The 288,358-nt window shown below is 36.0% G+C and overlaps 1 protein-coding gene across 2 annotated transcripts; it reads left to right on the top strand.

The window, feature by feature from the left end:
* Positions 1–112,943: 112,943 nt before the first annotated feature.
* On the top strand, positions 112,944–272,722 carry LOC150099803 (uncharacterized). Of its 2 annotated transcripts, XM_090403390.1 has the most exons (14): positions 112,944–113,062; positions 113,202–113,260; positions 146,526–146,628; positions 181,673–181,751; positions 183,347–183,507; positions 187,118–187,193; positions 190,849–190,954; positions 202,458–202,582; positions 204,032–204,179; positions 213,129–213,203; positions 222,563–222,726; positions 227,122–227,761; positions 248,929–248,991; positions 271,808–272,722. In XM_090403390.1, exons 4-14 carry the CDS (start codon positions 181,689–181,691, stop codon positions 272,122–272,124), a joined length of 1,938 nt encoding a protein of 645 aa, XP_090259516.1. In that variant the 5' UTR covers positions 112,944–113,062; positions 113,202–113,260; positions 146,526–146,628; positions 181,673–181,688; the 3' UTR covers positions 272,125–272,722. The 2 variants fall into 2 exon arrangements, with proteins under 2 accessions (XP_090259516.1, XP_090259517.1); XM_090403391.1 differs by lacking the exon at positions 248,929–248,991.
* Positions 272,723–288,358: the final 15,636 nt, after the last annotated feature.

Below are 288,358 nucleotides of genomic sequence, written 5' to 3'. Positions count from 1 at the left end.
ATATTAGAGATGATTGGAGAAGATAGGAATCTGTTGAAAATCATTAAGAAAAGATAAACCACCTATCTTGGTCACATACTAAGGCATGAATCCCTATAAAAAACACTTCTAGAAGGAATCATACAAGGAAAAAGAAGAAGAGGAAGACAAAGAACAGATTGGATTGGAAATATTAAGGACTAGACCTTTCTGATTATTCATGAAGAATGCAAAAGAGAAGCACAAAACCGTACATGGTGGAAGCTCATGGTAGTTAACCTCCTGGAAGATGACATCTGACAAGAAAATAGCACCTAAAATATATAAGCAAACATTTGACTTCGAAAAAGTGAACAAAATAATAAATATACTGCTGGAATACTGACTTTCTTCTTCTTCTTCGTCTTCGTATTATTATTATATAAACATAAAAAAACTCCTATATCACAGTATCTGCGAATCCCTCAGATACGGTATAACAGTCTATGCAAACACGTCAAACAGTCTGTCTGTCTGTGTTCATTGGGCATCTACAGATGCCGTATGGTCACTCCGATGCTCAATGATGTTCCACACTAGGCCTCGCCATGTAGTCCTGTTGTTTGCCCTTCTGGCAACCTCAACTCTCTGAAGATCAGTCACTCCACATCCACATCCACATCACTCCACATCCACGCCATCCATCCATCTCATTGATGGTCTATCCATGCCTCTTTATCCAGGAACTTTACCTTCTATTACTGTTCTGAGAAGTCCTCCTTCCATCCTTTCTATGTGTCCAAAATATATTAATTTTCTTCTGTCAATATCCTTAAGGAGCCTTAAAGTTCTACTAATCTTTTCTAACACCCATTCATTTGTATGCCTTTCAGTGTATGATATTCTCAACAGCCTTCTGTAACACCACATCTCAAAAGCAGATATCCGTTTCTTATCTGACTTCTTTAGATTCCAAGTCTCATATCCATAAGTCGCTGTTGGAAAAACAGCTGCATCCAAAATCTTCAACTTTGTTCCCGTGGAGATAGATCCATCCTTCCAGATCTTAGACAAACCTGACTGTTGTTTTAGCCATTCCTAACCTTTTTCTGACATCTTCTGAACAGCAATTCTTCACATTAATAATGGATCCCAGGTACTCAAACTTGCTGACTTCCTCAATTCTTTCTCCATTAAGATACATTTGTTTCTCAAGAGCTTCTCTGTTTGTTTTTCCTTTGAGAACCATGATCTTTGTCTTGCTAGAATTGAGTTGAAGTCCTCTGTTATTACTGATCTTGTTAACTTTGTCAAGAATTAGTCCTAGTTCGTCCATGTCATTACAAAGAAGTACTGTATCATCAGCGTACCTCAGATTACTGATCAATCTACCTCCTATCGTAATTCCTGTCTTGAGCTCATCCAATGCTTCACGCATGATGTCCTCTGCATATATACTAAACAAGTGAGGAGAAAGTAAACATCCTTGCCTAACTCCTTTTCCAACTTGAAGCCAGTCAGTCAATCCAACATCTGTTCTTACTGTGGCTTCTTGCTCCTTATACAAGTTGGCTATCAACCTGATAGTGTGTTGAGGAAAACCCATTTTTTTCATTACTTCCCACAGTTTCACATGCTCAACACAGAGTCAAATGCTTTAGAGTAGTCTAAGAAACACATTACCAGAGGGAGTCTGAATTCTTTATATTTTTCTATGATCCAACAGTCACCTAACAAAACAGTCAAACAGTCACCTAACAAAATTAGAAATATTACATAGGAAAATTGTGTCAATCAGTGATATTGACACCTTATACTCAACAACCAATATCCGACCAGCACATAGCCACACACAGAATACCGATCATTAAAAACCTGAAACACTACATAACATTAATAAGGAATTACTTGAATATCACCTATCGAAACAACAGAGACACATATTGAATAATACGACCTACACAACTTTCTACATCCCCTACACCCTTCAACAACTCATACAGTTCCAGATACCCACGCAACTCAACAACCTACCAAGAAATTTAAAACACATAGATAACTACAGAACATTAAAACACGAACTCTGGAAAATATACTAACAAAGTTAATATATCATTAACACTAATATACACATCACAAATCACCAGCATCTAATGCCTAGATCCCATACATAAACAGTAAAAACAACATAAATAGTGAAAGCTAATCCCACTCTCTTCACAAAAGCTAACCCAAGCTTCGAAGTGGGTGGGATTAATTCGCCTCACTCATCATAATCCTCATAATCAAAGACTGCAGATTATGTAACAAAACATCAGTAAAGTGTATAACAATAATGAAGATACTGATATTTAAAAAAATGTGTATATGTAAATAGGCTGTATAATAATAAGTTATGATATTGATATTGAAAAAAAAATTATGTACATTTATATTTAAAATAAAAATCACTGTACTCTACATTTTGTACGGAACAGAAAATGTAATACTATGCTTTATTGTATATATGAAAATACTCTTTTTAACGATAAATAAAATGTTATTACAGTTTAAAAAAATATTCTGTGCACACTACACTGTTATTCTTCTGTGCACACTACAAACTAAGTAGATTAATATCATTGCAGTACAAAATGATAAAACTATCTACAATTTTTTTCCAAATCAACCTGGAACATGTAAAGACTCCAAAACTATCAGATCTTATATTTCTAATTTATAAGGCATTTTTTACTGTATTAATCCACCTATATCTATGTCTTCCTCTGGATATTTTTCCTGCCAGCCTGACAGAGAACACTTGTTTTCCTCTCCCATTCTGTTTAAGTGACCATACCACCTGAGATTAGCTCTGCTAACACATTCCTGGATGCTAACAATGAAAGATTCTTTCCTAATATCCTCGTTTTTAATATGATATTGCCATTGATGCCATCTGTTCACGCCTCTAATCTTTCTCAGGACTCTCATATCTGCCACCTCTAGTCTTTGGTCAATTGTTGTATTTCTAACCCAGCTCTCAGATCCATAATTTAAAATTGGTTTGAACACTGTCTTATATACAGCTAATTTAATGTTTTGAATACTTTCTCTCTTATTCCATACAAATTAATTTAGTTGACTTCCTATCATTCCAGCTTTGTTGATTCTGTTGTCTATTTCCATATTTTAATTTACCATCTTCATTAAAAATCGTGACTAAGTACCCAAAATGTTTTACTTGTTCTATAAGTACTTTCAAGATGCAGTTCATATTTTCAATGCTTCTTCCTATTTTCATTGTCTTTGTCTTGTTATTTCTGACCTTCACACTATATCTATTACAACAGCTATTCAATTTATTCAGGGAATCTTGTAGTGGATTTATTTAGGAGTGTAGCATCATCCATAAAAAGCAAAGAGAAGGTTAACATCTCCAATTTTCATATCAGGTTTAATACCACTTTCCTTCATAATGTGATCCATGTAGATAATGAATAACAGGGGGGGGGATAATGTACATCCTTGACTGACACCATATTGAACATTAAACCATATTCCTGTGCTTCCTTCAATTCTAATTGCTGACCAATTCCACGGTATGAACACTCGAATTCACACTTCATTACCTTATCCTTATAATTCCTTCAATTCTAATTGCTGACTTTCAACTCAAATAAAGACAAAGTATTGCTTGGTATAATGCCCCATTGACACCATACAACTGTAGCATTTTGAATAGCTTCTCTCTTGGCACCTTGCCATATGCTTTTTCCAGATCTATAAAACTTAAATACAGATCTTCGTTATATTCCCATGATTTCTCAACTGTTTGTCGTAAAGTGAGAATCTTATCCTGAGAGTCTCTATTTGGCTGGAATCCAGCTTGTTCTTCACCAAGCTTCCCTTCCACAATCCTTCTCAACGGTTTTTCAAGTATACTTGCATAAATCTTACCAGGAACACTCAGTAGAGAAATACCTCTCTAATTCTCACATTCAGTTTTATTTCCCTTTTTATATATGGGTATAATGAGAGCTCTATTCCAATCATCTGGAATTCGTTCCTCTGTCCAGGCCTCCTGAACAATGCAGTGCAGCCACTGTAAGACTTTTATACCTCCATACTTGAGCATTTCTAGTCGAATATCATCTAGTCCAGCTGCCTTTCCACATTTCAGACTTTTGATGGCTTTTTCTACTTCAAGTATGGATATACAGGGTGTTCGGGATAAATTTGACAGTTTCGTAAGGAAAAAGAAAATCTTCTTCGTATCTATTAAATTTAATGAATTGACAAAAAACCATTACAGGCAGAGTTAATTACAATACTATCAACAAGATTTACTCAAAATAACCACCATTAGCATCGATCACAGCTTCAATTCTGCTTCGGAACCTCGAACAAGCTGATGCTACAGTCTCCCTGGGAAGGGCCGCAAAAACTGTTTTAATTTTATCCATTAACTGGGCTTTTGTATTACTGGAAGTGCGATTGGTGTCTTTTTCAACTGCGCCCCATACAAAATAATCCATGGGGTTAAGGTCTGGGGAGTTTGGAGGCCAAACATTTGGACTGGTGAAGTCGTAGAAATTTTCAGACAACCATTTTTGACTTTTCCCAGAGGTGTGGCAAGGGGCCGAATCCTGCTGCCATACATACGGCCTACCATTGGCTACCCTTGTTATCCAGGGCTTGACTACAGTTAGCAACTCCACGAACAAAGCCCGAATTCCAATGCCAGGGTTCTTCAACACCTGTTCCTGCAGATTTGCGAGGAATTCTGCTGTACGAACGCAATCAGATCGTCTGCTAGGGATCTTTCTTCTTGCTACATCCTCGTAGTCACCATTGCAAGTCTCTAGTTCATGCCTGATTGTTTTTACTGTATTCAGGGAGCATTGGGCAGCAGTCGTAATATCCCTATTTTGATGGCGGGCACGAATCATCATGATACAAGTTATTCTCTTCCATGATTCAGGTGGGTTCCAGCTATCCATCCTTTCTGACATCTTGTATATGAATGAAGAAGGGTCCAAACTTTTAAATGAAGAGAAGTGTGTGTTAATACATGTAACTTACGGAAAAATATAATTAATTATAAATATGTCAAATTTATCCCGAACACTCTGTATATTCCTGCCTTGTATGCCTGTTGAGTGTTTTTTACCATATGCTATCACTGCTTGTTTCATTTAGCAATTTTTCGAAGTAATTACTCCATACTTCAAGGATATCTTTTTCTCCCGTTCTCATGTCACCTTTTTCATCTCTAACTCCTTTTACAGCACTCTTTCCTCCATTTCTAAGCTTCGCCAGAATAGTTTACCACCTTCTTGATATTTATTTTCTATGTTCTTGCCAAAGTCCTCCCATGACTTGTGTTTAGCTAGTTTTACACAGTGTTTAGCTTTCTTACATTTGTCTCTGTATTCTCTCAGAACACAAGCTGACTTATTTACGATGAACTTTTGATATGCTTTCTTCTTTTCCTTAACTGTCTCTTTAACTTCCTGTATCCATCATGGAGTTCTGGATTTTCTATCCTTGCACACAACTTCACCACATGCCTCTCTGGCTGAATCAATCAATGTTTTCTTCAGGGATTGCCACTGCATCTCCAAGGTTTGGTTCCTATTCTCAAACTCTTTCATTTTTTCTTGAATAATATTTGTGCATTTTAGTCTACACTTCACATTTCAGAGATGCTCAACTTTTATTCGCTTTAAAGCTTCCTTACATGTTCTTCTTTTCAGTATGAAATTCGATTTTATCCTACTCAAAACTAAATGGTGATAACTTCCAATTTCAAGTTATCTGTACACTCTAATGTCCTGTACCAGTGAGAAAACAGCACTATCAACAATAATATAGTCAATAATAGTTTTCTTATACCTTGCCTCTTCTCTCCACGTGTGTTTGTGCACATTTTTATGTTGGAATACTGTGTTAGTAATAACAGTCCATGTCCTGAGTATAAATCCAACAGGTATTTGCCATTATTAATAGCTTTGCTCTTTCCTCCAAACTTTCCCAAAATATTTTTGTATGTCTGACAATCATTTCATACTCTGCTATTTAGATCTCTAACAAGGACCAACTTTTTATTTTTCATTGTCATTTGCTTTCTCTAAATCTCAAAAAATTCCTCCACTTCTACATTAGTAGAACCTTCTGTTGAACCATAGGCACAAACAGGTCTCGTTGTCCGGTTCCCCATTCTGAAATTTGCCCACATCACTCTACTTGATATTGCCTGCCATTAAAGAATATTACCCTCGTATTTAGTGTCGAATAATATGGCTACTCCTTCTTTTCCTTGATTATCATTGCCTGAATATGACATTTTGTATTAATTGCTCAGAAGGATCTCACCAGTTTTTGTCTTTTTTGTTTCAAACACCCCTATTATGTCGATCTGGTACTTATCCAATTCCTCAGCTGGCTCCATTTCTTTGCCATTCAGGTTTCGTACTTTTACAATATCGATCCTGAAATATATACCTTATAACAGACCTCAGAAAACTAATTATATCACATATAATCACTACGGAACCGCTTGAAACTTCTACATCGCAGATATGTTATATAAACTACCTTTTGAATACAATACAGGAACCTTACAAACTACAACAGCTGCAGAGAGCCTTAAGGAAGTATTTCTTCCTGTGTGTGTGTGTGTGTGTGTGTGTGTGTGTGTGTGTGTGTGTGTGTGTGTGTGTGTGTGTGTGTGTGTGTGTGTGTGTGTGTGTGTGTGTGTGTGTGTGTGTGTGTGTGTGTGTGTGTGTGTGTGTGTGTGTGTGTGTGTGAGAGAGAGAGAGAGAGAGAGAGAGAGAGAGAGAATTTCTCATACTAGGGCAGTAGTGAATATCATACCTATCAAGTTGGAAGTAGGCTATCAAACATAGCCTACTTCCAACACAACAATCAAACTAATAAACAATAAATAACCGGTGTCATCCTCAGGTAAGCTTCATAAAAAACTTCGAGGATGCAAGCTGTGGCATTACATCTCAACACAAAGAAAAAAAAAATCCATATATTACATTAAATGCTGTAGTTGCAGCGCTTAAATATATTAAAGCAAAAATTGCAAATATATATATATATAATTTATTGTTATTGTATACCAATACTCGTAAATACTGTAAAAATGTAATCTTATTCAACGGCAACTATAAATTACCAACTGCAATAACCATTATTAATATATTATACAGAAAAAAGGAAAATTTGTATGAATTTCATTGTTAAAAAAAACAGAACAATATGTCTTGAAACCCATAATATACGAATATAATCATAATTTTAATAATAAAATTTATTATTACATTTTTGAATTATTGATTTTTTTTTTTTTTTTTTTGTAGAAATCTAATGTGGAAAATGAACCATAATCTGCAGCACTTACTGCTGTACTTTGTAATATCACATGTTGGAATGTCATTTAACACGACTATTGTATATATGTAAATATTTTTGAGATCAATAAAAAAAATTATATAACATTCTGTACTAAACCGAAAATATAATAAGTGAATAGTCTAAATGTAAATAGTCTGTATGACAACACTTTGTCAAATTAAAAAAAAGGAAAAAAATATAATATAATGCTGGCCAGGTTGGCTGAGTTTGAATTCCGTAGTGGGCATGAATGTTTGTGATTGTCTGTGAAGATACTAGTGGTAGTGGTTGGCGGTAGATGGCGTTGGTGTAGTTGCGGTTCGTTGTAGTTGGTGGATTGAGCGGTGCAAACAGGGAGTTGTAGAGTAGGTACCCTCCGTGGATGAGTCTTTGGACTACCTGGATGTGTCACGTAATAATAATAGTAATAATAATAAAATGCAGCATGGAATCATATTATCTACCTTGTGTAACTGAAATATATTTGCGAACGATTACTATGATCGTCATTATTCTGTTATATGAATTCCACATTACGCAAATAATAAAGATATTAAGAGTGAAAAGCGTTGCATAAATATTATAAAATATATGTCATTTCTCTGAGAGGTAATAAAAAGTGAAAGTAAAGTGATACAGAAAAAATTTATTATTATTATTAATAATAGCAAGGATAATAATAAATATAAATTATAAATAATATATAACAAATAACAAATATAATATATAATATATAAATATATAAATACATATATCTAAATTGTATATATATATATATATATATATAATAAATATAATAAATAATAAAAATCATAAATAAATAATAAAAAAAAATATGAATAAATAAATAATAGCAAGGAAATAGGATAATAGCAAGCAAACTATATCGATTAAAAGACATTCCTCTGACACACATAAAAATACTATTCTATAAAGCATTATGTGAAAATATTTTAAGATACGCAATAACATCATACGCATTCTGCACAGACTGCACACATTTATATTTATTTTTACCATTCTTTTACAAATCAAGTTTATTTTAAACTTGAGCTTGAGTGCACAGTAAGTCGGAACGTATAGAAATAGTATTTGTTTAGAAATACCATTTCTATGCATAGAAATGTTACAGACAAGCTAGCCAAATTAATGAACAAACACAACATAAATGTAGTCTTCCTTCCTATGGAAAAAATTTCAAGATTCCTACATCCACCAAAATCACCTCATCATCCTCTTAAAAAACCAGGAGTCTACAAAATCCATTGCTCTTGCAGGATTTGCTACGTAGGACAGACAGGAAGATCTGGAGAAATACACATGGCTGAACACTAAAAAGACGTACAATAAAAAAAGAGAACAAAAAACGGGTCTTGCTTTCCATACCACTTCCACTGGACACGATGTACTCTGGCAAAAAATGACGATGTCATACATAGAAGACAACAGTTATATAAGAAAATTTAAAGAAGCTGATAATATGCTAAAAAACCTAACCCAATGCAATAAAAATCAAGGTTTACTGTGCACTCCTGGTTTTTTAAGAGGATGATGAGGTGATTTTGGTGGATGTAGGAATCTTGAAATTTTTTCCATAGGAAGGAAGACTACATTTATGTTGTGTTTGTTCATTAATTCTCCATCAAGTGTGGTCAGCTCTAATCAAAAATCTACCTCAATCTGAGCTCGGACTGTATGAACGAGAACAAGAACACGTGACATCGTCCAGTATTGTTCAACGTCAATAACGTTATATACCTGCATTCTGTTATTTGAGTTTTATGAATAGCAAGACGGTTATGATTTGTATTTATTAATTCTCTTGTTTAAACTTTAAGTTATACTATTTACCCCCTGAAGATGTAAATCCTACGATTTACGAAACTTGTCGGGAACTATTATTTCAGTGTTTTATATAACTGAATAAAAAATAAAATAAAATAAATAATAAAAATGTGGTGTAATCACCGAAATATATTTTTTGGTATTTGTTTGTTTTCAATATGCAAAAAGTGGGTGAAATATTATTATCATTATTACTAGTAGTAGTTACCCCGCCCTCAGAAAAACAGGGGATACTAAGCAACACTATAGTAAATGAATTTCATCAACTTTTATCATCAAACTCTAAAATTAAAAAAAAAAAACATAACTTTTATAAAACTTTTTTAAATAACGAAACCTGTGGTGCGTTCATAATTAGAAAAAAACACACGTATAAACCACAGCGAAAATTATTTAATTGTAAATATTTCATCCTAAGTATCTTAGGACATCATCAGTACAGTATTTAAACAAAAATTAGGAATAACATACAGTTAGGGCGCATGATTACAATAGAATCTCATGAAAACGAAAATAAATGAAAATCTCGTTTTCATGAGATTCTATTGTAATCATGCGCCCTAACTGTATGTTATTCCTAATTTTTGTTTAAATACTGTACTGATGATGTCCTAAGATACTTAGGATGAAATATTTACAATTAAATAATTTTTACTGTGGTTTATACGTGTGTTTTTTCTAACATAACTTTTAATTTCAATTCTACTTTGAATATATAGTGGACATATACAGTGCTTCCTATTACAATGTATGGATTACACGTTCAGCCAACGCACAGATAAAAAGGATAATCGGTTTTTAATTTATTGAAATGTATATCAAGTTTTTATCTATCATTTGATTTAATCAGTACTAAAATGAAATTAAAGGAATTTTATTCTTTTAGCGCGTAATAATGTTTTTCAAAGTTTATTTTCAAGCATAAAATGCATATATTTGCAATTTGTTTTTCTCTAGAACTTATAATTCTCTACATTTTGACACCTAATGAAGGTAATATACATCTAATCTTAAAATACTAATTTTCCCTTCATTCCTTGAAGAACAAATTATTTGAATACACATGCTAAGTTATCTTATTAGATCTACATTCGCTCATCCAACTTCAAACTACTGATAATTACTAATGAATTATTAAATTATGATTACTGCAAATTATGCACTGCAAAATTATAAAAAAGTACTCGATTTCTTCGAAAGCTCAGTTCAAACCCAGGCGTTCAACTCTTTCTTATGAACGAATTCCGATAGTACGTGATCTATCACTAAACCAACAATATATTATCTTCCTGTTTAAGATGCCACATCTCTTGGCGTGTCATGATCCTTTATGGTAACGAATACAGTATATGCAGCAGCAGCTACATGAGAGACAACACTTTAGTTGTTTTTTTTTAATGAATTTCGATTATTTTACAATGATGAATAAGCCTCGAAGTTCATTTAAAAATCCACTCGAAGAATGAGTCATTCGTTTAATATATTATTATATAGGGAAAAGAAATCAAAAAATTAACACCAAATGATTAAAACTTGTACGTTAATCTAAATTAAACTATTAACTATTAATTATCCTATTATAGTGCATATTATTATTTAATCTCTATTGTTTTGAAACAAGGACAAATGCATACTAAATAGATAAAAATGATCAATAACTTAAATTATTTTAAAGTAATAAATATGAAACTCAGAAATATACAAAACTAATTCTAGCGACCTTTGTAAAGAAATTTAGCAACGATCATCTTGAGACACAAAAACAAGTTGGGTCATGACAAACCTTTCGAGAACTTCATATCATACAATAAAATAGTAATTTGTCTATATATAAATAAATAGTCCGATATTCAATTCACAATAAAGATATTAAGAGATTTTCTACAATATAATTAAAATGATTAAGAAGAGCAGTGCAATATCTAATGTAGTATTCTTTGCCACAAAATTTTATTTTGCTACAAGGTCCCTAGTCCTGCGGGATAAATGAAGAAATATTTTTATTAATCTTACTTATTACTAGGATTTATTCCGCTTTCCTAATAATAGAGGTTTTATTCATTTCTCTTTTGTTGATAAAGTGATTATTCTCATTATACTGAACGTTTAACAGGAGAATATTTCGTTACTTGGAGCTATTAACATATGCAATATACCACCAGTATATTAATAGTGAAAGCTGATGTGAAGCACAGCTGCACGTGGACCTTTCTAAGTTTCATAACGTAAACACATACGATCAACCTACTTCTGAAGGTTTATCGATCGTTCATCGCGTTTTCTAGAAAACAGAGAGTTCGGCATTATCGTCAAGAAAAAAAGCGACCTTTATAGTGCTTGCATCGAATTCGACGGTGACGTGACGGTCAACACAAATGGTTATGTGCCGGTCTTCATCTATAGAAGGGATGGTAGTATTGATTGTCCTCCCACTCGATGCAAGATTTCCTAACATTCTGCTCTTCTGTTTACACTTCATCTCCTTCAGCATGATAATCCTTTATTACTATTTAAATTAATGGACTTCAGTTAAGAGCTTGGTCTAGAAGCACTGTGTTTACATGACCTGTTCAGGATGTATTATATTTATAAGCTGCTATCTAACGATAATCACATTAGCTTATTTGCAGCTTCAATATCCTTGATACACTGTTAATTATTAACTCCATGTAAAGAACAATAAACAAAGAACACCTTCATGCAAAGACACATAAGGAAAATCATTGAAACCCGAAACCAGTACTGAAAACATTTCACTTTAAATAGAGTTCTAGGATTATTTACATTCAGCGGTTCATACCTTATCGAGTATTTTTTCATTCTCAGAAAGCGCATTTATCCATTTGTGACTAAGTTAACGTTATAATGATGCGCTTTTGCTTAGATTTGGAGAAATCAGATAAACTTTTGTTTATATTTGGGGTACCATTTCGTTTGATATTTAGAAAATATCAAACCAAACATTGTATGCTCATTTTTGTTTCCTTTCCGGTGTTCATGTTACGCGATATAACATTTAAAAATCGAAAAAGAATCTCAGTGTCCAGCCACATGTTTCACGTGAAGTTTTTGATTTTATGGCGCAAAGACATCTAAGGTAATACTGCGCCAGGACACAGGTTATAGCAGTACATATCTTTGTTTATTGTTCTTTACTGCATAAATGGTTAGTAGGATAATTACAAACACCCATGCCCTTGGCGGGATTCGAACCCGAAGCCTTTGGGTGGAGAACGGATACGCTAAGCACGCTGCCAACCCAGCCGGCTTCACATGAAGTAGCTGAAATTATGGAAACATATGGAGAGCAAGCGTTTTCTCAATACCCCTTTCCTCCCCCAGGTACAACCAGATAAGTTTCCTTGGTTGATTAAACCGTTCCGTAGCAAAAGCTTCACAACCAATAACAAGGCTTCTGCATAACTGAAGCTTCACATCAACACATCATCAAACATGTTAACAACAACAACAAAACAAAAGTTTTCGGACAGGAATACAAAACCTACGTAAACGTAAAGCGGAAAGAATATTATGCTGAATGCTCGTGATAAAGATGAACGAATGTTATAACGAATGCCTGTAATTTGGTTTAGAAACGTAAAACTTTTAAAATGTAAAACTTTTGATACGACTTTCGTAAAACGAATAAAGAGTGCATTTTCTACAGGAGAGAAAAAAAAAATATTAAATCTGTTTCAATTAAGAAGCGAAGTGAGAAATAATTATTTCTTCAGAATCGTCCGATCAAAACTGTTTATTAAAAACTAAAACATGGCCGAGAAACAACGAGTAGTTTTGCGAGTAATGACATAAAATTCACCTCGAAGATATTTGATGGTACTTTTAAATATAAGGTATAGAATGGAAATTTGGGTAATTCGTAGATTTTTATGATGTTGTTGCACGAGATGACTTTTATCTCCACCAAGGAAACTGATAATAATAATAAGAAAAAGAATAAAAAGTATGCAGGATGCGTTCATTGGATATCATTTAAAATCTCTTTTCCATGGGTAGCTTACTTTTACATTCAGGCTATTATACTGCAAGTAGAAATGAAAAATGATCGAAGACAAATATAAAAAACAGTACTTCGAAAGAACATTCTTGTACAGTGACATCATTAATTATCAAAATAGGTGAACCTAGAAGAATGTTTGGCTGATGGACTCTAGATATATATAATACTGTTTTGCCTAAATTTGACATTAAAGTAATACAGTTGCCAGGACGACGTGATGTTTTCTCTAAGGCTGGAGAGCTCTCGTCTCGTCGGAGACCTTCATAATAGCTTTTCAGTTGAAGGTGAATTAGCTTAATAAGAGACTCAAGTATATTAAGCGATCCCGCACATACCTAATTCAGCCTGTTATTCATATTAAAAGGCTGGGTTGGGTTGGGTTGGGTTGGGTTGTTTGAGTGTATTATTTCTCTTTACTGCAGGTACTGTTCTTCTTCTTCTGCACACGTACAAGTGATTTCTTCCTTGTACGTGTTCAACTCGAAAAACATATACATATATTATCACGTATAAATATCTTTAGCATTTCATTCCACTGACGTGGTTTATTAGTTTAACATATTTCTTATTATTAATAAGATACCTCGAAACCTACGACTCATTACACAGGGTCTAATCTATCTCATAAAATGCCCAACCATAGTTCTCTTTCAAGTCACTTATTGTCAATGTATTCACGACTTCCTCGTGCAACATATTCCACTTGCTCACCAATGAGCATATGATGAGCGAGTGGAATATACTGTGGAATACTTCCTCAATAGCAGGAAAAAATAAAAAATAAATAAAAATAAATAAAAATAAATAAATATATATATATATATATATAAACGTACCCAAATACCCAAACCGATTTTAGATGGTAAATAGACAGACATCGGGGCTTCCCAACAGTGTATCGCAATCGGCAAAGATGGATATCTGTGGCGATCTTTAGCGACTTTAATGTGGACGTATTAACAGCGGAAGACAGATTGGTCATTCTGTTCCCCGTGGTAAGAATCCTAGGGTTCTCGAGGGCAACCGTATCAAGGATCTACCGCGAATATACCATCAATGGACTTACCAGCGCCCAGCGAGCAAGTGGTGGTCGACCACACGCCACTGATAATCGGGATCGACGTAGACTTCCCATACTCGTACAGACCAACCGCAGGTAAACGATGGCACAAATCACATCCAATTTCAATGTCGGAGGTCCAAGCAGCGTCAGCAAGGGAACTGTACGGCGTTCCCTAGATACCCTTGGCTACGAGAGCCGATGTACTAATCGTATACAGTTGACAGCTTGTCATCGGCCATTGCGCCTCGCCTGGTGACAGGACCATCAAAACCGGAACTCTGCAGAGTGGACCAGAATTCTGTGGTCCGATGAATCCCGTTGTCAGTTGTATCGAGCTGACGGAGGGTGCGGGTGTGCCGTCGACAGCGTTAAGCCATGGCCACCCCGTCGTTGAGGTCGAATCTGTTCAAGGAATGGTGGTGGTGGTTCTGTGATGGTATGAGAAGCCTTTTCATGTGACACAATAGCTCCCTTAGTGTGTCTGGAGAGGTCCTTAAACGCTGCATGCTACCAGTATGTGCTGGCTGATCACCTACACACTTTCATGGTCTTCGCGCAAACTACGCAGCCAATGATCTCTTTAAGCAAAACAATGCGCCGCCCCACCGGGCCCCAATTACCCAGTCATGGCTCGAGGAACACTCAGCTGATTTTGAGACCATCCATTGTCCCCAAGTACCCAGGATTTAAATCCGATCGAATCGCTCTAGGATGCCGGAGAGCAACACATCAGATTGATGTATCCAGGACAAGGTCTAAGGCGCAGTTGTGGACAATGCTGCAAGAGACATGGCTAGAATTACCGACAGCAATGCCTCGGAGAGTACAAGCTGTTATTCGCGCTAGAGGAAGACCGACACGATAGGTATCTCTAATGTTTTGTCCATTAAGTGTATATTATGCAAAAACTGTGTTATAAATTTCGTACAAACCACCCAACCGGCCAAGACGTATATATACGTTCAGGTTACCATGGATGCGAAGTGCATATTAAAATTGTGATACCATTGATATTACATTGAAATATATGATGGATACGAAGTGTAGTGGAGTGGTGTATTTTATCCATATTGACGGCGACGTGGTTAAATTGCAGTACATTTTTGGCAAAAGTTGCAAATTTCCACTTTTAGCACATTTATCAATTTATTGTTAAAACGTAGTTAAGGAATTAATGTACAGTGCTTACAGAAAACTATGCGGAGAGGCATTTCAGTATGGAATACGCCACCTCGAACTCGTATGCAGCTCTTATAACGTTCTACCATTCTTAACACCAAGTGATTCAGGAATTCTTGAGGCAAACTGGCCCACTCCTCCTTCAGAGTAAGGATAAGTCCTTGTTTGTTTACTGGATGGGAATTTCGAGCAGTAAGGCGTCTCCCTATTGCATCCCAAACGTATTCTTGATATCTGGGGAGTGTGCTGTCCACTCGATTAATATCCTCTGTCTCCAAAAGCATCTCCACTATTCGTGTACGATGTGATGTGGTATTCTCAATAATAAAAATTAATTCTTCGCCTACAGCACCACGGAACAATCAAACATAACATTGAAGAACCCCGTTGCAATATCGTTCACCACTTAGAGTCCCTTTTTCGAGCACTCCCAGTTCGGTGCGTCCATTAAGCTCCAGTACATTCTCGCAATGGTATGCAGTACCACTTTCACGCCAGATCAAGTATCGTCTAGAATCGGTGGAAAGACTAAAACGACTCTCATCTATAAAGAGTGCATTAGCCCACTGGTGTCTTGTCCAATTTTTATGGATACAACACCACTGAAAATGTGCTCTACGATCAACTGTGGATAAAGGGATTCAGACCACAGGCCTTCGGGCATAGACCAGACGTCTTGGCACAGTTTGTCGAGATATCTGTACCTGTGCTTGAATGGAGCCGACTTGCAAGCTGACCTGCCGTGGTGCGTTGATTACGTTTTGCTATTATAACCAAACATCTGTCTTCATGATCTGTGTTAGAGCGAGGGCGACCTCTTAACAAATGTCTGGAACATATTTCATTGGTTTGAAACGCTATATGAGATTCCAGTATCCATTCATTTAGAATCTGTTGCTCTTTTACAGGAACAGACACAAAGAACACAAGAATGAGATTGAACCCTCTGGCAATATCAGTAATTCTGCGGCCTTCTTCAAGCTTTCCACTAATTCTTCCTAGTGTAAAATCATGAAGATAATATCTTTGAGACATTACAAGACATCCAAGTTTGCAACTTTATTCCTTCATTCCTTTAAACACAATTCGCTTAGCGCAGCCTTTTGCTTTTTATCCTGTTAAGTAGTATTATTAATTTTATCCTGTCAAGCAGTATTAAGTACTTTTGTATATATATAGCTTTTGAACTTCCCTGTACACGGTTAAACAAATATTTGCTCAAAGTGGTCCAGAATGGGTAGGTTCAAAGCAATATAAAGAAAAATAATAACTTGATAACAATACAGTAATGACAAGAATATTTAATGATAAGAATAATATCATTTACCATATAACCCGTTTGCACGTAATTCGAAAATCTGAATGTGTATCCGCTTTCTACTTGAAACGTCAGTTATACAAATAGTTACAAGCTGATTAGTCTGAATTTGCAATTGTAATCTTCAGAAATAGTGTTGGTCCTTAGGTTTTGTATATATATATATATATATATTTTGAACTTTCCTGTACACGGATAAACAAATATTTGCTCAAAGTGGTTCAAAATGGGTAGGTTCAAAGCAATATAAAGAAAAATAATAACTTCATAACAATACAATAATGACAAGAATATTTAATGATAAGAATAATATCATTTATTGTCAAATATAATGAACAATAATTTATCCATTTATTGTTCATTATTTGCAATGTATTCCTTGAACTTCAACTCTCTTCATTACCACACTCGGATCTCTAGCCCCCTCAACTCCTGAAGTGTAGTCTATAATATACAGATTGAATCTCCTCAATCCTCAACAGACACCACTTTGCAATGTTAAACTAGCCTCGTTTTTTTTCCTCTACCAACACTACTAATCTATTCAAGTTATCCTTAATAGATATCTGTCATTTCTCAGAATTTTTCCTGATGCCTGCTTGGCCAAGTGGTTACCTGACGACCAGCTCTACAAACCAAAGAATAAATAAAATTATGAAAAAAAAAATAATAATTTAAAAAGTACCCTTAGCCTACCTTCGGTACCAGTGCATAAGAAAGTGTTTAGAACCTTTTGTGGGTAACATTCACATAAAAAAATTAACAGTGATAAGATACTTAGGATGAAATATTTACTTATCAAAACCTATTGCTGTGGTTATTTTATAGTTCATTTATAGTTCATTTATATGAACTATAGATTAGTATACGGGACAGTGACCCAAGAACATTTCTGGGATATCCATTCACTTAGACTCTGTTGCTCTTTTAGAGGAAGAGAGAAGATGTTTGTAAGATAGTAATCCTGCCACCTATCCAACAGATAGATACTCTGTTATCCATACCACAAACTTACTACCAGCAATGAATCACTCTGATTTACGAAATTACCAATGACAGTATGGCATTCTGTCAAAGACCTTTACAAAGTACTTGAATATATCTTTATACTCCAGACTGTCACTTTTATGTAAAATATAAGACAATTACTAAGAAAAGTTATCCCTATGACAAAGCCATATTGTCTGTGTAGCGTTTCATATCACAGTTTACTCACTCACCCCTGAATTTCGACAGTAGCTAACATTTCTAAGTATTTAACCACTTCACGAATACTAACTACGTTATAATTTGCTTCCTCCGTCTCATTACGATTTTAGCTACGTTTTGCACTGGGACTATCTTGCCCTCTTTCCGCTCATTTGGTACTGTGCCAGAGTTAACACTCAAAGTAAACAACTAGGTCAAATGTATTGCCACGTCGTTCAGACATCCATTAATAAACGCCTTGATATCCATCCAGTCAATTTCCTGTGTTTAAAATAAGCTTTGCAATTTTCCTTCAACGTTTCAGCTCAGCTGGCTCCATTCTCTTATATGTTCTCTTCTTTCTCTCAGCGACTTAAAATTAGATTCATAATTCGTATAATGGCAGCGCAGTTCACTCTCCCTCTCTCTTCACATGCCAAACTTTGTGATGCCTGAACAATGAAAATTTCAATTACTTAACCATATCTCTTTTCCATTTTCCAGAGGGGTCAGCAAAATACGGCCTTGGCATTTCTAACAAGACCAACCGTCTATTAAATCTGACTTCAAACTTTACCTTGATAGTGCCCAGTCCTTCAGACAAGTTTGGATTTCACTACGCGAAGTGACTGAATTATACCTTTAGCCTTTTATGACGCAAACACACCACATTCAGAGTCTCATCATAATCTAAAACGGCTCTGTTTCCGCTCAAAGGAGTACTTCCGTGCAGCTACTAACCTATTTTAAAATCTTAAATCTGACCATCCTTAGAATATTGTTCTCACATTTAGTATAGTGCGCCAAAAAACTCTCTAAAACCTGTTGATGCTAGTCAGAAGATAATACTCCATAAGAGAATAATAAGGTTCGATCCAACCATTTTTCCATAGATTCTATTTCTGCAATATGAATTTTTCTATACGATTATTTTATGCGTATTGTTCTGTTGAAATGGCTTCAATTATTCCTCCACTTTTTTCTAAGGCTGTAAAAGCACGGCTGGTTGCAGATCAATAATGAACCATGTAATCGCCATTCTCCTTTATTCTTTCTATCTCTCTCTAGGATAGCCCTTGTCACATTATGTTTCCTAAAGGGTAAAATGGTGAAGAAAGTGAGAACTTTTTGATGTTTGCATTCAAAGCTTCTCACTTTCTTCACCATTTGATCACATAAACCGACGGCAAATAATTTTTGCAACCCTGTGTTCATAGAGTTAACATAAAAAAGATTATCAGGTATTAAACAGTATCCACCTAAATGATATGCAAAGTTGTCATTTTCAATAATTCAGTCACTTCTACGACAGATACTTTCTTTCCATCTGAATTCAGCAGAGTTCTTCCATAATCATTCTTTTTCTAACTGCGACCTAAGGAAATAACTTTCTAGAATTTATTTTATCCCATTCAATTAATTTTCTCCTAGTTTACTTTCCTTACTTGTGAATTTTCTTTCATCTCCTAATTTTGCACAATTTATTTTCATGTCATCCCTCCTTAATTATGTCATTCATTCGTTAAAGTTTTTGCTATACTTTATAAGTATAGCAATCTAGCATCTCTTTTTTAAATGTGCTATGACTGTGCTCACATTATTCGCACCTTTCCCTTCCATTTCTACCTTCAGTGATATAGCTTCAAGATATCTTCAAGTTTTCCATAATTTACCGCTTTGAATTTACACGTCTATCCTTTGGTATGATAAACATAACATTTGCCTGACGGCTTTTTCCGTATCACGACTTCATGGTCGTTCTCTTGAGTTGAAGACAGGATGGCAAGCTTATTTATAGTCACATCCTCTAATAATATCAATATAAGAAACACGCTGATCTCCAATATACTTCTATTATATGAATTATTACTATCCATACTTTTCTTCCATACATTTCTACCTCCATTTTCCATCCCTATAGTTAGTCTACAAAATTCTGGTTCTTTCTTTTCTTTTGGCTGATATATCCTATATTTCCTTTCCTATAATGACCCCTCCATGCGGGGCACCTGTTCGTGGTCGAGGGGACCTCCCAGTGATGGTACTGGCCCTTTTCATTCTTCCTCCTTTTCTTTGCTTTTCTTCCCGTATTCTTTGCTCTATTTCTCCTGAGTCTTTTTCACTATCCTTTTTCCAGACCACCATCACTGGGATCCAACGCCCTGCCGCCGTGTTTGCCGTGTGGTGCGACCCGTGGACATCCGTTAAGGGGGATCCTGGTAGTCTTGCACTACTTTGGCCCCTGCTTCGGCAAGACGGGTGGTCCTGGATGGCCCAGCCAGGATCAATCGGCTAGTGGGCTTGCCTGCAAGGGTCAACGGTGTTCCAGTAAGTCTCTCACCCCATGGTCCGGGGTTGGGATCCTAGACCTGCTGCAGTGCCGGTATAGCGTCCAGGGTAGCCCTGGCGTTCCACTCCTGAGCGCAGTCTTTGCTTGCCGGGTAGTGGGCGTCCATGTGTGCCTCCGTGGTGGGTGGGGAACTCTGCGCCGAATTAAAAATTCCTTAAATATGAATTCTTCATCCTCAAATGTTTCAGGGATTCTAACAAAGTCCCAACCAAGAACTAATAATATAGACAGCATATGGAAACAGAAGTAAGAAACAAAAGCTATCGGATACTAACATAAATGTACCAACCTTTTTAATCATTCATGCAACAGGTGAAAAACCAACTGGGAAAAATGTCACCATTCTTTATCCAAAAAGGTTTAGAAGGACTGGCAGGACCTCCCAAAACTGTGAAGAAATTGCGTTCTGGTGATATCCTAGTGGAAACAATTGCAAACAACATTCCGAGAAACTACTGAGAGCAACGACAATCGGTGGAATACAAATTGCAGTAACACCTCACAGAATACTCAATTCCAGTAGAGGAGTGATATCAGAATGGGATCTCCTTGATGTTCCTGATGAGGAGATATGTTCAGAGCCTAAATATCAAGGAGTGATAAGTGTGTTGCGCATCCTGATACGCAGGGATGGTCGCCTGGTCTCAACTAAAAGCATCATCCTTACTTTTGATACACCTAGGTCTCCGGCATCTGTAAAAGCAGCTATCTCAGCTGTCCTGTTAGAATGTACATCCCTAACCCGCTGAAATGCTTTAAATGTCAAAGATATGGACATGCCCAAACTGCCTGTCGTGGTTCTACTAGCTGTGCCCGATGTGCTAGTAAAGTACATGATAATACATCTTGCTGTGAAAAAGAAGCTAATTGTGTCAACTGTCAGGGAGATCATCTAGTATACTCTCGTGCATGTCAGAAATGGAAAGATGAAAAAGAGATACAAAAAATTAAAACAGAACAAAACATAACATAGCAGGATGCAAGAAGAAAGCTGGCCACCATTACACCTGTTCTACGATCATCTTATGCTGAAAAAGTAACAATTAAAAAAGTGCCAACAGCAACTCATACATGTTTATTCCACCATTTGATAATTTCACTATATCTGAACTTTACGATCGTAAGTGCTTCTCTGTTGAGCGCATTAATCACAAGACCTACGGCCTTACTCCAGAGACAACTTCAAAAATGGTCCCATTCATTGAAAACTCATCTGTCAAAAAAATTATGGTGGAGACTTCACTCAAAGATAAACCACCAGACTCTCGCACAGAAAAAATGGATACCTCGATACCCACTGAAAGCAAACTAAGCATACCAACTGACCCTAATATATTTGATGTTTTGAACACTCTACCAGAGGAAGAGATGGACACTGGCCGTCCATACTTCCCTAAAACAGTGGATAAATATAAATCTGACAAAGGTAAGCCGTCAACCTCTCGAAAACCAGACAATAAAATCAAGACAATAGGAAAATGTTTACAATGGAACTGTCGTGGGTTCCGCCAGAATATTGACGATATCAAGATGTTGTTGCAGAAACACAAACCTTTCTGTTTCTGTCTACAGGAAACTTACTTAAGACCCAATGAGGACCGTATCTTTAGGAATTTCACTGTTGTAAGTAAGGATAGAACTGGAGATGGTCCCTCATGGAGAAGTAGCTATCCTAGTGGCCAGTCATATTCCTTTCCATCAGGTCCAACTTAATACTTCTCTGGAAGCAGTAGCGATTCGCTTCTCTGTGGGATTTCTTATTACAGTATGTTCAATTTATTTACCACCAAATTCTGAGTTAAATGAAATTGATCTTGATAACCTTATCTCGCAACTGCCTGAACCATACTTTTGATGGGTGACTTTAACGCTCACAATACTCTATGGGGTAGTGTCAACACTAATAGACGAGGTCGAATCATTGAAAAAATTCTTGATAATAATAACCTTTCCCTTATAAATAATAAACTCAATACTTTCTTCCATATGCCTACCCGTTCATATTCTGCAATTGATCTTACAATCCGTTCCCCTTCCATTCTTCCACTGTTCATGTGGGACGTTGAAGAGAACATATACGGAACTGTTCTTTGTACAATGTCTTCACAGGAACCATGATCACCCACACGGATACCTATATGGAAAATGGACCAGGCTGACTGGAACACTTTCTCTCATCTTTGGAAAATTTAATGGTGATGTCATCAGTCAAACACCTATCAATGAAGCTGTAAAATATATAACAGAATGCATTGTCCATGCAGCAACAACCTCCATCCCAAAAAGATCACCTCGATTTCCAGTCTATCCAAAGCCTTGGTGGAACCCAGAATGTCAGGCAGCCAAAAAAGATCAACACAGAGCATGGAGCATATTTCGTAGATACCCCCATCACATCAAATTTAATAACTTTCAAGCGAGCTCGAACCAAAGCACGTTATGTAAGACGTCAGAAACAATCATGGATCCAATTTACTACATCAATTAATCAAATGACTAGTCAAAAAATTGTATGGGATAAAATCCGGAAAATGAAAGGCAGATATACACTGTTTGTCCACCCTAGACTATAATGGAAGTGTTCTTGCTGATCCCAAAGCTATTGCAGATACTTTGGGAGAAACTTTTGCTAAAATCTCAGCAACAGCTTCATATTCTCCGGAATTTTTAATACTCACTGAAAGAGCAGCAAGAGAAACAAAGGCTTAATTTTTCTGCCAACATTCTTCAGCCATATAATCAGCCATTTGTCAAGGAGGAACTAAAAAGAGCTCTCCTACAATCTCACCCTAGTGCAGTAGGATCTGATGACATCCATTATGAAATGATAAAACATCTACCATCATATTCTATGGATCTTCTTCTCTTATTATACAATAGAATACTTGCAGAGGAAGAGTTTCCAAATTCTTGGCATAAGTCAATTGTCATTGCTATCCCAAAACCAGGAAAAGATCCAACATAAGCAAATAATTATCGACCCATTTCTCTGACCAGCTGTCTTTGTAAGATACTAGAGAAAATGGTTAATGCCAGACTTCTCTGATATTTAGAAACCAACAGTCTTCTCTCCAATACACAATGTGGTTTCCCTAGATATCGGTCAACTTTACACCGGAATCAAAGGAAATCAGGCTGCAGATGCTAAATCAGCTCATACTTTCTCCACATACTGTTTGACAGTTCCATATACATACTACAGACAACTTATAAGATCTAAACTAATTGCTCAATGGGAGTTAACATGGCAAGAAGTATCAACAAACAAATTATATAACATTAAACCTGAAATTAAACACTGGCATTCTAGTCAACGTACAAAAAGAAGGGAGGAGGTTGTCCTTGCTAGGCTCCGCATAGGTCACAGTCACCTTACGCATTCTCATTTACTGAGAGCTGATGACCCTCCGATATGTGAAAAATGCAACACACATCTCACTATTCATCATATTCTGGTAGATTGTCAAAATTTTACACGAGAGAGGAATGAAATTTTCACCTATCTAACCAAGCCATATACACTCAGGGGAATGCAAGCAGACTCAGGCAAATTGCATGATGTTTTTAATTTTTTAGAAAGAATTAATTTCTACAAACATATTTGACCATAAATTTGTTTATATATAAATATCTTTTTTTGCTTAACTTAACTTTTATACATACATATTATTCATTAGGTTAAATCTGACAAATTATGTATTACCATAGGCCTTGATCTTGTATATTTTTATCACCCTGCTGTAATTTTGTTAATATGTAAATACCATAATGCTAAACTTAAATTTTATGCATCACTGCTGTATAATAATTCCTTTCTAACTCTTTAAGTATTAGTATAATAATGTTTGTTGTAATCTTACTAGATGAGACACTGCTTTCCTTGACTTGTTTTGTATATACATATGTTAACCTATAGTTATCTATTTATGTATTGCTGAAATCTTTGCAGTAATTTTGTTTATATGTAGACTACATCACTAACATACATTTTGTGTATGCATATTATTTACTACTTTATTTTTCGAATAATCATGTAGTGCTGTAGGACATCTTACCTATTTGTGTACTTTCTAGTAATTCTGTTTATATGTATTGTTAAATTTAATTTTTATCCATACATATTGTATAATAATCCCTTTTTGCCTATTTTTGTACTGCTATAAAGGCATCTATTATAATTTTACATATATGTAGATACTGCAATCGTTGGCTTAGTGTTTCATATATTATGTATTAACTTATATTGTTAACATTTTTTGCACTACTGTAACAACCTCTGACCTTGTGTGTTGCTGTGCCCTCTGCAGCAGTTCTGTTTACCTAGATATGCTGCTTTGTGAAACTAGATTATTGTAGAGACAAATTGTTTACAATTTTCTGTAAATTCTAATGTTGTAGCCTTTAGTATGGCACAGTATGACCTTTGTAGTTTTTGTGCCAAATAAACTATAAACCAACCAACCAACCAACCTATAATGATTACTTCGAGTAACTACCAAGTTGATTTTCCGATGTATTTAAAACCTTCAGTAAGATCTGAGATATATGTAAGTAGACACACTTTCAAAATTAAAAATACATATAATAATTTACGTGGTTAAAATATTTAACTCATGTACAGTATTTGTTTTTCGCTTAGTACCAAAGAAATCTCAGCAACTGAATAATGGAACACATACAACAACAAAATTTGAAAAATAAAAGTACTGAGACAACATTAATGAATAAAATTCCTCTAAAGTGAATTTAATCCTACAATGAACTGCATTTATTTTAAAGGTGATATATATATTAAGGAACATTCCTTTCAGCATTCATGATGTACAGCATTCGGTGTAACGTTACGGGTTCATCTGCTATGTAAGTATGATTATCAAAAAAAATAAATAAATAAATAAAAATAAATAAATAAAATAAAGTGACTTCTGAATGCAAACCGAGATTACATGAGTTCGCAACTACTTAATAATGATAAGTCCTACCAAACACATCTGTATATTCTCAAGCGGTTCTGAAATGTCACACTGACTATTTCTTTTAATGAAAAAACATCTTTGATCTCTGGTAATTAAAAAAAAATAATGTATAAAGAACCCTTCTTTAACTAGGTTTGCTCTTTATCTTCCGAGATAATTAAGGTGCAATCAGAATTTGTGCTGTTTGAAGCACTATTCGAATCTGTAATCCGAGATTTTCATGTTCCAGATATATGGAAAAGACATTACAAAGAAAAAAGATAAGGTGTTCTAACTGTCACTTCGGAAATTTATGTGTTTGCACTTTCTAATGGCTGTTATGTACTGCTTGACGACGAACTTTTGGAGAAAAAGATAACTCAGTCTAAAATTCAGCTAATTTGCAAGGTAAGAAGAGATGTGACTACTGGAAGAGAGATTAGAATGATGTGGTAACATTATTTTAGAGATATGTTAAATAAAGATGAAAGTCCCTGCGAAATAAACTTAAATGAATACTATGATGAAAGAGATAATACGGAAATAACTCTGGTAGAAGTCGAAGAAACATTAAGAAAAACGAAGAATGGAAAATCCCCTGGGATAGATGATTGCCCGTTGAACTAATCAGAGCTTGTTAGTGGAGAGAATTAGTTGTGTGACTAATCTGGAGAAAGAAGGTGATATCTGATGATTAGACAACGGAAATATTGTACAGGTATTGTACAGGTATTGTACAAATATTGTACAGGTGCTTAACGCGGTTTTACTTAACGCGGGATTTGATTAATGCGGCGAAATTAATTGCGGCAATCCCTTGATATACGCGGCAAGAGTTTTGATTAACGCGCCTTTAACCCCGGAGCTGGCAGCTGATCTGACAGATACATGCAAAATGGTTAATATAAATATTTTTACACAATTCAGTGTATAGCTTGGAGGTCATGAGTAGCTGTGCATTCATATGTTACGAGTGATATTCCGCATTGTTTTTTGCTGTCAGTTTGGTTTAACACATGTTTTGTAAAGGTTTGTGATATTTGACAATAAATTGTATATGAGAGATACCGCGACCTCCGATGTCAGTATAGTATGGTTTAGTTGTTGTTGTTTTTTATTCTTTGTTCAATAATTTCTAGATTGTAACTGAAAATAAATAAACCATCATGTAGTGAAATAGAGAGCAAAAGGCTTATTTATCATACATATCCTCTAGGAGATGTGCTTTACATTATGGAAAATACTAAGGAAAGTGATCTGGAGCTTACTCCACCTTTACTACGAGTTGCCCATAAGGTTGCTTATGCTTGCATCCGCCGAAACTTTTAGTTTCTATATTCGGCTATGAAATAATGTTGAATTCAATATCCACTTAATTTGAACCATCATGTATTATATTTGCAGTCTTTTTCTTTATGTTTTATTGCATTTTAGCACATACTAGTAATGAATGTATCTCTCAGATACACCGCGACCTACGCTGCAATTTTTACCACCGCGAGCTCCGCAGGGTTACATTTACCACGCAAAAACGTGCAAGCCTCTTGACGTGAGCATGATGACGTCATTCCTCCTATGCAACCTCCCACGAATTATTAATACAGTAATCGATCATGGACGAATTGTAATTTTTACCATTGATTATTAGGTTTGATTAACGCGATTTTGATATACGTGGTAACATCGAGGGATTAATTAACCGCGTTAATTGAGGGATACCTGTACTAGTATACAAAGGAGGTTCAAGAAAGGAGTGCAGTAACTATACACGAATAAGCTATTCCTGGACTATGGTCATAAAATTTTAGATATTTAGAAAAATTTTCGCACAAAATTTGTCGAAGCAATTCAATTTGTTTCAATCAGATGATTTGCGGAAGTAAAAAAGAAAACGTTTAGAAATTATACACAAGAATAACTCCACTCTAGATGAATGCAATTTAATAAAATTTGATATTTGGGATGTACTCTAGAATAAGTTCCGTCCATGAGGTTTTCACTCGATCACTTTATTAGCAATGCTTGTCAAAAAGATCGAACTGCCTCACCTGGTTAGCCAAGTGGATAGCGTTTCCGTTCTGTAATAAACGTTATGTGGGCTCAAAACTTACAGTGTCAGGAATGTCTGTGAAAAGTGATAGATAGACGATTTTTGACGCCTGGTATGAAACCATGATCCTCCTTCTTGGATGTCTGAAATGGCTACTAAAATGTTATATTTCATCTCTGGAGAAAGAGAACCAGATTATGTAACTTTTAGCCCACCCACAAAACTAAATGTAGAATCTCTCGTGGGTGGAATTCACATAAATAAATAAAAAAAATTTAAATCAGATAAATAAAATAACTTCACAGGACTTGGCACTGGAAGTCTCACTATCCTAGAGTGAGCAAGCACACCAAAGCAGAGAGATAAAGAGATTGATGGGACAGGAGATAGAGAAACACTCCCTGAATAAAACTACATAGGTTATTGGAAACTCTCTATTGGGTTCATCCGATGAGTGTGAATTGGTTTTCTGCGTTATAAGTAATTTGCAAACAGGAGAGCAACGGGGGGAAGTTAAAAGTAAAAAAAGTATTGAACGTATAAAATTTTTAACGTGTAAAAACGTTATAAATTCCTTTCAAGAGGATTTTAATAATAATAATAATAATAATAATATTATTATTATTATTATTATTATTATTATTATTATTATTATTATTAATAAAACTATCATACCATTCAGAATGAAAAAAGAGAAAAGAAGTTCCAAGATTATCATGCCCTTAACTCATCCACGGTATTAACATGAAAATGTACTGCAGCTTTATAAATTTTAGATGAGATTCATCCTGTTATTTGAATCGATTTGTAAAACTGCATGGTACGGTCCGGGCCTATGCAAGAAATGGAATAATAATCATTTAATTTATGTAAGCACGTACGATGCGAATGCAGACATTTACACAAGCTAAATTGTAAATTAAACTCCCCCACCTAAAAAAAAAATCCATTGACAAGAAATGACATTTTCAGTAGTAACAAATGCGAAGTGTTGAGATGAATGAACAATGAAGGAGTTCACCAATTTCAGCTGATTCTATTGAAGTCAATCAGTTCTTTTAATAGCTTGTTGGTTAATTTGCAAGATGAGAACCAGTCAGCAAGTGAAACTGAAAAGCCACATCTATTCCTCGTCAATTTATCTAAAGCATCTGGCAACTGCTAAATTTTATAAGTATTAAATTAACTACTTAACTGAATAGATTACTTTGAACCATTGGCTGAACAGATTAGCTCGAATCACTGGTTGAGAGGATTAATTTAAAGCGCTGGCTGAATAGATTAGTTTAAATCTTCAGTTTTTCTTTCTTTCACTGATCGCTTGAAAGCAGTAAGTTACCGCATTCAGAAATTAATGAAATACTGCAAAATTTCAAACCTGGTCTGTTTTATTTATTTATTTATTTAATCGAAACTTTCTGAAACCATCAATTTGTAAACTGTGCAGTTCTTTCATAAAATAAGAACGTTACATTCTCAATATGAATTTATTATTAGGCTGTTGGTTATTGATTACCGTTGGCCAAGATGCAGACCAGCATGTTTTACATTTGTTGATATGGTTCCGGGAGGCAGTCGACAAAGAGAATGGACATTCTTTACACTTCAACAATTTCATCAATAAGTGTTCTGTTTACTTTTCAAACCTTTTGCGAAGGTAGTGAACCTCATGTCTCGTCACAGTCTACTTATAACAGGTGTCTTGTTGGCGCCTTGCCAACCACCCAGAAGGAGCAATGTCACGTTTATGGAGAAACCATGTACTGTTTGTAATCCTTTTTCTGCAGGGCGTGCGATTCACAATACTCCCAACAAAAATAAACTTGCGATAGATAAATGGCTTCTTTCATATCATATATATACGTGTATATATTACAATACAGTACTCTTACGACTTCGTGGGTAATATTCTTTGCAAGATAAGGAAACTTGGGTGAAAAGAAAAAAAAAAAAACCAAACCTTAGTGAAAAGATGGCAACCAAATCATGAACTTTAATCTTTTTATTTGTTGCCATTTCCTGCCTGGAGATATAAAAGCACAGAATGAGGATATACACTACCCTTCCAAAATATACAGTTTAGTTAGCAATACTACTATTGTGCGGATCTTGACAGATGACTCACGAGTGGTGACATACAGAAGTCATATTTTCAGCTTAGTTGCCTCTGGTGGTGGTCTGGCTTTGCTTTTATATGTGAGACCGCCGTAAATCTCAAGATTGTGGCTTCGTTTTTAGCTAAGGCTCGTCTGAGATATTCGAACTTGCAGACTGTAGCTTTAATAAAGAATATAACAAAACTTTTTTGATACATTGTTTAAAGACATATTGACATAAGCCATACGTTGCATTTCAGATGCAAATAAAATTACTTTATCAAATTTTATAAAAAGTTGAACATGTTCAACCACACACCCACACGAGAGAGAGAGAGAGAGAGAGAGAGAGAGAGAGAGAGAGAGAGAGAGAGAGAGAGAGAGAGAGAGTTATAAAAAGGTATAACATAATAATGGAATGGGCAAGTAATTACGGTGAAAGAAGGGATAGGTTGATGATGATGAGTTTCTTGAAAAACTAGAGAGATTGTAATCACTTTGAGAAATGACTTGCAGAAAGAAGGCATACCATTTCTCCCAATGAATACAATCTGAATACGCAAAGAACAGAGGGGAAAAGAGAGAGAGAGAGAGAGAGAGAGAGAGAGAGAGAGAGAGAGATGGAATGAATAAAGAAGAAGGAAAGTTGGCGCGAAGAGTTTTAGCTGAACTGTGTATGGCTGTCGACCAAAAGCAGCAGCTCGTGTTCTTATATGATCAAAGGAAAATGAGGAAACGTCGATAGCCAGTTTGATGGAGCAACGCCCATGATAATACCGATAGTTAGTTAGCTTTCGTATGATGATACAACGGCCGTGAGTCCCTTTTACGGGAAGGTACAGCACCATCTCAATCCCCCCTAATTTAACCAGGCTCGGGACCAACACAGCTGACGAATCAGGCCTATGGCTGGGTCTCAAGCATTTCTGACTGTAATTGTGTTCAAGGGGCCAGTTTGGCTATGTCTGAGAAAGATCCTTAAGCTCCTCACGTCAGCGACGGGAATCGAACCCAGGACACTCCTTTCCCAGGCATGTGGTTGCGCAGCGCATAGCCACTCGGCTAACCGCGCGGACGATAATACCGATAAAAAGATATAATACAAGAGCAGTGAGATTGGGTCAAACCAACTGGAGGTAATTTGTGGAGTAGGGAGAGGGGATATCATCTATTAAGCAGACTACCCTTCTCTGGACAGCATCAAACATTCTTAGAGAAATTTTAGTGCACCACCAATGAGAGATCAGTGGCCTAAGGTCGGTGATTTGAAATTTATAACGTGTAATGAGTTGTGCAGGAGTAAAGGAGTGTAAGGAGGGACCAAGATTTGGTGGTCTGGATGACATAAGTTTATGCTGAAATAGGCCAGATGTGAAATATGACTTCATTAGAGAAAACTGATCTTGACTGGAGATCAATGTATTATCAAAATTATGGCGATATGGTTGTTTAGGGGTTAAGGCCAAAAGCAAGTAGGGCTATGAGGCCAGTGTGTGTCGATTTGCTTCTTTTGTTGGATAAAACGCCGAGTTTCGGAAGGAAAAAAAACTGCTATCTCAGTATGAGACAGCTACCTATCTTTCATTCAAAAACCCTTATAAAGGTACTTCGATTCCTAAACGAGATCAGCGGCGTTACCGAAGGATCTGCGGAGATTCAAAGAGGGCCAGTGAAATAAGATATTTCCAGAAATCAGGATTAATCAAGATTACTTTTTATCTTTTATTTCTCTTCACCTCTTAAACTGAAATAGATACAAAGTCGCTATTCACTGTGATTAAAATAAAAAATCCTCCCTCAAAAAGAAAAAAAAATTAAACGTCGAAAAACTTTATAAAAATAACTTCTACATTCACTTCACCAACATTTGTGGAATAAACCATACTTAAGCGATATTACCTACAGACATCCAAACCCCATCTCCTGTTATTGACCAAATCCCAAATCACTGCCACAACAATCGCAGCCGAACTTCAGAATCCGAAAATGTGTGATTACTGTTCGTTCCTTTCATCACTTGCTTTTATGCAGTCCGATGTTCCTTGCACGGGATACCTAATCTTGAATCTGTTCTCTTTTAATGTATGTATACCTTAAGGTTTCGTTGAATGATTATCAGTAATTTACTGTCTCTGCCGCTCCTCAAATTCTTTAAAATTAAAGGACCTCTCTGAATTTTTATCTTTGAGCCATGAAGTCCTGCAATCCAATTACCATAACAGTGAAGTCCAACTGTTACCGTTTTCCAATTCTACGGACCAAGCTGGAAGAGATACCGAGTTGCTTTCTATAAACAGGGATCTAAAACAAGTTGTTCGTTTACCAACCAGAATACTAACAATCACCCCCCCCCCCCTCATCAAACACTGCTTACATCACACACACACCTCTGGACATATTCAATGGGGAGGTTGGGAGGAACTTGTGCTGTTACAATGACAATTACAAGGCATATGATATACACTGTTGTCCAAAACCTAAGTACGAACACTATATCTGAAGATTACAACCGCAAATTCATACGAATCAGCTCGTGGCAATTTGTATTACTAACGACTTCGAGTAGAAAGAGTGTACACCTTAAAATTTTCGAATAGCGTAGTAACACTCAATAGAATATAAAGCAAAAGGCTTCGGTGAGTGAATTATGTTGGAAGAATGCTCATTTCGTGAAGGAATAGAGTTGCAAACTTGGATGTTTTGTAATGTCTCAAAGACATCATCAAGATGATTTCACTCGGAGAAGAATTGTTGGAAAACTTCAAGGCCGCAAAATTAGTGATATTGTCGAAGAGGTTGGAATCTCACATAGCGTTGTATTCAGACTCAAGACAACAATTCAGACTAATGCAAGGTGTTCCAAAAGTTTGCTAAGGGGTCGCTCTCGCTCTGCCATGGAACATAAAGACAGATTTTTGGTTATGACAGCAAAACTTTAATCGACGCACCACAGCAGATCAGCTTTCAAATCGGCTCCATTCAAGCCCAGTTATGAGGATATGTCGACAGACTGTAGAAAGAAGTCTGCGACAAGTAGGCCTATAGGCCTATACACCCGAAACCTGTAATCTCCGTCCTCCGTGCTCTACAATGAGCTTTGACAAGAGCTCATTGTAGAGCACGTTTTCAGGATAAATACGGATTTTTATGGATACACGATGTATACATAAAAATTGGAAAGACACCAATGGGCTGATGTACTCTTTACAGATGAGAGTCGTTTTAGTCTTTCTTCCGATTCTAGAAGACACTTGATCTCGCGTGAAAGTGGTACTGCTTACCATCGTGAAAATGTTCTTAAGAGGGATAGATACAAGTGCTGGTTTATGGTGTGGGGAGGCATTATGATAAAGGGACGCACCGAGCTACAAATGCTGGGGAAAAAAAGGACTATGACTAGTGAACAATGAAACGAAGATCTTCAACGTCATATTCGATTGCTCCATGGTGCTGTAGGCTAAGAATTCTTGTTTATGGATCACAGTGCCATACCATCGTACACAGACGAATCGAAGACGTTTGGGATGCAACAGGGAGACGCACTGCTGCTCGAAATTCTGCTCCCCGAAAACAAGGCCTTATCCTTGCTCTGAAGGATGAGTGGGCCAGTTTGACTCAAGAATTGAATTACTTGGTGCTAAGCATGGTACAACGTTTTGAGAGTTGCATCGCTTTTCGGGGCGGACATATTCCATACTGAAATCTCTCTCCGCATAGTATCCTCTAAGCACTGTACATTGATTCCTTAACTACGTCCTTAGGAAATTTGTAACTTTGCCAGAAGCGTATTGCAATTTAATTCTTACGAAATGTATATGACATTTTTGTGTAATTATAATTTATTATTATGCTGGCAATAAATTTATATCCCCATTTGGTTGTAGTCGTAAAATGTTTTTCATAGACAGGTAAAAATATAGTTCGTCCTTAGCTTTCGGACACCAGTGTAGTTCTTTGCACTCCCCTTACTTTGAAAATATTCAGCTTATCAGTCAAGACCAGATCTCACGTCTCGGACTGACACTTAGCCATAACCGTTGCTAGAATAATCACATCATTTCTATTTCTATAGCATCATCGGCTGAAAAAATAATACAAAAAATAAAAAATAAAAATTTCACATTCTTTTCTAAAGATGTTTCTGCCCAGCTACCAACTCTGTAAAAGTTGTGCATGTTCCTAACCTTGGGATACTGTCATATTTTATTAGTGCACTTAAAATTCTAAATAATTTTGTTGATGTTCAAAAGGTGAATATTCTAAAAACTACTCTGAAAATGAAATCTGTCAATGAATTCTTCACCTTTGGAACAAGAAATATTCATATTCGGTAATAGTCTGGAAATTATGGTGAATATTCTAAATCTTGAAAATGCTGGAAGTAATATTTTGTCCAAATAAGACAAACGAGTTGTTTGCGGAAGCGTTATCGTGACGTACCAAACACTTCTTTGGTCAAATATACTGTCTTGTCTAATCTAACAAGCGTATGCCCGAAACATAAGGGGGGTGGGGGGGGGTGGAAGACCTCGAATTTTTGTTTTGTTTTTGAAAGGGTCTATGATTCCTTTGAAGATGTTATTGCACAATACCAATCATGTATTTACATTCTCAGAGTCGGTCTCATGCCGTTGTCACACAGGCGGTAAGTTTCCGCATTTTATCTCTTTTACATATATTTCCACAGGTGTTGTCCAACAGAACTGGAATCAATCATATCCCTTCCCCGCTCATTCTGGTAAATCTATAGTAACACAAGAACAGCTGCTCAACATCCATTTAGAGTTGATATGGTGAATGACTGAACCTGCTATTCCCATTCGTCTTTATTTCATCTACCTCGGATCCATAGAACACCTATCCCGATTAAGTATTCTCTAAGATTATAATTTCAGCTCTCCAATAAAGATTTACAATAGACCGCTTTTCTCTTCCCCTCTGTCCCTATACACAGCACTCATCTACTATAAGCTCTGCGGCCTCTCTCTCTCTCTCTCTCTCACTTTCTCCACCCACCACCTTTTAAGCTATTCCAGCAGTTGGTCTAGCGTTTTACTTATCTTATTTATTTCCTTGCTACCTTTTCTGGGTGCTTAAAAAATTCTCAAAAAATAACTATTAGATAATAGGCAAGTCTACGTAGTCCACTTCCATATATCTGGAACTGGAAGAGTCAAGGGAGCATTTGCTAGAGACTGCATGATTAAATGATCAGCGTTAGTCACAATTAAAGGGGTATTCTCCAGCCAGTATTACTCATTCACAGGAGTATTCTCCAGCCATTTTTCATTCCATGAAATGCTCAGAAGCAATAAAGTAAAGAATTACTGTATAACAAGTGAGCTAATTTGATGAAGTACTCTACTTTAAAGTGCATATTACTTTAAAGTAGAGTAATTCATCAAATTACTTTACTATACTTTAAAGTGCATATTACACACTACTTGGAAAGAAGTCAACGGACACCATAGTGTGAGGAAGAAACAGGCATGGAGCCCGACTAAATAAGATGTAAGACCTCCTTTCGCTGTGATGAATGCAGCAGTCCAACACGGCATACTTTCCACAAGCGTACGATAGCGAACAATGGGCATTTCGGAATGTAGACATATAATTAGTTTCTGGACTGTTGTGCGGACGGACGGCCCTTGACTTCACCCAACACTCCAGTTCATCCCACAGATGTTGGATAGGGTTGAGATCTGTGGAGGTCAATCAAATGTGGTGACGTTCATGTCCACAAACTACGCATTTATAACAGCGGCCTTATGACACGATGCATTGTTTTGCTAAATGAATGGTCAGTTTTGTAGAAACACCACAAATTAGGAAGTTGGATTGTCCAGAATGTTCAGATATCTCTTCAAGTTCAATGCTCGTGGTACCACAAACAAAGGTGCGTGGCCAAACCAGGAAAATCACAATGCCACCTCCAAATATCATAGTTAGGGTTACTTATTCTAATAAGAGTCGTTCCGTCACATCCACTCCTGTACATTTTGCATGGTACAAAGTGTAAGGTGATATTTGTCACTCCATAACACAGCTTTTCGAGCTGTCCCGTCGAACTGTACACGCTCTTTGCACAACTGAGACGACGCTTAGACCGCTTCTCTTCCCCTCTGTCCACATAACCACAGCACTCAGCTGCATGTTGGTTGGGGTTAAATAAAAATAAAACATGTTGTCAATCTCGGTTCTGAATGTTCTATGCATATTCGCATTCCAGTCGATATCCGGAACTCTGCATTCAACGTGTCGTCCGAGGAATGGCGGGTTTTTTTAGATATTATCCTTCGTAGCACCCTACAGTTACGTTCAGTGGTTCGTCCACTGCGGATATTATTTGCAGTTGACTCCCTACGTTTCCATCTCAGTATGGTATCACTGATTATTGACCTGGAATGGCCTAATTTGTCGAACAGATAGACCTGCAACATGACATTCTATCACAACGCTTTTTTCAAACTCCGTCAGTTCCATAGAACAGCCAACCCGAATAAGTATTCCCTACGATGATAGTTTCAGCTCTCCATTCCCTGGAGAGCTGAAACACAGTCACACTGACTTCTGAGCATGATATTCCTCCAATTTCTACAGGCTACAAACACGTGACTCGTAACATGGCACGATGTACCTTGCCCATGGGGGCTGTCTGTAGACTTGTTTCAAGCAGTGTACACACTATGTTGCAAGAATTATACAGACAGCTCAGCGTTCCACAAATTGCAATATACCACTGATCAGCCTTTTACTGAGGTCACAGATGCTACTATCTAGAGTAGCCTGGGATGTTGATAAACGAATACGGGTGTAATGACCCATTCCTAATCCATCAGTATAATACAGTGAGCTAGACGTATTGGTTACGCTTTCAACCAAATTTGAAAGTGTAACCAAATTATCTCCTCTCTAAATACTGTACTGGGATCAGATAGCAAATCTGTGCTGGTTATTCTAATCATTATTTTCTCATACCACACTGTCCTATCGTGCTTATATCCATCCGAAAATTTTGCGTAGAACCGCATAATCTGAGGAATAGAATTGTTTACAATATCAAAATTGTTTTTGATATTCATTTTCCATTACATGTCAACAAACTACTATTCTAAACCAAGAGAGATGGATCTTCATACACGAACAAAACTGCTATTAACAGATGGAGCGAAACACTAGCAAATAAAATTCCCCTGGAAAGCTATTATACTTAAATGTGATTTGCAGATCTGATTTAAGTGATTCATCACCCCTTTCGAAAATGGGTACTGTCCTATTACAGCAATCTCTGCATCCACGTTAATGTGTGCCCGAGAAACAAGCTTATTCAGTAGATGATGTCCTGCCAAAGACCTATACATGTGGCTTTGGATACCCTAATTCATAGTTGAGAGAATAATTGAGAACAAACGAAAAAAATACACAATTCTTTTTCTACGTTTTCTTATCTCTATCAAATTTTACGGTCTTCTTGATTTGTTTGTTCCTCAAACATATTTCTCTCCTTACTTCTGTATTTTTATGATGTCCGCAACAGCTGATCTGTGCGTTGCAATCACAAGAAGTGATGAAATGATTGTTGAAAGGTTATGAAAATAATTTGCTGGAATTCGTTAACTCTGAACTACAATCCATTGCCAATACTCTACAGAGCTACAACACTGAAAATGGGACGTGGTTTAGAGTTAAACTCGCCGTATACCTTACTTTCATAACTTCCTGTGCTCCAGGCATTTCCATTTGGTTGGAAAGATCGAAATCATGTCTAGAACGCAAAGTGATTTTATATCAACTACTTCTCAAATGAAGGTGATCTGGCCGATATTATACTGCAATTTTCGCAGTAATCGTAAAATGTTCAATTAATCTAAATATTCGACTTTTAAGTAAAATTCACAGCAAAGACACTAAATACAATTATTAATAATTCGATTTGCTCTGTTGGAAAAAAAAACATGAAAAATTACAATAAACTTATACTCTACCGCAGCTATATCTGGAAAGAGAAGTTTAAGTTTTTTTTTTTTTTTTTCACAAACAGCGCTAAACGCTAAAATGCCAAATACTGATTTCTCTTGTTTGAATATTAATATTAGCAATAAAACAATCGCAATAAAAATCGATTTCCTTACTTCATTCTGATTTGCGTGTTCTTTAGTGTTTCTGCATGCACCGTTACCAATTCAGTGAAATAAAGTAGATTCTAAGATTTTGAGTTTTAAAGATAAAGTAGACGAGCATCTCACGGTTAGTAAGACCTAATATAATCCCATCAAGGAGATAAAGAATAGTATACCATCATTTTCAAATTAGGCTGTTTAAACAGGCTTTTGTTTTCATTAAAACAACAATGGAAATAAACAATTTCACAAACACATCACAACCCTGAATCATTCTTGAAAAACTACTCTGAAAATGAAATCTATCAATGAATTCTTCACCTTTGGAACAAGAAATATTCATATTCGGTAATAGCCTGGAAATTATGGTGAATATTCTAAATCTTGAAAATGCTGGAAGTAATATTTTGTCCAAATAAGACAAACGAGCTGTTTGCGGAAGCGTTATTGTGACGTACAATACACTTCTTTGATCAAATATACTGTCTTGTCTAATCTAACAAGCGTATGCCCGAAACATAAGGGGGGGGGAAGACCTCGAATTTTTGATTTGTTTTTGAAAGGGTCTATGATTCCTTTGAAGATGTTATTGCACAATACCAATCATGTATTTACACAGGAACGAAAGTTACGACACCTTATACAAAAGAAATGATTTTACTACAGTTATTGTTGGATCTACTTACTTCATATGGACTGTAGTTAGGTTTCCGGTAATTACACACAACACAACCGAATCGACAATGAAATGATGAAAAATCAATATGCATTTATTTCATGATATACTTTTATTATATTGTAGCTTCATATTAGTCACGTTTATAGAAAACTTCTTCGGATAATAAGAAAGCGTTCTAATTAATGTACAGTAGTCTGATTTAAAATATACTCTCTGAGCAGCATTAAAATTCGCTTAATACAAAAGAAAACTCTAAATCTCCTTAGAAATTTAATTCGTGTTACTGTTGTACAAATGCGCTAATCACAAAACAAAATGATGGCACATGAAAGGAATAATAATTTGGTGAGACTGTGGATTACTACGTGGATAGATTAAGGGTTAAATAAAATAATCTGTGTTCTATCTCCAGACTACAGAAACCGTGCTCTGGAGATAGAACACAGCCTTTTTTTTTTTTTCAAATATCACAATATCAAAGCTTTGATATTGTGGCCTCACCAGACAATTAATTGTCCTACCACTTAAATACATTCGTTCATTAATAGACGTTCGTTCCATGCTAGGAACCAGGATATAGAAATATGTAATTAAATTAATGCAAGTTTTGCTGAGATAACAAGACTAAACTGAATCGAAAATTTTATCAACCCTAGAAGTTTCATAAATACATGGAATATCTTATTAATATTCGCATGCTGGTAATTCATCAAGTAATTGTTAAACTGGTGAAGTCAGCATGTGTTTTAAAAATCTCTTTGTTCCATCCACCCTTGTTTATTCCAGTAAACATAGTGAGTCCTGAGATGCAAGTGATATAAAAAAGGTCTTTTGCAACAGCATTTGTGTACAGTAAGGCATGATACCTTTTACTCTGACTGAAACTAGATCCATTTTAGAAATCTGAACTTATATGGAAATATACAAGTATATTTTAATTATTGTTATTCATGATATAATTATGTAATGTTTTGCCTAACGTTTCCATTAAAACATTGTCTCATTTAAGTTTATTCTAATCTTTCGAAATCTAAAGGCGATTAAGTTCAGTGAACAAATACTAGATATAAATGGAATTCGAGCGCCTCGTAGGTCACTCAACTGAATGTGAATTATCCGTTCTCATATGGAAGTTGTAGAGTTTTCTTCCCAGAAAATCGAGTTTTTCATCCAGCAAAAAAGCAAAATGGGCAGAAGAACATACGCAGTTTACATACAGTAGTGAACAAATTAATCCGACAAGCCGAATTTTCGTCATGCTTTTGGTTTCAGTTCACAATAATTGTGGTTTTGGTTTCGGTTTACTATTTTCGGTTTGGGTTTCAGTTCACTATTTTGGTTGAGTGCTGAGTGTTTTAACTGTCTCTATGATGTTTATTAATAGTGTTATGCATTTTAATAGTGTAAATAAGTTGACATTCTTAGTGTTTTATTCATTTTGTGTAGCTATAAAATGGTAAGCGTTCAAAAATATGCACTCTTTCTCAGTACACATCCATGACTCAAAGACAAATTGCCAATGAGTGTAGTGAAGGTTTGGGTGCTGTCAATGCGATTTTAAAGAAGTTTAGAGAGGCAGGTACCTTTTCTCCTGACAGAAAAGTAAAATGTGGACAAAAATGGAAAACTGCACTTACTCAAGATCGTTTACTAGTTAGGAAAACAAAATGAATCCAAGATTATCTTCTGTAGACTTAAATAGAGACTTGGCAGCTAGTGGGATTATCGTTTTTGACTTGGAAGCAGGGAGTCCACAGACCAAAAAAGAAACAAGTGTGGAATAATACTATGCAGGAAACGAGGCTCCAGTGGGAAACAGTGTACAAAAATTATACTGTTGAGAAGTGAAAGAAGGTCATATTCTCAGACATTTCATTGTCCAAGGAGAGCAATAACCCTATGTTCGCAAATCAGCGGCTGAGAAGACTTCTCCCGCCCATCTTCAACAAACTCTTAAACACCCAGTTAATGATGTTCTGGAGTTGTTTTACATATGACTCTCCAGGATCACTTTTTCCTGACAGTATGATGAAAAGTGGCTAATATATAAAATTACTGGAGAAAATGGTCCCACAGATCTAGAAAGAGAACGAATTCATCTTTTAACAAGATCTCGCTCAATACCACGCTTCAAAAAAGTGAATGAGTTCCTCAAAGATCACAACATCCAATTGCTTCAGTGACCAAGTAACTCTTCTAACATTAACCCAACAGAAAATTTGTGAGCCATAGTGTAAAAGAGATTTGTTAAATTAAATTGTGATATAAACGACAACTTAATACAATCCATTATAAAAGTATAGTTTCGAGATGCAGTAATAAGAAAAATGTATTCTATATCGGTAGAGTCTATACCTAAGCGAATTAATGAACTTAGTAAGAACAGAGAAGCACATATAAATTAATAAGTAAAGTTGGAGTTTGATTTTTGTACTTATTTTCTTGTGAAATTAATTTTTTTCTTTAAAATGTGAGTGGTCGGATTAATTTGTTCTACTGTATATACAGATAAAGCAGAAACGATTCACGACCTATCGTGAATCCTTTCACGATAGGTCGTGAAATCTTTATTAGGTTTCAAAGAGGACAAGGTACAATGACAAGCTGTGACAGACCATTGCGCCTAACATGAAAAACGAAGAGTTTATTACGTTAGGCTCACTGAAATCCGCTATGTCTATAGGACTTCTAGTTGTTCTAGATATTCTAGTTGCTCCAAATATAAACAACTGAATACTGTTTAATTTCGAACAAAAACGCTGTTTTAAATTCATTGTCATAATAATAATTTATTCATGTATGAATAGGGAAATATATACAGAAATATTCATATACCAAAATTTATTACTTTTGTAAAATTTATTAATTTTACAAAAGTAATAAAGCCTATTGGTGTGAAATGGTGATAAGTTGTTCTGTTGTCAAATGCTAAATGTCAGATGGTTGATGAGACTCCATGAGATTTTAAATTACAAATTTGAGAAATTTTAAATTTCCTACTTTCTTTCTTATTTGTATTTCTGAGATGCGCTCGAAACAATAAAAAAATATAATTAGCTTCCTTATGTCTGTCTCTCTGTCTGTACGCTTAAAGAAAAAAAATTTCGATAAAAATAATATTTAAGGTATAATATTCAGACCAACTATCAAGCATTTTAATTTATCCACAAATCCATGTACACTAAAATGCAGTTAGCTGTATCAGAGACACAGAGGTAGTCAGCGTTACTAGTGAACAGAAATTTCATTGACGAAGTGAATCAAAAGGTACACATGGAGTTACTTAAGGAAGCCAATGATTTTAGCTACGCACTAAGGATATCCATCGCACTCAAGGAAAACAGACTTTTCTTCTCAATATCATTTTTTACTTTTTTGTTTATTAAGTGATAGTCGTTAAGTGACAACTTAATAACTTGAATGTGCCTGAATGCCACAGTCGACGTATAACATTAGCTTCACGTAACAATCTACGTATAGTATTAACAATATTAATATTAATATTATTAATTATTATTAATATTTATTTTTATTGTTAATAGCTTAATAATAATTAATAACTTAATAGAAACTCAGAGATATTCTCCGAGTTTCTTGTCTTCGAATGGATTTTGTAATCTCGAAGATGTTGCGACACTCGCCATTTAGATGGAAAGACCTAGGTTCAAATACTACCTACGAGTGATCAAATTTTAGAATGGTTTTTCGAACTGTATATGAGTTAACTTGTTTCATATGGAGATGGGAGAAAGTGAGGTTGTCCATCCCCTCAAAGCAGGAAAACCCCGATAACACATGTTATTAACAGACATAATACAAAGCCTCACAGCTTTAGTTATTTCGGTCATAATTCTAAATAAACAAGCTCAATCTATTGATTTTAATTTTAATTTCTCAAGATAAAAAATCACTTAAATAAGCCACTTAACTTGCCAATAGCTGTGAAATAACATACACGATCCAGATAGATCAATTTCCTCCTAAATCAAAATCAAATTATTTAGATTATAGAATGCATCATTTATTTGCGGCAAGAAAGGACAGCCATCATCGTGATGTCGTCGACACATTTCTTAATGCTGACTAGTAATAACAGTATACTGTGCTTTAAGTTGTATGACCAGGCATCACATCTGTCTAATGACTAAATGTCAAGCCTTTCCAAAATAAATCTATGGCGAAGAGTAAAGTTATCAAGATATTTCCTTATTTACTGGAGAGTTATAATTACAATTCACGTTAGGAATCATCATGCTAAGAGTAAATCGATCTCCCCTTTCTAATTAAATCAGAATATGTGTGGTGCACCAATAATACATCTTTGGAAAATTCTTCAAAATAAGTTCCTTTTTAATTTTCTAATTAATTGCAAACTGCATTTTAAATGCCATGAAGGATTTAACTAAACATAATTAAAGACTTTTATTTATTGAGAATTCGTCAATTAATGTCACAGTATTTTTATAAAAAAGATATGTTGGAAAATATCTCGAAGATCGCGCATTGGTGTAAGAATTTCAGTAAAAATACTTATAAAAATCAATTAACCATTAATCTAATCTCTATATTCTTCAAGAATATTCAGATTTAAGTGAAATTTAATGTAATCCTTTCTAATACAGAATTCTGTTATCTGCTTTATTTTCAACGATTTACAGCGGAAATCGATTAAGAGGGACATTAAATAAGATACCAAAGCCGAATTCAGTTCAGCGAAGAGAAGTGGATCCGAACAAAGTAGGTATGATGTATTCTACGCTTCCTGTGAATAATTCTGAATTATAGCTCAAACACAACCGATATCTAATTCAAATGAAATTCATGACGTCTGTAATATGTCATTTATTCATTTGTTCTTTTATATGTTGTTGTTGTTGTTCAGATAAAGAACAAAAAACTTCCAATATATGAAATATGCTCAGAGATATTAGTTTATGAATTTGTTTTATTATTATTGTTGTTGTTATATAAACACCTCCTGGGGTCAAGACTCATCGACAGAAGTAATAGTAAGAAGCAATCTAACATAATTCATTTCTTATTATACCTCATCTTACCATCTAATCCAGCAGATCATTCCACTCATCAGTCCTCTTTCTATCCAAAAATTATCATGCACCATCCATTACAAAATTTCCAAGAATGAGCTCTTATCCCTATTCCTTTCCCTCACCTAAATCTTGGAAAAATATCCTGGGTATCAATCTGGTAAGTTCCTCTTAAAAATGTATGTGTCAATCACCCATGAAAGAAAGTTATATTGCATAGGGCACCGAAATAAATTTTCTATGTTCTGCTGATCATATTCATATTTCCTTGCTTAAATTATATAAGAAAAGTATAAACAATCATAATGACGCGAATATATACAGCTAATGTAAACTAGGATTTGTTCTGAGACTTATATACATACAAGGAATAAACACTGTTGACTGAGTTCAAAAACAGTATACAGAATGAGCAGAACTAACCTTCAAAAAACAGCAAATGTTTGTAAGAGCATATTTTTACCCCTAAAATACATCTCATTGCAGAGAAATGGCATTCTTGTCATTCTCTGCAATGCTTCGGAAAGCAGTTATTTAATTAAAAAAATTTTCTTACTCAGTTAGATGACCTCATTTCGTTACGGTTCTGATAGAAGCGTCCATCATGCAGCTTTCCACCTCTGGAGCCAACATTTGTCAACTTCTAGAGTGCCCTCAGTCTGAAAGTGATGGCATTATAGATTTAGTACATGAAGTGGTAATTTAAGCAGTGGTCAGTGAACTCACAAGATAAATAAATATCAATTTGGACGATAAACAGCTTCAACCTGTTTCTAGGAAACCTTCCTATATCGACGAACTGTATCTAATATGGGAAATTTCGCTTTTAGCTGGGCTTTTTACAGTGATGGTATAATAAACATAATCCTGCTCTGCTTCCTCTTATAATTTATCAGAGCATGCTCGTATAACACGAATTCTTGTTTTAACAAACCAAAACAAATAAAATATCCCTAAATAAAATCAATTTTTCTGCCATTAATAATTAATGAAAAGCATAAATTTAGCATACAATATTGATTAAATTAAACATACACATGCAAGACAAGAGTATTACTCTCCCCTCAAGTTTTAATTTCGTAAGGATCTAAAACAGTATTTGTTATTATGTTCAATCACTCTATATGACATAGGATGCATGTATTAATATATTTATACGTTATGCTTTTCAGGTTTCCGGAATATCAGTTTAGCTCATCCACGGTATTAATGTACTACAGCGTTTGCAACCTTTTGTGGATGGGATTTACATTAAAATTCGAACCTGTGCTAGTCTCATAGTAAAGTCTACGTCTATAAGTATACAGTAGAAAGATCGCTGTAGTTTTGATTCCAATCACCGACTTCTAGAAAAACATTTTTAGACGATTCCAGAGTTACTCGACCTGTCGACAAGCAATTAGCATTTCTTAAGGAAGAGACTTGAGTTTTTTCTGAATCAGAAAAAATAAACGCACGCACGCACGCACGCACGCGCGCGCACACACACACACACACATACACACACACACACACACACACACACACACACACACACACACCTGATTTGTTAGGATTAAAACCCTTATCTAACACACCGTGAGAACAAATTCGTCGTCAGAAAACCTTGGCAACGGTTAGAGGTGGATGGAAATTTACTACCTACGATTTCTGATTTCCTGTCTTTTGGGAAATAAAATGGCGTTAGAGGATTTTTTTATTACTTACGTTGTGTGAATTTGCTATCGTCTACTCGAAGATCAGTTTTATACGAGTATTTTTACTGCAAAAATCGTTGAAACTAGTGTATATACTTATTACCAAACTGCACTTTTTTCGGATTGACTGACTTCGCCTGATGGAATTTATTCTGGTTGCTATTATTACATCTCATTCAGACATGCTCAGCTCTTATGAATGCGATGTGAACTTTTGTAAGATCGACGTATTTTGGCAGTTTGAATATTCTAATCATTAAATATAATGTTGCTTGTAACATGACAACATTTGTTAGTTGTACGAATTATTATTACTTACCTGTCACATAACAGGTAAGAATGATCTTAGTATAACAAATTCTAATGGTAAACATGGTGAAAGATTTTGATGAGATATTTCCTTTTTAAAAAAAAAAAAAAAATCAAGGAAAAATATTTTTAAATCATACACGCCTAATAAGGACACCCACGAGTTTTAATCATTAACAAAGAATTCCTACAACTCATATAATGTATGGTTTTTTACTTTATATGTCTTTAATCTAAAACTGCAATCTTATAAAAATAACCACATAACACAGAAGAAAAATATGACCATAATGGACAAAACTCACGCTTATATGTTGTACTGCTAGGAAACAAAACTGTTGTTAACTAGTTAACATCGCTACAAACGCATACAAAAAAAAAAAAAAAAGAAATTAAAAGAAACTTCGTACCATGCAAATAATTTGATAAATTACACCAATATTTTACGACATTACAGAAACTTCGAGTTAGTACAGTATAATGAAAATGTATTATATTATGTGTTATGTGTAACATCCAAAAATGCAGCCAAAGATCAAAATATTATCTTTTTATAACAGGTTATAGGCGGAAGTCTGGCATGTATCGCAACATTTAGGCAAAGTTAATTTTCCTTGTCCTTCCTTCTAATGAGACTTAGAAAAATTTAAAGGCAAGAATTTCTTGAGTTGTGCCAGCGACATTGGCCTACACAGACAAGTCATTTTTTATCTCATAAGAGTTCAGCAAAGTTTATATTGAGATTATGAACTGGACAGTGTCTTAAAGCTTCTTTGTTATCCTCAGACAAATTCATAATATTTGTGTTTGTTGTGTGACGAACCTCATTGTCTTGCTAGTATAGTATATCCTCTCACGTATGGATCCAGGAAATCCAGCGTTATCCAGAACGTGCATAACTCTCCATTCACAATAGTGTCGAAATCAGTAAAACAATTCTACACCCTCTGTCCAAAAAGAAACCGAACCTTTCGAAAATAGAAGAAACTAGTGGCGCCACCTGTTGTATCTTTTTGTTGTCGAAAGCGGCAACCTTCATTAGTGTTGTGTCAACTGATTATGACATTAGAAGCCGAGTTAGAGTGCCAAGAGTGCCAGTGCATTTTGACGAACGGTCGGAAAATGAGTTTCAAACAGAGAGCTGCGATTGACTTTTGTGTTAACTTGGTAAACGTTTTACCGAAATGCATCAAATGCTTGAAAAAGCATACGGTGATGAATGCTTATCCCGTACTCAAGTTTACAAGTGGTTTAAGAGATTTCAAAGTGGTCGTGAGACGCTTGAGGACGACGAAAAGCAGGGCCGTCCAAAACTGGACTGAGCGAAGTTAACATCCAAAAAAGTGTGTGATTTCATCAAAGAAAACCCGAAATCGTCCGTGAGATTGATTGAAGATGAACTGGTGATTCCAGAATCAACTGTGCACAATATTTTGACGGAGAGATTGGGTCTTCGTAAATTGAATTCGCGATTTGTTCCCCACAAGTTGACCGACGACCAAAAAATGTATCGAATTGAACACTGCAAGGACTTCATTAAAACCGCTCGTAAGGACTCAAACTTCCTTGAAACAATCGTTACTGGTGACGAAACGTGGTGGTATTTTGAGTATGAGCCCGAAACAAAGCGCCAGAGTGCTGAATGGAGACCACCAGAATAAGGGCATCCGAAAAAAAGTCGCTTGGAGAAGTCAAAAGTAAAGACAATGCTGATTTGTTTCTACGATTCCAAGGGCATTATCCACAAAGAATTCGTTCCGCCTGGTCAAACGAACAATGGTGAGTTTTATTTCAAAGTTTTGAAGCGATTGATAGCGAGAATTCGTCGCGTACGGCATGAATATCGTGACGACCGACCATTCGTCAAAACACACTGTAACTCTTGGCACTATAATTCGGATTCTGATGAAACAAATGTCATAAACAGTTGACACAACACTAATGAAGGTTGCCGCTTTCGACAAATCCCATTCCACATACTCAATATAGACCTTTGGTGCTCCAATTCAACCCAGTTATTATGCTTAACACAGTTCCTTACAGATTTAATTTAAAAGCTAATTGGAAGGGTTTCATGGAAGACTTTGACCGCTCCTTAGGGTCAGTCCCTCCAAACCCTCAATAGTATCCCCAATTCATAAAAATAGAGGAGACTATCTACCAAACACATCCCTCCCGAGGATGCCACACAAACTACATTCCAGGCTTTTTCAATTATATATAAATCCAGTATGCTACTTACAACTTTACAACACCAACCCCTCTTCAGAGAAAACTATTCAAGTAGGAGAAACATTATGCTCCGAGAAGGCAGAGGAAAGCGATTCCCCATGGAAAAAAGAAATAGAAGCCCCTTACATGACTCATAGCAGAAAAGCCTGGAACTTTATCAACAGAATTCGGAAGGATCTCACAGTCGTAAATGAGCGTCCACAGGTAACAGCTAATCAAATTGTCATCAACTGCTGCTGAACAGAAAATTCCCTAAAAAGCACGCAAAAAATAGAACCCAAAGTGAGGAACAAAATATGATTAAATAAGATTTCACGATCGCTGAACTCAACGCTGTAATGAACCTATTAAAATCTAGAAAATCTGCAGGCCATGATAATATCTGTAATGAGCAAGTTAAACATTTTGGATCCAGGACTACAGAGTGGTTATTAAACATATATGACACTTGCCTCAGAACCCTAAGAATATCAACTATCTGGACGCAAAGCGTTGGCCTTTCTGGAACCAGGAAAAACTCCAACCAAAGCAAAAAATACAGACCTATATTAGTACTCAGAAACCTCTTTAAACTCTATGAACGATTCATTTTGAATAGGCTATAACCGTTAATCGAGCCCCATCTTATTGCTGAGCAGGCTGGTTTTAAACCAGGCAAGTACATCACAAATTCTCAACCTCACTCAATATATAGAAAATGGTTATGAGCAAAAACTAGCCATGGAACAATCTTTGTAGACCTAACTGCAGCATACGATACCATGAAACATCTCACACTCAGAAATAAAATATATGGAATAACTAGAGACTATCGCATTGTGCTTCTGATCCAATCACTCTTGGAATCCACTCACTCAGACGCTTTGTTTTGGACCGGGGGGGGGTAGGAAGAGTAGCTGGCATCCCCAAAAAATAGCCTCTCCCAGGGAAGTGTTTTATTAGCATTACAAACCAGAAATTTGACCTATGCTGAAGACTTGCCATAGCCACTCAATCAAATAATTTCAAGTCAATTGAAATTACTCTATCAGTTGCCTTAAATAGTCTAACCACATATTATAGCAATAATAAATTAAAACCAAACCCCTTGAAACTGGCCTTTTTCACCTTAACAATAAGGAAGCCGACAAGAAGCTACAAATTTCTTGAGAAGGCTCTTATGTAAAGCATTCCTGGAACCCAGTTTACCTTGGTGTGACTCTTGATCGCACCATATAAAACACACATATAGAAAAAAACAAAGAAAGAAATTAATGCAAGAAACGATATACTAAGAAAGCTTACTTCCTCCAAATGGGATGCATATCCTATCATACTGAGATCTTCTGCCTTGTCCCTTTGCTATTCATCTGCTGAATATGCCTGACCTGTATGGGCCAGATCCTGTCATGCTGAAACACTTGACTCAGCATTGAATAAAAGCTGCTGCTTAATTACAGGATGCCTGAAACCAAGACTGTTAAGAGACCTGTATACTTTGGCTGGTATTGCACCCACTATTTGGCCAGACTACAGTGCCCCAAAGAATAAGATCAGGTCATACTTTCTAGCAACTGTGGAACCACCTAAAACTCCTCCAGAGACAAGACCTCAACAATGGTTTGCACTATACCCTTAGAGTAATACTGGTATTCTAACAGCCGAACATCTTCCACGTGGTGTCCACTGGGACGAATACCTGGAAAAGCCTCAACAGACTACGAACGATAGGACGTTGCAAACAAAACCTCATCACTGGACGAGATAACTGTGAGTGTGGGGAAACCCAGTCCATGGAACACCTTTCTTGTCCCCTTCTTCACTCGCCTTGCACAAAAGAGGACCTTACATCCTGCACAGAAAGAGCATTTGATTGCGCAAGATACTGGAGGAACATCTGACCATATTTATTGTATATAACTTATATATAGTTTCTTTTTCCTTCATATTTTACCTATCATTCGTTATATAATTTATCTATTAAATTTTAACTGTTCTCATTTGTAATGTATCCTAATTTGTTGTAAATAATGTTGTACCAATTACTTACTACTGTACCACTTTTGTTTGGATACGAAATAAATCATGTTCGAAAGTACTAAGCTCCTATATATTGATATGATTGGTTGGTTGGTAGGTTGGTTGATTGGTTGCTTAGAGTTTATTGGCGCAAAAACAGCGAAGATTATACCGCATCAAACCAAAAGGTACAGCAGTACTCAAGGTAATAATAAACAGTAATAAAGAGATAAATTAGTAAATATTATGGTATGTACAAAAATCAATTTTTAAAAAATTAAGTTAATCAAACCAGCATCTACATATAAATACGATACATAATCAAATGTGTTTGTATAAATTAATTCTTTTTTAAAAATAAAAACTTCATGCACTTTGTCAAAGTCGAATAAGCCCTACCTAAGGGTATATGGCGCAGACAAATTCGTAAAAAACTCATTCGTATCTCGAGTGAAGTGGAAATACCGGTAATAAAGACACAATTCGAAAATTGTGCTAGAGAAAGTCTGTAAGGGTAGTCATCATTTAGCCGAAATGCCTTCTTCTCCCAGCATTAGTTGGGTATACATAATATCATAGAGAGGTAGAATTCAATAATATCGGAATTTAAATCATGAATGCTGAACAGATTTATAAAATTCTTTGTTATGAGATTTCTCCCTAATTCTTCCTCGGTTTTTTCCGCCTCTTCTGGATACAACCAATTAGGATTTGCTACTCATAGAATCGCTAAGCCAATTTGCACGAAGGACAAAAAAATTGAAATGTGAGATACAGGGTGTTCGGGATAAATTTGACATATTTATAATTAATTATATTTTTCCGTAAGTTACATGTATTAACACACACTTCTCTTCATTTAAAAGTTTGGACCCTTCTTCATTCATATACAAGATGTCAGAAAGGATGGATAGCTGGAACCCACCTGAATCATGGAAGAGAATAACTTGTATCATGATGATTCGTGCCCGCCATCAAAATAAGGATATTACGACTGCTGCCCAATGCTCCCTGAATACAGTAAAAACAATCAGGCATGAACTAGAGACTTGCAATGGTGACTACGAGGATGTAGCAAGAAGAAAGATCCCTAGCAGACGATCTGATTGCGTTCGTACAGCAGAATTCCTCGCAAATCTGCAGGAACAGGTGTTGAAGAACCCTGGCATTGGAATTCGGGCTTTGTTCGTGGAGTTGCTAACTGTAGTCAAGCCCTGGATAACAAGGGTAGCCAATGGTAGGCCGCATGTATGGCAGCAGGATTCGGCCCCTTGCCACACCTCTGGGAAAAGTCAAAAATGGTTGTCTGAAAATTTCTACGACTTCACCAGTCCAAATGTTTGGCCTCCAAACTCCCCAGACCTTAACCCCATGGATTATTTTGTATGGGGCGCAGTTGAAAAAGACACCAATCGCACTTCCAGTAATACAAAAGCCCAGTTAATGGATAAAATTAAAACAGTTTTTGCGGCCCTTCCCAGGGAGACTGTAGCATCAGCTTGTTCGAGGTTCCGAAGCAGAATTGAAGCTGTGATCGATGCTAATGGTGGTTATTTTGAGTAAATCTTGTTGATAGTATTGTAATTAACTCTGCCTGTAATGTTTTTTTGTCAATTCATTAAATTTAATAGATACAAAGAAGATTTTCTTTTTCCTTACGAAACTGTCAAATTTATCCCGAACACCCTGTACATATTGAAAATCATACGACTCTCTCTCTCTCTCTCTCTCTCTCTCTCTCTCTCTCTCTCTCTCTCTCTCTCTCTCTATATATATATATATATATATATATATATATATATATATATATATATATATATATATATATATATATATATATATATATATATATATATATTGGAGAATTTATCGTAATGTACGGTGACACCTCTTAAATAGATTATGACAATTACAGGGTTTACACGGTCAGGCAACAGTTGCGTGCATGTTCGTGGTTATATTATTCGTATAGAAAAGCACTCAACTTCATTACCCATCTTTCAACTCGAAGAAAGGATAATGGCATTTGAGTCATCATCTTCAATATCTCAATATACGTTCATTGTAGAACAGAATAAAATGAAAAGTATTTTAAATACCTTATAAACTTAAGGAATATATATCATTTCGAAATAGGATTTCAGAACCACCATGCTTCACGTGGAATGAACAGTGAAATTGATTCTTGGACTAATCGACTTATTCACTCCACTAATTGACTGCTTTTTCCTCTTAAGAAAAACCAAATCACCGTTTTTCAGAATATCGGTGCGAATTCAGATGTAGTGTGGAAAACTCAGACTGCACATCAGATTCAACAGAAATGTCATAAAGAAAGCATCTGATCACATGACCTTTATTATCTAAACAAATGCTTTGACTGTTAATGGGAAAACTCTTGGAAAAAATCTATAAAATATTAGTTGTTCACTAAATTTAATTTCTGTTTAGAGATTTCCATATGATCACACGAAGCAAGGCATTCTTACCATTCATGCTTGTTAATTGTCTTTGAAACAGTTGTTCCTCATCTTCTTCTTCTTTGAATGTGTTATCTTCTATCGGAGGTCAGCGACCAACTTGGCAAATTTTGAGCGATCCTCAGCCACTCTGAAATGTCCCTCAGAGCTCATGCCAGTTTATGTCTGCCAGACAAGATTTTCTTCCTTTTCCTTGTCTCTTCTTCCATGTATCTTCCCTTTTATAATCAATTGAAGTATCTCATATTTTTCATTACGAAGTAGGTGACCAAGATATGCAGCTTTCCTTTTTTTATGGTATCTAAAAGTTCACGTGATTTACCCATTTATTCCAGTACTTCTTGATTGGACGCGTTTTTGCTGTCCATGGGATTTTTAACATTCGTCTGTATAACCACATCTCAAAGGCTTCAATTTTTATTATTGAAGTTGTCTTCAAGGTCCAAGTTTCTGCGTCGTACAGCAGAGCAGACCATACATAGCATTTAATCATGCGAACTCTAAGCTCTAAATTTAAACTGTGGTTACACAGTGTTGATTTCATCAGGAGAAAAGTTTTTCTTGCTATTTCAATTCTAACTTTTATTACCGTTTCTGGATTGCATTCTTCATTTAACCAGCATCAGAGATATTTAAATTTTGTAAAATCAGAATCAGCTAACGCCTTTTTGTTCCGGTATAGGGAGTAGGCGAGGCCGGTTTTAAGCCCTGTCTAACTTTTGGAGACTGAGTGGGCATTTCAATCTCCACTGGTAACCAATCAGAGATAGCTGGCCCAAGGCTATCACTAATTAATCGGCACACAGTGAAGAAGGCGGCTAGTAAGTGCCGCCATCTGGTGGTCCCTAACCCTAACACAATATATTTAATGCCTGAAAATAGTGTGAGTTCGACGGCCGATTTTCTTGAGTTTACGGGACGAAAAACCCGAGTTTCCAGGAGGAAAAACCCGCTAACCCGTGCAGGAGATCGACTAACTCTGGAACAGGTCGAGAAAAGGCTTAGAAAATGTTCTTCTAGTCGGCGACTAGATTCGAACGCCTTTCGTCGTGCGGTCAAGCGCTGTAGAGTGCAAACGTCACTTCTACTGAGCTACCCAGGCTTCACTTCGTCACTCTTTCTATTTGTTTCCTGTTTAAAGAAAGTGCTGAAATAAGAATTGGTTTCTTGCTTATGACTATGAATTTAGTTTTGGTAATATTCATTCTTAATCATGGCCAGCCATCTCGAGGGTGCAGTGGGTGCAATGCACCCGGGCCCCACGATCAAGTGGGCACAGTCGGTACACATTTGCGGAAATGTATTATATTTCGAATGTGTATTTTATTGTTTTCCTGTGCCAAAATCATTTGCAGGTAAGAGGTTTTACAATACGTTTATTTCGAATCCTTTAATTTTTATCTTTGAAAAATATTTTAGGGCTAAAAAAGGTTTCTTCCACTCGGGTCCCTTTATAGAGAAGGCCGGCCCTGTTCTTAATTCCATTTTTTCACTCTCTTCGTTCACTAGTTTCAGAAATTTTTGAAGATCCTGAATATTGTCAGCCAGGAGAGCAGTGTCATCAACATATCGGATGATACTGATGATTTCATTTACATTAATGGATTTCATTTACATTAATACTGATGGGATCATTTACATTAATCCCATCCTCTCTTCCTTTTAAGAGTTTTTGAAATATGGTTTCTGAGTATATGTTAAAAAGAAGAGGCGACAGCACGCATCACTGCCTTACTCCTCGTTTGATGTTAATGGAATCTGTAATAATGTCATCAACTTGAACAGATGCCTTTTGGTTCCGATATATGTTTTCAATGATCCCGATGTCTTTAACATCTAATCCAATTCTTTTTAATAATTCGATCATTTTAGTATGTTGAACTTTGTTAAATGCTTTCTCGAAGTTGATGAAGCAAATGAATACTTCGTTGTTTTGGTCACTACATTTTTGGAATAAGATTTGAAAACAGTAAAGAGCCTCTCTCGTTCCCAGACCGTTTCTAAAGCCGAAATGAGCATCCCTGATGGTGTCTTCACATTTTCTGTATATTATGTTTTGAATTATTTTCAGAAACATTTTGAGAACATGACTCATTAGACTGATCATTCTATAGTCATTACAAGTTTTCAGATTTGCTTTTTTTAGATAGCATGATGAAGGTCGACTGTAACTAGTCTTCAGGGATTATGTCTGTATCGTAAATCTTATTAAATAGCTTTATTAATATAGTAATGCTGTCGCCTTCTAATAACTTGACTATTTCTTCTCGTATTCTATCAGGACCTAAGGCTTTACCATTTTTAGCCGAGTTCGGCGCACATTCTACCTCTGATCTTAGAATGCATGGACCTTCCATCTGTTCATAAGTATTTTCTGGGTTTTGTCTGTTATCAGTAAAAAGTTCTACATATTTCACCCCATTCTTGTATTTTGTCATCCTTTTCGGATATTATTTCTCCTTTTTTGTTTCGAAGGATACATAGTTGTTTTTTCTTAAATATTTATATATGTAGATTAAATGTGTAGATTAAAACTGTCATGCTTTCCCTATAAAATTTCTATTTCTTTACATTTTTTATTCATCCAGATTTCTTTTGTTTTTTTGATCTTGACTTTAATCATTTTCTGAACCGCTTTATATTTTGTTGGACTATGATTTTTATATGATCTGCGTTTATCCATGCGAGAAAGAATTTCTCTAATGGATGACAGCTTAAACCATGTGTTTTTGATTATTAGTTCATCTTCTTGGCAGAATTGAATAAGACGGTCTCCTCTCTCATTTCTTGTTCCCAGCCCATGTTCGCCAACTATGTCTCCCCTTCTACCTTTCCCAATTTTAGCAATGAAATCATCCATGACGATGTTAATATCAGTTACAGTAGACCTTCATCATGCTACCTAAAAAAGCAAATCTGAAAACTTGTAATGACTATAGAATGATCAGTCTAATGAGTCATGTTCTCAAAATGTTTCGGAAAATAATTAAAAAAATAATATACAGAAAATGTGAAGACACCATCAGGGATGCTCAGTTCGGCTTTAGAAACGGTCTGGAAACGAGAGAGGCTCTTTACTGTTTCCAAATCTTATTCCAAAAATGTAGTGACCAAAACAACGAAGTTTTTTTGCATTTTTCATTAATTCTTTTAATTGATCATAAAATTCATCTATCTCAGTATCATTCTTGTCATCAGTAGGGGCATAGACCTGTATAAGATTAATATCTAGTGATTGACCTTTCAATTTCAATACCATCATCCTACCTGAGTAAGGGATGAAGCTCAACAGTAACTTATTGGCATCTTTGTTTAATATTGTTCCAATTCCATTTTGATGGCTGTTTTCACTACTTCCAGAGTGGTACATTGTAATGTCATTAACTTGAATTACCGAATGGAGAGGAACCATTTTTAATCTCAGTAGACCTGATTCAAAAGAAAGACAACCAAAAAATACCGATCGTGGAATTCTAAGCATATTATAATGATGGTAATGCCATTTTCACTGATTCCAAAACAAAATTTCAAATCAAAGACCTATGAACGAAATGGCCTAAGTGCAAACAAAACAGACATAAATGTTGCAGATAATTCAGCGCAACTTTCTGTCATTCAGGCGGAGTAATCCTGGAAGATGTCAACCGTTTCTCCTATTTTCCTGGTTATCTCTCAGCAAATGCTGACATTTCATGATGCAATTCGATGTTTGAAATGCGTGAGCAGAACATTTCGACGTTTGAGAACATGAGAATTTTATGGAGCAGGACATCCACACTGTAACCAAACATTTAGTTTGAAGGCGTGTTGTCATTCCACCTTTGCTGCATGGTTTCGGATCGCAGAAACACACCGCAGAGACATGACTTTGGTAATATATTAACAACCAGTGTTACTGTCTTTGAAGAATCACTGCGATTACTGAAAAGAAAAGCGCACTGCTAATGTTTTGATTGATTCTAGCTCTAATAGCATTGCAGCAATGATTATCCAACAGTAACTTTGCTGGATTAGTTATATCATGAACAGTGGCATATTTATCCTAATGTACTGTGTCCCTTCTTAGATAGATTATAAAAATTACAGGGTTTACACGATTTACAGTTGAGTGCATGTTCGTGGTCATATTATCCCTTTTGAAAAGCACTCCAGCTCATTACCCCTCTTTTAACTTCAGGAGTAGAGAGGATAAGGGCATTTGTGCCATCGTAGTCAATAACTCAATCCGCATGTCAACAGATACCAACCTCCAAAATCAGATCTTCTCAGAACTGAATGAGAGCTAACGAATAGGAGGAGAATAAAGGAAGTGCTTCAACGATACTATCAAGGAAATTTGAATATATGTAACATCGACATTTACATCTGGAAAGTACTGACTCTAAATTGGTGATCTTATCTTCTCCATTCCTGAAGTTGAAAGAGGGGTAATGAACTGAAGTGCTTTTCTGAAGGAATAACATGACCACGAACATGTACGCAACTGTTGCCTGACCGTGTAAACCCTGTAAGTGTCATAATCTAAGAGGCATAAAAGAATTTGTCATTTATCCTAATGACAAAAATACATTTGGATAAATCCGCCACTGTTCATAATATAACTAATCCAGAAAAGTTAGCGTTGGACAATCACGGAGAAATGCATTATCTAGTGAATCCCAATATTTTGTAACTGTGAATCGTATTACAGAGACTGAGAAGAGAACATCTTGCACGGGAGAATGGCTATTCCATTGTTAGCACAATCTAGAAACACGTTGCCATTGTGGAACATTCATGCGGATAACGCATTAATCTAATCAGCCACAAGTCTGGAACCATCAGTTGATGCTCAGTATTTTTGGAAGATATACTCGTTCGTTCGTAAGTGCCAATTATGATAATGATGATGGTAAACCAAATGGTTTTTCTGTATGAATCTCCATCCAGAACAGGTTTCAGAATCTGTAGCACATCCGTGCACTGTATGAGCTGGGGTTATGGAAGATTATTGAGTCAAAAGATGCATTGTCGAGTTACATACAACGGTAAAGGGCATTACGACATATATCAGGTTGATTTACTATACAAAGAATGCCTCACTATAAAAAATCTAATAGCCAATAAGCCCAATCATGCGATGTCTAATTCATTTCAGGGAAAGACTGAAAAAAGGCAGTCTAAAAGGCTTTAATACGAAAACTAAAAGTATAATAGATCGTACAGGGAAAGGTTCGAAGATGGAAGATATGCTAATCTCGCTATTTATTTAATAAATCTTCCCCTAGACGATTTATTTAACACGAAGCTACTCAATGTTAAGAAGTTCCACAAGTAAAACATATGCACCACAGAATGTGATGCGATTTACTAAAAATAATCATTACATCCTAACTAAGTCGGTTTGGTTGTTAGGATTAGGCAGAATCAGATAACGCCATTGCAGAATTCAATCCATGATCATAACGTGAGTGTGTGGATCCGGATCGAGAATGCAATGGAAAAAGAAGGAAAAAAATCTGCGACATAAAGGAAGCGTAAATCTGCTTCCTTTATGTGCTTTCTTCCTAAAGGAACATAAATCTGCGACACAAAGGAAGCGCTTCAACGATAATATCAAGGAAATTTGAATATATGTAACATACCATAACATCACCAATTCGAGCTCCAAGCATCATTGAACAAGGATTTGCTTACAGTCTTCTAACAAGAGAAACCAAATTTCTGAATTTTAAGGAGGGAGTCCGTTTATATTAATGCCTTTCGATGGAGTGAAATTAGCATATTAATCCTGATGAAAGCATTCTCTTTCAGGTAAATTCCTATGTCGCTTAGTAAATCAGTAAGGATGAGGCACACGCTGAATACTCATTATGACCTAATAGAACTTTTGCAATTATCCATGGGCAGGTTCTGTTAGACCGGCTTCAGTTGGAAATAACGTATTTCGTATATCTTAAATATCCGAAATAAGTTATTTCAGGCATCGGTAGGTCATCACCAGTAAGGCTAGGAAAGCCAAGTCAAAACTAATTTCACTAGTATGGCGAGTCCTTTGGGTATTATATACAGTCGCTCGGGCATGCATGTTTCATACATTAGTGTTCCACATGCAGTGATAATTCACTGAAAACAAAAGCATCTGTCAGTTAATAAGTGAATTTGTTGAAGTCAGTGAGAATTTAGTTGCCATTCTCCACTGCACTACACATAGACTCATGAGCCAAAACATTGACTGCCTAGTAGGAGCGTTTGGGCCTCCTTTGGACGAAATAACCGCTGCACCCGTATTGGTATTGACTCAACTAGACCACAGAAGGTGTCCTGAGGTATTCTGGACCACCTAGCAGAATAATGTCCCGAAGGCCAGCGACCGAGGGAAGCAGTGGCGTCGACTGGAGGATGCTGTGATCCACCTATCCTACAAATGTTCGATGGGATTCAAATCAGGAGAATTGAGCATGCTCTTTGAAATACGAGCCTTGTGACAAGGGGCGTTGCTTACCGAAAGTCCAGATCCATCGGGCCACAACATTGTCTCATTGTAGGACACTTCCCAGGTAAGAATTAGCGGTCAAGGTGTGTTCAATGGAGATGACAGGACTTAGTGATGTCGATGAGAACAATCCTCATACCAGGATGCCGTCACCAGCAGCCTGTCTTCATCTTATCATGCAGGCCGGTTGGCCATAAACAGGCTTGATGATTATAATGTTTTGGCTCATGTGTATATATTAGTATTAGATATGATGACCGTATACCAAAACTAATAAACATATCTATTTTGTTGGTCTAATAGTCAAGTTTAATTTTTATTATGTAAATGAGAATCCTCAATGTAGTGCATCATCTGTGTTAGGAAAACGTTTTAGGAAGTATACAATTTTTATCATCTTTAACACCACCATCTTGTTTATCGAAAAGATGAAGTGACATAAAAATAATAACAAAACATCTTTGACTTCCAAAACAGGGCACCTAGTTTATTTAACTAGTCGTAAGCCAACCCAGTACTAATGTCCAAATATTCAGATGATTTGTGTTTCACCGTTCTTAATTTCGAACCATTCAGTTCGAAGGTGGAAAAGAGAACATCAGGATATACACGTGCCCATTAAAAGAACTCATCGAGTTCATGGAAATATGTTAAACCTGAGACAGCAGTGTGTCCCGACCAGAAAAACTGCTCAACGAAGATTTAAAGAGAGATGGGGGGATTTTTAAAGAAATTAAATGGATGATAAGTTGATAAATTGATTAAGGATGGTGCAGGTTTGTTAACGAATTACTGAATTACACTACTGACATTTAGAAGAGGAGGAAAATGAGAAATTTAGAAATTTATCAATATTTTCGATATTTTTGTAGTTACTGATTACAGAGACTTTTTAAATAATAGTATTATCTATCAGACTGTAGCTGATGGAATCCGAAACAACTTCTTATTCTTCCTCCTCTCATGAATCTAGGCCACATTGCCTGTTTCAGTGTCGGATCAGCGTTTCATCAGTATTCCTCTGTTTCTTTGTCCCTTTGGCTCATCATCTTCCTGAATAATTCTGAATGAAGAATATTCAGGAAGATGATCAACTTCTAGATGTTCTTTCCATTTAGTTCTACGTATTTATTTTATTGGTGAATCTAGGCCACATTGCCTGTTTCAGTGTCGGATCAGCGTTTCATCAGTATTCCTCTGTTTCTTTGTCCCTTTGGCTCATCATCTTCTTGAATAATTCTGAATGAATAATATTCAGGAAGATGATCAATTTCTAGATGTTCTTTCCATTTAGTTCTACATATTTATTTTTATTGGTGTTTGGTTCAGTTCTTCAATATCTCTTCATTTCACTTTTTATCTAATCCTGTATAACTTGGTGTTCTCATATATTTCATTTCTGCTACAGTGATTCTTTTTTTTATCTCCTTCTCTTACTGCCCATGCTTCATTTCCATATAATAATGCTGGTTTTAATAAAATATTATGCATCCGTAGTCTGCGTTTTGGTAATTATTGATGGTCTTAACGTTTTGCTTATTATTATCCCATTCACTTTAGAGAATTGTTCAAGTATTTTGTTGTCAATAACTATTTTAGTTCGATAAACATTTTTCCTTTGAATACTATGGTTTTAGTTTTTCTTGAGAAATTGACTTATTTTTTGATTATTATAATCTATTTATACACAGCTTTGTGTTGATTTTCCTCGCTTACTTCAAATACCACTTAGTTATTTACAAAAGAATAAGGTTTCTAAAATAAAATTATTTTTTATTTGATTCATGTATATTCTAAATAATATTGAACATTAACTCTTCTAAGTCGTTCTGTTACTTCCAATGTTTTGGTTCTGTTCTTGTCCCTTTTTATCGTTGAGAGTTTGTAGACGTATTTTAGCGGTAATCATGGTTGATAATGGGCACTATTTCTGAAAATTTCGCATCGACTTTAGTGTTGACACGGTTTCAAATACTGGTTAAAGAATTTACAACTTCTACAGAAAAAATTATATATTTCAATTCTCTAATTGAAGGATAATCGTCATTAAAGTGCTCTACACAACGAAGATTGTATAGAGCGTCAAGTTTTTTATAATTCACATAAAAAATAAATAAAATTAGTCTGTTGAACAAAATTATTATATGCATTACTTTCCTTGTTTTTGAGTTATGGCCGAAGCAAAAAGGCTATATGGTCAGTGCATTTGTCTGGATCAATTAACTGCGTATGTTCTTTGACCGAGTTGCGTAGTTTTGCGGAAAGAAAAATCAGTTTCATTTCTGGAATGTAAAACTTTGTCATCTCAGTATTAAACCCGCTAACTCACCTTCATATGAAAAGTCCTTAAAATGGTTCTTTGCGTCCTAAACGTATTCGAACCTTGGTCTCTCCAAGAAGGCATCGCTGATATCGACTGACGATTACATGCAGACAAGCATTTCTAAAATATTATAGAGAATTGTTTGCTAAATTTATACTTTATACTAGTAACAGCCAACGGAGGTCGAGGATTACCCAGATAGGATCTACAAGTGCATTTCGCAATGACAACACAATGATTAGACTTTTTAATTTTTTAAAAAGTATTTAAATATTTCAGCGAAGAGAGAAAACAATATAAAATTAATAAATTCCGAGAAAGTATCAAGAAAAATGTATAATGAAAATACTGACATATTAATTTTGAAAATTAATACTATTATTTTCTTCAACCACCACCACCAAAAATCAGGTAAACTGCTTAAACTAGATTTAAGCTGTTGATATTTTATAAGGGAAGTTGCTCGTCACAGTAGAAGAATAGCCCATCGAACAAATTAGCATTCTTTAGTTAACAAACAGTGCGCCACCAGCTTTAAACTTTCTATATTAGGTGCATGCAGTCATTTTTGACAAATTCTAACGGAAACATATTTTTCCGAAAAAACGCATGCGCAGGTGTAATTTTTTTAAACATTCAGCAAAGCCAGTGAACATTACACATAATGGTTGCTCAATGTCTGAAACAATGACGTTTAAATATATACATATGTATTTCGAGTTTTAATCGACCGTGTTTATTTAACACCACTAGTGGTCTGATATATCAGTAATGACTCCACTATGAGAAATGCAGTCATTACTGTTGTTTATGACATTAATACTTTATTCGCAGAAAACGTTTTGCACATTTTATTCTACTTTGAGTTTAGGAGATACTGTTCATTAGTGATAAGATCAGTCTAAATTCATCATTAAAGAATGGACTGTCCTTTACTTTCGAAATATATATATATATACACTTCCCCTTTTCCTGTCACTCGTACTGTATGATGGATCCTATTTTCCACTACTGAAACTCGCCGAATGCAGTTTACATTGCATAATCAAATAAAACTGGCGCAATTCTTTAAAACTAGATTTCTAATAATCTAAGGAATTAAAACTAAATATCACTAACTTTTAATAAATAATGGCATTCAAAGTAAAATCTCTCTCTCTCACGCACGCACACACACATACATTCGCACTTGTAAACTCCACCAAGTTAAAATCAGTCTCTTCTTCTCTATGAAAATGAAATTCAGTCCATCAGACCAAAAAAAAAAAATAAAAATTTTGCAATAAATGCGCTTCAATCGTGTAATAGGACCAGTAAGTGTTTTCATAATCAAATGAAGAGTGAATGTAATACAGTTTATATAATACAAACAGGAAATTCTTTATATTAAATGAAAACAATATAATTTTTTATTTTCATCCTTCCCTGTTCCCGACCAATAAACAAATATAACTTAACACTCCAGCAAAAATGCTGCATTGTGAGCTATTTTTATCCCAGCACATCCGAAGTAAGAAATAAGGGATGCCGTAGGCATAACTAAAAGTGTCGCAGCAGTTTTGGAAGGACTGGATGCTAGTGCGGAATGTTCTAGAAACCCAGCTCACGACTGCGCACTTGGTACGGCAGCGACAGACTTTGCCGCTGTTGTTTATGACATTAATACTTTATTCGCAGAAAAAGTTTTGCACATCATATTTCCTACTTTTATTCTACTAATGCAATTAATATTAAAGAAAAAAAAAATTAAACCCCTAGGTTCCAAACATGAGAAAGAGAGAGCAGGGGTAGAATCATAATGCAGTACTACTAACTGGACTCCTCCCTCTCAGCCACACTAAATAATTATACGTTGGAAGCTTACGAAGGATATTTTGCTTGTCTGGATATATCTGCTTTAGTTACTGTGGTATCGCATATCTACTAAAGGAAAAAGAACACGTTTTCTTGCTAGTTAGTTATCTATTAATATTAACCTCGCCCAGAGTTTTTCCATCTAAAATAGAATGGCACAAAACAAATCATACTAGCTTTAATAAAAACCTTTAAACTTTACAAATTGATCCAACACAAGAGTAACGAACGCGGATAATCCCATTAGTTGTAACCTCATATCCTTCTACTGCTCTATATACCTACATAGATATCAATAAGCCAGTCCATAAAAATACAGTCCTTAACTCGCAGCATACGTATAAAACCACCTGTCTCTTCTGTTTCGCGTCTCTTTTGCGTTTAAAAACAACGCACATTCTTGAACTTACTCCTACTGTCGCTCTATTTTTCTTTCTTTCTTTTAACCCTCGCCTTTGCGAACACTAACAAAGCTGTTTACGTCGCCAAATTTGAACATTTGCCAACTCACCTGCTGGCGGTGCTAAACGTGCAGTAGCGAAGCCTCTCGACGTATGTAGGCGATGAAAAACTGAAAGAACGCCAGAGTTAGAGTATGGCTGCCATCATGGCCGCGCTCTTCGCTGTTGGAGGTCGTTACTTGGGAGCAGAGCTGTGGGGTCGTAGCGCCGGCTGCTGGATCTGACATTACTACGTTATTCGGAAGCCTCTCCTTCGTTGCCAGTGGAGATGGGGGGTGGGAAGAAGATGTTGCCATGGCAACGGGAAAACACCAAGAGCTTGTGGAGAGACTCAAATGCTAACGATACCAGATGTAGTTCGAAATTCTTAGAGGCTAACGCCGGAAGATCTGATGGAGAAGTGGCAACGATTGACCTAAACTCATAATTGACGAGGCTGGATAGAAAGGAGACAATCAACCTTGTCAAGTTAATACTCTGTTCCTGACAGAAAAGGAAAAAAATTCCCTTCTCAAAATTTCTTGATCTCTTTCGGCAGTTTGCCAGAGTTAGTAGCATTACTTGAATTGCTTCACGGTGGACTTGATCTGAAAGCGTCATCTGTGGATGTTCTAAATGTATTATTTATATGCTCCTTTTCTCTCAATGAACGAAAGGGATGAAATGCTACTAATTCAAATCAAGCAGCAAACAACATCTGCTGATCGATTCACGAATGTTATAATATTTGTTACACAATATACATTCAAAAGTTCGTCAAATGGAATCCAGGAGGTCAATGACTTAAGTTTTTAGTTTAGTTTTCCAGGAACACACACACACACACATATATACACGTAGAAATTTTTTTAACTTGGGTATATTATGTATTCAAGATACCAAGTAATTTTATATAAACTTCGTTTTTAATCCTATTTCCCAAGTAAGTCAAGTTTGCGCCTGCACGTAGTGCAAGTCTGGGGCAACTCGTGATAGTGCAGTCTGAGGCAACTCGTGGTAAAGGTGGATTAAGCTCTGATCACTTTCCTTAGTATTTTTCCCTTAATGTAAAGCACATTCCCTTGCGGAAATATATGATGCTATTCATTAAAGGAAATGGTCACTACCCATACCGGTTTCGACATTTATTGAGGACTCGACAGTGGGAGCGAGACCTGGAAATGCTAAGGTATACCATTTAATAAGGTCAAACCACCTTGTTGCAATTTCTTTAGGTAAAATTCATAAGCTCTGTATTACTTACCTTAGCATTTCCAGGTCTGGCACCCACTGACGAGACCTTAATAAAGGTCGAAACTGGTATGGGTAGTGACCATTGCCTTTAATGCATAGCATCATACATCCCTGCGAGCGGATGGGCTTTACATTAAGGGAAAAATACTAAGGAAAGTGATCAGTACTTAATCCACCTTTACAACGAGTTGCTCAGACTTGCACTATGTGCAGGCGTAAAGTTGACTTACTTGTCTGTTTGCTTACTTGGGAAATAGGATTAAAAACCAAGTTTATATAAAATTACTTGGTATCTTGAATATATTAGAAAGTATTTTACCTTGGGTACAATAAATGTTAAAGATACCAAGCTATTTTAAACCTGGTTTTACTCCAATTTCCCAAGTAAGCAAACAGACAAACAAGTCAAGTTTGCGCCTGCACGTATTGCGAGTCTAGCTGACCCTCAAAGTAGTGCAAGTCAAGGCAACTCATGGAAAAAGTAGAATAAGCTCTGATCACTATTCTTAATATTTACCCTTAATGCACAGCCCCCATCTCCTTGAGGAGATTAAAATAGCTTGGTATCTTTAACATTTATTATACCCAAGGTAAAATACTTTCTACATTTATATCTCATCCTGAGATTTTTATTTAATAAGGTTAAAACACCTTATGGTAACTTGTTCTGGTAAAATACCTATAAGCTCTGTATTACAAAAATCTTGGTATTTCTGGCCTGGCTCCCACTGATGAGACCTTGATAGGGATTGGAACTGGTGGGGGCTGGCTTTGAGAGGCTCTGCTTGGGGATAGGTTTTTGCCTATCTCTGAGTAGGACCACCGCTGAGATTATGGCTCTGGCTGGTGGTGGGGTGAACCTCCCACTGGGTAGAGCCAACGCTGAGAAGTTCTTCTCGGTGACGGAGTGAGCCTGTCACTGAGTGGAACAACGCTGAGTTGGACGGTCTTTCGGCCACTATAGAATGGTCTAGGGATCGTCCTAATTTTTAGAGAGGTCTTTACTTAAATACACCTCAAAAAATGTTGAAACCGGTGAGATGCTAATATGAGTTCGCTCTCTTAAGGTTTTTGCCTTAAGGGAACAATTTGAGTCTCTGGGAAAAGTGTTTTCCGGCACGGCCCGGTGAGGAGCTTCGTCGGTGAATGCTTTTCTTCGGAATATGAGCGGTTCTGCTTGGTGATGGTGGATGGAAGGCCATCACTGAGTGAAGCCAAAGCTGAGATGGACGGTCTTTCACCCACAATTGAGTGGCCTAGGGATCGTCCGAATTTTTCAAGACGGCTTTACTTATGAATAAGTAAAGTAAATTAAGTAAAGTAAAATAAGTAAATTCATAAGGTCGGAACTGGTGGGGGCTGGCCTTGAGAGGCTCTGCTTGGGGATAGGTTTTTGCCTGTCTCTGAGTAGGGCCACCGCTGAGATTATGGCTCTGGCTGGTGGTGGGGTGAGCAAGCCACTGGGTAGAGCCAACGCTAAGAAGTTCTTCTCGGTGACGGAGTGAGCCTGTCACTGAGTGGAACAACGCTGAGTTGGACGGTCTTTCGGCCACTATAGAATGGTCTAGGGATCGTCCTAATTTTTAGAGAGGTCTTTACTTACATACACCTTAATAAAGGTCGAAACCGGTGGGGGCTATTATGAGTTCGCTCTTTTAAGGTTTTTGCCTTAAGGGAGCAATTTGAGTCTCCGGGGAAAGTGTTTTCCGGTGAGAGGCTTTGTCAGTGAATGCTTTTCTTCGGAATATGAGCGATTCTGCTCGGTGGTGGTGGTGGTGGGTGGAAGGCCATCACTGAGTGGAGCCAATGCTGAGATGGACGGTCTTTCGCCCACAGCTGAGTGGCATAGGGATAGTCCGAATTTTTAGAGACGGCTTTACTTATTCATAAGGTCAAAACCGGTGTGGGGGGGGCTATTATGAGTTCGCTCTCTTGAGGTTTTTGCCTTAAGGGAGCAATTTGAGTCTCTGGGGAGAGTGTTTTCCGGCACGGCCCGGTGAGGGGCTTTGTCGGTGAATGCTTTTCTTCGGAATATGAGCGGTTCTGCTCGGTGGTGGTGTGTGGGTGGAAGGCCATCACTGAGTGTAGCCAACGCTGAGATGGACGGTCTTTCGCCCACTATTGAGTGGTCTAGGGATCGTCCGAATTTTTAGAGCCGGCTTTACTTACACATAAAATCGAAACCGGTGGGGGACTATTATGAGTTCGCTCTCTTAAGGTTTTTGCCTTAATGGAGCAATTTGAGTCTCCGGGGAAAGTTTTTACGGCACGGCTCAGTGAGGGTCTTTGTCGGTGAATGCTTTTCTTCGGAATATGAGCGGTTCTTCTCGGCGGTGGTGGTGGGTGGAAGGCCATCACTGAGTGGAGCCAACGCTGAGATGGACGGTCTTTCGCCCACTATTGAGTGGTCTAGGGATCGTCCGAATTTTTAGAGCCGGCTTTACTTACACATAAAATCGAAACCGGTGGGGGACTATTATGAGTTCGCTCTCTTAAGGTTTTTGCCTTAATGGAGCAATTTGAGTCTCCGGGGAAAGTTTTTACGGCACGGCTCAGTGAGGGTCTTTGTCGGTGAATGCTTTTCTTCGGAATATGAGCGGTTCTGCTCGGCGGTGGTGGTGGGTGGAAGGCCATCACTGAGTGGAGCCAACGCTGAGATGGACGGTCTTTTGCCCACAATTGAGTGGCCTAGGGATCGTCCGAATTTTTAGAGACGACTTTACTTATTCATAAGGTCGAAACCGGTCTGGGTAGTGGCCCTCTTGCCTTTAATACATAGCATCATACATCTCCTCAAGGAGATGGGCTGTGCATTAAGGGCAAATATTAAGAATAGTGATCAGAACTTATTCTACCTTTACCATGAGTTGCCTTGACTTGCACTACTTTGAGGGTCAGCTAGACTCGCAATACGTGCAGGCCCAAACTTGATTTTGTTTGTCTGTTTGCTTACTTGGGAAATTGAAGTAAAACCAGGTTTAAAATAGCTTAGTATCTTTAACACACACACACACACACACACACACACATATATATATATATATATATATATATATATAGAGAGAGAGAGAGAGAGAGAGAGAGAGAGAGAAAAAAGCTATTAACATTTGTCGAGTTATTTCACTCAGATTATTTTAATGGAAAAACATACAAAAATATCTACAGTACATACAATTGCTCCAAGTTCAACTATGATTAGGAATAATGTAGCTATACAAAAGTGCTATTAAAGCACATTTTTTAATTTATTGTCTAAAATCTTTTCCTTATTTGTTGGATCAAGTACCTGTAGACATAATATTGTGTTTTTTCTATTGCTGCTCTATAAACGTCCGAATTGAAACCAAACTGAATAGACTCCATAAGCTGTATCAGAGCCTAAATACCAGGTATAGCAGGTGTCATTAAATACCATATAACCAGCGCAGAATTACCACTATCAATTTTTCAATAAAAATGATTCGATTGAAACCAAAACTAAATCACTTAGTCATATTCTAAAATAAAAATAATCTTACTTTTATAAGTACGAGAAAATTAAAATACGTTTAGTCAACTGGGTTAGTTTTAATGTTTATAACTTCGTTAAAGATCGTAGTTAAATAACAAAGAGTGGATTTCCAAATGATTATAAGGAATGCAAGTAACTAGTCATAATCCTCACTGATTCGCGGTGCTGCTTCTCGTTTACTCAGTAACCATTAAGTTATTTAACGAATGAGGATGGAATGAAAATTGCAGAATTATCATTAAAAATTGTATTAATTGGAAGTTGAATTCACCATACGCAGTATCACGCGCTGAAATAATCACCAGATGTCGTTGTGTAGGAACTAGGGGAAACAATAACAAGTCAGCTATCTATACAGAATATTCCTCACAGACTGAATGTAGCCAACAGAAGGATAAATTTTGGACTGGAACGAATGATGATGCAAAGAATAATATACTTACTATACACCACCCATTCAGAAGGTTGATTGCTTATATTAATTTAATGAAACTGTTAGATACGCTGATAGCGTTAACAAACAATTAATTCCTTTCAAATTTTATGAATGTTGTTCCAAACTGAATTTTATAGTAGTACGGAATGCGTAAGGATAACTTTCTTTTAATTGATGACTAATGTACTTCACGTTATAAGTGGCATAGATAGCATGATGCTGTTAATTGGATATTTACTTACAGTCCTAGTATACTATTACTATTATTTGACACCTCCAGGGAGTCCAAAGACTCATCGAGGGAGGGCACTTACTCTACAACTCTCCGTCTCCATCACTCAACCTCATCATCTACACCACCGCCATCTACTGTCCATCACCATCACTATTATTTTCACAGACAATCACAAATATCCATGCTCACGGCGGGATTCGAACCAGCAGCCTTTTGGCTGGAGAGCGGATACGCTAACCACAGCGAGTATAATACGGAAGTAAACTGCATATGTTATTGACTAAATTATATATGTTATACATATTTCCACAAAGAAAATTCCCTTATTTCGGGCAACAAAAAACCCTGGCATTCTACATGAAACCCAAACTCACCTCTAAGAAAGTCTCTCGCTTACAAAAACAGGATGTCATCTCGGGTATTTCTAACTAAAGGACATAAGCGGATAACAGATGCAAAAAAAGATAAAAGATATAAGAAATAATATAAAAATTATATAGAAAGTTTATAAGTTCTAAAAGCAAAGAAAGATTTAAGTTTCTGTTATGGAAACTTAAAAATAACATTCTTTTTTGATTACCATTTCATTTCATGCCTTAATTCTGGGAGAGGGTTATACCAAATAATTGCCAGCTTCAAAAAATAATTAATTAAATAATTAATTTAATTAATTCCTTTCAAATTTTATGATTATCTCGAAATGAATTTTTTATTAGTATGGAATGCGTAACGATAACTTCCTTTTAATTGATGACTAATGTTACTCCACATACAAGTGACATAGATGCCATGATGCTGTTAAATTTGAGATTTATTTAAAAGTATAAAGTATAAGTATAAAGAGATAAAAATTATCAAAAGCGTAAACATTCGTTTGCGTATTTCTATCCAATATTTTGGTATTTTAAATAAAATTTTGTATTCTAAATAAAATATATAGTTTAAATGAGCAAAATAAATAAATAAATGAAGTATACCACATTGGAAATTTATACGAGACATGTTGCTTTCTTCAGAACACTGTTCCTTGATGAAAATGAAGAATAACGTGGCGAACGTGAGCGCGCACATATACACATAGAAACAGACAGTGAGAATTAACGACACATTGTTAACAAAATTCAGAGAATGACGAAAAGAAAGCACTGAGCAAGATAAAATTGAATTTCATATTGAAAAGAATAACATATAAGAAAGCATTAAAGCGAATAAAAATTGAGCAGCTCTCAGATGTGAACTGTAAAATACACAAATATTATTCAAGAAAAAATGAAACAGTTTAAGAACAGGAACCAAACCATGAAATTCAGTAGCAAGCCTTGAAGAAAACATTGACTGATTCAGCCAGAGAGGCATGTGGTGAGATTGTCTGCAAAAAGAGAAAAGTCAACACTCCATGGTGGACACAGGAAGTTAAAGAGGCAGTGGAGGAAAAGAAGAAAGCATATCAAACGTTGCTGGCAAGTAGGTCAGCTTGTGCTCTTAGAGAATACACAGACAAATGTAAGAAAGCTAAACACTGTGTAAAACTAGCTAAACAAAAGTCATGGGAATATTTTGGTAAGAACACAGAAAATAAATAACAAGAAGGTGGCAAGATATTCTGGAGGTTGTTGAAGAAGCTCAGACATTGAAGAAATAGTGCTATAAAAGGAATTAGAGATGATAAAGGTAACATGAAAACTGGAGAATAAGATACCCTTGAAGTAAGGAGCAATTATTTCGAAAAATTGCTAAATGAAACAAGCAGTGATAGCACAGTGGTAAAAAACACTAAACAGGCGTGCAATCATGAATACATATCCATACCTGAAGTAGAAAAATCCATCAAAGGCCTGAAATGTAGAAAGGCAGCAGGGATAGATGAAATGCTCAAGTACGGAGGTATATAAGTCTTACAGTGGTTGCACTGCATAGTTCAGAAGGCCTAGACAGAGGGACGAATTCCGAATGACTGGAGTAGAGCTCTTATAGTGTCCGCATACAAAAATGCAAATAAAACTGAATGTGAGGATTACAGAGGTCTTTCTCTACTGTGTGTTCCAGGTAACATTTACGCAAGTATACTTGAGAAATGGTTAAGAAGGATCGTGGAAGAAAAGCTTGATGAAGATCAAGCTGGACTTAGGCTATATAGAGGCTGTCAGGATCATATTTCCACTTTTCGACAAATAGTTGAGAAATCATGGGAATTTATCAAATATCTATATTTAATTTTGTAGACCAAGAGAGAAGTTTCTCAAAACGCTACAGTTGTATGGTGTCAATGGGGCAATATATTAAGCAATACTTAGACTTTATTTGAGTTGTAAGTCAGCAGTAGAATTGAAGGAAATACAGGAAGAAGGTTTGATGTTAAATCTGGTATCAGACAAGGATGTACATTATCCTCTCTACAAAATCTTTTTGCTTTATGCGGTGGATGTTATACTTATAAATAAATCCGCTACAAGTCGGCAAGATTCCCTGAGAATAATTGGTGTAAGAGATATGGTATGAAGGTTAGCAATAACAAGACAAAAATAATGAAAAATAGGCAGAAACATTGCAAATATCAACTGCATTGTGAATGGAGAACTTATAGAACAAGTAAAACATTTCAGTTACTTAGGCACGATTTTTAGTGAAGATGTTAAATTAAATATGGAAATAGACAACAGAATCTAGAAAGATGCCATGGTAGGAAGTCAACTGAATAAATTTTTATGGAATAAGAGAGAAATTAGTCAAAGCATTAATTAGCTGTATGCAAGACAGTGTTCAAAACAATTTTAACTTATGGATCTGAGAGCTGGGTCAGAAATAAAACCCTTGACCAAAGACTTGAGACCGCATATATGAGAGTCCTGAGAAAGATTGGGGGCATGAGCAGATGGCATCAATGGCAATATCATATTAATAACGCGGATATTAGGAAAGAACTTGACATTATCAGCATCCAGGAATTTGTTAACAGAGCTAATCTCAGGTGGTATGGTCACTTGAACAGAATTGGCGAGGAAAGATTAACAATACAAGTGTTCTCTACCAGGTTGGCAGGGACAAGATCCAGAGGAAGACTAAGATAAAGGTGGATTGGTACGGTAAAAAGTGCGTTAAAAGATAGAAATATAAGATCTGATAATTGGAGTCTTGACAGGTAACAGACTAATTTTGGAGGAAAATTGTAGATAAAAAGTTAGTAATTGTGTAAATTTTTCATGTAACACTCTCATATCCTGTACACTATACCCTTGAAAGTATATGGCAGGAATGTGATGATAGTGATAATGATGATGATGATGTTAACAAAAAGAGAATGACGAAGAGAAAGCACAGTAAGTAATTTTAAGTTCTTTAAGGACTAGCATTTAAATAGAATGCTTTCAATACATAGGAGAAGGTCAGTAGGTATACCTCGAAGACAGCATATGAGTACACTATGTACACACGTTGACGATTTCATTTGTAACCAAACTGGTAATGCTTGGAAATACGACCGCAACAACTATAAGAAATACGGAACTTTTCTGGAGGAAAAACTAACTCACTTTCAGCAAAAAACATAAACTTTCTAAACTTTGTTGTATCCAAAACCTAGAACTTTCTGACAAAAAAGCGAAGCCCGTTCTCCTCGTGAACATTCAGGAGAAAAGAAATATTTGTTGCCTATGCACTGAATGAAAATTGAAAATTCATGGTTTGAAAATTTTATTATTACTATTACTATTATTACGGGCAACTCCAGGGAGTCATTAGACTCATCGAGGGAGGCCCCAAATCATATTCATCACAACTATCTGACATTCATACAGTATCTATCATACTTCGCCTTAAACTCATTCACTGTCACAGCATCCACTACAGACTCAGGGAGCGCATTCCACTCATTCACTACTCTAAAAGTAAAGAACCCAGCTCTAACACCTTTACTAACCACATGTGCATCATTTGTGCATCAAAATGTGCATCATTTGATAAGTACTCAAATTTGTGTGTGTGTGTGTGTGTGTGTGTGTGTGTGTGTGTGTGTGTGTGTGTGTGTGTGTGTGTGTGTGTGTGTGTGTGTGTGTGTGTGTGTGTGTGTGTGTGTGTGTGTGTGTGTGTGCGTGCGTGCGCGCGCTATAAGTAACAATTTCTTGTTACTTATAGCATCTTTCAACACTGCTTAATAACGGCGCTAGGAAATGTTATTTTGAGTAAGCTTAAAATGGAAACTGTTAATTGAAGTATTATTATATTTATATTAATAAATTAGAATACTTGTTATCAGGCAGTAAACCAAACAAAAACCCAGGGGCATTGAATTCCTTTAACGAGGAGTGGTATATGTCATATGCCAACCATAAAGAATATGAAGAGATGGGGAAGATTTATTTGTGAACATTGCTTATAAATGAATTAAAGCAAATTATGCACAGTTTTTGTGGGGACGCATTCACGAAAGGTTGGTCAAACAATTGTACACTAGTATCATGGATAATAAGAAGGTACTTGTTCACATTTACCTTGAAAAGCTGTGGATTGTATTCCTTGGGAAACACATATCATACTTCCACTTGTGGAAGGGATGAACAAAGAGGAGGAGAAATGTATTCTCTAAGTTTGGAGATGGGCTGTGAGGGAGTGCTTATTTGCTGCATGTGTGTTATTGATGCTAATTCTGATGAACAGTGGTGGTAGAAGTATTTGTAGAAGGTGGAGGCAGCGGAAAGTAAGAACCTGTGTGAAAGCCAGTATAGTGTTTCAATGAGATAGAGGGAGAGATCACTAATCAGTCTGAATGGCCCTTTTCTGTACAGACACCAGAATCTTTAGGAAGCTCTTAGGGAACTACCCCAGATGTGACAGCAATATTCAACGACCGGATGGATTTGTGATTTTTATAAAATTAGAAGCTGTTTGGAGTTAAGCTAACGCCTCAAACGAAAAAGAAAACCCAATTTTTGTAGGCAGAGAAGGCAATATTTGTAATATGTTTTTGCCAAGAGTTTTGGAGAAGTTAGTGTTATCCCAAGAAGATAGATCTCATCCTGCATAAGGATCTGGGTCTTGTCAATCATAAGGCTGGAAGATGGACCTTTATTGTGGGAAATAAGGCAAAGCAGTGTTTATAGCATTGAAATTGACAAGATTATCCAAACCTCAGCGATGAATATTTTGGAGCCCCGCATTTAAGGAAATAGTGGTTAAGGGTCTGAATATTGAGGTAATTTGTGCGTTGCCATGCTCATCGAATGAAAAGGGAGAATGCAACGTGCTGTCGTCAGCAAAATTATGTATTGGATTCGTAATCTGCTGAAGTAGATCATTTATATATAGAATAAATAGCGTAGCTGAGAGCCTTGTCGGACCTCTGCCTCCTTCTTCCTATCTGAAATACTTATTTCCAAACTCATGCATAAATACTAATATAAATAACGTAATCAAACTGTTAGTCACTACCGAGGAATACGGCTTTTGCGTTAGATCCTTCTGAGAAATCTCTGATAGTCCCTTAGAAGATAAGAAACCACCCACCATCACGCGAAGTAAGCATTCAGTCAGAAAGTTGGCAGCCCAACTTCAACGATCAGGAACAGACCAGATGACGGAATTTACTTAACAGGCTTTGTGCCAGACCCGGTTAAAACCTTACATATATCAAGAACAACCAATTAGGACTTGCCAAAGGTTTCCATGGTATTTGTCCAGATATGGATGACATAAGTGAGTAGATCAACTGTTGACAGACACTGACAGAATCCATAATGGCGGTCATTTATTAGCTGAGAGCTGAGAGTCTTTCATACAGCATAGCAGATGCATTTTGCTATCTCTTTCCATTAGTTTGGAAAAAACTGGATTTTTCGTCTTTTTTTTTTAGGAACAGATTAAATGTATGTTGACTTCCAGAATGCAGGATATATACCGGTGCAATAAGAGTGAAGAAGACGACATAGAATGGATGTCAACTCTGGAACACAGACCTCTAGGACAATCGGAGGAAGGTCATCAGGGCCAGGAGACTTTTTTGGTATTCAATTTGAGCAAACTTTTTCTGATCTCGTTCTGGCGAAAGGACACACTGTAGCTCATTCATGGTTTAATCTTGGGGGGGGGGGGGGGGGAGTTGAGTAGACGATTTGAGAGTACACACTACGCATCGCACACGACCTATGACCGAGCATCTGCAATGATCGCTAATTCATAAGTAGTATAGAAATAGCAGACACGACACAACATAAATTTAAAAAAATGAATTTTATTAATTAGAAAAAGATTTTAGGAAAATTTTCTAGTGTTTTTTCCTTTTTCTTTGGCGTGGCCAGGGCCCCTTGGCCCACCTCTGGGTGCGCAACTGGTGTAGAGTGTGTGCGACGATTGGGAAACAGTTACCATAATCAGCAGTATAAGAATTGAAGGAATTGTAATGATGCAACAGAGCCATCAGCGCATAATAGTGGCGGGAGCAGTGTTGGGTAGAAGTTGCAATAAATGGCTTTAGACAGAGGCCAGGATGCATGGCTGCCACTTGGACAGAATGCAAAGTTCCTGCTTTTAGCTATATCAAAGTCAGTGTCTGAAGTGTTGATCGTTTTCTACAGTTAGTACGGACTTTGGTGTAAGCGGTATAGGTGGGTGGGTGGAGTTTAGATGCAGCCCAGTTATGGTATGCTCGATTGTTCGCTTCTACAGCTGTAAGAGAACCGAGGCTTAGATAGGAGAAAAGAACTTAGGGTGGAACGGGAAATAAATTGTTCCATACCGAAAAGAATTATTTCGTTCATATGTTCAGCACCTATGCTTGTGTTAGATGGAAGGAAGTAATAATCCATCCAAGGAAATATGGCGTAGTACTTGCGTAGATCGTCCCGCTTTGCTTTCTTGTAATTCCATACAATGCGTCAATGTGAGTGATTCCGTTCGTGTTGTTTTATAGGGGAAGAGATCAGCAAGATTGTGGTCTGAACTACCTAGTAGGTAGTTCAGACCACAATCTAATAGAGCAAGTTGGTGTTGTGAACATTGAAGTCTTTAAGGAAAAGATCCTCTCTATTAAGAAAGTTGAATTAAAGAATGTCGACTTTCACGAAAAGGAAATCGAAAACTTCAGAATGGTTGGTGACATTGGAAGAACGGTAGAAACACAAATGAAATAAAAAAATAGAGTATAAATATTTTCAGTCAAAGAAGGTCAAAATCGGGATAATCCAGCTAGGCACTCTTTGACATGGCATATCGGAGCGAACAGATACGCAAACCTCACCGTTCGGGTGAAAGAAGTGAAAGAGTGTGTAACTGGGAAAGCTGAGATGAGTAGTGCTTGGGAGAGTAGAGATTTGGGTTTCTGTCGGGAAAAAGTGAGGTTTTATAGGTGAAGTAATAACAAAGTCTGGAACAGTGAAGAGAGATAAGGAGGAAATGCACAAAGTTTATTCGGGTCTTGCATAAATCGATGGTAGATCACGTGTATTATCCATTAAGTCGCTAGATTCAATTGGAGGTGATTTTTAGAAAATTTGCATAACATTAAATCTTATGCAAATGAAAGTCAGTTCGGGATAGATAATTCAGATGATTTTATTCTAAGTTCGTGGGAGAATAGCTGGATTATAGAGAGCGAATCCGATGGAGAAGGATTCTTGTAATCAAGATCCCTTGCAAGATTGATTAAACGCAGAATCCCCTTTAAGTGATGACATTTAAATCTACTGCGATGCCCTAGGGGAGAGGAGCAATGTTTTAGGTAGGGTAGATCATAAGAAATGCTACTTATGTTTGCTTGAAGCTAGAAGAAATGACCTAAAATACGGTAATGTGTAAGGAACATGAGAAAATTTCTAATATGCTTATATTTATGTTTATGCTAGGCATTTAAAGCAGGTATTTAAAAGATTACAGGACGATTTTTCGCACTAAGTTGAAAGATGAAAAGAGATAATGGTTAATTCTATTATTATTATTATTATTATTTATGTGTGACACTACAAGGGCTCATCACTACAAGGAGGTCTAAGGGCTAATCTCAAGAGAACACTCCACTGCACACATTCCACCGTATAAATTACTTAATTGCTAACACTGTGCCACCATCATTTTCACAATACTACCCATCTACTGTCAACTATTAATACTTTTTTTTGCCTGTAAATTGTATGTGTATCTAGCCGATTAATTCGTATGTTGGATGAAAAACCTGAGTTTCCGGGAGGAAAAACCTTGCTATTTCTGTATGAGATCGGCTTCACCTTCAATTAAAAAACTTCATTCCTTTGTTCACGATAAGAATCGAACGAGGGTCTTTTCAAATCGAAACGAATAATGTCCTATCGCTCTTCCAAATGCGCTTTGGAAAAACTCATTTTATCGAATTATAAGCACCTATGTATAGGTGCCTGTGTAATATGGGTAACTCTGTTTCCACGGCGCTAGACTAGACAAAATGAAACATTGTAATAGGTTTGATTCCAGTGGCTGCATAAAGAAACTTATTTCAGTTTATTCCTGAGTTAGCTGATCTTTGATATAGGTGTGTATGGTTTTTTTTTAAGAAAAAAAAAAGTTTGTGACACTGCATCACAGAAAAATCGACCGAAGAACTCATGCTATTTCAGACAATAATACGCTACTTAGGTTTCAGGAATACCGAATGACTGCAGTTGTTTCGGTAATTTCTCATTGAAGTCTTGAAATCCGTAGCGCTGAACTTAACTGTAGTCAGCGACTAAAGGCAGAGCCATCAGTCTATCGATATCGAATAAAAGTTAATTAGGACTGATAAGGTTGTGCCTACTGCTTTGCAAAAAATGTCATGATTTAGTTCATTTTCACTAATATACTGCCAAACATTTTATGGCAAAGAATCATGATCCTGGCAATGACAGTGGTTTTATAATACATGATATAGTTTTATTAATTTATGGCATCCGTTTGTTAACAGCTGAAATGATTTGGAGGTAATAGTATCCATTTAATAATGTTGGCTCCATCGAAACGAATAAGGCTATAAAAAACCAAAAAAATTGTATCGTTTTTCGTTAAGAAAAACGAAACAAAGAAATAGCAATATCTTGCGCCTGGCTGGCCGAGTTCATAGTACCTCTGCTCTACAACCTACAGACAGGGAATTTGAACCCCCTCTTTGACATGTATGCTTGAGAAGTCTTTGGGTAGTAGATAAATTTCATCGCCCTGGGTAAGGCCACCACTTTGCTTATGCGGAAGCGAAAGACTGGAGGGGATGGAAAAAAAAGTTCCAAGCTTTAAATAATCAGCCGGAACATTCAAAAATACCTACCCTAATTGAAAAAGAAGCACGGTTCACCAAGCATAAGCCCAGGTGGGTATTTTGTCTTTATGTGTATAATGGGAATAATTATAAAAGCTATGTAAAAGTGTAAGTAACTTGCTGTGATAATAGGTATAAACTTCTATTAGGTTTCTTAGGGAAACAGATCTTATCAAAGAAATAAAAAATATAAAAATCTATGTTTGCCACATGGCAAGATGAAAGCAATTACTGATAAATATAAACTTCACTTTCAGAAAAGAGAACAAAAAAGAGTTTTTACAAAGACAGATATATAAAAGTCTATATTTTCTTTTATAAAGTCTGTTTTCGTTATGGTTCAAAAATGGTTATCATATTCTGATATTAATTTTATTTAATACTATTTGGGATGAGATAAATAATATCTTTTAAACTTAAACTACTTAGAATCCTTTCTTTCCACTCATAAATTACTGTTTTTTGCAACTCATGGTATAGACCTCGATCACGCATTCTTTTAGCTAGCTTAGGTTTTGTTCTGGAAACACTATTCACGAATCATTTCTGTATTCCTATTAACATAGTGACCATTATCATAGCTTTGAAATGAAGTCTAAGTATATCTGCAGCAAACCAGTACAGAGAATGACCTTCCGTTAGAAATCGATAAAATACGCGGAAGCCATTCCCTATAATAACGTTGATTTGAAGGCGTAGCGTTTACCCTTCTCTAAAACAGATCACTATAAAACTAAATTGTGTTTTCTACATTGGCTTTTTCCGTAGAATGAAGCTGCACCAATGATTCGAGTTCAGTGTTCTAGAAATGGTTATATAATATGACCATTTCGCAGTAATTAATACAATAAAAGTTTCTGAATTTTGAATAGATGGATCTTTTGATTTGCTGCATTCATTGCAATGACTGTAATGATTTTGTTGCTCGTGAAAAATAACTATTTCTGGGGTGGGGATATTTTTGCATAAATAGTAATCGAGGTTATTTTCATGCACGAACTTTCTATAACCACCAAGAAATCAAATAATATATTTCGTAACTAACAGTTCCACTAGGTGTTACCTTTTATGTTTTGTTTGAGTTCATTTCATGCTTGCATCTTAAATTAGTGCGTGAATTTAAGAATCAAGCAGGAAAATTACGATTTGGAATCCCGCCAGTGGACGTGAATGGTTGTCATTGCCTTAAGGTGGGGAATTTCATCGCCTAATGTGAGACCGCCGCTCGCTTAGTGGAGATCAGCAGTGTCTTGCTAATGTTTATGTTTGGTCTCTAGAGCAGGGTTTCCGAACTGTGATAAAAATAAATAAAAAAAATACAATATATATACTTGATAAAAATAAATATCCTTAGCTCATTCATGACATAAAAGGTACTTGCAAATAACCATTCGTGTCTGGGAGCAAACATAAAAAAAAAATTAATAATAATAAATAACTTAGAAGGCTACGCACTGGAAACGCTGTTCTAAAATATTAAATAGTTTGAAATAAATTCAGTATTGCAAACACATTGAAATGTTTTATTATTTGTTTTACAACACATTGTAACCGAAATAAATCAGATGTTTATGTGAATCTATCCACGAAAGGTTGTAAATCTGTAGTACATTAGTATCATGGATTAATAGTTTGGTAATCTGGGAAACCAATTTTAGAGACCAAACATTCAATGCAATACACAAAGTGGTAACCTCACATCGGCCGATGAAACATTCATCTACCACCTAAGACTTGAAAACCTTCATGCTCACAGTGGGCATCAAGCAAGCCACTAGGTAGTTGTCACTCTCCACTGGGACAACCAGGCCGACAAATGATCACGATTATTTCTGATCCATGTGAATAGTTGAACGGCTCCGTGAAGAACAGACTAGAAAAAAAGGAAACCGCGTTGGTATTTTGGATTGATTATAATTTCGGCGAAGCAATTTTTTTAAGTAATAAACAATTTTAGTCATCCTGTGTGAGATCACCAATCTGCTGGAAAATACAGTTCCATGTTCGTTCTTTACCCCAGGTTTCTGGGTTATGTAATCTTGGTATATTGACAGCACTAATATACTATACTAGAGCTTATTCTGGATAGAATGTACGTCAAAAAATTAATTTAATTAAATTTAAAATACAGCTATGAGCCATAATATTACTTTTAGTGTAGTATTCTTGCTGACTGTATATATTATAGGATGAAAAACCGGTAAAAGCCTTTCTACGTCTGCAAGAAAGTTAATTCATCTCAAAAAACCCTTTATGATAGTTCCTGGCATACTAGGATAGGTTATAAAGCAAACTTTTCAAAGGATAAGCATATATCGAGTTATTCTAGCGAATGAGCTATGTATTGTTTATATTAATGAGAGAGCAAAGCTAGATAGCATAACTTACCAACGTATACCACGTACACAGTGTTATGATCGTGAATTAGGTTACTCTGGTGGAAAAGCGAAATGGATTGCCATAGAAACATGAAATTCGACAAAGCTGAAGTTCGACAAACTATGCAGATTCTAAATTTCGTAGCTCTAGCATTAGGAAAGGCAACGTATTGACGACGTTTCTTCTGTGGCTATGCTCTATTTTCTGCATTTTGTTTCAACAAGATAAATGCAGATTACTTGTTAAAACAAATTCCACATTGCATCTCTGAGCATTTTCTGGGAGACAAGAATCCCAGAAAGCGATCGATATTCAGTATGCATAAATGGTAGATCAGTACAGCCGAAGTTTTCGTTTTCATGCGTCTGAAGGAAGTTGCAACCTTGTTCAGGTAAACAGGGAATGATAACGATCGCCCCAACGTGGTTAGAAGTCGTACGGTAATTGCATTAACTTAGTAAAAGTTAGTGTTTTCTGTTTTTATGATATGGTCTCAGGAATTAAATTTTAAGCGACTTCTTTTCTGGCTTCATTTCGTGTGCATTATTTTCACGCAGCTGAAAATATTAAGAATGTTACTGCTACAAACAGATATTCAATGTTACTACTACAAACAGATAGCCACGTCTTGTATCACACAGATTCACAGACCTCATAATCGGGAGACTGGAAATTCCAAAGATAAACTAGATATCTCATTATTGTTATAACTGCAATTCAAAAAAAAGTTGCTTAATCTAAAGAGAGTTAAAATATCAGCTGTCGAGATCAGATCTGTAATTTAATGATTACTGTAGCTTTAAATTGTAAACACATTTGAATCTTAATAAGTCCAAATTATTTCACACCTAGTTAGCTGATCATTTCTCTATTTTACTAAATCCTACAATTTATTAAAAACGATATTATACTTAGTAATTCAGTAACTCTCTTGAACTAAATGACAGAATCTACATAATTATACAGGGTGGCCCATAAGTCACGAAGGAGTTTAAAATGTTGGGTTTTGAACTATTCCATTATTAATTTTTTCATTTTAGTTTTTTAAGGTATTCAAAGGAACATTTGGAAAATTAACATGGAATAGTTCAAAACCCAAGCGCTGCTAGAGCCACGGTGGAACTCCTAAGGCACATTTTTGGCTAGCGAATAATTTCGGGAAGTTCCTCGATTAATTGGTCATCATGTTCTCTGTAGGCTCTTTACTTCTTCCTTTTCCTTCTTCCTAGAGGAAAATGTGTATGTGAATAAGCCCGAGACCATCCAACAGCTGAAGGAAAATATTCTTGCAAAATTAGGGCGCTACGCCAGAAACATTAACAGCCGTCATGGAACATGGCGTAGAAAGGGACCGTCTTTGTGAAGCTGAAAATAGTAGACATTTACGTGATGTGGTTTTTTATAACTAATAAAAAACTCCAGGTTCTGCATTTCATGAAATCGAGAAAAAAAGAATAAAAATAATTAATAAATAAAAAAGTCATTAAATGTTTATGGGCCAGGCTGTATTAAGAGTACTACAATCTCACAGTGATCAACGTTAGTAATCCATCACTTTTGAACTAAATAATAGATACCTTTATAGTGTTCAAACAATTAAAACTTTACGAATGTTCAAAATATCTCTTACAATTTTTTTAAACACAAGTATCAAATTATCATCTCTTTTCAAACTGCGTTTCAAATAAAACATTCTCCATCTAACTTCTCCTTATTTTCATTATACCTACTCCTGAAACAGGATCAGAAATTGCTTCATGGCTAACATTTATCTCCAAACCTTCTTGTCATATGAATAGCTTTCTTGGCCTCTAAAAAACTCTGCTCCCTCTTCCATATAGTATTTCTCTCCTTAACAAAATCACAAAAGTCCCGAAAAAGATGTGTATAAAATATGGTTTCATATATTTCATACACAAAAATCCTCTACAAATATTCTTGATTCTAGAAGGAAATGTCACTAAATGACAAACCAGCTCTTATTAATTTACAATGTTTTGTCATATAGACGATGTGTTTTGAGAGGTGCGAAACTAGATGTTTCATGGATGCGAAAATAGAGTTCAAAATCCCTCCCCTTTCCTCCAACTAGTAAAAACAAAAGCAAAGTCGTTTTGAAGATTTTCTATTAGACACTGGATGGAAGCTGACGGAAAATCTTCAAAACGACTTCTGTCCATTCATTCACGTTCATTTTTATTTCTCATAAACATTTCTTCGCTAATCTTTCCTCAAGAAATGCACATGCAACTATTGACAACAACTCCCTCCCTCTCTCTCTCTCTCTCTCTCTCTCTCTCTCACACACACACACACACACACACACACACACACACACACACACACACACACACACACACACACACACACACACACACACACACACACACACACACACACACACACACATCCACATTACGTTATTTAATATTGTAACATTATTTAATCCACAGAAGTAAGATAGAATCAATTGTGCTAGCACTGAAATTAATTTAACCTCAAAGGAAGAATGATAGCACTATCAGATGTTCTCTGTAATGTTCTCTATAAGTTACACAAGTTATCAATTGGTTACAAACGTTAACTAATAAAACTCAATTTAACTCATGGAAGAGGGTATGTAATAAATAATAGGAACAACGGGATGTGGGGAAAAATTATTCTTTTAAAGCATTAAAGCAGCGATTCTCAAACTTTTTACCTCTGAGCCCCACCTGACAAAAGAGAAAACACTCTCAGCCCCCCCCCCGCCGGTTTAATTTATCAAAATAGAAGTTTACGTTTGACGTTTTATTCAGTTTATTTTGTGTTTTCTACATACTGTTTAACAGTTTTTGACACATCACAATATTAGGCCTATAATAAAAATTAGTGTTAACACTTGCAATTAACCAAAATATATATTGAAATGAAACAATATTTAACTAACAAGTATAGAAATGAAACAATATTTAACTAACAAGTATTTAATTTTTTTCTGTAAAAATAATCAAACATTTAAATGTCAAAGTCTAATGTGATGGATGGGCCTGCTTTTGAGAACAAAGTTTATCAAAACGTGGTGTAATATCAGAAATGGCCACTCTAAGTTCTTTAGCAATATTTAGTCTTGAAGGATACTTTGACTTCATAGCTGCCAAAGCAGAAAAGCCTTTCTCGCATAAATAAGTTGTTGCGAAAAGAATAAGGATCTTCAATGCTTTTTCGTTCAAAGTTGGAAATTCCTTGCCAATATGTATCCAGAACTCTGACAAAGCCAATTCCTTAAATTTACTTTTCAGTGAAATATCACTAGTGAGATCGATAAGTTGTTCTTGCTCATTTACGTTCAGAGATGATGGCCAAGGTGCATTTCCACTTTTAATTTTTTAATTTACAGTTATAATTTTTATCTGTCGGAAAGTATCCCGCGAGTCCCCCTGGGGATCGCGCCCCACACTTTGAGAACCACTGCATTAAAGGACATTCATCAACATACCGAGTGAGCGTCCTGAAAGTAAACGCGACATTAAATGCAAAATCAAAATGAAAAAAAAGATGAAGAAAAAAAAGAAAGCTTCTTAATAAACTGTTACAAAATGGAAGCTTTCCAAGGCATATGTGATTCTAAACAAGATGTTTTAGTGTCAAGATTGGTTATGACTAAATGTAAACATGCCTCACTAAAATGTTTTCTTTCTTAGATGCAGTGTGGATTTGCGACGTTCTTTCGTAGCTGCTCAGTCGGTTTCGCCTTTGACTGAAAAGACTTTTCAACTGAATGCGAGTTAGCCAGTCTCATACGGAGGAAGCAAAAAAAGTCCCCAGTTTCTAACGAAACTGAGATTTTTCATCTAGAAAAATAGGCAAGGATAACGCACTTAATTGACAGCCATAATACACTGTGCAACTAGTGTTAAACGCTATGTCAAAGTATTAATCAGGTTTCAAAGAGGACAAGTAACTTGATCATAAGAAGCCATTGAACGTAACATGAGCAGAGAAATGGGATCGGTACCAACATACAAGAAGAATATTAGCTGCAACATATTAAACATATCTTCCTGCTACTCAAAACTCAAGAAAAGTGTATTATTCTGCTGAATTTATTATATTCTAATATCCCAATGGAAAAATAAAACTAAAACATTGAGACAGCTGAATATGTAAGATTTTCTGTCCATAGTCCAGCCCTTTACCTATCTTCATTTCGATAGGAGGAAAAGATAGTAGGGAACTCGACTGCTGCGTGCGCTAATGAGGTTGAAATCCCCAGCTGAATATCTGCAACTATCATTAGAAAATAGACTATATATAGAAAATAAAAGCACATCTACAAAATGCCAACAGAGATTCTGTCTATCCCTACAGTCAAGTACATTCATTTATTGATTTATTGATTCCAAAGGCGTTTATTTATCAGGTACATGTTACCTCCCATTGATGAACAACTTAGAGCAAGAAAAATATTTAAATATTGTTCTAAAAAAACGTCTGCATAGAAAAGTAGCTACTCTGGATATTCTGCACATATTTTCTTCCTCGGTAATATCTGCCTCAATGCAATGTCAATTAAAATAATTACGCAACATGATGAATATGCATTTGAAATTGCATTTGCTACTCTACTGAACATAATCTGAAATTTATAAGTATTGCTCTCTCTCTCTCTCTCTCTCTCACACACACACACACACACACACACACACACACACACACACACACACACACACACACACACACACTTTCATTACATAAAAAATAATACGTTAATGAAAATGAACTGTTAATTGAACAATAATCACATAATATTTGCAGCTAGTTCATGAGAAAATATTAACTTTGTATTCTCTGAACACTAATGACAGAAATCAGAAATCAATCAGATCTTTTAGGAGTGAAGATACAATTTGGCCATCGTTCAACAAGCATGTAGCTACGTGGCCTAATATTGAATAGAACTTACTACTTCACCTCTCATCTGCAATTACTGCTTGAGAGTGACTCATCTGGCATTAAGCAGAAAAGTCTGACTTTGAGCATCCTTGCTATAGACATCGACAATATACGATGTGAGGGTGATAATTCCGCTGATAAGCGAAGAACAGTAAGCGAGCGCCTTCTTATGATTTAGTAGTTAAAATTTAAGAAAGGAAAACACTAATACACTTTGGCACCCTACTGCTGTCAAAGTAACAGAAACAAATTCAAATACTCAATCCTCTGATTCTTTTATCGTAAAATAAACAATCATAGATTCTTTTGGTTTACTTTAATCCAGTTTGGCCTTAACAATGAAGTCTATGCGACCTGTTAATGGCTCGGTTCTCTTTCTTTTTTTGCCTGATTAACGGGATGAAAAACCCCAATTTTACTATTTTCTCATTTCAGAAAACAATATACGAGACGATCAGATAACTCACTTTCGGTTGAAATCCTTGTGTAAAATTTTCCTGGTGTTTCCTTTAGGAAAACATCGTCATATTGTAACAACAGAAAATTATTACTTTATAATATGAAAAAACTTTCAACTTCCTTTCGTCCTATGATGTTCTTTGCTTTTCTTTGTTTAACTGAGTTAATAGTATTAACTCAATGCTTAGAAAATCCTAAGAATTTGTCAACCATTCCCCAGTATTTCAATTATCTCATCCTAATTATTCCCCTCAAGGTATTTCAAAATTGTATATACAACTTTAAAATATTATATTCCGTGAATAATATGAATAATTTTAATATAATTTTTGCATTTTAAAGCTAAAACGCATATAATTTTTATAATAAATCAAACTCAGTGGAGATGCTCAAACTGTCCGCCTTCAACACGAATACATGAACGACATATCTTTTGAACAGTTCCGTAAATATGAGACACAAATCAGGTTAAATATTGTGTGTTTCTTACTGTTGGACGTTTTCCACATTTTCTCCAATGTCCAAGGTCTGAAACAGTAAAACTTGATATTTTAATTGTCCTCATGTATTAAATTCAAGATTCGTGAGGTATGAAGACCTTGTAGGGTATTTAAAATCTGTCTCTGAGACCTATCTACTGTTCAGGAAATTCAGGATGGAAATCGGAGTTTAGTTTCCAGCCTTCCTACTGGTTTAAGCAAAAATGTTTTAACGTAAAGAACTGTAAGTGTTTAACTTTAAAATAAAAAAAAAACATATTACAATTATTCATATTATCCACGAAATATACATTTTTAAAGTGTGCATACATAATTTTGAAAAACCCTGTATGTGAATCACCTACCCCCCCCCCCCAAAATAAAAAATAAAAACTAAAGCCAGGATCCGCCACCATTTGTTTCGCCACTCAAGCAGTAATACCGACTCATACCGTATGCTCCTTGGGATCTACTAGAGAAGTATAGGCAATCTTTGTGTCAGCATGAACTAGTAATGCTTGAAAGCCTTGAGATGCATGTAAAGTGTGAGTTGTAGCTAAGTTAATCGTTAATCATATAAGCAAAGTGGATATTACATCCAGCATTATTTATGTTAGCCATATTTGTTTGCGAAACAATGACGACAAAATGGCAGGCACTTTGACTCTTTATCGAAGAAAGTATATTTTGTAATAGAGCATCCGTAGCTCAGTCAGTATAGACTAAGGCTAACTCACCTTTAGTCGAAAGAGACCAGAAAGGTTTCTCACGTCACTGACGGAATCGAACGCAGGTCTTTCCGAACAAAGGGCTTCGTTTATACTGACTGGGATACGGACTCTCGTTGTTTACTGGAGACATAAAATGATTGTTACTATGTTTCGTCCGCAACCAGCGTCTCAAGTTTAGATCTCCTCTTCTTCTTACATGCATTTCGTATGACACCCTACATGGGCATGCCAAACGCAGAGTAATTAATTAGAGAGCCAGAAATCGCTCCATTAGAGGATACATCAGTAATTTAATAGGTTCTAGTGGGCTAGGCAGTGATTACATGGAACAAGAACTAACGGAAAAGAACCTGTAAGCTTCCAAACCAGTTTGCAAATAATGCTACTCCACTCTTCGTGGGGGAGACCAAGTATAGCTGCATGCAGGAGGAAGCTATGTTTAAAGCCATGCTGTGGAGAAGACCCTGTGTTCATTCCACCATTTGTAGAAATACTATAATGATACTGTATTATTTCCACAAATGAATACAGTAATACTGTGAATCAGAAAAAAAATCTAAAACAGGAAACAGTATTAAAAATTATAAAAAAACACCAAAATAAAACCAGGAAATCATAAAAATTAACAACAAAGAAATCAACGAAAAATTAGCATATTCATATTACTTCATCAGCATCCATGGTCTTAAGTCAGCATAATTATATGCGTCACCACTTACACTAAGTTGGCTTTGCATTGGGAACATCCCTCGATTTACATATGCAGTGCAATAACGAAGTACCATATGATATCAACCTCACGAGTGACTACTATAAAGAGGCAAACCTATCCTCTATATGTAATCAGTAAACGTTTACCAGCAGTGGGAAATGTGGCGGCGTAAGCCAATTTGACAGCGGACATAGTTGGGGCACGGATGGCAGGTGTCAGTTCGAAAAACAGTCGCACTCGTTGACTGATTCCATTCTATGTTACTGTTGTATACTGTTATGGTGTGAGGAGCTTTTTTTTTTCCTGGCACGCCCTAGGTCCGTTGGTTATCATTCCAGGAACACTGAATAGCCAACGCTACAGGGACTTGTTAGCCGACCATCCCCATGCATATCCACAGGAGGTATACCCCAATCACAGTGCCATATTTCAATACGATAATGCACCTTGTCATCGAGCTCGTACAATTACTGAGTGGTTGGAGCAACACGATAACGAATTCGCCACATTGCCTTATCCCCCAAACTCCCTTGAGTGTAACCCAATCAAACATGTGTGGGATATGCTATAACGGGGTGGGAGAACAACTGATCCTCCTCCATCTAATGAGTGTGAACCGAAGGAGTTGCTGCGGTGGACAATGGGTCGAGTTACGCATGGAGGATGTTCAACACTTTGCGGAATCTGTTCCTAGACGTCTGCAAGCCGTGACTGCACAGAGAGAACTAACGGATATTAGGTGTGTGTTCTTAATGCAAAACTAACTCAGTATATATGTATCTAAACCAGATCTCTGATTTCTCACAGAACCCCAACTGGCAGCGTCTACAAATACTGCTCACCTAAATTATCCAAATTCCTCGTTGCATAATTCCTTCCGTAAAAAGGGAAGTACATGTGCATGAGAATGCCAAACTTTGGAATCCCCTCTTTATGATGCATTCTGCCTCAAAATTTCCATGTTGCACTTTACTGCATTCATTTAATGTCTTTATCATTCTAATCACTACTTTGATAACTTACCTCTGAAACTTGATTTTCTACATTCTAATTATCCATGAAGTAAGGTAATCTTCCTTGGGAACTTCAGTGTTCGTAACTGTAACTAGCTGCACTTCTCTCATCCGCTGATCAATTATATATATACCGAGAGCACATAACCCCAAAATGGGTTGCGTGTTATATAGTAACCTTTGTCACAAAATTGCAAGAGTTGGCGGGAAAAATAGCGAAAATATCAATAATATTAAATTCATCTTGGATCATTATAATACCGTTTATATTATAATGATCATTATGATTGTTTATATATACTACATATAAACAATTATAAATGACTGATCCACACTTGAAATGTAATGAAGGGAAGGCAAAGGACAATTTTCGCGGTTAAACTAGAGACTGCTTCAAGGCCAGTTCTATAAAGTTAATTGGCATAGTGATTGAAATTATTTTTCGTATAATACGACCATTTTAATAGAAAATTCCACCCATACATTTTCCAATTCTTGACCGTTCAAGACAGGTTGACTCCCAAACAGGTCGACAGTCAATTTAATACAGTCGGCCTGCTATTCCTCTGCTACATTCCTCTCCCTCTAAGGCAGTGTTTTCCACACTTTGAGCACCCGCGTAACCGTTTTAAACATTTAGCAATACCTCCGTACCAACTCTCCGGCAAAGACAGTTTGGGAGAAGTTAAAATAGCATTTCATCCAAACACGAATAATTATAAATGTGTTTATTTTTTAACATTTGAGTTATAATAAATTAATGGCACACGCTCATTATTTTCATTTGATTCTGGTGCATGAAGGTATTTTTTCTCAGTTACCACAACAATCATTTTCATTTCTTTCACTATTTTATATTGTGGGTTTCAAGCATATCATTTTTTAGCCAGTAATCCATAGTACAGTCATTAACAAATGCGAAAGAAAGACATTAATATCAGTAAAATATTTTTTTTTTAATTTGTACTTCAAGATTTGTTAATAATCAACAACACAACTACTAAAAAAGTAAGAGTATTATTCATATGGGTATAACCTGCACATCCATCACAACTTATATAAACACGATTAAACATAATTAGAAGAAACACACATATAAACCACAGTGAAAATTATTTAATTGAAAATATTTCATCCTAAGTATCTTAGGACATCATCAGTACAGCATTTAAACAAAAATTAGGAATAACATACAGTTAGGGCGCATGATTACAATAGAATCTCATGAAAACGTGCATAACGTGCTAAAGTAGTACAAAAAAAAAAAAACGTTAATTATTTAACACAGTTTTATATGATAATTTCCCATACTTTAGGAATAGTAAGAACGTCGTTGCGGTTTAGGTTTGGTCTGTGTAGTAGGGCTTCAGAACTTTCTTTGTATAAACGTTCATGTTTAAATAAAGATCCATGTAAAAGTTTAGCCTTTTCCCAATGGATCCTATGGTTTGGATTTTCAATTCCGTGTTGAGAGAGGCCAGATTTCTGCGGTTTAAGAAGACGAATGTGGTCTTGATGTTCCGAGATGCGTTTCTGAACAGACCTACCTGTCTGTCCAAAGTAAGATAATTTGCATGAGCATGGAATCTCATAAACACCAGGTAACATCAAGGGTGAGAATTTGTCCTTGGTTTATACGTGTGTTTCTTCTAATTATGAACGCACTACAGGTTTCGTTATTTAAAAAAGTTTTATTCCTTCACGGGGAAATGACAGCGCAGAAGACAAACTTACTAGGAAAACTGCAACTAAAACAGGGTAAGCTACGAGCTAGAATATCTTTTTTAAAAAAGTGCAGACGTGATAATCTTATTCCAACCTTTGCAAAACTGAAAGAAAGCATCAAATCTCCAGGCGCCCATAAAATCTATCAAAAAGCAAGTCATTCCTTACTACTCAATCAGTTACGAGTGTCTAAGCATGAACTAGCAACAAACAATTTAAATATTACAGAACTAGAAACAGATTTGTCAAATACGTTAAATCAAGAATTGCTACAATTAATTATAACTGTCTCAAAGAATTCGGGAAAAAAAGCTTTTGATAAAAGCAATAGTGCTCTACATATTAAATACCTGAATCTATTAAATCGATCAAAAAAGATCACTAACAAATTACCAACTGAAAAATGGGTAGTCAATTTATCTAACCGTCAACTAACAAAAGATGAATTAAATGTTCTAGCAAGAGGCCATAAATTTTCGATTTCACCAAAGTGTTTCCCATATTTAGACTTTATACATAATATAGAAAGAAACATCAAGCATCTCTCCAGTATTGAAGCCAACAAACTTCGTTTCGAAGTAGCTAAAGTGATCTACAATGCCAAACCTTCAGAATTAAATATCCCACCGTCGGAATTGAAAGCTATTATTTCCTTAAAACGTAACAAAAATTTAATCATTACTAGAGCTGATAAAGGAAATACCACTGTGGTTCTTGATACCAATTCATATGACCGAAAAATTAATTTTCTTCTTCGAGATCGTAATACTTACTCCAAATTGGATTTTGATCCTACGAATCGTCAACTCAGAAAATTAAATAAGCTACTTAATGAAACTTCTTCCTTAGATGAAGAAACAATCAAAAAACTTAAGACATACCATGCAAGACCTCCTAGAATTTATGGCTTACCTAAGCTACACAAAACTAATGTTCCACTTAGACCTGTCGTAGACTGCATCGGCTGTCCAACGTACAAGTTATCAAGATTCTTATCTAACCTTCTCCGCCCTCACATAGGCCACTCAGTCTCTTCAATCAAAAATTCTACTGAGTTTCACACAAAAATTAAAGACATTCAACTATCAAAAACTGACTTGTTAATCAGCTTCGACATTGTCTCCCTCTTCACTAACATTCCCCATAAAGAAACAATAGAATTACTAACTCAAAAATTTCCGTCTGTTATAGTTGAATCGTTCAAGTTTGTTATTGCATCAGGTTACTTCACCTGGAAAGGTCAAATTTATAAGCAAGAGGAAGGAACAGCAATGGGATCTCCTTTATCACCAAACCTAGCAAATTTGTTTCTAGAACACCTTGAGGAAAAAATATTCACTTTTGAACCCAAACCAGAAATTTGGCTAAGATATGTCGATGACGTATTTGCAGTATGGAATCATCCCAAACCTGAATTACAACTGTTTCTAGATAAAATTAACCTTCTTCATCATCGCATCAACTTTACGTTAGAAAAAGAATCTCCACAGGGTATCTCTTTTTTGGATTTACACATCAAAAGAAAAGAAGACGGTTCCATCGCCACTTCCGTCTTTCGCAAGCCTACATTCTCAGGTCGCTACATTCACAATTCTTCTGCTCATCATCCATCTCAGAAATCTGGCATTATTAAATCACTAGTTTCCAGAGCACACAAATTCTGCTCCTCTGAAGAATCTTTAAACCAGGAATTAGAAGTTATCAAAAATACAGCCATCCTAAATGGATATAATCCCAAAACAACTCAAAAAATCATCAGTCACTTCTGCATACATCAAACCAGACAGGAAGAAGTGCATAGGATTCCCATACCTTACGTTAAAGGCATCTCAGAACGTCTTTCTAAAATTATGAAGAAATACAATTTTGCCACTACTTACAAACCTATCAACCAAATTTACAACTTATTACCTTCTCCTAAGGACAAATTCTCACCCTTGATGTTACCTGGTGTTTATGAGATTCCATGCTCATGCAAATTATCTTACTTTGGACAGACAGGTAGGTCTGTTCAGAAACGCATCTCGGAACATCAAGACCACATTCGTCTTCTTAAACCGCAGAAATCTGGCCTCTCTCAACACGGAATTGAAAATCCAAACCATAGGATCCATTGGGAAAAGGCTAAACTTTTACATGGATCTTTATTTAAACATGAACGTTTATACAAGGAAAGTTCTGAAGCCCTACTACACAGACCAAACCTAAACCGCAACGACGTTCTTACTATTCCTAAAGTATGGGAAATTATCATATAAAACTGTGTTAAATAATTAACGTTTTTTTTTTTTTTTGTACTACTTTAGCACGTTATGCACGTTTTCATGAGATTCTATTGTAATCATGCGCCCTAACTGTTATGTTATTCCTAATTTTTGTTTAAATACTGTACTGATGATGTCCTAAGATACTTAGGATGAAATAATTACAATTAAATAATTTTCACTGTGGTTTATACGTGTGTTTCTTCTAATTATGAACGCACCACAGGTTTCGTTATTTAAAAAAAATAAATAAATAAATAAATAAATAAAAACGATTAAACATGTAGATTCGCACGCATGAGTGTGGAAACAATCGCAGAGGACCGTTACAATTTCAGTTATGAATGATTCTAGAAATTAACCAAGAGTTCCGACCGCGTGGTTCGAACTACGCAAAACTAAACTTTTAATGAAAACAGCTCGAACTGCTCGGTTGGAATGCGATCCTGCCATCAAGTAGAAGTGCCTCTGAAGGTCAGGTCGATACACGCCATGAGACACATTTTGTTTAAAACTTCTTTCAGATTTTTAAGTTATTGAAAAATTACTTATAGAATATACCTGTACTTATTTGCGACAATATGGTGATAAAAATATGGAAGTAAACATTTAAAAATAAAGAATCAAAAATAAGGGAAAATATACCTCGTATCCGCTGAAGACATTTCGCGCACCACTGGAGTTAGACAAAACACACCGGGAAATACTGCTTTAAGGAATGTATGTGAACATGTGTGTTCACGGGGCCGGTTTGCGGGACCCGAGCGTCTGAGAAGAAAACCCATGTTACATTCGTATGATACATGCTAACCTAACTTCCGTTGAAAAGCCCTGATTAAAAGGTCTTCCCATCTTAGACAGGATTTGAACGCAAGTCTTTCTAACCAAAGGGCTTCGTCTATACCCACAAAGCTATGAAAAAATTAGATAGAAGAAAATCATGTCTATAGTACATGTGCCTCTCTCACCCACACCCCAAAAAACCGATTCCATTTTCAATTTTTCTGATAATAAATAATATCATCATACAATAATGCGACAAAATGCATAACTTTATGCCTATCATCAGTCATTTGCTTACTTGTTGATAAGGGAAAAAAAAAACAATAAAATAAGCCACAGAAGTCGATGTTTATTCAAACATCAGCCGATTGGAATTCCATTTAAATCCTAATCCTTACCAAACATTTTAAATTAAAATGGTATCTCTTCGTAGTTTCTCAAGTCTCGGATATATTAACGGAAATGCCTTCGGATAATCAAGATGCTTTTATAGGCAGACACTACTTTCAAGTAGTGTGACAAGGATATATATATATATATATATATATATATATATATATATATATATATATATATATATATATATATATATATATCGATGTACTCCATTGCAAGGCTTTTCAAGGGAACACATCAATAAGCTTTTCCTTTTCCTCACTATGAGGTGCACGATCTGCGAGTATGACCTTTGATATTAGCGTCTTCTCACACGAACAGGGATTTACACAGTTTGCCAACATTCACTGCCATACTAAGAGAACTGTAATTGACAAACTCCGTTTATATCTTGAGAATAACGAATGATATATTGAAAGCGAAACGCTTTGACTGATCTAAATTAATAATGACAGGCTTTTCAGATGTGTATACAAACTCCGTCTTAACAGCGACATTCATCACAAATAACGAAATCTATGTCATCTAAACATATTACGCTACCATGTATTAGTGACTATGACTGAGTGAAATAAACATTGACATATCTTAACTGATAAATTTGGTGAACTCATTGCCACTAGAGTGTTACATTCAAATTGAAATGATTCGTTTATTTTTTTAACTCCTTTTATTGCTGCACTTAACTTAGAAAGACTTCAAAATAATTCACTTTAATGGAGTAAGTTCTTTATCCAGGTTATAAGAATGCTAATTAGAATATTATATTATGTAGTACTCTGACAGCCAAACATTTATAGATTCGTTGTTGCCTGCAAGCCAATCTGAAAATAGTCGGTGTAACATTTCTGTGTAACACACCCTCAGTAATTAGATGTACCGGGAGACACTGTTTTTACTGCAGCTAATGAGAAGGATTTGTTCTATTACATAATGAGTGTTATTCGATAGGAAAAACTACACTGATAATAATGGTAGAGATATAAAGAATATATCTGTAATAACGCTGTATTGAATACTAACGCCATCTAGAGGGCATAAGTTTATTAAATGGAAAAAGAGCTTCGGTATAGAAATAGTAAGTGGAATGTTGATTGCATTTCCAAACTTAAGTTTCTAGATTACTAGTAATCTGATCTTATAAGGGATCCTACCTGATCTTATTAATTCAAAAATAGTATTACTCTTTTTTAATTTTGCCACAATAACAATATTGTGTGTGTGTGTGTGCGTGCACATTTCAATCAGAGGGAGAGAGAAAGCTGAGCAAAATTTAAGGATGTCTCCATCATAGCACTTCTTTATAGAAAAAAAAAGACATACAATAACACTCGCTTTATGCCACAATAAAGACTTGATTCCAATTTTTGGTCTCATATGGGAGCGAAGTTTTTTCTCTCAATGTTTGTTTTGGGTTATTCGTGCAGGAAAAATAAGGATTTTTTTTTTGGTTAGTTTCGATTACGGTAGCAACAACTCAGAAGTTAATTGAACACAATTAACAGCCATAAAATTCTTATTTCATAACCTGAGTTGAATCGGCCGTAACTGAAACCACACCTAAACTCGAAGTTACTTGACAGATACTAGTTCCATGTGATATATAAACGTCATATCACTTCAGACTGTGCTTGATGAAATTATCATCGAGACAGCTTAAGCCAACTGAGATAATGGTCTTTATGACTCAAAGGATATGTTTTTAGTTGCATTTCGGAACACATAAAGGCATAAAAGACGCGTTTTATTCATCCGTTCGTATGCAAGCAAGTTATTTCAGAACTCTAGCTGGAAGAAGTTTCTTGAAATCTGATATTTGAAAACCATTCAATTTTTTTTCAGTGAGTCCAGTTTGCGAAAATTTTTCGCAAACTGGACTCACTGAAAAAAAACACTTTCACGGAAGCATGTCTATTGTATATCTCAATAATTCCCATATAGCTATATACATTTTAATAAAATCTGGGATGTAGGACACATACAGAAAGACGTAATTCCGCTTTGATTTCCAGCATTAATACAATTTTAATGTAATAAGCTTGCAAAACCATTCGAACGAAAAAAATCCTCCAGTCATAACATTCATTTAATGATTGTCCAATTTAACGCTCAAACAAGTATTATTAATGTGTATGGTCTGTTAATAATAATCTAATTTAAATTAGGTCTGTTTTATATTTACATAGTACTATTTCTCTATGTAAATATAAAACAGACACAACACTATAAAGGAAACACTTAAAAATAAATGAAAATAAAAATAAAAATTAATAAAAAAAGAAAAAGAAGGGGAAAGAGAGAGAGAAGATAAGCTATGAATATACTTTTCCAGCCTGGTTTGCCGAGTAATTAAAGCACCCATTCGCGAAACAACAGGCTGTGGGTCGCATCCCGTCTTGGGCATAGCTTTGGTTGGGAGATGAATTTTATCTTCCGGTGTGAGGAGTCCTAAAGTGGCTTGAAAATGTTCCGTCTTTGGTCTCCAGAGTGCAGTTTCCGGACTATGCAAAAAAATATACAAAATAAATTTTTAAAAAATTAAAAATGATCAAAATAATTCCTTATTCCGCCCAAGGTATTGATGTAATATAAGTTTACAATCTGTGGTGGGAAATATATTTAAAAAAAAAAAAAAAATACCCAACCAAGCCATGAATGGTAAATTTCATCTTAATGAGTATCGGTTTGGCCATAACGGTGGTAACTCAGATTTTTTTTTTTTTATGTTGCTCTACGATTATGTTGTAATTATTGGAGAAAACGGTAGGTTTGAAAAGATTCCCAGAGATAAGGCTTAAAACAGACAAGAGATGAATTTCATCTCCCGTTATTACCCCCCCCCCCCACACACACACACTTACTAGAGGCCTAACGTGGCTTGAATTCCGTTTGGTCTCTAGCTCTAGGATTTCCGAATTATGTAAAAAACAACCTGTACTAATGTACTACAACGTGGGTTGTAGTCACATAAAAAGACATAAACATAAATATATATATATTTACTCATTTGTGAATATAAAAGAACTCTTAAGTCTAGTTATTCTTGATCATAGTATCATAGTGATGTCAACAATTTTGATAATATCAACTGCTGAGTCAGAGCTTTTACTATTCTCATGCCGTGTACCGATAACAGATGTTTCAAATCTTTCGTACAAATATCTAAGAAAATAATGCATTTTCTATGTTTGTTAAGAAGACTATAATTTTCAAAATACTCATATAGCAGAATAGGAAAATATAGTAGAGAGTGTTTGCTTGGTCAGAAATTAAATTGTGCTTCTGTAGGCTGAGTTAAAGGAATAAAACAAAATATTTAATTTTAAATCGATAATTTAAAAGTAGGAAAATTGCATATCATTCTGAAAATGCATACAGCCAATTTGTTTTTAAAATATTTAAACTTTTTAATGTAATGGTAAGTATTTAATTCTGTTTATTGATGGCTTATTTATTTATTTACTGTTTTCGTTCTTTATATTCAATATAAAACTATAACTTAGTATTAATGGTAGCCAAACTAATGCTTACTGAGGTCAAGAAATTTGACAAAACTGTATGAGCTGATTTTTGGAATATTGGCCATTTCTTCCCTCTCCAAATGTGTTTCCAAGTTCAAGAAATGCTGTTTATAAAATATTTTCTTTATCATATCGCCATAATTTAAGTTCAAAGTGACGTATATTCTGGAAAAGGATAAAATGCACTTTTGAACATTATTGAACATAGCACATAAATTGTAGTACAGATATCCCTTCCTTAACGCGGTTTTGTTTAACGCGGGATTTGATTAACGCGTCGAAATTAATTGCGGGAATCCCTTGATATACGCGGTAAGAGTTTTGATTAACGCTCCTTTAACCCTGTGGAGCTCGCAGCTGATCTGAAAGATACATGCAAAATATTTAATATAAATATTCTTACACAATTCAGTGTATAGCTTGGAGGTCATGAGTAGCTGTGCATTCGTATGTTACGAGTGATATTCAGCACTTTTTTTTTGCTGTCAGTAAAACGGTTTAACGCATGTTATGTAAAGGTTTGATTTGACAGTAAATTGTATCTGAGAGATACCGCGACCTACGATGTCAGCATAGTATAGTTTATTTATTTTTTTAATTCTTTGTTCAATAATTTCTAGATTGTAACTGAAAATAAATAAACCATCATGTATTACTGAAATAGAGATCAAAGGCTTTATCATATATCTCCTCTAAGAGATGTGCTTTACATTATGGAAAATACTAAGGAAAGTGATCTGGAGCTTACTCCACCTTTACTACGAGTTGCCCATAAGGTTGCTTATGCTTGCATCCGCCAAAACTTTTAGTTTCTATATATTCGGCACGAAACTCTTGTAGTTTCTATATTCGGTTAAGAAATAATGTTGGATTCACCATCCACTTAATTTGTACCATCATGTATTATATTTGCAGTGTTTTTTTCTTTAAGTTTCATTGCTTGTTCGCCGAGGTCTGGAGAGTCATTTTGCTTGTTATCGTAGAAATTTTTGCCGATAAGAAAAAAACTAAAACTGTTCAAACGACTCTTGATAACTTCTTTTGATAAAAAAATTGCAGTAAATAATGTAGGTACAAGTATTTATTAAACATTTACTTTGCATTCATTTTTTATCTTTCCTAAAAGAGTACCATATAAAACGAATTATTATTAATACTAATCGATCAGGACGAATTGTAATTTTTACCATTGATTATTAGACTTGATTGAAGCAATTTTGATATACGCGGTAACATCGAGAGATTAATTAACCGCTTTAATCGAGGGATACCTGTATTTGATAATTTAGTACAGGTTGTTACAGTCCAAGGACTATTATTTTCTTGTTGATGAATTCAGATAGTATTAAGTATATATGCATTGCTACACTTTTTGCAGACGCATCGAGCGATTTCTTTTATCGAAAACAAGCGAGGTTTATATGAATAACTATATGGCTAGTTTGCACACTTACTCATACTAAATTTCAACACGATTGATTCTGTATATTGATTCTGATAGTGTACGCATTGTTAGTTTCAGAATAAGTTCAGCATCGATGCGTATACACACAATGGGAAAAAAAATAATGCAGCACGGCTGACTTCTCTTCCTGAGCACGGAATATCGCCATAATTGTATGGAACACGATATGCATCATCACAAAGAAGGCAATAATATACTTATATGTTATGATAGTTATCAAAATATTTAAAATTACGACCAGGCGAGCTACCACTTTCACAGAGCTATTTTGAGATTATCTAAAGCGTACTTCGACAATTTAAGCTACTGCGGAATTTATGCAATGGTTCATTACAGCTATTTTTGCAACAGCAAAAATTTTACAACAGATAGTGAAAATTCCTTAAATCTGTAAGTATATATGAGAAGGAAGTCAGATATCAATATTTTGCAGCTGATAGTTGGTAATCAATCGTGAAAGCAAAGTAACCGCATTTGTTAAAATCATTTAGAAAAAAATATTTTGCCATGCATCTCTGTCGGTTATACAACTTCAGTGATATATACCAGTAGCAAAATGAAATTCGGTCAGTCAGGCTTTTACCCAGAAAGAGTTTTGAATAGGAAAAGTGCTGTTTTGATAGTCATTAAAAAGTTGCCATGCAGATATTACTGCATTTTTAGCAAAATAATGCCAAGATTAAATGCCACATAATGGAATTTTGCAGACTCTTTTTACTGTGATGGAAGTTTTACCTATAAAAGTGAACATAAACTGTGATGATAGTTGTACTCTGAAGTACACAAAAAGGATCATACCATAAAAAGGTTTAATACCTAATCGGTCACTGATATCCATTTCTCTTTCACTTAATTACATTAAAATGTGTCTTTGCTGTTAGCGGTTATCTTGTAAATCCTCTCCAAAGTGAACAGTTATCCCATTAGCCTTCTTGCAATTTTCCAGTTCGACACCTCCTTCTCACCATATAAATCAAGGCCGCTCTCTCTTCTGTCTTCCTGTGACCAATTCAACGGATTCCCTACTAGATATGACCCAAGAGAGTGATGAATGCCCTTACCTTAAAGATCAATGTTTCATCGCATTTTCTCACAAATTTAAGCTACCCATATCTACAGCTCTTCTGCTTCGCATTCAATGTCCCTCCTTCTCCCCATACATCAGAACATTTTCTACTATCATTTGGAGTTCGTCTTGACGAGATTATTTGCATCTTTGTCCCATATTCTCGACTTACGATTAACAGATCCCAAGTATCTATATGATCTACACCAACTAGGAAGTGTAAGTATCTGTAATCTCCATCAAATATTTTATCATAGGACAAATATTTTATTCTAGTAACATTAAATTTTAGGCCTCCAATGCAGTAAACATCAACCAATTTCCTCATCATAAAATTAATGTCAATCCCGACCTTGAGTAACTATCACTTGATCGTAGGCAAACAGCAGTGAATGGATGATATGTTTTACTTTCTGGGAATTCAAAAAAATATATACATATATTCATCCAATTTCAAGTTTAAAATTTTTTGTTCTTTTGTTATTCGCTTTAACAGACATAAAGAATATAAACAATAAAAACAAAAATCATATTTTGTAATTTGGTAAATTTTCCTGCAAATTATCATTGGTTTGCACGTATGCTCTAACACTTGCTCTAACACTAAGACAAACCAAAAAAAAAAAAAAAACATTTTTCATCCAGAAATACCGAATACTTTTCTTATAGAGCTGTTCAAATACGCATTCAACAAGCAATTGGATCAACAGATACTTCGATTCAATCCTGCAAAAGGGAATAATCAACAAAAAGGTACTCAGTCGATCAGTCTAAATAGACTGGAAAATTTAATAAATTAAATTATTCACTGAGTTGTCGCGTGCAAGAGAAACTTCATGAATGAAAAGAACTGGAACAGTGCCAGATGTGAAAAGAATGAATGAAACACAAGACAATGAACGGATTGATTTACCGTCCACTTCTACGAGCAGTCACATTATTTCAGCTGGTCGAAGTCCATCTCCTGTTACGTGACTTTACGAATGGGTTATTTACAGTTTTACGTGGACAGCAATCGATAACACGCTTTTCACTGTATCAACTCATTTTCCATCATATACATTAAAATAGCAATCTTTTGGCTCGTTTACTTCACACGGAAAGAGGCGTTTACAATGAATCATTGTACTTCAATTTATGTATATAAATGTTATGACAAAGTCACGCAAAGAAAATATGTTTAAATAAAGTAGCTTTGAAACCTTTCAAGTTCAGACAATATTGAGTACTATATTTCTCCAGAACGCAGCCAAAACTTATATCTCCAATGCGTTTTATTTCAAATTTCTCAAAAATGTGAAAAAATTTTCACATTTCTCAAAGTTTTTGTTATTTGTTAAGTCAATTTTTGTTTTATTAACTATTTTTTTAATGTTTCCATTTCGCGCATTGTATTTATTTGTTGCCTGTTTAAAGTCGCTATTCTCTCATATTCGTATGCTCATCACTGTAATGGTCTAACTACTGATTTATGGATTCTGATTTGTTTTATTTATTACATTTTTTGCTATATCGTTGAATCAAGAAATAAAACCAATAAACATCATGGTCTCTGTGAGTCTTATCAAACTCAGTTTATATTTAAAAATAACTAACTTATAATCATCATATAATTGTCCCAAATTTTCGCTCATGAAGTAGTCAGCTTTTCCTTGTGACAAGAAAAATATTAACCCATGAAATTGTAATCAACCTGCACACACTTCGACATACTTATTCTATAATGAGCATAATTCTCGTATAATTCTATAATTCTCGGCCGATGCAAATAAATAACAAAAGTTTTCCACACACAGACTAATCTGCTATAAGTCTCGTGACCTTTAGTGTGTGTGTGTGTCAAAAACAGTGGCGACTCGTGGCTTGAAATTGTGGGGGTGCTGCAACTTTCGAAATATACATACACACTGTAAGTACAGTGTGTATATGTGTGTTTGGATAAAATATCAAAATTAAATTTGTTTATTATCGATAAAATTATACTCTTCTTCTCTTCCGTCTAAGACGGGTTGAGTCCTCTTGAGCAGGATCTTCCAGTCTTCTCTATTCCTTGCTGTTCGAGAAAGTTCCTTATATGTTCTGCATCCGGAGATGTTCTTTATTAATTTCAGCCAGGTAATTCTTGGTCTTCCAGGTCTTCTTTTTTCAATTGGAAAAGTATTGATTAGGACGTTAGGAAGTCTAGTCTGTCTGCGTCCATGCGTACAGTGTGTCTAAACCATCTCAGTTGTTGTTTTCTAATTTTTTTTTTATTATTGTCTTTTTATACAATAGTTCTTGTCTGACTGTGACGTTTGTTTTCTTTTCTATCCAACTTGTTCTATTTATTTTTCTTAAGCATTTCATTTCAAATGCCAGCAATTTTTTCTCCTCTCTTTTTTTAACTGTCCACGCTTCTGCTCCATAGATGACTGTTGGTATAATTATTGCTTCATATAATTTGATTTTGGCTTGCTTAGATATCTTGTTTGTTTTCCAGATTTTCTGTAATTTTCCCATGGTGGTCCATCCTATCGCTATTCTGTGTTTGATTGTTTTGAGTTCATCTATTGTTTCTGTTAGTTTTGATCCAAGGTATATGAAGTTGTCTACTTGTTCTATTTGTTCTCCGTTTAGGGTGGCTGAGATGGTAGTTCTGTTCCTCCCTATTTTCATCACTTTTGTCTTTCGTATATTTATTGTCACGTCATATGTTTTACAGGTTTCGTTTAGCTTGTTGATCAACTTTTGCAGTTCATTTGGGGTTCTTGCAAGAAGGACAAGATCATCTGCATATTTGATATTATTTATGTTTAAACCATTGACATTGATTCCAGGCTCATTGTCTATTGCCTTCTTTACAACTTCTTCTAGACATATGTTGAATAGGTATGGAGATAATGGGCATCCTTGCATTACTCCTTTTTGGATCTCTATGGGTTCTGTTGTGAGTGTGTCCTTTTTAATTATTGCATTTGTGTTAGAGTAATATTTTATCAGAAACTGTATTATATATTTGTCTATTGCTTTTTCTAGTAGAATTTTAAGAAGGATTTCTCTGTTGATGTTATCGAAAGCTTGTTTAAAGTCCACAAAACAACAATATAGTTCTTTATGGTCTTCCCAGCTGAGCTCTGCTAGTTGGTGCAATGTGAAAATTTGGTATATTGTTGAATAGTTTCCTCGGAAACCAGCTTGTTCTATGCCTATCATTTCTTCATAGGTGTTTTTTAATCTATTTTGTATAATTCTTATGAATATTTTATAGGTGTGAGGGAGTAAATTGATCGGTCTGTAATTTCTGCAGTCTCTTTTGTCTCCTTTCTTGTATATTAGGATGATCTTTCCAGTTCTCCAGTCATCTGGGATCTCTCCTGTTTGTAGTATTTTATTGAATAGGGTTGTTAAATATTCTATTGATATGCTGCCTCCATATGACTACAGTTCGGTAGGGATAGTATCAATGCCTGGTGCTTTATTGTTTTTATTGTTTTTCATCTGTTTTATTGCGTATCTAACTTCTTCTTGTAAAATTTTTGGGTGATCATTATTTTCTTCTATTGTTGGCATTGTAGTTTTGTTTCCTTAGTGGAAGATAGTCTTAAAATGGTTTGACCAGATTTTTCTTATATATTCAATATTCCCGGTTTCAGTCATCTTGTTTATCATTGTTACTGCTTTTGCTGAGAATTCCTTTGTAATTTCTCTTACAGTATCATGGAAGACTTTTAGGTTGTTTTGTTTTGTTGGTATGCTTCTTGGCATTTCTTAGCTTTTTCTTCTAACCATTTTTCTTTGGCTTTTTTGCATAGGTTATCAACTTTATTTTTTAGTGCTCTGTATTTTTCTCTATTCTCTTCATTGTTTTGTTGGTTTACAAGTATCTTGGCCTCTCTTTTCTCTTCTATGATAGCTATGATTTCTTGGGTTATCCACTGTTTGTTTATTTTGGGTTTGGAACCTACAGTGTCTTTTTGCAATTGATAACACTGTTTCTTTTCCTTCTTCCCGGTATATTTTCCGCTGTTCTGGAAGATGAAGGGTTTTAATTTCAAGCACATCTGTTCTAAAAATAGACTTCTGCTTGAGCTATCTTTTAGTTTTGATAGGTTGATGTTTTCTTCTTTTCTGATATTATTTTTCCTGTTGAATTTTATCTTCACTTTGGCAGTTAATATTTCGTGGTCAGTGTCACAAACAAAACTTCTTAATGTTCGTACATTATTTACTGATCTTTTCCATTGTTTGTTTATGATGATATAGTCAATGCAGTTCTTTATATTACCATCTGGGGATGTCCATGTATATTTATTATTAGGGCGTTGATAGAACAATGTGTTTGTAATCATTAGATCGTTTGCTTTACAGAAGTGGAGTAATTGTTCTCCTCTGTCGTTAAGCTCTCCGTATCCAAATTTCCCCATCACATCTTTTTTGTCTGCTGTGAACTGTCCTATTTTAGCATTAAAATCTCCCATCACTATCATGAGTTCTCTATTTTTGGGATTATCTATTTCCTGTTTTAGTTCTTCATAGAAATTTTCGATTTCTTCTTCTGAATGGTTACTGTCTGGTGCATATATTTGGATTATTTTAATTGTTTGACCTTTTTCTTTTGCTTGAAGTTTGGCTGTTATTATTCTAGAAGACACTGGGTTTATTTCAATTACTGAGTGTGTAAGTTTCTTTTCAATTAATAATGCAACTCCTTCTCCGTGTATATTATCTTTTCTTCTTGAGAAGTACAGTCTTCCTTCTGGTAAATCCATGAATCCATCTCCGCACCAATGTGTCTCTGATAAACCTAAAATACTCCATTTCAGTCTTTTTAAATTTTCCTGGACTAATTGCAATTTTCCAGGTCGGTATAGTGATCCTATGTTGAGGGTGGCTACATGTTTCACATCCTTGGCTGACCACATTGCTGATTTGTCACCTACTCTATGTGGTCTTCGAGTAGGCGCGTCGGTTGTCCCGTACGCAGTAGCACTATCTCGGTTTGTAGACTTTCTCCTGCTCATGAAAGTTACTGGCATAATAATGTAGCCAGCTTGTCATGCCTCTGCTATATCCTTTGGTCCACGGCTCTTTATTCTTTATTGAGAGCAACCCATTTGGGTATCCCCCATCCGCCACCCGGGGGACGCGCCTGGTAGGAGTGTGGTCTCCCCCAAGAAAATTATACAGTTTGGTATAATTCAAAATTACTTAAAAATAAAATATATTCTTCTTGTTTTGTTAACTGAAAAAAAAATTGTTTAGTATCGATAAAATTATACAGTTTAGTATAATTCAAAATTACTTTAAAATAAAATCCATTCCTTTAATTGTACCTAAAGGAATGGATTTACAATTTTGGACATTACAATTAAATCCTTTAATTGTAATGTCTAAATATTTAAAGAGACGGAGTAAACACGATAAGCACTACAAACATTCTACTACTGGCGCAAACTGCATATAAACAACAGTGGAACTGCGCGACGGACAGTGTCGCATTACGTTAATAGCTCGCATCTCACTATGACGTGCATATGCTTGCGCGCGTAGCAATATGACACTGTGGTAAACACAGTGCTGTAGCGTCCTTCTCCCTCCTAAGTGCTACAAGATGAATTGTTATTATTTTTTATACAAAATAAGAGAATTGTATAGGACTGTTGATGATAAAATTAAATATTACAAGCAAATATAAATAAATTAATAAATATATTTATATATCGAGAAAAATTGGGGGTGCTGCAGTTCCGCAGTGCCTATGCACGAGCCACCCCTGATCAGACTCTACAACTTCTGTGTAATACGAGTATTGTTTCTGAATGTTCCGCCAACTCTTGTTTCCTTTTATGATTCGCAGTTCAGCATATTTCAAGGAATCATACCGTCTCTTCAATGTACTTACCTTTCGAAGGTACCTGAAATCTAATACAAGTCCGTTTCATTATATATTGAATGTAAGACCTCAGAAACCACGGATTCGGTTAAAGTGGAGTTAAGATTACCATTATTTCCATAATTTGTAGGATGGAAGCAATTTCATCTCTAACATAGGGATATGGACAGTGAGATAATATGCTTATATGCCGTCATAGTTGTTGGTGGAACTCGGAAAATAAAATCTTGTAGAAGGGTTTATTACATTATTTCTCGTTGAAGTGCATAAAAATTAACTTTGTCTAGAATAGCGATAGGCCCACCTTATCCTTTTCAGTTAGGTCACGGTTTTACTTTTCAAGAATTCAGACCATACATACGTAATCATTTATATCGCTTTTGGTTACGTTTTATCATTGCATGATATTTCATGACGTCTGTTACGTTTTATCCCTGTATTTCATCACACGAATATGCAAACAGGCCAGAACACACACATGATTTAAATACAAAATATGCTAAACACATACAAATAAGTATCCTATCCTAGAATAACAATTAGGAAATCCAAGGGTACTTGGAAATTTATGGGCGAGTAAGGGCCTACCAAAATCATAGGGAAAAGAGGGTTTTAGCTTTGCTTCACCGTTCAGATCATTACAAAGGATTCTGTATGTGCATGCAGAATCTGAAAAACAGTACGAAAAAATAATCGACGAAAATTAGTTAACAAAGATACCGGAACACCTGATCAATGGCATTATCCAACTTTGTAGATATTTTATACACAACATTTATTAAACCCACACCAGAGAAAATATATAAGCAAACCATAAAAAATCGAAATACAGGATGAAACAAGCTGAAATCAATGTATACAAAGAAAAGATATTCTATGAAATCAACTGAAGCGACATACTCAAATAACACATCTTTAGACGTCAAATACAAAACGACAACAAATCACTTTGCAACACAGATAAGAAATACAAAAAAGAAACGACTATATACATGTAGATAAATTAATCTCTGCACACAATGATGTAAAAAAAAAGCATCCCATTAATGTGATGCTGGGTTGAACTCAAAGCCATAAATAAAGACTACGAAGCCATAAAAATTGTTTCATGAAAAAAACTTTAATGTATCTAGAAAAATTTAACCAGAACTCTGCGAATTCCTCCTAGAAGTAGAGAAAAGGTTCTCTTTATTCACAAACCGAGATCCTCCACTCCGACTGCGAGCTAATCAGGCACTGTGGTTTCCATCCAGAACCGAAGCGGAAATGTTTGGTGTAGTTCACCAAATTAACTATAACAAAGATCCAAGTATCTACGACATCAGGCCCCAAAGATATTAAACAACACTCACTAATAATAGGTCACATCATATCATAATAATAAATAAATCATTCACACTGCACACATACCCAGTATGTCATGAATCACATTCATCATATCTAATAGAAATAAGGACACAGAAATTCAATCAGCAACTATAGCCCTATAGCTACATTACCAATTGTTAACCACCAAATTACAGAATCACTCTTTAAAAATTCAATGTATATGCGAAAGTTTTCACATTCTTCCACAAACAGTAATCGCTGTCTTAAGTAATCAGAGTAATCGTTGACCTGTCTAAAGCATTTGATCCATTTATTCATACATAAAACTCTACAATAAAAGCTAAAGCTAAGGGTAAATTTAATATTTAAATTTACCTCTAGGGATAAATTTAAACATTATGTTTTGCAAGATATCTCTCAGTACTGTCCATTTGGCATCAGTTTCTCTTCCATAAAACAGTTTCTCTCAGTTTACACTTCCTAATTCTCTTAACATACGACCAAAATCGATTTTTCGAAATTCTGCTTTAGTTGCTTTCTTATTATCATCTCCTGTCCCTTAATTTTAATTTTCCTTTGAAATTTTAGCAATTGTTTTAATCAAAAACTGATTGAAATATCACCTTCAATCTGTAGTTCCACGACTACAGTACAAGAAGACAACAACACGTCTCTAGATCAATAATGGCTACAGTTTCTGGTTGGGCATGGAAATCGATGAGACGAAAACAACAATGGAAGGCCAACTGAGAAGAAAGCGATGTGAGTTAATAAGGTACATGGTTGTGTTTGAAAATGTGCATTATTCGTACTTATTTCGAATAAAAAAAGGTTTACAAGTAAGATGAATATAGCTTTAATCCTTAAACACAGAAGGCAAAAAAAAAAAAAAAAGAATGGCAATTTATATTTTATTGCCAGTTGCTTTTCACAAGATAAATGCATGACACCGCCATCTGTTATGGATTTCATATACTATTTTATTTCCATGTACAGCATAATTCAAAACATTCCTAATTATTTTATATACTGAAATTTGAGATTGTTTTTCAATTATGGATGCAACATCTATTAGGACTGCAATTTTAGCATAAGCTAGGAGAGAGAGAGAGAGAGAGAGAGAGAGAGAGAGAGGTGAGGAGGTTGCAAATTATGGAAAATAATCATGAGAGAAAAAACACATTTTCAAAGTTAGATTGCTGTGTACAGTATGGGAATAAATATTTCAAGATTTAAAAAAGAACGTACAATCGTGGTCAAATCGACACAAATAGAATTTGCTTCTTGAATTTAATTGGCTTAATTGTTCATAATTTACCGTATATTGTCGCCGTATAGTACAACCGGCATATAAGACAAGGCCTAAATTTTAGGCTATTTTTAGGTTTTAAGCTTATGTCGGTTGTATAAGACGACCCCTTAATTTCTTCTTTCTTGAATTGATGCAACGTTAGGTATTGTTGTTATATAAGTTATTTTTATACCTAAGCATATCCGTTATGTATTTGCATAGCATAGATTTAGTATTTACGCGAATTACCCTAATTAAAAATGATTAGCCACAATTTTAATTACTTATTAATTTTGCATTTTTTTAAATTTTAGGATTATTAATATTGTTATCATTTAAAATCATGGAACCATCAACAAAATGAAGAAAGTATGAAGCTCGATTTAAAATAAGGGTAATTGAAATGGCAAAGCAAACTAATAACTGTGCTGCTGCAAGAAAGTTTGACATAACCGAGATTTTTCCTTTGGCAATTTTTAAAAAATTGCCAAAGAAAAAATGTGCGATGAAAACGGGGATCACCCGATGGCCGCAACTGGAAAATCACGTTGCAGAATGGGTATTCGAACAAAGGCACAATGGTTATCTTGTTACAAGAAATATGATTAGATCATATGCACTAAAATGGTCAAGACTGAATCCGGATGAAAGCATAGAATTTGAAGCTACTTCAGGATGGTGTAATCGTTTTATAAACAGACAAAATCTGGTAATACAACAAAAAACGAAAATTGCTCGAAACCTAGTAGCAGATCTTGACCACAAACTTACCAGTTTCCATAAATCTATTATTCAGTTGAGACAAGAAAATAAATTTCTATTGTCAAATATTGGAAATATGGATGAAACTCCTATTTTTGATATGATAAGCAATAAAACAGTGGAGTCTAAAGGTAATAAGATTGTGATAGTTAGAAGTACAGGTCATTAAAAAACAAGGTTTGCGTTGTGTTGTAATGTTTGGCTGATGGAACCAAGTTAAAACCAATAATCATCTTCAAACGTAAAACTAAACCTAAGATAAAATTTCCTTCAGGTGTTTTTGTACATTTTCACGAAAAAGGATGGATGGACGAAAATAGTGTGAAATTATGGATAAATAATGTGTGGAACACGCGACCAGGTGGTGTAATGAAGAAATGCAGTTTATTAGTATGGGATATGCTGCATCACTTGATATGTTGCGCAGTTTTGTGATCAAAGCATGGAATAAAGTAAAAGTAGGGACTGTAATAAAATCATTTAAAACGTGTGGTATCTCTAATCTTATGGATAGTACGGAAGATGATCTGAAATCAATTCACTGGATTCGAACTGGTATCCATATGACGATTATTTAAACAATGCATCTGAAGAACTATTTTCAACTGATGATGAAGAAAATTAACATGAAAATTGATGTTAATAATTATTATTTGTTTTTAAGACTTACATCTATTGTAATATTTAAAATAAATTTATGTAACAAAAAATTACTCTGATTTGTTTATAAACACTGCCTATTTTCTTATATAACGATGTATTGTAACTACTTAAATGTTCATCCAAGAAATTAAGCTTCCCTTTTTATACTCGCCGTATAAGGCGACCCATGATTTCGAGGGGTTTTCTGTAGTATTTGAGAGTCGTCTTATACGCCAACATATACAATATTTCGAAATTTTGTATTGTCCATTATGCATCAAAGAGTGTATAACAGAGATTAAATATCGCAAAAAAAAAGTTTAATAATAAATTATATATATTTGCAATGAATAACCAAAATAAATAAATGCTTGTCTATAATTAATATACCTTAGAATTCAGGAAAAACAAGAAGGATATTGTAGTTCTCTTCTTTTAAAAGGCCATATGAGTTAATAGTCGGTGTTCTCGATAATGCTACACAACAGATAAAGCCGATTATGGTAATTAGCTATCCATTCTTATAGCATTATCGAGAACATCAGCTATAAACTCACATGACTTTTAATTAGTAGTTAATTATATTCAAGATACTTATTTTGTTTATTGTATGTTGGTCCAGTATGCGAGAAGTTGGACACCTTATAGCAGAATTGCAAAGCGAATGGTCAGAAAGTTGAGTAGAAATAAGAAAATAAGAAAACTGTTCAGACTGGATTTGATTATAGCCTGTGAGTTGTAATTCTTTCGAAATACATAAAGAAGAGAGACAGTTCTGGAGAGAGCAGTAGAAGAAATGAATGAAAAAGAGAAATTTGTATGTAGAAGGCTAAACCTGGATGAACTTGATAAACCTGATTATATTTCTCCACAATATTCATTGTATGATCATTAAATCCACTGTAAACAGATTAGTTTAAAAGTGCACAAATGAGCTCAGAGTTTCGAAAATAAACACCTATCTTATCCTTCTCATACCCTTAGGAGGGGTTTGAGTCCCCTCCTAAGGAACTTAATGCAGCCGGTTCGCCACTCCTCTGCTGCATCTCCCCCCCTATGGGCGATATTCATGACTGTAATCTGTGTGTGTGTGTTCACGGGGACAGTTTGCCTGCTTGCAGGATGAAAAACCCCAGACAAATGGGGGGACCCTGTTGTCCATGACCCCCCAAAAGACTGGCTAATTTGGCTATGGCTGAGGAAAATCCTTAAGCTCCTCACGTCGTCGACGGGAATCGAACCTAGGACACTCCTTCGCCAGACATATGGTTGCGAAACGCATAGCCAATAGGCTAACCAGGCAGACAAACTAAACACACCGGACAAAAATTATGGAATGCTGATGTACATAACGAAACATGTACATAATTTTAAAGTTGATGAACGTCAAGAGTGGTACATATAGGTAGAGTAAAACAGCTGGAATATGATTGTGGATGTCTGAGGTGTGTTTAATGCATCTGTAGCATTCAGTATTCTCTTTTACAGCTACAACCACTCGGTAACGTCGTAAAGGTGACGCTACCGAGTGGAAAAAAGAGTATCATTGCTTCTGGCCGAGAACATGGACATTCCTTGCAAGAAGTGGTGAAGTTAGTTGGAGTGTCGGAATCCACAGTCAGTGGTGTCCATTTACAGTGGAAGAAGTATGGAAGCTATCACGGTAGGCGGAGCAACGCTGTTAGAAGCTCTATGACGACAAATCGGGATCACAGGCGTTTGGGACGACTGTGATCCTGCTGAACGTTTCCAGATAGTCAAGGACTGAGTCAACAGTACAATGTTGTACTCAGTAAACCAGTTACAGAACGAACACTAAGAGAACTGCATGGGCTAGGCATTTTCAGACATGTTGCCTAGATACGTCCTAAGTTAACTGTCCAGAAGAAAAATCGACTTGATTGGGCAAAACAGCATCGTCACTGGACCACTGACCAATGGAGATGAATAATACGGTCCGGCGAATCCAGATTCTACTTGCATTCCAATGATAACCGCTGCAGGATCATGTGGAAGGTTGAAGAAGAATTCAATCCCGAATGTGTCAAAGTGCTGTGCAAAAAGGATGTTTTGGGACTGTATTTCAAGTCCTGGAGTTAGCCATTCGGTGAGTTGTCCAATCGCATGAAATCCGTGGATTATCTGACAGTTTTAAATAATGAAGTATTGCAATTTCTCCAGGTTTTGTAACAAAAAGGACGCATAGTAGATCCTGAGTTTCAAGATGATAATTCTCGTGTGTCGAGCTAGAATTTTGCTAGATTGGTTTGCAGAACATGAGAAAGACGTTCCGCATCTCAATTGGCCAGCTAATTCACCCGATGTGAATGTTACTGAAAAATCTGGGACATGTTAGAAAGGGCCGTAAAGAAGAAACATCAGCAGCCTGCAAATAATTTTCTGATTAAGCCAAAGTGGCTAAGGCTATGAAATAAGTTCACTGCGTCTGTAACCTCTCTGTTCTCAGATAGGCTTATCTGTTTTGATGGATCAACCTAGCTTTGGGAGGGTGATTTTCAGCAGAAACCCCTTATAAGTACTTCCTACGTACTACACGAAATTCGAAACAAGGTCTGTCTAACTGAAGAAAATATGTGATTTCGTCCTCGCGAATGCAATACGGATGGGCAGAAAGCGGGATGAGTAATAATTTGAAAGACCGATAACTGAGTTAATGTCACAAAAACAGGTGATTTTGCAGGTTAGATCTGGAAATGGAAACTGAGATTACTTCGGTTAATAAAATAGACATTGAAAGTTTATTTTTTTTCTGCACGTAATATCCTGTATTTCTCTTTCCTTAGCTTTTCATACCGTTTGTTTAAGGTAAGTTAAAATTGAAAGGGACATGGGAATTACTTGATTAAACCAAACAGAAGGAGAATTTCACTCAATTTACAAATCGCATCCCTGCAATAACTCCCAAGTACGCAGATTCCTCCATGCACACTTGGAAGAATAATGGCAACAACATGCTCATTACTTGACCTTAAAATATTTTCGTTAACATATTTAAGAAAAATTAATTTTTTTATATTTTGAAAAATCTTAATTTCATTAAAAATTTTCATTAAAATATTTAATGAATAACTAGATTGTTATGATCACTTTTTTAAAGAAAGAATTTTCAGTTTCATTAAAAATAATTTAATTTTCAACACATTTTAATAGACTTAAAATAATTAGTTAATATTGCTTATAAATACTTCTAATGATTCCTTAATGAAACACTTAAGACACTTTACGTCATGCAGACATTCCAATTTAAATTGTAGTATCAGTTGTCAGCAAGAGATGTCGCCACTTCCTGCTTTTTCGTTTAGCGTATACTATTTAAATACAAAATCTGGCCGGTTGACAGAATGGTACATAGCAGTCTCTCTCTCTCTCTCTCTCACTCAGCATTTGCGATGTGATCACTGGTAACTCCTATAAATAGAGTGAACATTTGCGAAAAGAGATTGGAAACTTAACTCATTAAGACGTGATAGGTGTGTAAATAGTTATATCATAGAACAGGGTCGTTTTTTTTTGTTGTTAATCTAAACTTGACAAATACGTTTCAATCACTGCTTTTAGAAGATAAAGAGAAGTACCTAAATGACTAATGACAGCTTAATTTCATTTTAGACAAGTCGTGGACGGATGGAATGATAGGACTTATGCCAGGCAGATATATTATATTCCAGGTTAGTACTCTCAGCTACTTGTCGTAGGGTGTTTTTAATAGTAACGTGTTTGAATAACCTTTACGTCAAATGCGAGTTGAATTTTTTGTTTGATGCTTTCTATTTAATATTATTTCTACCTTAAATAGTAATAAGCTAACTCATCATTCTTAAGAATGTTAATTTTTTGCTTACTTTTCAGATTTTTAATTTTATTTTGGTAACTGCTTGTTTTAAAACATTGAATCGGGATGAATTGAAAAGAAAACTAGACTCCTGCGGTGCATAAGTTTGTGTATTGCTTATTATTGAACATCGATGTAAACCACATTCAGTGACTGACTTAAGGATTTTACATAATAACTATTTAAATAGAATGAATAACAGTTTTTGTTCAAAAGTATGCACATGTGCTTTTTTGCACCGTTCATCTTCAATAGGCAGAGTAATTAATCAAATTTTTGTCAACACACTAGCAAAAGCTACAGTAAATTTAAATAATATATTCTGAGTTATTCAAGTATCAGGTGAGTGCTTGCGTGCGTGCCTATATATATGCAAGCGAGGCTTTATATGAAACATATATGTGTCATTTATATTACAGATAATAAAAACAGGAAGAAATCAGACAATATGAACTAAATTAACCTCCATAGAATTGTTCTGTTCAAAATATAGAGTAACGCTGTTCGAAAACTCAAACATTTTACAAAGAGTTCTGATTTAACTAAACATTCACTTTTACATTCATATTTTCTTGAAATATTTTCTCCACACATCTCTCATAAAATTCATAAACTATGTGCATTTATTTCAATTTTTATTAGAGTATAAAGAGTATAAATCACTCACGTGATTCTAAAGCTCCAGTTTTCAGTTAATAAAATATCAATTTCTTTCTCCTTTCGCTGTTTAGATAAAACAAAAGACATAAACAGAGATGATTGATTATACATGATTATATATATAGTAAGTGTAAGAATATTATGTAATTAAGCAATACTGATTTATTACATTGTACATTTGTGTAAATGTACATTTATGACTAAATAAACACACGTAATAACCACAGTAATAAGTTTTAATAAGTAAATATTTCATCCTACGTATCTTAGGAAATCGTCAGTACAGTTAATTCAAACAATACTAGAAATAACATTATTACTGTTGTTATTACGTGTATTTGTTTAGTCATGAATTCTCCACAGGTTTCATTATATAATAAATATACATTTAGTATATTGTTTACACAAATACTTCCAACAACAGGTTGTAGAGTACATTACTGCTCTGAACGAGGGATTAGATAATCCAGAAATTCCGCTTTAGGAAAAAATAAAGACTTTTTAAAGCATGCAATGATCAGGGTCGCAATCTTACACTGTGCCAATAAAATATATCTATTACTTTTTATAAAAGATTTTCAAAGAAAAAGAGTTAATTGGTCTCAAACAAAGACAGCAAGGTTTTTTCATCCTGCAAAACAGACAAACCTAGAAGAACACATTCATTTAACAAACACAGTACTCTAGCCTCATAGTCTTACTCCAGGTCGGACATTTCGAGGTCAGTCAAACCTGAACACTTTGTTAACGAAACTGGACAGACAACATATTATTCAAAAAAAGAACTCGTATAAGAACCTATAACAGGAAACACACACGCACATATTATATATATATATATATATATATATATTATACTTTTACTTTGCCTGTAGACCCAAGTATTTGCAAGTGCCTACACAGAACTCAAATTAATATCCTTTTATTTATTTATTTTTAATCCAAATACAGCAGAAGTCAGTAATAACGAAACTCACAATCTGACATCTGGAAAGGTAAAACCTACCTCAAAAACAAATAGTAAATACACCAATTAAATTTATCGCGCATAAATGTATAGGGCAATCCTTTTAAATAAACTAGAGTGTATTTATTAAAAACTCGAAGAAGAATAATAATGGAGGGAACTCATATTTCGAACCTGTTATTATGAACATTAAAAGAAATGTAACTTTGTATAGAAATCATGATTAATATACTGTTTCTTCTTCCTAATCGAGGTCGTATTAACCAGGTTGTTAAGCTACTGGATAGCTCGGGCGTAACATCGATGTTTCATTTCGGGTACGGGATGAAAAATACTGCTGTATAACGTTAATAGTACATTATACACGAATGCAGTAACTTATTTTTCCCTCCCTTATTTTTATATACAACTGATCTCTCTGGAAACTATTTTATGACGATACACTTAAAAGGATCAGAGATACGGCGAAAATTTTATATGTGGAATTCTAATTGCAGTGCCCATTCAAACTGTATATAAGGCGTGATGGAAAAAAAAAAATACATGAGAGTAAAAATGGTACATATGAGTAAAAATATTATAAATTGTATGAAATAATGTATTAAACGGATTGACACGAACATGGTAAATAAACTGTTATACACGTAACTTGAAAAAACAATTGCTTATTTCAGGTTAATTATAAATGATCAATAACCGATGTTGCATTCCCGACAATACACTTGGTAAACGAATTACCTAGGGGAAGAGTTCCAAAAGTGTATAAACACTGAAATTACTCTTAACATACTGCCTCCGCTCTCTTCTGCATTCTTGCATGGCTGGTCACTGTGCAATATATTTCCATATTTAAAATGCTTGTTGCATTTAAAAACATGTAACAATGGACTTTTCATTATTAAAAATTACTACTCGCTTTACATCCGACATTTTATAATTCGATTGGAAAAAACAACGAATTGCATAAAACAATATAAGTAGCTTCAGAAGACTTTATCTGCACTAATTTAATGTTTTAAATAATTCTTTATATATTGACGAGTTCCTTTACAGTCATTGGCAACCTCAATTATGTCCGCGACCACAGTCGGAGAACCTTTGCGCTGTGCTTGACTAAACGTTTTTTTATCCGATCCCCATGAATTAGCAATTAACGGATCAAAAAATTTATCTTTAAGAAGTATCCATTACTCATAGGGATGTTTCAAAGACCAATAAAGAGTAAATGTTATTCGTAACACCAATCTTATCCAATTCTCAAAAGGTCGGTCGGTTCATATACGGTATGTTCAAGTATAGAATTCCACTCGTTGTGGGATTGAGTTAGGGCAATGCCACTAATTCACTGTCTGTACTTCGAAGTACAAAGATCGCCGCATATCAGTAATATAAAATTTAGGACAGTCCAAATCTCACACAGCGTACTATAAAAAAGTATTGATGGAAAATAATGTACCAAGCTTGGATGAATTTATTCCCTTCCTGATATAAGAACTCTTTAAATATATATGAAGTTGAACGACTCATTCTATTCCTTATAGTAGAACTCTTTAAATGTGAATTTAGAATATGATCAGTCATTCGCCCAAATAAGTTGAGGAGACAGTTTAATATCACGTAATTAGTTTATCGTGTTGTCTAGTTTCCTGCTAACAAGGAAGACAACACTACTGTAATGAATTTTATTTATTCTGTTAAAGAAGGAACAATTAACCCCACAAACTGATAAATTTTAATCCCATAATTTCATACTTTCATGTACTTTTAAAAATTGATAAACATTTAATATCGCTCATGAGAAAGTAATTAGAATCTTGTCTAATTTGAACAACAAAATAGTATCCTCGTTGCTCCAAAGAAGTCGCCTTTTTAAGTTGTTCATTTCTGAAAGATTTTATCCATGGTCTGGCTCCCTGCAACGTGAAGGTCCCACTAAATTTTCAACAGTTGGAAATTAGTCATATCGGACATATTCCTTAAAAAATTGACAAGTTATTACCATCTAAATACCGTACTACTGCTTCACCTCACTTCTTGCCCATCAGACTGGAAACAGGTGAACCTTGATTTATCGCCCAAGAGGACCGTTTTTCACTGGTCAATCGTCCTCTTCAGACGCTCTTTGCAACTTGGGGTCTTATTCGTTTTTTTTTTTATGTTCGGATTGTGTGCCGCAGCTTACTTTTGATAATATTCAGATCTCTAATTAGGATCAGATTTCTTCTCCTGTGTTGACTTACACCTGTAGCCTTTCCTGGCATAGTCTTCTCAGCCTTCAAAAGAAAGGTTGGTGTCCTGTTTCATTTAAAACACTGCCTCTCACCTTTATAAACACTATCTCTTAAGAAAGATCTTATTTCATTTCCTGTTACTTTTGATAATATTCAGATCTCCAGTTAAGTATCAGATTTTTTCTTCTTGGACTGATGCCTTTAGCCTTTCTCAGCACCATCATATTATATTTATAGCTCCTCAGTCTTCAGAAGAAACGTTGGTGTCTTGTTCCGTTCAAGACACTACTTCTCACGTTTACAACTATATAAAGCCAAAATCTATCAAGCCGTAGAATACGGTTTTCATATTTGTCCCCAAAATCTGATACACTTGTTTCTGCATTATGCCTTGTGTGTAAATATTTTCAGGGATGCCACTGTCGAACTGGCCGCAGAGTTCCTCCACTTTTCCATAGAAAAGTAAAAAGACGAGTAGTTTCTAAACAAGGAAATTTAGTTGCTCAAGAAACACATAAATAGATGCATTCCTAACAACTTTCCCCCTCCCCTACACACACTGCACTCTTGTATTATGCCTGAAATATATATATATGTATATATATATATATGTATATATATATATGTGTATATATGTATATATATATGTGTATATATGTATATATATATGTGTATATATGTATATATATATGTGTGTATATATGTATATATATATGTGTGTATATATGTATATATATATGTGTGTATATATGTATATATATATGTGTGTATATATGTATATATATATGTGTGTATATATGTATATATATGTGTGTATATATGTATATATATATGTGTGTATATATGTATATATATATGTGTGTATATATGTATATATATATGTGTGTATATATGTATATATATATGTGTGTATATATGTATATATATATGGGTGTATATATGTATATATATGTGTGTATATATGTATATATATATGTGTGTGTATATGTATATATATGTGTGTATATATGTATATATATGTGTGTATATATGTATATATATATGTGTGTATATGTATATATATATGTGTGTATATATGTATATATATATGTGTGTATATATGTATATATATGTGTGTATATATGTATATATGTGTGTATATATGTATATATATGTGTGTATATATATGTATATATATGTGTGTATATATATGTGTACATATATGTGTATATATGTATATATGTGTACATATATGTGTATATATGTATATATGTATGTGTATATATGTATATATGTATGTGTATATATGTATATATGTATGTGTATATATGTATATATGTATGTGTATATATGTATATATATATGTGTATATATGTATATATATATGTGTATATATGTATATATATATGTGTATATATGTATATATATATGTGTATATATGTATATATATATGTGTATATATGTGTATATATGTGTATATATGTGTATATATGTGTATATATGTATATATATGTATATATATGTGTGTATATGTGTGTATATATGTGTGTATATGTGTGTATATATGTATATATATGTGTGTATATATGTATATATATGTGTGTATATATGTATATATATGTGTGTATATATGTGTGTATATATGTATATATATGTGTATATATGTATATATATGTATATGTGTGTATATATGTGTATATATGTATATGTGTATATATGTATATGTGTATATATGTATATGTGTGTATATGTATATGTGTATATATGTGTGTGTGTATATATGTATATATATGTGTATATATGTGTGTATATGTATATATATGTGTGTATATAAATAAGTTTTTTTACCTTGTGAATAATGAATAATGTATATTAGTGTTAGCAAGTAATTTTATAAACACACACACATATGTATATATATGTGTGTGTGTATATATGTATATATATGTGTATATATGTGTGTATATGTATATATATGTGTGTATATAAATAAGTTTTTTTACCTTGTGAATAATGAATAATGTATATTAGTGTTAGCAAGTAATTTTATAAACTTGGTTATTTTACTCCTAATCCCAAGTAAGCAAACAGTTAAGTTTGCGCCTGACGTAGTTCAAGTCTAAAGGTTATGCAACACCAGGGAAACTCAGTGTAAAGGTGTTGTTTACAATGAGTTGCCCTGGTGTTGCACCACCTTTAGACTTGAACTACGTTCAGGCGCAAACTTAACTGTTTGCTTACTTGGGATTAGGAGTAAAATAACCAAGTTTATAAAATTACTTCCTAACACTAATATACATTATTCCCAAGGTAAAAAAACTTATTTACATCTATATCTCCTCCAGAGATTCTTATTCAAAATAAAAACCTTGCAGCAACTTGTATAGGTAAAGTTGATAAGGCTCTGTATTACTAAAACCTTGGTATTTAGGGTCTAGCTACTCACTGAGGAGACCTCAAAAAAGGTTCAAACCGGTCTGGGTAATGACCCTACCCATAATCTATTGCAGTATACATCTCTTAGTGAGATGTGCTTTACATTATGGAAAATACTAAGAATAGTGATCAGAGCTTTACCCACCTTTACAATGAGTTGACCTGGTGCTGCTCCACCTTTACACTTGAACTACGTTCAGGCGCAAACTTAACTGTTTGCTTACTTAGGATTAGGAGTAAATTAACCAAGTTATAAAATTACTTGGTAACCTTAATATATATATATTAGGGCTAAAAAAAAAACTTATTTATATATATATATATATATATATTATTGAAATTAGGATTTACTCGGGATGTATACATTTATAAAATTAATTTAACTGACTAGAACCCGAGAAAGTATAACAAAAACCTTTAATAAATCACGACTAGTTTCATCGGTGCTTCGACTTCTTCATCTGAGAAGTCGGAAGAAGTGAATTATATAAGACTTATAAAAATAACAAGGTAAAAAACATGGACTTTTCAGCTTAATAAAAAGAAGTAGAATAGTAACAGTAATAGTAAGCTGGAAAGTCCATGTTTTTTACCTTGTTATTTTTTTATAAGTCTTATGTTTTTTCTTTCTCACCTGAAAAAGTCGGAGCACCGATGAAACTAGTCGTGATTTATTAAAGGTTTTTGTTATACTTTCTCGGGTTCTAGTCAGTTAAATTAATTTTTTAAATAAATAAATATATATATATTATAAAATATATTCATTTTTAATATAAACTGACTAAATACCCGAGAATTATAACAAATTGAGATTTATTTGAAAACGCAACATGTTTCGTCCAGTATTGACTTCATCAGGCGTTAAGAACATAGAAAGATATTAAAAGACACTGAAATAAACATTGAGACACTCTAAAGCTATACAATTATAAAGTTATAATATTCGACTGTAAATTACAGTTATTATGAACTTGAGCTATAGTCCGTGTTAAAGTTCTATTGTTGTACACTTGTGCGTGTGTGAAACCACACGATCTCTAGTATCTGATAGTAGAGCTGAAAGAGTCAGGCAAATTATAGCTGAGATTATTGTTCATATGAAGAGGGTCCAAGGTGATTTCTTTTGACTCTACAATGCGGCGTTCTACCCTCATCTTTTCTACACTGATTCTAAGGCTTTATGGTCTCCCTAAGGTTCATAAAGAAAACTATCCACTGAGACTTATAGTAGACAGCATTGACTCACCCACCTACAGATTATCTAAATATCTCGCGTCATCGTTAAAAGCTTATGCGGGAAAATCTTCTTCTTATATTAAAAACTCAACAGATTTTATCTCTAAAATCAAGAACTTTAAACTCAAATCTTCTGACATCTTGGTGAGCTTTGACGTGGTAGCACTCTTTACCAACATTCCGACACAAGAAGTTCTCCATATTTTAAAGAACAAGATTTCAAATAAAATGTTCTCTCTACTATCTCACTGTGTAAACTCTGGCTATTTTGAATTCGAAGGTAAACAATATAAACAGGTCAAAGGATTAGCTATGGGAAGCCCCCTTCTCTCCTATATTAGCCAACATTTTTTCGAGGATTTTGAACAAAAGGCAATCTCCTCTTTTAGTTTAAAACCAAGAATTTGGCTTAGATATGTGGACGATATATTCCTCATATGGGAGCATGGTATTGAGAATCTTCACAGGTTTCTCAACCATTTAAACAACCTCCATCAGGATATAAAATTGACCATGGAGATTGAAGAAAATAGTTCCATCTGTTTCCTAGATGTTAAACTCACTAAGACGCCTGAATCAATTAAAGTCTCTATATTTAGAAAGCCAACTCATACAGACAGATATTTGCATGTGTCCTCACATCACCATCCAGCGCAAAAGTTGGGTGTTATATCAACTCTTACGAATCGTGCAAGATCTGTACTATCAGATGAAGAAGAACTAAAAAAAGAACTACAACATCTTAAATGGACCTGTAAAAGCAATGGCTACTCTTTAAAAAGTATCAACAAACAGTTATCCCACCGTCAACGTAGAGACACAGAACGACTCCAAAGGTTATATATCCTTGCCATATATCAGCACACTATCCAAAAAACTGAGTAGAATCTTAAAGAAATTCAACATACAAACGTGCTTCTCGACTCTTCCAAAAATAAGATCAAGTTTCAACAACTATAAACAATCTCATACCTTCTACAATTTCCAGGTGTATATAAAGTCGCATGTGAGTGCGGAAAACCTTACTATGGCCAAACGGAGAAATCTATTCTCCTACGTCTCGAGGAGCACCAGAGAGACATTGCTTATAAGAGAATCAGTGCAACTGCCCTGTCAGGCCATGTCCTGTATTCAATAAACACGAACAACGAAAGCCGCCAATATGAAGTAAATTTGACAACAACTTCAAACCTACACATTTGCCATGATGAGGTAGAACGCCGCATTGTAGAGTCAAAAGAAATCACCTTGGACCCTCTTCATATGAACAATAATCTCAGCTATAATTTGCCTGACTCTTTCAGCTCTACTATCAGATACTGGAGATCGCGTGGTTCCACACACACAAGTGTACAACAACAGAACTTTAACACGGACTATAGCTCAAGTTCATAATAACTGTAATTTACAGTCGAATATCATAACTTTATAATTGTATAGCTTTAGAGTGTTCCAATGTTTATTTCAGTGTCTTTTAATATCTTTCTATGTTCTTAACGCCTGATGAAGTCAATCTCGACGAAACATGTTGCGTTTTCAAATAAATCTCAATTTGTTATAATTCTCGGGTTTTTAGTCAGTTTATATTAAAAATGAACATATCCCAATCCTGAGTTAATAGTAGTAGTCATTATAAAATATATATATATATATATATATATATATATATATATATATATATATATATATATATATATATTATAAAAAAAAAAAAATATATATATATATATATATTATAACATAATGCATGCAGAGAGAGAAAAAACATGCGATGTGTAAAATGTGAATGAAACTTCAGAATGAGCGATATCACAAACAGATAAAACAGAGAAACGAGCATCTTTTTTTTTGGAGGGGGGGAGATACGGATCAGATTAATTGCATTGTGCAAAGAGCTTACATAATATGTGACATGAGTTGCCATTGTGGGTAGCCTGCATTCTTGGATTCAAAATAAGTAAGAGTTCTATGAAATAACAAGGATGCCACATAATATTTAGATATGACGGTAAAATCTGGTTTTCAGAGAGACCCGGCACATGTTGTCTACGATGTGGAATCATCCAAACAATGAATTTCAATGATATATCATGGTGTGGCGTTATGTCTTGTTTGAACCGAAACCTTTGGTCATAATGTGGTAATTTGTGGAAATTGCACACTAGAAAGTCATGTTCCATAGTGCATATCAGATGGATAACCGTTAATCTGGCAGCGCACTGAATGAAGACATGAGCAGTTAAACATAAGAAATAGTTTAGATTTCCTAGCGAGAGGTTTCTAAATACCGGCCTATTTGGACGAGTGGTCAGCGTATCTCTCTTACAAAGGTTGCAGGTTCGATTCCCACAGTGGGTGGATGGAGGATTGTGAATGTCTTTAGGTGGCAGGTGAATTTCATCGCCTGGTGTGAAACCATCAGCCAGATTATTGGACGCTTGAGTGGCTTGAAAATGTTTAATGTTTGGTCTGCAGAGCAAAGTTTTCGGACTATGAAAAAATACAAATTATATAAAATTAATACTAAAAAGTAGAAAAAATCATTATCCCACCTAGGATACGACTGTACTATAGGTTTACAATAGAAAGTTTCGATGGTGGAAGCTACATAAAACAAAATATCTAATTCCTTCAATAAAAGTTATCAATAAATCATGTTCATTTGATTCACTATCTAGAAAATGGAAAGCATATGCTTTCAAATAATTTCATGGACTTGAAGATTTCCGTATCCGCATATTTCTTGTGCCGTTTAATATGTCCTGACATATTAGCAACTTATAGCAAAGTGTGCTTGCTAATTAGAGAACTTTAGCTTCTAATTTTGAATCTCCAAATGGAATTTGTTCGAAATGCTGTGCAACAGATGACAATACATTTCATGTTAAGAAAAATACTTTTTTTCTGAAGAATTCCGTTTTGGATAAATTTTGTTTCCACTGGAATTGTACATAGCTATTAGGAAGATAATAAAGGCTAACAGTTCCACACTACAGGCTAACAGATTTACCTATCGATAATAATATATCAGCTTGAACATAAGCTAGTAGTATTGCAATGTGTTGCGTGAACCTGAAATAGAAACAATGAGATTTATTGTAATGATTTTTATTATTTTTTTAAAGATTTCATTGTATATAATTAATCAAAAGCTGTGTTTCACCTCTGATATTAAGGCTTTTCTGTCTATCTTTCCATATATTTTCATATACTTATGCTTATCGTTAATCCATTATCTGAAGACGTAATGCTTCACTATGAAAGAGGAAGACGTTCATTGAATTACAGCACTCTAGTTTATGCATTGCATCATTGCTATAAATACTTTTTTCAGATTGTCATCCATAGGTGGATGAAGCATCTGAAGCTTACTTCTTTTGTTGTATTATTTAAAAGAATGTCATAACTGTTATTGGTTGAGTAGGTTGTAAAAAAAAAAAAAAAGTGGCACTGTTTTGACATACTACTTGGCATTTTCTCTTATTCAAGGTCATTGAAACGACTATACTGCACCGATATAACGGGACTTAACACATGATGCCAGGTTTATTCTGGGCATGAAAACATATTGCACTTGGGGTTTTCTGAACTCTGTGATAGATATTGCATAATAATTTTAAAATAAATATACGTTAGTTTAAACAAGTACGGAACTAATTGCAAAAAGTCACAAAATGGCGTGTTTCGTAAATCATTCGTGTATAGCGAGATCGTTGATTTTCCTGATAATTGAATCTAGAGCCGTTTTTGGTTCATTGTGCTTTAGACCAGTGGCGGAAGGTGAAAATTTTAAGTGAGGAATGCTGCATGTACATTCTTTTTTTCCTAATCAGTAACCAATTTATAAATAAGTAAATTTACATATTAAAAATTGCTTTATTAAAAATAGTTGACCGTCGCCACGAACAAACACCAATAATAAAAGTTTCGTATCTCACAGAAATAACGCGCATGCATACAATTTACCCGAAACGTAAAGTGTATGCATGCGCATACAATTTACGCTATTTACCATTTAATACAATTTACCCGAAACGTAAAGTGTATGCATGCGCATACAATTTACGCTATTTACCATTTAATACAATTTACCCGTATATAATTTACTATTTAATACAATTTACCCGTAGCGTAAATTCACGTAACAAGTGAATCCGACACCGCTCAAACGAGCAGAGTCGGATTCACTTGTTACGTGCAATGACAAGTGCAAACGAATATCGGAGAGTCTGGCTGCAATTGGCCGAACGCGATAATTCTGACACTGCGTTAGATCGTAGTGTATTTGTTTCGTGTAACGATAATTGAAAATATGAATATTCTTTTCATATTTTCAACAGTGACACTCGTCATAACTCAGCTTTGTATCTGTAATAAATAAATAATTATATATTATTTTAACAGAATAAAATAAGATTTACAAAAAATAGTTCACCCTCACCACGAACACGCACCAATAATAAAAGTTTCGTATCTCACAGAAATAACGCGCGCAAGCATACAATTTATGTGAGCGACACTGCTCAAACGAGCAGTGTCGGATTCACTTGTTACGTACAATGACAAGTGCAAACGAATATCGGCGAGTCTGGCTGCAATTGGCCGAACGTGATTACGACATTTGTTTCATAATCTAAAGCGTTAATTGAACAATTCCAATTATTAACTATTCAATCAATGTCGAAACATAAGCTGTAACCTTTAACATGTTGTATTGTATTTATATAATGTTGTAAGCATTGTTATTATTTATAAACACAAACAAAATTTAATATGTTCATTTTTTCCTTGGGGGTGCTGCAGTGTAGCAGTGCTTATGTACGAGCCGCCAATTGACCGCACGTTTCCTAGAATAGATACCTCCGTACTTCACTTGCGCTCGAAAGGTGAACAACCGCGGGCGGCTGAGTCAAGACCAGCGCACACTGGCCTTAATAGCATAATCTACACGTAAAATGAGCAGCGCCTGATTTTTAAACATGTTTAAACTTGTCGCAGCATTTAAAACCATTCCTGGCTCATATTAATTTTGATAATTTTTCACGGAACACTTATTCACTTTTGGGAAACCCTTTTGAGAAACACAGTTTGGGAAACCCTGATTTAGATCATGTGAATAGTAAAAAGCACAAAAAAATGTGAGATCACATCATGCTCAGTTGAAGTAACATCACTTTTTTGTACCAGCATTTAATTATGAATACTGTATGAATACTGATTGCATTCCTCTTGAATATTTTTACCTATCTTCGTAGCTTATTATTTCATTTAGGGATCTTTCAAAGTAATCCTTCAGAAATTTATAATATCTTTATCTTCAATTTGCATGTCACTTACATCAACTTTGATTCCATTTATAATACTTTTCCCTCCATTTCTAAGCTTTTTTCGATTACTTCCAGAACGTTTTTCCATATTCCTGATATTTATGCTTCATATTCTTAGCAAGGTTTTTCGTTGGCTTTTGCACTGCTTTTGTACATTTTTCTCTATGTTGTCTCAAACGACTTATTTCCGAGGAACTTTCGATACGCATATGCTTTGAGAGAATACAGAAAGAATGTAAGAATTCAACACATGGGAAGACTTGGTAAGAAAATAGAATATAAATATCAGCAAGATGGAAAAATGTTCTGGAGGCTATCGAAAATGGATAGAAATGGAGGAATGAGTACTGCAAAAGGAATCTGATACCATAAAATGTGAACAGGAAAACTGAAAATAAAGATATTCTGGATGTCTGGAGAAATCACTTTAATATACTGTTAAAAGAAACAAGCAGTGGCAGAACATTGGCAGAATAAAAAATATTCAAGAGAAATGCAATCAAGAGTGCACATCAATACTTGGAGTAGGAAAAGACATCAAAAACAAGAAATGTGGAAAGGCAGATGGAATAAATGATATTTCGACCTGGAAATATTAAATAGGGAAGTATTATAAAAGTTTTACAATGTTCAATTCAGAAGACCTGGTCAAAAGGAACAAGTTCCTGATAATTGGAGTAGAGCTCTCATAGTATTCATCTATAAAAAATATGAAAATAGAACTGGATATGAGAATTACAGAGGAATTTCTCTACTGAGCGTTCCAGGTAAGATTCTATATAGGCATATTTGAGAAGAGGCCAAGAAAAATTGCGGAAGAGAACTTTGGAGAATAACAAACTGGATTCAGACCAAATAGAGGTTGTCAGGATCATATTTTCACTTTAAAACAAACAGTGGAGAAATCATGGAAATACCAGAGTGATATCTGCATTTATGTTTTGTATATCCAGAAAAAGCATATGACCAGGTTCAGAGAAAAAAGCTGTTCAAAACGCTACAATTATATGATAAACTTAGCATTATATCGAGCAACACATAGTCTATATTTGAGTTGTAAATCAGCAATTAAAATTGAAGGAAGTATAAGAAAATGGTATAATGTAGAATCAGGTGGTGAGACAAATGTGCACATTTTCTCCATTTTGTTCTTCATCTATATAAGTCAATAAAAGAAAATGACGTTAGGTCCATCCAAATTGGAAATGTTAATTTCTACTATTTACTTTATGCAGATGATGTTATACGCGTAAATAAATCCAGTAGAAATCTGTAGGATTCCTTAACTTAATTGAATAGTAGCTAACAAATTAATTTGATATCAAAATCAGCAATAAAAAGGCAGACTAGGAAAACAAGCGGAAACACTGATAACATCAGATTCATCCTCAATGGATAATCTATAGAACAATAAAAACCTTATACGAGGGTATGCTGAAAGGTTGTGATAATCACCATGAAGGAATTGAGGTAGAATCATATCTTCTTATATACCTTAAAAGAAAAAAAAATTACAATTTGATGAAACATGGTGGTTAAAGGGTTTCAAGATATGTTATTTCTTGTGATTATATTAGTTGCTTTAATATAATTTTTGTTCTAGGTGTTTAATCAGAACTTTTCAGCCCTCCCTCGTAGCCATTCAGACACAGTTTTCGTGAAGATGCCAGAAAATTGAATATGGAACTCGACAACAGAATTTGCAAACTTGATACGGTAGAGAGTCAAATAGATCAATTTATACAGAATAAGAGAGAAATTAATCAAAACATTAAAGCAGCTGAATTGAGTGTGAGAATGACCGACGTTCGCCGTTAGGTGGCGTATTGTGTGAGTAAAGAGTGGATTTATCGCTCCTGAAGGATAAGTAACTTTTTCGTATTTTAGTTGATAATATTAGGTTAACTTATCTGTTAAATTATTAAGTCAACGTTTTTGTTTTAAAGAGTGTGTTTGAATGAGCTATTTAGTTTGTAAGCAAACTCCGCATTTTTTTTCTTTAAGTGCGATATTACGATACGATATGGCGCCAATGCGGTAGAGCAAGGGCGGTAAAGACCACATTGTCGGGTGATTTGTATTTGAGGGATTTTGTGCAGTGCAGTGCAGTGTGTGTGAAAATATATTCGTCGAGAAAATTAAAGGATATGTGTAAGGAAATTGAAACTGGAGAGAGCGAGAGAGAGAGAGTGTGTATTAAATATTTTAAAAGTGAGTGCCTATTAGGTGAAGAGAACATAGTAAATGTTAGCAGATGGAAAATTATGTTATTAATGTCGAGAGTGCGGGAAAATAGAGGAGAACGAAAAAGCGCACTTGAATGTTATTTTTCATTCTGAAAATTTTTTCAAACTGAAAAATTCCAGAAGTGGCAAGATATTAGCAGGGCTGAAAAGAGAAGGAAGCAGGTGATCCGAAGTGATACTAGATACCGAGCTATCAAAATATAAAAATAACTTAAGGAGAAAATTATATACGGAGACTCAATGAACAGGGGAGTGCTTAATGAAAGTGTAACAAAATCGTGTTTCCCTGGAGTAAAAATTCACGATATTAGTCACGACATCCGGATGCAAAAAGTTAAGTCGAAGGAAATGACTGTCTTGGTTGGCACAAATGACTTGAGAGGCGAGAAGTACTCTATGAGGGAGGATGTATAGGAGTTGTTAGAAAGAGGCAAAACTGAAGAGCAAGAAGGTGAATATTTACAAGTCTCCTACCACGATATGATACAGGCGAAATGAGGAGGGTGTTGCTACTTAATGAGTCTATACGTAGGTTGTGCGGAAGGAACAATGTAGGATTTGTGGATCTGTTGTCTGTGTTTGGCGGAAAGAAGGATTTGTACAATGCAGATGAGCTGCGTCTAAATGATTTTGGGGTTAGGTGTTTGGAGAAAGCTTTGTTCACTGAGCATGCCGAAGCGCAAGTTCAAGAAAACTTAAGCAATTAGGGTGGAAGCAAGTGAGTTTGTGTGAAGTCACCCATGAAGCGAGTGAGTGTAAGAATGACCAAGTGCGGAATCTAGTCTCTTAAGCAAAAGTATTGCATAGGGTAGTCAATTCAGGAAGTAAAGATGCTGCAGTTTCTATATACTAATGCCAGCAGTATCAGGGACAAGAGGGAGGAGTTTTTGACATTGATTAGTGCAACCTCGCTAAAAATTATAGGCATTAGTGAGACTTGGCTAACGGCAGATGATGTAGTTACAGGGATAGAATGTGAAAGGTTTAGTATTTTCAGGGAAGTAGAGAAGATAGGATGGGAGGGTATTGCTGCTGCTGATAGCGGACGAACTGCAGCCAAAAAGAATAGAAGATAGGCGGCGGGTGGCTGTTCATTTGAAGCATTCTAGTGTGAGATAAAGGCCGGTGAGACAAAATATACAGTTGGTTGTTGCTAAAGGCTAAGGAGTTCCACGAATGATCTGGAAGACATACATTGGCAAATTAGTACAATAAGTACAGATCGAGTGATTATTATGGGTGGACTTCAACTATGGAGATATAGACTGAGAGGAAGAAAGATCACACGACAGGAAGAAAAGGGAATTTATATGCCTACTAAGAGATAATTACTTGAGGCAGCATGTGATGGAGGGGACTGGGGTGTGAGAGTATTGTACCTGATCACTGGATCAGAAGAGCTATCCATAACCAATGTGAGTAGATTGCTTCCGATTGGTGAAAGTGACCATGAGGTCTTGACTTGGGAGATCGTACAACACGAGGAATCAGAACCGGCGCTAGGGTCTTTGCCGCCCGCATGCAATTTTTATCTAAATGCCCCTGTAACGATCCGGGTGTGTGTGGTTCTTTTACGATAATAAAAATTTAAATTATTTGAAATTTCTTAAATAATTTTTGACAGAACAGCCACACGTTGGTTCTCTAAATGTAACGAACCGGGGATGTTGACTAGGCAGGATATTCGTTAAAAACCCCAATATTCAAAAAATTCTCAAAAGTTAAAGCAAATTTTGATAAAGCCACTTCACTTTAATCGTTGAATATAATGATACAAGGATTATAGCCTTCTCACCGACCCGAATCGCTAACAAAATTAAGATGAATTTTAATTAAAGTTAAAATTTATTTGAACTAAAGTTTAAAAATTCTTGAATTTTACAAGTTACTAAATTCTTAGTAACTTGTAAAAAAATTTTAATAATTTTTATAAGTGGAACTATCTTTTAGGAAAATAAAAGAAACTCAAGATTGATGAGAAAATAAGAAAAGAATTCAGAAATAATTTGAACATTTAATATAAGTATTCAAAAAATAACATCTTTACAGAATAACAGAAAATAAATTAAATTACATAAATATACTTGAAATTTTTTTATTAAAATTTTAGGGTTTTTGATTTCATATTTACAAAATTAGAAATAATGGTCTTAACGTCTAATTCCGCACATATATCATTTTCAATAGCTATTAACGCCAAACTAACAAGCCTTTTTTGTGACATACTTGTTCTTAAGTAGGTTTTACTCAATTTCAACTTGGAAAAGGAACGTTCACGGCTCGCTAAACTAACAGGTACGGTTAATAGTATTCTTAAAGCAATTGAAAAGTTAGGAAAAGATAAATTATTGGAAACAACAAAATTAAGAATATCGAAAGGGTTTTGAATATTTAAATTATCCTTCCGAAAATATCCCGGAAAGCACATAACTCGTCATATAGTTCTATTGCATTTACGTCTTTATTGTCGCCGTCCTTCAAGAGAATCTCTAAATCGTCACAATTTTTTCGTAAATCTTTGTTATTAATTTGTAGTAATCTATACAAGAAATTGAAATTATCATAATATGTTTTTAGTTGTTCAAAACGTTCTGTTTAGAAATACACGTCTAGAAGTGTATAAAATACATTCTAAATTTATCTTCTGGCGATTGTGGCGTTTCGTCATGATGCTCGTAGTCAAATTGTCGTGTCTTCTTTCGTCGTCGAACTTCCGTACCAGTTTTAAATTCTTGTTCTCCATCTACCTCTTCACTCGGTTCTTTTGCCGTTTTTAGAACTTCTTTAAAATTTGTATCTGATCGATACTCTTGTAAGAATATGTTTAAGTTTTCGATAGATTCTAAAGCAAGTGTAATGTTCATATTTTTGTCTTGAAGCATTTTACTCACAGGGTTTATTCTGTTAAGTAAATCATGCCAAGTTATAAGAGAGCAAATAAATTTGTAGTCCTTTATTTTAGCACATAATGTTTGTGCTTCATGCTGAGTTTCTTTATTAAAATTTCAAAAAGTGCATCGTAAATTCTCCTAACTGATATCGTTAGAGGGCGGTTGCATTCATTTTACTTTCCCATCGCGTTTCTGATGGCTGTTTCAATGTTAATTTTTTACGAACTTTAAAAAGGATAGCCCAACGTTTGTAAGAGAATGAAAAGAAATTGTATATTTCTTGAATAATTGCAAAGAAACTAATTGTATCTGCATTCACTTTGGCTGCATCGCTAATGATTAAATTTAGAGTATGAGCAGCACATGGCACGTAAAAAGATCGAGGATTTTTGTTCAAAAGCAAATTTTGGAGCCCATATTTTTTCCCTTTCATATTTGCCCCATTGTCATACCCTTGACCTCGCATGTCTTCAATGGGAATGTTCCATTTTTCCAGTTGTTCCATTATTGTTGCCCATAAACTACGTCCTGTGGAATCTGATATATCTGCAAAACCTGAAACGTTTTCCCCGATCTTGACAATTCCATTGTCACAGGAAACAAAGCGAATAATAATGGTCATTTGTTCTGTTTTATTTGCATCAGGTGTGCAGTCTAAAATTATGGAATAATATTTAGATTTTCGAATTGATAATAAAATTATATCCCTGATTGCGTTACTTTAAGTTTCCAATATTTCATTTTGACTGTCTTTACTCAAATAGTGTACTCTGTTGTTTCATTGTAGGGCCCTTTCAACATGATTTTCCATAACGGGATCAAACTTCGCAAACAATTCGACTAATTTTAAATAATTGCGGTTATTCCTTTCATATAATTCATCAGATGATCCACGAAAAGCTAAATTTTGGCTACCAAGGAATTTTTTAATTTCAATCAAGCGTTCTAAATCACTCGTCCAATGTTTCTTTTCCATTTCATACATACTTTGAGTCTGGCAATCAATAGCAGTCTTGTTTTTTAAATTTTTATCAAGTTCCTTCCATTTTAAGAAATTTTTCATGTGAGTTAAACTAGTCTCATGTCTATGCAAAGTTGTACTTGCATTTCTCCAATCGTTATAACCCTCTACAAAACTATTTGATTCACTAGGTGCGAAAAGTTTGCAATAAAAGCAAAAAACAGAATTTAAAAGTTTTGGAATAAATGAGCCATGTTCTTGGCACGAGCTCCCCGTTTTCCATTTTTCTATTATAATATGTGCCGCCAAATTTACGACCATATGTATCTCTGGGATATATTATATTTTTCTTCTGAACAGGCCCCATTTCAATTAAAACAACTCGTAATTTTTCATCAATATTTCCTCATTCACCTGGATCTTCTAAATTTACATAGACTAACAATGTGTTAATTTCGTGGTCAACTACAACTAAATCTTCTCCTAACTGTTTTTCACTTAAATCATGCGTCTTGTTATCTTGTTCAGTAATTGCAATAGTACTTTTATGCAAACTGGATGATGTGCACGGTTCTTCAACTCTGATTTCTGATGTATGGAGTTGGTTACAATATGCATCGAATATTTTAATATTTTAACCAATTTATTAAGAGCCCCAGTTTGTTTCTTAATATCTACTTTTTTCGCAGCATGACGCTTACGATTTTGTGCACCGGATAACGTTTTCTAAATTTTTGATTCCATTTCTATTTTATACCCAGAAGAAATTATTACACAACACGACACACAGAGACGAAATAACAGTCTGCACTGCGCTACTGTCAGTAGCCTACTGAGATGAGTACCATATGACTGGTCAACTAGCAACAAATGTTTTGTACGTAAATTCGTTTCTGCGCATAAAAACCGTTCACCATTTCACTTTAGATAGACTGCAGTAGACACAACATCCTGCAGGCAAGCATTTAGCCTGCTCTCGCTGCAAAATTGTAAACAGCCGGCTGATCAAAGAGGCGGCGGCAGTATACAATTTTTTTAAAATTTTTATTTGGTGTATCCGGCATTATTTATTTTAATATTGATCATTCTAAGAATTTTTTGTTTTTATTATAAAAATTTTGTTTCTTAAAAATGAACTTATGAACCGTGCCCCGGCGGCGGCGCCCCCTTCGTAGCGGTGCCCGCATGCACAGCATGCTGCTCTGCATGTCCGCTTCCGCCGGCCCTGCGAGGAATATTCTGTCAGGAAGGGATATATGTGGAACTGCAAGGCAGGTGATTATGACAAGCTTAGAAAGAGCTTAAATCTGTTAAAACTCGTTACATGGCACGATGCACCTTGCTCGGTTGGCGTTCGTGAAAGGGAAATAAGAGAGTTTGAAAGAGGCGTTGTGATAGGATATTATGTTTCAGGCCTATCTGTTTGGCAAATTGTTGACAAATTAGGCCATCCCAGGTCAGCAATCAGTGATACCATACTGACATGGAAGCGCAGGGAGTCAACTGCAACTGCTACTGCGGTAGACGACCCGCCATACTCATCGAATGTGATCATAGGGTGCTACGAAGGATAATATGTAAAACTCGCTATTCGTCAGCTGACACGTTGAATGTGGAGTTCCGGGCATCGACTGGAATATGAATCTGCACAAGAACATTCAAAACACCCTCTATCGAGTAGATGGACGGGTGTGGTTGTGGCGGATACCTGATGAACGTCTCTTGCCAGAGTGCGTAACCCCAACTATGAAATTCGGAGGTGGCGGTGTGATGATATGGTCCTGTTTTTCTTGGTTTGGCCTCAGACCTTTGTTTGTGATACTATGAATAATGAACTCCGGGAGGTATCCGAACATTCTGGACAATGCAATGCTTTGTGCTCCATGGCGTTTCTACGAAACTGACCCTGTCTCTCACTGCATGACAAAACACCGTGTCATAAGGCATATATAAATGCGTGGTTTGTAGACCTGAATGTCACCATACTTGACTGGCCGCCACAGAGCCTTGATCTCAACCCTACTGAATATCTGCGGGATGAACTCGAACCTCGGTTGAGGTCCATGGACGTCCGCCCCACAATAGTTCAGGACCAAATTACATGTCTACAGGAAGAATGGTCGATAATTCCCATTGCTCGCTATAGTACTTGTGGACACTATGTCCTGTAGGATTGCTGTAGTCATAGCAGCGAAAGGAGATCCTACATCTTATTAAGGTGGGCGCCATGACTGTTTATTCCTAAAACTGTGCTTTCCGTTGCTACTTCTTTCCAAGCAGTATATTTTAATACATTACATATTAATGCTACATTTCTAATTTTATACAATATCTATAATTTAGGTGATAAATGAATTTCATCGGGCGTGTAGGAGACCTCCATCTTTCTTAACGATGTTTAAGTTTCTTGAAAAAGTTTCTGCTTTGGCTTTAGAGCAAGTATTTTGAATTATCTGATTCTTAGCCTACCTATTGTACAAAAGTGCGATAAGTTTACAACGTTCCTCCGATATAATTCACATAAAAATGTCGCTTCTCTCATCACAACAGTTTAACATTTCCTCCCGTTCACTCTTTATGGATGTTTCCTCCTCTACCTTATAGCAATGTCATTTATATCACATTTACTTGCATATTAATTGCAAGTAAATGTGTCACAATGGTAACACATTTTGTGTGTTAATGTGCTAGAAAATGTGATAGAAATCATTAAACCTTTAACCATAAACGCGTGTTTAAAATTCGGTACGGAGCTAATTTTAATACTCCAAAGTTTTCAGGTAAGTTAAATATTTTTTTTGAAAAAAAAAAAATATATATTTTGTCGATAATTTGTTAGATATGAAATAGTTACCTAAATTTTCAGAAGCTGTCAAAGCTTTTTGAAATGAATGCTGAAAGTTTCAAACCAAGAAGTTTGAAAATATGGATCCTGTTTAACAAACAAACGTACCATATATGTGCTTTTAATCCTCTCTTCGTGTTTTGTTGCCGCCTCCTCCCTCACTCGCCAGCTGTGGAGCAATGAATTCCTTTGCCTACATACATTATATTACACTACATTAGATTAGAAAATACATTGGCATTGTCAGTAAGGTCAGTAGGGTAAGGTATTTTGCCTAAGGGTAAGGTTATTTATCTTATATTTATCTCTTTTATTTTTTTACTTATTTTTACATAATCCTGAAACTGCTTGCTCAAGATACGAAACATGGAACTTTTTCATGTCTTCAAGGCCTTCAATAAGCGGGGTGGTGATCACATCAGACAATAAAATTCATCTCCCACCGAAAAGCTGCTTACTTTAATATCCAATAAGTCAAAGACGTGGTTTACTGGATATTGAAACCATAGGGGGCAAAAAACATGTATTTATCCAAAAAAAAAAAAATGTATATAAGTAACGTGTGTATATGTATATATTACTATGTATGACTTCTGTATAGAACAATTCTTAGCCAATCATCGCTGTTGTCCTTGCTTGTAGTAGATGTGAATTCACTACTTATTCAGTTCCCATTTCATTTTCATAAATCAAGTAAAAAATAAAGAAACAAATCCTGATAGAAACAAATCCAAGTTCCCATTTCATTTTCATAAATCAAGTAAAAAATAAAGAAACAAATCCTGATATTTACAGAATGTCAGTATTCATTGCTTGATTAGTTATAAAAAAAGGAGGTAAAAAGTGATTGCTTCTACGTAACAATATGCCACTGTATAAAAGAGAGTAGTTATAAGTACAAATTTTATCTACAAAGAAAGACTCAGAAACATATATATCCCCATTTCAAAATATTAAGAATTCTTCCCCAAACTGTGAGGATACTAGCATGCGAACGTTTTTACCCTTATTTGCCCTTTTTCCCCAAACTCGTTAGTATTCTAGATAGTTTTAAATGTAAAAGCCTGGTTGATTAAAAAATAAATAAACAAACAAACGAACAAGCAAATGTTTCATGTATCCTGCTTCATTTTCTAAAGCTGGGAAGAGGAGTCTTGTTATGTTAAAAAAGTGAAGGATTAGTACTATTCTTACATCTTCAGTAGAGAATACATTAAATACATGTATTTAATGTATTCTCTACAGTACATAGGCTATTTAATACGATAGTATTAAACAGCTATGCTATTATAGTAAAACATTAACAGATAAAGAAATGCTTAACCGTCCAGTTCTAAGACATCAAATAAATAGAATGCATTAGCCATTCACTAGGTACTGTTACGCCATTAAGAATCTTAATGCTCTCAAGAACAATATGTCTGTAAACCATTTCGTAGATGTTACCATTGTGACATATTACTTGCAGTGCAAGTAATATGGGTAAAATTGCTTTTAACACAGACGGTGAAGAAGGATAATTTAGCTCAATTGATCACGTATAGTTTAACTCATAATAGCTCCAATAATATGAAAATATGTTTTCAAGACGCTCATTAGAACCGTACACTGTGGACGTTATTCTCACGTCTGATGATAGCAGTTCTTAATTATTGAAAGCGATCTTAACTAAATTACTAACGTTAGTGTACTCGACCTCATAACGAAACTAATTTTGACAACATAAGACCGTTAATGAGCTTTATCCTACACTTCCTGAGAAAAACATAAATAAATAAAACTGCATAAACCCAACCCTAATTACAGAAATTAAGCAGAATTGCATATACGGAACATAAGCTCAAATCGCTTTTTATGCAGCATTTTTTCTCGACAGTTATCTACATCAAATTAAGTTCAAAGCATCATGCTAAAAGTTCAGTCTCAAGTATTGCCATGTTTTCGTAAATATGTCATTTGTCATATGTCATATTTGCCCATTAGTTATTATGGTGACAATGCCATAACAGAATGTGCTCTCTCTCTCCCTCGCTTCGGCTTGTTTAAAAACACATCATTCAACACGCACAAACACGCATTCAACAGATTATGAATATAAAAACTAACCACCTAGTAGTATGAAAATTCAGTCTCTCAAAGCATTAATTTTCTCACAGCACCCAAGTAATCCTAATACCAGAAAACAGAATAATAATGATGGCCCATCACAACAAGTAGGTATCGAGAAATTTAAGTATCACAACAGAATAGTGTTAGTTCATAGAAATATATACAAATAATTGCTGGGTTCATTTATTTTATTATCCATCCCCTGAGCGGATTTAGAGACGTTATAGCCCTTTAGTCGGCAAACATTTACTAAATAGAGAGCCATCTACTCTGTATTAAGAAATGAACAACTAGGGATGAAGAATCAACAAAATATCCTTTATTTTTAATATCGATATTATTAGAACAATTCATTTCGTGTGTCAGGATCTTGACTTGTATCACAATTATAGTTAAAACTGAAATTAATTTTGTTAATTGAAATAAAATATATTTAATAATATCGACAATTTATTGCTTTTAAATATGAAGTATAAAAATGTTTTGATAACTTTTCGAACGAATAATTACGTTATATATAGTGAGTATTTATTTTTTATTACACTTTATATTTCTCATGGAGGGAAATCAAGAAGAATTCAGATTAAAAGGCCAGTGGCAGTTTAAAGAGTGCTTAAGGGCCAAAGCTGTATAACTGAGAGGAGACCTCCACATAGCGTTTAAAGGAATGCGGAGAACCGACCAGGGCTTCTGACCTGATGTTCAATCCTCACCTTCTCGTGGTGCGCCCTGATAGGTATTTACCTGGATAATGAACGAACGGAGATGGGCTGGCAATTAAGGATTTAGCCAACGAAATTGTATTCTTATTGGCTTAAACCATGATGTAAAATGATACAACATGGCAGAATTTCATGCCGGGTAGGGCGTCGCACGATTAAACAAGAGCTCCAGTTGATTTCGCCAGGGAACCTGGACAAACAGCGAAAAGTCAGCTACCAGAACAAATCCTGGAACACATCCCAACTCAACATCATCAGAGTTCAAGATCGGTATTATCAATATTAGAAGCCTGAATGGCAAAGAAATGGAACTAGCTCAGGAATTGGATAAGTACCAGATCGATATAATAGGGGTGACTGAAACAAAAAAAAGAAGAAAAAAACTGGTTAAATCTTTCTAAGCAATAAATACAAAATGTTACATTCAGGTAATAAAAAGCAGGAGCAGCTATAGTATTCAACACTAAATACGAGGCTAATCTTCTTGGATGGCAGGCAATATTAAGTAGAGTGATGGCGGGCAAATATCAGAATGAGGAATTGGACAGGGAGACTTATTTGTGCCTATGGTCCCACTGGAGGTTCTACGGGTAAGGTAGAAGTGGAGGAAATTTTTGAAGCTTTAGAGAACGAAATTGATACAATGAAAAAGGAAAAGTTGGCCCCTGTTTCAGATTTAAACAGCAGAGTAGGAAGGAAACCACTGTCAGACATACAGAAATATTTTGATAATTTGGAGAGAAAAGCTTATAATAATGGCAAATACCTGTTGTATTTCTGTTCAGGACATGGACTGTTATTACTAACACAATGTTCCAACATAAAAATGTGCACAAATTCACATGGAGAGAAGAGGCAAGGAATACGAAAAGTCTCATTGACTATGCTATTGTTGATAGTGGTGTTTTCTCACTGGTGCAGGACACTAGAGTGTACGGGTGAGAGGATTTGAAATTGGAAGTGATCACCATTTAGTCTTGAACAGGTAAAGTTCAATTTCATACTGAAAAGAAGAACATGTAAGAAAATTTTAAAGTGAATAAAAGTTGAGCAGTCTCAGATGTGAACTAAAATACACAAATATTATTCAAGAAAAAAAAATGAAAAAGTTTACGAATAGGAACCAAATCATGAAGATTCAGTGGCAAGTCCTGAAGAAAACATTGATTGATTCAGACAGAGACGCTTGTGGTCATGCTGTCTGCAAGGATAGAAAAACCAGACTTCTTGGTGGACACACGAAGTTAAAGAATCAGTCAAGGAAAATAAGTATATCGAAAGTTTCTGGCGAATAAGTCAGCTTGTGCTCTTAGAGAAGCATTTCCCTACAAATGTTTCTTTCTTCTTTCTTAATCATCCCCACCTCTTCTACCTTTTTTAGGGTACCTATTCTTGCAACCGCAATCTTACTCGAGGATAAGGTGGTTAGCCCTGTGCTTCCGGGTGTGTCGTATATTTGTAGATACGTGTGTTCACGGGGCCGGTGTGCCTATTTTTGGGACGAAAAGCCCAAGTGACGGGAATCAAACCCAGGTCTTTCCGACAAAAGGCTCGTCTATACCTACGAGCTATGGAGGCGACAGAGATAAATGTAAGAAACCTAAACACTGTATAAAACTAGCTAAAAAAGTCATGGAAAGACTTTGGTAAGAACATCGAAAATAAATATTAGGAATGGCAAAATATTCTGGAGGCTGTTGAAAAAAGCCAGAAATGGAACAAGGATTGCTGTAAAAGGAATTAAGATAATAAAAGTGACATGAAAACTGGAGAAAAAGATATCCTTGATGTCTTTTTCTGCAGTAAATGTAACAAGCAGCGACAGCACAGTGGTAAAAACAGGCATGCAATCAGGAATACATATCCATACATGAAGTAGGAAAAGCCATCAAAAGCCTGACATGTGGAAAGTCAACGAGGGTAGATGATATTCGACCAGAAATGCTCACGTAATTTGAAATGGTGGTATAAACGTCTTGCAGTGGCTGCATCGCATAATTGAGAAGGATGGACAGACGGACAAATTCCAGATGATTGGAGTAGAGCTCTCATAGTACCACATATAAAAAAGGAAATAAAACAATGTGAGAATTACAGAAGTATTTCCCTACTGACTGTTCCCTAAGATTTATGCAAGTATACTCGAGAAACGGTTGAGTCGGATTGCGTAAGGGAAACTTGGTGAAGAACAAGCTGGATTCAGCCAAGTAGAGGCTGTCAGGATCAGATTTTCACTTTATGAAAAATAACTAGAAATCGTGGGAATATAACAAAGATCTGTATTTAAGTTTTGTAGACCTGCAAAAGGAATATGATAAAGTGCCAAGAGAAACGCTATTCAAAACGCTATAGTTGTATGGTGTCAAAGGGGCATTATTTCAAGGCAATACGTAGTCTTCATTTGAGTTGTAGGTCAGCAGTTAAAACTGAATGGAGTAGAGTATAGGAAGATGGTATGATGTTAAATCTAGTATCAGACAAGGATGTACTTTATCCCTTCTCTGATTAATTATTTAAATGGATCTCATTATGAAGGAAAGTGATATTAACCTGATATCAAAATTGGAGATGTTAATCTCAGCCCTTTACTTTATGCAGCTGATGTTAAACTTCTAATAAATTCAGTACAAGTCTGAAAGATTCCCTGACTAAACTCAATAACTGTTGTAATATATCTGGTATGAAAATCAGCAAATAGAAGACAAAGACAATGAAAATAGGCAGAAACATTGAAAATATCATCTGCATCGTGAATGGAGAACCTATAGAATAAGTAAAATATTTCAGTTACTTAGGCACGATTTTTAATGAAAATGGTAAATTAAATATGAAAATAGACAATAGACTCAACAAAGCCAGTATGGTAGGAAGTCAACTGAATAGATTTATACGGAATAAGAGAGAAATTAGTCACTAAATTATGTGCATACATGACATCTTTAAACCAATTTTAACTTATGGATCTGAGAGCAGAGTTAGAAATACACTTGACCAAAGACTAGAGAACACAGACATGAGAGTCCTGAGAAAGGTTAGGGTGTGAACAGATGGCTACAGTGGCAATATCATGTTAAATTAAAAACGAGGATATTAGGAAAGACTTGATATTGTTAACATCCACGAATCTGTTAGCAGAGTTAATCTCAGGTGGTATGTTCACTTCAACAGAATAGGAGAGAAAAGATTAGCAAAACAAGTGTTCTCTGCCAGGTTGGTAGGTAAAAGACCCAGAGGAAGACTAAGATATAGGTAGATTGATATAAAAAGTACCTTAGAAGACAGAAATATAAGATCTGATAATGTTGGAGTCAAGATTCCAACATTACAGAACAAAATAACAGATTGATTTGGAAGAAAATTTGATAGGAAGTTAGTAACGATGTAAGTTTTTCATGTAGTACTATCAGAATATCCTATACATCCCTTGAGAATACATGTCAGGATTTGATGATGATGATAATAATAATGATGAGGTCAGTGTCAGTTGTAAATTCTGAAAACTACTATTCAGAAAACCCGTAATGTATAAATATTTCATGATACACATGATGGCATATTTTTTCATTTATATTTGGAATGATTTAATATAAGCGAAATATATTATATTTCGCTTATATTAAATAATTCTTTTTGAAACATGAAGATGCTTTCTCCACCACCTAGTGGTCAGACTACTTTCACATATGTTTGCAAGTGTGAAGTTCGCTATATACGCGAGCGAAATATTGCGACATCCTACACCATGGGGAAAGAACTTTCGAAACGTGGGACATAACTGCTTGATTAATTGTAGATGTAAAACTGGTAGAAAAATTAAAGTAGCAAAAAAATAATAAATAAACAAAGTGGTCCACTCCCATACGCACGGAATCTGTATTTTTTTAATTTACATTGAAAATAAAAAAAAGGGGTTTTGGTTTATCTAGTTTGAAGAGTCTTACTGTAATTTTGAATTGAAAAATGAATAAAAAATATTGACTAACAGAAAATAGCATTTGTATTTGCATTTTCAGTTGACTAAATAGACAAGGTTATTCCCAATACAAAAATAAATAAATAAACAAATAAGGAAATAACGTGTGTGATTTCTTAATTACGTTACTCAACAATCCTATAAGTTTCACGTTTCTATAATGAATAAAGAAAAATAATGGTTGGTAGCAAAAGTTGCCGTATTATAATCACTTTAACAGAAAACGACATTATATATATATATATATATATATATATATATATATATATATATATATATATATATATATATATATATATATATATATATATATATATATTAGTTCCAAACCGACATCATATATATATATATCTCCTTCCTAGCTGTCAAATTGATTAACCTGACCAAACTGACCTAGATAGTGTTTCATAACCATCTGAAATCTTTAGAAGTTTATAATTAACGGGTAGCTGAAGTAAAGAAATCCAAACCACTATGGCAACGAGAACTGAAATATCCAAGAGGAAGATTTAACTTTAAGTCACTACACATCCACAGGATCATCATTATGGAAATCAATTATTCTCATCAACCAACTCTACTTTAAAGGGATATTGTTCTGTATTCCTAGTAGCGTTTTTCTTTACACTACTCACAAAGTCATAAAAATACGTTAATATCACTGAGAAAGTCGAATTGGCTATATAGCCCCTGGAGCTTATAATGAGCCTCTTATATGCAGTATCAAGAAAAACACTGACGTGAACCGAACCGAAGTGGAATTATTAGTTCCAAACCGACCTGCTACTCTCAAATATAGATAAGTCAATAGCTCAAAATATTTCTGACAGATAGCCGAGAGCCCCTTCAAACCATTGTCTTTAATTTATTTCTTATGAAAATGATGGGAAATTTCACTGGAAACTTTTTTATTTTTCCCACCATCACGAATGCGCGATCATTAATTCCAACTTTCCAACTCACACCTTAAACGTGTCCACTACCATCTTCAGTCTACCAAACCACACCTACTCTTTTTGGCAAAAACTCAAATTTCAACCCCCCCCCCAGCACTATTCATCTCAACCTTCCAAACTACACATTCTTTAACTCCTTCAGCCTAAGCGTGGCGTCTACGCATACATCCGGCTTCGACATACCTTGCCAGAGAGAGCACCCAACCTGGAATCGCCCAGCTTTAGGCGATTCTTCGTACTTTTGTAAAAGTACGAAGCAATGTGTATGTAATAAATTTTCTTTGGATGAAAATATCCTTCTCCACTCAGTCAAATTCAATCGCTGTCTCTATCGCTCGCCTAATGCCACCAACTACTCTGAGCTCTTTAATTCCCTCTCCTTAAAAATTGATTTTTGACACTCAGATATCGACGAACTCAGTCTGGGAATGTTCGACCGTCCGGCACATCATCAGAGGCGGACTTCGCAGTCAACCTGGAAAATGATGCACGGACATCTATCAGTTGTCCGAACTGTCCTCAGAGAGTTGGATTTCTTAGGTCACCACGATCAACGCCAAAAGACATTTAGACTGGATCTTTCACACCGTTCCTGAACCGTAGATGACTGGGAAAGGGTCCTGTGGAACGACAAATCATGTTTCAAAATGTGTCACTCTGATGTTTGGATCTAGAGATTACTCGGGGAACGGTTCCGGCAGGGCTACATAATTCCAATTGTCAAGTTCGATGGAGGCTCGATAATGGAATGGCGATGTTTCAGGTAGATGGGGATTGGTCGATTGGTGGACGTGCCCAAGATCATGACGTCTGATGGCTATCTTCATGACCCTTGCATGTTTCAGCAGGACATTGCTCCATACCATACTGCAATGCGTGTCCGAGACTGGTTTGCACAAAACAACGTTGAACTATTTGATTGACTGACCAGTCAGAGTCCGGACCTCAATCTCATCGAACAACTTTGGGACGAATTAGAACGCCGAATTCGCTGCAGACAACAGCGGCCATTATCAGCAGCATAGAAATGGGAGTAGTTTTGCGCGAGGAATGGAAGAATATTTCTGTTGCGACGTATAAGAAATTGGTTGAAGGCATTCCCCAAATAGTAGGTGCTGTCATTCAGTCCAAAGATGGTCCCGCTCTGTACTAGAAATGTAATTAAAACGCATGTTTTTTTACCACAACTAGGTATCCAAATACTTTTGTCAACATAGTGTATATTTTCGATTTCAGCAATGTGCTCATATACAGTAATTAAGGTGTAGAATAACCTGAGCAGTTAAGCCACGGATTGTTGCGTTGCGTCTGTGGCGAGCCAGTAAAGCTAAAGATGTTATGTTTCGTGACCTTCTTACGACATGTAAAAGTACGAAGCAATGTGTATATAATAAATTTTCTTTTAAAATTGGAAAAACGGTTAGCAACATATTTACTGAAAATAATATATAGAGAAAATAACATATAATCTTTGATGATTCGATAAATTTACAGAGAGAGAGAGAGAGAGAATAATCTTAATAGAAGGAATCCACGTGGATTATTTCTAATAAAATCTTCTATCATCGTTACAATTTATGATAATACTCAAGAAAAGTGTGGTTTAATAGAAATGATCGACTATTAACCACACGAGAGATACTAAGGGGGGAAAAAATGAAATTTCCATTGCCTAATTGGTTGTGTTATTTAGAATTACAGCTAAAGCATCTAATTAGGTCTACGTGGTCGATGTATTATGAGGAAAGTAAATCCCGAGATTCTGAAAATAAAAAAAAAACAACTGCTACTTCATTATGAGCGGAAGGCATTTTCAAACTTCAGCTGAATTCGTCAGAAACAGTTCTTTACCGTTTCTTTACCGTTTACGGGATTTACTTTACCCACATCCTGCCATCAGAGCGATCAGACTGGAAACAAGTGAACCTTGATTCATCGCTCCAGAGTACCGTTTTACACTGTTCAGTTGTGCAGTTCACATGCTCTTTTCACTAGACTAGACAAGCTGCCTTGTTCGTTGTTGTGATGTTCGGCTTGTGTGCCGCTACTTTTCCTTGGAAACCCAGTAAATGGAGTTCTTTTCGTACAGTATTAGTGCTCACCATGGTGATATCCGCTCTCTGGAACTGATCGCGGATGGTATGTGCCAATTGTAGCTGGCTTTTGCATGCCACCCATTTTACCACCCTCTGTCCCTGTCAGTCATTTTCAGTGGCCACACTGGGTGTTTTCCGGCTACAGTGATGCCAGAACGTCTCCATTGTGGATCACATCACCAACCGTTCATTTTGGATGCTTCAGTTGAGCGGAAATGGCACGTATGGACATGCCACAAATGTGACGCCCAGGATGTGACCTGGGTGTCACATCCTGGGCGTCACATCAACTCAGTGACCTCTCTCGAAGTCACCGAGTTCACGTCGCGTTGCCATACCACCTGTGTGGAGGCAGTCTGGTGACCCGTGTTACTATAAAGAAGACAATTCCCCATGCCACAAAACTGCAGCTGTTATTGAATTGAATGGTATGAAGAGATTGGTGTTAAACGACTGTCCTGCTCTGCGCAGAGTCCTAACCGCAATCCCATCGAACACCCGTGGGACGAACTGAAGTGATTGAGATCCAGAGCAGCACGTCCTCGATCTGTCGCTGAACTTAGTGCTACTTTGATGGAAGAAGGGTGACAAATTCCAGCTATTGTCTGCCACATATTGGTGGAAAGTCTCTCTCAAAGGGTGAAGGTGGTGATCAAAGCCAAAGGTTATTCAACTGCTACGATGAAATATTGCTTCCTACTATCTGTACACCATATTTTATGTTATTAACAAACCTGGAATGTTCCATAACTTTAAATAACAGGGATCTCCGGACAATTATTGTGTGTGTGTGTGTGTGTGTGTGTGTGTGTGTGTGTGTGTGTGTGTGTGTGTGTGTGTGTGTGTGTGTGTGTGTGTGTGTGTGTGTGTGTGTGTGTGTGTGTGTGTGTGTGTGTGTGTACGTGCGCGTGCGTGTGCGTGTGAGAGAGAGAGAGAGAAAATTAAAGATGCCAGGAAGTTATATTATCGACCTTTATTGAGGTCTCTAGTGGGAACCAGACCCGGAAGTGATACCAAAGTTGAACAGTCAGTTTTTTTTTTTAATTTTTATTTTACACTTGGATAAAGGATTTAAAACCAATAATATAATATCTTGGCATATTTAATTTATAGTATAGCCAATTTAAAAAGCCTTTCAAGAAGGGATATGAAAAATGAATTTCAACGTCCAGTGTGGGATTATCATCTACACCTGGTCTGCAGTGGCTTAGGCATTCATATTATATTTCTAGCATAGGATCTCCCAATTATCATCTCTTAATAAGTTTACCCGGGTTGCTAAAATACTATAGAGTCAATGTACTGTGTGTATCTTTCGTATATGGTAGTTAAAATACACTATTTCAAGTAACATAATAAATATACCTCGAATAAATAAATAAAAATAATATTATACATTAATTTATTTATATTAATTAATATAAAATTAAACTGGAATCATATATGACTTGATTTCTCTGTTACAGTTACGTCCATAAAGGATTTAAAACTCACAGTGACGTTATAGAAGCTACAATAAGAGGTGGATAAGCCAAAGACTATCTCTGAAGTTCAAACATTTGGGGGAAGGTGAGAAATCAGAATAAATTTTCAGAACAATCAGCTTATATGGAAAGTTTTTATTTATACAATACTGACACCGTGGAATTCACTGGTTTTACCTCTATTTTACTGAGGCACGGTCCAGGTGGATAGTATTACTAATAAAAATATTGTTATGTTTATAAATGCGCATGTATATTTTATGAAATTTAGTCATTTGATATATTTTTAAACAAGATGTTTGAATAAGTGCTTAGAGAAGTCAGTTTCAGAATGAAACGCATGGATCTGTAAATTCCTGCCGTGACAAGATCTGTGACGGAGTATACAGAATATGTAGGAATCAGCTTTTATATATAACATATATACAGGAATCAGCTTTTATATATAACATATATACAGGAATCAGCTTTTATATATAACATATATACAGGAATCAGCTTTTATACATAACATATATACAGGAATCAGCTTTTATACATAACATATATACAGGAATCAGCTTTTATACATAACAGTCAGAGGCGTAGCTAGAGGAAGGCGGAAGGGGCGATCCGCCCTGGACGGCACTTTCAACCTTTTTGAACTTTTGCAGTTAATTCTAAAATACAGTCTCTAGAACTCAGTTCCAAATATTGTAATACTATTGCGAATTTTCCTCAAACATGCTGTAAGTGTTTCTGGTTGTGAGAGGAGTTTTTCTAAATTAAAATTTATTAAGAAGTACCTACGTTACTATGAAATAGACTTCGCAAATGCCATCGACGATTTTGCTAACAGAAAAGCAAGAGAAATAACACTTTAGAATGTTGGAATTAAAGTTTTACTTCAAAAATTAAACACAGTGACTTAGTTTATTTCACTATACGTCGTTTTGACTTTTTGTATTATATTTGGTGTGTGTGTTGAGAGGGGCGGCAAACTCAGGGACCGTCCTGGGAGACAAAAGCTCTAGCTATGACTGATAACAGTAGAGTACCTGTACAGATTTTGAAAGAGGTGTTATCATAGGATGTCATACGAGTGACTTTTCGATTCTTGACATTGGTAATGGATTGCATTACACAAAATTAAACTAAACTAAACTGAATCATCCAAAACTAAACCCCAAAATTATCAGGTGATGAAAATGTGATGGGGTGGGGAGTACACCTCAGAAAACAAAGGCACAGTAACATCCACGTGACTAACACTAAGGAACCAAAGTGGTGCTCTCGATAGTCCGATATGGAACGATCAATGAGGGGGTTCAAAACGTAGACAAGAGTTCCGGTTAGTATTAAGATACTACGTAAATAGCTATACGGTTCCATTTTCTAAGGAAAGACAGCTACATATACAAAAAATAACCATGGCAATCAACAGGGGGGAACTACACTGGTCTAAAATACACCACAACTGTCCTATACAGTGTTGGAACACCGTTATATGGAACTAATAATCATGCTACACTCTTTTCCGATAGGAATGGAAGAGATGGTTAGGCCAGTGCTCCCGACAACAGTACACTGATGATTATGATGAAAACAGAATGGCTCACAATACTTGACTCATATTATTGTTATTATTACAAACTTGTAAGAGTATGCCTGGAGAGGTTAAAAGTGTGATCAATATTACAGAAGATATTACACATTTCTTGAGGTGTGTGCTATTTAGGTTTCCAGAAATATAGTGCTGTCCCAATATTTATTTGAACGTAACATGCAATTAGACAGGCTACCTATCCTGTCACTCTTCATTTCTCCAGGAATTTATCTGCCGATAAATACGTCAAAACACCAAATTTCCGAAGATTACGGACTTCCAGAGAATGAAATCTCCTCGAATTCTGCAGACTGTAAGTAGATATCACGAGTATTAATATTGCAGTTTGTAATCTTTATGGGTTGTTGTATGGTAAGGCTAGTTTATCTATTGACCAGATAGGTTTATTTCTCATGATTAGCTTTCCCATACGTAAATCTACACTCCGGAGGTCGATATTTCCTAAAATTCTATAATTCATATATTTATTACCTTTTTTTTATTTTTGCCCAATAATATGTGGAACATGTGACCATCATTGGTACACTTAAGGGAACCTTAAAACATATTTTTACTGATCTAGAAGAAAAACGTAGACTACCCGATCAGTCTGTAAGCTCACAAAAGTTTGTATCTTTTCCACAATAGGTACACACCGGAAGAAGGTAGAAAACAGCCAATCATGTGAGGTTGTGATTAATGCGTACAAAAAATCCAGTCATCTGAGGATGATTAATACTCATCTTTGTTTCAGAAAATTGCTTATCGTTACTATAAAATGTTACAAATTCCTTGCGTATTGTCATTACTGACTATTTTATTGTTATACTTCATCAACTGTTTTACGAGTATTTTTAAGTACTTCTATAGAATAAGAGTATCGTTTGTTCACATTCTGATGTTTAAGGGAAGCAAGGCATGGGGAAATAGTTAGTATCCAATAAAAAGCGTGTCTTCTAGAATATTTACATTTTCAACATTATAGGGCAGGGGTGTTCAACCCGTCGATCGCGAAGCGATTTTTGGGCGATATCTGGTGTATTCCTCCTTACTTACAAACTTAATTAAAACTGAAAACATAATATTTTATTTATCATTATTTTGTATTATTTTTAATTCGCTTTAAGTGTATTGCTATTGTTTATTTATTTTTCGTTAAAGTTGTCAACTCAGTAATTTTCTTATAAGTCCGGGTAAATGAATTCATTTGGATCAGTGGAAGTCAAACAGCGAGCCGAGTGAATACAATTATAAGCAAAGTGTAAAAACTCGATTGTAACTTAAATATTAAATATTCCAAAGCACATTACATCGATTTTTTACTTAGGTTAAGTCCCATGTGAATATTGTAAAAAAATAAACTTTGTCTGTCTCGGTATAGTTTGTATTTGATGTGTTTGTAAATAACTCTTTTCAAGCTAACTCTATATACTGCTTAATAAGAATATGTTAGAGTGTTAAAAACAAAGGCAATGTTTTTGTTGCCGAAGCTGTACATGGCGGCATTAGAAAGATTGTTATTTAAACTTGTATGTATGAGAAAGGTTTGCAGGCTCTAAGTGTAAAGATCTCCGAAGTCAGTCAGAAAGAGTTCAAACAACTTTCCGATGGCCAGCAACCTACAATCAAAGGAAAACGGAGGAGAACAAAAAGCGTGCCGAACTTGAAACTTAAGATGAAAGACTCATACCGATTCTTTGGGGATTGCCAAACTTCATGCGAGGTCTCAGAGGAGGCCTAATAAAAAGGGACTGAAGCAAGCAGAAGGGGTCTCCCGGTTCCAGAATTGCTGTCAGAGAGGAGGCTACCCGGTCCAGAGTCGCCGTCAGTGAGACTGCCCGGATCCACGTTGCTTGAGAGAGGAGTTTCCCGCTTCCAGAAAGGAGCTTCTCGGTTCGCGATATCGCTAGAGAGAGACTACTTCTAGGCCGCAGACAAGGTTTCGAATTGCCGAAAGGAAGAGTTCCAATTGCCAGAGAAAAGTTTCCAGGCCAGGTTAATGTCAGACATTCACCAGTGTGTGTTGCGTTTTCATTACAATTTGATGAATCAAACGACTTCACTGATATTGCTCAGTTAATGGTATTTATTCGCATGGTATTTCAAGATTATTCAAGTAAAGAAGAACTTTTGAAAATTATACCATTATTAGGAAGGACTAGGGGAGAAGACATTTTTTCGGCATTTGATGAATTTGTGAAACAACACAAACTTCCGCTTTTTAAACTTGTGTCTATTACTACTGATAGTGTTCCTGCAATGATAGGTAATAAATCAGGCTTCATTTCATTATGTAAAAACGATGACAAATATCCAGATTTTTTAACGTACCACTGTATTAATCAACAACAAGTACTGTGTAGTAAAAGATTAAACACAAAAGATGTTTTGGATATTACATTTAAAATTGTAAATTCTGTTCGAGGAAAAGCCCTGCAACGGCGGTTATTTAAATTACAGGCATAATGATAGGGAACTTCTGTTGTACAATAATGTTCGCTGGCTCAGCAGAAGTCAATTTTTAGAAATATTTCTTGTATTTAATTAACGATATAAAAAAGTTAAGTATAGTCTCTGGGAAAATCAAGAAATGCTTCGCTATGATTTAAAAAAATTTATTCGTGAGATAGAATTAGTTGAGGAAGAAATAAATTCAAGATTTAAAGATTTTAATAAAATTGATATAAAAAATTTTCTTGATGAAAAAGGAGATATTTATCCACAACTGAGTGATAAGAGATGGTTGTTACACTTATCATTTTTAGTAGATTTCTGTACGAAATTAAGCAATTTAAATTTAGAGTTACAAGGTAGAGATAAAAATTTAATTGACATGTTGAGTTTAATAAAAACTTTCCAACAATACTTACTTTTATTAAAGAATAATTATATAATAAATGACCGCGAATTTAGACATCTCCCATATTTATTAAAAATGTTTGAACAAAATCAAGAAATGCTTCGCTATGATTTAAAAGAATTTATTCGTGAAATAGAATTAGTTGAGGAAGAAATAAATTCAATATTTAAAGATTTTAATAAAACTGAAATGATTGTATCTTTTATCAATAATCCATTTCAAGAAAACTTGAACATCACAGAAATTTCTAATAAAATTAATGGGTTGTTTGATATAAACCAAGCTGAAGTAGAACTTGAGATAAGAAATATTCAGAATAGTTTACATTTAAAATCAATAAACAATGAAGTCATTTGGAAGTATGCACATGAAAAATTCCCAATATTAACTGATATTGCGCAAAAAAATTCTGTCGTGTTTCTGATCGACATACTTGTCAGAATCCGCTTTTTCAAATATGACCGTCATAAAAAATCAATTAAGAAACCAAATTACAAATGATCATTTGGATGATTGTTTGCGATTGGCCACTTCTTCATATCAACTTGACTATGAAACTATTGCGAGGTCCAAACAATGTCAAATTTCACATTAACTTTTTTTTTTAATCAACCAGCATTTCCTGTGACTTGTGAGTTTGTAATCAATCTGTTGTTTTTTCTAACTTTGGTTTTCCAAAATAGAGAAATAAATATTTTATTCCAATATATTTTTTTTGTATTAAAATAATTAAAAGTGATAAATAAATTTTTAAATGCACAAATAAAGTTTTTAGTTGTTTATTTGTGCGTAATCAGATATCAGGTTAGGGGAACGTGATCTATATAAGAGAGTAGATCGCCGAATAACTTTTTATAGAAAAGTAGCTCGCGTAGTAAAAAAAGATTGAACACCACTGTTATGGGGTAAACAGATTGCAATTTCAGTTTAAGCAACTAAGAATATGAGACCGATATTATGTCTATTAATTGCGCTTGTTCTCAGGCCTTTTTGCCGGGATGGAAAATTAGTTTCTGGACGAAAAAAGAAAAACAACAAAAAAAAAATTCTTTCTGTATGATACCGGCTTACTCGGCATCAACTAAAAAGAACCCTCATCACATAAATAATAACCTTAGCTATAATCTACCGGACTCTTTCAGCTCTGCTATCCGATATTGGCACACTCGTGAAATCAGACGCAAGCAGCTGCTTAACAATAGAACTTCAACACGGACTATAGCTACAGTTCAAAACTAATTGAATTTATAATAGTCGTTTGTATAGTGATACGATGTTTCTTATAGTGTTTATTTGCTTTCTATGTTCCCACGCCTGAAGAAGTGGGACAATCCGATGAAACATGTTGCGTTTTGAATAAATTTAATTGTTATTCTAGTCTCGGTTATAGTCAGTATATATAAATATGAACATATCCCAATACCGAGTTAATACTACAAATTGCTATATATATATATCTATATATACTGTATAAACTAAGTTAACTTAAGCCTTAACTAAGTTAGTATTTTAACTAATGTTGTGAATCTACTTTTAGTTAAAATACTCATTACACACACACACGCACGCACGCACACACGCACACACACACACATATATTTATATTTATATAGTATGAAAGTAGTCTTTTAACTTAAAGTAGATTCACGACATGCAGTGCCTCCATAGCACAATCGCTTCGATCGCTCTTCCAGTATTCCAGTATATATGTTCAAATCACAAGTATATATGAAAATAATCAAATACAAATAAGATTAAATCATGAGCTATCATATACGAGAGAGATAAACCAAGGGGTCCGACAGGGATGTCCCCTCTCTTTTTAATATTTACTTAAATGAAATAATAATAAAATAAAATAAAAATTTACATTGAAGTATTAAACTTTCCCCTACAGTGAACTTAAACACTCTCCTTTTTGCCGACAACCAAATAATAATTACAAATTCTGAAGATAACTTACAAAAAGCTATTTTCGATTTAAATGAGATAGCCAAAGATTATGGTATGGTAATATCAACAGAAAAATCAAAAACTATGGCCTTTAAAGGACAAGATCCAGCAAGAACTAAAATAGTAATAGATATCAAGATCTTAGAACAGGTGAATTCATTTAACTACCTAGGATGTATGATAACATATGAAAATGAAAAAGATATAAACGTAAAAATTGCAAAATATTTAATTATAAAATAACAGGTGTAATTAACTCTATATTTAAACCAAACCTAGCTTAAAAACAAACCAGACTAAAAGTATACAATACATTAGCCCTACCAGTCTTAATGTATGGAACCGAAATCTGGACAATAAAATAAAAAGACAAACAAAGATTAATAACAGCAGAAATGAAGTTTATGAGAAAAACTGCAAAGTATACCCTATTTGAATACAAAAGAAAAGAAGAAATTATGAAAGAATTAAACCAAGAACCAGTAATAAAAAAAATTAAAAAATATAAACATAAATGAAAGGAACACGTTCAAAGAATAAAAACAGAAAGATTACCAAAACAAGCCTTAAAGTACAAGCCATTAGAAAAAAAAAAAAAGAAAAAAAAACCAAGACGTCCTCTTAAACGATTCAACGATGACTTCTAAGGCCACAACAGGCCATACTAGGCATAAATCCTTGATACGCATGATGATGATATTCCAATACACGCACAGAGAAAAAAATTATTTTTATAACAACTAACAACTTTTATGAAGACACCAGTGATACACAAGGTTATCAGGCTGTTTTCTCCATTTCAACCCGAAAGATCATCAGTTATTTCCCGCAGGAAATTCATCTTACAAAAGCAAACGCTTTTTTAAGATGAATTTTTTTCCAGCACCATCACGGTGTTCATTATATTCAACTTGGCTCTTACAGATTTAGGAGTAATTACTCTAAATCACAACGGATTTATATCCAATTATAAGAATGACAACTGGTAAGTAACGCATACGATTCTTCCGTTCATTTGTTTTAAAATTCCATTCTACATAGTTCAATCTTTGCTTAATAAAATAAGCGTTACATATGATGATATATAATTATATATATACATGATAATCACAGGCGGAAAGATCAACTTTATTATTCATTCAACATGTTGCTAGTGGTATCAGTAGCTCATTCTTAAAACGCACACGCGCGCACACACACACACACACACACACACACACACACACACACACACACACACACACACACACACACACACACACACCAATTATTAACAGCGCGAACGATGGCTTCAAGACAACGAACACACAGAACAGTTTCGAGCATACAGGAAAGTACGATATTTTATCTAGGACATACAAATCCTGTTGATCAATGGATCAGCGTAGAGCACGAGAATAACCCCGTCAAGAACACAATGCCTGACTTATACAAGTGCCTGGATAATACTCTCTCCTGTAGCCTGGTAAATGGAGGGAGTTTCCGTCTAATAAATAACCAATACATCCTAAGGGGATGTGAGTAACACAACCATTCCTGCATTATCCCCAATCCCGTACACGACATGACTCTCTTTTCTCATCGCCACAGAAGTTCACCCCAGATCATAAATAAGACTCTATTTCTTTGTTGTCACGACTACACGAGCTTCAGCATTATAGCTTGGAATCTGTAGGTTGGTCGCAAAATGGGGAGAGCGAGCCTCTTGTATGCTGAGCGGACAATCAGCAAGATTTTATTTCTTCTGATTAGGGTTTATATATGTTAAGCACCTTCTGCGCCTAACACTGTCGACTCACAAATGGAAATGTAGACATTCTTATGAAAATAAGAAAAGAAAGGCAAAAAATGTTAGCCTTAAAACTGCGTTTTAGTGGTTGTAGCACATTTAATTATTATTCTTATAAACTGAACTCGTATTAAGAATCGTTAAAATCTTATTTATTTTTATACAAATCAGTTATCTAGAAATAGTTGATTACAGGAAATATAAGCCGTTCGCGCTGATGAATGTAGGAGATAATGATCAGAAAAAAAGATTTAATATATCAAAATCATTGTTATAGCGTGCAATGTTTCTCTCTCTCTATATATGTGTGTGTGTGTGTGTGTGTGTGTGTGTAAATTTACAGGTATACCATTTTAAAAATGCTATTATATTTTCTGGCCACGATTGGCTGATTAGATATCGTACCTCCTCTCCAGCCAATAAAGATATCGAGGGGAGGGGGGGGTTCGAGTCCGATTGCAAGAATGTTTTAGGTAGTACATGAATTTCATCGCGCGGTGTAAGACTATCTGTTTAATGCAGTGTCTTGAAAAAAGTTACATGTTTGGATAGTAAGAGCAGGGCCCAGTTTACTTAACCGTTATCCCGCTAACAGTACCAATGTATGATAAGTTGATTATTGTTATTGTTCTTGAATCGATGACCAAAGAAACAGACCAGCATAATTATGTCAGTTAAATGTGTGTGTTTTTCTGGCCCAGTTCGTCTATTTTGCTGAATTTAAAACCCGAATTTCTAGAAAGAAAGTCCTATCATATTTCTACGGAGAACCACAACCAGTTTTCTGCTAATTTTGAAATAGCAATAATATACAGATAAAATTGACAAAAAATGAAAACGGTGACACGTTTCGATTAATATAGCGTTGGTACGCCGTGGGCATCCAGTATAATTTTGAAACAGCCTGTAATCTTCGAGGGAGAGACTCTATCAGTGCTTGGAACTCAACAGGAGGATTTTTACACCATTCATCCGATAGAAAGTGGATCGATTCGCCTTTGTCGTTTGGAGATGGAAAACGATGCCTGAAGGCTCGCTCCAAAATGTTCTATAGGATTTAGGTCTGGCGATTGGGATGGCCATGTCAGACAGATCACCTCACAGTCATGTTTCGCAAACCGTTGAGTGACCGCATTTGCTCGATGAATAGGAGCATTATCCTGTTGAAATGTGGCTGGTGCGGAGGAGAAAATTGTGTCAACATGAGATGAAGATTATTACTTATGATTGAAAGATAATGTTCAACATACACTTTGCCTTCCAATACAACAAGTAGACACAAACCATGCCCATGAGAATGTGCCCCAGACTATTAGAGAACCATCAAATATTTCACACAGTTGGAAACAAGCACTCTGACCGGTAAGCCTCCTTAGGCTGACGCCACACACGTATTCGTCTGTTTCCAGCAAAAAGTGTGAACGTGAATTCATCGGACTATATCACATACCTCTCACTGTTGTGTGATACACACGTAGCCGACACGGCTACGTGCGTTGACGGGAGTGATAAGACTTGTGTAAAGCAACCCCACCTTGATATCCAACTCTGTGTGGTTCCCGGAGCAGAATTTTTGTTGAAATGGGGTTCTCACTGCGTGTTAAATTTTTCACACAACTGCTAAGCAGTAGCCCACCTATTTTTTGTGGTACTGCGCACTAATGCTCGAACGTCCCTCTCTTGCAGTAAGTGCTTTCGCCCACTATTGTATTTCGCTGATGATGTCAGCCCTGTCGACTGCCATGCTGATATAACCTTAGAGACTGTTCCTCGCCTAACGTGCAATTTCAGCTGTTCTGGTCACAGATGAACCTGCCAGTCTGACTACAACAATCACGCCCCGTTCAAAGTGACTCAGATCCTCTCTGGATTCCATTCTAACATGCAACAAACGGCGGTAAGCCTTCGTTTGCCGAGAATAAGAGTGGGAGAGTTTCTGAAATGAAGGAAAGAGTGTATGATGACTCGTTATTAAGAGGAGTGATAGATGGGAGTTTAACTAAATCGTACTTACCGAGTGCGGAATTTAAGGATGTAAGTGAGAGTATTAGAGCGCAAAACCAGGGGGTGAAAGAATTGATAGTTGTGGCGGGTACGAATGAATTGAAAGGAGATAATTTTTTCATGAGAGAGGACTTGAAAGTATTGTTAAAGGTAGCGAAAGAAAAGAGTGACAGAGTTAGAATGGTAAGTCTGTTGCCGCTATGACAGAGGAGTTTATAAGGAGGGCCATAATCGCAAATGACATTATGCGCAGGTTATGCAGACGGTGTGGTGTGGAATTCATGAACGTGTGAAATGAGTTTGATGGGCGAAAGGATTTATACAAGATGGATGGCCTGTATTTGAATGGATTTGGTGTGCGGAGACTGGGAAAAGTGTTGCTGAATGAAGTGAAAATGGATGTGCAGAACCAGGGAAACTAGAACTACCAAGGAGGGGGGGGGGGGAGTGGATATGCGGACATCAGTGAGACAGTTGAGTGTAAGAATGTATATAATGTACCCGAGCCAGTACTAAGGATAAAAAATGGGAATGGTATATTTTGAATAACGCATCAAGATAGGGGTGGGACAAAGGGATCACTTCATTTCATGTATACTAATGCCAGGAGTATTATAAACAAGAAGGAAGAATTTTTAGCCTTGATTGGCTCTTCCTGGCCACAGGTTATTGGCATTAGTGAAACATGGCTGACGGAAGATGATATAGTTAGTGGGATAGAATGTGAAGGTTATAGTGTGTTTAGCAGGGACAGAGAGAATAAAATGGGGTAGGGGTGTTATTGATGATAGCTGATGAACTGCAGCCAAGGAGAATTGAAGTTGTATCGCAGGATAGTGAAAAGAGCTCATTTGAGGCTATTTGGTGTGAGATTGAGACTGGCAGAATAAAATATACAGTTGGGTGCTGCTATAGACCAGGTGATGGAATAGATGGTGGAGATAGTATGCATAAGCAAATTGATGAAACGAGTGGAAGGAGGGTATTAATTATTATGGGGGATTTCAACTATGGTAACATTAATTGGAAGGAGGAGAGAATACATGTGAGGAAGGAAATGGATTTTATTCAGTTATTAAGGGATAACTATCTGAGACAGCATGTAATTGAAAATACTAGGGGTGTGAGAGAGAGAGAGAGAGTGCTTGACCTGGTAATAGCATCGTAATAGCATCTCAGAATTTGATTGTAATGAATATGACCATGTTGCCACCTATTAGTGAGAGAGTGATCATAAGGTCTTGACCTGGGAGGTGGCTAAAGCTGTGGAATTTTCTATTAAGACAGAGTATATGTGGAATTACGTGCTGGCAAGTATGACAAGCTTAGGAGATTGCTTGGATCAGTGCCATGGCATGTACAACTGCAAGGGCATGTTGATAGGGCATGGGAAGTGGTCAAGAAGCATTTACAGGAGGTTATGGCTGATTGTATACCTAGGGTCCGATAGGGGTTAAATGGATGAATAACACCATAAAGCTTGAGCTGCAAAAAAAGAAACAACTGTGGAGGGAATTTAAAGAAAGGGGTGGGTGACCTGCAGGCACACGAACGGTATAAAGTGCAGGCCAGAAGGGTAACGAGTGTGGTAAAAAAAGCAAAAGCGGATTATGAAAGGAAACTAGCTATGCAAGCTAAAGAGAATCCCAAACAGTTCTTTCAATATGCTGCAAGCAAGAAAAAAACTGTACACGGCAAAATGATTTTAAGCAATGACGATGGTAAGGAGGTCACTGAATCAGTCGATATAGTGGAGTTACAGAGCGAGCACTTTGCAAAAGTATATCACCCAGGTGGTGACATTGAAAAATGAAAGAACCATTAGTTTATACTGAATTGTGATGAATGAAGTGGAGGTGAATAGTCTATTACAGAACCTTAATCTGAGTCTCGGGGTCTAGTTTAGTCCCGAAGGTGTGGAAAGAGGGGAAAATAGTTTCACTGCATAAAGGAGGATCCAAGACTACGGTTGCAAATTACTGACCGATCAGCATATCAGGAGTCGTTGTCAAGGTCTTGGAGAAAGTAGTCAAGGGAAAAATACAGGAATGGATTGATGAAAATGAGATACTGTACGGGGGGACAGCATGGCTTTATGAAGGGTAGATCATGCCTCAGTAACTTGCTCAAGTTTTATAACAAGGTGACCGCTGAACTGGATAAGGGTAATGGGTTTATAGTGATATTGCTGGACCTGGCAAAGGCGTTTGACAGGATACCACATGGAATTCTAATCCGTAAACTACAACATATGAGAATGGATATAGGGTTGGTGAGATGGATAGGTGGGTGGTTGATGGAGAGATATCAAAGAGTAGTTTATTCAGGAGTAGAGTCCAAAAGACGGCCTGTGACTAGTGGTGTGCCGCAGGGTTCTGTTCTTGGCCCACTGCTGTTTAATCTGTTCATTAACGATACAGGGAAGGATCTAAGAGGAACAGTTCATTTGTTCGCTGATGATGCAAAGTTGGGTAGGGCGATAGTGAATGCAGAAGATATCAAAATCTTGCAGGATGACTTGGATAGATTGGAGTTCTGGGCTAAGTAGGATGGATGTCTAATGTGACAAAATGTAAGGTTATGAATTTTGGGGTGAAAAGATTAGCAGCAGTATACCACATTGGTGGAACTGTACTGCAGGAGATTGATGAGGCCAGGGACTTGGGAATGTTGGTGGATAGGGAGATGAAGTTTAGGGTGCACATTACAAAAGTAGCTAAATCAGCTCATCAACTCACTTGGTTGTTGAAAAATACCTTGTCGAGCAGAGACAAGCAAGTTATTGTACCTCTGTACCGAGCCTTGATAAGACCTCATCTCGACTACTGTGCCCAGATTTAGTCGCCTAGGTTCCTTCTTCATGGGGAGGAGGTGGAGAGGATCCAGAGGCGAGTGACTAAGATGATAGCGGGTCTATGGAATGAACCATATGAGAACAGGTTGAAGATTTGTGGGTTGCAGAAACTGGTTGATAGGCGGAAAAGGGGAGATATGATTGAGACATTCAAATTGCTAAAGGGTTTCTATAGGATTAATTCAGAGGATATTTTTGAGATCAGGACTGGTGGTAGGAGAACTAGGGGACACCTATGGAAGCTGGGAGAGTGTGGTTAGCAGGGGTGTTAGAGCCGGGTTCTTTACTTTTAGAGTGGTAAATCTTTGTGGGTGCTATGACGGTGAGTGACTTCAAGGCAAGGTATGATAGATACTGTGAGAATGTCGTATAGTTGTGTAGACATGATGTTTAGGGCTTCCCTCGATGAGTCTAAGGACTCCCTGGAGTCGCCCGTAATAATAATAATAATAATAATAATAATAATAATAATAATAATAATAATAATATAGATGTCTCTAGGAATGTCGGGAAAGTATATTTGTATATCGACTGCATGTGTGTTTCGTCTCGTAGACGCTGTATTGCAACTAACGATAACGCAACATGATATCTCAGTGTTTCCATATTTTTTTGTCCATTACCTGTACATCGATACTCGCAATGCTTTTAACTTACATAAGGTAATAATTTAAAAACCTCCAACATGGGGGAAGAACTATTACTGAAAACTGAAGCTCTAAAAATCGATATATTTCACTAAACGAACCAAACTAACGTTGTGCCAAGAAACTGTTATTTCTGGAAAGAACAGCGAAATTTGGGTGTAAATAAGTATAACCTTCAGTATGAGTTATATCTATATTACAAAATAGCATCATTTTCAAGGAGTACGTCTGATTACTAATCATGAAATTAAAATATGTATAATTTTCGACACAGCTGCTATTTTAAAGCTGCTATTTCAAAGTCGCTCCATTTCAACCCTGTGGTTTGAACTGGAGCGACTGGGAGCGTAGGGCTCTGTAGAAGTGTACCAGTCATGTGTGGTAACGTTCATGTCCACAAACAACGCAGTTACACCAGCAGCCATATGATACACTTGCTGAAAGAGACAATGGTCAGTTCCGTAGAAACGCCACAAAGTAGGAAGCATTGCACTGTTCAGAATGTTCAGATACCGCTCGTAGTTCAATGTTCGTGGCACTACAAACAGATGTCCCAGACCAAACCAGGAAAATCAGGACCATACCATCACAATGCCACCTCCGAATTTCATAGTTGGAGTTACGTAGTCTGGTAAGAGACATTCACCGGGTATCCGCCACATTCGAGTATTCATGCACAATAGTCAGTGATAATTCCTGCAGATTGACCTCATTGACTTACTATATGAGAATTGATTATAATCATAATCCGTATGATTATGCACATTCATAGCACACTAGCAAATTCAGCATCCTAGAGTTAAGTTCACATAAGTAAGCTGGTGTGGAAATTTTTTTAGAATCATCGAATGTTAATGATATTAATATTCATTATCTTACATGCTAATAAATGCAGCCCTCTGCATTTATTAGTATATATGCATTTGCTGTATATTCTTAGTTGTTGGACCATTCTCGATAAATTCTACACACACTGTCGTGCGTGAACATCCTCCCAGCAGTACGTGTCTTTGGATGGAAAAAACCTGGATTCGAATCATGTCTAAGAGGGAAAGAATTTTTATGAGGTTTTTTCAAATGAAGACAAGTTATCTGGTCTCATACGGAGATGACAGGATATCTCTAACGGAGGCGATGATATTTCATCATGCCAGAAACAGACAGTAGAGCAAACGTATTAAAAAGAAATAATATACTGCCTAATAACCATAACTGCTTCAGTAGAAATTCCGAAAGTATCAGCAAGTGATCAGCTGCTGTCCTGATGGAATTGTTGTTGTTTTGGTATTTCTGCCGAAGTAGCTATAGCTACTAGGCAGTACAGGCAAGTCGAATCACAACGGGTTTTCTGATTTGAAATAAACCAGGAAAGTGGGAGAGAATGAAGTTTTTCATTTATTCTTATGTTGTCGACTGCGAAGTGTGAAAACATTATAATAATAAACCTTTTTTTCAAATTGTTGCATATTAATAGATGCTGTAAATACGAACGAACACCGTGAGTCCAACTTCAGCATATTCTCACACTGTAGTTAACATTTCACGAATGCTGAGTAACATATCATTTACATAAAATCTATATGCTTTTATATTTCAAAGTTCACGTTTTACAACCAGCCAATGAAAGCCTGTTTGCCTCCATTCAAGTCAGTTATTCCTAAAGAAATTTCTCTGACACCTCCAATATTTATAGATAGCTAATGGAATTTCTTTTAAGCTAATAAAACTTATTTTGATAAAATACATCGTTTCTCCGCTCCTAGTGAAAGTGAACTCAACCTTGGATACTAATAAATTTTTAACTCTGAACTTCTAAAATTACTTAGGAAAAAAAAGTGAAGTACTTTACAGTTTGAGAGTAGATTGTTGGTCTTTCGCCAAGGTCACAGATTTACTTTAAGCACAAATGTCGTAGAGAGAAACCTGAATCATGACCCCAACTCATGTATGAAAGAAGAAAGAAAGAAAAAAAAACGAATATCAGTGAAGGATTTTCGATGCGTTCTGATATGATAAATCATTTAAAGGATTTAAAACAAAGATTTCTTTATATATTCCATGCTGTACACTTTATTAATGTTGATATAATTTACGCCAGTGAAAATTGCAAACTTGAGTTGCTTTCAGAATATAAATTCCATAATAAATTTAGCAACTTTCCTTTAACATCATATTGACATATATCAAATTGCTAGTGTCCTCAGAATGTGGAGTTAATAGCTTATTTCTATCAAACTTGCTCATTTAGTCTTACTTTCCGAAACAAATTTGGTCTTTCTGCGTTTATACTTGCCATAACCCTCTAACTTTATTGAGAGTAAGGGTGCCAAATTTCACTAAACTGCAGCTCAAGACGTAAACGTTTGAAACATTTCTTTTTAAAGTAACACTACAAGGATCGAATAATTTGAATAATTCGAACCTTTTGTATAACGACAGTTCTTCTTAAAATATCCAAACAATCGACAATCGAAACTCCCACTATAAAGATTATTCGGTATAATGCGCGTAGAGCATAATAAATACTTCATAAACTTTAAAAAAAATTTTTTTTCATTGTAATTCCATTTTTTACTGGCAAAACATTTTGAAATGATAACATTAATTTATTACTAAAGTAAAGCAACAAGGCGTCAATTTCGCATACGTGAGATATTAAAGTGGAGGATATTATAGATCTATCCATATTTTATAGCTAAATTTGCATGTCTGAACATTTACCAGAGAGCTTATGAAAATAAAATCTTCGGCCTCGGAGGTGCCTTGGCTTGCACTAACTAAAAGATGTGTGCGCTGTACAGCAGCCCTTATGTCCTTTTATTAGTGTTGAATCCATAATAGGATCCAACATCCTCTATATTTTGTAATTAATTATGCACTTATCGAGAGTTCGCTTATGATGAATTCAACTTTCTGACATGGGAATGTTATTGTATTGAATAGAGCGTTTTTGCCTCGGCATGGTCTCTCTCTCTCTCTCTCTCTGATGAGAGCCAACTGTTCGAAACAGCTAACAGGCCAGTGGAGCATAAATTAAGCACTGATAGAAGATGAACACATGGACTCCTGGGCAGAGTTCACGTCTTTTAACTAGTGAAAAACAAAGCAACTCCGATGTCGAAGTTATATTCCATAAGCTCTCTGATAAATTTCAAAACATTTAAGTCTTTCTGTATTTTAGCTATGAAATATGAATGGGCCCACAGTATCCTCCACTTTAATAACATTAATATATTTTCTAGATTTTTTTCGCTAAAGTTTAATTGAGCAGTTGAACTGACAAAACGATTCGAAATTATAATAATTCCTCCCCTGGATTAACGAAATTTAATGAAATTTGGAATTAAGATAATTATTAAAATATATTGAACAGTTTCAACGGTCCATGAAATGGCCAAATTAGGAAAAAGAAAGTTGTCTATAGTTCGTCTTGAATTATTTGATAATAAATATCACTATACAAGAATGTGATTACGCAATGTACCTTATTACGATCTGTCAACCATTATTTCCTTACTTGTCATTTCATATTTTCATTTTTTAAAAAACTGTTCAACACGATAGTAATTTCTTTTAAAAAAATTACCATCGTTTTGAACAGTGTTAATCGTCTGTCGAATATCGAATTAGTTAATGTCTAACAGGCATAATAGTAAATATTAGTAATCAACAATAATAGCAATTAGCTATAATTAAGAATAGAATTACCACTAAATAGATTTTTTTAATTTTTAATTTCAATCAGGATAAAGTAAAACTGTATGTTAAATGGATTTTAAGGAAATTTTACATTTCCTCTGATTGTCCATAAAAGGATGCAAAATATTTTTGCCGAGTTTCCTCTTTCACATTTTTAATATATATTTTCATAAAAGTTTCGACTAAACAATTCAAATAGATGCAGGATTACTTGAGAACAGATTGATATGGACGATCTGTTATTCAATAGCCCCAGAACGTTCAAATAATAAGAGGGAAGGGGGGGGGGGGAATGGCGTATCATTCTTATGTTAAAAATAAAAATAAAATGAATAAGATCGGTTCAGAGTGACCATGCCGTTGTATTTATTTTGCAAATCCTATTAACTTCGAAAAGAAGTTTAAATAGGATTAATATTCATTCGTCGATTGATTCGGATTATTTGTAAGTGAAGAAATATGAGTCTATCAGAATAAGAACTAGAGCATTAGCCACAAGTAATAATTTTTAAAAAATCAGCTTCATTTAAAAATTATTTAAATGTTAAATAAAATGTTTATTTAACAATTAAATAAATGTTTAAATTTAAGAGTTAATGAGTGACATAAACTTTTCTTTCGAGGTGGAAGACCTACTTTAATAGTCAAACACAAAATGAACAGCAGAGACGCGACCTCCCGCACTTAAAAGTGATAATAAATGTCTCACTAGGAGGTTCAACGCTTTCTCAGCTGCAGACCTCATTCTCCTATTGACAGATGAGTTGGTCCCTCACTTCTAAAGGTCTAAATTGTCGGTGTTCATTGTTTTTTTTTTTCCTTTCCTTTTTTGAAGGATCTCTTGAAGGTCTTCTTTGCTAGTTGCTAAGGTATTCGAGAAGGGAGATTTTTTACTGTACTTTAGTCGCCAGATGGCTGTGACCTGTAAAAATGAGGCCCAAATATACGATATCCAAAGGTATGGGACGCGAGTATAGACAAATTATTATAAACAAACGGGGAAAAGAAAAAAAAAATACAACGTTGTTATCTTGTGATAATTTACAGTTACTCGTATGACTTCAGTGTACTTTGGATGGAAAGTGTCAGATTTAAAGTATCGCGGATACGAACATTATTAATGGAACACTCAGGCTATAGTTACATAAATACAACACAGGAAGTAAGGTGAAGGTTAACAAAGAAGTTAAGTAACTGCAATGAAACATTGAGTTCCGTGCCTTTCTCTTTTTATTTTCGACCTTTTCAAGGTTAAATATTTGTTTCTGCGGCAAAGGTTGGTCGATTGGTAGAGCCTCTGCTACTAATGGCTCAGTTAAGTAAGTTTGAGCGCGGTTAGTAGTTGGAAGGGGTTTAATCGTTCGATGCTGTTGGCACACTCTCCCTCGATGAGTCTTTGGACTCCCTGGAGGTGTCAAATAATAATAATAATAATAATAATAATAATCAACGTCATATTAGCACGTGTTCAACATAAGACAATACAAGGGGAAGAAATATGGCTGTTCTACGGATTAATGATGGATTCTTATAAAATTTATAACAAATTAATGATTAAAGGTGCTGAACATAACCTTGAAAATTAATAATTAAAAAAAATCAAAATATTAACCATTAATAATAAATCAGATCTATTACCCCATGATTAATAAACAGAATTTTGATTTTTAGACTACTCGGACACAATGTTCCACTGCTCATTACTGATTTTAAAATACCGTTTATTTTTTTATGGAAATTAGTGCTAATTTCATAACATTCTGCATAAATTTATCGTATGAACTGAATCTTCACATTTCTTCTGCAGCAACTAGTTATATTAAAATGTCATTGTACTCAATAACATCAGTTTACATAATAAACATAAAAATGATTTTTATGTTTATTAACTTATTAAATGCAAACTTTTAATTTAATTAATTAATTAATTATTAATGCAATATTCTTATACAATGCAATGATAATTTCCTATATTTTCCATAAACGTATGTCCCCATTATCCACACACAATATTTATTGTCGTTGTACATTGACAAATAATTATACTTCAACTCTATGTAATGAAAGACATTTAATTCTAAACCAGCTTTATTTTACAATAGGTTCGTTTAGAGTTTGAAAGACTTAAAACTTGCATAATAGCTTCTTGATGGACAATATATTCGATATAGCAACAGAAAAAAAAATATTTCAAAGAGGAACAAGACATCACTTGCTCCAGGAGATCAACTTGGTTATAACAAGGCGAAAAAATAATTATTTCTGTTCATCGAAATGTCAAAAAGATATATTTTTACCAGAAGAATTGCCCAGAATTGTTGAATTTACTCTTCTAAACTAGTTATGGGAAAAAATTACATAAGGCAAATGAAACTGTTACGCTGCTAATGAATAATGAAGTTTCTTACTTTCTTACTTTCAGTATCAGTAATCTCGCATGTGGAGATTACTGATACTGAAAGTAAAAATTTATTAGATAAATTAATTAGTTATTTTTGTTAACATTTTATTCATTGTTAAACAAATAGTTTATTCATTTCAATACAATTTTTACTATGTAATTAAATAAATATTATAAGTTATAATATTTATTTAGATCTCTTTGGGTTCTGACCAATGACCATCTCATTAAAAAAATAAATTTTATTACACGCACATAATACTCATATGCTATAATCTGCGTGTGTAATTAGAGTAATCTTTATATCATCATCATCATCAAAAGGCGTTGGATTATCAGGAGATCTTCTTCCCTCTAATTTTTCCTCGAGTAATTTCAGAGACGTTTTCCTTGCTAATCCTCGTAAGATGTGTCCTGCTATCTTGCACACTCTCTTCATAAGGTCTTCCATGAGTGCTGTTTTGGTTCCCATTAACATCAATACCACTTCATTAGTTTTTTTTCTCGTTCCAAAAAATCTTCAGTGCTCTCTATAGCACCACATCTCAAAGGCCTGCAATCTTATAATCATTAGTAATTTATTATTCCAAAATGCTTGTTTCACCTTAGCTACGCTTGATTTTATTTCCATCTCAAAGTATTTCCATAACTGTTGTTCCATTCTGTAATCATTACTCCTAAATGATTTATTACTTGGTTTTAGCTGTATTTAATACTAAGCCATAATTCTCACTCTTTTTTATTAGTATTTCAACCATATTTTATAACTCTATTTTTGATTTCTTTATGAACATCAAATCATCGGCAAATCTAATTCTGTTAATTCTAATGCCACTTACTTTTGTTCTCATTTTAATTTCTTCAAATTATTTCATTATCATTTTACTGTATATACTGAAAACGTAAAGGGAAAGGGGATACTATACACCCTTGTCTCACTTCTCTTTTGGTATCTATTGTTTCATTATTAATTTCGTTTATAATTTGTGCCTTTTGATTCCAGTATAAATCTATTATTATTATTATTATTATTATTATTATTATTAAAATTATTATTAAGTGAGACCTCCAGGGAGTCCAAAGACTCATCGAGGGAGGGCACCTGCTTTACGGCTCTCTGTCTCCACCAACTAAACTAACCGCAACTACACCAACGCCATCTATCGCCCACCACAACTGATATTTCCAGAGACAATCACAAACATCCTTACCCACGGCGGGATTCGAATCTGCAGCCTTTTGGCTGGAGAGCGGATACGCTAACCATTCAGCCAATCAGGCTGGCTGGTCTTTAGTATCAATTTGAATGTCTTTAGTATCAATTTGAATGTCTTTTAATATTTCTATTAATTTTTCATGGCTTACTGTGTCAAATGCTTTTGAAAGTCTATAATGCATAGATGTATGATATTATTTATTTCTATTGATCTTTCAATAACAGTTTTTAATTCATATATTTCGTTAATTGTACTTTTTCCTGGCATGAATCATTTTGTTGTTCACATATATATGGGATATGATACTTGTTCTGAAATCTTTCATTCCTGCTGCATTATTATTTTTTGGCATCGGAATGCAAATAGATTTTATGAAGTCTTCTAGAGTATACCTATATCATATATTCTGTGTCATTTCTATTAAAAAAATCTGTTCCTTTTCTCCCTATCTCTTTTATTAACGTCAGCTGATAATCCATCACATCCCGTCATTTTACTATTAGGTAGTTCTTTTATTCCGCTTACTATTTCTTTTTTAAGTGTACTTGAATTATTACAATGAATATTGATCGTAGGTTTGCCAGACCTGTGTTCATTATACAGTTCTGTTAGGTATTCCTTTTATCCTTGTATCTTGTATTCTGGATTTATAATAACATTAGTATTCTTATCTTTTAACTATTGGCTTGTTATTTTCTTTTGGTTATTAAGAAATTTTAATTTTGAATATTTTATTTTCTTTGTCTAATTTATCTACTTCTAAGCAATTATTATGATCCATGTATGCTTTTCTTCTCTATATTTATTTTTATTTGTCTGTCTAATCTTTTATAATAACATTCTTCATTTCCACTGGAGTTATTTTTCCAGGTTCTTCTATTCCATAAGTTCTAGTATCTCTTCAGTCATCCATGTTTTTTTTTAAATTTCTTCTTTATTTTTGCAGTACATTTTTCTGCTGCAGTCAATATTGTTTCTTTTATCTTTATCCATTTGTTGGAGGTTTCTTTCTTTTCAATATACTGCGCTATATTATTCTGAAATAAAGTCTTGGTTACTGTTATATACTTTATCTGTATTATTGATTGTTCTAAATCTGTTAATTATCTTCTTTTTTACTATATATATATATATATATATATATATATATATATATATACTAGGGGAGGGGCTCATTCCCCTGGCGCCTACGGTGCGAACCCCCCCGACGAGTTCCGGACTGGTAAGCCGGAGACAAAAACGTTTCAAATTTCGGCTTATCTTTATATATATATATATATATATATATATATATTCAATTCAATTCTCAATTATCAATTTATGCTTTAAACAAAATTCGATACATCCATCACATCATTTCTTATGCTATATCCATATGGGCCTACAACAGAACTTATTCTTTCCCTTCCCATTTTGGCATTCCATTCACTCATAATGTTTAACACCCTGTCTTTCACTCCTACCAATATCTTGAATAGCTTCCTATATTTTCTCATACAATTCTTCAATGTCTTCGTCTTCAGATGTGGCAGGTTCATAAATCTGTATAATCTGTATAATGATGAGAGGTTTGGATTTGGTTTTATCTCTATTAAAATTGATATTATTCTTGCAGATTTCCTATTAACATTAATAACTTAATACGAGAACTTCTTTTCTATAATGAATGCAATTCCCTTTCTAGACTCACTTCCTCCACTTCCCATAACTTTATATTCGTTTCCATTGGAAGAGTGGTTAAAAATTCTATATCTCCTTCCTAGAATGTCTTTGGCAATCCACGTATTTTAATGTCTAATCGGTCCAATTATCTTTACAGAGATGGTTCAACCAACAAAATTAAAAAAGGAGAAATGTCAAAGAGAGGCAAAATCTTAATAACAACAAGCAATTTCTATAAAAAAAAATGTGTTCTACTCCATCCACTTCCTTGTACCACTACAGGCCTGATACTGGATAACACAGAAAGTGTCCAAAGATCATCAGTACAGAAATTGAGAATTCCTTAAGCGAGATGACAAATGGAAAAACTCATGGTGATGACAAGTTAATAAATGTCGAAAACTGTTAAAGTTGGTGTAGTTAAAATTATTACCTATTCTAGTGAAATCTAAAACCAATGTTAATGTTATTACCAGTGAAAATATCACAGATCAGTGTAATAATCAAGGGTAATCCACTCACACAAGAAAAATGGTAAATTTGATATAAACAATCAGTACAGACAATACAGACCAATCAGTCATATTTCCCATAACTGTAAGTTGTTCAGAGTTGTTCAAAACAGAATCTTTACCAACTGGAAACATAATCAGCCATATGAGAAAGCAGGATTTAGGGGAAACCTTTCTACAACAGATCACTTGCATATAATAAATCAAATTATCGTAGAATATAATTAATGTAATAAAAGAGATATACCATAGGTTCATCGCTTTTATCTAATGTGATAAAGCAATAGAAAAGACCCTTTTGATTTACAGGGCGATTGGAATGCCAAAATTGGAAGAGACATCGGCAAGGATTATCTCCCATTTGTCGGACCGTATGGCTATGGGGAGACAAACGAAAGAGGTTTTGAATTGATCAATTTTGCCTCACAAAATGAACTTAACATTACTAACACTCTATTTCCCCATAAACCTTCCAGAAGATGGACATGGACTTCCCTTGATGGTAAAACACACAACCAAATTGACTTTATCCTTGTGAGCACAAGATTTAAAAACTCCATCAACCTCACAAGAACCAGATCATTTCCTGGAGCCGACATTGGTAGCGACCACAATATGGTCATCGCAACTATGAATATGAAAATGAGGGAAAGATTACCTACAAAATCAACTCGTAAAAGATATAATATATAAAAATTAAAAGATCCCCAAATAAATACTATATAAATACAAATTAAAACAAATTTTTGACACAAGCTTCAAGACCATATTGTGGCAGCGACCACAATATGATCATCGCAACTATGAATATGAAAATGAGGGAAAGATTACCTACAAAATCAACTCGTAAAAGATATAATATATAAAAATTAAAAGATCCCCAAATAAATACTATATAAATACAAATTAAAACAAATTTTTGACACAAGCTTCAAGAAACATAATAGTATCGGATCTAAAACCAAATACTTCTCACAAAAGATAACTGAGACAACTGAAGAAATCCATGGATACAAAAGGAAAATAAATAAACGATGGATAACCAACAATATTTTGGACCTATGCGACGAACGAAGATATATGAAATCTCATATTAATAGTGGTGATAATAGAGAACAGTATAAAAGTATTACTAAGATTATTAAAAAAGAAATCAAACATGTTAGAAACTTATGGATATTGGATGAATGCAAAAATATAGAAGAGGACTTAAATAAAAATAATTCTAAAAGTGCTTTTCAAATTATCAATAAGCTAACCAAACCTTTTACCGCAATTAATTGGAGCATAGAAGATGAAGATGGAACTCCTATCACGGATAACCAGAAAATAATTGATACATGGAAATATTACGCAACCAAGCTTTTTCAAAAGGACGCTCAACTGACCAATGATATTTTGGACGGAATTTTGCCAGGAGGTTCGGAGGAAGGAGATTACCCGATATTAAAAGAAGAAGTTATTGCAGCAGTTAGCTCCTCAAAAATTGGAAAATCACCGGGAAATGATGGTGTCACAGCGGAAGTGATACGCGAAGGAGGTGACATCATCATAGACACCTTGATAAATTTATTCCAGGACGTACTGAACACAGAGACTTGGCCTTCTGATTGGCAGACTTCTGTCCTTGTACCTATTATACCTTGTACCTACATTTATTGCTGTTTCCCTAAAAAGGGAAACAGCAATAAATGTGGCAACTATAGAACAGTAAGCCTTATTAGTCATCCAAATGCAAAATCCTGTTAAAAATACTATTGTCAAGAATCGAAAAGAAAATAGAAAGCAGACTATCAGATGAACAAGCAGGTTTCCGGAAGTCCAGAAGTACAATCGACCATATTTTTACAATACACATACTAGGCGAAAAATACATAGAACATAACAAAATAATCTGTCACAACTTCTTAGACCTTCAAAAAGCTTTTGACTCAATATGGCACGAGGCATTATGGAAAATTTTAGAACATTATGGTATTGACAACAAAATCATTAGGATTATTAAATCTCTTTATTCCTCATCTGATATGAGAATTGAAATTAAAAATCACAGCAGTGAACCGTTCCGGGCAGAACGGGGGGTAAGACAGGGATGCATCTTGTCTCCTCTTCTTTTTAATTGTTTTCTGGAATATGTCATAGATGAAGCTCTTTATGAATATGACACTGGAATAGTAGTTGGCGAACTAAGAATAAATAACTTACGTTTCGCTGAGGATATCGATCTTCTGGCAGAAAGTGAAGAAGAATTACAAGAGATAACCAGCCGTGTTTTCGGAACATTAAAAAAATATGGATTATACATAAACTACAAAAAACAAAAACAATGATAACCTCAAAATCAGACATTGAATTCTTAAAGATACAAATTGGCAATAAGCAAATTGAGAATGTAAAGAAGTTCACGTATCTAGGAAGCACGCTGAGTCAAGATGGTCGTTCAAAAACCGACATTAAATACCGAATTGCTAACAACCGTGGCCCTACAGAAGTTAAAACCATTGTGGGGAGATAAAAGAATAGCAATCACAACCAGACTAAGACTAATTGACACCCTGGTGAATTCTGTCCTTTTGTATGGTTATGAGGCCTGGACTTTATTGAAGGAAGATGAGAGGAGACTCCTGTCTTTCGAAATGAAAACTTACAGAAGACTTTTGAGAATTCCCTATACTGCTCACGAAACCAATGAAAATGTCCGAAAACTGATTGACTCAATAGATTGGAGAAAAAGGGAAAATATTCTGACAGTCATCAGAAGAAGACAGGTGAAATGGTTCGGACATGTGGAGAGGGCTAATGGCATTCCAAAGCAAACCCTAGAAGGAATCGTTCCGGGATCAAGGGTTAGGGGGCCGACTCGATTAAATGGACTGATAACATCAAAAAATGGACAAATTCCTCCCTTTCTCAACTGACATCAAGAACAAGAGACCGAGACGACTGGAGGAGGCTAGCAAAGCGTATCACCTACCAGCCATGAATGACCCAACGGTTCATTTAGGACTATGGGAGAAGAAGAAGATAAAGCATTTAACTCCATGGCCTATGCTACTCTGATATTGTAGTGGAATAACGTATAAATATCTTACTGAAATTATTTACAGCAAAGTTGAGCAGCTGTTTAAACAGAACGAACGAGAGAGTATTTTTGAATCAATGAAGGTGTTAAACAGTTACCCAATAGCACTAGACTTTTTACAGCTACTCTTGAACATGTGTTCGGTAAACTTAACTAGACCAACAATGATATGCCTAGTTTAAGAAAGAAATTTGGCAATCTACGATTTGTTGATATATTAGCCAACTTCTCAGAATATCCCTCACCGAACTGATGGCGGTGATAAAACGAACTGAGCAATGAAAGAAAACTGGTAGGACTTGTCATGATCACAAAAACAAAAATCATAACTAATAACTGAAAAAAAAATCCTATTTTGATAGGTCGCATGGACACTAAATACGAGCCACTGAATATTTACCTGGAACAAATAATATCCTTATAGTATGTTCTAAGTATAACTTATATGATACTAACCAGCAACGAACAGAAGTCTTTTAGGAATTACAAAAGCACACACGGTAAAAAAATTCAAACATTAGGTAGGTTACAAAGTTGTTATTGTTATTTATAAAGCCAATCCTTGCTACAGTCTGGATTCTCCGAGAGAGAGAGAAAGAGAGAGAGAGAGAGAGAGAGTATCAGGAAACAACTAGATGAGGATGGCCGTGTGATAGTGAGAAAAAAGTAGAACAATTTGGAAGATATATATATCATATACCATATCATATATTAGAAAATATATAAAATAAATAAGATAATATCATCCTTCTGTATCTCACTACCCAGCAGTGGGATACAGAAATGTGAGATTTATCTGTATGGCATTTTTATTACCTAACACCTGTCCCAGAAATTTCATCCCTGTCCCTTCCATGTTGTCTTTTACTCATCACCCTACTTCCAAAAATCAGTTTCAAGAAAATGAAGTGCTCCCAAGAGATGCCCAATCCATTTTTCTCTTCTATTTTCCACTGTCCTAATGATATTTCTATTCTCTCTTATTCATCGAACTACTTACTCAATGTCAGTTTCCTTGTCCCTTGAATTTTTGCTACTCTTTGCCGAAACACTATAATTCAAATGCTTCCGGTCTTTTGATGTCTTGTTTTGACAAAAACGTCCATGTTTCACTTGTATAAAGTGTAATATATTATATTTGGTGTATTTATCTTGGACAAAATACCCCTCTACATTTATCCTGGAGGAGAATAAATGCCTCGTCACTGTTAAAGCGTCCTCTGCCATTACATTCTACATCTTATACCCTTTTTAGTCTTAAACCTACGTCCACTGTTATCACATTCGCTAGATATTTCAAACTTGGTGTATTCTTTCGCTGTTGAGAGAGATCTTAGCAACGATCGATGGGTCTCTACTCGTACTAGGACTTTGCTTTCACTGGTATTTTACAATCATATTATATTTTTCTAAAAATTCTCTCCATAACCTCCAAACTATTTTGCAGTTCTACTTCCGAATCAGCAATCACTGCAATGTAATCAGAAAATCTAATCTACGACTACATTATAGGTATTTATGAGCATATTATATGTTATTTCCATTTTTTCTAAATTTCATTTATAGATTTTTCAATATATAAGTTATTTTTATTTTTATTTTTAATTATTCGCGTTACAGTCCCTAACGCAAGGGCAATAACTAGTACACATCAACTGCATGCGCGCACACATAGAGTGGGAATACCGTTGATGCATACTTTACAAATATTTGTCGAAGACTAACCAACACCTTCCCTAAGTATCCTGTTCGTCATTCGCTGATGCATCCTCCATACGATCAATGTTCCTTGAAGGTCTCGGAGGGAAAGTATTTTGATGCCTTGGCACTAAGACCTAACACCAGTGCATCCTTACAGGATTTTACACACCACACGCCTCCTTTTGAGATGGTTATAGCAAAAATAGCCGGTAGAGAGTCATACTCTTCTAAACAATGTATTTTATTGTCCAGATTAAAAGCAAAATAAACTATTTTATCTTCATTTGCCCGATCGAGGTCTTTCGATCCACAGCTTCGATATCCAGAACAACATCGCTATATCTTGATGATCACGCTTTTTAATGCCTACCTCAGTCCTGATATTTGGCTCCTTTCTGACTAACCATCCTTTCTGTTCTAGTCGGTTCCTCATGATGGCAATTATTGCATCATCTTTCTTTCCACTCATACTTCATATTTTCGGCGTGTGAATTCTCATCCCTTCAAAGTCTGGCTGGTTGTTCTATAGAACAACCAGCCAGATGATCCGCAAAATACCCCTCTACTGCTGCAGTCACCTCTTGATTCGAAGAAAAACGCTGACAAGCGAGGAAGAGTTTTAGTTTTCGGAAGAGATAGAATAGAAGTCAGAGGGAGCCAAATCTGGGGAATAGGGTGAATGCTCCAACAATTCATAGTGCAGATCCCTTAATTTTTCCCATTGCCAAAACACCTTTGTGGGCAGGTGCATGGTGCATTGTCCTGATGAAAGATGATTTTTTTCTTCTGCAAACCGGGTCTTTTCTCACGAATTATTTCTTCTAGTCTGTTTAAAAGATCGGAATAATATTACCCAGTTATTGTTTTACCCTTTTCAAGATAATTAGTAAAAAATGCCTTTAACATCCCAAAACACCAATGCTATGACCTTTCCTGCTGACGGAACCGACTTTGTCTTCTTTGGGGCTGAATAACTGGCTTTGTGGACTGTTTTGACTGCTGTATGGATTCCGATGTATAATGGTGAATTCAATTGTCATCCATAGTAATAAATCGACGCACAAAATCAGTTTTATTCTTGTTAAAACGCTCCAAGCACTGTTCAGAGATTTTCATGCGAGTGCGTTTTTGATCTGCTGTGAGCTAGCACGGCACCCATCTTGCGCAAAGCTTTTTCATTTGCAATTCTTCATGCAAAATATATCCTACACGTTCTTTTGAAATGCCTATAGTCTTTGCAATTTTACGCACTTTGACTCGCGGTCATCCAGTACCATGTCGTGCACTTGATCAATGATTTCTGGTGTTGTTACACTTTTTGGACGTCCTTCACGTGGATCATCTTCAAGGCTGATACGGCCACGTTTAAACTCGGCAGCCCATTTCTTAATTGTCGAAAACGAAGGAGAAGAGTGCTCATAAACGTTTATGAAATTCGAATGCATTTCTTTTGGCGTTAAACCTTCTTTTAGACAACACTTTTGCTTCAGACAGCTGTATAAAACAAACTACTTGATAGAATATTTGTAATTTCACATGGAGAGAGAGAGAGAGAGAGAGAGAGAGAGAGAGAGAGAGAGAGATACGTTTTCTCTTGCTTAACTTGTCCCAGATATTTTTATCTGAATCCAAACTAGTCTTGACTTGTATTATGCAACAACAGATAAATTATATGATAATTTTTACAATCTATAGCATTCACTTTCTTTGGTAGTGTGATTATTGCACTTTGAAGTTTCTCAATAGTTCCCCCGTTTCTTTAATAAGTTCAAGCAACTCAGATTTTATCATATCACTTATTCCTTTTTCAACTTTGCCTCTTATACCAACCTGTCCTGTGCTTTTCCATTATTAAGCTGAAAAAGCACAGTATGAAACTCTTCTCTTAGCATATCAGATCCTTCGTCTTCGCTTGAACCATGCTTTTTTTTTCAACTGTTACATTCGTATTTAAATCCTGGCCATTGCATAGTTCCCACAACTCTTTCAATCTCTTTTCTGTACCGTTTGGTACCGGGAAAATCTCTTCACTTTACTCTTTTATCAATTGTGTTCTTCTAACATATTGCATTTTCTCTAAAATCTATATGCAATATATTTTTCTCTTTCTTTCATCACATTTACAATCGTGGCATCTTTCATACATCCATTTTCTTCTGTGATTCAAATAATTCTTTTCCTTAATCTTACATACTCCTCTTTACTCTTATTACTTGTCGGTTTTTCCCTTTTATTTCGCTCATCATTGAGATAATGTTAACTGTTATTATCAAAATTTTCTGAATTCTTTCCTTTCCTCCTTAATCCTTCGCCATTTATACTACTTGGAAAGAAGTCAACAGACACTCTCATGGACAAGGGCATCATGCCAAGTAACAAGTGAAGTGTTCGTAGCCGGTATAAATTAGAGGAATACGATGTTCTCAAGTCAGTGCAACACTGTCTGGGTGAAATAACTGCGACAAGAAAACTGACAGAGTTTGAAAGATGCGTTATGATGAGATGCTATGTTGCAGGCCTATCTGTTCGGCAAATTGTTGACAAACTGGATGCCGGGTCAACAATAAGTGATACCATACTGACCTGAAAGCGCAGGTAGTCAACTGCAAGTGCTTCCCACAGTGGACGACAACCACACGTAGGATGATATGAAGGATAATATGTAAAAACCGCCATTCGTCGCTGACACGTTAAATGCAAAGTTCGCGGTATCGACTGGAACACGAATTTGCACAAAAACATTCAGAGTCGAGGTTCACAACATGGGTCTCCATAGTGAAACCGCAATATGCAAGTCCCACATTACTCGAACTAAATGCAATGTCGTCTTCAGTGTGCAAAGAGCGTGTAAAGTGGCACGTGGAAACTTGGAAAGCGTGTTACAGAGTGACGAATCACGGTACACCAACTACAAAGAAGAGACGGGTGTGGGTGTTGCGGATGCTCGGGGAACGTCTCTTGCCAGAGTGCGTAACCCCAACTATGAAATTCAAAGGCGGCGGTGTTTTTTCTTTTTCTTTTTTTTTTCAAATTTTATGTTGAGCCCATAGACGAGAGGTTGGTAGATCAACCTATAATACATTAGAACCGTATGGGTTGGGAAAGAAGGTACTTGTTCACATTAGATTTGAATAACTGTAGATTGTATTCCATAGGGAACACATCAAGTGGAAGGCTGTTCTATAGTATAGCGGTTGCAGGGACAAATGGGGAGAAGAAATTTGTTCTGTGGGTTTCAAGGTGCTATTTCGGATGAACATTCTCCATATATTTGTAGAACACATACATAGTGCAGAGACCGATCGCCTGTGGGAAAGTGGGGGGGGGGGTGAGTTGGTAAGAGATGGGTCATTAATAAGTCTGATTGCTCTCCTCTCTATGGAGTCGAGCCAGATATATATATATATATATATATATATATATAGAATGTTTTTTACCTTGGGTATAATATATGTTAAAGATACGAAGTTATTTTAAATATAAATCTGGTTTTTCACTCCATTTCCCAAGTAAGCAAACAGACAAGTCAGTCAAGTTTGCGCCTGCAAGTATTGCAAGTCTAGCTGACCCTGCTAGTGCAAGTCCAATGCAACTCGTGGTAAAGGTAGAATAAGCTCTGATCACTATTCTTAACCATCCAAATTTTGAAAGGATGAGAATTCATCCCTTCAAAATCTGGCTGGTTCTATTAAAGGTTCTATTCTATTAAATCAAGCAATCACGACTATAATTCTGTTCATTCGAATAATTCTGTTCAGCAGTGTATTTTTATTCCAGTTTAATGCATGCTAAATCAATAATCATTTTAAGAAGCAAATATGAATATCAAAACGAAGTATGAAATAAGCTATTATCTATTTACTTAATACTAATACAGCAATTTATTCTTTGATGCATTCTGTAAAGTGTTTTGTTTTAGTTTAACTTGCTATAAAGTATTATAAATCAATAATCATCTGATGAAACATTAATGAATATCAAAATGAAGTCATATGCAGTACCTATTACCCTATACAAATAAATAATTCAATTTGAGTTCAAATTCAGTTGAAGAAACGAGGAATTTTTAAAGATTTTTTTAATTCATGTGAAGAAGGCCTGCCTCAATCTGTCATTGTGTTTTCTCAGAAGACAATGACAACTAAAGAAACAGCCAGATGCCCCACGCATGTAGCTTCCCCGATACTAATCCAGCTAGCTATAATCACTCTTCCTTAATACCAATATTAGTTTTATTTGTAATATTTTGACGCCTGTCAAATCGGGATAACGTCATAATTTTTATATCCCATTCTCTTCACACTGTCTCTAATCATGATTTCGTCAATGTGAATTTATAGTCAACTCTCTCTCTCGCTAATATTTTTATGCAGTACGCATAAGCAGGCGTTACTGCAATGAATGTTTTTTTGTTTTTTTTTTGATAGAGCGAAGCCTATTTGCTTGATATGTTCTTAATGACTATCAAAAATTTCGGTCAGCGCTCTCGTGTTCTACTTCTTTAATAAAAGTTTCATTGGCAAAGTTAAGCACTTCAGCTTATTTATCAGATTCACAAGTGAACTATTTTAAATGCACTCACGATAGGCATTCATCTTTTGGCCTATCCATTTAACTCCGAGGGTGTAATGAAAGGCTACCAAGAGTATGGTTCTTAAAGACGATTACTTCCCTCTTTTATGCTTGGACAAATAAGACGGACAAATCTATGTTCTGCTCTCTTCCAAGGGGTTCTCGTGCACATGCTCACGTTTATTTTCATTCATCATAAAATAATTGGACAATAAATTCGAACCACTTCAGCGCTGAACTCAAAAGTTATCTTCGAATCTACTGTTACATGAAAGCTTTAGAAAAATGAATTTTTTTAATGAAAAATAAATCCTCTAATAATGTCTTTTCATGTCACAAAGGGAATAAGCGATATCTAAAATAAGCGATATCGAAGGGGGGCTGCCTTCTAATTTTAAAAAATTAGAAGGCAGCGCCCCCCCCCTCTCTTAACTGAATGAAACTACCTTACATTTTTATGTAATCACAAAGAAAAAAAATTGTTCAAACATCGGACAGATATGTTTGCATTTAGTGAATAAGCAGCAGGTTTCATGTAGTTCAGTAAACAATTCAGTTAATACTGTAGTATATTAATGATTATCGTGAGATGTTCGCGTAATAAATAGTCGTGTTTATCCTTGATTAAGCTGTTTTACTCATTAATATTATAAGATATTAGCAAGTAAAAGAAGTTTATGTTATGACTTTGGTCATGCTCTACGTTTGTAACAGAATTTGTTTCAGGTGTTTTCTTCAATCAAAGCTCAATAATCAGAGGGGGAAAAGTACTGATAAGTCACAGTTTAATATTAAGACAACTAAAGTCCCAAGACAAGGGGATTATGTCGAATAATTCGCGTATTCTTCCATATTTGTTTCGTTTTTTTCGAAAGGGAGAGGTTAACAATTTGTTAAATTGTTAACAAAACAAGTTAACAATTGAAGGCGATTTCGCTGGTTTCATGTTTTATTACACGTACACGTACGTTAGCAAAGAATAAGAAAGAAGAAAAATTTAAAAACACTTTAATGAATATTATGATGTCTTAAATAACAGTTTCATACATCTAAGAGAAAACTAATTAAAATTTATTACTCCTCCTTTTTATTTCGCTCAATATTTCACCAGCTTCATTCAGGGAGAAGGCAGAGGAACTGGTAACAACATTTAAATTCTGAATACAAGAATGAGTCGCACAGCAAGCGTATAATATCAAGAGCCTTGATCGCAGCTGTGCAGTAGGAGGAAACACTATTAGAGTTCAGAGACGTGGGTATAGATGTATAATAATTAATTAATTAAAAAACGATAAATAATTAACAACAATCACTTCCCTAAATTTAGAGACAAGCATACAATCTGTTCGATTAAAATTCGGACGGTGAGGTAGGTCTTCACACGATTCAAAATAAATAAACAAATAAATATAATAAAATAGACTATCACATTTTAACCTACTGTAGTGTAGCATCTTGGTATGGTTCCAGTAAACTATGTCTAGTGTCGATGGCATGGGAAGCAAGGCATAAACCTTCAGATTCAAAAAATCTTATATAATCTTGATGTTCTTGGATTCTAATAGTAGCAGAACGGCCAGTGTATCCAAAGTGGCAAAGATGTTAAGAACAGGTTATTATTTCGTAAACACCAGGCAAGGATAGAGATGATAATATATCTTTGATAGGTGATAATAAAGACAACAACTTCAGGGCTAGTTTGAAGGCGGTATACAAATTATATCTGCGAAGAGTCCTTGCTATTTGTTCAGATGTCCTTTTAAGGTAGGGAATGCTGATCCTTTTAACATCAGATTGCAATCTGAAAGAGGGATGATAATTACAAATATTTTCTATATCAACGTCTCACTGTAGTCATTAAGCAATAGAATAAGTTTTATTTTATTTTATTTAATTCTTCAAATAGAAGAGACTCAGAAGAACAAATTGCGCGTGCTCGGTGTGCAAGGTTTTTGAGAACCCCTATTTTTTGTGAAGAATGATGATGTGAAGATGTGTGGCTATATCTGCCTGTAAAGGATGGCTTCCTGTAAACAAAAAAAAAATTAATATTATCAGCAGAGTTACGATCTATTAAAGTATCCAAAAAAGGGCAGACTGTTGTTAGATTCGCGTTCAATAGTGAACTTCATGCGAGTATATAAGAAGTTAATCTTATCCAGAAATCGAAGTAGTTATGTTTCAGGGTGAGACCAGATTGCAAAAACGTAATCCACAAAACATATCCAAAAGCAAGGTCGAGGAGAAATGGTGTTCGAAATCAGATCCTCTCTAAATGATCCATAAAATAATCAGACGAAACAGGTGATATAGGACTACCCATCGCAGAACCCTTGATCTGCTGAAATAATTTATTATGTCAAGTAAAAAGTGAATAAAATAGATAAATTGGTGAATAAAAAAGAGTAAACATGTTTGTGCACTCTCTCGTTAAGCTACCTGGTTTAAAATTAGGGTTTCAGCGTTTTAAATAAAAACCCACTTGCTTTTAAGTCATTTTGTAAATAAAACTGACTCACTAGCTCTTTAAGACTGTGATCTTTGTAAAGATTTATACTAAATATACAAACGATTCTGTGTGTTTTTAATAGGTGATTGTCTATAGTCATGATAATTAGGACTGTCACTGGGATGATGCCTGTTGTCTTGATTTATACAGTGTCGTTACAGGTAGGAGTTTATTTTCTCAGAATTTACTAATATCCCAAGTAGAAAATTAGTAATGTTAAATATATAAAGTGAAAGATTTTCTTTTGAAGCTCTTTAGATACAACAGGAAGCAGCGATCGCAAAAATGTAAGTCAGTTTATTTTACTCGCAGAGTAGAGTAAACCAATCTCGTTACAACTGGGTTTCATTCTTATGAAATATGACGACTTAAAAGGATTTGTGCTTAATTCTAAGATCTATTTCAAGCCGAAACACTATTTTGTCTTTGACTGGAATAGAACTGTGCTTCTATTCTTGACTATGGCATCGCTACGAAGGGGACGACAACTAGAGAACGTGGTACAAGATGAAAAAAAAGGGGGTTTTTGGTGACAACAATCAGTGAAACAAAACTTCATATAAAAGCGAATGTTTATTTGATTTTTATTCAGAAACATTATAATAGTTACTATTACAATTCGATATGTACACAGAATTCTCGTACAATAGGTAACTGTAGCAAGGCTGAAATGTTCATATACTGAAATGTTTAGACCCACGCACGCAAGGTTGCAGGTTGCAAATCCTATAACACATTAACCATGTTTCTGAGCAAGAAAGTAAGAAAACAAAAAGAATCGGTTGACACATTTCTTGAACAGCTGAAAGTATAACGGGAGAGCTGTTTCAAAGAACACAGGCGTGAAAGAAGAGGGAAAGAAATTAGTTCAGTTAGGTTAACTGGCAGTTGATCGTATTATTACAATCAACCATTATTCTTCCAAGTGGAAGAATGATGGTTGCCAGGTCAGCAGAACAAACAGAAGTGCCCCAGGCGCGAAGTGATCGGTACCATTCATTAAATGACTGTCTATCTTCATAGATAATTCTTGTAAATTAAGGACACCAAATCCTAAATATTCAGGATCTGTAAACTTAAGTGATTCAGCATGATTGTGAAGAACCCCAATATTTGTTTTAATGTGTTAAATGGCATATATATAACTATTTTATAACTATTTATTATTTGCTGGAAATTATTTCTTCCTCGAAATATTGTCTTCAGTAATTTAAAAAATATACACTGCGACTTTCATTTGAAGTTTGAACAAATATGCGAAGGCATGTTTACAGCTTCTCTTTAACAAAGATTACTACGTGCAAGGCAGGCAAACACTTGTTTGTTTGTTTTTCTGAAAACAAGCAAAGGCTGCTACAGCATTGTGAAATAATTAGTATTATTTCACGATTATTAATAGTCTAACCATGATAATTTTTCACATCAGCTTTTCTGGACCACTTACTTTTCATATACGAGAAAATCTAAGACGTCTAATATGAAGGGAAGAAACTGAAGATTGGAGGCATAACGAATAATTTTTAGTTTTTAGTTTCAAACGATTTTGATATTAGCTTTAAAACTTTTAACTTGTTCCATTGATCTCTTTAATCTTCGGAAACAGAACTTATTTTGTGCATAGTTGATTTCTTTTTTTATATATTTTTTGCTAATCATTAATGTAATTGCTATAACATCAGTACCTACTATTACTACTACTAGCTTTATTTTAATCAAATTCTCCACAATGAAAAGTATATTTTATTATGTTATACAGATATTAGGTGTGCAAAGTAACTTGCCGTCGTATTTACCAACACAATCCTTGTACCGTCCAAGGAGCGTGTATATGAACTGGTCCCAATGGACTGCTTGGTCGCAATGCAGCCGCACTTGTGGAGGAGGGGTAACCATGCGCACACGAATATGCAGGACAAGGTAGGAATTATGTTTACCCTTTCTTAAATAATTTAATTTCTTCCCATGAAATCTATTTCTCTTCTGACTTTCACTCTAACAAGAAAATGTGTATTAATTAGTCGTCTCTCCAACATAAACTTAGCAGAAGCTAAGCTTCTTTATGATGTAATATACTCGTAGCTGGAAAAATCAGAATTATTTAGGTTATTATGAACTAAGGCTATTATGAACTATGAGACTGGTATGTCCGTTTTAGAGGTAAAAAACATGAGTTTCATGGAGGAAAATCATTTCATTTCCGTATGAAACAAGCTAACCAACTAACGTAATGAAACAAGCTAAAGCCCATATAAATGTTCCGAGCATCTTGATGGGTTCGAACCCAAGTCTTTCCAACCGCAGATTTCAATTATTTTGCAACCAACTAATATATTTAGTTGAGCCTGTGCAGCTCAGTGGATGTGGCGTTTGCACACCATTTCGAATCTAGTCGGTAACTAGAGGAAATTTTTCTAAGCCTTTTTTCGACCGGTTCCAGAGTTAGTCGATCTCTGGCATGGGCAAGCGGGTTTTTTCTGCCTTTCTTTTCGTCCGTAAACTCAAGAAAATCGACCACAGAACCCACATTAGTTCAGATATTAAATATATTGTGCTAGGGTTAGGGACCACGAAATGGCGGCACTTGTTGAGCCGTCTCTCTTCATAACATGAGGCTTAATTAATGATAGCCTTGGGCCAACTATCTCTGACTGGATAACAGTGAAGATTGAACTGCCCACTCAGCTTCCAAAAGTTAGATAGGGCTAAAACGGCCTCGCCTACTCCCTATACGGGAATGAAAAGGCGTTAGCTGATTTTTTTAAGATAGATAGATAGATAGATAGCCGAATTGACGAAAAAGAAACTAAAAAAATTACAAAGTATCGCGACTTGCAAGTCGAAATTGAACGAATTTGGCAAAAGAAAACGAAAGTTGTTCCCATAATAATAGCTGCTTTAAGTGCCATCTCCAAAACACTGAAAAAACATTTAGAAGCGCTAAAGTTAGATGGATTAAAACCGGACAGTTTCAAAAGGCTGATTTGTACGGCATAGTATCCATATTCAGAAAGTATTTCCACAATTCATAGGCTCTTGGGTAGGGCTCGAATTATTGGAACAAAACCAGCCTTTTACTTAAGGCTGAGGAAGGAAATCAAGCTTCGATGAATATTTTATATACCGGGTGATTATAAAATAACGTCGAGTGTTCAGAGCCCTCTAGCGAGTAATGTATTGGATGAAACACACCAATATTCGGTAGACGTACACAGTGGAACATGGGGATTCGCTTTAACGGAAAAAATAGTACTAAAGTCGCCAACAGGGGAAATTTTGGCGCTGCCAAATTAATTTTAGTAGGTGTGACTAATGAATGACTAAATGGCAAATGAGAGACAGCGCACATCAATTTCATGACGTTTATTGTTAATTACAAAGGAGGTTCAATATGACCACCATTCTGATGTTCCAGGAACTGCATACGGTGCATTTTCCACAGTGGCTCGCAACATATCGGAATTGATTTGTCTCACGTGTAACGTTATTCTATCTTTCAAAGTTGGAATATCGGGTACATGTCCTTGATACACAATGCTTTTAAGAAATCCCCACAGCCAAAAGTCACAAGGATTGAGATCAGGCGATCTCGGTGTCCATGGCGTGGGAAATGCACGACTAATGATTCTTCTGTCAAAGAAATGTTGTCGCAAAACACGCTGTACCTGAAGTCCGATGTGGGGTGGTGCACCATCCTGCATGAAGATGGTCGAATCGAGACATCCTCTTTTCTGCAGTTGTGGAACCACAAAGTTCTGTAGCATATTAGCATACCTGTTAGCATTGACAGAACAGGTCACTGGTCCATTTTGGCGATTTTCTTCATAAAAGTATGAACCAATGATAAAAGATGCCGTAAATCCGCACCACACTGTGACTTTGGGCGAGTGGATAGGCATCTGCAGACACACGTGCGGATTAGTTGCAATCCAAATGCGACAGTTGCGTGTGTTAATATCGCCGTTCAAATAAAAGTGCGCTTCGTCACTCCATAAAATCTGCCACGGCCATGCATCATCCACTTCCATGCGTGCTAAGAATCTCAAAGATAAGTCGATTCGTGTGGTCGCATCACCAGGGCGCAATTCTTGAACATGACTGATTTTATAGGGGTAAAACTTCAACATCTGATGTAGAATTTTCCACACCGTTGTGTATGCGATATCCGTTTGCCGGGATATTGCTCGTGCACTGCTGGTACCCTGTCCGCGCAGTTAGCCTAGTGGCTTTGCGCTTCGCAACCATATGACTGGGGAAGGAGTGTCCTAGGTTCGATTCCCGTCGACGACATGAGGAGCTGAAGGATCTTCCTCAGCCATAGCCAAGTTAGCCGGTCTTGGGCGTGGACAGCAGGGTTTTTCTCCCCAGTTTATCTGGGGTTTTTCATCTCGCAAGCAGGCAAATCGGCCCCGTGAACACACAGGGATACAACCAGGAATACCTCGAGGCATAGGGGTGACCATTCTAATCCTCGTATTTCGGTTACGAAATCCAAGCATGCTTGGAAGGTTGTGGGCCTTAAAGGCCTGTTAAAGCCATTGAGATAGATAGACTGCTGGTACTCTGCACATTCGTCATCTCCTGTTTCACAATAGCAGTTGCAACTTGTTCAACTTGTTGGTGATTGATTGGTTTGCATCCCCTGCCTACCTGCACTGCTAGAGTTCCAGTAGTTTCAAATCGCCGAATCAGTTTTCGTAAGTTTGTTACGCTAATCGGTCCTTTTCGTAAATTTTTCATACCCCGAAAATCACGAAGACAAGCACTGGCATTATTGTTCCGCTGATAATCGAGTTTGACTAACAAAGCACGCTCACGTAAGGTAAGAGGAACCGAAAAGCAGTTCGTCTACGAATGATAGGAAATCTCACAGGCTTTCCTTTTATTGCATGATCGCTCACAAGAAACGCGATAATGCAAATTAATGCATTTTATTCGGTAAACAGCGCCAAAATTTCCCCTGTTGGCGACTTTTGGTATTTTTTTTTCGTTAAATCGAAACCCCAAGTTCCACTGTGTACGTCTACCGAATATTGGTGTTTTCGTCCAATACATTACTCGCTAGAGGGCTCTGAACACTTGACGTTATTTTATAATCACCCGGTATATATATATTTTTCCCCTAAAATAGATATATTCCTAAAATGGATGCATGCACGCTCACTTTGTGTGTGTGTTAGCAGCTAAAGATAATATATTATTCTGTCATTTGCATTTGCTTTCTCTACCGATTATTGCTCATTTTGCGGATGAACATCCTTTAATTACCGTGGAGAGAAAATAGTCCGTATAAACTTTCCACCCCTTATAAATCAGATTAGAACCCAGGTCTTTTCAACCGAAGACAAATGTCGCGTGATCTTTGCGATCTTTGAGATAATTGCGTCACTCTGACATTACTATGGAGAGCTCGATTTCAAACGATTAGGCTCAACTAAATGGCAACTCTTTTTTTTTTATTACGACTCTTCAAAGAATTTATATTTAAATTTAGTCGATTTCCTTTGAAAAAAAAAAATTTCTTTTCTAGATTAGGTAGCGTGACAAGCGGAGCGCCCCAGAAATGTTTTGGAGATACAACAGAATATCGGATTTGCCAATCAGAGGCAAGTTAAAAAAATGTATTTTTTTGTTTAAATTTTAACTCATCTTTCTTAAGAAATTAACACTTCTTTAAAGTGGTGTCTGTTCATAACTTATGATAAATGTAATAAGATAACTAGAGATAAGCTTTATTCAGTTCTTCTTTATCTTTCTTTATCTAAGTTATGCTAGGGAAAGCATCTAATAGTGTCATGTGTTGAATTTTGTTGGATTGGGATCAAAGGAAGAAGCAACTAAGGTAATGAGGTCACTAGACATTTAATCCTTAAACAGAGATCACACTTCGTGTGATCTCTGTTTAAGGATTAAATAGCTAAGTTTCCAGGAGGATTGTTTCACGGGCTAATTCATCTGTCCTAAAAAAATGCTACAGAAGCAGAACATTCTGCATACACTTTGGTTTTTTCAGATTAGATTGTTAACGTGTTTTAGAACTGATGATATTTTTTTCATGTCTATATAAATGCCACTTTCAATTATACTGTTTGAGAATTGTGGCTATTTTGTTTGTGCGGTTTTTAATGTACGGCAGAATGATGCCACCTATTGTAGTTATTATTTTCTTGACTGTTACATGTCTCACTAAAATAATTTTTGTAAGATTTCATTAACTATTTTAATTGTTGTTGTTGTTGTTGTTGTCTATTGTAGCCATTTTAGGAGGATACCGCTTATAAATCAATTCTTGTTTTTCTTTGTTTTCATCACTTATTATGACACCTTTCCTGTCTTTAAAGGCTTGATCAGAATGATGGAGAGAGAGAAGTCGCTAATTTGTATTATATTTTTAAAGTATATCGAAAAAGTTTACTCTATTTTGGTTGGAGACCGAAATTACATTTAAAAAAGGAAGTAACCTGTTTCCTTCGATTTCAGTGAGAAACTCATTTGGGGTATTGAATCTGTTCAGTTGTGTACTAAAGTTCATCAGTTATGCTTTAGTTCTTGACTATATGAAGAAAATGCCATCAGCATAACGTAACCATATTTCTGCTTGCGTGTGGGGGGGGGGGGGTGCAGCAGCTGTCAGTCGCTCTCATTTCAAATGACTCCTTGTATAAGTTTGCATACTGTGGTAAAATTGGTGAGCCCGTGGTTAAACACCTGCTTTCTACTCATAGTAAATGTTTTCAAATTCAAGAAAATTCTGTTCAAGCAATATTTGAAAAGACTGGGCATGTTGATAAATAGTATAAACTTGCTAGTAATCTATAGATTCTTATGATGATGATGATGATGATAATGATGACTTAAACTTTATTAGTGAAATATTTTGTTCTTAATGTACGGATTTGTTTTACCAACATGTGGAATTAACAGTCTAAATAAAGAGCAAGGTCTTAAGTCGCAGAGTGTCGAGTATCTTCTATTAGTCTTAAAGGAATGCCCAGTATGTGAACTTCTCCATAAATCCACAGAACTACCTAAACGATGTTTGGAGATTAGCTGATCTTACTATCTTTAGGTGAGGTGTATAAGTTTTGAATTAAACTATTGACTTTATTGTGTGATGACCATGTGGAGTCCTCTTCTAACTGATTACCTACCTCCAATACCTACGGTCATTATGTCTATCATACTTAACAGCTAATTTACTAGACCAAAACAATACTGCAAAGTCAAATATAAACCACTGCTAGCTGAAATATTTAAGAGGCATTTAAGAAGGATAACTCAGAGATCCCACCGAGTTACAGAAAATTCCAAGACAGCGCATTATTTCACAAGTAGTGATGGCTGTTGTGCATATCTCTAAAATTATTGAATGTCCATCTGAATCCGGTCTGTCAGACTATAGTCCTAAAATACCTGACTGTTCACTACTACTACATTTAGATTAGCGACGTTATCTTTGAATCTGTGAATGATTTTTTGATATGCAAGATGCTAGCTTCTTTTCGAATGGGATCAGAGAACCGCAGCATCCCTGAAAGAAGTGCGTGTCGACTAGCAAGGTTGAAAAATAACGGCTAATTATTTAGTTCAGTGTAATGTTATAATTAGGGTGTAAACTTTTCCTTCAGTCTCGAAGGAGGAACGTTGTAGATATTTGGAATTAATAAGGTTTGGAGGAGGACTTTGTTAATATATGCAAATGATAAGGGTCATCAATCCCGCAGAAAAAGCAGGTTGTTCAGTTTATAGTACATTAGTAGTAAAGATAGATGAACACAGTTAATATGTGCAAAAAAATAATGAATCTCAGACAAGAAAATTTGTTAAATTTAAAGAACATGAGTCCTAAGGGTGGATGGGAAGAAGATTAAGGAGAAGGAAGAAACTTGTTGTGATTGCATTTTAGTAACCACAGCTTATACTATACGGAATCATAAGAGCGGAGGCTTTTCCAAAGGAGAGCGACAGAGAAAATGAACCGAAGAAAAATTTGAGAAACATTTTAGCTGAAGAAAAATTTGTTATGTGACGTCAGAGTTGAACTGTGCAATATTATTAAGTAATAGCTATATGTGTTTTAACGGATTTAAAGGAGATTGAGAGAATTACAGATGCTAATTCTGATTATTAGTGGAAAACAGAAAAATAGAAAATAGAAACTGAAAAGAGAAAAATGCAAATGGCAGCATTTTCATCTATATGAAAGGAAAGTGCGGTGAGCATTCTTTCTATATCACAATCTGTCCCATGAAAGGTTGTAAACTAATTGTACATTAAAGCTAAGGGTTAAATAATTCAGAAACCACGCTCTAGAGGTCAATAATGGTATTCAAGCCACTTCAGGTTTCCAGTAATTGAGGTGGTGATATCATACCAAGCAATTAAAATCATATACCACGTAAAATAATTAGTACTCGTAGACACAAACCGGTCAGCTAATCGCAGTCTCTTTAGATTCTTAGAGCTCTTAAGTTCACAGTTACTGACTAGAACTCTTCCCTGATGAGAAATTTATAGTATTCTGCTGAATAAGTTCCTGTGTGAGAAATTGGAAAAAGGTTTCATAAATCAGGCACTGAGAAATTGGCACAACTTCTTCTGCTTATTCTATACTTGGTATTTTCTTAAGAGGTGCACTATCAGAAAGATCAGTTTTCAACTAGGACCAGCAGTCTTAAAATGGTGACAACCTGGAGTTACTTTATTCAAGGTATGGAAACTACGTTACAGGGAGGGAGGGAAGGAGAGAGAGAGAGAGAGAGAGAGACCAGTATTGTGACGAGAGACGGAAACAATACAAGAATTCCGTTATAAAGGGGCCATAAGTACTCAGCCATGAACATGAATAATAACGAAGTGGTCCAGCTGTTATCTACTACGATCAATAACATAAATTTATTGCTAGCACAGTTAACACTCTAGACTTCTTATAAAACTATGAATAATTATAAAACTATTTCTTTTAAATGAGGCATAACAGTGTTGTTACAACTGAGACTTTGGTTTAAATTGTCTTCTTAAAGAGAGAAATATGTGACATACCTTTTGTTGAGGGAAAGTTGAGGGATTTAAACATTCAATTTTACTGGGATTACTAAATTTCAAACTGAAGCTCAAAATTAATGTTCCAAAAATATGTTCAATACTCACTAACTTACACATATCGATTAACATACGTTCTCAAATATTAAAAAATAAAGTAATCTCTTTGATTTTTTGCTTCCTGGTTAATAACCTAATTTGAATATACTTTATTCGTAGAGTTGTCCTCCGCACTTACCTGAATTCAAGGCATACCAGTGCGCTTTGCACAATGGTCATCCAGTCGGAAGACAGATTATCGAATATTGGCTTCCTGAAGAGGTAGGTAAGTACTTTCCATTTACTAATGGTACAGTTTATTTTATTTAACATTTATACTGTTCTGTAGCAACACCAGTAATCTTTTATTGCATTTTAGATATTTATCATTGACAAATAATAACAGAGGTGTCGGACAGGAAAACTAAAGTACTGAAGTTTAATATCAGGATGCTAAACGCTACTAGGTGGTCAGGATGTCATGGATATCAGTTCTCGCTGGAAGTAGAATTTGCTATCGTTTCTTTGATAGGTTCAGAGCAATTTCGTTGGTATAACATCCAAAGCAAACTAATGCTCAATGCATTGTCTATTGATTATATTTAATCGCCGACCGGTTTGCCTGTTTAGCAGAATAAAAAACCCAAATATCCTGGAAGAAAATCCTACAATCTCCGTATAAAACTAGACTAACTCACCTTCAGCTGAAGAAGTCCCTATAAAGGTTCCTCGCCTCCTAGAACGGGATTTGAACCGAGGTCTTTCCAACCAATGGGCAATGTCGCGTCGTCCTCATGACAAAAAAAAAAAAAAAAGAAAAGAAAAAAGATAAGCACTATATCTCATATGTTCCACAGTGCTCAAGAATACAATACTGGTATTATGGACGTAAATTGTCGCGATTTTTCCAACACCTCTATCTTACCGTTCACTTGTGAAATCCTTAAATATTTTGAAATTACAGAAGAATTAATTTCAGTCAATGCACAGTATGTATCTATAAGCAATGATATTTTCAAAGAAACGTTGAACAGATTCTATTAATTTAAGACCTTGAAAACAAATCAAAGAGCTTTTCAATGACAGAAAGTCTTTATCAAGTATTCTTTAATTATTCTTGAACAGGTACTCTGAGAAATCAGTGACTGCTGTGTATCGTGTTTATGTACAATATTGTGTCAAAAATCGATTTTATTCATTCGCATCATTCCACGCTTAACACATTATTGGCAGAGATTAATTATTAAAGGAGAAGAAACGATATTAGACTGGTATGATAGTAAGCCTTACTGGCTGACTTTGAAATGAAGCATGAATAATTTTAACTGAGTTTGCAAATTGAAAAACAAAAGCTACTAGTTTTTGATCTCTACTATTTGAATAAAGTCTTTCAGGCTAAATATTCTTTTTTAGAAAATTATACCGTATTAGCAGGAGTATAAGACTTATAGGCCGGTGCGGCCTATAAGACGCACCCCCTTTTTTGTACACATTTTTTAGGAAAAACTTTATCATTGAATATTATAATGAATTTACAGTATTTCAAATATAAAGTAATAAGTAAGTCTACTTTCAACAAATACCTAATTTAACTAGGAAAAAGTACTCACCTTTTAATCTTCTTCATCAAAACCCAGAAATTCATCTCCAGAGCTAAATGAAAAGACACTTGAAACCTCTTCTAAATCAGAATCTGAGGCCTCATACAATAAATTGTCCTGTGTACCATCCAGTGCATTACTAATGCCATACTTCTTAAATGATTTAACCATTGTCTTAGTTTTCACAGCATCCCATGAAGCTTTGACCCACTCACAAACATGCGAAATGCTAGGCCTCTTCCTTCTTCCTGATGGCGTAACCTCAAAATCTGAAGACTGCATCCAGCTGTTCCACTTCTCCTTCGTAAATTCCTTAAATGGTTTATTAATACAGATATCTAAAGGTTGAAGCTGACTAGTTAGACCTCCTGGAATTACAGCTAACTGAGTTTTCAATTCCTTGAGTTTATTTTTAACATCTTTAAAATTTGGTCAAGGCGCCTAGACCAAATTTTATCTACCCATAACTTCATTCCTCCTCCATCCATGTAGCCTTTTTCGTGAACATGTACAAACACTCCTTTAAGCAGTTTTTGTTTGGGTAGCGTCTTTTTTTAAAAAATCAATAGTGGCGGCAGTTTTGTCCCATCAGCACAGCAGGATAAAACAACCGTGTAGTGAGTTTTTTTTTTTTTTTTTTGAATCTACAGGTTTTTTTGAGGGCACATCAAAAGTCAGCGGAACCTCGTCCATGTTTCCTATTTGTGCAAGTTCAAACTTTTCTCGTTTCCTTGCGTTAATGACGAATCAATGAAATTCAATAATTTTTTCTTCATATTCAGCTGGCATCTTTTGTGATAATATTGTTTTAGTCCACATACATAGCTGGTTTCTCTTCATGAATCTTGAACACCATGATGTTGATCCAATAAAGTTGGCGATCCCTCTGTTAGTGGCTATCGCTTTCGCTTGATGAATAATAATTTCTGTAGACACTGAAAGTCCCGCTTTTCTGTGGTCTAAAATCCAAGTACTGTATTCAGTTCTGTCAAGTTCTGGCCATTTTTCAGTTCCACTTCGTATGTTATGTTTTTTGTGTATTTACTGCGAGTTGCTTTTTTTAGATCCCCTTCTTGATTCCGCCAAGTTCTTATCATTTCTCAGTTGGGGGGGGGGGGGGGGCGAAACGCCTCTCTGCAGCCGTGTTTCCATGTTCTTTAGCATACGCAATCACACGTAGCTTGTATACAATATTGTAACAATGCCGGCGATTTTCAGCCATAATTTGCCAAGAAATTTAGAGAAAATTTAACGGTAGAAATTTATCATCGTTCACAACAACCACGACAACAATTAGAAAGCTTAAACGAACAGAAACACAGCAATGATCGTCGATGACAGCGCATGCGCATCCACTGAACTCTACATAACTGGAATGCTCTGACATACGCAAGGAAGCAAGAAAGAAATCGCGTAACTCAGAACAGAAAAAATTTTCACTATATATAGTAAAAATTTCCGAGCTGGTAAGCTAGTAAGCCAGAGACAAAAAAGTGACATAAAAACGTTTCAATGTCGCCTTATCTTTATATATATATATATATATATTTGGGGGCTCCTCTCCCCCCCTAGCGCCTACAGCGCCCAACCCCCCGAGTTCCGGGCTGGTAAGCAGGAGACAAAAAACGTGACATAATAACGTTTCAAATTCGGCTTATCCTTTTATATATAGAGAGTATATATATATATATATATATATATATATATATATAGAGAGAGAGAGAGAGAGAGAGAGAGAGAGAGAGAGTAAATATATATATATATGTAGTGTGAAATAGTATCCTGAGGTCTTTATACATTTGCATCTCTTAATTATGACTCCCTTTATCAGAGAAAAGATTTAGTCAGTTGTCATTAATTTCTTTCCTTTCCTTTACCATAAGTAAAATTACATTTGATGGCAATAAAGGTAACACAACTATGAATGTACTCTTTTCATAACTATGCGATTAAAGCTAACTAAAAATCTAAGTGTGTGAAGTCAATAAATTGAACGTTCTCTGAAAACGTTCCAGTTACAAATTTCAGAGGTTACAAACGCTGGATAGCTTTGAACATGACAAAAGAAGTAATATCTAATGAATGAATACTGAATATTTTCGAGATGCAAATTTAATGAGTCAGACATAATGGGAAGAAAGGTCATGCAGATGGATGTGAAGAGGAGGAGGAAGCGCTGGAGGCCAAAAAAGAGATGAAGGGAGCTGGTGGAGGAGGACTTGAGGATGAAGAAATTGGATTGGATGTGGTTACAGCCCAAGACTGGAGTATGTGGAAGAGACTCACCAAAAACAGCGACCCTACTTAAGAAAAAGAAAAGGATTTAATGAGCCATTATTTAAAGTACAGTAAAATTAATAGATCAAGTTTGGGGAGAGAATAATTATACGCATGAATAATAATAGTTGGTAAGAAAATATCCAATGCTAGGCAAGAAGGAAAAAGGAAATTTGGAAGACCTAAATTGAGATAGGAAGGTGGAATGATCCAGGATATTAAGACCTTGGAAGTTAAAAATTGGAGGTACTTAGCAATGAATAAGGAAGGCTGGCAGAAATATTTGAAAAATGCCAGGACCCACAGAAGGCTGTTGAGCCACTGATGACTATAATAATGATGATAATGAAAAGAGGTTGTGAAACTTTGTTCATCAAGAAGCCGAAATGCTGTTCAAGCCTAGTTAGTGGCATCATATCCAAAAAAATTGTATTCACGATCACGTTTAGGGAGGTACTACAACCGCTAAACATGCCTACAAGTCTCAGAAATATTCTCTCCTGGAAGAAACGGTGTCAAAAGGTGAAAAATAAAAACATAAATCAAGAAATTACAGAACCTCCACCTGATCATAAAGTGAAAGAAAGATATCTTTAAGCATAGCTTAACTACTGTTCCTATGTCGAAACAGGGATACACAAACACCGGTGTCCAAAACTTCAGGATGAACACTATTTCTGAAAATTACAACCACGTATTCAGAAGAATCAGATTGCGACAATTTGTATAATTGACTAATTCGAGTAGAAAGGGGGTTTCGCATTCAAATTTTCGAATCGCACACAAAGCAGTCACGTGGTAGCACACATCAGAATAAAAGGCAAAAGGCTGCGGTAAGCGATTTGTGTTTGAAGGAAGCGCTTTTCGAGAAAGAATAAAATTGCAAAGGTGGATGTCGTGTACTCGTAATGCCTCAAAAACATCATTCAGGTGATTTCACGCTGGGAAAAATTATTGCAGAGCTTGAGGAAGGCCGCAGTATTATTAATATTATCAAAAAGCTTGGAATCCCAAGAAATACGAAGACAGACTTTTGATTATAACAACAAAACGTAATCGACGAACCACAGCAGGTCAGCTTGCCGGTCGGCTCCATTCGAGCACTGGTACGGTGATATACCGAAAAATTGTGGCAAGACGTTTCGGACAAGTAGGCCTACACGCCCGACGGCCTGTATTCTGCATCCCTTTATCCACAGTTCATCATAGAGCACGTTTTCAGTGGTGTTGTACCCTAAAAATTGGACAACACATCAATGGGCTAATGCACCCTTTACACATGAGAGTCGTTTTAGTCTTTCCTCTGATTCTAGGCGACAGTTGATCTGGCGTGAAAGTGGTACTACTTACCATCGAGAGAATGTTCTTGAAAGGGAGAGCTACTTGGGTGCTCGGCATGGCGTGAATAAGCATTATACTTAAAGACGCACCGAGATATAAGTGGAAAAAGTGATTATGACTGGTGAACGACATTGCAACGAAGTTCTTCAATCATATTCGATTGTTCCGTGGTGCTGTAGTAGAATTCATTTTTATGAATGACATCGTACATCGATGACATCGAATCGAATGGCCCAGCATGCTCCCCAGATCTCAGCCCCCATATAACACGTTTGGGACACAAATGGTCCCATTTGCCTCAAGAACTCCTGAACCACTTGGTGTTAAGCATGGAAAGGCGTTGTGAGAGCTACATTGTAGTTTGGGGTGGGCATATTCCATAATGAAATGTCTCTCCGCATAGTTTTCTGTAAGCACTGTACGTTAATTCCTTAACTACGTCCTTAGGAATTTGTAACTTTTGCCAAAAACTTACTGCAGTTTAATTTTCACGAAATTTATAAATCATTCATTGTGTAATATAATGTATTAGTATGCTGACAATAATTTTATTTCTACATTTGGCTGTATTTATGAAAACTTTTTCATATACATGTAAAAATGTGGTTCCAACTTAGTTTTTGGACACGAGTGTATTAGACAAAGCAAGAAAATACATTATATCCATAGCTGATATACATTATCTGATCAAAAATATCTGACACCGCCTTCGCAGTAGTGGCTATGGCTGTATACATCACAACCATGGTGACACAGATATAAAAGGAAGCACATGAGCTCGCAATCTTCACACACAAACACTAGCAGTAAAATGGTCCATACTCTGACTTTGATGTGGCACTATATAGAATAGGATGTCACCTTTTCAATAAATCAGTTCGGGAATCTTCTGTCCTATTGCAGCTGTTCAGATCAATTGCAAGTGATGCTATTAGGAAATGGAAATACCTAGCAATAGCAGCACAATCACGACCTGGTAGGCCACATAAAATGACAGAATAAGACCGCCGGGTGCTGAAGCACGTGGCGGTCTTGCCTATCCTTGAATGAAGCCCTCGATACCGAGTTCCGAATTGCCACTGCAAGCACGGCAACTGTTCGAGGGAGCTGAAGAACATGAGTTTCAATGGTAGTGCAGCCACACACAAGCGAGATCAAGTAACATCAGCAAGGGCAACACCAAGCATAGGGTCCAGTGGTGCAAAGCTAAACGCCATTGAACTATGGAGCAGTGGAAACGCGCGCTCTCTGGAGTGATGAATCACGCTTCACCATCTGGCAATCAGACGGACGAGTATGGGTTCGACGGATATTATGCGGACCTCCACCTGTCTCTCACTATCTACCTGAATGTGTTATGTGTTGTGCCAGTTGTGAAGTTTCGTGGAGGTGGCATCATGGTCTGGGACTTTTCATGGTTCGGACTGGGGCCCCTAGTTACAGTGGTGGGGAATATTAACGCTGCGGAGTATAATGACGTTCTACGCAATTTTTGTGTTTCCACAAAGTGCAGGAATGGGTTGAAGAACTTGACTGGCCTGCATATAGCTTGGTTTCATCCAATATATGAATATGTCTATCCCATCATCATCCCATCAAACACCTGTGGGATGGATTTCAATGTAGACTGCCAGCAGGCCGAATCACCCGACATCAGCGATAGACTTATCCAACATTCTATACTGAAGTATGAAGTTTAAACTTTTATAATAAATAAAAAAAATTAAAAATTAGAATTACCCTATCAACGCACCAAAGCCTAGTGGAGACCCTTCCTAGAAGACCAGAAGATTGAAAGTTGTTATAGGGTGGAGGGGGGGGGAGAACTAACTCCATATTAATGCCTTTCACATTAGAATAAGAGTTGGGAGGAGCAGGCGTGCGTATAATTTTGATCAGATAGTATATCTAAAAATGTGTCTTTTGGTGTGACTGATGCCAAAACTTTACGTATAGGTTTGAAATTTTCTATCACATGGCATTCCTAATGTCAATTTTAAATCAGAGAGTTATTTAAATAAAATAAATTTAGTAGTATTATTTACTGAACAAAATGAGCAGTGATGTTTAGCGATGTAAAAGTCCATATAAACAATTACCTTATCTTCGTACACATTCAGCATACAGACTACATTTATCTGCTTCGCTGTAGCTAATCATTTTCAGCTGACCAAGGCTACAGAAGGTCGCGACACTTATAGCATGGCTAAATATAAATATTCATGAAGAATTATACATATTCACTTCTTGGTTGATTATTACAAATCATTATATTCTAACTTAACCTAACGTTCCAACATTATTTGTAACGTCTATGTCTTCATATCACTTGCTCAATCCTTGTAATCCACACAGATGTGGTGTTCTTAAAATACAGTAGAGTAGTACGTTTGAATGACCGGTCCTTTAAAGTAATAGTTATAATTATAACAGAACGACTTATTATTTCATGTGCAGCCCAAGCAGTACAATTTACACTAAATTCCTTTCTTCGAAATATAGAACAGTGATTTATTCTATTTAAGCAGAGACTTTCTTAATCATTAACGACATCGTTGAAAAGAGCCGCTTCTCACTCTCTTTATTGTTCAGACGGGGAGAGAGCCAATAATCGTCTGTCCTAGATCGCATAACCTTCAGAGAACATCAACAATTCCATTCCAGAAATATTTCCCTATTGTCACTAAGTTGTCAGTTATAGTGCGCGATACCAACACAATGGGAAACGCTATGATGTCAGTGCCGCTGCCGACAGCACGGTCTACACGGTCAATATCCAAACTGTAACAGCACAAATTTTATTCTGACAAAACTTTATAGAGGCTATACTGTGTAACATGAATTATATAACTCAGACTCTCAAATAAGAAAGTTTAGTCAAGAATACTAGAGGTATTGCGGTATTAATATCCAAAGGAAATGCTATTCAGTGTATGCAATGTGCTTCAAATTCAAAAGACCATTAAATGTCCTATTGTAGCATGCGATGGAACAAACGAATAGTTATTTTATTATTTTACTTAGCATATTTTCAGTTCACAATTTGAAACTCTTAAAATTACCTGAATGCAATATCATCATTCTATGTAGGATACGCTAGACACCCACAACATACTAACTTAATATTTGCTCAAATAAAATAATAAAGTAACTGGTCTCGAATTCATCTCACCATGTGATGGTGTTAATTCAAGGAAGAATCTTCTTGTGTAGTTCCCTGCGTAGCTCCACGTGAGGGGTTACTCAGACTCGGTACCTACTTGTGTATTTTTGGCAAGAGCTTCTCTATAAATGAATTAACATACACCCTGGGTTTTTACTATAAACACCTCTCCGTTGGAATCTTCATAAGTTAAGATGTCGAGAGAAAAATGGTAAAGGAACAGTAACAAATCTGTAAAACTGAAGTATATTCCCATAATTAAATAATCAAATTTTGTACAATAAAAATCGAACTATTTGACCGAACACTGCTTGTTTTTTCATCAAATACTCAATCCTGTCCACTTCTTGATTGCATAAATATTTCTTGCTATATTCAGTGCAGATATCCGCCTATAATGAAATAAAAATCAGCTGTATATGCATTAAAAATAAACTGGACAGCTAAGAGCTCCATAGCTCTACCATCATTTACTTGGATTCCAGAGGTCTGACTATCAAGTTTCAGTTAAACAAAGTCACTATAAAGTTTTTATACCAGCATATTCAAGCATTTCAAGTATAATATAATGTTCAACTTTTCATGATTTGTTTCTAACAGATTTTTTTTTCTAATTCGGTTATCGAATTACACATTAATGCTAATATTCTTAATGAGAAAATATTCTTAATATTTTCTCCACAAGTCTGTTGTCAATGTAATGCAGCTTTTCAGAATAATTACAACAGATTTGAAGCATATTCTTATCTTCAGCATATACGTTACCCGTTTGATTGATTTGAACCTTCTTTCCTCAATTTCTACGGTGGTTTTTTTTTTTAATATCATTTCCCAAGAATACTGCCAATATATTATAGTCACAAATCCATTTTCTATATGCTTTTCAATCATCCTATAATATACCTATAATTACTGTTACGCATAATTTAGCCTGTCTACATTTTTCTACGTTTCACAATGGTCACACTGATTTTCTGGAGGGAGGGAGGGTGGGAGGGATGCTTTCTTTCTTTCTGGCTTCTTTTCCTATTCTTCATTTTAATTTCTTAAACTTATCAGAACAATAATTTTTGTATCTTTATAGAAAAGTTTTCGCAACAGCCTTGCTTTTCTGAGTCTAGGAACATTTCATCGACATTTTCAACCTGTAATGTATGCTTTTTTGGAAACTATTTTTTGGAAACTATATATATATATATATATATATATATATATATATATATATATATATATATATATATATATATATATATAGTATATATAAGCCGAAATTTGAAACGTTTTTATGTCACGTTTTTTGTTTCCGGCTTACCAGCCCAGAACTCGGGGGTTTGGGTGCCGTAGCCGCCGGGGGGGGGGGCAGATCCCCGCTAGTATATATATATATATTCAACTGAGGTGATATCAAAGTTGTGGTGGTGGTGTCAAATCAGAAGGTGGAAAATCGTATTTCCACCTGTAGTGTTGTGCGTTCCTCAATTTTTTTTCAAAACACTAAGGCAGCGAATTTGTCCTCTACCTTGTTCTTCAATTTCCCGGTTTCTCCTTTTTCGCTAATGCAATTGTTACTTCAGATAATTAAAAAAAAAAAAATCTCGTATTAATTTTTGGCACCTTTCGTGAAATTGAAATAACACGAACTGAAAAAGCATATAGTTTTTCATTCATAAATTTATCTACAGATTCAAATATTATATTTTCTCCTATTTTCCTCTTCCTCGGTACCTAAAAATAGCAAACTGAATTATTTAGAAATAGCTCACTAACTAACACTAATTATGTCTGTATAGTATTTGTGATCTGCTAACTACTTCTTTCCTGGTTACTTTATTGCAACGTACAAAATTTCAGCTTCTAAGGCTGTTAGATTTAAAAAAAAAAAAAAAGATTGCATTATACAACTTGATCTCAGTGTTTGGCCGTCTTATCATGTAAAATAGCTATTCTCAAAAATAAACTTCAGTTTCTGTTGGTCATAATGTTTTGTAAAATACTCATCATGGAGCAGGATTCGTTCATACAGACAAATACTCACATCGCTATGGCGGAAGAGGATTATTGGGCTCAGTGAAATGTAAATAAACTAAATGCTGCGAATGAAGTAAAATTTTAGCTCTAAAATAATATTAAATATTTCTTAAATATATTTATACAAATTAATTCTCGTTTCATTTCATTTAGCACGAAAAATATCTTCCCTAACAAGAAAGTAAAGAAATGAGCATCTTAAAATAAAATAAAAAAAAATTTAGCCATCATCTTAATGTTCAATCCAGCCAGAAGATCTTAATTTTCTAAATATTTAGCCGAATTTTGCATAAGTAAACAGTCCAAATGAAACTAAATAAAAAAATTCAGCTAACGCCTTTTATTCTCTTACAGGGAGGGAGTATGCGAGGCTTTTAACCTTATCTAGCTTTTGGAGACTGAGTGTACAATCTCTACTGGTAACTAGTCAGTGATAGCTGGCCCATGACAATCGCTAATTATAATCGGCAACCGATGAAGAGAATGGCAAACAAGTGCTGCCATCTCTTGGTGCCTAACCCTAACAAGATTGCTCTTGTCTGGAATCGTGTTTGACTGGGTTCTACAGTCAATTTTCTTGAGTTTAAGAGATAAAAAAAAACGAGTTTTCGTGAGGAAAAAAACCGCTTGCCTGTGCCAGAGATCGACTAACTCGGGAACTGGTTGACGAAAGGCTTAAAAAAATTTCTTCCGGTCGGCGACTAAACTTGAACTTCAGTCTATCGTTCGGATGGCCTAGCGCAGAGGATGCAAGCGTCGGTTTCACGGAGCTACACAGGCGCTTATTAAACTAAATTTGATGAATTTCGAATTTCAATAAAATCCATTAGATGATTCCGAAAAGTTATATACGTCGAGAAATACAAACAGGGATGCTCATGAATTTTGTGGAACGCACTTTAAAAATAAAGCAATAATTGCGACCTTTCTGTAATTTTTTCTTGTATAAAGTGCTCATAAGGTTTATCATGGTATTTTCTATACTTCCATATCTGATTGGTGACTAAGCGTTAAAACGACAGTCTTTTTCTAGAGGTTTTTTTTCTATTTTGCCTTGAATCAGAAAGAACTTGTATCAGTTACCGAGATGTGGATCGGTATAATTCCCATTTGTCAATAGAGGAATCTCGGGTACCGGTTGACTTCAGCTAAACAAGAATTGCTTACAGCAGGCTAACGCAAGATGAAAAGCGTATGTGTCCGTAAAAGACACTAAGAGATGTACTGTAAAACAGAGCTCCCTGAATAAAAAAAAATATAACAAAAAAGAACCGACTGTGTAACTTTTGCTATTAGAAATGTGGCCCATGTCGTAAATATGCAACTCAACATATAATAATAATAATAATAATAAATGTGTATTTATGTATTTTTGTCAGGTTCCAATCCTTGCGAACTGCGATGCAGAGCAGCTGATTCAGACTTCTATTACAGTTTTGGAAAAGTCTGGGATGGAACACATTGCGGGTATGGAGATGGTGTATGCGTTAACGGTCGATGTATGGTATGTTACGTTTTCTTAATATCAGTATTTTTTATTGCGAATGTGGTAATATTTTTATTGTAAATTCAAGGTCCTAATTTTTATTGCATTCTTAAAGACAGTAAATGCATGTACACATTTAGAGTTCAGAGAGAGAGAAGCTCGTATTTCACTTAAAACGTAGACTAATTTCAGAAACACAGACGTAGAAAAGAAGTTTTCTATAGACAGAAATAACAACGATAAATCAAGAGGAAAAATTGTTAGTGCAGTTACAGAACCGTTACAGATGCAACTCAAGAGGTAACAGATTACATTATTCCTCTTATTTGCTGAGTAATCCAATATTTTAATGTTTTGAAGAAACTCTCTAACCTTTATTCGTTATCTGAAAGCGTGGGTGAGGTTTTCAGAAGTAAAGGAAGAACAGGTGAAAAATAAGGCCTGAAGCAGAAGCCTAGAATTTGGGAACTAAAGCAGCTGTGCGGGGAGAGGGAATACAAAGTATGGCCATAAAGTAATGAGACAACTTTCATTGCAAATATAATTAAATATGTAATGAGGATATGAAATATCCGTCATCCTTCATCATTTTAAAGCTAAATAAATTAAACGTAAAAGTTTCCAATTTTACCAGAGACTATGGACATAAACCTTCGGCAATCGAATTACCTGGGCTTGTACTCTTTAAAAGACACGGACTCTTCCGGGGAACCCGTATATTTGCCTTTTACTAGTGCACTGATTAGGTTTCACTGGCCTGACTTCTGTTTCGAACTGGTGATTCTTATTAGAGATCAGTAAGAAATTTAAGAGCCTTCTAGACTCTATATTGTTATAATTCAATATAATTTAACAGTTATGGAATTAAGCAAATATAGTAGTTTCTCGTCCACTGGTTTACTGGAATTAGAGAAATAACACATCTTTTTAAGTCGTATGCTTCAAACTTCACCAGATTGAATCCGGAACCCTTACTCTATCGCTTCTTCAATACAGATAGGAGAAATTTTGAAACCGAAAACAATAACAATGGGCTTTTACAAATTACATACAGTAAATCTGATGCATACTATATTCTAGCGTAAATATTCACACCACCGATTTTGCGACATGAAGGACTACATGTAAATAGATGGGAAAATAGAGGACGGCCAACTGCCGAACAAGTTAAATACGAGTCTGAATATTAAAGCTGAAAATAAATTTAGTGGAGGTTAAAATGTCGGAAGTTAACATAAATTTCGAATATGAAGCAATTTATTAAATCATTTTTAAACTAATTAAATTACTACTATATATACAAATATACTTAAATTACTATATATATTCTATGCATCAAACAGCAGAGTAAACTGGTATCACCAGTTTACTCTGCTGTTATGGAACTGGTATCACCAACTAGAGTAATAGTAATTGGATCTCTAATGTTTCTAACCAATACGCTTATATTCTTTTTTTTTTATGCAGATAGTGGGCTGCGATGGAATTGTCGGATCTAACAGAGAGATCGATATGTGTGGAATATGCGGAGGACAAAATATTTCATGCATTCACGTAAAGGAAGTATTTCATGGACAACTACCTCGCGTTCTCAACGAGGATACAAGGAGTTACGGTATGCTGTAAGTGTAAAGATAACATAACTGTTTAAATTAAAAATATTATGAATTAACTGTGTATGGATAATTACTTAGTATTAAATGTGATTTAAGTTTACATGCCATGGACACACAATTTCTAATTGAAATGTTCCGTGTTCATTATATAACAAAATGTATCAGCAATCAATATAAATGTCCCAAAGCTATCCTAGAGTTTTTAGGAAGCAGACATGTATAAAGGCAGCAAACATATGCAGTTCAAATATCGACAGTATATGGTAAAAAAAAAAAAAGAAAAAAGAAAAATATTACATGCACTGCTCAAACATATTTAAAAATGTATGTGTTTGGATGGGTGTACACATGCGATGCACACCGTAATAAAATATTTTAAGTAACAAAATAAAAAATAATACTCGATTCACTATAGCTTAGTTTCGTGAACTAATGAAAAATTGTACTGGCTTTTGCATAATACATTAATAGATAGCATTTAAAATAAATAAATAAAAACTACAAAGAGATCGAATGACTTTGCTTAAGAAGTTCCATGAGTCAAACAGAAAGAGAAGTTAAAGATACCAAGAAATTATATACTTGGTTAATTCCATTATCCAAATGTAAGCAAACAAAGTTTGCGCCTGAAGTATCTTTCAGGACTGGGGCAACTCGTGGTAAAGGTAATATAACTTCTCATCACTTGCCTCAGTATTACATAATGAAAAGAACATCCCCTTGCGGACCTGTATAATGTTGTGCATTAAGGGAAGGGTCACTACCCAGACCCGTTTCGACCTTTATTGAGGTCTCTTCAGTGGGAGCCAAACCCATACGTGGTGATACTAAGGTGAAAGTAATAGAGAAGTCATATTTCCATATACCAGTTGCCAAAAAGCACACCTTATTATTAAAAATACTCTAGATTAGAGGTAGATAGTTGTTGAAAGTTTTCACTTGGTTATATTATAAATTAAAGATATCAATAAATTCTTTGGTGGAAAACCCAATTAGAAATCCTGAGAACTGTTACTTCTAATGTACATGTTAATCCTGTTTTCTTTGTTGTTAAGTTTGTGGGCCTTTTTCTCTTTAGGAGATTATTTTATTTATAATAGTTTATAAAATTTATAATCTTATTTATAATATTTATAGCCGGCTTAGCTGGCCGAGTGGTTAGCGTATTCGCTCTCCAGCCAAAAGGCTACCGATTCGAATCCCGCAGTGAGCAATAATCATGTTTGTGATTGTCTGTGCAAAAACTAGTGGTGGTGGTGGCCGGAGGTAGATGGCGTTGGTACAGTTGCGGTCAGTTGGTGGATTGAGTGGTGGAGATAGAGCTGTAGAGCAGGTGCCCTCCCTCGATTGAGTCTTTGGACTCCTTGGAGGTGTCAAATAATAATAATAATAATAATAATAATAATGCAAATTTGTATATAGCGATTGCGAAACATAAACGTATGCAAAATTCCTTGTTTTCTCTTCAAGATAGAGGGATTTGATGAAAATATACAAACTAAAACAGTTCTTCAAATTTGTAAAGTACAGTTTCTTCTGCTCTCAATAATACTAATTTTAAAATATAATTACTTAGCTAATACCCGTTTTTCTTCTAAAACTAGAAAATAATTGTGCACAACTTTTCTGAAGAGAGAACATATTCCTTCTTTCATATATTCTGCACAATATCATTTCCTTGAAATATGAAGATAATTTTAAAGTTTTCCTTTCCTTGTGGAAATTTCTTCCTTATCTTTAAACACTTCTGGGATCATTTGTGTGATCTGTCGTGTCCTTGATTGTTATTATATACCAGATTTGACCCGTCTGAGTGGCTAATATCACATATTCGGATCTGAGATATTATTATAAATTAAGAGATTGAGTTAGAGACAAAGAAAATTCAAAACAAAAAAAATATCTTTATTTACAAGTAATTAATATTAGTATAGATTTATGGTATTGCCTTAGCAATATGTGAAAATGTTTATGTTTCTCAATCACTATATACAAATTTGCATAATAAATAAACTTATTTCCTAAAGAGAAAAGGTCCCACAAACTTGACATCAGAGTTAAAGAACATAAACACCACACAAAATTCTTTGTCTTCTCTTCAAGATCACAGGATATGATCAGAACACACAAACTAAAGCAGTTAACTTCAAACTTATAGGGTACAGTTTCTTCTGCTCTCAATAATGGCCATTAAACTATAATTACTTAGCTCATACCTATATTTCTTCTGAAACAAGAAAATAATTTGTGCACAACTTTTCTTAAGAGAGAGAGAACGTATTCCTTCTTTCATATATTCTGCACAATATCAGTTCCTTTCCCATTTCCTTGAAATATGAAGGTAATTTTAAAATTCCATTTTTTCTTTGTGGAAACTTTTTCCTTATCCTTAAACTCAATAAGAATTCATCTGATTTGTATTTGCAGCATTTACAATTTGCAGCATTTACAGTATGCAGCTTTTGCTGCATACTGTATCAAAAGGAACTGTCCATTGCTTCGGGAGAAACTGTATATCTCTTTTATTTGTGCCGCAATAATAGCCTCATATAAAAGAAATGCATCCGCTAGTTTTGGGGATAACAGTTTGTTTCCCTCAAAAACGCTCTTTTCACTTTTTTTGGCTTAAGAATTTCTTAGCAAAGGTTGGTCAATTGGTAGAGCCTCTGTTACTGATGGCTCACGCAAAACGTTAAGTAAGTTTGAGCGCGGTTAGTAGTTGGAAGGATCAATCCTTCGATGTTGTTGGTACACTCTCCCTCGATGAGTCTTTGGACTCCCTGGAGGTGTCAAATAATAATAATAATAATAATAATCTCTATTTCTCCCCTAAACTTCCAACCTTTTTAGAACGTCGTCCCTGTTCTAATCAACGCCACAGCTGTTCTATTATTCTCTCTCATTCGCTAATTCAACTTCCTTTTCGGAAGTGTAATCTTCCCGCACGCGCACTACTGCCTACCGTCGTAAGCAACATGGCGGTGAGATGAAAGTCTCTTGTAAACAAGACTGCAGTACAATGGTGTGTAAGTTCAATATTTTCTTCTCTCAAGTTTATATTACAGAAATAAAAATAAATAAATAAATAAATTAGAGGTCAGTTTTTTTTGCAAATAAATATCGCAATCAAACAGTTTTCGATAAGCAGTAAGTGTACAAAGATTTCTTATATAAACATTTCTGATTAGAAGAAATAATGCACTTTTTTTTCTATACAACCTTACTTCTGCTTCATATTTTATTTGATATTTTCGCTAAAATTGTACATGAATTGCTAAAAACCAATGTACAGGGTGTGCATAATTAAAAAGAAGGTGTTCAGAGTCCTGTAGCCAAAAATGTATTGGACGAAATTGAACAAAACTTGGTCTAAGTACACTCTTGAACATGGGGTTTTTATTTACAGAAGATAAAAAATAGCGGACATTTGGCGCTATATGCGCGTGGTTTGGGATTAATTAAACATTAATGGCTAGAAGAGACACAACAAGTCGATTTTCGTGTTCGTATAACTTACTAATTCGGTTCAGCATATTCCCTTCAGATGTTCTAAGAACTGCATTTTGCAGTTCTTAGAACATATGAGATTATCTACATTTTCTACAGCGGAACGTAATAGATCTGCATTGATTTGCCTCAGATGCTGCGTTATTCTGTCTTTCAAGGTTGCTAAATCAGGAAACGTGTCCTTCATACATCACGCGTTTCAGAAGGCCCTCACAGCCAAAAGCCACAGGGGATCAGATGATCGAGGTGACCATTCTGTGGCAAATGCATGCCTGATCATTCTGTGTCATGTGAAGTTTTTGTAACATTCGAATCCAATGTGAGGTGGTACGCCATCCTGCATAAGTATGGTAGAGTCAAGGCATTTTTGCTTCTGCAGTTGCAGAACAACAAAGTTGCGCAGCATCACTCGATACCTAACAGCAGAGACGATACAAGTCACTGGTCATGTTGGGCGAAGCTCTTCGAAAAGTACAGACCGATAATAAACGATGCAGTGAAACCACGCCACATCACACTGACTTTCGTGAGTGTAAACGGGTCTGATGGAACGCATGAGGGTTATTCGCAACCCAAATGCGGCAAATATGTGAGTTAACACTACCGTACAAACTGCAGCGGAGTTTCCGCATCACCATTCAGCAAAGCTTGAGTATAGGAGATCTTATAGGGAAAAAAAACTTCAGCATCTCATGCAGGATTTTCAACACAGTTGAGTATGGCATGGAGAGTTGCCTTGATATTGCCCGAGCATTGCAGGACCTTGTACGACGTACAAGGTCCAGCAATGAATAACGTACAATGTGCGTTATTCATTCCGTGTTCCAGGACGACAGTTACAACTTCGTCAACTTGTTGAGGAATAAATCGTTTGCGCCCTCTTCTGGCCTCACTGCTAAAGATCCGCTATTTTCAAATCGTAAAATCATTTTTCTAAGATTTGTTATTGTCATTAGAGAGCTTCTCCTTTCCTTCAAACGCCGGAATACCCGAAGCGTGGCATTAATGTTACCGCGTTGTTGATAGTAAAGCTTGACTAGCAACACACGTTCCGATAAAGTGAGATCCATAGCACTTCAGTCTAATCAGAATGATGCAAATCCTTTTCGGTCTTCCTTATATCCACCAACTCGTCAGTAGAAACACTGAGATTATGCAAATATCATACGATTATAGCGCAAAATGTCTGCTGGAAGAATTTTGTACAATACAATTTTTTTTGTCTTCTGTAAATAAAAATCCCATGTTCCAGAGTGCACTTACACCAAGTTGGGTTAAATTTCGTCCAATACATTTTTTTGCTACAGGGCTCTGAACACCTCCTCTTTAATTATGGCCACCCTGTATATAATCTATTATACAGATTTTTAATTCGAAATGTATTTCTATTCTCCAGCCTATTCTGATAGTTCTTTTTTCTTTATTGTTGATTTTAGTATCAGATTTGTCATGAAAAATGACTTATTTATATGAACACTCTTGAAACTTGTAAAAAAAAATTATTTCGGAAGATAATATTATCTGCATAATAATTACACGAAAATTAATGTATTCTATTTTGAAAATCATGTTTAATATTACTTTCTTTAATAATGTGATCCTAAAGATTATAAAGAAAAGCAGAGATATTGTACCATTCTGTCTGACACCTGATCCACACTACCGGCCAAGACGTCTATAGACGTCAAAATTATCATGGATGCGAAGTGCATATTAAATTTATAATACCATTGATATTACATTGAAATATATGATGGATACGAAGCATATTAGGATGCGTATTTGATCCATAACGGCCGGTGAGGTGGTTAACATTAAACTAGCTATCTATTAATCTGAACATTCTAATTGCTAATTTGCTGTTGGTGATGGTGTTGTTGCTGTTGTTTGTAAATACGGACGAAGTCTATTAGGCCAGTATATTTATATCTATTAACTGTTTGTGTTCTTCTGATCGGTTTTCCAGTTCTGCAAGATGAAAAACCCGAGATTAGTTTCTTGGATGAAAAAATCCCACTATTTCGAACGTATGAGAACATCTAATTCACCTTCAACTGAAGAGCAGTTATCATTATTAGTAGTAGTAGTAGTAGTATCTGAGACTTCCAGAAGTAGAAGTAGTAGTAGTAGTAGTATCTGAGACCTCCAGGGAGTCAAAGACTCATCGAGGGAGGCTATACATCACCAAAACAAGATGCCATACCTTCCTTTAAACTCATTTAAACTAAATGCACTCATTACTTCAACAGGCAAACTATTTCCCTCACTCACTGTTCTGCGAGAGAAAAATCTAACTTTTACCCTTTTCTTAACAGCGCACAAACTCAACTTAATAATGTCCCATGTTCTCTTACCATGGGATATTATTAAGAAATTAAGAAATTCTGACGAAATATTTCATCAGACGAAATCCTATAATAATAATTCAAAAGTATATAGAGCTTTATCATATCACCCTCTCTTTCCCCTGTTAACCAGAGTCTGAAGTCAATATACTCGCAATCGGTCCTCAGAATCTAAACTCCATTATCCAGATATAATCTTTATAACTCTTCTTTGCACCCTTTCCCCAGCTTCCTTATCTCATTGGAATCCATGGAATCCAAATCTGCACAGTCCATATGACCTTTGAACTTTAAATTCCTATCCACCATTATGCAATTATGTTCTTGGTGTCCTAGATGGATTAGAATCCAGGTTTTCCAACATGGATTCTAATCTGTGTTTCAGTGTTTTATTCCTGGAAATTTATTGTATATGAATTTTCGAGATCAGAACTAAACAAAAATCTTTGTTGTTGTTTTTTTATTACTATTCACCTTAAATAAAATCTGGTCATTGCAATGACCAGATTCTTTATCCATTTTTTCTTTCTCAATTACGCTTTCATAAATCTCTGCTGAAATATTCATTACAGAAATTCCTCTATGACTGTCACTTTCATCTTTCTCTTTTTATAAACTACTGTCATGAGAGCTCTATTCTAATCATCTGGGATTTTGCAACTAAGTCTTCTGGATTATGCAGCGTAGATACTGCAAAATGTTTATACATCAATATTTAACATTTCAAGTTACATGTTATCTGCTTTAGATGCAGAGTTAAGATTTGTAATGACTTTTTCACTTCCAGTACTAAAATATATTCATGATTACATTCTCCAGAACATGCCTTATTCAAGGGCTTTTAAATCGACTACATATCGCTAAAATATGAAATGTCCATAATAGTTGCGCTTTTCTGGAGTTATATGATGTTATATCTGGAAGTTTCAGCTTTATGAGTCATTTCATAAACTGTCTTGATATTGCTCCTAGGGATCCTAGACGATTAAAACTGTTATTACTTTTTTGTTCAAAATTCACAAAATTTCAATCTCAATATCCCTGTGCATGGTCAATTTTTCGTGCATATTTTTCTTCAATAGGTAGGGCGATAGTGAATGCAGAAGATGTCAAAGTCTCTTGCAAGATGACTTAGATAGATTGGAGTTCTGGACTAAGGAGAATGGATGTCAATTTAATGTGACAAAATGTAAGGTTATGCATTTCGGAGTGAAAAGATTAGCAGCAGTATACCACATTGGTGGAACTGTACTCCAAGAGATTGATGAGGCCAGGGACTTGGGAGTGTTGGTGGATAGGGAGATGAAGTTTAGGGGGCACATTGCGAAAGTAGCTAAATCAGCTCATCAACTCACTTGGTTGTTGAAAAATACCTTGACGAGCAGAGAAAAACAAGTTATTGTACCTCTGTACCGAGCCCTGATAAGACCTCATCTCGACTACTGTGCCCAGATTTGGTCACCTCGGTTCCTTCTTGATGGGGAGGAGGTTGAGAGGATCCAGAGGCGAGTGACTAAGATAATAGCAGGTCTATGGAATGAACCATATGAGAACAGGTTGAAGATTTGTGGGTTGCAGAAAGTAGTTGATAGGAGGAAAAGGGGAGACATGATTGAGACATTCAAATTGCTAAAAGGATTCTATAGGATTAATTCAGATGATATTTTTGAGATCAGGACTGGTGGTGGGAGAACTAGGGGACACCCATGGAAGCTGGGCAAGAGCGTGGTTAGCAGGGGTGTTAGAGCTGGGTTCTTTACTTTTAGAGTGGTAAATGAGTGGAATAAGCTGCCAGAGTCTGTTGTGGGTGCTATGACAGTGAGCGAGTTCAAGGCAAGGTATGATAGATACTGTGAGAATGTTGAACAGCTGCGTGAGCATGATGTTTAGGGCCTCCCTCGATGAGTCTAAGGACTCCTGGAGTAGCCCGTGGTAATAATAATAATAATAATAATAATACTGTCCACTGGTATTGGGACACGTCACTAAGCCATACAATATAGTATTCAGATGTCTCTCTGTCTGAATTTTCAACTCCCATATCTTCACATTTTGATTTTCGATAGTTTTTCCAGCTGTATGTTTCCAACAGATTTTGCAAGTTCGGGAACCATGTTTCCTACACGAGTTCCAGCGTAACTCAATCATACTTTTTTTCATTATTATTATTATTATTATTATTAGCTAAAATCTCCGCAAGAGAAAACCTATCTCATATCCCAAAGACCAAAGATACAAATATCGTAGCGATTAATATACAATATTAATCGCTACGATAGTCCTTATCCTTATAAGGACTGGCTTAAAGGGCGAAGCAAGAATGCTTTTCATCTTCCCCGTTATCTGTGGAGGACAGTGTAGGAATAAGGTGTTATTGAGCTATTAAAGCTCTGATCATGGCAGGAAGGTAACAGCAATAGCCGAGCCTCATTTAGAACTTCATTTGCTACAGCATTGCCATCCATTACCCTCCAAGGGTATTAATCCTCTACGATATATAAACAATGAAAAAGATACATGGTTTAATCTTCTTTCCACAAATCCATGGTGTTAATTACTATAGGTTCAACAACGAAAACAAATTTTATTTTAAAAATTTCTTATATATATATATATATATATATATATATATATATATATATATATATATATATATATATATTATTAGGAAAGAACTTGACATTGTCAGCATCCAGGAATGCGTTTGTAGAGCTAATCTCAGGTGGTATGGTCACTTAAACAGAATGGGCGAGGAAAGATTAGCAAAACAAGTGTTCAAGTGTTCTCTGCCAGGTTGGCAGCAAAACGACCCAGAGGAAGATCAAGATATAGGTGGATTGATATGGTACAAAGTGCCTTAGTGCCTTATATATATATATTAATGCCAAAGTGCCTTATATATATATATTAATGCCAAAGTGCCTTATATATATATATTAATGCCAAAGTGCCTTATATATATATATATATATATATATATATATATATATATATATATATATATATATATATATATATAGAGAGAGAGAGAGAGAGAGAGAGAGAGAGAGAGAGAGAAAAGCATCCTATTTATTCGATTTTCATTATTCTTGGCAGATTATCATCAAGTGGTATCAATACCCATTGGAGCTACTCACGTGACTGTTCAAGATGCCAGTCAGCACTTTTTGGGTAAGTCTTCAACTTTCGTATATGTATGTTTACCTGGATATTTTATTTATGTTTATCATAAATAAAATATTTATTCAGTAATCTCTACCTTATTCAAAGTTGTTAAAATGAACAGTAAGAACTTCGTTTTCATTAGCCTCTTACAAAATGTGAAGGAAAAATGTTCAGTATTTTCTACCTTATTCATAGATGTGAAAATGTGATATATTGCTCTGTAACACCTGGCCTTTGTTGGTCACTTTCTTCCAAACACCGATGAAAAATCCTAAGGCTTTGAACAAAGAACTGTTTCAAAATTAGAGATGACCTCACTCGTTCATCATATCAAGGGTTTCATAATTCGAAAATTCTGAAATAAAACTGAACTGACATTGTAGTGAAATTGGTTTCAAAATATAGTTCAATGATATCTCAATAAGACACAGATTTGTGGATATACTATCGTTACATCCACTATCATTCTTTATATCAGGTATGCTATTTCAAAGCCCTCGACTCTTTCAGCATAATAACGTTTTTAGCATGGCTCCTCCACTACAAAAAAAAAAAATAATAAAAAATGATGATCTTTCGGTAAATTAGATAGGATGATAGGATTGGGATATAGGTTGATCAATTATGATTTTATTAGAATAATATGTAAGACTTGGAATAAAGGAAGACAGAGAAACAGCAAAAGAAGTCATCTCTAAAAGTTGTGTATGGAATCCAATACATAAGTTATCCATACTATGGACGAAACCACAGGAATAAGGAACACAGACTGGTGTCCAAAACTAAGTACGAGCATACCTGCATATTAAAAACTTTTCATGACTAAGATCTAGAAAGCATACTGGCCACTCGATTCGATTAATATCCTCTGTCTCCATAAGTATCTCCACTATTCGTGTACGATGCGGTGTGGCATTCTCAATCATAAAAATTAATTCTTCGCCTACAGCACCACGGAACAATCGAACATAACATTGAAGAACTCTGTTGCAATATCGTTCACCACTTAGAGTCCCTTTTTCCAGCACTCACAGTTCGGTGCGTCCATTAAGCTCCAGTATATTCTCCCAATGGTATGCAGTACCACTTTCAGGCCAGATCAAGTGTCGTCTAGAATCGGTGGAAAGACTAAAACGACTCTCATCTATAAAGAGTGCATTAGCCCACTGGTGTCTTGTCCAATTTTTATGGATACAACACCACTGAAAACGTGCTCTACGATCAACTGTGGATAAAGGGATTCAGACTACAGGCCTTCGGGCATAGGCCTACTTGTCGCAGACGTCTTACCACAGTTTGTCGGGATATCCGCATACCAGTGCTCGAATGGAGCCAACTGGCAAGCTGACCTGCCATGGTTCGTCGATTACGTTTTGCGGTTATAACCAAAAATCTGTCTTCGTATTCTGTTTTAGAGCGAAGGCGACCTCTTAGCGAACGTCTGGAACATATTCCATTGGTTTTTGAAACGTTTCCCAGATCCTGTTATGAGAGATTCCGAACTCTCTGCCAATATCGGTAATTCTTCGTCCTTCTTCAAGTTTTCTAATAATTCTTCCTCGTGTGAAATCATCGAGAATTCTAGATGATGTTTTTGAGAAATTACCGTGTTTACTGGAATGTAACTCGCACCTCTGATTTTACTTTACGAAAAAAGAAATTAAAAAGCTTCCCATATACCTCGCACAGAAAAAAAGTTTAAACACGTTCACGTCGGGACGATAGTAACTCGCTCCCCACAGTAAACAATATGCCCTCACCAACGGCCACTATACTGCAAACGCAAGAAAAACAAGTAGTTTTATTATATCACTGAATACGGTACATAGATAATTGTAGTCTGTGTAATATATTTCTCAACAAATAGTGCAATTAGAAACAACTGGGATAAAAACGGCACTAAGTAATAACATTTGGAGGCTTGACTTTGTTGTTGGGTCGTGCGATATTTTCTTAATACCACACCAATCATATGCACGTCTTAATAGCTGCTCTATCTCCACTGGTACCATTGCTGTCTGTTTCATGCTCTGCTTTCACTTCTCATTAGTCATTCGTGAAGGATTGTTGATTACGTATCTCAAGCAGTGGCTTGTAGTGGTGGAGCTGCAATGCTACCAGCCCAAACTGTACGTAAATCACGTGTTACCCCCACTGCATTATCCCCACTAGGTAGCGGTTTGGTGCGGTCTGCATTGAATGCAGCTCCAGCGTTGAGTATACTTGCCAGTACTGATATTAGCCCTAGCCCGTACAGCACACTGACAATTGCAAAATACAACTACTGCTACAAGAATTATACGAAATACTATCGAGCGGTATTACAAACAACGAAATAACGGCTTTTAGATAAATATATAAAAATTTAAGAACGGCGATAATAAAACAGGAACTATCTCAAGTCTTGTAAATTACTGGTAATTTTTACTTGAAATAATAGGAAAGAAGATGACGCTGTTTGGGTAGATGACTTTGACGCTGCACACAAGGAAACCGTTCTCGAGGCCGGAAGTGGCGATAGCGAATAGCAGATTCATGGTAAGTCATTCCCATTTTTAGTTTTTTCCTGAAAACTAAAACTTTTGAAAATCCCCATACATCTCGCACCACGATTTTTTAGCTTTAATTTGGGGGGGGGGGGAGTGCGAGTTATATTCGAGGAAATACGGTAAACGACATCCAAGTTTGCAACTTTATTCGTTCTCAAAAAGAACTTCTTTCAAACACAATTGGCTTAGCGCAGCCTTTTGTCTTTTATCCTGTTGAGTGTTACCACGTGACCCAGTTGCGCACGATTCAAAAATGCGAATCTGTACCTGTTTTCTACTCGAAATCACCACAAGTTGATTCGTCTGAATTTGCGGTTGTAATCTTCAGAAATAGTGGTCGTCCATAGGTTTTTATTATTATTATTATTACATGACACCTCCAGGGAGTCCAAAGACTCACCGAGGGAGGGCACCTACTCTAAAACTCTCTATCTCCACCACTAAGTCCACTAACTACAACAAACCACGACTGCTGTCGTCATAAACACTAATGCCATCTACCACCCACTACCACCACTAGTATTTTGACAGACAATCACAAACATCCATGCCCACGGCGGGATTCGGAACCACAGTCTTTTGGCTAGAGAGCAGATATGCTAACCATTCGGCCAACCAGGCTATTTTGACATCAGTGTATTATTAGCATGGAGAATAGTAGGTGAAAATGTATTGCAATTTAAACTTTTTTTTTTTGCAAGAAATATCATAAAAATATGCCCATTCTATTTTGGCTAATATCATTCGCTAATAGGGATTTTATCAGCTGATGTGCTCAACTTGTAAAAACAAATTTTTAAGCATATCCTTGATGTGTTTTAAAATTTTGTAATCTAAAGTATTTCAAGCATGCTCAAACTTCAAATGAAATATAATCCATGCTCTCTATACATATATATGCGAACTCTTGCGTACAATGTGTGTGCGTTCTCGCGTGTGCGCACGCACGCACACACACACACACACACACACACACACACACAGCAAATTAATAAACTGTAGTAATTTTGATCATTTATATGAAATTAATGAACTGTAATAATTTTGATCATTTATATGAAATTTTCCTTATCAAAAACGAATGAACTTAAGAATATCCCCTCGATATAGATAGAAGCCAGATATTTGTGGAATGCTCATATTAGTGAAGTCTTGTAATTATAACCCTTCCTCTAACTTATATTTAAAATTTAGTGAAAGAGTTATAGAAGATTGTACTCTATTAGGATCCACCTGGAGGTGCATTCCGCGGAAGCTTTTAGTGAGTAGTTTTGAATCTCATGGTTGAACAAGGAGATCGTTAAAGTATGAAAAGAAGAGGGTATGGAAGTGAGAGAAATGAAGGAAAAAAACACACAAAGGGATGAGGGGGATGTACGGGGAATAGTAAGGATATTTTTATAAACACGGATGCTACCTGCAATGATATGCAGAAAATTCACCAAAAACAATTAAAACAAAAAATAAATTAATCGAACAAGAATTAATCAAAAACGCAATTCACTGAATAACAAATAATCGATAACAGCAATTAATCGAACAGCAATTTACTAAAAAAGCAATTAACTGAACCATAAATAATCAACAACGCAACCGATCAAAATTCAATTCGCCTAAAAAACACAATTCATTCAACAAGATAGATAATTGAATTGCATTTCAATCAAAAGCAACTGATTGAAATGAAATTCGCCAAAAATGCACAATTCATCTAAAAATTACAATCATGGTTGAGAAGTCCAAAATCGACAAAGGTTTTACCAACTGCTGCAACTCGTATTCTTTAATTAATTGTGAATCACTGTCTATAGAAACGTTTTTTGTTATATTCCTTGCTTTTCGAGATGCGCAGGGGTGCTCAGTTGTCATAATTAACAAATCACTGTCAATGTTCACTCATGAGCCAAAACACTATGACCACCTACCCAGTAGTTTGCTGAGCCTTCTTTGGAGATAACTGCTTGCACCTCACCTGGCATTGACTATTGGGATCAAATAGACAAAACAACGTAACGAGGTCAGCTACCAAGCCAAGCATTAGCGTTGACAGGCGGATGCCGCGTTCCACACGATCCCACAAATGTTCGATGGGATTCAAATCAGAAGAATTAGATCGCCAGGGGAGTACACGAATAACTTGGACGCATTCTTCGAACAACGCTTGCAATGCAAGCCAGATCCATCGGGCCACATCATGATCACCATATAGAGCAATACCTGGTACATAACAATCCTTGGTAAGGATTAGCGGTCAAACTGTGTTCGGTGGGGATGAGAGAACCTAATGATGTCCATGAGAACAATCCCTCATACCAGGATATAGTGCCCACTGGCCTATTTCCGGACAACTGTGCAGTCTGGTTGGCCAGAAATAAGCTGGGTAGTAATGTCTTGTTCATGAATGAGTGCATCTGTTTTGAGCTCATCCAATTACAATCACTTTAGTTTCTTATTCACTTCATACTTTAGTCACGTGCTGTAAGGATGTAGTAAAGATGTGTGATTATTATATATTATATAACACCCAGAGAACTTAATATGGGTGACATATTTCATGTCTAAGGCCAAAACGTTAATGCGGGTGGTATTTATTTCGTGGCCTAAGAGCAAAAGAATCCTTAATTCGTTCCTAGTGATAAGAATAATGTATAAGTGGTTCAGAATAAGGGGGGACGCAATTTTCTGAAGAAATAAAATAACAAAGGAATCCTGTTCCTATCCAGTTACTCTACTAAGAGAAATATATATGTGACTTCAAAAAAATAAAAAATAAAAATTATAAACTTCATCTGCTTTATTTTTAAACTAATTCTGAAGTAACTAAATAGATATCTGTCAGTTTTTTTCTATAGCAAGTTTTTAAAATGACTGACCCACAACTTTATCCTTTTGTACAAAAGGATGAACAATAGACAGTCTACACACACACACACACACACACACACACACACACACACACACACACACACACACACACACACACACACACACACACACACACACACACACACACACACACACAAAGGATTGAATGGCCATATATATATATACAAACTATGAATCTTTTGGGGAGCAAACACAAAATTTTATAGTCGCTCATTGTTCAGAAGACCTTGGTTTAACCGGAGTTTCTTCTTTAAAATATATTTTTTTAATTATTTAAAATTATCTGAATCACTAGTTATTATCTATTGGAGATTCCCCATAAACGCGCACATTCCTAAATCTGCTCTCAATTGTAAGCTATTCAAACGCCATGAAACACATGATAAAGTTCTTACTCATGAGCAGATAGTCTGATTACTATACTTGATTCGCTTTTATCTGATTACTTTTATTTGATGTGCTCTGTAGAGAGAAAAGCAGAGTTTTTCAAAGAAAAACTCTGCACAGACAGAGTTTTTCTTTGAAAAGTCTCATGAAAAGTATAGCATTAAGGGAGAATATTTTAAGGAGGTTCCTCCTCCCTTTCAAGTGAGGGTACAATCTCAGGTTTCAACGGGATGGATCTCTTCCAACAAAATAGACCGATAAACCTCACAACACAAGCAAAACGTAGACCATACCGATATCTGAGTCTGTATATTAGATAACATCTAATATCTCAGATGGGCACTGATCCTAAATTAAAATTAAGTCATTTATGAGGAGGGTACATATGCTCTCCAGTAAACATAAAACAAATCCACTTTAAGTGTCACAAATTTATAACATGCTCTCGTTATTACAGGTCGGTTTTTTCTGCGGAGTTAAAAAATGTAGGCTTTTACTCTTGCACAATATATGTATTAAAAACATTCAATTTGTATTTGTCTTTTTTCATTGAGAACAGACGAATCTTCTTCTTTCACTACGCGTTATTCCCGCTTCCTATGAAGGGTCCGCATGTTACTTAGATGCGACTACTTGTTAGTACCACTCCCAACCGACCTGTCGCCTAGTTCGCCTCTGGGTGGGGGGGGGGATATATTTTTGGCTGTAGAAGGGTATGTTCCCGGGGCCGGTTTGCGGGACGTAAAACGCCAAATAAACTGGCGGAAAAAAACCTACTGCCCGCACCCGAGACCAGCTAACTTGGCTATGCCTGAGGAAGATCCTCAAGTTCCTCACGTTGAAAGTTTATTTTTCACTTGGTTAGAGTATAATAAATTTAGTTTAATCCTTTATCCAAGTGTGAGCAAACAAAGTTTGCGCCTGAAAGTATCTTCAGGACTGGGGTAAGGTGGTACAACACCAGTGCACTCCTTGCAAAGGTGGAGCAAGCTACCAACACTCCTATCTCAGTATCTCCCATAATGCAAAACACATCTCCTTGCAGATATGTCTAATGTTATGCATTAAGGGAAGGGCCACAACCCAGACTAGTTTCGACCTTTATTGAGGTCCCTTCAGTGGGAGCCAGGCCCAAGTGGAGATACCAGGCAGAAGCATTAGCAGGTCATCACTACCTGTAGGAGTTGCCAAATGGTGTGCCACCCTTTTTTAATAAATTACTCTGGATTTAGAGAAAGATGTTGAAAGTTTATTTTTCACTTGGTTAGAGTATAATAAATTTAGTTTAATCCTTTATCCAAGTGTGAGCAAACAAAGTTTGCGCCTGAAAGTATCTTCGGGACTGGGGTAAGGTGGTACAACACCAGAAAACTCCTTGCAAAGGTGGAGCAACTTGGATAAAGGATTAAACTAAATTTATTATACTCTAACCAAGTGAAAAATAAACTTTCAACATCTTTCTCTGAATCCACAGTAATTTATTAAAAAAGGGTGGCACACCATTTGGCAACTCCTACAGGTAGTGATGACCTGCTAATGCTTCTGCCTGGTATCTCCACTTGGGCCTGGCTCCCACTGAAGGGACCTCAGTAAAGGTCGAAACTAGTCTGGGTTGTGGCCCTTCCCTTAATGCATAACATTAGACATATCTGCAAGGAGATGTGTTTTGCATTATGGGAGATACTGAGATAGGAGTGTTGGTAGCTTGCTCCACCTTTGCAAGGAGTGCACTGGTGTTGTACCACCTTACCCCAATCCTGAAGATACTTTCAGGCGCAAACTTTGTTTGCTCACACTTGGATAAAGGATTAAACTAAATTTATTAAGTTCCTCACGTCTTCGACGGGAATCGAACCTGGGACACTCCTTCCCCAGGCATATGGTTGCAAAGCGCAAAGCCACTAGGCTAACTGCGCGGACAATTCCATTGAGAACAGACGAATGATGACCATGAATTACTAGATAATATGTAGAAAATATGGATTATACAAACCATAGGAATTTAGCATCAAAAACATTTTATAGTATACATTTCATTATTATAAGTGGCAACCTAGTACTCCTTGTCTAACACAACCTGATATTAGATGACTCCTAGAACTAGATTGTTATTGATTAGCTATCGTCCAAGGCGCATTATGACAATATTCGAAAGAGACAATCTCAGTCTCTGATGAATCAAGACACTCAAAATTGTCAAGATTCACTCATTATAAATTATTTTTTATGTGGTTCCCACCCACGAAAGATTATTAGTAAACCTATAGTACATTCGTACCGTGGTAGCTATAACTTGTATAGGAATAACATAGAGTATGTGACTATTGAAGATATAATAAACGAAAAGTAAAGACCTTGTGATAGAAACATATTTCTTCCATTTATATGCATGCTACAAGATGAAATTACGAAGATTCAGTCTGATACATTAGAATTTGTGAAAGGCTTAAAACCAGTTTATGAAAATGGATGATGCAGTGTGTAAAAGGAATAGGGATAAGATCATTAGACAGACAGTATCAATTAACTTTCAACAAAAGTATTGATAGAAATAACTATCGTCACAGCTTGACAGTGAAGGTAAAACGTCTCAAAAAGAAGAACAATATTTGAAGAACTATCTTTAAGGGATCGCCAGCTCAGTAATCTATCTTATCCTAAATGGCAAGAGAGTGGGGGAGAAAAAAAACTGATCTTCATATGATGCGATGCGTTTTATTTATTACTTTTACATGCAGTTATTATAAATTGATAACTCTCATGCGGAGGTGTAAAGGTGCAAGTTCCCTCCCGGAAACTCGGGGTATACATATATTTGCAATGTCATACATAATTGTCTTGTCTTAAGCTTTTCACGAACCATTGAGGTTCTTTCCCATTGAACCCAGGTCTTTCCGACCAAAGGGCTTCGTCTATACCGATTGAGCTACGGAAGCTCTATTGAATATAATTACTGCTTATTATTTGACATGTATTTTAAACTGGGTATATTAAAATGCATATGCCAACTAACAAAGCAATTAATCAGTAATCATATTTATATAGTAATAAAGATAGTGAATAAAGAAGTGAATTATAATTAAAAGTTATCCATGGCACAGAAGCAAGAATGTCAACGTTCCATTCTAAAGTCCGACTCTAGTCGGAGTGGAGCTATCAGCAAGCAAGCAAGTAGGGTATTTTCTAACAGCAACTCTGAAAATCTACCGTAGAACTCACATTTTTTTTAGACAGTAATAAAGATTAAGAACTCGATAATGGCAGCAGTTATCTGCCATACTCTCGTCACTCGTAAGTAGAAATCACTGTTAGCTAGAAACTCAGCTATCGGTAATGACTGTGAAACTGACAGCAAACTCTGGTAATTAAAACGCATTAGATTTGTTGTTTATTTCTTAATAATTATTATTTAGTAAATGATAATAACTTTTCTTTAGTAAATTTGAATAACCTTTCTTCAAAAAATCATAAACTTTTATTAGAAAATAATGATAAAGTTTCCTTAGCTAATTGCTTTTTGTTTTACTTTCTTTTTATTTTTAGCTCTCATGGATCAACAAGGTCAGTTTATCATCTCTGGACAGTGGCGAGTTGATCAGCCAGGTGATTATCGAACAGACAGTTTTAATATAACATATAAAAGAACATGGGATAATAATGAGAGTTTCTCAATTTCTGGTCCAACAACACAACTTCTACATGTCTTGGTAAATATTGTATTACTTCCTATATAGTCATCATGCAAATAATCAGAAAAAAATTACAGAATGTCTCCATTCTCTAATTTTAGTTTAATGCCCATTACATATCAATGAATGGCCATTAAACTAGACCAGAGGTGGGTAACGTATTACTACGCCATCCGAATACTATCTTCATTAGCTTCTTTTGCTCATATTTTCCAAATCCATAACAAGAGCGTTGTCAGTAACATTTATGCTTCCTGAACAAGTTATTTAAAATAAAATAATAAATAAATAAAATAAAATGAAACAGAATGCCACTACGTTAAAGTGCAAAGTTATGGTTGAATCCACACGGACTAGAGCGTATATAATTGGATTAAACTGGAGAATATAAGCGAAACGTTTTTGATGCCTAAGAAACAACACCAGCACTTTTTTATGTCACCAGATTAAGGTAAAATTGTGCATGGTGTGACCTGTTTGCAGGTCGCTCTACGAGCACTTTTACGTTTGATTTTTGAACAAACAAAACGTTTGCCCATCCCTGGCTTAGACTATTTAAATAAGATATTATATAAAATGCATACATGCATATCTATTTACCACACCTGGCTTAGAGTATTTAGACAAAATTCTTTACAAAATGCACGCATATCCATTTATCACCACTCGTATTTTTGATTACAAATTGTTTTTGCATAACAGAGTTGTACATTAAAGATTAACTTTTAATGTTCCAGAGAGTTAACAACAGCTTTAAGTCAGCTCTTTAACATGTCTTAGATTTGCCCAAGTTCGAAAGAGTCGAAAAAGGAGTCAAGAAGGCAAAATTGTTCTGCTTCATAAAGGCAATAAGACTAATGCTTCGAATTAGAGGCCAATCTGTTTGTCTGAAGTTGTGGTAAAAGTGTTAGAGAGTAGTGATAAAGAGAATTCAGAACTAGGTTGATGGACTGCTAAAGGAGAATCGTGTTTTAGCAATCTACCAAGTATATATTTAAACTGGAACAGATGGGACTTGGAGACTAGCTGTCTGATAGGTATCAGCAAGTTATGGATGGGGGAGCGATATCCCAGAAGAGGAAAGTCACTAGTGGTATGCCCCAAGGGTGTGTTTGGGGGCCAGCGCTGTTTCATTTGTATGTGAATGATGTGAGAGAGGACTTGAATGGTGATATACAGTTGTTGCAGATGATGCAAAGTTGGGAAGAATTATGAGAGTAGAATGGATGTTGTAGCCTTGAAAAATAGCCTTTCTGAATGTGGCTGCGAGTTCAACTTAGCAAAGTGTAAGGTTTTAAAGTTTGGGAAGCATAGATAAAATGCACAGTGTCTTATTAGTGGGGATATCTTAGAGGAGGTGGAGGATGGTGGATTAAAAATCTGACTGTCCTGTAGAAAAATAAAATTTACCTACCTGTGTCAAACAGTAACTAATTCTGGAATCGGCTAATAAAAGGCCTAGGGAGAAAAATTACTCTAGGAGGTGATTAGAACTTAGGTCTTTCTTCTGCAGGCCATCAGCATGGAAGTTGTCATGAGATGCACAAGATTCGAAAAATAGCTATATTTAACTAATGTAATAAAACAAAGCTACTAATCATTAAGAAATTGATAATGAAGATAACTTTTTAAGAAAAGTTGGAATGACTAATTGATATTTCAGTGTAAAGCATTATGATAAAGAGGATTAGAAATTATTATAAAGTTTCATAATTATAGTTAATGTACGAGGGACGTCCAGAAAGTGAGTTCCGATGGGCTGTCAGAGAAATAAAAATATACTTACAAAAAAAATATATTGGAAATTTAAAGTAGACATCTTTCACTACTTTTCTACATAATTTCCGCCATTGTTCAGGCACTTATCATAACGGGGCACCAAGAGTTGTATACCTTCGTCGTAGAAGGTTGCCGCCTGTGACGCAAACCACATATTGGCTACTTCTTTGACCTTGTCGTGGTCTTGAAACTGCCGGCCACCAAGGAAAGATTTCAGATGTTTGAACAGGTGAAAGTCGCTTGGCGCGTGGTCAGGACTATATGGGGAATGATGGATTTGTTCCCAGCCAAAGATGCGAGAAGTTGTTGTGTTACGCCGGCCGTGTGTGGGAGGCGTTATCATGAATCAAAACAACGCCCCTGGTAAGCATGTCACGTCGTTTATTCTGGATCGCACGACGCAGTTTCTTAAGGGTTTGGCAATATGTGCATCGATTTTACATGCGGCGGGCGATTCGATTTTCTTAGACATTATAAACACACACCAAGAAGAGTACGCATTGCCAGATGGTGTTTGGCATCTGGCAAATTGCCAGATGGCACCAACTGGCATTTGCGTACGCAAATGCCAGTTGGTGCCATTTTCAGGCGCTGGTGCCTGAAAATGGCACTAACGCCTTGATAATGAATAAAAAAAACTCAGTACGCATGCGCAGCGCTATAGTGAAAATATTTAAAAATGGGACTTACTTTCTGGACGTCCCGTATATTAATAAATTTGAAAATCTGGATCTGGCCCTGCACGTGTGTGTGTGTGTGTGTGTGTGTGTGTGTGTGTGTGTGTGTGTGTGTGTGTGTGTGTGTGTGTGTGTGTGTGTGTGTGTGTGTGTGTGTGTGTGTGTGTGTGTGAGAGAGAGAGAGAGAGAGAGAGAGAGATGAGCGTGTGTAAAATTGACATTAGTATGTCAATTTTATTGCATAAAATAATATCTTCTTGTGGATTATCACAATTATTTTTATTAATCCCCTGTCTTACTGTAAAATTAGTTCGACTGGACTACTTTGGTACGAGGGTGGTCTGAAAAGTTCTCGCCCTCGACCAAAATTTAGATGCTTATGACAGATGTTGGTACATCTGTCATAAGCATCTAAATTGCAAACCATTCTATCAAGTAGTTTATTTCATACAGCTGTATGAAGCAAAAGCGTTGTCTGTATATATACCCCTTGAAATGGATAAAATTAAGTATAGTGCAGTTATAAATTCTTTGTAAAAGAAGGTTTAAAACCAAAAGAAATTCATTAGAAGTTCATAAAAGTTTATGGGAACTCTTCTCCTTTGTTTTCGACAATTAAGAAATGGGCTGTTTAGTTTAAACGTGGCCGTACCAGCCTTGAAGATGATCCACGTGAAGGACGTCCAAAAAGTGTAAAACACCAGAAATCATTGATCAAGTGCACGACATGTTATTGGATAACCGGCGTGTCAAAGTGCATGAAATTGCAAAGACTATAGGCATTTCAAAAGAAAGTGTAGGATATATTTTGCATGAAGAATTGAAAATGAAAAAGCTTTGCGCAAGATGGGTGTCGTGCTTGCTCACAGCAGATCAAAAAAGCACTCGCATGAAAATCTCCGAACAGTGCTTGGAGCGTTTTAACAAGAATAAAACTGATTTTGTGCGTCGATTTATTATTATGGATGAGACTTGAATTCACCATTACACACCATCCAAACAGCAGTCAACAAAGCCGGTTGTTCAGCGCCAAAGAAGACAAAGTCGATTCCATCAGCAGGAAAGGTCATGGCATCGGTGTTTTGGGATGTTAAAGGCATTTTGTTCAGTAATTATCTTGAAATGGATAAAACAATAACCGGGTAATATTATTCCGATCTTTTAAACAGACTAGAAGAAATAATTCGTGAGAAAAGACCCGGTTTGCAGAAGAAAAAATCATCTTTCATCAGGACAATGCACCATGCACCTGCCCACAAAGGTGTTTTGGCAATGCGAAAATTAAGGGATCTGCACTATGAGTTTTTGAAACATCCACCCTATTCCCCAGATTTGGCTCCCTCTGATTTCTATCTCTTTCCCAAATTAAAACTTTTCCTCACTGGTCAGCATTCTTCAAATCAAGAGGTGTTGCAACTGTAGAGGGGTATTTTGCAGATCTTACTGAGAACCACTACAGGGATGGGATAATGGCGCTGGAGCATCGCTGGAATAAATGTATTAGTTTTAAGGGAGATTAAAACTAATACATTTATTCCAGCGATGCTCCAACGATGATTCACTTACGAGGGTGGTCTGAAAAGTTCTTGGCCTAACAATGAAAAATAAAAATAATTTTGATATTATAAATTCGTTTTTTCATTGTTAGGCCAAGAACTTTTCAGACCACGCTCGTAAGTGAATCATATTTCTGGTTACTCTGAAATGAAAATTAAGACCGCTGGCTGCAGTTAGCTCTCCAATCAGCTTACGTGATTGCACAACAGATTTTTGTGGAACTGACTGTGGGATTATGGAAATAATTGAAAATTTTCATGATTACTGCTGATGCAGACTAGCAGTATATTCCTATAGTGGTCATAGTAATCGAAATGAAAATATCTCTTTATTTAATGTAGCGTTTAATATACCAAAATGCCAAATAATGTACTTTATGTGGCTGTTTATTTAATTCTAGGTTTTTGGGAGTGGTCAGCTTCCTGAAGTTTATTATGAATACTGGATAAAGAAAGACAATCAGCATGATCCCAAATATTTATCTCAGCTTGATCATCCAAAAAATAGAGGAAAGCAACCTGAACACCATAATCAGATGTATATTAAGAATTCTCAGAGTTCATCTCATACTGCAGAAATAAATGGTGGCAGTCATTTCGCTTTAAACAGATATATGCCTCGCAGATTTCATGACCGTATAGAACCAGGTGTACTTCCAGGAAAAAATAGAATTATAAACATGAAGGAAGGAAGAAGTATTAACATTCCTGATTATTACAGCTATGTGCATCCCAAAGAACCACAAAATATGGAAACAGAGTACAACTTGTCGCCATATGAAATTAAGTTCGATTCTGCGTTCCCTCTCAAGCGATATAGATATCATCGAACAGAGACACCGCCAAGTATTGTTAGGAGTAGAAATATAATAAATAAATATTCGTTCCTCAACCGCATGCACAAATCAAATTCCAGGCGCATTCGCAATGGAGCGAAACTGCTTTATGCTACAAGAAGAAATAATGGAAATCCTAGCAAAACATTCAACAATGATTATTCTTCAAGAGTCAACAAAATTAACGATGCAGCAAATATGAAAGGTAAGGTTTCATTTTGCACTTAGCAGATACTTAATGTATTGTTTACGAATGTTATAAACTGTTATTTTGAATTTAAGTTAGGTATAAAATAAATGGTTATAATAACAGCTGACTGACGAATACATATGAAAAAGGTCAAGGACAGGAGTTTCACGCAAAATACGGACTCCTCCGAGTGAAAATGTTTTATAGTCAGTTGGCTTTATAATGGGAGTAGAGAAATGAACGGAATAGCATAAAAATATTCTTAAAAGAGTTATTAGGTCACAGCCGCTGGCTGTGACCTAATAACTCAAATTATTCGTAATTAGTTAGTTACGTAATTAAAGAGTTAACATAATAAGAAAGGATAATATGCAAGAAATATATAGTATTTCTCATGATGCAAAGAGCATGCACACATGGACTCAACTACTCGCGTGCGTGTGAGTGTCAACAGCTTACAGGATCTGGTGTCCTTTTATTACTATTATTGTTATTATTTAAACAACTCCAAAGAGTTCAAAGACTCATTGCAAGAGTACCACAGTAACCATTATTCACTCCCAGTGATTTTCATATTTCTCTTTGAGTTCCTTCACTGATAATGCACTTGCAACCATTTCCAGTAATGCATTCCATTTATTCACCACATTCACAGAAAAAAGTTTAGTCTTCATATTCCTGCTAACTGCATTTTTACTTAACTTTCAAGGACGAACCTTATCGATCTCATGCATCAATCATATAAAACTGTCCCTTTGCACAGGCTTAGGCGTTGGACGTCATTTCTCTCTTATTTTTAAAGGCATTTTGAATCCGCTCTTATTTAGGTCTCAGCACTCTTATTGACTGTGCTGAGACCTAAATTAAATAAGCTTTTCAAATTGAGTGCTAATTCTTTTGCATTCCCCAACACACGAACCAATATCCATTCTAATCTCTGGGTTGTATTCGTATCCCGATTGAGAGATAGCCTAAGTGCCTCAAGTTCAACTGGTACAAGTCACTGCGTTACCTCCACCTGGAATACATCCTTGCAAAATGATGGGTTTTCGTTATCATCTACAGTTATTCTACCATAACTGATCTTTTTTTATAAGTATCCTTTGTATCCCCCAGCCTATAGCAGCAACCAATTATATATTTTATCTTTCTGACCATTGTCTTAAACTAGATGGCATAAAATGTGTTGCCTCTGCTCATAATCGTGCTACTGTCTTCCTGACAAACCTCCACTTTTTATCTTTTACACTTGATCGTTTTAATTACATTCTCCTAAGTAAATCATGTCTTACTAATGCCAATAATTTTTCATCTAATCATAATGATCAATGCTTAAAGCTCCTCGCCTTCAAACTTTTTTGTCCAACAAATTCACTCCATGTACATCTAAGAATTGCACATTCACTTACAATTCATTTCTACCATACTTGGCAACACACTTACACCTTCAATTTCTCACTCTACTTTTGCGATTCTTTAAGTTCATACACTCTCGTTCCATACTACTTGTTCCATACTCTTCAAATATTCATACTTGCAAAAGGTATCTCACTTTTCCTTTATGCATCTCTTCTTCTTCTTCACTCCCGGATGGAGTTCATTAGATTAATCCTACTCTCGTTCAGTTCCTTCATTCATCAGTAATAATTTGTTTATTCATGAATCAACAGTTATACAGTAATGATAGTAATAACAATAGGTTGCTGAACGGAGAACTATGCAGCTGTTTACGTGAAGACAAACAGTTTTAGAAATTGCAAATAGCTTGAAAATATTACTGTATAATAACAATATGCAATACTCTATCCATGGATGTTAGGTTGAGCTTGTCACTGCAGAGTAATCTGGTTTAGTTAAAATTAAAAAAAAATTTTAAATTATAAAAAAATGAATGTTATGATAGGGTGTTTAATCCTATCTGCATAGTTTGTTATGTCTGTTAATTCAATGTATTCTATAGTCAGTTTCTGTTCGTCTTGTGGAATGAAAAACCCTGCTAGAAACTAACTTAACTTCAGTTCAATCGAAAACACCGTATAAAGGCTTTTCCATTCCTGGACAGTATTCAATCGTAAGTCATTTAAACCAGAGAGTATCGTCGTTATCGACTGACATAGGGAAGCATGTCAATGATAATAATAATCACTGATTTTTTTTACAGGCAAATGTATCAAACAGTGAAGGTTTGACATACTATTATTATTACGTGACACCTCCAAGGAGTCCAAAGACTCACCGAGGGAAGGCACCCCACTACAATTCTCCATCTCCACCAACTACAGCGAACCGCGTCAACTACACCAACGCCATCTACTATCCATCACTAGTATTTTCACAGACAATCACAAACATCCATTCCCACGGCGTGATTCGCTGCTGCCTCGATCTGCTGGAGAGCGGATACGCTAATCGCTCCGCCACCCAGGCTGGCATGCAATGCACTTGAAATATTCAGTATTTTTATACGCTTACCTAGTATTTAAATAAGCTTGGTTATTTAATGCAAATTGTTTAAGATATTTGATATGATTATTTTTAGAATTTTAAATTACTTTCATGTTTATATATTAGCAGTTCACCCCCCTCCTCCCAGCTGTGTTGCGCGCGAGTTGTGCCTCAAGAGGACGGTACTGCAATTTAGTGCTATGCTACATAACTTTTATTTCGGTTTGGTGTGCGATTATGAGCATTCACGGTATTCATTCCAGTTGTTTCTAATTACACTAAACACTCTAATTACTCTAAGATGAAAAGCCAAACGGCTATTTTTTTTTTTTTCCTGGCGAAGTTGATCAGTTAATGGGATAAAAATCCCTTATTGTTTTTCAGCCAGTAAGCGAAACAAAGATCGAAAACTACGATCTGAACGTTTCATGCCGACGAACTGTCAGCGTATCCAAGCGTAAATGACCACTTGGTAGTGCCACACCACGGCAACTCGTTGCAAAGGTGGAGCAAGATCCCTCACTGTTCTTGATATTTTCTCATAATGTAAAACACACAGCTCTTAGGAGATGTAATACTGTTTTACATTATGAGGAGAGGTCACTACCCAGACCGGTTTGGCACTACCAAGTGGTCACTTACGCTTGGATACGCTGACAGTTCGTCGGCATGAAACGTTCAGATCGTAATTTTCGATCTTTGTTTCGCTTACTGGCTGAAAAACAATAAGGGATTTTTATCCCATTAACTGACTCTAATTACTCTATTTTTCCCTAAATACAATAAAAATTTACTCCGTTTTGCTTGCATGTGTGAAGTATGGTGCTTGGGATAGGGATAAGCGTGTTTCTATATAAGGTCATTTTCATTCTATTGCCAAACTATCAATATATACTCGATATGAATTGGAAAAATTCTGGTGTCCTTCCTAGTCAAGTACAACATGAGTTCGATTGGTCGCTTTCCCTCGCGAACGTGTTGACTTCGCAGATACAATGTTCATCAAGGAAATAACACACACACACACACACACACACACAACACACACACACACACACACTTCTTGAACCGTAAATCAAAAAATTAACAGAATTACTAGTTTCTTTTCACCTTCCACAGTTAAGAAATTAAAAACAAGTGAAAAAATTAGGCTGCGTCAAAGGCTGTTTTTGTTCATGGTGGTATCAGTGTGCAACAGCAAGGAATGACTGGCCAAGTTCCTGTACTTTTGATTGTTTGGAAGTGCATTCTGTAAACGAATAGAAAGAACTCTTGGAATGGAAAGGAAAATGGGCATTAAGTTTTCTAAAGAATGAGCAACAATGAAGTTACCTTTTTGCAGAAAGTAAACTTTATCAGGCGATATAGGCAAATGATTTTTTTTTATTAAAAATAAATCACTATTTATCCTGCTAACAAAGAATGAATATTGGAACCTGTTTTTTTTAACCAAAAAAAAAAAAAAAAAAAGACCACTAATAATACTAATACTGTTATAAATAATAATAATAGATCAACGAGTAGAAAATATGACTGAAAAACAAACAGAAAATCGTAAGTCGAGATACACAAGTCATAAAAAGCTTCAAGGATACAAACAGAATCCAGTTATCGATGGATACTCATTTAGAGTTGGCATTCCCCCCCCCCCTCCCTCGAGTCGTCTCAAAATAAAAGGCGTCACCAGATTAATTTTGTTTATATTTTTGCAGTTAAAAAGCATGATGAATTAGTTCTCAACAAATGCAATTAGAAAGTGTGTAATTAGTTTAGTCTTCGTATTTTTATACGGGGATATGATAGGCATTAAAAAAATAATAAATAAAAATAAAATATATATAAAAAGTAACTCCATGCTTTCTCTAAATATCAATCCATATCTCCTTCTACAAAATACAGAAATTAATTTCACGCTTTCCAGTTGCACTCCTCTAAGCGGCTATCCATATTCCCTTGTTGAAAAACGAAACAAAAATAAATAAACGTAACTAATCACATTGCTTCACATTTTACACGAAGCCAAACAGCAAACTGCACCCTCTGCACTGGGTCACCATAGACCACGTTAAACTGGATAATGTCTAGGGCAGTGGTCTTAACTTCTTCGAAGTCAAGGAACACTTTTGATTCTAAGAAAAATTTGGGGAACACCAAAAGCATTAGGGTCATAAAACTAACAATAAAAATATGCATAAACTTGCCTTTTATAAAAATTGAACTTATTTCAATGCGATACTTGAGCTTGTCAGCTTTTTCAGATTTCAGCAATAAGAGGTCTAATATGTGATATAGCTACCCTCATCTCTTTGTCTATATTAGTAAGTCTTTGACACTTTTTTAGTTTTTATACTGGTTGATACTGAGCATTGGCGTACCCAGGGAGGGGGCCAAGGGGCCCTGGTCCCCTCCAAAAGAAAAAGAAAAAACACTAGAAAAATCTTTTCTAATTCAAATTCTTCTTCTTTTTTTTTAATTTATGTTGTGTCGTGTCTCCTATTTCTCTGCTACTTATGAATTAGCGGTCACATAAGGTGGGAATGCCTTATAGCTCTCTGGAATCCTGGCCGCTGTGAACGCAAGGCGAACGAAGTAGTGCTCGGGAGCTACTTCGTTTGCCCGAGCAGGGCCAGAGGACATAACTGGTATTATGTACTGGCGATCAGTGCAGATGCTCAGCCATAGTTCGTATGCAATGCACAGTGTGTATTCTCAAATCGTCTACTCAACCCCCGCCCCCAAGATTAAATCCTGAGTGCGCCACTGATACTGAGAAATCGAGCTCATGTTGAAAACCGTAACATTTTTAGTGCCCTTGTGGAGAGAGCGGGTATTCGGCTTGAACAAAAATCCAAAATTCCTCAAGAGTTATTTCAGAGAATTTCATTATTAGAGTACTATCCGTTGTTAATTAATTGTTCTTCTTGTAACAAAAATTCACAACTCGATATGCATTAACTGTGCCAAATAGATTTCGTATCCAGTCATAATTGAATGTATTTAAGAAAGGAAAGTAACTTGAAATCTTTCTTAATATTGTTAATGTTTTGTTATAACGGAAATAATTCCCTCGACATTTTTATTATGGGGCGAAGGAAACATATCTACTGAATTTTTTTCTGATATGCGGTTTTTTATGAAAAGCTGACAATTTGTCAGTAGATGTCAAAATATTTTAATTTTTCCCTTGGATATTTGTATTAACGTTTAAGTAATTAAAAATATCGGCTAAACATGCCATTTTAGCACACCAAATATCATTTTGAAGACATCAAAAGCATCTGTACCTTCATTTTGAAAAAAGGCCAATAATTTTATGCTGCTAACAAAATTCGGAATAGCACTTACCCTAGATAACTACCTTATTTCAGTGTGAAAAAGCAAAAATTTGTACTTGGCTTCTATAGATATGCAATTTTTTTTTTTTTTTTTTTTTTTTATAAAGGTATTGACTTTATGTAATTTGCCATATTTACAACTTGGTCTAGTACAGGTTTTAATATTGCCGGTAATATTTTTGAAAGATGTCACATGATATCTTTTGAAAGATGAAAGATGCCATGATCCGCCGGTGAAAGATGTCATGTGACATCTTTCACCGGCGGAGGAACACTTGTAAACAGTTCGCGGAACAACACAAGTGTTCCGGGCACCACCGGTAAGAACCACTGGTGACCAACTGTCCCGGATTCTAGAACATTGGCATTAGAATATAACTCTGGTTCTTATTAGGTTTGAATCATTCCTCTTTAAATACCAAATGTAGCATATCAGCCAATTTCTTACCTTTCAATGATAACAGCGCAATTCATATGAATTGGAGCTCGTTATTTGTTTTTGAATGAATCCATTTCCAAAATCGGACTCTTTCCCTTCAAACGGGCGGTTTGTTAACATGGCAGTCTACGGGAGACCGGAGCGGACGCATTTTTATGTGAGAGGTACCCCGTGTTCGTTCGCAATCGGATGTGACGTCACCAGAGGGGGGATGAAACCAGAAGTTACGCCTAGTTGACGTCGCCGTGACGTGCAGTAGTACGGGAACTTGCGGCAGACCGTTGGTTTGGTTAGGTTACGTTCCAGCGAGATGCTTTCCTCTTCCTAACCTAACCTAACCTAACCATCGATTATAGTTGAGTAGAAAAATTGCATTTGATTCGGTTAGGTTAGGTACCTAACCTAATCTAACCTAACCTAAACTAACCATCGATTACAGTTGAGTAGATAAATTACATCTGATTCGGTTAGGTTAGGTTAGGTACCTAAGCTAAACTAACCTAATCTAACTACTGCACGTCACGGCGACGTCAACTTGGCGTAACTTCTGGTTTCATCCCCCTCTGATGACGTCTCATCCGATTGCGAACGAACACGGGGTACCTCCCACATAAAAATGCGTTCGCTCCGGTCTCTCGTAGACTGCCATGTTAACGAACGCCCGTTGGAAGGGAAAGAGTCCGATTTTGGAAATGGATTCATTCATAAACAAATAACGAGCTCCAATTTATATGAATTGCACTGTTATCATTGAAAGGTAAGAAATTGGCTGATATGCTACGTTTGGTATTTAAAGAGGTATTGATTCAAACTTAATAAGAACCATAACTCTGAAAACGTCTGGTATTTTGAAAAAAAAAAAAAAAATATATATATATATATATATATATATATATATATTTTTTTTTTTTTTTTTTTTTTTTTTTTTTTTTTTTTTTATTGTAAACATAACAATCTTATATACAGGATTAACCGGTTTTTGGTTCTCTGCAGTCAGACAGAGAGGTTACATACTCTTGTTGAGGTATGTTACATCGAAGTCACTTATAAGGCTAATTATATTTTTTTTTTTTTTAAATAAATTAAAGCCATTAAGAGTTATTTTAACATGATAACATAAGATCTTGTTTTAACATAAGAACATAAATGTGGAAGAACATAGAAGTTACTATTGCACAATATTATCTATTAGCATGAGAGTGCCAGCTGATTAACTTTCGCACTGTTAAGCACAACAATCCTTCTTTCTTCCCCCTTTCTTTTTTTTTTTGGGGGGGGGGTAAAGGTGTCACTTCTATGCTGGAAATTGGATTATAATGCAGTCGCCCTGCTCAGCCAGGAGTTGATTCCGTGGATTCCATTCTTGGTGGAAAAGATCTAAGGTGTTGTTTTGCCTATGGTAGTGATGTTCGTGTAGGATCCGACATCTCACCTTTTGTTGGAAGGCTGCAGTGAGTTGGTCAGTTGCCTCTCTCTGTGAAGTTGCTGTGCTGTCTGGTCTTGTATGTCTGAGGTAGAAGTTGTATATTACCGCTTTTGCGGTGATGAAAAGGTAATTGCAGAATGAATGGTTATTTGGCTCCACATGGACGAGATTGAAATATTCCTCTTCTGTATGAAGATTACCACAGGTAAGAGCTGCCGTTTCCCGAGTCAAACTGATTAATTTAGTGTTGACTGGGCATTCCAAGTAGACATGCCGGACCGTTCCTAATTGGTAGCAGAAGAGGCAGTTATCTGAGACGTTTGAGTTAAATTTTCGTAATATAGTAGGAGTAGGTAATATATTATGCCACATTCTCCACTGAATATCTGCGTCAGGTTTGATGGCTCTTGTGCGATATGGTAGATCCCATTGAAATAGTGTTTGATCAGATGATGCAGGATTTTCCATCAAAGTGCTTTGGTTTGACTGTTGTGTTAGGGTGCTGTAGATCTTGTTGGTGTTGCTGGGTGTAAGTTTCTCCCATGAGTTATTGGTTTTTATCAGAAAGATAGGCGCCAAAACTTCTGAGTTTGGAGGAGTAAGCCCCACTTCTGTTATGCTATCAGGCATAGCGGCTTGAAAAGCGGCCTTTACGGTGTCTATCTGCTCAGACTCATTCCCATATTCCAGGTTTTCGAGCGAATTTGGAAAGCGCCAGGTGAGGCTTGGAGAAAGAATGTCACCCAAGATCCTCACGTTTCGCCAGCTCCATGGAGGAAAGAAAATTCTTTCTGAGTGATCGGGCTTCTTACCATCGTGTTGTGAAAGATGGGTTCCATGAGGATTTCAGGTAGGGATGCTGTCTTCACTGTGTGCTGGAGGTTTAGCTTCTTCCATCGTCGAAGGGCGTCTTTGTAGAAGTTTGTTAAACTTACAGGCACTTGAGCTGTTGTCATTCTTAAGGTGGTGGAGAGAGAGAGACCTCTAGTGGCAGAAGTGAAAATATACTCAGTGGTACACTTGTGTGATATTTCCTGTTGTAGGGCATTTATGAGAAATCGAGCGCGGAACGTTGTTATCCTGTTGTCAATGGAGACCAACTTTTGTCCTCCATCTTTGAGAGAAGTACATAGCTGGGAGTAGGAAAGCCAGTTTGTTTTATTCCATATGAATCGATATATGGTTGACTTTATTTGTTTGATGAATTGAACTGGTGGCGTAAGGATCTTTAGTGTATGCCGAAGGACACTGGTGGCTATTTGGTTAACGATTATTGTTCTCCCTCTTGTGGAGGCAGAGGCTCGTATTGCTGCCCACTTTCCTAGAACTTGCTTGAAACGCTTGTTTAGTGTTTCCCAGTTCTTATCCACATAAGAGGGTGTGTTTCCTAGGTAAATCCCCAGGTATTTGTTTCCCTCTGTGGACCAGGTACCAGACATTGGGGAATCGGTTCGGTTTTTCCATTTGCCACACCACAGTCCTATGGTTTTATGTGTGTTTAGTTTGGCTCCTGAGGCTGCCTGATATTGTTGGTATGCCACTTGTATGTTATGAAAGTCCTCTTCTTTGCGGGCTATAATTGTAACATCATCAGCATATGCTGTCAGGGTTATGGTTTGGTAGGGAAGTTTAGGGCGGCATGCTTTGAGCAGCATGCTGAGTCTACACAGAAAGGGTTCGATGGCAATTGTGTAAAGAGGACCGGAGAGTGGACAGCCTTGTTTAATACCTCTGCTGTATGGTGCAGTTATGGTAAGCCTGTTGTTTATTTTCATGCAAAACTGTGCCTTGGCATACAACATTTTAATAGAGTGAATGATGCCTGAGCCAAAGCCAAATGCTTTCAAGCAGTTGAAGAGGTAAAGGTGTTCAACGCGGTCGAAAGCTTTTTCTTGGTCTAGTGTTACAAGACCCATTGTTTCACTGTTGTTGTTCGCTATGCTTATGAGATCCCTTATGAGATGTAAGTTTTCGTGGATAGATCTTCCAGGGATGGAATAGCTCTGATGCCTATTTATTATTTCGCTCAGAGCGGGTTTAAGTTTGTTGGCAATGGCTTTGGATATAATTTTGCAGTCGGTGTTTGTGATAGAGATGGGTCTCCAGTTTCCTAGTTTCGTCGCGTCTCCTTTCTTTGGAATGAGTTTGATAACTGATGTTGTCATATTGAGTGGAAAGCCATTGGTATTCGCTTCGACAAATACTCTGTAGAGGATAGGTCCAAGCTGTTCCCAGAAGGACTGATAAAATTCAGTGGTGAGCCCGTCTATGCCAGGAGATTTATCTTTAGGTAAGGAGGTGCAGGCAGTTTTCAGATCGTGTAACGTGATAGGGAGTTCTGTGTTACTCCTTGTTGTTGGTGAGAGTCTTTTCACATCGGAGAGAATTTTATTCGTGGCCTCCATAGATGTTGGGTTGGCTTGGTACAAATTTTTGTAGTACTGCAAGGGATATAAGAGGATTTCGTCATTATTTTCTATGATGTTTCCATTATCTGTTTTAATAGCAGATATAGTGGTGCACTCTTGTTGGCGTTTTTCTAGTGAAAAGAAATACTTTGTAGGGGCATCTGCGAAGTTAATATGTTTGCGTCGTGCTCTTATTAGTGCTCCTCTTGCAGAGTGCTCTAGGTGTGAGCGTATGGTGGCTTCTAGGGACTGGTATTCCTCAGATTCTGGATGATGCAATTGCTGTTGTTGTTGCAAATTTTTAAGGGCTGAATGCTTGTTCAAATTTCTTCGGTGACTATATTTTTGGGTGAATACCTTAACTTTGGATTTAAAAAGTGACCACCACTCGGAAATTGATTGTGAAGTAGGTATATTTCTGATGAGAGTTTCGATATAGATTTTAGAGGTTCTGAGATATTCTGTATCCTTTAGTAGGCTGTTGTTAAATATCCAGTATGCTCCTCCTTTGTATCTGGTGTGTCCAGGAAAGCAAATGTTAAGAAGGATGGAATCATGGTCTGATGCATGAGATGGATGGTATGTGACTCTCCTGATGTAGGGTATTGTGTGCATCGATGTGTAGTATCTGTCGAGCCGTGCCTGGTATAAGACACTGGTAGGACCACCTTTGGCTCTCCAGGAGAACATTTTCTCATGTGGGTGCAAGTGTCTGAAGGTGTCAGTCAGCTCGAAGTCATTTATTACATCCTGGAGAAGCTGAACTAGTGAGTGTCGATGTTCTTGGCATTGCTGTCTGTCCATTGCAGGATCCAGAGTGCAGTTGAAATCCCCTGCCAGTATGATGTGGTCATTGACCTTGCTGAGGTGGTTTCGCACAAACTCCAGTACCTGCACTGCAAGCTGGTCATTTTGTGGGATGTATATGTTAATGATATATATTTTCTTTCCTGTCTGAGTTGTAATGAGTGCATATATTGCACACCCAGGAAAGGTATCGATTATTTCTACTTTTAGAGCGCTGTTTTGGTGAATTCCAATGCTGACTCCCGATCCATGAAGTTGTATGGCAGGACAGTGGTGCATGGTATAAGGCCAGTTCTTCCAGTGTTGATATGAAGCTTTGCTATTGCAATGGAAGTTTGTTTCCTGCAGCATAACTATTTCTGGCCGTTGGGCAAGGATATGCTGCAGGACCAGCCTGTTTCGCAGTGGTGTGGCACATCCTCTAGCGTTTAGTGAGAGAAGGTTTATTGAGGTGCTCATTATTTTTATGGTTTAGTTTTATTTGGTGCGGTAATCCTCACTTCCTTTATGGATAGTTACGCTGCCGCTGGGATTCAAGCCCGTTTATCAGGTAGTATATCCTTTTCCTGAGATTGGTGGTTTTTCTCCCTCTTTTTCCTGCCAGAATAGTTCTTAACTCTTCCAGCTGGGTGATAAGACCACTGATGTCAGCGGTGTAGTCATAGGCTGTCAGCAGTTTTTGTGAAGAGCCTCGAACTTTTTTAAGAAAGCTCTGAAGCTGCTCACTTGTGAGTGGGCCTTCAGTGTGAGGAAGACTTGCATTTCCAGTTTCCTCTTCATCATCTGAGGACTCAAGAAGCTCGATCTCTTCATCCCCCTCTACAGGCTGCTGGGAGGGTTCCAGAGTGCTTGGAGGCAAAGGTTCCCTGCTGCAGCTGCGCTGGTTTGTCTTTGGCTTTTTTTCCGTTTTTGTTTCTTGCTCCTCTTCGTTATTTGTATCTTTATCAGAGTTAGTTAGTTGTCTGTGTTCCGTTTCCTTTTCTCTAGGATTGCTTTTAATCGATGTTGGTGGAGGTTCTTTCGAAAGTTGGGTTTCTTTAGTGCTACCACTTGATTTTGTCTCCTCGGTACTGGGCTGAGAGCTGTTTCCTTGAGATCTTTGTTGTTTGTTAGGGATGCTCTGTTTTTTGGGGTTGGCTGCTTGCTGCTTCTGATTCTCTGATTCGCTAGGGTTAGTAGTGTTGTTAACCGGTTTCTCATTTCTGGGTATATACGGGCATAACTTCCTTACATGGCCTTCTTCGTGGCAGTAAAAGCACTGAGCAGCAACAGTAATATAAAAGGTGTAGGGTACTCCATCTATTTCTGTGTTGATTATTTTGGGTATGGAGCCGATTGTATTGTCGCCAAAGTGCATTAGAGCCTGTCTTCTAAAGCTCTTGATGTGAGCGAATTCAGGCCTAGTTGTAGAGGCGCGTAGCGTTCGGATTTTACCTGTCACTGCGCCGTATTTTGATAGTAATCCGCGAAGCATTTGATGGCTTATTTCCGGTGGAACATTTGACACTGTTACTTTTGTGGGAGCAATTGCGATTGGTGAGATATTCACGTGGCATGCTCCGATGTCTATTCCCTTTTCAATTAATGTCTCAGACCAAGATGCGTTGTTAAAGTACATTTGTACGGTTCCGGCAACTCTTGATATGTGAGTTATATTTTTGGGGGGAACATGTTGAGCTACTGCATCTAGATACTTTTCCAGTGGGGTATTTTCGATTGCGAAAATTACAATTCCGTTATCTCGGGAAAAGCGGTTGGCTGGGTGAACGTTTGTACGCGTTGTGGCAGTGGTATTAATTCGCGCTGAAGTATTAGCTACAATGTTAGCATAGGAGACAGAGAGTACTGACCTTTGTCCGTTGTTGTCCGGGGGGCTGAGACCGATGTCTTTTTCTTCTCTGGCGATGTGGCTGGTGTCGTTTCCTTGATCGGAATTCTGCGACCTTTGACCGATTCCTGCTGAACTCGGGCGTGGACCGGCTGCTGCTGGTGGTGATATGCTGTGGTTTATACTGGCCATTGCTTCGGGCGAATAAGGGGAAACGCAAGCTATCACAAATTCCCGGTACTCGAAGGCATACCGTTGTAACAATAAGCACACGAACAAAGAAGATTTAAAAATTTTAAAATTAATATAACTTTTCCTAGCTTCACAAATTTAGAAAACTAATTTTTTAACGAGATAGATAGATATTATTTCGCACGGAAATTGCAATACTTCTATACTTGTCAGTTGGCTGAAAGCAGTGTTTTTTACCTGTTACTAAATGTAACAAGGGGAAAAAATTAATACAAGGGACAAAATTATATTTGCTTTAGCTTGATGAGTACAAACAACCTTTATTCAATACGATTTAAATATTATTTTCAAACACAGTGATGTTGGTCGAGTGGTAGAGCCTCTGTTACTAATGGCTCTGTTAAGTAAGTTTGAGCGCGGTAGTAGTTGGAAGGGGCCAATCATTCGATGCTGTTGGCACACTCTCCCTCGATGAGTCTTTGTATTCCCTGGAGGTGTCAAATAATAATAAGTACTGAGCTAAATAAAATTGTTCTGTAGTTCAAATGGTTAATGTTTTGAAGCATTGCGTACGAAATTTGAGCACGAATCTTCAAACTGCAAATTAAAATATTGTGGCTGGCTAAATGTGTTTACTTCACAATATATCATGTTCTCCAAAGTGAATATTACATTGCACTAGGCTGTCCGTTTGTAATATATATTACAAAATGAAAATCACTAATTAAAATAAAAACAAGTGTATGCTTTTTTGCATACGCTCATTCAAAAAATAAAAAGAAATGCTTACCTTCAAAGCATACATCTATATTAAACGAATCTATCAACACAGAAGAATAAGTCAAGAGAACACTTAAGACTATATAAATAAATAAATAATACTTTTTCTACGCGCTCATAATCACTGAATAGAAAGGCAGACGTATTACCGTACAAGTCCACTTTACCAACGTCACGCCACCTGTAATTATATTAGTGAGCAAGCTAAATCTATTAAAACGCTTGCGGTCGTACTCTATTTTCATAAATAGTACTGACATTATAAGAAAATGTTTAAAAACAACATACGACATTTCAAAAAAATATATATATATATATTCTAAACTAAATACTAAAACCAAACAAAATGTTATAATCTCTTTTTCAATATGTCTTGTGATGCAATCGTTAGTTAGGAAAGAACATTTTTAAAATTATATTACTTTCTTTTGTCAAAGAGAAGAGATATTCTTCTTTCTCGAGAAAGAAGCCTTTCAAAAAGATTTCTAAAGGTTAATCACTTGCTATCTCTAAATTTCATTTGTAAAATATTTAGATTTATGTTAATGTCATTTTAAATAAAAGCTGCTGAAAACATGGCATACCAGAATCCAAGAATGCAATCCTCAAGTTCTAAGCACTGAAGGGAATCGCCGACAAGCTATTAACTAATTATCAATTCAAGTCCCAAATTCCAGGATTAATAAGGGTTCCAAGTGCTAATACCAATATACTGTTAAAACTGATTAAATATATTTACTAAATTGCATATTATTGTTTATATAACCCCCACAGTTATTTATATTTTTATTTATTTTATATTTTTATTTTAGTTTATTTTTGTCGTTTGCTGTATGTAAAAGATAAACCATACTTCTAATAAAAATAATATTAATAATATGCTAACGCCTTTTATTTCCCTTATAGGGAAATAAAAGGCGTTAGCATATTATTAATATTATTTTTTTTATAATATTAATATTAATATTATAATAATATTAATTTTATTAATATTATTATTAATAAAATTAATAATAATATTAATTTTATTAATATTATTATTTTTGCCCGTGCCAGAATCCACTAACTTGGGAACCAGTCAAAGAAAGGGTCAGAAAAAGTTCCTCTAACTTTTGGAGACAGAGTGTGCAATTCAACCTCCACTGATAACCAATCAGAGATATCTGGCCCATATCTATCACTAATTATAGGCAGCCGCTGATGAAAAGACCGGCAAACAAGTGCTGCCATCTCCTGGTACCTAACCGTAACAGGTCAATTTTCTTTTACGGAATGAAAATCCCGAGTTTCCAGGAGAAAAAACCCGCTTGCCCGTGCCAGAATCCACTAACTTGGGAACCAGTCAAAGAAAGGGTCAGAAAAAGTTCCTCCATTTGGTGACTAGACTCGAACTATAAGTCTATCTTCATGTGGCCTAGTGCAGAGGATGCAAGCACCACTGAACTACACAGGCCTTCAACATACTTCTGAAAGTGGAAAAGAAAAAATAAACTAAAATAAATACAAGATTGCAGTTGAAGAATAATTTGCTATTCTTCTCAGTATGTAAACTGAATTTGCTTCATTATACTCGTACATTAGGATAGAGTTAACATACTATACCGTCATCACTGTAGGAGTAACTAGTACTTTCCTTAAACGCATTCGGTTATTTAACATGTATTATTAAATCAATAAACTCTGCGCTTGGCTGCTTGAAATTAGACTTAGATTCTAGTCTAGGCGCTGACTGGAGGAACTTTTTCTAAGCCTATCTTCGACCGGTTCCCGAGTTAGTCGATCTCTGGCACAGGCAAGCGGGTTTTTCGTCCCACAAACTCAAGAAAATCGGCCGTAGTACCCACATTATTTCAGACAGTGATATATCTTGTTAGGGTTAGGTACCAAGAAATGGCAGCACTTGTTTGCCAGCCTCTTCATCGGTGGCTGCTATAATTAGTGATAGACATGGGCCAGCTATCTCTGATTGGCTACTGGTGGAGATTGAACTGCCCACTCAGTCTCCGAAAGCTAGATAGGGTACAAAGGCCTCGCCTACTCCCTATTAGGGAATAAAAGGTGTTAGTTGATTTTTTTTAATAAACCCATATAGGCAGCAATATTCAAAATTAATTAACATATTACTGCAATTTTCCATAGTAATCATTCCTTCATATTGTTCTCATTACCAGTTCTTTGGACCATTGTCAATGTTGCCAAACTTTTATTTAATACCGTGTTGGACCTCCTTTAGCCCGAATTAAGGGCTACTATATACGGTTTTGTATAGATTCCAAGAGGTGTTGGATTGCATCTATGTCTACAACATACCAAGTGTTCACCAGACGGTCCTCTTCCATTAAATTTCCATCAAATTTAATGGAAGAGGACTTTGCACCCGGATTTATATTTCTAATGTGTTTTATACATTCTCAACGAGGTTCAGATCCAGGCTTTGAAGTGAGCAGGGAAGATGTTGGCAGTTGCTGTCATGCTTGCTGAACCTCTTCTGAACAATACTTCCACTACAGGCAGCAGCATTATCACCCATGAAAACAACCGTCACCTATTCGATAAAAAGTCAATGCAGGATGGACCTGATCAGCAACAATGTTCGGATAATCCTTGGAGGACATGTGACATTCCAGCAATATCAAGGTACCCATTCCGTACCAACAGAACTTACTCCACGCCATGACACCACCTCCAGAACTTCATGTTGTGTGTGCAATGCAATAATTGTTGATTGCTTCATGGGGTTCCTGCCAAATTCTCGGTACAGAACAAGGTGTACCGTGACTCGTCGGACCACATTGCGTTTTTCCAGCCTTCCAATGTCCAGTTACCATGTTCCTGATCTCCACTGTAGACAAACTTTCCAGTTCTTTGCATTAAACAGCGGTTTCTATATAGTCATGCAACTACTATTACCGATCATCTTCAATTCCCCCTGCATAGTTCGTTGAGATATGGGTAAGGAACAGCCTTTTTTAAACGCGTCAACCAATTGCTCTATACAAGAAATTATGTTTGCCACACAAGCCTTTTCTGACGATGGTGATCTCGTTCCTTGCAGATTGTATGTTACATGTCTTAGAGAGGCAATGTGATTTAATTTTCCGTTGCTTAAACACTCGGAATATATCGCCTTTTGAGAAACCAGTCAGTTGTATAGTATGCTGTCAACTGAGTGGTTGAAAATGCTCTCCAGCCAGATGGGAATCCACAACCCACAATCAGCTCTTTATCGAACTACGAAAGATCCTTTGTTTTTTCAATTGTGATCAACACTATTGACACTGACGGCAGCATTCTTAAATAGTTGCCTAGAACACGTGGTTACGCACGTTACCAAGTATTTTGCATGTATACTAAGTTACGTTTAGGCACGTCTGCATAAAGGTTTCTAATGCAGTGGACAATATGTGTAAGTTCGAATAATTTAGGTGTGTAAACTGAAACAGCTCTTTACAATTTATTCAATACTACCTCAAATAGGAAATTTTTCCGAAATTCATTTAGCTAGAACAGTGATGTTATATGTGATGGAAAAAGAAAGTGACCTGAATAGAAGCTTGCCCAATTTTGGAAATAACTCGAAGAATACATTACCAATAAATAAACAAATAAAGCTCAGTAGAGGCCTTTGTAGCTCAGTGGAAGTGGAGCCTGCGTTCTCTGCGCTTGGTCGTTCGAAGTTAGACTTATGGTTTAAGTGTAGTAACCGACTGGAGGAAGTTTTTCTAAGCCTATCTTCGACCGGTTCCCGAGTTAGTCCATCTCAGGCATGAGCAAGCGGGTTTTTTTTTATCCCGGAAACTTGAGTTTTACGTCCGGTAAACTCAAGAAAATCTACCGTAGTACCCACATTATTTCAGACAGTAACATATGTTACTGTCTGAAATAATGTTGGTGTTAGGTACCAAGAGATGGCAGCACATGTTTGCAGGTCTCTTCATCGGCAACTGCCTATAATTAGTGATAGACATGGGCACAGCTATCTCTGATTGGCTACCGGTGGAGAATAAACTGCTGTCAGTCTCCAAAAGATAGATATGGTTTAAAGACCTCACCAACTCTATAAGTGAATAAAAGGTGTTAGCTGATATATTTTAATTTTTATAACTCAGTATTGGGTGATTTATTTTGGCACATTGCCTATCCACCTTTTATTATTATACTGTTATTACAGACAAATTGATATAAACAAGGGCAGTTATTAAAACTAAGTAAATCTGCTTTTCTGTATTATGTAAATATAAACATGATATCATGTAAATATACAAACTTTAACAAGAATTCCCCAAATACACATAGATCAGATTAGGCCTAATCTTGTTCTGATCAGATACTCCTACCAGACATTGATACAAACATTCGAAGCAGTTTTTAACTATAACGAACAGTACTTTTTCTGCAATAAACTTCTCCAGATAACCAGTGCATTTTAATTTGATGGCCAAGCATGACGTAAGAGGAAGATTTGAATAGTTAGCTATTCTCACTTAACTTGCATTATGAACTGTAGCATAAGGCTGCAGAAGAGATGTGGTCCTTAGTGGCCTCAGTTATTTAATAAGATTGTTCAAAACGTTCTAGCATCCATTATGTTAATTAATGTTCATAAAACGGATGCTGATATTTTTGACCATTGAATGAAAATACTAAGTTCCTGTGGTCAATTTGGAGGTTAGCTCGCACTCAACCGTCATTCTAACTCTTACCCAAACTGTGTTCGGTACAAATAGGAATTCATTGCTCGCCAGTCTGATCAAAGCCATCCTCAAACCATGTCACTCTGTTAGTAAGACAGAGTGCATTATAATTATCATGTTGGCATTCAACTAACTGGCTTAAAACTACTGTAGAGTTTGGCAAAACAGCATTCTCCGGAATGTAAAGTTCGGTTTTCATTTTTCTTGAATAAAGCGTGCTAGCTCAAACCAGAAGTAGCTCTCACTGCTTCCAACTTTAACAAATGGAATGATACAATTCTGTAAATAATATGGGAGCCATTTACCCAAATAAATGTATTTCATGTGAAATGTGCATGATTTGGCACTTATTATTATAGCTTTCCAACAATCAGCGCAGTTCTGGCGAACTGTGCATCATGTGACAAATAAGCACCGTTCAGGCCTGTTTGAAGCAACCTTTCAATCAATGCGTAATACTCTCACACAAAACCTGTCTACAACTGAAAATCGTAAACTGATCAAGCGAATCCATTAATGATCAACTAGAATAATGTAGACCCCTCCTGTTCATTTTCGTCAGTGTATGTGTGGCCTGCTCGACTACTTTTGAGTTTCTTTTCATTATCACATTTCTATCTTTTAATGACACATAAACATGATGCTCTAACTCTCACAAATTAAATGATAACTAATATGGGATCCTAAGTTAACATTTATTTTGAGATCGATTTCTAAATCAGCTTTGTTTTCGGTATTGTATACAATCCTAGGCATGCAGCTTGGATTATTTTTGCCTCTTTTGAAGTCGTGTCATGCGATTTATCATGACGTAATGCGAAAAAAATGGAAGGATGCCTAAAATTTTGCAACATAATATGTTTGGAAAAAAAAAGTGCTGATCATTGATCACAGAAGCATCTAATAATAGAAATGGCATTGCACTAATTTTTTTTTAAGATTTAAATTATAAAAAATCAGTTAATTAACTCCTTTTATTCCTTTATAGAAATTTAAATTATATGAACATTAAAATATAACGTGGGACAGACGCCTTTACATCCTTGGAAAAGTGCAAGAATCAATGAGCTTATATTTATTATTTTTGTTGTGTTTCAAATGAGGTGAAATGGCTGATACAAATTAATTCAAATCTGAGGAGCAAACTATAAGAAGCACATTGATCGCACTGATCCATTAACGTCCGCTTGTTTTGCCAAAACGTTAAAATAATATCGATTAAAATTAGAATTTTCTATCGGGAGTCGCCAATAAAAAAAAATAAAAGTAAAAATTCTAAGAGGAAGAGAAGTTTTTTGCCGCCAACGATATCCGTGATTCACCATGTTCTGGCAGAAGACGAATGAGACATAATTAAAATATCCACGAGAAAAAGATCTGTAGAACTCAACATTCCGTAAACAATTGTGCATAGCCATATCAAAGAAGATTTGAAAATGCGTTATTAGCATCTACCAAGACTTACGTACTGAAACAGAGATGACAGACAGAATTTGTCGTTAGGAAATGCGTAACAATCACAACGTTACTGCACCATATAAAGTGCAGCGAATGTTAGAGAAGTAACGCTTCTCATACAAACGAAATTACCATTATGTCGGGAAATTAAACACAATTCTCCTTATGCGATTATGTGTCAGCAGTTAATAGTAAGTACACTGGAGCCATCTTCTCTTAAATCCACACAGATACTTAGATAAGTTGGTCAACTGTTTTGCTTCCCCAACTTGCTCTTGGTATGAGAGATGATGGTGGCTGCAACACAACGTTTCCTATCGAGTTCCTGAACGACGCATTGCCTGATCTCTTGTTGGTCGAAGACTTTAAATACAGTCCCCGCTACACTGGCCACCAATAAGACAAGATCTCAGCACATATCATAGCTATAATAAAATGTTGCTCATAATTTATAGCGTTGTTATGATGGAACATTTGTTACATAGCAGATGGCAGCCACTCTGCCGTCATAATTAGGAAACAAATCATTACAATTTGATGAAACATGCAGGTTAAAGGGCTTTAAGATATGATCTTTCTTGTAGTTATATCAGTTGCTTTTATATCATTTTTCTACTGGGTGTTTATCAGAACTTTTCATCCCCCCCCCGATACGCTTTCAGTTCTAAATGTAAGATCGCTTTATGGTAATGTTGCAAGCTTAATTAATTTGGGCATATTTGTTAAGCAACATATTCGTTTACACGGTAAAACAGGAATTCAATAACTGTCGTAAGTGATAGCAGAGAGAAATCATCAGTGTTGAGGCTCTTTGCAAACTTGGGAAGTTTGCAAAGAGCCAAAAATTTGTCTGATCAGGATTTTTGCAATCAATCTATATGGTATTCAAGTTTCAAATCTACAACCGCTGAGGACAAGTAATAGATTTCACCAAATGAACCACTGCATTTCAGATTTTCCTGGGACAACGATGTACCAGATGAGATATCGTAGAAAAAAGTGTTTCAAAACTCAGTTTTCTGGAGTTCAATATACTATAGTACTGTAGAACTATTTGGCAATTCAAAATAAATTTAAACAACGGTAATGGTATTCTTGAAATTCCAACAGAAAGGTTGAGGATAGCGTTTGGTTTCTCAAAAATATCAGATAATATATTGGCATTGTAGTTGAAGAATAAAATGAAGATATGAAAAGTATTATTTAATAAACATACACGTCCATGTGTTGATTTAAATTCTAATATATGAAACCATTGACATATGCTTTCTGATATATATAAAGTTATATATTATTATGTGTTGTATATTTTGACATTTGCAAACTTCACAAATTAGTTCGCTTAAAAAATGGAATATCTCTCCCTTCAGATTCTTGTAGACCATGTCCTAAAAAAAAGCGGATGGTTCAACCTTTCTGTGACAGCGACTTTGGTAAATACTTTATTTATCATAATGAGTATATTTTAATTTTAATATTCACTTTCATTTTTTTTTTTTTAATATATACGAACCTCTGCGTTAGGCCTCCCGAAGATAGGCTTATACAGTAGCTCAAGTCCAGTAACCGACTGAAGGAACTTTTTCTAAGCCTTTCTTCGACCGGTTCCGAGTTAGTCGATCTCTGGCACAAGCAATTTGGATTTTTCTCCAGATGACTCAGGGTTTTCGTTTCGTTAACTCCAGAAAATCGACCGTAGGCCGACATTATTTCACACAGTAACACATCCTGTGAGGGTTAGGTACCAAGAGATGGCAACACTTGTTTGCTAGTCTCTTCATTAGTGATAGGCATGGGCAAGCTATCTCTGATTGTCTACCAGCGGAGATTAAAACTGACCAGTCTCCAAAAGCTAGATAAAGTTAAAAGGCCTTGCCTACTCCCTACAGATAATAACCGGCGTTAGCTTATTTATTTATTTTTAATACAAAGCTTTTAACACGATCGAAAACTTTTCGAATCCAAGACAATTTTTATTCCTCGCCTTTCTGCAGGGGAAGATGCATAGTTCATTGGGTCCATAAAGGTCTATGACAACTAAAATTACGATTTTGTTGTATTGTAGCTATTCCTCAGCTTAATAAAATGACGAGGGAAAAGGCTATAGAGTTCTCTTAAACTTGTATAAATCCAAAATTATATTTTAATTTTATCAGGAATACATCAATGGAATCCCGAAGTTTCAGGAATGAATTTTTGAAATATGAGTCAGGATGACCATTTGCTCCTTTGACAGGATACAGCATGAGGTCTAAAAAATTTAAATATTCTGAATAACCTATTTTTGCTTAATTCTTCATATTATTTATTACTAAACTGTCATTTACATGTACACTACTTGAAAAGAAGTCAATGAACACCATAATGTGAAGAACATGCAGCCATGGCATCAACATAATAATTGTAGGACCTCCTTTTGCTGCAAGAACTGCAGAAATCATACGGGGATTTCCACAAGCATACAATAGTGATCAATGGGGATTTTGGGCCATTCTTCCTGTAGGCTTGTAATTAGGTCCTGTACTATTGCGGGGAAGATGTCCCCTTGATCTTACCCGTCTCTCTAGTTACCACGCAATTACAGAAGCAGCTTTATGGCAGCGTGCATTATCTGGCTGAAAGAGGCAATGGTCAATACGTAAAAAAGCCACAAGGTAGAAAACATTGCATTGTCCAGAATGATCAGATACTTCTCGGAGTTCAATGTTCATGGCACCAAAAACAGATCGCCAAGGCCAAATCAGGAAAGTCAGGACCATACCATCACACCGCCCCCTCTAAATTTTTTAGTTGGGGTTATGCGCTCTGATAAGAGACGTCCACCGCACATTCGTCACACCCAAGGCGTCCAACACCCCGCAGGGGATGTAGCCTGATTCGTCTCTCCCTAACACAGCTTTCCATGTTCCAATGTACGTGCTCTTTGCACCAATGACAACGACGCTGCATGTTGATTCGGGTAATCTGGGGCTTGCATATTGCGGTCCTACCACGGAAGCCCATGTTGTGAGCCTCGATTCTGAATGTATATTCGTGTTCCACTCGATGCCCAGAACTCCACACTCAGTATTTCGGCTGACGAATGGCGGTTTTTAGATATTATTTGATGACTGTGGTAAGGTAATACTTGCAGTTGACTCCACAGATAGGCGGGCATCGTAACGCAATGCCTCTTTCAAACTTCGTCAGTTCCCTTTTCGAACCAGTTTCATCCGGACACAATTGTATTATCTTTGGAACATTATATCCTTCTATTTTATCCCGGCTACAGACGCGTGACTCGTTAAACGACGTGATGCACCATGCACATGAGGTGTCCGTTTTATGGTTCATTGATTTTCCGATTTGGAACTGTTTTCTCGTGTTTTCAATTTGTATTTTTACAACACTTTTCTGGTAGCTCTCCTATTGATAGTGTTGGATAGGATGTAGCTATCCTATTCAACACTGTCATAATATATCCAGCTCATCGGGAACATTAATATAAAATAAGAGCAAATTGCTCAGACATTACCTCCCTTTAATAAATCCATGGTGTTCCTTGCCAAGTATATCCCGTTTGTGAACCCATTTCTGTATATGAGTTCTTAACAACTTCTCTATGGTCTTCAGAATCACTTCACAGATAATAATATCTCGATAATTAAGCACATTGATTTTGGCACTACCCTTGCATAAAGGAACTATCATACATTCTTTCTATTCCTGTGAGATCTTTCCTGAGCTAAGACTCCAATTATATAAACATGTCAAGGACCTAGTCAGTTCGTCTGAACATTCCTTTAGCATTCAAGCTGATGTACCATCCTGTCTTATTGTCAAATTCATATCTAGGTAATGCAATAGCTCTAAAACCTCATTCTCATGCACCTCTAAGTGGAAGCACTGTGCACTCTGTTACATACACCTGGTTGATATATCTTAGTGAAGTGAACACTCAATACCTGAACTATCACATCTGCTAGACAAGAGTACTGTATGTATGCAGTAAAGTTACTCTTCTGCATTATTCTTTGTTTAACTCTCAACATAACGATAAAATTCTTTTGCGCTGCTTTTGCATTCGATACTCAACACTGATAACATTTCTGCCTTGCAGCCAAAGATAATATTCTTTTGTGTTTATGATAATTTCCATCTTTGTACTTCAGTATGTAACTGTCCTGATTGGAAAATCCACATTGTTGGTTGCTTCCCAGATCAGTATACCATGATCACTGCCACCGACTGGTAGCAAAACAATCACATCCTTATTTGAGACGTTTTCTGATGCTATGATCAAATCTAACACTTTTTTTGTTCTCGAGGTGCTTCACTCACATGATGCTTGAGAAAGTTGTCTCACAACAGCTCAAAAAATTCTCCTTCGTTCATATCACAAGTTTTCTATGCTACCCAAATAAATATTCGGTTAATTTAAGCCACCCATAATTATTACTCCCTTAAACCTTTAATCTTTCCAGTAGAGTAATTTGGCGATAAGTTTCTTCAGCACCAAAGACTGAACCGCCAGATCTGTAGCAATACGCAACTAAATATTTCATCTTATCCACCACTCCAGATAACCTCAAATTCACTGCTACACTTGACATTATTGCTTTCATGAATTTCTATTGTAACTGGACTCAAGTTATCCTATATCATTAGTAGTACTTCTCACCCCCTCCTCTGCTCTCTTCTGTCGGTATTTTACAATCGATGTTGCCACATCTAACTCTGAATGCCAGTGGATTTATTATTATTATTTATTTATTTATTATGTTGAGCCCATACATAGGAGATTAGTACCGTGTATGGATAGTGGGTTGGGAAAGGAGGAATTTGTCCTTGGGAAACACAGCTGTGGGAGACTGTTCCACAGTGCAGCAGTTGCAGGGATGAAGGAAGAGGAAAAGAAACTTGTCCTGTTTATTTCTAGGTGTACTGTGAAGGGATAGGTGTATTGTGCAGCAGCTGCACGTGTTCCAATGAGCTTAGTACTGAGCGGAGGAATTATTTATGTTATTTCAGATGAGCATTTCCCATGAAAATATTTGTAGAATAGACACAGAAACCATATGTCTGTGTGAAAGTGGGGGGGGGGGGAGAGTTGGTAAGGCGTGGATCATTGATAAGTCTAATTGCTCTCCTCTGTATTGAGTCGAGCATTTTGAGATATTTTTTAGGGGCCCCACCCCATATGTGAGAGCAGTATTCAATAGCTAAGCAGATTTGTGATTTGTAAAATGTTAATAGCTGTTTGGGGGTGAAGTAACGTCTTGAGCAAAAGAGAAATCCTAGTTTTTCTTGAGGCTGAGGATGCAATGGTCGTGATATGCTTATGCCAGGAGAGGTTTGATGTGAGGGTGATTCCAAGAAGTGAGATCTCAAACTGTCTGGAAATTTGGGTATCATCAAAAAGGATACTGGGAAATAGTACAAAACTGGGTTTTATTGGCGTTGAAATTTATGAGGTTATCCGAACTCCATTGTAGGATGGCTTAGAGATCGGAGCTGAGGATGGTGGTGGTTGATGTTCTGTGGGTTGAGGTGAGTTGTGTAGGGTAAGGCTTATCAAATGCAAGCGAGGAGTGTAGCGTGCTGTCGTCTGCAACGCTGTGTATTGGGTTGGAGATCAATTGCAGTAGTTCATTGATATATAGCAAGAAGAGGGTTGGTGAGAGGACAGAACCTTGTGGGACCCCAGCATTAATTGAATGGTGAGAGGATAGAGAGCCATCCACCATCACACAGTGTGCGTCCAGACAGAAAGCTGGCAATCCAGCTTTCTGTCAAAGGCTTTGGAGATATCTAGTGCAACCACCTGAGATTCACCAAACCTCTCCATAGCATTTGTCCAGAGATGGGTGAGGTATGTAAGTAGACCTCCTGTTGATCGGCAATGGTGGAATCCATACTGTCGGTCATTTATTTGGTGAGTGTCTTCAAGATAGTGTAGAAGTTGGAAATTGATGAATTTTTCCATTACTTTTGACAGGACTGAGGTAAGCGAGACAATGCGGCAATTGAATGGCAGTGACTTGTCACCCTTCTTGGGAATGGGCTGAATATAGGCCAATTTCCAGTTTGTGGGATAGATTCAAGTGGAGTAAGAGAGTATATATAGGTGATGTAGGATAGGGGTCCGTTCTTGGGCACAAACTTTTAGAACAATTGGCAGAATGCCATCAGGGCCAGGAGACTCTTTTTTTGCCTAATTTGGACAGTATTTTTCTGATCTCATCCTGGCAAAAGGATATATATGGAGCATTGTACGTTGGGTGTCTGAAATGGTTGGGGGACATTTACCATCGTCAGTTATGCATGCATTGAAACAAAGTATGGAGCCAGAAGATTGGCTTTTTCTGTGGGTGATGATGCAGTAGAGCCATCTGAGTATGATGGGGTCGGAATAGAGTACGACAGAAGTTATGGCCAATTGCTTTGGTAAGAAACCAAAAGGCTCGGCTGCCATTTGGACAGGCTGATAAAGTGCTTTGTGGAATGTATGTGTTCCTGCCGGTTACCAAACGAGCTTATTACCAAAGGATTACTTTGGTAATAAGCTCGGTGCATATGTTTGGGTTGGAAGGCCAGAAGCAATAGTTCAACCATGGGAATGCAGAATGGAAGTTGCGGAGGCTGTCCCACTTGGCACTGTTATAGTGCCAAACTACTCTTGTATGGGAGTGTCTGTGTAAAGGTTGTTGCACGGGGGAGATGTGCACTAGGTTGTGGTCAGAATTTCCCCCCAGGGGGCTTCACTACTTTGACTGTGTATTTGAAGGGGTAATTGGTGAGGAAGAGATCTAGAGTGTTTGGGAGTGCTTTGGGTTATCTGGTATTCTGGTTAGCATCTGGACACCTGGAGGAGGAAAGCCAGCTAGTGTTGTTGACGTTAAAATCTCCAAGGAGGATGATTTCACTGTTGGGAAAGTGGGATTGGAGAAAGTCGATTTTTAGGGAAAGGAAATTAAAGAGCTCAGGGTGGTAGGTTCTGTTGGGGGAGTGATAGAGACAGCAGATGAATTTGACTAAGTGGGGAAGGGATATTTTCAACCAAAGAAGGTCAAAGTTGGGTGATTCTAGTTTGGGGCTCTCTGGCAAGGTATGTCAGAGCAGATGTATGCAGATACCTCCCTCAGAACGAAAGTTGTTAAGGAGTGAGTAGTTTGGAAGGTTGATATTTGGCAATCTTCGATTTGTTGATATATTAGCCGACTTCTCAGAAGATCCCTCAGTGCATTACATTTATTATTAATATATTATGGGCCTGCATAACTGAGTGGAAGTGATATGCATCCAGAGCGCTAAATTACCCGAAGGAGTAAAGCGAAGTGCGATTCTAGACGCCATATACAGTAATTTTTCTAAGCTTTTTCTTCACGGATTCCCGACTTAGTCGATCTTTGGCATGGTTCAAGCGAGTTTTTTCTTCCCCTAAAAAACTCAAGAACATCGCACGTTTAACCTGTTTGGTACTGTATGCCCACAGATGCAAGACCCTTCAACACTTCTGCACATGTCAAAAGAAGGAAAATCCATTCCGATAATAGGGTAATCAATCCGTATTGTGGAATGAGTTGTTTATTAGATGTTCGGAAAAGTAACTTCTCTTTTATGATGATTGTAGTTTTCAAAGTGGTAACTATTTTGCTTGTATAACAGTTGGAAAAGTTTACGTATATTATTATTATTATTATTGTTGTTCCGGTAAACTCCAAGGAGTCGACAGACTCATCGAGGGAGGCCCTAACAGCATGTCTGGAACAACTATTCAACAGTCACACAGTATCTATCATATCTTGCCTTGAACTCATTTACGGTCGTAGCACCCACAACAGACTCTGGAAGCTTATTCCACTCATTCACCACTCTCCAAGTAAAAAACCTAGCTCTAACACCCTTGTCAACCACGCTCTTGTCCAGCTTCCATGCACGGCCCCTAGTCCTCCCACCACCAATAATATTTTCAAAAATATCTTCTGGATCAATCTTATAAAAACCCTTCAGTAATTTGAATGTCTCAATCATATCACCCCTCCTTCGCCTATCGTCCAATTTCTGCAACCCACAAATCTTCAACCTATTCTCATAAGGTTCATTCCACAGACCTGCTATCATCTTGGTCACTCGTCTCTGGATCCTCTCCACTTCCTCCCCATCACGAAGAAACCCTGGTGCCCATAACTGGGCACAGAAGTCCAGATGGGGTCTTATCAAGGCTCGATACAGAGGAACAACAACTTGCTTCTCTCTGCATGTTAAATTATTTTTCATAAGCCAAGTGATTTGGTGAGCTGTTTTAGTTACTTTTGCAATGTTCTCCCTAAACTTCAACTCCCTATCCACCAGCACTCCCAAATCCCTGGCCTCATCAATCTCCAGGAGTACGGTTCCACCTATGCGATATACTGCTGCTATTCTTTTCACCCCAAAGTACATAACTTTACACTTTGCCACATTAAACTGACATCCATTTTTCTTAGCCAGTCCTCCAAATTATCCAAATCATCCTGTAAAATTTTGACATCCTGTGCACTCACAATTGCTCTACCCAACTTTGCATCATCAGCAAACAAGTGAACACTTCCTCTCAAATCCTTTCCAATATCATCGATGAACAAATTGAAAAGCAGTGGTCCAAGAACAGAGCCCTGTGGCACTCCACTAGTCACAAGACGTCTTTTTGACTCCACTCCTGAATAAACCAATCTCTGGTATCTCTCCTTCAACCACCCTCCTATCCATCTTACCAACACTATATCTATCCCCATCTGCTCCAGTTTACTGATTAGGGTTCCATGTGGTATCCTCTCAAAGGCCTTGGCAAGGTGCAGTAGTATCACTGTAAACCCATTACCCCATATCCAGTTCAGCCTTTACTGTGTTATAAAACGTGAGCAAGTTACTTAGGCATGATCTACCCTTCACAAAACCATGTTGTCCCCCATACAATATCCCATTTTCATCTATCCAATCCTGTATTCGTTTCTTGACTAATTTCTCTAAGACCTTGACAATGATTCCTGATATGCTAATCGGTCGGTAATTTACAACAGCGGTCTTGGAACCACCTTTATGCAGTGGAACTATTTTCCCCTCCTTCCACAAGCTCGGGACTAACCCAGACCCGAGACTCAAATTAAACAAAATGGTCAAGGGTACTGACAATTCATTAGCTGCTTCTCGTAATACACGAGCGGGTATACCATTCAACCCCACAGATGTATTGACATTGAGGTTATGCAATAGACTACTCACCTCCACTTCATTCACCACAATTCCCGTATAATCTACTGGTTTATTCGTTTCTGCAATGTCACCACCTGGATGATATATTCTTGCAAAGTGCTCACTCAGTAACTCAGCTATCTCAACTGATTCAGTTACCTCCCTACCATCGGCATTCTTTAAAATCATTCTGCCATGTACATTTTTCCTTTTACTTGCTACATATCTAAAAAACTGTTTAGGATTCTCTTTAGCCCGCATGGCCAATGTTCTTTCGTAATCCTTTTTTGCTTTTCTTACCACACTCGTCACCCTTCTGGCCTGCGCTTTATACCGTTCATGTGCCTGCCGGTCACCTTTCTCCTTAAATTCCCTCCATAGTTGTTTCTTTTATTGCAGCTCAAGCTTAATGGTGTTATTCATCCATTTAACCCCTACTTGATTTATTATTCGGACTCTAGGTATACAGTCAGCCATTGCTTCATGCAAGCACTTCTTAACTGCCTCCCATGCGCTATCAACTTCTAGTCCTTGCAGTTGTACATGCCATGGCACTGAGCCAATCAAACTCCTAAGCTTGTCATTCTTTCCAGCCCGATAATTCCACATATATTCTGTCTTAATTGAAAATTCTACACCTTTAGCCACCTCCCAAGTCAAGACCCTATGATCACTCTCACCGATTGGTGGCAATGTGGTCATATTTGTTACAGCCAAATCCTCAGATGTAATTACTAGGTCAAGCACTCTCTGACCCCTAGTATTTTCCATTACATGCTGTCGCAGATAGTTATCCCTTAATAACCGCATAAAATCCAATTCCTTCCTCCCGTGTGTCCTCTCTTCACTCCAATCAATGCGACCATAGTTGAAATCTCCCATAATAATCACCCTCCTTCCACTCATTTGTTCTATTTGCTTGTGCATACTGTCACCACCATCTTTTCCATCACCTGGTCTATAGCAGCACCCAATTGTATATTTAGTTCTGCTAGCCACAATCTCACACCAAATGGCCTCAAATGTGCTCTTTTCTCTATCCTGCAATTCAACTTCTATTCTCCTTGGCTGTAGCTCATCAGCTATCATCAACAATACTCCTCCCCCCATTTTATTTTCTCTGTCATTCCTGAACACACTATACCCATCACATTCAATCCCACTAGCTATATCATCTACAGTCAGCCATGTTTCACTAATACCAATAACCTGTGGTCTGGAAGTGCCAACCATGGCCAAAAACTCTTCCTTCTTGTTCCTAATACTCCTAGTATTAGTGTATATGAATTTAAGACCCCCATTAGCCCCAACCCTACCTTGGTGCCTTATATTAACTATCCCACTCTGGTTGGTTGTCCTTATTTGCTCTAGCATATTATATTCATTCTTACATTCAACTGCCTCCCTAAGGACTGTATATCTACCCCCCCCTTAACGAATCTAGTTTCCCTGAATTTGCACATCCACTACATTCAGCAACACTTTCTCAAGTCTTCTTACACCATAACCATTGAAATGCAAACCATCCATCTTATATAGATCCTTTCGCCCATCAAACTCACTCCACACGTCCACAAATTCCACACCACTTGTCATACATAATCCACGCATAAAGTCATTCGCAATTATGGCCCTCCTTTTAAACATTTCACTGTCATACCGTGGCAAAAGACTAATCATTCTAACTCTCTCACTCTTTTCTTTTGCTACCTCAAACAATTCATTCAGGTCTTCTATTATTTCCATTTTATCTCCTTTCAAATCATTCGTACCTGCCACAACAATCATTTCTTTCACCCTTTCCTTTTGCTCTCTAATACTCAGTTACATCCTTTATGGTCGCACCAGGTTGGTACGATTTTGTCAAATCCTCTACTAACACACCCCGTACTAACGAGTTTCCATACAGCACTCTATCCTTCATTTTGTTCATGTTCACATTCATACGCCTATTTTTCCAGTCATACCTTTTATTATTGGTTGGTTCATTCAGTCGACTTTTGTTCATGCACTCTAGCTGGTGTTTTGCCCTTTCTATCGCACCATTCACCAACGCGATCTCATTCAATGCATCTATCTCATCTTTTTTATTCTCTGAGAAACCATTAATACTATCATTCACACTCTCATAATTCTCATGTACAACCTTGCCGTTTCTTGTCATATCGCTATTTTCTTCATTCTGAAGGTTGACAAAAATATCACACTCACGATCCGAATTACACTTCAATTCCTCATTCTCCCTACATTTTCTACACACACATTCAATCCTTTATTATCATCTATCCACACTCCGACTGCACTCAGTAAAGCGTACATTTCACAGCTAGTACACTGACTCGTTTCTTTTATACTACTGTTCTTTGATAACGATGGCGAACCATCATTACTGGCCGCCATTTTCCTTCGTACAGGTGCCATAATTATTGCAACGTGTTTTATCAAATAATAAGTTATACGCACCAAAAACACACAAACAGACGCACTAAAATACGCAAGGCAAACAAAACTACGCAATATTAACTAATTTTATCAACGATAACTGAAAATAATACTTATCTTATCAGGAGCTTGCACGAACACTACACACTACGATATAACCTTGAACTCAACTCCCAAATCACGTATAAAGCACGTGATTTCGCGTGTTGGTGACTAATTCGTACATCGCCTTATTTCTTTCTCCCCTTCAACATGAAATGACTCTTCTTGGCAGTATGCCAACGACGGCTATCACTTCTGTGGTCGGACAGCAGACTAGGAAACAACAACATGGCAGCAATTGTTAGCCATGTCTTCACAGAATGCGGCTTAAATTTAGTAATAGTCTTCTGCCAGCTAATTTCCTACTCCTAAAGTGGAATAGGACAAAAACGTGCTCACCTACTCATTGTAAAGGAATACAAGACGTCATCTGATTATTATTATTATTATTATTATTATTATTATTATTATTATTATTATTATTATAACATACTAACAGACATACAAAGAAAAGACGCCCTATGGAAACAACTTAAGAAGTCGCCGAACAATATCGCTTTAAAAGCTGAATACAAAAGAAAACGGAATCTCCTAACAACACAGATTAGAACGGCAAAAAGAAACTATTACAGCAACAAATTAACAACAGCTCAGAATGACATAAAGGAAACCTGGCACCTGATTAATGAAATGCTGGACAATATACACAGAACCACTGCCTCAGAAACAATAAAACACAGCTTTGCCTGCGACCGCAAATCCCTCAAATAGTTGGCAAACAACTGTAATCAGCACTTCGTGAACTCTGTCCAAAAACTACAAGAAACAACCTTTCCTCACACAAACGAACATTCTCCACTAGGTCCACGAGCAACCCAGTCAATGTGGTTCCCCACAGTAACAAAAGAAGAACTATCACTGGCAATTCAACAAATTAACCGTAACAAAGGACCGGGGATAGACGGAATCAGACAAAAAGACATCAAGAAACACTCAACCAACCTACTTCCAGTTATACAAAAACTGTTAAATAAAATCTTCAAAACGGGACACATACCTGAAACACTGAAGACTGCATTAATCACACCCATACACAAACAGGGAAAAAGAAACATTATAAGTAATTACAGACCCATCGCCACGATGTCCGTAATCAACCATATCATGGAGCGCATCGTGCATCAGAAACTCTCCACATACGTTGAAAAATTTCAAATCATACCATACCCAAAACACAATATGGCTTTCAAAAAAATAAAGGAACAGCAACACCTGGAAGATTTCACAGATCTAATAAACGCTGCATTGGATAAAAACAGAATAACATTAGTGGTATTCATTGACCTAACAAAAGCATTTGACACACTAACACACAAAACCTTGTTAACGAAACTAACCCATATCGGAATTGCAGGTCGTCTACTCCAGTGGTTTAAAGCATACACGAAAAACAGAAAGCACACCATACGAATAGGATCAGCATACAGCAAAGAGGTACATGTAACCAGTGGAGTACCGCAAGGAGCTGTCCTATCTCCCATTCTATTTAACATATACACACGCAACATAAGCCAACTCCCCCTAAAAAGTAAAATCTTCCAGTACGCAGACGACCCAGCCATAGTATCCAATCACAACAATGCAAATATCGCTTATACAAATATGCAACACGATCAATCAAATCACTAACTGGTTAACCGAAAACGGCATATAAAGAAAGAATGTTCCAAAATTCACGCAAGATTTAAATTTAGCACCATTTGTGCGGTAAAGTGTTGCCAACGAGAAAAAAAAGACAGCGTGACAGCTGACAGTTCAGGGTTATTAAAAATGGAGCGCTACACGAAAGAACAACGCATTTTCATTGTTGAGCAATATTTTAAAAATAATGAAGGTTTGGCAACTACAGTTCGCAATTTTCGTACAAAATATGGTCGGAATAGTGATTTAACTTCATCAACTGTGAAAAGATTAATTTAAAAAATTCAAGGAAACTGGATCAATTAGTGATCTTATATACTCTGGCCGTCCTTCAACAAGTCGTTCAACAGAAAACATCGAAGCAGTTCGTGAGAGTGTTGCTGAGAGTCCAGGAACATCAATTCGGCACCGTGGTCTTGAATTGGGCATTTCGAGAAGCTCTCTGCAGCATATTCTCATGAAAGATTTACATCTTTATGCTTACAAAGTTCAATTGACTCAAGAACTGAAGCCTACTGACCACACACAGTGAAGAGAGTTCGTTGAATGGATTATGGAACAACAAGTGGATGCTTATTTTTCGAACAAAATCATGTTCAGCGACGAGGCTCATTTTCATCTTGATGGCTTCGTTAATCGACAAAATTGTCGCATTGGGGGTTCAGAAAATCCACGAGTGACTGTTGAGAAACAAATGCATCGACAACGTGTCACTGTTTGGTGCGGAATTTGGGCTGGAGACATCATCGGTCCATTCTTCTTCGAAAATGCGGCTGGTAAGGCAATAACAGTTAATGGTGCTCGCTATCGCGACATGATAATCCAGTTTTTTGTGCCTAAATTGCAAGATATGGATGTGGACGACATGTGGTTTCAACAAGACGGTGCCACATACCACATGCCACATCCCGGGAAACAATTCAATTACAGCATGAGTCATCAATTCCTGGTCGTGTAATTTCCCGTTTTGGTGATCAGCCACCCAGATCATGTGACTTAACAGCGTTGGACTTTTTTGAAGTCTAAGGTTTATGTCAACAAGCCCACGACCACCCACGTCTTGAAGGAGGAAATTGAGCACTGTATCAACGAAATTCAGTCATATTTATACAAAACGGTCATGGAAAATTTTGACAAAAGAGTGCATATGTGCCAGCAAAGCCGTGGAGGCCATTTACCCGATATGCTATTCCATGCATAACCCTATACTGTATACTTTATGAATCAATAATAAATTACAATTTTTAATTAAAAACCTGTGTTTTCTATCAAAATTACTTCTTGCGTGAATTTTGCGACACCCTGTATATAAACCCTGGAAAACAAAGCTATTGGTATTCAAAAATCCCCAAACCCTGCCCATAGAAACTAAATATCTCACTATCCAACATTCATCCTCCTATACACAAAGTGCAGAACCTAAAATCACAACCATCACACAGGTGAAAACAACACGTTATCTCGGACTTCACTTTGATGCTGATCAAAGTTGGAATAGCCATACAAACTACCTACATACCAAGCTTACAAGCAAACTATACAGATTAAAAGACATTGCCCAAACCCACATAAAAATACTAATCTATAAAGCATTATGTGAAAACATTTTAAGATATGCAATCACATCATACGCATTCTGTGCAGACTACAGACATAACAGGCTACAATGGTTGCAAGATAAAATGGTAAAACTGATATTCTGGGAACAACCCACTCTTATGCAGGAAGCATGGACAAAACACAAAATATTTAAGGTGAAACACTTATGCCACTATACAGTCATGTTAAAACATTACTACAGCCCAACATATAGAGTAACCAGAACAACATATCAAATAACAAGACCACAGTCAACAAACTAGATAACATGTAAGTACAACAATCACTACTGCAAAGCCACCCAAAACTTCTACATATCTGACATGATAAAGAAACTGCCGTTCGACAACAGAAACTTAGGAAAATACAGAGAGCTGAAACAGGCGCTATATAAATATTATAGCGAGAATGAAAATTAGAGCAATTCCTGTTTCTCTCTCCCCCTCACACATGCACACACACACAAACCTATGACAAACCCCCTCTCAAAAACCATCACTACAAGAACACAAAGAAACAAACACACCAAGTCTAAATCCAACCCTATTTGCACACAAAAAAAAAGTTAAATTGTAATAGCAGTCGAAGTCTTCCAAGCACGTACCAACAAACAGTAAAATCAACACCTGGCTTTTGACCAGTATAGGAACATAACCATGAAACTACCACCATCTATCATCTTCCTTAGATAAGGAAGATAATTTTCTTCCTCGAAGCTTGGCAAAAGCCTGTGTAGCTCAGTGGGTGTGGCGTTTGCACGCACATGGCGCTTGGCCGCACGAAGGAAGACTTGGTTTCGAGTCTAGTCGGCGACTAGAGAAATTTTTCTAAGCCTTTTTTCGACCGGTTCCCAAGTTAGTCGATCTCTGGCACAGGCAAGCAGGTTTTTCCTCCTGGAAACTCTGGTTTGTCGTCCTGTAAACTCAAGAAAATCGACTGTAGAACCCACATTATTTCAGACATTAAATATATTGTGTTAGGGTTAGGTACCACGAGATGGTGGCACATTTGCGCTGTCTCTCTTCACTGCGTACCACTTAATTAGTGATAGCCTTGGGCCATCTATCTCTGATTGGGTACCAGTGGAGATTGAACTGCCCACTAGTCTCCAAAAGTTAGATAGGGCTAAATGGCCTCGCCTACTCCCATATACGGGAATAAAAAGGCGTTAGCTGATTTTTTTTTTAGCTTAGCAGAGCTTAGAGGAAGAAAATTATTAACTTGCAAGTGTCTGTTATTCACAATTGTAATGTGCTATAAATATTATATATATAATTATTACAGCATCTATGTATGCAATTTATCTGAGACATTAAAAAAATAATAAATAAAATAAATAAATAAATAAATTATTATTATTATTATTATTATTATTATTATTATGTATATTCTATATTCAAAAATTCTGTATAAACTTTACTGTTAATATTAGAAGAACATGTGTTCTAAGCACATAATATGGAGGCAAAAAAGTATTTTTAAAAATTTTAATTGAAATCCAATGTAGAAAAAGTAGCACTTTATACTGAATTCTGTAAAATCATAAGTTGCAATGTCACTCAAGATGTTTATTGTATGTGTAAATATTTTAGCAGATCAATAAAAAATTATGATATAAAAAAAAAAATTATAAAATTATATCTTAGCCTGAAAAGATCTCTAAAGACATACTATGAACAAGAAACACACGCACCCAAAATACCATACAAACTTAATGAAACACAATATATTCGTTCATGCTTCCATTTCAGCGACGCATCAATACATTCCAAGTCGTCGTGAGCGTGTGTGTGCGCGCGAATTTCTCAATCATAGATTTCGTAGCTTCCTAACACAGCAAACAAATCAATAAATAATAACCAACTGGTGTCATCCTCAGATAGTGTCATCCTCGAAGCTTACAAATAAGCTTCGAGGATGAAAGTTGAGAAATTACATCTCATCCAAGACAAAAAAGAAAAAACGTATGTATTGTATGTAACCAAATACATGTAAAATACGTATCATATAAAAACAATGTATGTAATGTAAGTATCATATGTAAACAAATGTAAATAAAGTTGTATCATATGTAATCAAATATATGTAATAACTGTAACAAATGTATGTAATATAATAAAAATAAAAATAATGCCAAAAAAAAAATTATTATTATTATTATTTGTTAATTTTGAAATAGAAATGTAATAGATAAAAAAAAAACAACTAGTATATATATTTATACAAATTTAATCCATAACCAATATTGTCAAAATGAACGAGATCACTCTTAGCATATTATATTAATCATTGTAAATATGTATGTGAAAAAAACGTAAAATACAGTGTTATTATTAATAAAAAAATGTTATTAATATTATTTTCAATTTAAAAATAGCATTGTGAAAAAGTGAAATGAATCCAATCAGCATTCCCTGCTGATACCAAAAAAGAAACTATGAATATAATTTGAGAATTACTTGAACTGCAGATGAAAATAAAAATGTAAATGACAAAATGCTGAAAAAAAAAAATTATGTATATTTATCTGAAAAAAAAAAAATATTCAGCAATCAATATCGTTAATATGAAAAATATCTCTCTTAACACATGAAATGAATAATTCTAAATATGTATGGAAAAATGGAAAATACATTGTTAGTTATTATTATTTATGTATTTAAATAAGATATTCACTTAACATTAAATACTGAATATTTGTAGTGAACAAAAATGTAATAGTAATACTTCAAATCTATATTTGTAAATATTTTGTATGAATGAAGAGGATAATAAACTGTCAAAAAAAATTATTCACTGATAACTAACGAATTTCCAGACTTTCGTTCCTTTTATCGTTCCCCTTATTTTTCTTTTGTTATCTAACTCCCTCGTCGATTTCCGAATAATTCTTTTTAATCTGGAAATTATATTAATTATGTTAATTCTTTTTTTTTTTTTTCATTTATATCAGCAGCTGCTTCGTTCTTCTGCCAGGTTTTAGCACCCCTTTTGAAAAACTAAATCCACCAATGTATCTTTAAAATATTAATAAATATATATTAAATAACAAGGAACCAGTAAATCCCACAATAATATAGTAAAAAATCGACTACTAATTTTAAAAAATCCCTGAATAAATGAAAAAATCTCCTAACTCACAGGAGCATCGAATTACACGTGTGCACACAAAATATCTTCGAAACAAATCACTTACTCTTTCTCTTATTAACTGGTAAGTAATTAATGAAAAATATAAATAAATAAATGAATTCTTTAACATCTTATTCCACAAAATTAATATGCAGAACACCTTTTGAGCTAACTTTAGAAGACTGATGGGTCCCAGTTTCTATCCTTCAAGCATTTATTGACAGAGATAGCGAGCTGAAACTATCGATAATAACAACAATAAATAAAATATAGCGAGAAAGAGAGAGAGATTATAGCAATTTACCACTGCTGGATCTTTCGTTCTTAACACATGCATTACTGTCTGTTACAGTGAGCTCTACAGTCGATTAACTTGAGATATAGGATTAAAATTCGAGTTTCTGGAACTACTTGCCCTACCCAGGAATCGATCAAATCGACGAACCCAGGAACCCGTCAAAGAAAAGCATAGAAAAAGTTCCTCTAGTTAGCGACGAAAATACAAATTAGAACAGACTTTGTTTAGGTGGCTTTGCACTATGGATGCAAACGTTATTTCCATTGGATACTCCAACACAATGATACTTCCTTTCCAAATGTTTCGAGTTTTAGGATAACTGTTTAGTCCTCTTAAAATGTCATTTGCTTCCATCACACTAAGCTGCCCTGAGAAGGGCCATTTAAGTTTTGATTTTAGTCACCAACTATAAGAAATTTCTGTAGATTTATCTTTAGCTGATGACTGAGTTGGTCGATCTCTGGAATGAAAAAGTAGGATATCTCCAGGAAGGGTTGAATTTTAACTATATATCTTAAAAAATTTACTACAGAACTCACATTATTACAATGAGTACTGCAGTTTTAAGGCCATGCCATCCATCCATTTCATTTGCCATCACGAGATGTATGGTCATTCAGATGCTCAGTGAAGTACCACACCAGTCCTCCCCATGTGGTCCTGTTGTGTGCTTTTTTGGAGGCTTCAACTCTCTGAAGATCAGACACCATCCATCAATCTCATTGACAGCTACCCCTTCCTCTTTTTCCCAGAACTTTACCTTCTATTATTGTTTTCAGAAGTCCTTCCATCATTCAATGTGCCCAAAGTATTTCAACTTTGTTCTGTCAACATACTTAAAGGAGTCTTAAAGTTCCTGATCCTTTCTAGCATCCATCCACTTGTCCACATTGCTGTGGAAAAACAGCTGCATCCAAAATCCTCAGCTTTGTTCCTGTGGAGATAGATCCATCCTTCCAGATTTTAGACAAGTCTGATTATTTTAGCCATCCCTAATTTTCTTCTGAATAGCAATTCTTCACATTAATAATGAATCCCAGGTACTCAAACTTGCTGACTTCAATTCTTTCTCCACTAAGGTACACTTGTTCCTCAGGATCTTCCATCTGTATTCCCTTTGAAGCCCTTGTAATGGCGACAGTAATCTACAATATTCTCTCTCTCTCTACTAAATGGTCTTCATTCATTGATAGCTGGGCTCACTATAATTGATGGCTTGAACAATAACGCCTGGCTGTTCATCTGAACTTAAAATCTTAGGACTGAAGGATCCTATTTACTCCTCATTCACCTTTCTAGGCAGAAAATTTGGTCTTCAAGTGCTTACTGACTAAACTGTCACCCAACTTCCAGGGATGACCCCTTGCTCTGTGCTCTCTAGCCAAGTGAAAAAACAATTCCCTTGCATTAATTCTAATCACTAAACTGCAGCATATGGGGATGGATATAGGGTTGGTAAGATGGATAGGAGGGTGGTTGATGGAGAGATATCAGAGAGTGGTTTATTCAGGAGTAGAGTCCAAAAGGCAACTTGTGACTAGTGGTGTAACCCCAGGGTTCTGTTCTTGGACCACCACCATCACTGTTCAATTTGTTCATTCACGATATAGAAAAGGATCTGAGAGGAACTGTTCATTTGTTTGCTGATGACGCAAAGTCGGGTAGAGCAATAGCAAATGCACAGGATATCAAAATTGTGCAGGATGATTTGGAGGGCTGGCCTAAGGAGAATGGATGTCAATTTAATGTGGCAAAATGGAAGGATATGCATTTTGGGGTGAAAAGATTAGCAGCAGTACACCACATTGGTGGAACTGTACTCCAGGAGATTGAGGAGGCCAGGGATTTGGGAGTGTTGGTGGATAGGGAGTTGAAGTTGAAGGGGCACATTGCAAAAGTGGCTAAATCAGCTGGTCAAATCACTTGGTTGCTGAAAAATACTTTGATGAGCAGAGACAGATCTATAAGATTAATTCAGAAGATATTTTTGAGAACAGCACTGGTGGTGGGAGGACTAGGGGCCATCCATGGAAGCTGGGCAAGGGTGTTAGAGTAAGGTTTTTTACTTGGAGAGTGGTGAATGAGTGGAATAAGCTGCCAGTCTGTTGTGGGTGCCATGACTGTAAATGAGCTCAAGGCAAAGTATGATAGATATTGTGTGAATGTTGAATAGTTGTTCTTGACATGATGTTAGGGCCTCCCTCGATGAGTCAAAGGACTCCTTGTTGTTGCCCATCCTACTACTAATAATAAATCCTATAAATCCCTTTAATAAGCTTAAATGTTTCTATCATAATCCCTCTTTTTTGTTTTGCCTGTGAACCAACTTCTGCAATCCACAAATCCTCAATCTATCCTTATCCTTACAGAGAGCACTCCACAGAGAACTATCTTGGTCATTTGCTTCCAGATACTCTCTACTCCTTCCTCATCTGCAAGAAACCCAGGTGACCAGACCTGAGCATACTAATCCACATGTAGTCGTATCAAGATCTTATAGAGGAATGATGACTCCCTTATCTCTGTTTATTAGTGTTCTTCAATAATCAAGTAATCTTGTGAGTTATCTCTTGGCAACCTTAGCAAAGTACCCTCTAAGCTTCTACTCTCTATCTCCTATTTTCTAGCTTCGTTAATTTCGTGTTGGCGTAGTTCTATCAATGTGATACATAGCTTGTAATCTATCCCATAATGCATAACTTTATACTTTTCCACATTAAATTGGCATCCATTATGTTTTGCCCATACTGTCAATGTGTTTAAATTATCTTGCAAGCTCTACACTATCTTGATTCACTATTATTCTACCTAATTTTGTATGATCAGCAAACAACTGAATAGTTCCTTCAGGTTATTTCCTACATATCATTTATGTACATATTAAACAGCTGAGCCCTCCGGCATACACCACTACTCACCTGCCTTCTGCCCCTCCATATATTACTTTTTTGGTATCTATCCATGAGACATCCTTTTATCCATATCACTAGTTTCATATTCATCTTCATTATTTGTAGTGTACATAACAGTTCCATGTGGTATCTTGTCAAATTCATTTGCAAATTCCATCAATTTTAGTATAGTTATTCCCTTATTCAACTCACGTACTGATCACAGGTTAGATGGTCACCTTTCTCCTTATACAGGGTGTTCGGGATAAATTTGACATATTTATAATTAATTATATTTTTCCGTAAGTTACATGTATTAACACACACTTCTCTTCATTTAAAAGTTTGGACCCTTCTTCATTCATATACAAGATGTCAGAAAGGATGGATAGCTGGAACCCACCTGAATCATGGAAGAGAATAACTTGTATCATGATGATTCGTGCCCGCCATCAAAATAAGGATATTACGACTGCTGCCCAATGCTCCCTGAATACAGTAAAAACAATCAGGCATGAACTAGAGACTTGCAATGGTGACTACGAGGATGTAGCAAGAAGAAAGATCCCTAGCAGACGATCTGATTGCGTTCGTACAGCAGAATTCCTCGCAAATCTGCAGGAACAGGTGTTGAAGAACCCTGGCATTGGAATTCGGGCTTTGTTCGTGGAGTTGCTAACTGTAGTCAAGCCCTGGATAACAAGGGTAGCCAATGGTAGGCCGTATGTATGGCAGCAGGATTCGGCCCCTTGCCACACCTCTGGGAAAAGTCAAAAATGGTTGTCTGAAAATTTCTACGACTTCACCAGTCCAAATGTTTGGCCTCCAAACTCCCCAGACCTTAACCCCATGGATTATTTTGTATGGGGCGCAGTTAAAAAAGACACCAATCGCACTTCCAGTAATACAAAAGCCCAGTTAATGGATAAAATTAAAACAGTTTTTGCGGCCCTTCCCAGGGAGACTGTAGCATCAGCTTGTTCGAGGTTCCGAAGCAGAATTGAAGCTGTGATCGATGCTAATGGTGGTTATTTTGAGTAAATCTTGTTGATAGTATTGTAATTAACTCTGCCTGTAATGTTTTTTTGTCAATTCATTAAATTTAATAGATACAAAGATTTTCTTTTTCCTTACGAAACTGTCAAATTTATCCCGAACACCCTGTATATCTCCACATCTTTTTTTGCATCTGTTGCTTAATGATATTACATATCCATGTTAGAGGTTTAATGGAATATTAACAACACTGAGAAGGGATTAAAACTCATTTTAATACTTCCAATATTTCGTCTCCATCACAGAGACATCTTCGGGGATTACAAAAACTTTTTGTAACAACACGCACACAAATACAATACAAAGTGAAACTAAAGTCCTATCTAGGTAGTGTGCCCTCTATGGGCATTTGCAGGTGGCCTGGGATATAAAGAGGGATCTCTGATAATTAAAGTTTCCCAAATTTTGGGAAGTTTAATGCAACTGTATTTGTTTAAATTAGGTTGATTCCTGAGTGCAGATGCAGATTTAAGGAATAATCCATCTAAAAGACCAGACCATCTCTTCAGGACTTCAGAAATGCAATCACCATTCCTTACATCCATGGTACTTCAGAAAAAATAGCTAGATCATTAAAAAAGTACAACCTCCATACAGCATTTAAGCTCGACTGTAAACTTGCTACCCTAATCCGCTCCACTAAAGACCAGCTCCCTCCTCTTTCAGTGCCTGGTGTATATATAGCGTACCTTTTTCCTGTAAACTTCTCTACTTCGGACAAACAGGCAGGTCAGCATCCATCCGGTTAGAAGAACACATTTCTTACATCTGCAAACACGATTATGCAGGGGCACACCAGTAGTGTCCAGCACCTGTGTGCACAACTTTAGTTGGTGCCCCTATACCCAGTAGCACACCAGTAGTGTCCAAACTTTAGTTGGCACCCCTATCCCCCCCCCCCCCCTTCCAATAAAAAAATCACTTTTAAAAAACGTTTTTTTAAGTATTTCCTCCTCTTTGGCGCCTTTAATGTCCTGACGCCTGTGTGCGTTGCATACATTGCACATATAGCCGTCGCGCCCGGCGATTATGGTCAGTCTGGCCTTGCAGACCATGTTTTGGATACATCCCAGGATCTCCTGGAAAAAAACTACCATGCTCCACCATAGTAAATTCAAAAAAGAAACACTATTCTTTGAATCTGCATCTGCACTCAGGAATCAACCTAATTTAAACAAGTATGGTTGCATTAAACTTCCCAAAATTTGGAAAACTTGAATTATCAGAGATCCCTCTTTACATCCCAGACCACCTCAAATGCCCATAGAGGGCGCACTACCTAGATAGGTCTTTAGTTTCACTTTGTATTGTATTTGTGTGTGTTGTTACAAAAAGTTTTTGTAATCCCCGAAGATGTCTCTGATGGAGACGAAATATTGGAAGTATTAAAATTAGTTTTAATCTTTTCTCACTGTTGTTAATATTCCATTAAACCTCTAAAATGAATTCTTCACGGCACTTAAGCCTCAACACAGATATTACATTACACATCCATATAACTCCTACCCGATTTACCCTTCCTGACCTTGCGTAACAGTTTGATATTGCTTCCCTCAGATACCTTGACTATCTCCCACAATCTGTATTTGGAATTCTTGGAACAGCAGCCTATCAATGAGTTATTTGTAAAAGAAAGTGGAGGCATTCTTGCTTTTAGAAGAAAAACACATTCAAGGCTGGTATATTATTTAATAGTATTTATTTTCATTTATAGTTATTTCTTATGTTATGTATGAGTAGACATCTCGTTTACATGTAGCATAAAGTTTAAGTAGTTAATATTAATACAATGCATAATGCAAGAAGAAATTTTAATTTACAATTTTTATTTTAATAATTCTCTCTGGTAATATATTTTTCTTCTTTAATTTTCAGTTCTCCGAGCAGTTGCAAGCGAATATCTAGTAAATACAAATTATACACGTTATGTGCTGAACGTTATCCAGTCCTACAAAAACAACGTAGCTATACTTCCAAGTGAATATCTCTGGAATTATGATCCATGTCAGTGCCCCAAATTAAAAATTGATCAAGAATATATTGTAATGGGCTATTCTGATTCCTATAGTAAAAAAGAAAGTCGCTTAATTATCAACAGGACGAGTTATGTTCGACGCTATAACCAGGAAAGGTCACAAAATCTAATGAAGATAAAAAGAGATCATGATAAGATTTGTAAATTATTTCATTAATGAAGGCATTATATTAAAATTTAAAACAGAGTATATGCCTTAAAATGAAAATCTACCTTAAAATTTTCATTTCTTTTGACAGCAGCAAGAATTCAAATTATAAATAAAAAATGAAGTCTAACTAATGCCTTTCATTCATCAAAGGGTATGTTATCCTGAACCATCATTTGTAAATTGGATTTGCCATAAATCACCACCCTTTCCACTGGTAGTTGAGTTGAGATTGCTGAAAAGATTTAGACTAAAAAGCAAGAGTAGTGTAGACAAAGTCTCATATCTTCCTAATTTCTGATATATTATTTTCTGAAATATATTACTAGGGTGATTTTTTTTTTAGTTTTTGTTTAAAGCCCTACTTGCCTGTGTTAATGATCAACTCACCGGGAACTGGCTAGAAGAATATCTAAAGTTCATACAGTCGACAACAAGAAGAAAACCATATAAGAATATTTCTTCAGAAATGTTGCGACACCTAGAACAATTTTACTTCCAATGTAAGCACACCCATAAGTGTTTATTTGAGGAATATAGCCATGACTATAACAGTTTTACTTCCAGAAATGTAACTATAAACACCAGAATTAAAATATACTTCCCAAAATTTAAAAGCAAAACTGATTTTTTTACTACTTTGAAATCATAATTGCTAGCAATCCTATACATCTTCATCAGCCTAATTTTAAAGAACTAAGTGTCGTAAACATCTACTCATCTTGTATATATCATATATCACACTGAATGTGATCTATGCATATCTATGACCCATAGATATTTTACAAATATCTATGGGTCATTGATATTTTACATTGCCCTGTGTGATAATTACTCTTGAGTCCTGAACTGGCTTGAGGAAAAAAGTGCCACCACACCTGGCTCTAGAGCCCAAGTATTTCTGGAATATAGATTAATCAGAAATTTACACTTTGTGGATGGGATTAACACGCACAATATAAATAAATAAAAATAACAGAGTTGACCTTCCCAATTTTGTAAAGATAACTATGTTCGTTGTCTTTTCTCCAAGAAACCCAGGTTGGTTTTAACCATAACAGCACAAAATATAGCCTAGAATTCACATTATATGTAAATTTTACAGTATAAAATTCACATTATATGTCTATTGTACTCATCCCCCCCCCCCCCCCCCGAAAGTTTAAGCTCACAATCAGTAACAACTTGAAGGATGGAAACTGGCTACTACTTATCTTCAAAAGTTAGAGTTAAAAGTGCTCTGCATGACCCCGAGGAATGAGTGCATAACAAAATTTATCATATTGTTATGCCCTGTTATCACTGCATGCAAAATTTTTGATTTTAGAGTACATATTCATGCATTATTTAATTCAATATATATTAGCCTAATAGCTTTATTACTCTTCTCTAACAAAACACTACAAGTTGGAGGACAGCAAGCTATAAACATATATTAAGTTGCATGCTTATATGCACATGTACAAACATTTCCAGAATTTAGTCAACATCCAGTGAGCTGGTAACATCTTGCCGGATGAGAGGAAAATCTTGTTTCTGGGAGTAAAAAACCTACTGTCTCTATTCAAGACAAGCTTACTAAAATTTCAGGAAGAAAAACATGCCACATTCACCTTAATTAATGAAAACCATTTACAAAAGGTTCCTTATGTTCCAGATGAGATTTGCCAAGTCTTTGCAATCCAGTACAGACATACTGGATATGAGCTAAACAGTGTTTGGATTTCAGTTGTATTATTATTATGTGATACTTCCTGGGAGTCCAAAGATCAATTGCAGGAGAATGTGCCAACAGCATCAAACGATTGATCTCCTTCCAACTACTAACCATATTCAAACTTGCTTAACTTTTGCATGAGCCATTAGAAGCAGAGGCTCTACCAGTTGTATGGCACACAGTGCACTATATTTGGATAACAGACTATGGGAAAGGTTGAGATATGGATTGTTAAATCATGATGTAAACTCTTCAAATCAGATTTACATACCAGTACATGGGAATGTCAAAGGTATGCTAATCAGCAGATCCTATAATCTCAAACATAGTCACAGTGCTGATATGATGAGGGAGTGCTTCACCTAATTTGGTCAAGGATCTTACATTAAGACTAGAATAAGAAACAGATTCCAACCTCCAAAGTTTTTAAAACAACTTGGAAATGTTTTTCAAAAACAATGGGAAAAAAACTCCACGAGAAGGCTGTTAAAAACTTACTCGAGTCCATTCCAAGAATTTAGGCTGTACTGAAGGCAAAAGATGGTCCAACACCATTTTAATACAGAAAATCCAAATATAAAATATATGTATGCAAAACAAATGATTCTATTGTTTTGTACAATCGCTGTAAGTAGATTAGACTAACCATAAATTTCCTACCATAATCAATTTGAATTCTTTTGCAGACTAATTTTCTAATATTCCAATAATTCCTGAGAAATATATCTATACTGTCTCCATAATTTGCACTGTATTCTGGAATTACACTTCAGTAAATGAACTACATTAGTCTATTTTCATTATTTTGTCTTTTTGTCATTATACCAAGGTTAACAAACTTTAGCGCACATTGAGATTTTCCATCAAATTCTGTGTTATTTTTTTTAGTATAGTTTTGCAAATACTAATCCTTTCACAGCTCATTCATTCATTGTTTCTCATCCAAAATATTGAATATTACATAATTTCCACTTACATTAAAAACGTAATTATTTGAACTTTTAAGGATCACTGTGATTTAGACATGGTTGATGCATATACGTATATGCATTACAAAAAGCATTTATTCATTTATTGTTAACTTAAAATATCAAATAATTTGGAATGAACTCATTTCCTGCTCAGACTAAATAATTAATTTGAAACAAGGTAAAATAAAGTACAGCATTCATCTTACTAAAATGCCTAATACTTGTAAACTTAAACTTAATTTATACCGATTAAGCCATACTTTCGTCTTTGATAATTTTGAGAAATGCATCTAAGAATGAGCTTGGTGTGTTTCTCCAAAGGATTTTACCTTCAATGCATACACCATGTTAAGCCATACAGGAGTTCCTACCTCATTATATTAGATATTGCCTTGGGGATTGCTAATCTTCTCAGTGGAGCAGCCAATATGAACAAGGTAAGGAAGATTGCATTTGCATGACAAGTACATATACTGGGTAAAGAAAGATGACTTGGAACAGTGTTGTTATAATTCTGTATTTCTATTAATGATGATAGCCAGGATCCTTTTTATGTATCTGTCTGTGAAGATAGGAATATTTCACTGCTTTAAAAAAATGCAATAGTACCCATATACAAAAAAACGAAATAAAACTGAATCTGAGAATTACAGAGATATATTGTTATTACCCAAGACCTCATGGAGTCAAAGACTCATCTGGGAGGTCCTTTTATCACACACACAGCTCATCATACCATGCTTTGAATACATTCAAACTCCCTGCAGACACCACACTCTCAGGCAAGGCATTCCAATCATTTACAACTCTGCATGAAAAAAAACCTGCCTCTCACTCCCCTACTCACACCTTCTTTATACAGTTTCCAGGGATGATCTCTGGTTCTTCCCTGATCTCCCACTATTTTCTGTAGAACTTCTCCAGCATTGATCCTATAACAACCCTTTACCAACTTGTAGGTCTCCATCATATCTCCCCTCTTCCTCCTGTCCACCAGACGCTGCAAATTGCATCTCCTCAATCTTTCTTCATACTTAACATTCCAGAGGTCAGAAACTACCTTAGTCAGTTGCCTTTGGACCCTTTCCAACATCTCTTCATCCTTCTGAAAACCAGGTGACCAAATCTGCACACAACAGTCCATGTGTGGCCTAATCAAAGCCTTATACACCAGAACAAGAATCTCCCTACTGCTACACGTCAATGTCCTCCGCATCATTCCCAGAAGCCTTTGTGTTGGCTTCACAATTTTGGCTATGTGTCCCCTAAATTTCAGATCCTTATCCACTATCACCACCAGATCTTATTTCTTCCACCTCCAACAATGTATCCTTACCAAGCATAAATTCTGCATCCCATACTTGTTTTCCTGTGCCTGTGTAGCTCAGTGGATGTGGCGTTTGCACACCACGGCACTTGGCCGCACGAAGGAAGACACATGAAGTTTCGAGTCTAGTCGGCGACTAGAGGAAATTTTTCTAAACCTTTTTTCGACCGGTTCCCGAGTTAGTCAATCTCTGGCACGGGCAAGCGGGTTTTTCCTCCCGGAAACTCAGGTTTTTCGTCCCGTAAACACAAGAAAATTGACCGTAGAACCCACATTATTTCAGACATAATATATTGTGTTAGGGTTAGGGACCACGAGATGGCGGCACATTTGAGCCGTCTCTCTTCACTGTGTACCGCTTAATTAGTGATAGCATTGGGCCATCTATCTCTGATTGGTACCAGTGGAGATTGAACTGCCCACTCAGTCTCCAAAAGTTAGATAGGGCTAAATGGCCTCGCCTACTCCCCGTATATGGGAATAAAACGGCGTTAGCTGATTTTTTTTTTTTTTATACTTGTTTTCCAATTTTTAAAACTTTACATTTTGCAACATTGAACTCGCATCCCCATTTCTGTGCCCAATCACTCAATTTATTCAAGTCTTCCTGCAAGGTCACAACATCCTCACTACTCTTCATGGTTCGTCCCAACTTTGCATCATCTGCAAACAACTGAATATCACCATCCAAATCTTCACCCATATCATTAACATACAAGTTAAACAGTAATGGCTCTAAAACAGATCCCTGAGGCACTCCGCTAGTGACTTTCCTTTACCTCGACATCGCTCCCCCATACACAACTTGTTGATACCTATCAGACAGCCAATCTCCAATCCAATGCACCAATCTAATATCCAACCCCATCCGCTCTAGTTTGACTATCAATTTATCATGAGGTACTTTATCAAAAGAATTTGCAAAATCCAAGTATATCACCGTGTATCCTTCTCCTCTGTCAAAGGAAGCAGTCACTTTATTGCAATAAGTAAGTAGATTACTAAAACATGACCTCCCTTTAGCAAACTCATGCTGTCCATCAAAGATGATACCATTGTTGTCAACCCAACTCCAGATCCTAGTTCTCACAAGCTTCTCCAACAACTTAACCGCAACACCTGACACACAAATAGGCGTATAGTTTAATGCCTGAGTTCGATCACCTACTTTATGAAGTGGCACAATCTTGCCCTCCTTCCACTCCTTAGGGACTTGACCGAGTGCAAGACTCATATTAAACAAATATGTCAAGACAGGTATCAACTCTCTGGCACATTCCTTCAGAATACGTGGCGATATATTATGAAGTCCTACAGCTTTATTAACATCTAGTTTACTCAACTCCCTATACACCTCTTGCTCACTTGCAGTCAGTCTCTCCTCCCAATCATCTACTGTTCTCAATCTCTGCATGAAGTCGTATTCACAAGATTGAAAGACCTGTATGAACTGCTCGTTAAGTATCTCCACCACATTTCCGCAACAGCTGTCTTTATACCATTTTCTCCAATCAATGTTATCCTTCCATAATCATTCTTTCTTTTGATGGCTACATATCGAAAGAACTCCTTAGGATTCTTTTTGGCTTCATTAGCAACTGCTGTTCATACCTCTCTTTAGCTACCCTCACCAACTAAGTCACCCTCCTTGTCTGGTCTTTGTAGACCTCATGGAATTGGTTATTTCCACTTTGCTTATGCTGCCTCCACAATGCCCTCTTTCTGTGTATCGCATGCTTTATCTCTTTATTCATCCATCTCACACCTATTTTATTTAACCTTCTCACCCTTGGAATATATTTAAACATTGCATCTACTAGATAGTTTTTGAAAATCCCCCAAGCTGCATTGATCTCTTTCCCAGCTAGCTCCTCATTCCATGTTACACCCACAAGCTGTCTCCTGAGCTCTTCATAATCACCCCCCCCCCTTGTAGTTCCACATATACCCTTTTCTCACAGAGGTCCTCACACTGCTGGCAACCACACAGGTAATCACCTCATAGTCACTCTCACCAATTGGTGGATGATTTGACACCTCATTTATAATTATATCCTCTGATGAGATGACCAAATCCAAGACTCTGAATCCTCACGTGCCTTCTGTTACATATTGTCTGAGGTAGTTATCCCTCAAAAACTCAAGAAACTCATTTTCTTTACTTCCAGTTGCTATCTCATCAATCCAGTCTATATTGCAATAATTAAAATCATCCATAATGTTCACCCTCTTCTTATTTGCTTAGCTAAATTTGATTATACATTTCATTATCGCCACCATCCACATTACCTGGTCTATAACAACATCCAATCATACTGCCTCAAAACCACTGGCACTATGTCCCTCTTGCATCTCTACTTTGTATGGACATAACTCTTTCTCTATCATCAATAGCATTCCTCCTCCCTTTTTACCCTTTCTATCCTCACGAATACATCATACCCGTCCATCTCTATTCCAGTCAGGATGTCATCCTCTTCCAACCATGTCTCACTTATTCTGACAATCTTTGGGTGAACAGACACAATTAATGCAACCATTTCATCTGCCTTGTTTCTTATACTTCTAGCATTTGTATACAAACACAACAGCTCATTTCTGGATCTACAGATAGTTCCACTGATACCGCCCACTCGATGTGATCTCTCAATGCTCGACTGGGGCCATTTCCCTTTCTGCTTATTCATTTTAAAACCCTTTTCAATTCCAACTGTTTCCTCTTGATCCCATTCCTTTCTACACATGAAAGGAATTTCCTTGCCTCTGAGAGGAGGTGAGAATTTCCTCACCTCTTCTTAGAGCATCCACCTTTCTCATGCTGTGTACCCCTGTCCACCCTGAACCTCCCCGTTTTCCTGTTCCTCTTGCACACCCATTCTCTCATTTTCTATACTCATACCACTCACTTCCTTATTCATAACCACCTCTTCAATCTCTCCTGCTCTCTTCCATATCACTTCCTGCTTGATCTGATTTATTCACTTTCACTCTACTCACTTTTCTACCTTCCAGCAGCAATCTCTCCAAGCACCTCACACCATAACCACTCAAATGCAGCCCATCGCTTCCACTTCGTCCCTCAAACTCATTCCGCACATTAACAAACTGCACTCCCGTCTCCTCACACATTTCATCCAGCATATCATTCATAATCCTTGCTCTCTGCCTCATCTCACCAAAGTCATACCTAGGCAACACGCTGACCACCCTTCCTGTCACACTATTCTCTTTAATCCTTCTAAGCAGTCTCCTAATATCCATTCTGATGCTCTCTTTGTCCTCTGTCAAATCATTCGTACTGATTAAAACCATTAACTCCTTTGCTCACTCGCTCCCTCCTCATATCCAATGTCTCAATCACTCTATTCATCTTACCACCTGGAAAACATACCTTATGCATCTTATCATCCAGCACACCTTTAATAATGGAGTCGCCATACAATGCCACTCACTCATCTTTCGTGCCATCATGATTTGTTTTAATATTTAACCCGAATTTACTTAATTTCATTCCGCATCTATTGCATCTCTTTCCTCATCCAATCCAATTCAACTTCCGAATCTCAAGTCACATTCTCTATATCATTCTATCTTCCAAATTTTCTAACTCTTGACCCCCTCTTCTCACTTTCACTCTCATTGCTTCCGTACTTTCAGTCCAAGAAGCGCCCAACTTTCATTATCATTCATTCTTTTGATTTTTTCCACTTTCGTTTCCTTCATCATGACGTTTCCAGTTTCATTCATTCTCTCAATTTTGTTTCCTTCCGCCACTTTCATCCTTTTTAACATCCGTTCCGGATTTTATATTACTCGTTTTCCTTTTAACTGATTTTTTAACATTCTTTCGCCTCTCTTTGACACTCTCCTTCTCTTTCAAACGAGCACTCATTTTCCAAGCGACATTCTTGCTACTAACACTTTCTGTCATCAATTTCATATTTGCATTCATCAATTCCTCATTCAGGTCGCACTTCGCACACACCCTCCCTCCATCCACCCTAAACACCCACAAATCATTTATGTAATCAACAGAATACATATAGCACACCTCATACTTAAACGTCTGAAGTCTAAATTAAATTCATGGAATGACAAAGCCGCCGCTATATTTCCTGCCAGTACTTCTCTAAGGTCCAAGGTATTTCTCTACTTAGTGTTCCTGATAAGATATATGCAACTATACTTGAGAAACAGTTGAGAAGGGTTGTGAAAGGAAGCTTGGTGAAGAACAAGCTGGGTTCAGGCCAAATAGAGGCTGTCAGGATCAGATTTTCACTTTACGACAGATAGTTGAGAAATCATGGGAATATAACAAAGATCTATGTTTAAGTTTTGTAGATCTGGAAACGGCATATGACAAGGTGCCAAGAGAGAAGCTATTCCAAATGCTAGTTATATGGTGTCAATGGGACATTATATCAAGCAATACTTAGTCTTTATTTGAGTTTGTAAGTCAGCAGTTAGAATTGGACAGGAAGGTGGTTTAATGTTAAATTTGGGGTCAGACAAAGATGTACTTTATCCTCTCGGTTATTCATTATCTATATGGATCACATTATGAAGAAAAGTGGTATTAAACCTGATATCAAAATTGGAGGTGTTAAAGTTCAGCTCTTTGCTTTATGCAGATGATGTTAAACTTCTAAATAAATCTGCTACAAGTCTGCAAGATTCCCTGACTAAATTGAATAACTGTTGTAATACATATGGTATGAAGGTCAGCAATAAAAAGACAAAGAAAATGAAAATAGGCAGAATCGTTGAAAATGTCAACTGCGTTGTGAACAGAAAAACTTGTAGAACAAGTAAAACATTTCAGCTATTCAGGGACGATTTTCAGTGAAGATGGGTAAATTAAATATGGAAATAGACAACAGGACCAACAAAGCTGGTATGGTAGGAAGTCAACTGAATAAATTTATATGGAATAAGAGATAAATTAGCCAAAACACTAAATTAGCTATATACAAGACAGTATTCAAGTCAATTTTAACTTAATGGATATGAGAGCTGGGTCAGAAGTAAAACACTTGACCAAAAACTAGAGACTGCAGATATGAGAGTCCTGAGAAAGATTAGAGGCATGAACAGATGGCATCAATGGCAATATCATATTAAAAACGGGGATATTAGGAAAGAACTTGACATTGTCAGCATCCAGGAATGTGTTAGCAGAGCTAATCTCAGGTGGTATGGTCACGTAAACAGAATGGGAGAGGAAAGATTAGCAAAACAAGTGTTCTCTGCCAGGTTGGCAGGAAAAAGACCAAGATATAGGTTGATTGATACAGTAAAAAGTGTCTTAGAAGACAGAAATATAAGATCTGACAATATTGGAGTCTTGATAGGTGACAGGCTGATTTGGGAGGAAAATTGTAGATAGGAAGTTAGTAATAATGTAATTTTTCATGTACTATCATATCATGTACACCCTTTGAGGGTATATATATCAAGAATTTGATGATGATGAAAAAATGCAATTATATTAAAAACAGAGTATGCCCTTTGTAAAGCAAATTGAGAATTTAACTGACATAATATGTCTTACCAGTCACTTTTCAGCAATTTTCTCTGCAATTATTCAAATTATAAAATTTGAATTTTATATACATTTTATATTTAAAGTAGATGCAGCATGTATATGCTGCATCTACTTTAGATAGATACAGCATAAAAAAAATTACCATGGAACAACAGCATAAAGCACTCTCACATTTTACCACTTTTATGCAGCAAAATCAATCTGCACTGTTTTTTTTTTTTTTTAACTATGGTGCATTCACTCAATCCACTATCCCTGGTAGCAAAGAGTATGACAGGTCCTAATAAACAAAAATGCTTTGAGGTAGTAATAATTTTAAATTAAATTGCAACTTTTTTAATTAAAAAAAAAGGTCTATGCCAGCATGGTTGGCCGAGTAGTTAGCATATCTTCTCTACAACCAAAAGCTGCTGGTTTGAATCCTGCTGTAGGCTTAAATGTTTGTGATTATCTTAGGGTGGGAGGATAAATTTTATCATCCAGTGTTCCATGTTTGATCTCCAGAGGAGTGTATGTAAAAAATACACTAAAATATATAAAATTAATAACAAGAAAAAGTATAATCTTTAGAGGTACCAGTGGCATAATTAAAATTAATAACTTAACACATATAAAACCAACAGTAATAACTTTAATGAATTAAAGGTACAAATATTTCGTACTGAAAGTAACAGTACATTATGATCACTGTAGAACAAACAGTTAAAGGAATGGAATACAAAGTAAGAACAGTCAGTGGATTACGAATGAAAATTATTAATAAATTATTATTAAATAATTCTTAAAAATCTATTTCATTGATGGTTGCATAAGATAAGAATCTCCCAATCTTTTGGGAGAGAGAGACAGTCATTTCATTTCAGTCACAGACAATTCATTAAAGTTATTACTATTGGTTTTATACGTGTTAAGTTATTAATTAAAAAGAAAAAGTGTGTACTATATTTATATCTACTCTATATATATACATATAAAAAGATAAGCCAAAATTTGAAACATTTTTTGTCTTACCAGCCCAGAACTCGGGGGGTTGGGCACCAGGAGGGTGGAGTCCCCCTAGTGTGTGTGTGTGTATCAGGGGAGAATATTCCGGGTGTGCTAGGTGTGCAGTGCTCATCCACGAAATATTAGTATCACCAATATTATGTGTGTGTGTATCAGGGGAGAATTTTCCAGGTGTGCTAGGTGTGCAGTGCTCATTCACGAAATATCAGCATCACCAATATTATATTTTTGCATTTATTCCTGTTTCGCATGAGTCCTAAAATTGGACACGATATACTGCACTAATGCTTCATTGTCCTCTTCAGGAGGGTAATTAAGCATTAGTGCTTCATGAAGAAGGCACTTTTCACCGCATAAACATTGCATCACATTCGTGTTAATAGCTTGGGTGTGCTTTCGAAATGCATACACCTTTGAGCCATTCGAAAAGATGTAAAGAGGGTGCAGGGGGTCAAATTCTTAGCTTTCTAATATTTTTAAACTGCTGAGAAGGTGGGGCCTGGTGAGCTAAAATTTTGAGCTCACTCAGCACCTAGCATGTGATTGGTTATTGTCAACCAATCCAATTGAACATTGTCACTTGTCATGAGTTGAGTGCCTTTCGTATCTGATGTATATTACAAAACAGTTGTTATGCATATTTTCTGGAACTGAAAACTTGAAAGTGGATGTTAGGAGAAAAATGTGAATTGTTCTGTAAGTTTGCTCAAAGAAGATGATGTTTAAGACTATAATTAGTAAATTTCTTTTGCTTGTGCAGTATAGCATCTGTTGAGGTTGTAAAATTTTTTTTAACGGTATATAGACATTTTTATTCTAGTCTTCAGAAACAAGACAGTAAAAAATATCTATTCCTGAATAAAAATGAATATTCTGTGTATTATAAGACTTTGATCTACAAAAAAATACCAGCATATGTGAGATTGATAAGACAGAACCACTAATACTAAAAAAAAATCTAAAAAAATAATACTAAATAAAAAAAAGGATTGTGCTATTCACTCTACCCAGCAACTTATAGGACACACACATATCACAAATGATAATTATTAATTATTCTTTACCATTAATGAAAGTGTTTCTACTCACATTTATTCTTTCCTATTCTCACGTCTTATGATGGTTCACATATTTCATCTTTGAGTATTTCAAATATACCAACCAAATATAGCATTCTCCTTCATTATTGTTTTCTAATAAATCCTAAAACAGATTGTTCCCCACATACAATGCAGAAGTATTCAAAGTTGTCCTGCAATTATTTGCATTAGACTAATTAAGATGAGCACTGATGCGCTATGCCCTCTCAAAACTTTCATACATCGATAAAAAGGAATTACATGGGCATTCGCAGGGTGGGGGGGTGGCACTTCCACCCTGGATCAATTAAAAAATTCCACAAATTATATAATCGTAAAATTGATTGATATATAATCTTACACCCTCGACCCTGGGAACGTTTTGTCTGTCTTAAAATTTTATTATGGGTTGGCCTGTTTCGGCCCATGGCAGGATAGCCATAGAATACATGTTTTATTGCAGCAATAAAACATGTGTTCAAGTTTTTGGTTCATCTTTTTCTGATTTGTGAACAGTGACCGGTTAGTATTCTCTCTCTGTGTCTAGTGAGTTACTGAGTGAAGTGTGAATTGTAAAGTTATAGTGAAACAAATTTAAACAGAAAAATACATTTTTAAAAGGTAAGTGTATGTAATTTAATATTATTTTACTTGTTGGTTTTGATTTTTTTGCTTTTAAACTGAAATAATTTAATTTAGAATTTGTTGATTTTTAATAAAATATGCCGGTCAATTTATTTTATTTATACATATATATATATATATATATATATATATATATATATATATATATATATATATATATGAAATTGTGTTATTAACTATTAATTCTGAATATCTTTTTCCCCCCAAGAATTAAAGATCATTAAAATCGATGCGAAATGAAAAAAATGTATTTATAGTTTACATCAATAAATAATTACATAAAAAAGTTGAAAGTTTATTTTCCACTTGGTTAGAGTATAATAAATTTAGTTTAATCCTTTATCCAAGTGTGAGCAAACAAAGTGGAAAATAAACTTTCAACATCTTTCTCTAAATCCAGAGTAATTTATTAAAAAAGGGTGGCACACCAATTGGCAATTCCTATAGGTGGAGATGACCTGCTAATGCTTCTGCCTGATATCTCGACTTGGGCCTGGCTCCCACTGAAGAGACCTCAATGAACGTCGAAACCGGTCTGGGTAGTGGCCCTTCCCTTAATGCATAACATTAGACATATCCGCAAGGAAATGTGTTTTGCATTATAGGAGATACTAGGATAGGAGTGTTGGTAGCTTGCTCCACCTTTGCAACGAGCTGCCCTGGTGTGTACCACCTTAACCCAGTCCTGAAGATACTTTCAGGCGCAAACTTTGTTTGCTCACACTTGGATAAAGGATTAAACTAAATTTATTATACTCTAACCAAGTGGAAAATAAACTTTCAACATCTTTCTCTAAATCCAGAGTAATTTATTAAAAAAGGGTGGCACACCAATTGGCAATTCCTATAGGTGGAGATGACCTGCTAATGCTTCTGCCTGATATCTCGACTTGGGCCTAGCTCCCACTGACGAGACCTCAATAAGTTTCAGATTTAGCGGCCCCGAGAGAAAGCTCCATGTTCCAGTCTTCTTCTGGATTCCAGTTGCCAGTTACCAGATCCCGAGAGAGAGCTCCTATTCCAGTATTGTTTGGTAAGAACCCTTCTAGTTTTTCCTTTGTTGGTTTTTATTTTTTGCGGCCTCGTTCCAATTGGTGCAGGTCCGTTTTAGGGTATTTCCTTTTGGGGACTGAAATTTACTATTCCGTTGGTAAGGTATTTGCTTTTAAACAATGTCGAAATTCTTGCCAAGAGTTCGTACTCTCGGGATCGAAATTGACCCAAACATCGACAAAGCGACGTTTGTGAGAGCTCTTCTCAAAGTCGTCAAAGCAGAAAGTATTTATGGGGGGGGTAGATTCCAAGTAGTAACAAACAACATAGAAACAAGAGAAACGCTCCTTAAGGGTGTAGAATGTGAAGGGAAAAAATACCTACCCTTCCTAGTCGGAAGTATTTTAAAATCCATAAAAATTGACAGGTTTCCACTCGAATATCTAGAGAAAGGGGAGGAAATCATTAAAACCATTTTCTCCAAGTGGGGGACTGTCCGAAACGTAACATTCGGACAAGACGCGGATATCCCAGAGTGGAAATCAGGGGAAGTGAGCATTTCAATCGAGATGAAAACCGAGGTCCCCAACTTGATTTTTTTAGGCTCAGCAAGAGTAATAGTCAATTATCCAGGCGTAAGAAAACAATGTTTTCGGTGCACCGCTTTGGGTCACCTTAGCGCTCACTGCCCGAAAAACAACACATGCCGCAACTGCTTATCGACAGAACACACATTGAATCAATGTGAGTCACCGTGCCGTAAATGTGGGAACACATCCCATAAAATAGATATTTGTCCTAATAGGACCCTTGCAGAAAGAGCAGGAGGCTCCATAACACCTGCGGCAGTAGCCATTCCTAAGTTCACAACACAGGACTCTCGAGCTACCGGCCAAACAGTAAACGAACCACAAACAACTGAACCAGAAGAGTTTCCAGCCCTCCAACCGCCAGTTACCGCAACGACTACTGGGAGGAACGCAGAAGGGAGAATTAGGATGAAAAAGAAACAGAACACTATGAAATCTTACACCAATGAATCGGAAGGCAACAATAACAGTACAGAAACAGAGGAAATGGAAATCAACACCAGTACAACAAAACGACCCATCACACCGGAAGAAGAAGGAGAAATGAAACGAAATAAACAGGATACAAACACCGGTTCTTCTCACGCCATTACAAAACCGGTAAAAAGAAAAGAACCCCGATATGAATATTCGAATGTAACAGAACGAATCCTATTCTATCTTAGGAATAAACCCGAGATAAAAAACAAAGTCCACACAGCTGTACAGGAAAAGGGAGACGTGGCTTTGCAATGTGAAGGTGAGCTAGAGAGTCTTAGAATATGGCTCAAGTTTGGGAAAGTCACTTACGACCGAGCGGAATGGAATGAATGCTTGAAGAGAATATGGCAACTTAATGATGAAGAGTCAGTACACGTACTCACAGTGATGGAAAATGTGGTAAAAGACTATGAGGAAGCGGTAAGAGATAGCAGGGCAAATATGACATAAAAAAAAAAAAAAAAAAAAAAAAAAAAAAAAAAAAGCCCCTTCTAAGTTTCTTGGTTCTGTTTTTGTATGTTCACGCTTAATCCACATAGGAGGGGGCAGACCTGAGAACCCGAGCGGCGAAGGCTTACAGCGAGGCGGTGCAGCTCCTTGCGGGCTGCATCACTCGGGCCAAGCTCTTCCCCCGTTCTTGCAGTACTTTTCTGTTAATTCACCGACTTTTGTTGTTCTCTTTATGCGTGTTCTAGCTCCTTTGTTGTTTCTGTTTTTGTTGTCCTCTTTATGCGTGTTCTAGCTCCTTTGTTGTTTCTGTTTATGTGTGTCCTAGTTCTTTTGATTTTCAATTTATGTGTGTCTTCCTGCATTTGTTTTTTCACTTCTTTCATCGGCCAGACATCTGAAGAGGTGGCTGGCCGGAGAACGCGGAGGAGAACGGATGGAGGGAGATAATGTCGGAGATCTGCTTGGTGCTGGCATTTAAGTCAGGCCAGGTGGATCGACTGAGGCCTCTTTTAACTACCTACTACTATCCACTCTATCTTTCTTCTCCTCTCTCTCTATCAAGCTGACTCTCAGCACAACTTTTTTTAAATCTAAAGAGGCCAGTGATGAAAGGCATGAACTCCCATTCTACCTCAATGAAGGTCGAAACCGGTCTGGGTAGTGGCCCTTCCCTTAATGCATAACATTAGACATATCCGCAAGGAAATGTGTTTTGCATTATAGGAGATACTAGGATAGGAGTGTTGGTAGCTTGCTCCACCTTTGCAACGAGTTGCCCTGGTGTGTACCACCTTAACCCAGTCCTGAAGATACTTTCAGGCGCAAACTTTGTTTGCTCACACTTGGATAAAGGATTAAACTAAATTTATTAATTACATAAAAAAAAGCTAAAAGACGTTTATTGATGTAATTATATAATTAAATCAATAATTATAAAATTTATTAATGTAATTATTTGTCTGCAAGCTTTGTTTCCCCCCCCCCCCCAGAAAATTTTCTGCAGACGCATGCCCATGCATACGGTCAAATTGACGTGAAATTTGTTGAGCATGCGATGCCACTGATATATATATATATATTCATGTTTAGAATATATATAGAATATACACACTACGTTGACAAAAGTATTTGGATATCTAATTGTGGTCAAAAATATGCATTTGAATTACATTTCTACTACCGAGTTGGACCAACTTTGGCTTGAATGACAGCAACTACCCTTCAATGCTTTCAACCAATTTTTAATATATTTATTGCAACAAGAATATTTTTCCATTCCTTGCACAAAGCAAAGCTACTCCCACTGCTGATGGCTGCTGTGGTCTGAAGCAAATTCGACATTCTAATTCATCCCAAAGATAATTGATGGGGGGGGGGGGGGGTTTGAGGTCTGGACTATGAGCCAGCCTGCCAACACTTCAATGTTCTGATGGACAACATG

Source organism: Typopeltis vanoorti, chromosome 14 (genome assembly GCF_054136105.1).
Source record: "Typopeltis vanoorti isolate ZY-2024b chromosome 14, IOZ_Tvanoo_1.0, whole genome shotgun sequence".
In the NCBI taxonomy this organism is placed as follows: Eukaryota; Metazoa; Arthropoda; class Arachnida; order Uropygi; family Thelyphonidae; genus Typopeltis; species Typopeltis vanoorti.
This window is presented reverse-complemented; position numbering and strand designations above follow the sequence as displayed.

What these genes read in the sequence shown, in the direction of transcription:
- LOC150099803 (XM_090403390.1), top strand. Translation starts at nt 181,689, where the DNA reads ATGATAATTAGGACTGTCACTGGGATGATGCCTGTTGTCTTGATTTAT. An exon ending in CGATGCAGCAAATATGAAAG is followed by an intron (nt 227,762 to 248,928) that starts GTAAGGTTTCAT and finishes CTCTCCCTTCAG; the next exon opens with ATTCTTGTAGACCATGTCCT. An exon ending in TTTCTGTGACAGCGACTTTG is followed by an intron (nt 248,992 to 271,807) that starts GTAAATACTTTA and finishes TTTAATTTTCAG; the next exon opens with TTCTCCGAGCAGTTGCAAGC.